This window comes from Athene noctua, chromosome Z (assembly GCF_965140245.1).
Source record: "Athene noctua chromosome Z, bAthNoc1.hap1.1, whole genome shotgun sequence".
Classification (NCBI taxonomy): domain Eukaryota; kingdom Metazoa; phylum Chordata; class Aves; order Strigiformes; family Strigidae; genus Athene; species Athene noctua.
Window position 1 is genome coordinate 26,782,161 of NC_134077.1, and position 242,622 is coordinate 27,024,782.

The following is a 242,622-nucleotide window of genomic DNA, read 5'->3' on the forward strand; positions in this document are numbered from 1 at the left end:
ACCGTCTGCCTCCTGCGGGCGCCGCGGCTCCTCCCCGCGCCGGGCGGCAATGCCCGCTGTACCCCGGCACGGGCCCGGGCGCTGCCAGGGGCCGGGCGGGCAGCGGAGGGAAGCGGCAGCGGAGGGAAGCGGCAGCGGAGGGAAGCGGCAGCGGCCGGGCCCTGCCCTCTCCTCGCGCACGTCTCGCGTCACGCCGGGCCGCGCCGCCCTACCAACGGCAGCGGGCGGGGCCGGGCGAGTTCTGCCCCGGCCGCCGGGCCCCGCCTCCCGCCGCGTGACCCGCCCGCCCGCCGTGCTGGCGCGTGCCCGCCGCTTCCGGGAGGAGCGCTCGGCTGGTTCCCCGCGGGTAACTTTGTTGGAGCGGGCGAGGAGCGGCGGCATGTCCGGCAACGGCCTCAGCTACGGCGAGCAGGGCGGAGAGGCGGCGCCCGAGCTGGCTCAGGAGGCCGCGACAACCACGACCCCTTCGGCTCCCGCGGCCTTCGGGCTCTTCAGCAGCGACACTAAGAAGTAAGGGGGCCGGGCCGGGCCGGGCCCCGCGCCGCTCGGGCTTGTTGGGCGGGTGAGCGGTGACCGGTTCCGTGGGCGTTGGGGCGGCGCTGGGACGACGGGACGCTGCCCTCGGGGGCCGGGCGGCGGCGGCGGCGGGAGGACGGCGGCCGCGGGGCTCCCCCCGGTTAGGGACAGTTCCGGGTGGCCGTGGCGGGGAAGCGGTGTCTCGGTTGCCCAGTTTTGCTACCTCGTGACTCCGTCGAAAAGTTCGCTTGCCTGCCTTTAGGGTGTTCATAGCAGAATGAGTGATTTATAAAGTTTTCTTTGTTGATTTATTTGAAAAACGGCTTTTTACTTTTCCTCTATTTTGATAGCTACCCACACTAGCCTTAGTTTAATCTTGCCTTCAAATGTATTTAAAAAAATAAAAGTGCTTCGAAGTATTTGTGGGAGTTGTAGTTGGAAATGTAGTTGATTATGTCGAGGTGGCCAGCTTGAAGTGGGTGTTAACAGTGTTGCGTCTTAATCAGAAGTCAAAATGAGGAAATGGAGGAGGAAGAAAAACCAGCTGAAGTGCACTAGCACAAAAGGCTTTCAAATCTAAAGGAAAAGTGAATTGGAGAGGAAAAAAATATGTGTCTAAATGTAAGGATCAAGAGGTTTGCTAAACTGGAATTGTATCCTATGACAAATTGGAAATCTATTCTGAGAGCAACCAATAAAAAAAGCACCATAAACTAAGGTCTCAGGTACATTAGAAAATCAATCACTTATTCAGTTTGATTGTTCTGCACAAAGAGAGCATCCATGCTTTAGAAACCTCGACTGATGTGTTTATTTTTGTGCCACACCAAAGTAAATCACAACGTGAAGCTGCTGACACTGGTGCTTAGCTCTGTGAGACAGAAGCTGATAGGCCTCCTCAGTTTGCCAGACAAGTCACATATCTCTTCCTCTGCTATTCCACTGAATACTTCGCTCATTCTGCTCCAGTTAAAATTCTTGCTGCTCTAGCATAAATGACCCTATGCTGACGTGTACGGTGTAGTCGATTTATGTTGTTTGCACTCTCTTTTCCTGTCCCCTTCCATAGAAACAACTTTACACTTTGTTTCTTAACCATTGTTTTTCTGCTGCCTTTCCACGGAGGGAGTAACTTGATCATTGGTCATGGCCATAATTCTCTACATAACCATTTAATCTTAGACTTCAAACTGTTTTGCAGGTGAAGTATAGCTCTCTTATCAGATGCAGAAGCTAAAGTGACTGATTCTACCTGTGGCTGCCCAGTGGTCAGGGGAAAGTATAGCTCTGGGGTCCTGAGATGTCTTGTACGCGTATATGCGTATGGTTGTCTTTCAGTATGGAAGAACTAGAATAGCTTGTGATATGTATGCATGCCTTATTAATTGCTTCCCCAGGCTTGTTCTTACACTTAACAGGAGGGGAGAGAAGATCCATCTTCCAAAGGAAAACAGGCATTAATCTCTGTGGTCTTTTGTAGCTGACAAACACATTCCTGTTGAAATAGAAGGTTATCCATGATTCAAACCTGTGTGGGTAAGCTGTGGATAGTTGAGGAACAGACACCATGCAGGGAAGATTATGAAATTTTTGTAGTGTGAAGAAGCCACTGGACTGCAAGTGAGGGTTTTTAGAAAAGCAGACTGTGTTGCAGTCTGTTTGGAAAATGCACTAGTCATTTATCAAGCGTGTATCATGTATGTCTTATAGTCCACTGTGGTAATAGAGCTGAAATGGAAATCTTAGAACAGGGACTGTAGCCCGGATGGAGGACATTGTATCTTTTGGTGGTTTGGCTTTGTGTTCTTTAAACTGGTCAGACCTGATCCCTCCCTGCTGGCCGTACAGAGAAGTGCAAGACGTGACTGCCTCTTGCATATTGACGTCTGCGGATAGTGGTGTATTATGATGGTGAAAATAAAATTTTCAGTTACCAGCTTTTCAGAGTTTGTTTGCTGATCTCTCTTGACTGTCACTCAGCACTGCTGAATATGATCTTACATATGCTTATGTTGCATATCATTGTGGTCTTTTAGTGCATGGTAAATATTTTATTGCAGAGGAAGGGGGATTCTTCCTTAGACCTACTGATGATGCAAGAAGTACTCCTCCTCAGCAGAGGGGCAGATGTATAACGTATGGCCTAGAGTTGCTGCAGTAACTGTTCAGCCAGAGGCCTGCACTTGCCAGTTGCCAGTTAATCTGAACAATATCATGTGATTACAGTATTATTTTGACATTTATACTGTAAACATTTTCTTTAAAAAAATCCCAGTCTCTTTTTCTTATGTTGTCTGTCTTCTGTTTGTCATGAAGAAGTAAGCCAAAATGCTTCTGAAATAAATAATTTATTAGGATAGGCTGTCTTCAGTCTTGAAGCATTTGTTAGATAGAATGGCTTATGACAAGTTGCAAACAGGGGCACAAAGGAGTATCAGTAGACTTAAAATCTGGTCTGAATTTTACCTAATGTAAATTATTTGTCCTAACTCTTTTGCTTTTAGCATTTCAATAGAGGTACTCAGGTGAAGTGCTTATCTAAAAGTTCTGAGCATCTCTTGGTGTCAAAAGCCCACGTGTCTTACTCTCCTGCTAAAACTGCCTTTTTTACCTTTAGCAATTATGTGATTTATTCATTAACTTTCAGTTAGAAATAGAATCTTCAGTTAATGAACACAGTATTTTCTCAACATGTTAGTGTTTTGGTTTCATTGAGACACATGTTATCAGTATTGAAAATATCTTAGTGCCTCAAAACTTTTATTATGGTGAGAAATATAAGTGGAAAGTTTGACTGTTAGATCAATAACTATGAAATAATCATTGAAATACACATCATAATACAAACAAATTGCAAATAACATGTTTCTCATTAGTTAATATATGTATCCAGTGCAGTGGGAAAAAAAAAAAAAAAAAAAAGTAAAAATACAACTTTGGTTTACTTCTACCAAGTAACTGTGTAAATGTTCAGAACAAAGGAAGTGGGGAAAGGAGGAGATTTTTTCTAAACTCTATTCTATAAATTATTACTAAGTACAACATGTACCTAAGAAGCTGTTTTCTTACCATTTTGACTAAACTGAAACTGTTCTTGAATAAGAGATTTCACAACAAATATATGAGACTCCGCATATTGAATCCTGACTAAAGAGGCAAATATAACTTGCCTGTTTATTATGTATTGCTTTTAAAAAGCTTTTTGGTTAGTTAAATCGCCTCAGATATGTCAGAGGTGGATCTCGTATTCAGACGATGCAGACTTTGTGTTCGTTCTGTTAAATATCTCAATAACTGAGTAATTAAAAGACCGTACGTACCCAAGATGAGTCAGTCTAAATCCTCTTCTGTGGAACGAGTCCCATTGTATGGCTGAAGACGCCTGTTCTTCTTTCCCTCTCCTTCCTCCAGGCTTGTCACAGGAGCTGACATTTATGGTATTACTTTATACAGCTATTTTAGGAATTTATTTGTGTGTCCAGGTAGGTGGTCTGATACTTGTCTGTGAACAGGCTGTGTTCTAGGTGTTCCAGATGTACACCCTTCACATGCCCCACATGTTTGAAAAAGAAGGGAAAGGATCAGGTTGTGGGCCACCAGAATAATGGAATGGTCTGCAGACAAGTCTTTGCTCCTAACAGGAATTTTCAGCAGAAAAGTGGTCATGTAAATCTTACGGGCAAGCTGAATGCAGCCTGAGCTGGACCTGGAGCTATTTCTCCATGGTCTAGATTGTTGGAATCCATGAAATAAGCATTGCCTGTGAGGAAGACTGTTAAAATTATCTGTATAGTGTAGAAACATACCATTTGATGCACATCACCTAAGTTAATAGGATATTTTTATAGTTACACTATGTACTGTTGCTCTGTGTAGATGGATGAAAAGTCTAACAACCTTCCAACTTTTAAGAAAACCTGGAAAGATAATTAATAACAGAATCTATGTTAACTGTATACATTAGGATGCAGCTATTACTGCCTACAGTTAATCACAGGTGGACAGAGGATTTTCATCTCTATTAAGTGCATTTTAAACAAAATTTACCTCCATGTAATATTAAAATATAATAATGTTTGGTTCTTGGAAGTGATACAGTTTCACTTATTGCTGTATCTAAACCAAACGTAAAAACTTACAGGTGAGCCACATGAGTAACGTCAGTAGATACCAATTGATAAATACAGTATTGAAGCAGATGGCAAAATTTATAACCTGCATTTTCAACTTTACTGATTTGCATCTTTAAACTGTATTCCTGCCAAGCAAAATACATTTGTAATTTATTAGGCTTTTTTTCCTGCAGGTCTGGCTTATACATTCTGTTGAGCTATTCATCAGAAAACTCGGCAGGACTGCAAACCCTTTTTTTTTTTTTTTTTTTTTCCTGAGATTTGCAAGCCTGTTTTGCAGAGAGATCTAAGGTGGTGATTTCATTAAGATACTCATTCCACAATTCTCTGTGCAGGAGACTTTTCCAACTTCATCAGAGCTAAAAGCTTACTTTCAACAGCTGCCAGAGATGTTCTTGGAGTCTTAAATTGATCTAGTTTTGACTTGGCATATCCTGTTAACAGTCATAGGAAGCATGCACATAGACTGCTATTTGTGAAATTCTTGGAGAAAATTCCAGCTCTAATATTCAAACTTGATGCATCCGTTAGCTCATTGGCATAGTTACTTTCTTTCTCCATCTGTTATATGGCGCTATGCCCACTAATATGGTGGTATGCTGGTTTCGGTAGGATGTACAAGCCAGCAAAGATGAATGGTTTGGATGAACTGATGACTCTACAAGCTAAAATCTGAACCCTGTAGTCAGTACCAGGATAGGAACTAAATGCAGTGTACAAACATGGGCATATCATTGCAGAGCACTTCTCCAGCTGAAATTGGTCAGATCTAATGGGGAGTGGCACACAATGAATGTATTCTTAGTGCTGTGCATTTGATGCATTATGAGGATGCGAGCAATGAACTGTGATTCCCTGTAACAGTCATTAAAAAGTTTTTGAGGGGTTTTTTATTTCCTCAGAAAGGCAAGTCTCATAGTTTTAAGGTCTTCACTGTGGTTTCTGCATATTTATGTTGTCATATATTTGCCTTAAGTGCTTGCTCTGATTTGTGTCCTGAATGGCATTAAAAATGCATTTCTCTAACACTATTATAAGGCTGATTCAAGGAATTCCAGATTTTCTTTGATCTGTTTTTTCTGAAGCCTATTGTCTATGCTACCGTGCAGTAGTTTTCTTACTTTGAGAAAAACAGAATTCTTTTGGCCTGTAAGGATTTTTTGGCAACCTGCTGGAAGATGAACAGCACTGTAATGTTCTTTTAACAGTGTTTCTGAAATGTTGTGGACATATATGTAAATATACTAAAACTGTTACAGGTTCTGGCAGTGACAGCACCACATTTATGGTGGTATCTTTAAAAGAAACCTCTTCCCACCATTTTCAGGAAAGCTGGAAACTTCCTGCCTCTCATTCTCCTTCACAACTATCAAATGCTGCAAAGTGATCTGCAGATGTTTGCCAATTCTTATCACTGTCCTCAAGACAGGCTGTAAATTGACACAACCATGTAAGTGGCAACACCACCTCTTATGCGACTTTTTCAGCCCTCAGGAAACTGATCTCTGCCACCAAGGAAAATTTTTCTCTTTGAAAAGAGGACTGAAAGATTGTATTTTCCATCCTTTGAGACCACCTTCCTTGTTGTGGGGTGAAGTGTCTGTATCTACTCTACTGACAACAGATAGATTAAATCATAATACTCTTCAGAAAGTGTTTCAAACTGCTTTGTCATACTAGTTGCTATCTGGTTAGAGCTTTTGAAGTGTAGGTGCATTGATGATGGTGGTAGCAGTGAGTTACAGGTGTTTATGCGCTGAGTTGCTCTAGCATTGTTCAGGTATTAAGTTTCATGACGGGGAACTGGGAAGATGGTTTATTCAGTTTTGACTTTACACTTCTCTGTGTGTTTCCTCACTGGGAAGGATGAGACTATACTTAAACCATCCAGATGGCAAGGGCTTTCAGAAATAAAGTGACAAAGCAATCATTAAATGAGTTAAATTACGTCGCTGGTCAGACTGTAACTGGTCATCTTTTCTGTGGCTCTTGCAGGATATTATAGTTACCCTGGTTTACCTCACCTCTGCTGTCTATCCTTTAAAACTATTAAGTTTGCTTTTTGGGTAGTATGCTTGTGCTTCAGATTGAAAAATTAGGGGTGGCTGTAAAGGAAATAAATTATTTCTTATCTCATTTGCTCTTTAACCACAGTATAGTGGTGGCATACACTCATAGCCAAATGTTTTGAGTCTCTCTTGAAATAACGGTTGAATTCTATGTTGGTGTGATTTGGCAATAAAATATACAGTGGAAGAGGGTGGTAATACTGAATAGCACCACAAGATGTCATTCAAACAGTGTGTGGTGTAGACTGAAACTCAGATTTCTTGATTTTGTGCTAGAGGAAGGTCCCAAATCAACAAAATAAATGCAAATTGCAACATGTACTTAGTGCCGTTTTAGCTTCCATGTTATGTGGCTCTGAAATCAATTTACAGTTCCTCTTTAAGTGTTAAACTTGTTTAGAGTTTGCACAATAGCCTGAGCTAGAATAAGCCAATTTATTTTAAGGATTTTGCAGTGCCAGTAAACTGTAAAAAAACCCTGATTTTAGATTTTATTTATTTATTTTTAATTTGAGAGGGTGGATACAGGGCCTTCCATAGGGCTTCATTACTGCTCAGGTGCCAAGAGCAGAGATAGAGCTGCTCTGTTAAGTGTGGATTTTCTGCTTCAAACCTGGTAACATTTACTGTGTTTCAGACTTCATATTGGAACATTCTGCTGTGCTGCAGGCAAAAAAAAAAAAAATCTTAGTATGCTGTGGTTAAAAGTATGTCATGGAGACTGAAGTCTCCTAAAGACTTTGAATGCAAGAACAATGCAGTTGATACCATGTGACTGAAGGCGTACAGGGGATGGAGAACTTAAAACAAGAAGTGCATTATTAAAACTGTCAAATGCGAATTTTCCAACTTCTGTTCTTGTTCCATAATAGGTGGTTCCATAATATCAGAACTGTTGAAGCTTGTTTTCTCCCTTGTGTGGGTTTGTTTGCCATTTCCTGTATCTGATCTTGCAGTAACACAGTGCTGTTCTCATATATGAAGAGCCTTTGTCTTGCCACGAGTTTATTTGTTTAAAATTCCTTCCCCTTTCTTAGAGGTGTTTAAAACCATACCCAGATTTTTAGGCATACAGATGGCATGGCAAATTATAATTAAATTCTTATTTTATAAAACAGGCTGATAAACTTCCAGGAATAAAGATTTTGTAGCTAAAGAATTATTGCTGCATTGCCAGCTGGGCTTCAGTTGCAGTTTTGATACTTACGATATTTTTTTGATACTTTGATACTGCTTTTGACAAAGAAAGCCTCATTGGTGACTTCTTTCAGTAGCTGGGTATATTAGAACTGTAGCGAATGCTGACAATTTATGGGTTGCGTCATACGTGTGGCTAAAAAGAATAGGAGGTATATCTTATCAGGGTGGAGTAAATGTTCTCTTAACAGTTTTTCAGAATTTGTAGGTGCAATGGCAAATGATATGCCATATTTTATGGATTAGTACTTCATTGCAATTAAAGGTTTGTGATAGTTGCTACAAGAAGACAAAGCAACACAGGCCCGGATTTATCACTGACGTATCTGGTTTAAACCTCAGTGATGTACAGTTTCGCATACCCTCTTTTGTTTTCTGTAGAAGTGGGTAATGTTGCTCAACAGTATCTGAAATTCTAGTCTTAATCTAAGCAAGATGCCGGTTTTAGTGATCAAGTGTGTGATAACAAGAGTAGGGCATACTCAGCGTTGTTCTTTAGTTGCTGTTGGCCATAATCAGCATGGAGAGTCAGGGTCCTTTCTGGCATAAAAAAAGTAAAGTTAGGCAATGAATTTGCATTCTTAACTTACACTCACTAGCTTTCAAATTCTTACATTGAGGAATAGAAGCTTGGGGTAGTAAAGATTACAAAGGCATCTGAGTACTGATTCCTTAATATATTAGTAATTGTCTAGTAATACTAAAATGTCTAGTAATAGTAAATGCTATGCAAATAATAAAAATTGTATTTCATGACCTGTTCATGTTGTATATGGGTATAATATTTCTAATTATAGTCCATACCAGTGCTTTTAACTTTTTAGAACAGTGGGACCATATTATATAGAAGTTAAGACACTAGATTACAGCTCAGGAACTCAGGCAAATCTTGTTACACATCCTGGATATGGCAGTGGGCAGACAGGTGGGAGTCTTTTTCATTTTCCTTTTTCTCCCCTCAGAAAGCTATTTCACTTCTTACTGTTAGAGAAAATGGGCTCAGCGACAATGTATTTACTCTTACAAATGTAAGAGTTTTGTGTACCTACTGTTGTTGGGACCATTACTGTCTTGCTTCATTTATATAGGTCCTTATTTTTGTTAACTGTCAGACTAGTCTTCTTTAAACCTGGTTTTGCTGCTGAAGTAATAATGCTTATTTTTCAGCCCTCTGTAATACGTACCTAACCCTGTAAGGCTAGAATTACTCTAGAAGCTTTAACAAGGAGAGGCAAAGATGTTGATGCAGCTTGGAGGTTGCTTGCATTTTCCTGAGCTCCTGGCAGGTGGACATAAATGATAAAGAAATTATTTGTCTAACATTGTGTACTGAAGAATTGTCACTTCAGAATAAATCATGAGTGTAGAAACATGAACGGCAGTGGGAGGCTTGCATTTATGCTTTCTGTTTTGAGGGATTTTGCTTAAGGATTGAAATTCCCTTAAATCGTCTTAATGCTTGGAAGCTTAAAATATTTTTGTATTATGCAATAAGCTATATTATGAAAGACTGAAATGCATTTGTCTTTTCCATTGTTCATTGAGGCTGCTGATAAGAGTTGTTTTTGGAGGGAAGTGACCTTTGAAATCTGTGTAGGATATTTGTTTCTAGAACAGCAAGGGAGTGGGTATCCTGTTACTTTTCTTTTTTTCCTGAGGAGACCTCAGTCTCCTCAGGCAAACTTGGTTGAGGGCAGTCATCTTTTTTTTTTTTTTTTAAAAAATACTGTACTTAAAAGAATGGAACAGAATTCTGCAATGCTGGGTAAAATAATTGAGGTGTCTTGCACTATTAAATCTGCTCTTAAAGGGCAAAACTTTGAGGTTACACTGAAACCACATCTAACTGTAGAAGAAAAAAGGCTTGCTGCTGGTGATTCATATGAATATATGGAGCAATACTTTACTCTGTAAGTATCTAATACTTGCTAATCCTGGATTATAATTTATTAGAAAAGATTAAAAAAACCCCATCAGTTCATGTAGCAATTAATTTCCTCATGGTTTCATCAAGAACTTGTGGGGTTTTTTCTTTTCTTTTTTTTTTTTTTTTTTCACTTCCTGCTGCTTTTCTCTTAGGAAAGCAAAGCTGGCTGTAACCAGGTCTTCATGTCTTAATATCTCTCGTTTATATCTTCTGTGATTACATTTCAAAATGGTTTAATTTGAAATGTATGATAGAATATTTTCTATAAGCAGTTAGAAGTACATTTTATCATTAAATACTTCTCTCTTTTGTCTTCACATCTTAAATTCACCTTTTGCCTTTTTTCTTTGTATTTGTTACACTGGTAACTCATACTCGTCCTGTGATTACTGCCTGCTTTTGTCATTCCCAAATTCTGGGAGATAGTCTTCAGCATGTACTCAGATCTTGTGCTTTGTGACTTCCCGTGTTTTTGCTACTTGATCCTCAAGTTCACATTATTATTTTCTCATTTTCTGCTTACTTTCAGATTTTATTGACATATTTTTATTTTTTATGGGTTTTTTGTTCATTTTTAATTATGTAGATATATTCCTAGTCTTGAATCTTAAGCAGTTGCTACAGTGTCTTATTCATGCAACACTTGTTGATTCTTTAGTCAAATACTCATTTTTTTGAAAAGTAGTTGCTTTGTTGGTTGTGCCAAGGAACCAGATCATCCTTCTACCAATTATATGAGAATTAGATGATCACAATTTAGTAATAGTACCTTGTACTTTAGCTTTTACTGATGTCTTTCTCAATTTGTGCATAATTATGTGAAATAGCACTAGGAAACTGGAAGCAGAAGCATCAGACTAAAAGCAACTTTCTAAATTAAGTCCAGTCTTCTGCTGTGTAACTTTGATAACTGTGCCATATAGATGCTTTCACAAGCTAAGCTTAAAAGGTAAGGATTAAGACTTAAGCAGAAGGAATTAGAAGTCTTGGAAATTTTGTATCCAACTAGAGCAAAGTGTCAGGCAAGGTGCTTCAAGCTGATCTAAAGGAACTGATACTTAGTATCCTGTGATATCATATGAGGGATAGGAGGACAGGAATGATCAGCAAAATGAGCGGTTTCTGTGGCCAAGAATGATGGGAATAAAGAGAGCTCACAAAAGTTAAATCAAGCTAGCCTTCCTAAAGAGTTAATTACAAGTGGAACTATACACAGAGATTAAAAGGTAAAAAAAGCAATTTATGGAATGTATTTTAGGTACAACCCTAAACCAACAAATATTTGATTTCTGATATCAAAAATAAGGATATAGAGCTGAGGGGAAAATTTGGAGTGGCCATAAGGAGTGTGAGGATATAGAGGTGAACACAGGCATGCTTGAAGTGAAATTAGAAAACCAAAGAGCTTAATGTGGAGGGAGGTTGTGCCTTTATAGCAGGGAGTTTGGAGGAAGGCAGTAGGAAAAGATCTGTGAAATGGCAGCATTAGTTATTTTTAAGAGATATGTCAATTGGAGTGGTGTTACAAGAAGTCCACTGAATGTTACCACTGGCCATGGAGAAGGTAGCCATCTATAGACGTATTAAACTGATCTCAATAGTATGCAAAACCACCGAACAAAGTTGAATGGGAAGTACAATTCAAAGGACTGAAGCAAATGGCTAAATAAATGTAGCAATAGAAGACTGATGATATAGTTCTTTGAACACTTCCAGGAGTAACTGGAAAAAAAAAAATCAAAACCTTTGAGTGTGATGCAGAAAGAAGTAAGGTGTTCCTAGTGATATTTAGGAAATGGTGCTGAAGAAGTCAAAATTTAATGCTTCTACTTTTTTTTGTTTTAAAGATAATACTTAAATATTAAACTGTCGAGTGAAGCCAGTATTTACAGCAGACCATCTATATTAGATTGCTTCTGTAGTTCAAGAAATAGTTGGTTTCAAAAAAGGAGTTAGACTTCAGTTGGAAGTTCCATGTATCTGCATCCTGAATTTTGGATGTTTTTCATCTGGGTTGCAGTAAAAAAAGGTGTTTTTTTCCCTCTGGTTGTGGTTCTTAATTTTGTGGTTGTATACTGAAGTGTGTGGGCAGTGTGGATTTCTGATGGATGGGATGCTGTACTGGACCTGAAAATATGAGGAAAATCTCTATTAGAGTGACTCTGTGCCTTGCAATAGGAAAAATTCTATTTAAAGGTTTATGAAGGAATGGATGACAGTGTTTTGTCTCACTGTAACTAATTCTCGCTTTGACTTAAACCTCTTTTTCCTCCCCATCTGAAATTCTGAAGGCAGTGATAAATCAGAATATATCTAAGTTTCACATTCACTTTTGAAATCCTCTGTGGATATATCGGGTCCGGCTGAGACAAAGTTAATTTTCCTCGTGGCAGCCCTCCTAGTGCTTTGCTTTGTATTGGTAGCTAGAAGGGTGTTAATTGACACTAGTTTTGACCACTGCTGAGCAGTGCTCACACAACATCAAGGCTGTCTCTCCAACATTCCCCATGCCTCAGGTCTTCAGCTTTCCAGCCAAAGTTCACATAACAGCAGTTTCATGGGATTGTTTTATTGTTGTTATCTGATAGATTCTTTTAATAAACACTTCATTATCCTAGGCCAGCATGTTAACAAATACAATTTAAAAGTGGGCAAGAAGGAGCAGTGCTTCACCTTAAGTTGCTGAATTGATGCCAGAATATAAAAATGGTATAGTAGTTTTATTTTTCACTTTTTCTAATTGATGCTTTACTGTGTTTTTACCATAGAAATGAAGACCTGAAGCAGATGTTGGAAAGCAGTAAAGATTCTGCAAAGCTGGATGCTATGAAAAGGATTGTTGGGGTATGTGTATTTTTTATTATTATTTTTATTTATTGGATGTGAATACTGGTTTTGCTTTACAGATCCTGTAACAAGACAGCATTTGAATCTAAATGGTGTTTAAAAACTGCTGTGAAGTCTTTAATTTGGAATTTTGTGTAGAAATTGCTACATCAAAATCTATACGTCATAGACTTTTAAAATATTTATGTAACAGTGCCAATATGCCTGTAAATAACTAGTTTCAGTAGGGAGGTGGGATCTTAAATACGAAATGGTTCTGCAGAGAAACTTCAATTGCTGTGTTAATTCAGCAAACAGGAAACAACGTAAATTTGCAGGAGTAAAATGACAAATTACATTTACAATCTAAAAAGGTAAATATAGTAAAAGGATTTTTTTAATTGAGCATGCTGCATATATATTTGACTATTTCAGGCTGTGTACCCACAGAGGTGATTAAATAGTGTTTAACGCTGTTGTGTGTGTATAGTCCATAAACTAAACATCATGAAGTTGGTAAAGCCCCTTTATTTCTTCTTAAAAGTATTAGAAGATGTCCTGATTTGAGCCCCGAAGGCAACTAAGCACCACGCAGCCATTTCCTCACCCCTTCCCCCACAGTGCTGGAAAGGAGAAAATGAATCAGAAGGCTTAGGAATCAAGATAAGGACAGGAAGGGGTGGCTCCCCCATTATGGTCACAAGTAAAAGGCTTATTAGGGGAAGAAAAAAAGCACATCACTTTAGTTCAAACACTAACAAAACCAACACTGAACAGGCAGAATGGGACAGTGAGAAGTATTGTCATATCATAAAACATCTCCTCTTGCCTATTCCTTCTTCCCAGGCTCAGCATTGTTCCCGATATCTCTACCTCCTCCTCCAGCAGCACAGGGGCAGGGAACGGGGGTGGGGTGGGGTGGGGTGTGGGGGGGTGGAGTGTGTGTGTGTGCAGTCAGTCTTGCCACTTCTTCCTCCAAGCCGGGGGGAAGCACTCTTCTGCATTCTTCCCCTTGCTCTCCATGTCCCTCTCATGGGAGACAGTCCTCCACAAATTCTCCCCACCATGAGTCCTCCCTACGGGATGGGTCACCTCCACATGTTGCAGTCCTCCCAGCGCTGAACTGCAACAGCAGGGGCTGCTTCTTCCCACAGAGTCCCGGTGTCCTCCATAGGCAAATCTCTGGTTCTTCAGTGACCTCCATGGGTAGCAGAGAGGGTGGCCCTGCCCTCTCACCACAGGATACATGGGGGTTCTCTGCTCTGTCACATCTCCCTCTTTTCTTCCACCTTTCTTCCATTGACCTCAGTGTTTGCATCTGTGTCCTTCATGTATATAGAGGAATTAGAAATTGTTAGATTGGGTCAGCTTTATATTTTAAACCAATGCTTTACTAAATTGATTTTTTTTCTTTTTTTTTTTCCTACAAACAATGCTCTTATTGTAAATGAGCATACAATTAGCAAATGCACTCAAATACCTGCTGCTGCTACATATTCAAAGCAGTTCTTAACAACTCTTTCTTTAATTTCCTAGAAGTGTGATACCATGAAGCTGGAGACATGTAGTTAGCACTGATAGCTGTGGTCCTTGATGGTCTTAGGCTGAGGTGATCAGGCTCAACAGGTCCTCAGCAAGGGAAGGCAGAAGTGCATTGAGCACATTCTTTCTTCTGCTCCCCCATTTCCCAATTCCAGATTTTTGTCCTTTTGTAAGTTCCCAGTCCTTGGTTTCTCAAGCCCTGTGCAACACTGGAAGAGCACTAATTTCCAGATGGCACCAGGCACCTTCTGTTTCTTGGATGTTTTTCCCTTGCTCAACTGCTGCTTCTTACTTGAAGCAGAAGCAGCCTTCTAGCTTGTAAGGTTGACTATTACTTGACTGCAAGTGAGTTGTTTGAACTACTGGATCCTTGGTTTTCAGCCTCTTCCTTATTTGTAAGGTGTTTGCTGTTACCCTGTGTTTAAAATGTGTTTCCTAACAAACACCTGATATCAACCTCCGGTTCACATAATGAACTGAAACAATGAGCTTTACAGGCCAGGACTGGAACTTTGCTACAAGGTCTTCTAGTTGTGCATTGGTGATAATGTTCTTGCTTGGCACAAAGGTGCTTTTATGTTACTAGTTGCGTGCTTACATTCAGAGAGTTCTTGGGGATGAGGTTTGTTTTCCAGAGATGAAAGGCTTCCTCTAGCCTTATTATTAAAGGAAAAAGGAACTCTGTTGTCAGAATATTGTTTAACATGTCTCACTGGAATGCTCATTTTCACTAATTTTAGGTAGGGGATTTTCCAACAGTTTTCTTATTCTTTTCGTAGACTTCAAGAGGCTGAACCTTTATTTGTCCATATAGGTGTAATGGAAAAGTACCAGGAGAACACTGCTTATGGCTCCTTTTGCTGCTTCTTCCTCCTTTAAGGTGGTGTTTGAGCTGTCTGCTGGGGAGAAGGAGAGTCATTACAAATAACTAAATCTGCCTTGCAGACTGCCTTTTAATGTAATTTTAAGCATAGGAGTTTTGATCTTTCAACTCCTCTTACATGAAGGTGACTAAGCATATCTTCAGCTAAAATACATATATGTGATTTTAATGATCAATGACGTCTTTTTTTTTCAGTCAGTATGTTATTTTTCATGTTTCTTCTTTACATGCATGCCATAAAATAATTACAATCTATGGAAGATTACAAGTAGCAGTGCTGGTCTAGAAATAAATTCAAAGTGTATACAGAACCAAGTTTATTTTACTATATGTGTGAAAGGACAATAGCTGATAATTCTTTCAAAACGTACACTGATATTACAACAACCGCAATATTCTTGTTACCAGGTGTTGAAGCCTGTCTGGACTTCTTATCTGGGAAAAAAGTCTCAGTGGAATTTCACTCCTGAAGATTTCAGAGTGGAAATTTAGGAACCAAATTCACATGCCGGATTTCCCACAGAGAATGATATACGTGTCTGTGTGTGTCTCATTAAAAAACCAGTTCAATACACCCTGACATTACATAGCACTTGCGGTAGAATAAAAGTTTCTGTCTGTGCAGGAATGCCAGGTATAGAAGACAAAACAATTGGAGAATATCTAGGCACAGCAAGAAAAATGACATGATAGACCTTAGTCTTGGAAAGAACCATTATTTTCTTTCAGGTTAATGATCCGTGGGCAAAGGAGGATTTACACTAATCGTTATGATTTAATGAGTCAAAATACACTCTTTTAAAAGACCCTAAATACATATTTACATGGTACGCTGGAGCTATTATGGTTGATCAGTTAAATACTGCAAGTAATGCATAGAGTCATACCATTACAACCTATCAGGGAAGTCTAAGGATCATCCCTATTTTTTAATTACATAACTTCTGTTGCATCAAGATGAGATGATTGATAATATTTTATTCTGTGATACTTCTTTGTAGTGCATCTTGCTACTAAGTTCTATGTGATTCTGGTTGTTCTGAATCTGCCATTTATGGAAGACAGCCCCCACTCCCAGTCCTGACAACAGGGATTTAAATTAGATTCTTAGTTAAAACCCCTTGAAAATCATACAGTGCGCTTGCTTCTTAGTTTGTTGCTTCCTGTGCTTTAATATAGCTGCAAGAGATAACGATGTTAAGTTGGCTAAGTTCAAATGTCAGCTGTTCCTAAACTCTTTTGAAAGGCTCACTCAGTAATAATTTGAACTACAACTACCTCCTTCTAGCATTTTTCTTCTAACCTCAGAATGTGGTTTTGCATTTTCTTGCTTTTGTTGCATGAGGTCTTAGTTCTTTATGCCTTAAATATGTTTTATCAGTGAAATACACAAACAGACCTGTGAGTTATGAGTATGAAGTTTAATCAGCTGTATAGTGTTGAGTAATGGTGGGAATGCGAGATGAAGAGCAGTAACAGCAGTCACAAAACTCATTGGATTCCTGCATATTTGCTTGTCTTAATGAGTTCTTGTCCTTTCTGATTAGCTTGATGTTTAGCTGACTGGATTCTGCCCTTGACCATAGCTGGGGGTGCTCTGTGTCTGTATTCAGCAGCACCGTAACTTGATATCATGTGTTCATTGAGTGCACCCTCAGCAAGTTTGCTGACAACACCCAGCTGTGTGGTGCAGTTGACATGCTGTAGGGAAGGGATGGTGTCAGGCATTCGTCAGGCCTGCTGCCTTCCCCAGCAGGATGGCATTCAGAGGGACAGGCTTGAGAGGTGGGCCCGTGCAAACCTTATGAAGTTCAACAAGGCCAAGTGCAAGGTCCTGCACATGGGTTGAGGCAATCTCAAGCATAAATACAGGCTGGGCGGTGAGTGGATTGAGAGCAGCCCTGCGGAGAAGGACTTGGGGGTATTGGTGGATAAAAAGCTGGACATGCGCTGTCAGTGTGCACTGACAGCCCAGAAAGCCAACTGCATCCTGGGCTGCATCAAGAGAAGTGTGGCCAGCAGGTTGAGGGAGGGGATTCTCCCCCTCTAGTCTGCTTTCATGAGACCCCACCTGGAGTACTGTGTCCAGCTCTGGGGCCCCCAACATAAGAAAGACATGGACCTGCTTGAGTGGGTCCAGGGGAGGCCACAAGGATGATCAGGGGTCTGGAGCACCTCTCCTATGAGGACAGGCTGAGAGAGTTGGGGTTGTTCAGCCTGGAGAAGAGAAGGCTGTGGCAAGACAGTATAGCAGCCTTCCAGCACTGAAGAGGGGCCTACAGGAAAGATGGGATTGGGACTCTTTATCAGGGAGTATAATAATAGGATTATACGTAATGCTTTTAAACTGAAAGAGGGTAGATTTAGGTTAGATATCAGGAATAAATTCTTTCCTGTGAGGGTGGTGAGATACTGGAAGAGGCTGCCCAGAGAAGCTGTGGATACCCCTTACCTGGCAGTGTTCTAGGCCAGGTTTGATGGGGCTTTGAGCAACCTGGTCTAGTGGAAGGTGTCCCTGCCCATGGCAGGGGGACTGGAACTAGATGATCTTTCAAATAGATGATCCCTTCCAACCCAAACCATTCCATGATTCATGAAATTCCAGGATTTGCAGCTTGGACGTGAAGAACTGGCAGACATTCTGTGAGAATTAGATCTAAGAAATAAGAGAATTGTGCAGTTCTAGTGTATACTGAAGTACTTTATTCTTTCTAATATATTTCTTTTTTCCTATAAATAAATGTTACTGTAAATGTAACTTACAAATAGATAATAAAATGTTTCTTATAAATAAATTCTTCATTAATCTGTTCATACAAGGACAGAAGCTAAACTGGGGTTTTGTTGTTTGTGCTTTTTATTGAGACAATTTTATTGCTTACTGTATGCCCTAGTTTCAGATTTCTCTGAGATCAAATAGGAAAACTTTATTCCTTTTTAAAAATAAAATCACAGTGGGTTGACTGATCTTGCTTTTATCTTGTTTTTTTGTTCTGTATAAATACTTTAAAAGCTTGTGTGTTTAACTTGCTATGGAAATAACCCTGCTTTATTTTTAAGGTGCTATGTTGTTTTTTCTTTTTATTTCTCCTTAGTTTTGTTGTATATCAAGATTGTTCCAGGGAAAAGGAAGAGGACTTTAACTTGTATAACTTTTCTAATGTTTTTTTGTCATTGCTTTTTGGTTTGATTTTTTTTTTTTTTTTTTTTTTTTTTTTTAGGTTAACAGCTCCTGAAAGCTGTAATTCTGTAAAGCTTTTCAGGTTACCAAGATCATTGTTTTAAGTAGTTTTTAAAGCAGTGGAAATGATTTGTAGTCTCATAAGGTGAAGTCCAGTTCATTGATTCCACTTCCCAAACTTGTAACCATCCAGCACTCAGGAGTTTAGTTGTATAAATAGTGTCCTGTAAAGTCTAATAGTTAAACTCATTTTCCTCATACAGTGCAACAGTTAATCTCATTTATCCTCAACTTCATAGAAATCGGGTTTGAAATACAGATCTGGAATAAATATCTATCTCTTTTTAAAAAAAAACAAAGAGCCAAAAAAAACCAACCAAAAAACCCCACCCTAATAAATTATATTATTACATTACTAAGATCCACCCCCCCCCTTTTTTTTTTTCAGATGATTGCAAAGGGGAAAAATGCTTCTGAGCTGTTTCCTGCTGTTGTGAAGAATGTTGCAAGTAAAAATATCGAGGTATTCCTATAGCTCATTAAGTATACTCTTATGGAAGATATGTTTATGACAATATAATCTAATTGTATCTGACTTCAGGATAAAACAAAATCTGTAGGTTTTTTAATAAAATTTCTTGGAGTTTAATTTCAATGAGAGCATTGTAGTAGTAGTTTAATGTGTAAATAAAGGAAACCTACTGGGTGATTTGGAGAGAGGAATAATAACTATTTCCATTTTTTAAAAAATCGATTGATTAGAGAAAGCTTCTGGAAGTGTGTCGTGGTAATTCTGAGAAAAGGTACTACAGCCTGTTTAAAGTGTGGTGCTGTTTGCAAAGACTGAGTATGGATCATACTACATTGTATTTGAACACTTGTATTTCAGATCAAGGCCAAAGTAAGGATTGGATAAAAAAGTTTTTACCATTCCAATCATGTAGTATATTTATAAAAGAAATTTCTCAGCGTTAGGATTGCAGTGTGAAATCACTTTAACTCAGTTCAACAAGTCTTTGTATGAATTCATTGTTACACTCCATTAGTAATATCACATTTTGTTTATTTAAAATCTTTTTTTTTTTTTTTTTTCCCCCAATACTTAAATGTTGGTTCTTTTGGTAATTTAATTGAGAGAATTTGTTTAATGCTTTATTAATGTTAATGTCTGTAATTCCGGAAGATTACAGAAAAGTAGCTTTCAAATCTCAGACTCTTTTTTGGAGAGATGTGACTCTTTAGGGGGAGGATAGATAGGTCCCATCTTGACCAGAGAAGACATTTTTGCTAATACACAGTGTAATCTCAAATTTTTGGGTTATTTTTATATTTCGCAAGGCATGGAGACTTTAAAACAAAGTCATACATGCATTTTAGGAATAACACCTTATTAATTTATTTTGTATGAAAGGAGTATATGAAGGGGCAGACAAGAATATTATAAACTTCCTGTAAAAGCAGCTGATCAAGAACCTGAGTCAGAATAATCTGTGATAGGAGTTAATTTCTTGAGATAAATTGCTTGGCTAAATTTATTCAACTTTCACTAAACTATGTGACTTAATTAAAAAATAACATGTTTAATAATTGTTCCCAGGATTTCCATAGATAAAAACAATAGCAGAAATATAAGTTTTCCTTTCAGGCTGTTTGCCATCCATGTCATTTTAGCAGCATATGTGTCAGCCCCTTCCCCAGTTTTGGGTGTTGGACACACGGAGTATCGTGCTTCCATATCTTTTTTTTTTTTTTCCCTCATAAGAAAGCAAGCAAAAAAACCCATCTTGGTCTAGGGAAAAATTTCCAGGAAGTTAAAAAGATGGAGATTGTGTTCAACTCTCAGTTTAAATTCACAGGCTTACTGTGTGCCTTGAGGGAATCTAAAGCAGCATCTGCATTAGAAAGTTGTACAAACAGGTTTTATAAAGAAAATATTGCTTTAATGCTCATTACCAACTGTACATATGCTCTCAGCTCTAGTGCAGAGATGTCAGAGTTATATTTCACTTGAAAAATGAGATTTGGATGAAAGTAACATCTGTAAGTTTGTAGTTCCAGGCCACATAGTGACCAATAAGCATCAATTTGAGGAAAGCAGAGCAAGCATATAATGATACTAGTTACTTCCTACTGTACAGGATCATAATTTTGGAAAAATGCTGGAGATAGTTGTTTAAAGCACTGGATTTTAAGAAGAGAAGTCTATTGAATGCATGCTCCAATTCTTCCCGCCTCACCTGGAAATATGGCCTTTATTATTAACATCAACAGAAAGTTGCTTTTTCCCTGGCTTATGACACCTGAATATTTCCTGCAATAATGACTTCAGCAAACTCCTGTGTCTCTTTAATGTGCGATATAGCAGGTCACAGATACGTCTGTTTTCTTCATTATTTTACATGGATGCATAGTGATAGTCAAATTTGAGTCTAATTTTAGCTTTAGGTACTGCATTAAAACTGTTTTTTTCATTCTTTGAAGGAAGTATATTTGGCTGAGTCCAAATACTGAGCTTTAGTAAGTCAAGGAGGCATAAGCATGCAAAGGTGACAATGCGATCTTTCAGAACGTACGGTATTAAAATAATTTTAGAAATTGTAACTGTACTTTTATTAATTGATGATAAAAGGAAATGGGGCAAGGAATCAGATGAGTTAAATGTTCTCTTCCTCTTTAACTTCTGTTTGTGAGTTATGAGTACTCTTAAGTCCAGTTCTGAATAGAGAGACCTTACATGAGGAGTCCCTTGATCAGCATTATTCATCTTGAGTGCTTTTAACAGTTAGGGCTGGAACTGCTAGCCCAACAAAGAAATATATACAGAGACAACCCCATAAATTGTTGTAGGGTACTCATATGAACACAAACAGCACCAGCAGCTTGGCAGTTCAAGGTGAAGGTCTGCTGGTGGGAATGTATGTATACATACACATGTACAGGATTGATCCGTCCAAGAGCTGGACTCAGATATGGTCTGCCCAGTGGCTGGCCCCTGCATCCCAGTCACTGCTGTTGCTGGCACCAGGACATACGAGCCCAGGAGTTGTTGGTACAAACTGCTGTAAGCATATGAACGCACGTAAACCGGGCCTCCCCTTGTCCCCCAGTAGCTAACCCTTCATGGTCTTGCCCTTAATCACACAAGTGGACCTTGTCTAGAAATCTCCTGGTCCTCTGCTAGCCAACCCCCTGTCATTAGGCATGTAGAGAAATGCACACAGATACATGGTTCTTGCCCTTAGAGACCTATAGACCATCTGCTTTCTCTGACAGCAGGATGGGACTCCCCTGGTCTATGCCATAGCCACGTCCTGTGGTGGTCTCACCCTTAGATGTCCGCATGCTTACCTGCCTTCTTCCCAGGCCACTTCACCTACTCAACAGATAGTGCAGCTTGATCCACTGGGACAACCGTATCTATTCCAGTCACTAGTGCCACAGACACATGGGCTTGTGCTTGGTTTTACATACTCCAGTCTCTTCAGTTGCTTGCATCCATGCTGATGGGCCCTCTGGCATGTGGCCCCAGCCCAGATGTTGGCAGCCAGACCCTCACTTGTTCCACGTGCTGGCCACCATGGGTGTAAGGGCCCCTATGACTTGAGGTCCCATTCCATTTGCTAGAGTTGCACTTAAGTCCCCTCACTCTGGTCACTGGTGCCCATGGACACATGGGCCCTCCAGCCTGTGGCCTGACTGGTTGCTGGCACATACATGCATCTTCACACTGAATAGAGAGTATCTCACCAAGACAAATAGTTCAAAATGGAATTTAATGAGAAAATACAAGTCAGTACTGATCAGGTGCAGGGCACAGAAGGATAGATGTAGCAACCAGCAAACTGCTTAAATGTGTCCAGCCATTTTTGTCTGCTTATCCCTCTATTTTGCCTGACTTGTTCGTCCCAGATCACATAGATTTCCCTCTCTTCTCCTTCACTTTGGTTCCTCCCCAAAACACCCCATGATACTCTTAATTTACGTCCTGTACCTCTACACAGAAAAGCCTCTTGGTCTGAAAGGTGCTTTGGTGTTGACTCTTGATGGGTTTTACACCTTGACATGGGAGCTAAAGCTCTTCTGAGGCGGTCCTGGGGAGGGACCTGACAGGATGTCCTTTCCTTTGAGTCCTAAATTTGGGTTCCTTCCTACTGTGGTGTTCTCTCTGCACCTGTGGTGCTGATGGCTCCTGTGAGAGCCTAGGGAGAGGCTAAACCTGTGTGGGTGTGCAGGCAAGGTTTTATCACGTAAGCTGATGTTAATTAGCAGAAGCCTTTCACTGTTTATGTTTTGTGGGCCTTTTCTTATATTTTAAAACAAATAGACAGTTATGAATTCACATGTCTTCCTCTATGCTGTAAAGTTCCCTCATTAGTTTTCCACCATTTAGTTCTAACATATTTGTGTGGGAAGTCTGTTAAACTGAAAAGAGATCAGGGCATTCAGTAAAACCAGCTGACTAATTTCTTTATCAATGTTAGTTAGATGACAAGTTTAGGTCATAACGTAGCTATACTTAGAGCTATCTGATTAGCACTTCTAGGTCTCAGAAACCTTTACCATGTTCCAGTTTTTAGGATGCTTTTGAAATCCTAATGAGATGAGAAATTACTAGGTTAAGGCAGATTCTTAGTACATTGATCCTGATAGTGTTTTCTCATAATGTTTTGCCAAATTTTTTCTCTTCTTAAGAATTCTTACACAAATCTGTCCATACAAATTGCTACAATGCAGTAGCATAAAATACATCAGTTCATCTGAGTGACTTTCCTGCCCAGAAATGGCTGCTGGTTTTGGTGTTTTTTGGTTGGTTTTGTTTTTTTTTTTGGGGGGGGGGGGGGGAATGGAGGTGAAGAAGCCGTAGAACACGTTTATTTGTTTTAAAAGAAGCAAAGGACATTTTATTGTTTACAGAAGTGCCTTGTGATTTTTGTTTTTATAAGTACACGCTGATCTCAACTTGATTATGTGCATCATGTCATGGATGGTAAGGATACAAAAAGTGACCTAATAAACAATTGGTGGTATAGAACAAAAATAAGTCTTGGTCAATAACTCATGGAGTTTGATGTGCTTATATTGATAAAATAATTAAACAAATCTGCCTGTGTTCCCGAAGCCTAATGTGCCCCTGTTATGATTAGTTTTACAGAAAGGAGCATTTTAACATTGAATGAAGGTAAATAGTAAAAGAATAGTGTAGTCACGAAGCTCTAAGTGCTTCCATTTCTAGTCACAGAGTGGTTTCAAGGAAAGGAGGCTTTCTTTGCACACCTGCAGTCATTCAGTGCATAGGCCTCTTGTGGTCAATGTTGATTGCTGCTTGTCTATAGCTGAACAACAAATAATTTAGTATGTTATAACCTTCTGTGATTTAATATTATGCTTTTTGCCAGAATTGGCACAAACATACATCTTCTGATAGTGACAGTAATTATAGCACAGCTGTAGTTGAGGGTCTTTCAGAATTTTCCATTATAAACCCCAATAGTCAGTTTAAAACTCAAATGTAAAAAATGTTTTCACTGCTTCCTGGGCATACAGTGGCCATGAGGGGGTAAAGTGAACTAAATTGAATACCCTCCTCCCCCAAGATCATACTGAGGTTTTCTTAATCTTTGAACATTGCATCCTTTGTGGTATGCTTATATTGGCTACATCTTTTGAATGCTTGTAGTCAGGCAAAGATGAATCTAATACTCTTTGCTTTTGTCCAAGACATAGTCAGAAATGCTCTTTTAAGCAGATTTAAAGAGTATAAGTTAACACACTTCATCTGGAAATTATATTATCTTTCAAATGTGTTAAAGTAATCGATTTTGAGTTTCAGGGTAAAGTAAAATGGGCTTGTTGAAATCCTTGGCTATTGCAGTTCAACCTGTTTTCCATAAGAAAAAAACAGAAGTGCTTATCAGTTGCCACGTGTCAGCTTCTTAGATTATTCAAGTCTTTATTTACTAGTTCATAATGTAAAGCAGTAGTATGTGTTGTTAGCCTTCATCTGACTGTATCATTAATTAGGTAATATTGCAAAAGCTTAGGGAGTTTCTGTTAAAAGCATTACGCTAAATCTTAAGACTTTTGAGAAGCACGTGAGTGATATATTAACTCTTACTTCAGAGAAAAAAGTGTTGATGAAAATGTGCAATCTAGGATTTTGTTTTACAGAATTCTAAAGCTTTCTGATAATGATGTTCATGGTGTTTTTCCTTTCAGATAAAAAAGCTTGTATATGTTTATCTGATGCGTTACGCGGAGGAACAGCAAGATCTAGCATTATTGTCCATCAGTACTTTCCAGCGTGCTTTAAAAGTGAGTGACTACTAAACAATATTTCATACAGAATTCTGAGCTAGTATCACAAAAATAAAAATATCTGTGTAAGGTAGTCTGGTAAACTAAAGCATGTAAATATCAGCATCTGATAAAGTAGTTTCAAGTTACATCGACAAAGTTTTTTGTGCTACCTCAAACCTCATCAAGCAGCTAAGCCTGCATGAAATAAAATTACTAAATGAAATAAAATTTCCAAGGTAGTTTGTGCAGATAGAAAGATCTTGTTACTACTCTGAACCACCTGTGTTCCTTTTAGTTTGTGTAAAAGATCTTTGTGTACAACAGATAATTGGAACAAAAGGAAGATCGTAGTACCTAAATTAAAATATTCAATGTGTTGCACATGCTTTTTTAAAACTAAAAACATTGAAGAAATAGTATTTTATACTGTTTCACTTCAAATTCAGATCACAGTGGGGAATGGGATTAAAGAACAAAGATTAGGATTACCTTTGAAGTGTGACCATGGAGAAAAGAAAGATTTATTAAGTCTCTGGTTTTAAGTTTGGCCAGTTTTTGTAATAAGACAAAATTGGATTTTTTTTCTTCTACTCTTCTTTTAAGGCTACTCTATGTTCATAATTAATTTCTGTCATGTCACTGATCCAGACCTTGCATCTTGTTGGAAAATGTTGCAATTAGACCACCAAGTGTACAACTGTAGGAGCATCTCGCAACTGACTGGAGAGCTTTCTGCCCCTTTCCTTTCATTTTTTATCTCAATGACATATCACAGAATCACAGAGTCATTCAGGTTGGAAAAGACCCTTGGGATCATCGAGTCCAACCATGAGCCTGACTGTACAAAGTTCTTCCCTATACCACATCCCCCAACATCTCATCTAAACAACCCTTAAACACATCCAGGGATGGTGACTCCACCACTTCCCTGGGCAGCCTATTCCACTGTATGATCACTCTTGCTGTGAAAATTTTTTTCCTAATTTTTCCTAATGTCTAGTCTAAACCTCCCCTGTTGGAGCAACTAAGGAAATTACTGAACCAGCTATGGAAGCTAGGTAAATGTAATTAATTCTCTCTGTTAATTTTTTCTAACATTTTGTTTCTGGTTTTATGAAGGTTATAATTTGGTTTTATGTGTAGATATTTTTTTTTTCCCCTCTTTAGAAAGAACTTTTTAGAGTATTTTAAACTTGTATGATTGGAAATGAGCTTTGCAAACTCTGATAAGATCCAGTTGTTTTTCCAAACAAATTAAGTGCTCTCACCATCCAGATGCTTACTACTCAGAAGCAGCTAAGATGTAGGTATTTTGAGAGCTTATATGAACTGGTCATTAAGTAATACCAGTCTGAAAACCTATGTTGCTGACTCTCAGTCCTTGGGACAAATGTTCTTTTGGAAGTGCCGTTCTAGCAGACATTACACAGAATTAATGCTGCTGCAGTTTCAGTTTGCTAGATGTTAGAGGATTTAGTACTTGATTAAGCAACACTTTTCCCATATGTCCCAAGCCCATGATCAAGGGACAAAGTTTACATAATAGTTCCTCCAAATACAGATTTTTCTGTGCTGTTGTTGGATCTCCAAGCTAAACCTAGCATTATGAAAGGGGAACAAGTACTGGGACAAAGAAGGGAGGGTAGGAAATCGAAGAAAGCCTCAAAACACTTAGCTTAATATTTTGACATGTTCTTAAGAAAGTTCATTTTGTTACGGGCTTCAGTTTATATCTTGCAGAAAAGCATAAAATGGATGTGTTGTCAAGAACTTGAGTGGGAGTATCACAACTGAGAACTGTATTTGCATTTCACACTTCTTACGTTTAAGTAATAAAACTGGGCTAGATGTGTTTTTCAGAATATCTGAATTCTACTTGGATTGCAGAAAAGGTTTCAGACCATTAAATAAAATATTAGTCTGTTTTATCCATCATTCCTATATTTTGCTTGGGAAAATTAATTGTGTTAATGTTTTCCTTTTCCAGTTTTCCAGATATTCATAATGTTTCAGTGTTTTCTTTCTTACCTTCTTTTACTTTTGTTGGTTGTTAAAAGTTTCTTCTGTGGATTTTGGTACATTTTATTATTACTGTGACTTTAGCTTGCAAGCCTGACTGATAGATATACATGTTTTAATGTGTGGTCACTAATTATTGTAAACACTGCACTGAATTTAATGATGTGTTTCTGCACTACCTTATTTCTCCCCTCCTCTCCCATTCTTTAGGATCCTAATCAGTTAATCCGCGCAAGTGCTTTAAGAGTTCTATCCAGTATCCGTGTCCCAATTATTGTTCCTATTATGATGCTTGCTATTAAGGAGGCCTCTTCTGATTTATCTCCGTATGTGAGGAAGAATGCAGCCCATGCAATCCAAAAACTGTACAGGTAAGTGATTCTGACAAATACTGGAAAGCAATTTTAAGATAGTTGTGGGCTATGTTTATTAAGACTACTGGGGGGTTGGCATGTCTCAGTTATATCAGATCCATTTCTTGGAAAGTGTAAAAGTGTGTGTAGACATTCTGAAACTCAACTGATTTGGTTAGAATTCAGGCAGGTTTCTTGCCTGCTGGAATAACAGGATAACTATGAAGAGATACAAAAAGAAACTGATCTCTTTTTTTAATATACCAGTTATTGTTAGTTGTGTAGCAACTATCTTGATGGTTACTTTCAGAATTGAAGATTTCTGTGTTTAGCATCTGTATCTTTCATCCTGAAATTTGCTGTAGTTTGCAATACAGGTTACAAACTAATACTAACTCGTAGAAATTGTATCTGTGCCAATCTAAATGTTCCAAATCTTCCTCTTTCCTCTTCAGAAATTCTTGTTGTGGAAGACTTCTTACGAAAAGATGGGTGCTAGTTTCCACAGGTGGGGGCAACAGAATCTGTACCTTTCCAAAAAAAGGGCAGGCATTTATTCACCTACTTATTTCCCTTTTATTTCGCCTCTGCCAAAAAGAGAAGAGTGAGAGGTGTTAGGGGTTCCAAATCAGATAGCTTGAAGCTTCTGCAGTTCCATGCCCCCTCAGACCAACCAGTATTGAGGCTGAGCACATATTCCTAATGGGCACACACACACACATATACAACACACATGCACGCAGCCAGCTATACAGATGAGTACAGACAGAAAACAGCACTCATGCAGACAAAACTAGCACCAGTAGCCTTATCCTGTTGCATTCTCTGGCTGAACAGGATGCAGGCCAATTAGCAAACCTATGTATGTGCAATATGGATCCCCCTGAAATGATCCTAGATGCTTAGGCTTTCCAGTAACTGGCTTTGGATCTCCAGTCTCCCCAGTTGCTGGTACTGGCACATACAAGCGGGCAATGCTTGCAACCCCACTGCATTTTCTATTACAGACCTCCTCAATCAGACACAGATATTCACCCCACCCTTTCACTCAGACACTGTGAGTCCCACAGTAGCTGGATTTAGACACTCAGACTATTTTCCCTCATCTCCAGATATGTCCTGCTGGGTGAAGATGAAGAGGGGAGAGAAACAGAGAGACTGAGATGCACCAGTGGGTATCTCAGTCAACCTCCAGACCTTACAGTCTCTCCAGCAGTTGGCCTGGATGCCCTGGTTCCTGTGGTAGCCAGAATCTCTGGTTGTCTCACTCAGAGACATGCAGACATGTCCAGCCCAGACTGGACTCTACTTCATTACCTGGCTTCCCAAGTCTGGCTTGATATTCTCTAGCAGTCAGATAGTGACATATGTACTTGCTCCAGTTGCTCATTCTGCAGTTATAGAAGTCCCTATAATCCATGGCCTGACTCCAGTTTCTGGAGTTTAGACTTCCATATCACAGATGCACACAGAATAGACTGCCTCACCCAGGACAATAGTTAGAAATAGAGTTTAATGAGAAGACAGAACAGACTGCTGAGCAGCAAAGTGTTTATATACAACTGGCTTCTTTTATGCACCTATCCGTCTTATTTTCCTACGGTTGTTCCTCCTGAAATCATCTAGATTCTTCTCTTTCACTTCTCCGTAAACATTCCATAGTAAGTCTTGCACAATCCCAAAATGCGCTTTCTGGCTTTCTGTAGTCTTACACCTCTAAGTCTGCAAGGTTTTCTGGAGAGCTTCTCTCAGTTATGATAGGTTGATTTCAGGACTGTAAGTCTGATGACTTTTCTGGTGAGATTTTTTTTTTTTTTTTTTTTTAATGAGCCAAGTGCTATCATGGGATGGCCTTGGGAACAGCTGGGTCAGGATGTTACTGGAGATAACATCCCCCACCTTTGTACTCTGTGTGCAGACAAGCCTTTTATCACATAACCTAACAAGAGGGAATGGATTTTAAGTCCTTTGAGTAGTTTATTTTTTGTTAGCATTTCATTCCAGCACACAAAAGACTTTGTGGTCTGAATTATTCTCTATATACAGAGTGTACTTTGAATTCCTGATAGTATCAAAACTATTCTGACGAGTTCAGCAGTAATTGTTAGTGCCAACAAGGCACAGCAGTATCTGAACAGCAGTTTGGATGGTATTGTTATTTTGTCTTTAACTGATGCTTCCATTTCTTCTCTTCATGACAGGCAAAGTTTACTTTACTAGTCCAGATTAAAGAGCTTATTGGTGATTGGTGCACAACTGGAAGATGCTGAAACCTAACTTGGTTACTAAAAGACCTTTTTATCCATCTTTTGTCCAACCAGATATGATGTGATTGCATCTTCAAATATAACTTGTATTTTTTTCTTATATCTGGTTCATATCCTATGCTTATATGATGTTAGTGGTGAGATTTTGAAATCATCCTTGCAAGTACCATAAAAAGCTATTTTTTATGGTAAAAAATATAGCACATGGTAAAAAATACAGCAGTACAAGCAAGAGAAACTGGTCTCACTCCCTTCTAGTTTTTGTGAATTCCTGACTGGTAGTAAAATGGATGTCTAGCTCACATAGCAAAGGAATACTATTGAAACTAATGATCATAAATATTTCCTTAATGGTTTAGAGGGCCTGTGCATCCTTCATAAATTTTCACTTCATGCAAACATCCTAGGCATCATAATGCAAGTTTTTAAATTGCTGTAGCTGCAAACTCCTGAGCTAGAGCAAGCTTCATGGTAACTTGTGAGTGGAGTTGTAACTAACTAACATTTGTGTTCTTGGTAGTAGAATTTGGGAACTGCTTATAGGAAGCATGTGAACTTTTATTGTCACATTTTCAAAATTTACTTATACAAGTGCTGTATCTGATAGCACTGATTTACCAAAGGACCAAGGGAGAGAGTATAGCTTTCTGGATCACTTGAAGAAGCAGCAGTATTGGGAACTGGTAAAGAGACTGTCAAATTAACCAGACCACAGGCAGGCCTGGTTGGCTTCCCTGCAAGTAGGAGTCTTTAACAGGCAGGCTCAACAGATGTTTCATCAAAAATCATTACTATAGCTCCTCAGTTCAGTGAAGCAGATCATATTGGTGGCAAGACTGTCTTTTGGCCTATTTAGAACAAGCAGGTAATTGCAGAAGATTCATTCTGAAGTTGGTCAAAATCAGAATTCTGGATAGATTTTTGATGTGAAATTAGTCAACAGTTTATATACTCTCCTACTTCTAATTACTCCATCTTCTGTGAGCATTTGAGTAAGAAGAAGTAACAGTTTATTCTAATAGTGCCTGTATGCTCCATTTACTTTTTGGTTTCTATGACTTCTCTACCTGCTTGATAGTCCTGTAGTTCAGTTAGTGCTCCAGTTGGGCTTCTGGATGCAGGTTCGATACTCCAATCTTCCTTGCATTTAGTGTCATGGTGTTTGGATGGATGTCTGACCTAGAAGAGCTTTTTCATTAGTGGTTCAATCAATCTTAGCAGCAGGAAGCTTACATATCAAACAGAAAAGATTTCAGGCATTGTGTGAACAGCAACATTTGTGCCCAATGCAGTCAACATTGCCAGGTACATTGGGGTAATTTTATCATTGAAAATGTCAGACCTCTTGCTTATTTCACTTAGAGTGCATTTCAAAGCAATTAGTATCTTATGTCTATCAATAGAAAGCTCTACTGTGTACTTGATCCTACTTGCAGCGAGTTTTGGAAAAGAAATTTAAAAGTCCCATTGCTACTATTAATAGATTCCATACAATTGCTAGTAGATAGCATAATGGGAGCAGATCACTCTGAACTCCTTAGCCTGTTCTTTTGTCTCCAGGAATGCTGCCTTCCTTACGTAAAACATCAGCAAAGAGGGGGACAAATGTGAATTCAGTTAAAGAGTCCTTCCTGAACTTCTTCTGATCATATAACAATATCAATATTTTTCAAAGTTTCTTTGTAATAAGCACTTCTTTCTTTCTTTAAATCTTACACCAATTTTGAAAATTTGAAAAAAGGCCTATTAGAAAGACTTCTGGCTTTTCCTCTGAAGGTTTTTGTCCTTGGCACAGGATCCAGTAAGCCTTTTTTGACAAAAGTAAAAATTGAAACAAAAGGTGACCATAGAAGTACCTATGGCACAACGTGCTGTTGCTTTGATTATGATGATTGTGGCTTCTAACAAAGTTCTGTTACCCATTTAGCATGTTCTGGTACTGCTAGTTGTTAGAACCTTAGTGAAGTAGTATGAAGCTAGATACTTTCTTTGTGAATCTGTAGCTGGGAAGGGTATACTATGCGCTAAGGCAGTTCTTCACTCAGCATTAGAACTGAAGTGTACAGTAATGACCAAATACTTCCTTACTTAGCTGTAGTTGTATCCATGTTGAAATGACACTTAAAAGGCATAGAACTACTCATCTGTATGGCACTTTGTACCTGCTTTTGTTGTGTATTTTCTTCTACCTTGGCTTTGATTCTTCCATGCTCTGTCAATCCATGATGAAGAAGCAGAGTGAAAAGTTGGTCCTTACCTACCTAAGAAGCAAGTTTGACAATAATTGGTATTTCTGGCAAATTTTTCTCTGCTCTTTGAATATGAAAACAATGGTAAAAAGGTTGTTGTTTGCAACTTCTTATTTTTCCTCTTTTACTATTTATATAGGACTTTAAGCAGTCTATTTATCATCAGCTTGCACACCAACTTTGTATAGGTACGCTTGAATACAATGTCCAAATTTTTGAGCTGCAGTGTTGCTGACTAAAATTAGTGAAGTTAACAAAGTGTCTTACTTGAAGCATTAGATTGATAATTAGATAATAAGGGGGTGATTTTGCTTTGTCTTGATGTACATTCACTGCTGAATTCATTCATGCAGAAATTCCCTTCTGAAAAACTAGTGACATCTTTGTGACTTAACATCTGAAGCTCTGTCAGGTTCTCCCTAATAGGCTAGCCTGTCTTAATGTTTCTTGAATCCTAGATTTTCTATGAGTTTAAGATTATAATAGAACACACATAAGTGGTAATCTTCATAATTTATATTAACATAAAGGTTCAATTTTATACTCCTTCAATTCAGTTCTCTATTCCCTGATTTAACTTTATTTTCAGTCAGATTCTTTTAATACAATCAGTTCTTTGGAATAACTGATTTTTCTGGAAGTGGTTTCTTCAATGCTCTTGGTTCCCAGCTTGTGTCTGAAGGTCAGTAAACCTAACTTAATTTTGGATATGTCTGACCAAATGAGTAAAAAAGATTTTTATTTTTCCTTCTAGTCTTGATCCAGAGCAAAAGGAAATGTTAATTGAAGTCATAGAAAAGCTTTTGAAGGATAGAAGTACGGTAAGAAATGTTATTATGCTATTAAATATTTTCAAAGAGTTTACTCCTGAAGTTGTCATTCAGCACTACATAATATAATTCTCTAACCCTTGCTGGTGTGGTTTTATATGTTTTTAGATAGAACTACAATTGTGTATTTATGCATTACACTATGACTGTAATAGTGACCATCTTTAATAAGACTGGTAAGTTTACTTGCAGCATGGATATTCTTAATCTGGTTTTGTTACCATGTTTATGTGTGCTTCTTTAAACTGAATTTTGAAAACGAAAGTTATATAGTAATATGAAGCAGTGTACAAGTGTCTATGTATAAACAATTTTTCATTGAGAAATTAGAAAATTTCAATTTGTTTGTGATACTGTAAGAATAAGTTACTTCTGTACTATGCACAGTGTGCCTGTTGACATCAGTCTGCCTTGTAGTGTGTACAACTGTTAAACGATGATACTTGCTGTGCACTTGTTTGTTCTTGGAAATATCCCTGATAAATAAAACTGATGTCCTGGGACGATTTCTGTAAATTTAACACTCCTGTTATATTTTGCCTGCCCTGTATAGATACAGGTTTTCTGTATGAACTCCTCGATGTCTCACAATGGTTAACATGCTTTTTTTTTCTGTACCCTACAAATAAGTTTCCCATGTCTAAGCCAGAAAGGTAGTTAAGCAAGGATCAAAGATTGACTGCAAATAAGAAGTGGAGTTGTACATTAAAGCATTCTTGTATTCTTGTTTGGATTACTAATTTAGTGAATGTAGTTATTTTTGAGTAAATTAAAGTATTACTAGGTACCAGATATTGTGTTGCTTCATCTCCTATTTGCCAAGTGTTTTTGTAACACAGAGGAATATATCATCTGTTGTTCTAGCACAGTCCAGCTGTTCAGGACCTAAACGGTGCTGTTCTCTAAAAGACATCTTGCAACTTCCACTGAAGGGTTACTGAAGGAGAGTGTTAGAGCTTAATGGCTCAGCAGACAGTAAATCAGTTAGTTCTCCTGACTGCATCTGTGCTTGACCTGTACTCATTTGTCAGAGGCCTTTGTGCTTCTGTGGAGTTACCCCCCCAGTGGTTCTTTGTGTATTTTCTTTTCGTGGTTCATGCTCTTGGTGTGCATGCAATCTGTGAATGTGAGATTAGATTCTTTATACCTGTGGAGGCATAAAGGGCTGCGAAGCCATCTTTGTTTCTTTTTATTGCTGATCAGAGGAAAACAAAATTCTGGAGTTTTCACTCTGTTTCCTAGTCCTTATTGCTTATGGTAAATGGCAAGTTATCCAACAACTAGTCATTTACACATTTACTTTTAACAAAATGTTCAAGGAAATTAGTGTAGGTTTGAATCTTCTTTTTCCCCAGCACAGTGATCCTGGCACTTAGAGTTACTTACAAGGCAATTAATGCTCATTGCTTAGTATATGCCACCGTTCTGACACCTCTGTGACACTGAGTAATGGACACTGTATTTATGAAGATACCAGCTCAAACAATAATCAAATTTATGCTATTTTGTAAGCACATTCAAGAATCTAAGAATGATGCTCTAGAATTGTGTCTTCTAGACCTCTCTGGAGTCATGAAATGGTTAAGTGCTGTAACTTTTTCCTCCCTCTGATTCCTCTTGTTCTGTTCCCTAGCAAGACCTGATTCTGGCCTGGGCTGTGACATCTCAGCTTCAGAAGTTTTACTTTTTTCAGGAAGTGATACGAAGAGTTGTTATTCCAGAAAGGAATCATACAGATCTGTCTTTGAGAGTCTCTGAATCAAAACCAAGTATTAATATGTGCTCTTTCATCCCAGACTCCACAGATTATGATCTAAAGTGGATTGGTCTCTCTTTAGTCCTTGGTAGCTTTGGGAGGCCCAGTCTAGCATGGAAAAGCTTCACCTTAAGTAATCTTTTGTTGTATTCCACTGAATGTTCCCATAAAGCCTCCACATTTACTAACGAAAGCGTATAGTGCCAAAGTGTTTTATTAGCAGGTAACTGCAATCTGAACAAGCTTGTTCTTCACCTCTAATTGGAGAATGTAGCAGTTTGCTCACAGTGGAGGAAACTGTGCCACTTGTAGCTACTTCTAGCTTTCAAAGTTGGAGGAGATGCAGCAGCTTATGGGTGGTGGTCCTTATGTACAGGTGTGTACGGATGTAAGCTATATATAGCCTTAGACTGGCTACTTTTTAAGTCTTATTTAAGCTCCTATTGGGAAATTTGTATTAGTTTTATACACATAGCATGAAAGAAAAAGCTCATTTTACATACATAAAAGCTTTTAGAAAATATGTTACAGACTTTGTGAATAAAGTTGTCAGGTTTGTTACCACTGGAATTCCAGAAATGGGTGTGAGCTGTAGAACATTTTGTCATAGCCTTATGAAGTGCAGGTGTTTGTTTAATGGCATTTCTTAGGTTTTTGCAGTTTCCATTGCCTATTTGACAGTCAGATGCCCTGTAATTTGAAGGCTGATACTGTGGAACTTGAACCACAAGTGTTTACTTGCAACTAATGTTTGGATTCCTTGAATTTTAAGTGCACAGAAGCTGTTCCCTTATTATCAACATTAGCTAGCATCTTGTGATAGCTTTAACCTAATCTCAGCAGATCAGTTTGCTGTGAAAGTAGTGATGTTTTCATTAAATAATGCCTTTACCAGAGTGGAAGAATCTTCCTGACTTTGGGAATTATTGAACTTCATTAGTTCTCCACCTTTTTTTTTACCCTGATGGAAATGTCAGGTTTCTTTTGGCATTCCTGCATCCTTAAGAGCTGATAATCCTCAGGCAAGCCATAATGCATTGTATATAATAACTGGATGCAGGAAAATCCACTATGTGATTTTTTTTGTTTGGCCTTTTGTTCTTATTCCATTTGTTTTAGACATATTTGGAGGGAGAGTGTAATTATTAACATTAATGACATGTGTAAGAGTTGATTGTTCAAGTGATGTTAGACTTCGCTTTAATAAAAAGTAAATTTTTACTTATAATTTGTTTATTTTCTATAATTGTTTGACCTCAAGCATGGTTTTTGAAAGTGACATAATCTTTACACTAAAGTGAGATATAATAGCTGCTAAACATAAATGCCTCTAAATTTATGTAAATGATAATTTTTTTTTTTCAGAGAGAACGTGCTATTGTGGATTATTAATGCAGTTTATGTTGCACAGAAAATGCACAATGTATTTAAATTAGTCAGAGTCATTTTACATTTGAAATAGCAAGAAACTGGTTGGGTATTTTCCTACAGTAAAATTACTCTATCAGGCTATACATAAAGTGTTCATTTTTTTAGGTCTCAATCAGTGGTAAATTTTAATTGAAGCTGAGGTAAGCAAAATTTAAAATAAGATGAGATCTAACCTTAAGACAGTACTTCATTAAAATTTCTGGTGAGATAAGTGCAAGAGCACTCTACTCCTTAAGTGACTTAACATGAAGATTCAATTAAAAGCCAGGCTCTCAGTTAATCTAACATGCAAAATTATCAAGTGCAAACCATCGTTAACATACCCTCAAGGGTAGCTAACTGGCTATTACAGTGTATAAACAAAGCTGTGATTTTGTGCCAGTGTATTTAATTTTTAAACAGATAAGATGTTTACAAGTATTTTTATTACAGAGACTTAAGAGACTCCTAGTTACGTGTTTACCCTTGCTTTAAAGAAGAAAGTATCTCATACTTTGAAAAGCAGGTACAAGAGCATGAATGCCTGCTCCTTTTATTTTTCTAGTAATTCTAGATAATTGAGCAGCTAACGTGATTTTATGTAGAAAGGAAGAAAAAAGCATGGGTATATTTTATGCTAAAATTATTTTCTCAGAAAGTAATACAGCTAGTCACATAGTCATGTGTGAATAATTGGTATTTTAGAGGAAACTCTTTAGTTTTTTCTTTTTGGCTGATTCTGTATCACTTCACTGGTATTTTTTCCATTCACTTAAGCCTGATGATCTAGCTTCGGGGCATAGGGTTTAAGGCAGGCTTTGTTGCTTAAGTTGCTTTTGTCATACTGTGAAGGACTGTAGAACTGCATTGTATTTGTAGCCCGTGTATTTTACAACTCTATGTAAACAACAAGAAAAATCAAGTTCATTAATCATACCTGTATTACAATAGTTAAAAAAAAATCCATGCTGATACTGGAAAGGAATTGTATCTGTTGTCCAAACCTGCAAAGGAAAAAGAAGTTGTGATTTGCATTCCTCAGTCCAAACTGTACTATCCCAAAGTGTATCTAAAGCTGCATCGAAAAAGAAAAGGCAAAATGTAAACCCATAGCTGGGATTAGTTGTATGGATGCTGGGCTTACTAAAAATGTCCAAATTTATTGCAGGTTTCTGTCTTTAACTTCAGTCTGATTTTATTTTATTTGGGCGGATACCTCTGTTACAAGGAAGGTTTATGATGTTTGTTTGGAAATATAAATGCATGTGCTGCATGATAAAATGAATTTTTTTCAGCTCCATCCACAGAGCTGGGTTAGTATGTGGCCACATATATTTTGTCCTATATCATAGCTGTTACTATTACAGCTCCTGTTCTGGGACCAGGTACTATAGAGTGCAGCATTGCTTTTGAACTCTCGAAGACAGTAGAATGTTAAAGAGAAATATCAAAACATGCTGGTCAGACTTGCAGATGCTCATTGATTCCTAAGTATGTCCTCCTGAAGTGTCCCCAGAAATCTCTGATGTCATGTAATATGGGAAGGGATAAAAGCATGTTCTGGCTGAAGAGTGACAGTAAATTAGCTTATGGAATCTGTTTATTGCTAATTAAGATTTACACTTTTTTCTAAAGGCTAAATTTTCCCTTGCCCTCTGCTTAAATATTTTTCCTTTAATGAGAATATTTTAATCACATTAAACTACTTCTCATATTTAAATAAATTTATTATTCTATTCTGGTGTTATAATTTACTCATAGCAGGTGCAACTTATTAATTCTATTTTTGGGGTGAAGCAACCATACAAATGGGTGAGTAGTGAGATTTCTTTTGCAGACTGCATGGTTACTAGATGAAGTGCAGATTCTTGTGAAGTGAGACCCCTTAGAGTAAAAAATGATCCTAGGAATTGGTGATGGCTTTGCAATGAAAATCTTGATCTTTTAAGCTAAGCGCAGTGTATACGGGGATAGAGGAGAAGAAAGCTGACCTCCCTACTTTTCAACAGTAGGCTTTTGTTAATAAGTTAATATTTTAGTTTAGAACCCAAATGTGTGGGTAAGACAATGTTTTCTTAACTTACTGATTTAATGCTGGTAAAAGCTTCAGTTTTGTGGAAAAAAATCAGAGTTTGTGCAGATGTTTTATTGTGATAGATCTATTATCCAGCTATTAGAAGATAAATGACTGATCTTTTCCAGTTTCCTAACCTCCAGAAAATTGAAATAAGAAGGGGAATATCATTTGGGCTATATGATTAGGGCAGGTGGGGTGGCCATTAATTTAAGAGAGAGGAATCTTGGCAACATAGGCCAACTTGCACTGTATTATCAATCAAACCTTGATGCACTTCTTGTGATGACCCAGCACTCTCAGGTTTTTGCAGCGTTAATTAGAATTCATGACAAAATAGATGCAAGGAAACGTTTTGTACCCTTCATAATTTTATAGAAAATTTATTGTTATTAGAGGAACCATTTGCTTAGTGTGATTTTTTTCATTACCAGCTTGTCAACTAGCATAGATAATCTAGAGAAAATATGAACTCCATAGATTGGTTGTCATTTTTGTTGATGGTTCATATAGTTTACCTTGGAGCACAGCTAATGGCTGAAGTTCATAGCAACAGCATAGAAAAACGTGGCAACCAGTGGAAGACAAATGAACCATGTTTATTGCTTTAATATAAAAAATACATAAATGGAAAGCAGCATTTGAATTTGATGAGCTCATTGCTAGTTTTGTTGGAGTGATTTATGTTTTCTCCTTATACAAAAAGCTACTATTGACACAGTGAGATGGAAATTAACTGGCTGTTTTTTGGAAACCAATATTTTTTGGTTTTATATTCTGATTGGATCATTTTGTTTTAATTCTAAATATTTTTATGGAATGTTGAGCATTTAATAAACAAAGATTATTAGCTGTTCCTCTGATGTTTAGATGTATAGTAGGATCATACTATAGGGGAAACTGTGTCAAGTAGAAAATAATCTCTTATTAAGAAAGCATTAGGACATTTTCTCAGATAAATCCACTTGTTACCAGTTTATTTTCAATCTGTCTTACATTCTCACTTTTTTCCTCCCTTTCAAATGAAAAGCCTGATTCTGGAAAATTCAGTAATATGGAGAGGGATCATGATATATGGCAATTTCTGTATTAACTTGTAAATCTAGGGACTTGCCACAGGAATAAAATGCTTGTTTGTTCAGTGCACCTCTTTCATAGTGTATGTTCAGTTTTTTATGTATATCTTTTAAGCATTTACAAGTGACAGGATTCTTATGTAAACTTGAGCAGGTGGCTGATGTGAATTGAAATAAGATTTAGAGTTCCTTTATTTCAATATGACTATTTCTTTGTATCAAATTGTTGTGTTTTACTCACAGTAATGGAACTTTTAAAAAGCCAGTGCTGTTCATGGGATATGTGCTCAGTTTTAAAAGATCTAAACTAGTGTTATATGTGTTATTTTATGTCAGCATTCAAACTATAATATAACCAAATGAAAGATAAATACAGCAAAATGTGCATGCAGTACTAGTTGCAGAAGTCAAGTGTATCTATTCCAGAACTAGTCGAACACCAGCATCTGTGTCATCCTTCACCTATGAACCTAAAAGGGTATTTTCAAATATTAGGCTGTGACTATTCTTATATTCATAAACTGATCTGTGTGTCAGTCTCTCTCTCTTCCCCTCTTTCTTCCCTTCTTTTCTTCTCTTGTATGTCAAGCCTATGAAGAAACCCTACACTGTCTTGTAGTGTGGAGGAGTAGACTATCCATAGTAAGTTTATGGGACAGTGACCTAAAACACATAGTCTGTGGTCTAAAAGTGTCAGAGCTTTCTCCTAAAACTTCAGATCCATCACAGTGTCCTCTGCAAGCTGGCCTTAAGTGTAGTTTGGAGTTTTGCATCCTGATAAAATTGCTCTGCTGCATACATACAACTCTTCCCACCCTTCCTCTCTTCCATCCTCAGCTTAACTGGCCAATAGTGATTTGCCTGGCATTAACCACTGTCTTCTTGCTGGCTTTGAACCCACACCTAACCATCTATTTGCAGCAGTTTTTAATTACAGAATAGCTTATTGCAGCACATTATTAAGAATAAAGTTTAAGTTTAGTACAACAGCATCAACAAAGTGCTATTATTTTTGTGACAGACCAAAAAATAGCAAATTATTTTAGATGTAAAGTGTATTTTATTTAGCTCTATCAAATAATCAAATTTTGCTCCCTGGAATGAATTGTATACTTGCTGGGACCAGCAGGTACCAGTATGTGGATGGGGCTGGAGACAATAAATGCAACTTCACGTTTATTCTTATTGGTAATTCATAAAATCCCCACAGTGCCTGAAACTTGTTTAGCATAATAGCAAGACTATATTCTGAGCTGTTTTCTTTCAATTGTAATGTTGGGCGCATACTAATAAACCAAATGTCAGCCAAATACAGGGAGAAAAATGTAACATATGAATATCATTGTATTTAATATTTCTCCAAAAGTACCATTTCAATATACTGCACTTCTATTTAATTGCTTACTTTAAGTCATTGGGGAAATTTTAGAGGTTGAAATGCAGATCCCCAGTGCTCAGATAGAATATGACATTAATTTGCTTCCAGAAGGCTATACTGCATGCATGCTAACTGCATACATATCAGCTGCTTCATATAAAGTCCCATCATTTTAGTTATTTGACTTAACATGTACTCTGACACAAAACAAATCTTAATTAAAGCAATTAGAAGAGAAAGAACAGTAATTCCAGGCACACAGTGACATGCCCTTATAAGATATGGTCAACTTTTGAGGTTTTTCCATCATTAAAATAACATGCTAGAATTTTCACAGGAACCCCAAAATGTTTCCTATCTTTATTTTTAAAAGAAAGATTTAATAACCCTTGAAATGTTAGAATGTTGGGATTTTTTGTGAGAATTTTATTTTCTCATTAAAACAAAGCTATTTTTATAATCATAGTCAGTATGAGGATCTTTGTGCATAGTATGAGGATCTGTGTGATCTTTATATAAAGATTCATTTCTTATGGAGGCAAAATGGGGCAGAAATGATCCATTTCTGTAATTTTGGAACTGGTAGAGAAGTGCTGAATAACATGCAGGAATTCTGCTTGTGTTCTTTCAGGAAAATTATTAATACATCCCTGTATTGTATTGCTGATTTTTATGCCGTTTTTTTTAAAAGTGAATTAATGAAGCTCTAAATATAAAATTTCATATAACAGTTAATTTGGCCATATTGAGAGAGAAGTTTGAATCCCAGAAATGCTGGGGAACATACCCAACTTCTCTTTAGTTTGATCATGCCAGTGTTGATAAGAGAATCCCAATAGATCTTATAGGACATTGCGCTGTATTAGACTTCTTGTTCTTTCCTGTTATTTCTGAATTAATTGCAAGTTCTCTAATAATTTATGTGGAAACTATAACTCTTAAGAAAAAAAAATGCTTACATTGCACTGTGTCTTCAGGGCTGAGTGCTAAGATTTATGTGTGTAATAGAAGGAGCAAATATTTTCTGCGTTCTAATAAACTTACCCTAATTCTATTTTAAATAAGATACCATTTCTGTGGGCTTAGGGTTTTTTTGTTGTTGATGTCTCTTTTCATTTAATAGAAACAATTTGAAATTGCTAAGAATTGCTAGTATTAATTCTGATTCTCACTTGTGTGGATGAACTGACCTTCTGGTTTATATTTTGTTTTCTAGCTGGTAGCTGGGAGCGTTGTGATGGCATTTGAGGAAGTGTGTCCAGATAGAATAGATCTGATTCACAAGAACTACCGAAAGCTTTGCAACTTGTTGGTTGATGTGGAAGAGTGGGGTCAAGTTGTTATAATCCACATGTTAACTCGATATGCACGTACACAGTTTGTAAGCCCATGGAAGGTAAGTTTGTGACTTTTTAAATTACTATTGTGTGCTTGCATTTTGAATTATTTTCAATGTTGAATACACTTAGTTTTTTAAGATGCATTTTTATGCATCTTATTTTTTATTTTATAAAAATAGAAATTAATTACATAAGTCTTAGCTCTCTAAGGCTTCACTGACACAAGGCATCCACCTTTCTTCAGAGCATGAGAATTCTCTTTCCAGGCTATAACCTGTTTTGATTTACCCCAGGCACATCCCAAGGGCAGCAGAGTCCTTTTTCAGTGGTTCTTTGAGCAACATGGCTCTTTGCTCCGGGAGATTTATGTGAGTCAGAGCTAGAAAGGTTTGCCATTCTGTTTGAAACTGGGTAGAATCTACTTACTTTGTAGATAGGAATACCCAGTATCACAGTATGGTGAATATTACATTACTTGTCTAGGCTTTGTCAGTGTGCTGAGGGACTGTGTGGAGACTTGAATATATGTTTTTGAAATGTGCAATGTAAAATATGTTGCCTTTTCTTTTGTCTGATGTAAATATGAGTATACTCTTACTTAAAATTTCCAGAAAGGGATATTAAAAATAAAAATCCTATCATAAGAACAAAAAAGTAGACCAGCTCAAGAAATTCATGCTATTAACATTGGTTTCAATAGAAATTTAACTCTGAGTAACAGTTTAAATTAAAAGATATAATACTTCTGAAAAGAATTGTATAAAATTGCTCCACAGCTCTGGTTGGTTGTGTTTATTACAGGTTTGGGGATGTTGCTACTGTTAAGTTTTACCATTTAACTTGAAATTAATTTGTGTTTAAAGATTTACATATTCATTGTTATATATACTGTTTTACAGTGGTATCTGGAGATGGACTTTGTATAATTGCATAAAATGATGTTTTGGGATACCTACTTGTAATGACTATAAGGTGATCCCAGAACCCTAGAGAAAGTTACCTCGTTTGGTTTTTTTTAAATTTTTCTGTAGTTCTTTAGACTGAAGTAGTTCTGCCACAGCTCAGATAATGTGTTTTAATGCTTCTGTTCAGGCATTGTTATTTCAATGCAGATTATTGTGGTTGGTAATCAGTTTATTAACAATTTTTTTAAAGGTTTCCTTGTTTTTCAGCATTGGAATACAGAATGACACCAGCTATTGATGAATTATTTCAAACTCTCTTTATTTATACCCTTTGTCTGGGAAAGACTGAAATGCACTGGCATTCTGTGTTAATGTATGTAGAATTTATTATGTGAAAACAATTATAAGGAGATGCATTTTGACAAACAGTTCATTTCAGCTTGATGTAGTTTACAATTGTATTCACTTCTGAAATAAGTAGGGGTTATAACTATTGGAAAACTAGAAACATAACAAAAATATCTGAAGTAGAATCATATTTTTGCACTATCAGTTGGGTTCTGGAACATCTTTTTTCATTTCAGATGAAAATGTAATTGTTTGTAAGAACAGATCTTTCCAGAAAATTGTTTAAAATAAAGTATTTTTAGAGAGTGAAACACTTAAATAATATGTGTTCTAATGTTCTTGAAGCATTTATTACATGTTGCTTATTGAAAGTATGTAGCTTGCATTCTTCTCTCTGACCTTTAGAAAGAATTAAAATTGGTAATTTGCCTAAAGCTACTGTTTCACAATTCGTTTAAACCAGTTTTAGTCTATGATTGGACAAAGGAAGAGCAGAAGAAGAGGATGAACTGCTGTTTTGGGCTGAGAGGTTGGAGGTCTTGATGGGATTAGGTTTCTTTAAGACTCTAATGTACCTTTTTCACTGAAATCGAATAGATGACAATTGTTGCTGTGGCTTCTGCTCTAGGAATGTAAAAGGTTTATGTAACAACACTGCCTGTGTCAACCTAAAATGGGTCATCAGTAATATAGTATTAATAACACTTCGTTTCACTTTCATGAGCTTCAGTGCAAAATTTAGTTTGTCTACCTATTCAGCAATTAAATTAGCGGATTTTTTTTCCTGAGGTTAGTGGAAATGCATGCTTTTCTCAATAGGTTCATAAATGAACTCATCATACAACAGGGCATCTTGTGCAGCAGAAGAGATTTTTAATTTGGTTTATTTGCATCATTATGGATCAGTATTTAGGCTGTTTATATGTAAATGTATGATTTGAGGAACAATTAAGTGTTGACGAAGTAGATTGCAGTCATATCAATTGCAGTGCATTTTCCATAATTTTTCTAACTGACATCTTTGATGATAAATAGTGGATGCCAAGTCAAAGCCGATTATACAGTGCACTAGGAATTCATGGTGCTGTCAGGGAGAAGACCGATTGACTTTAAATTTACATATTAATGAGGAGATTTGTTAAGAGGATGCTTGACTATAGAAAATAACAGCATATTTATAGGGCAGGACACTTTATAAATAAAGCTGATGCAGGAAAATGGAAATTAAACCTATCAGATTAATAAATTCAAGGCTGCTAAAATGCATATTTGCATTTTTATTCACTAAAATTTACCTTACTTTTTGAGAAATATATACTGCTTTTTTCAAGTTGAGCTAATTCCCAACAAGTAGTTGTGTAATGTTTTGAACTAATCTATTGTGCATTTAGAAACCTGAAGAAAAACTTGGGAGTATTTAGCAGTTATGGAGAAAAATCCTTTTTTGAGCAATATGCTTAAAATTGTTGCAAAACTTTAATCAAATTACCTATTAATGAATACTTAGTTTTATATTCCTATTTCTAACTTCTTTGAAGGGTAGAATTTTTAATTTCAGTCATGAATGGTGTAAGGAAGGTTGTCCTTGGTTTATCCTATTTGTCTTGAAATATTTAAAGGGTGGTTAAGTGGTTTTTAAGTAGTTAACTGTGAGTAGCAATTTCGCAATAACCTTTTTTTCATATGAACTGTGTTCATCTTTAACATGTATTAATTAGAATGAGAGGAAGACACTCATATTCTGAAGTAAAAACACCTGCTTGGGACTAACTGGGAAGAAAAATTCCAAGTTTTCTGGGAAGTAACATGCCTGATGGAGATAACACTGTAATGCACGCCAGCTTAAATGTTTTGCCCTGCCCTTGCTGCAGGAGTTCTTGGGACTGCCTGGTTGTTTGCAAAACAGCTCCTGAACCATTACAGCTTGCAACCTAATACATGAAGATGTTTAAAATAAAGTTGTAGTTGGTTTCTGTGAATGCATTGTGTTGCAGTCTGACAGTTAAGGAACTGATTTTCAAGCTGTTCAAATTTCCTCATTTCTGCAGGGAGATGAGGATCACAGGAGGTAGTGGGTGCTTCAGCTGTTCTGGTATATAGGTCCACCACCAAATGTGTGTGCTGTCTGGGAGGATGTTTTCTAAAAACAGATGACTTGGTCAGAAGTTTCAGTGGTCATTGTAGAGCGTAAAATGGAGGTGGAAGCTGTAGTCTTGCAAAAAACCAGTGACTCAGGACTGCTGAGTTTTGTTTCGGACAGTTGCAGGTTACAGAAATAAACTTTCTTGATGTGCAGTTAAGATTGGAAAAGAGCATTGAATTCAGATTGATCATGAGCTTTTAGTTGTAACAAAGTTATTTATAAACAAGTACTTATGAAAAGCATGTCTCAAGCTTAAATTTTTAGGATTAATTGTTGAAGTATTGCTTAATTTAAAGTACTCAGAATTTGACATAACTGATGGGGGGCAGAGGTTAATCTGAAGAAAATTATCTGAAAGAATAAGGGCTCTTAGGAGAAAAATGAATCATGGAAAGTAGCCTGACTCTCAAGAAATTACAGTAAGAAACAACTTGAAAATATTTATTTTGCTTGCTAGCTCTGACAAAATATTGTGATGTCACTTCTGACCTCAACTGTTCTGTGATCTCTAGTCTTTTGTTAAATGCTTTAAAATGTCCCCTGCTCCTGTAGTGGTTTTTTTTAGTATCATTATGAATTCTTAGTGTATTCCATAAAAGTCATGGTTATGTGTCATGGAATCCAGTGTCTGATGGCTACTTAAGACAGCTCAGCAGTGTCTAGTCCTGCTCAAAATATTTTTTTTTTTGATTCCCTGTGTTGGGGAGCGTATTGAGTGGGCTGTAATTGAAAATGATAAAGTTTCACATGCAGCATACAGGGAATACTGTCTGTCTTTACAGAACTTGTTAGCTCTGTAACGAGTATTCTGAGTCAGTTCTGCTGGTTTATTGCAGGAGAGCATAATACAACTTCTCAATCCTCTACTGAGAGGCTGAGAACAGAAGGGGAAGGTGTATTCAGGCTGATTCATTAATAAATGAATGATTTACAGACAGAATATTTTTTAAGTAATTCAGCTTGTTTCAGTTTTATCACTTTATCTAGGTAATTCACCTAGTTAACAGGAGACTATCAACCTGAACTTTCCCCTCATCTGTTCTCATCCTCTCTGTAGAAGATTTAGAAATTGTATTATGCTCTCCTGCAATAAGAAGATGAATAAGGAGACATAGATAGTGAAGCACATTTAAGAAATATTAGCATTCAATCTTTTAGGTTAAAATTAATCAAGATACGTTGTGTTAGTACATTATAGACCTTACTGAAGTTTCATTGTAGTTATTTGTGCTGTGTCATTCTACCAGATGATAGTTTTGAATATTTAAAAAAAAAAAATAATTTTTTGCCTCTGCCCTAAAAGATTATGAGGCCAGAGACTTTTCTTCCCCAGAGGTCAAAAGCAGTCGTCTAATTTTCAGCTTCCATTAAGCTGTCCTCTTCAGATGCAAGTGTGAAACAACATACATAGATCAGTAGATTTACTTGGGCCTGGTTTGACTGATAAGATCAAAAGATTAAATTTAGGAAAACTAGTGTACAGTGAAGTTATGTGTCATAGTCATTAATTTTTCCATTCTTTGTATAACTGTCAGAATCTTCAGTCTGGATTGGAGGATTCTGAATTCAGTTACTGTTTCCCTTTTAGTCAGAGTGCAGTACTTTCTGACCAGGTTCTCTTAGATATACACGAGGAGGGATTAATGTGTAATATAAAATTCACTTATGTGAAGACATTTAGTGAAGCATTTGGGGCATTAAATGGACTGGCTAGCTATTTTACTATAATACCAGTGTTATTGTTCTTACCATGTGTAATATTTAATAAGATGAGAATAACTTATAGCATAGATTTATAACAAAAAATGGCCTCAAGTTCATTGTGGAAGGCTGATTACTTGAAATTCTAAACAAAACTTTCAGGTCATTATGGATATAATCTGAGACTGTTTTCATGTTCTCTGTATAATAGTCTCTTCTGTTACTGAAAGGGGATATTATTGTCATTCTACCTTCCCTCCATCTTCTCCCTCCCCTCATTTGTGTTAGGGGTAGTGGTTCTAAGGCAATTTGAGTAAAGGAATCCAGCAGAAGAATAACTAAAAGGACAGGGAGGGTTAAATTTCAGTCACATGAATTCCCTGATTTGGTTTGCTTTGTGTCTGCCAAGCACTTATTGCTGGCAAAAGAGAAGTACAGTCTGTAGATAAAAATGCCAGTTATCTTTGCAGCAAAGTGGTTTCTGTTAGTCCCATGATAGACTTGCAGTGGAAGAGCAGCACTGTGTAGAATCAGTGTAGGCACGTTCTCCAGGACATTTGTATCAACTCAGATTAAGAAAGCCACCCCTGCTTTTCTCATGGATTTGACCAGCAAAGTTTCTATGTACTTCATCCAATGCTGTTCTCTTACCTTCTTGACTCAGGATGAGATATTTTTTTATTATTTGTGTAGGCTGTTAAAATTGTTTTTACCTCTGTCTAGATCTTGACTTAAATACATGAAAATTCATTGGAGGGAAACACTGAAATATTTTTATAGAAATCTAAATATCAACTGCCTAACTACTAATAATTTTAAATTTAAATATCAGATGTACCAGACCCCCATCAGCCCATGAGTTACCAAAGTTTCTAGCCTTAATTTTGGCCATTTCAGTGATATTTAATCATAGAAAATTGTATGAGCAATATGAAATGAAGGCTGTCTTAGAGTGCTTTGGGGCTTTCCAGGATGCCAGAATATTCACAAATTATGTTCTGGGCATCTATCTGAGGGATATTTCTCTCTGTCTAGTAACTTGTGTAGCCTTTTCATTGTTACACCAGGATTTTGTCTGGATCATTAGAAGAGTTGCAAATAAGCTTCCTTAGCTCCTTCTTTGCAAAAGTAACCTTTGTTTAATTTTTTCTTCGGTTGAGGAAGACCTGTGTGAGGTCTGACATCTTTCCTGAGGAAGCTTTAGTCTCCTGAGCCCGTATACTTCTGTTTGTAATATGTAGAATTCTTGATCTTGGCTCACCCATCTCTTTGACAGTGTATCCACAAGCTTGTTACAGTTTATGGTTGGAAAAATGCCAGACAAGAAGACTAGGGGTAAATTAGGCCTGAATGGTAGCAACATGTGCTTTTCCATCATGGCTTTTACCATCAAAATAAATATCCCACCAGTTGTTGGTATGAGAATTATCATTGAAGTGAATCAACAGATGTTTCAAGATGCTTTCAGCTCCTTATACGTTAGGATGAAGGAAAAATATTGTGTAATACATGATCTAATGTCCAGCAATGATGTTTAGATTAGTAAGGCAGACTTTACGATGAGGATGGCAGACTTTCATCTTTCAGACTGCCAATCTAAGTATAGGTACCGTTAGCATTCTAAGATTTCAAGTCATTTTATGTCCTGAAAATTTGAGGCTCCTAACAAACATCTAGAGCTAGGGCTGTAGTCCAAATATGGTTTAAATGTTGGATAAAAATTTTAGTAACTGTAAACAATCCTAGATCTACATAAACAAAAACTGTAAATAAAGGTATGAGTGTGTTTACATGTATGGGAAACAGGGAAGATCCCTTTGTTATCTTTTACTTTTAAAATAATCTACATTTTTTCCAGAGAGAAAGGAGTTGAGTTGTTTTAAGGAGTAAGTATATATGATATGGTGTAACTAGAGATTATATTAGGAACACTAGAGAAGGATGGGTACTGTGAACCATTACAGTTCTGTACAGGCAGAAGATCTGTTATACCCCTGTTCCTCCATGCTGTGTTTACAATTCATGACTGGTGGTGACTACTATTTCTAGAACTTGTAATATCCTTCTCTTGGTTGCAGCCCCAAAGTAACTAACAATTACCTGGTTTTCTTCATGGTTCACTTATTGTTCAACCCTATGGAAGAATACTTTTGCTTGGCAGTTGATTTGTAAGTGCTTGCTGTTTTCATAGGATGGTTTATACTGTCCCTTCAGATATTTCAGGGATTACATTTAAACTGAGATTAAACCTTAGCCATCATAAAAAGCCTAAAAACTGTTCAAGCATTTAACCAAGCTTCTGAATGCATATTCCAAATTCCACTTTAATTTTTGGATGTGAAGGAAAAAAATGGGGAACTTTTAGCCAGAAACAGATGGTATCTTTTCAATTTATCCCTTCACCTTTGCTCCTTCTCGATTTTATTTCTGCAGTGTTTATTTTATCCCTTCTTGTTCTTCCTCCTGTTCTGTTAGTCCTCTGTTAGGCTCTAAACATGTTTTCTGTTCCTTGGTTTGCAAACCTGTCTTGTCTTTTCAGTCTTGTTATCATACCTTTTCCTCACACTATTGAAAAAGGGGAATGCAACTGTTTTGAATAAATTAAATTGATTTTAAAATAATAATTGATTGTTTTAATCCCAGATGCAAGTATCATAAGACTTTGTTACAACAATAATCACGAATATGGGTTTGTTGCAGAAAGGTGTTAATCACTGCAGCATATTTAACCATTAAACCTTTTTTTAGACAGCAGTCCTAGACTTAGTTGCTGCTTCTTACAGAAATGAGAATGAGCTTTTGAACAGTTCTTGAGTTTTCACATTAGTTCAGTATGAAGTTACTTAGCACAGATGTTCTTGTAATTGTGATATATTGGGAAAAATCTAATGCTCAGTCGTCCTCAAACTCATACTACCACCTGTGCGATGCTTTTGTTTCAGAGCTGTAGTATAAAACTTTTACAAGAGTACGGGCTTTCTGAGGAGCATTTGGGGATTTTTATTTTTATTTAGTTTTGCACCAAGTCTTTCATTACATAACTCTGAGTTTGTATTCAAAACTGTGTTATTGGTTAAATGAGTTTTTAAAAGATATCGTAAGGCAGGATTGAAGAGTTTTTGAAGAGTCATGTAACAAGTGAGTTTACATACTCATATGGGAAAAATAGTTTTCTGTTTTTTTTTTTTAAAGAATTAAGTAAACATGTACATCTGTACTGGGATTGCGGAGGGTATTATATAAATGAGAATATGCAGGAATATAGTCTTAGAATATGTGTATGAGAGGAAAAGATCTAGTAAACTACAAATGAAGCTTGATTTATTTATAGTTTATCATGTAACTTCTATATATGCCAGAAGTTAAGCTAAGAAAAATGTTGTGACTGAAAATGTTAATGTTAGATTTCACTTGCCACAGTCTGGTTTTCAATCTTGAGTAAGAGTCTTAGTATCTTTGTGTAGCTTAGGTATCCCAGAATCACATAATTGTCTAGGTTGGAAAAGACCTTGAAGATCATCCAGTCCAACCGTTAACCTAACACTGACAGTTCCCAACTACACCAGATCCCCCAGCGCTATGTCAACCCGACTCCTGAACACCTTCAGGGATGGGGACTCCACCACCTCCCTGGGCAGCCCATTCCAAAGCCTAACAACCCCTTCTGGAAAGAAATGCTTCCTAATATCCAGTCTAAACCTTCCCTGGCACAACTTGAGGCCATTCCCTCTTGTCCTATTGCTTGTTACTTGGTTAAAGAGACTCATCCCCAGCTCTCTGCAACCTCCTTTCAGGTAGCTGTAGAGGATGATGAGGTCTCCCCTCAGCCTCCTCTTCTCCAGACTAAACACCCCCAGTTCCCTCAGCTGCTCCTCGTACGACCTGTGCTCCAGAGCCTTCACTGGCTTTGCTGCCCTTCTCTGGACACGCTTGAGTCATTCAATGTCCTTTTTGTAGTGAAGGGCCCAAAACTGAACACAGGAATCGAGGGGCGGCCTCACCAGTGCCGAGTACAGGGGTCAGATCCCTTCCCTGTCCCTGCTGGCCACGCTATTGCTGACACAAGCCAGGATGCCATTGGCCTTCTTGGCCCCCTGGGCACACTGCTGGCTCCTGTTCAGCCGGCTGTCAATCAACCCCCCCAGGTCCCTCTCTGACTGGCAGCTCTCCAGCCACTCCTCCCCAAGCCTGTAGCGCTGCTGGGGGTTGTTGTGGCCCAAGGGCAGCCCCCGGCATTTGGCCTTATGGAAACTCCTCCAGTTGGCCTCAGCCCATGGCTCCAGCCTGTCCAGGTCTCTCTGCAGAGCCTCCCCACCCTCGAGCAGATCAACACTCCCACCCAACCTGGTGTCATCTGCAAACTGACTGAGGGTGCACTCGATCCCCTCCTCTAGATCATCAATGAAGATGTTAAACAGGAGTGGCCCCAAAACTGAGCCCTGAGGGACACCACTCGTGACTGGCCACCAACTGGATTTAACTCCGTTCACCACAACTCTTTGGGCCCGGCCATCCAGACAGTTTTTTACCCAGCAAAGCGTGTGCCCATCCAAGTCACGAGCAGTCAGTTTCACCAGGAGAATGCTGTGGGAAATGGTGTCAGAGGCCTTACTAAAGTTGAGGTAGACAACACCCACAGGCTTTCCCTCATCCAATAAGCAGGTCACCCTGTCATAGGAGATGAGGTTTGTCAAGCAGGACCTGCCTTTCATAAACCCATGCTGACTGGGCCTGAGCATCTGGTTGTCCCCCATGTGTTGTATGATGGTACTCAGGATGAGCTGCTCCATCAGCTTCTCAGGCACCAAAGTCAAGCTGACAGGCCTGTAATTTCCCAGATCATCCTTCCAACCTTTCTTATATATGGGTGTCACACTGGCCAATTTCCAATCTCTCAGGACCTCCTTGGTCAGCCAGGACTGCTGGTAAATGCTAGAAAGTGGCCTGGCGAGCACCCCAGCCAGCTCCTTCAGCACCCTCGGGTGTATCCCATCTGGTCCCATAGACTGTGTATGTCTGTGTGATGCAACATGTCACTGATTATCTCCTCCTGGATTGTGGGGGTTCGTTCTCCCAGTCCCTGTCTTCTGGCTGAAGCTCACTATATTTACAGATTAGAAGCTTTTTATATAGAAAGCTTTTTTGAGTTGTTTGTAAAATCTCCCCAAACTAGTAGAATTTTATTGTGGATTCCTTAGCCACATTGAAATTTTGCTTTTTTAAAGAAATGTGAAAACTTTTTGATGAGTGTGAAACATGCAACACCAGAGGCTGCTTGATACCACAGAGTAAGGTGGCTTGGAAGACAAATCCATTTACAGAATAATGTCTCAAATTTGTCCTAGGATAGCTGTTTGCAGCGATATTACAACATTATAATCAGTAAACTGCTAAGAGTACCACAAAATACTGGAGGCTTTCTTATTTGTTGGAACTGAACTGAGACTAAAGCTGCTGGTTTAAAGCCAATGGATAGTGTTGGTAATCTCACCTAATTTGAATCTTATTTCTTGCATCTTTGAACTGTTGTCACATGCTAACAGTCCTTTATTTCTACTAATGAATAAGTGTCATGAGATCACCTGGGTCTGGGTGATACTAAACTCGAAATGATTTAAGTCATGGAACTGTGCAACTGATCTTTAGACTATAAGACCATTGCCATGGTCTCGAGCCCTTATGAAATACTACCCTAGAAGTTGTACTCATCCTTTCCCTCAACTCTTCAGCCTCTTTGAAACAACCTGATGATAAAAGAAAATTTAGAGCCCTTTTAGTAAAGGGATTAATTGAGATTAAACACACCTCAGAACTTTCATGTCTCGGTGAGATGAAATCTGTAGGGAAAACAATTATTCCTGAGTGTGATACATCTTGTGTGAATATGCCCTCATTTTGGTCAGTACCCTGGAAACTAGAAAGAGTGTCTACTTGTACGAACACAGTGAAGGCAAAAAAGAAGGGAGGAGTCTTCATCTTTGAAAACTTCTTATCCCATTCTTTTCCTGCATTTTTAGGTCATGGATTCTCAGCTTGCCTCTTTCTTGTGTCTCTTGGCTCTTTGTATTAAAAGATAATTTAAACTGTATTGGCCATTTAATTAAACTCAGGTAAGAAATTTCAGTTGGACTCACATTGTCAGCCCTTCCTGGCAGATGTTTGGATTTGAAAAATGTAAGTTTTTTAACATCATGTGACTGTTAGTCCAATATGAAGATCATAGAGTGAGGATTAGAATCAGAAAACATAATTCACAGTGTGACCCAAATATTGCTTCAGTTTGTCTTAACTACCATTTCCATTAATGCTCACTTCAATTTCTATTAGCTGAATGCATGTTTATCTGTTTAGATAAATAAACTTTAAAAACCCACGAATATAATTGTGTGCAAGGAACCATGAATCCTCATTTGACCAGAACATGATAGCTTTTATCTAAAACATAAAGCACCAGTTTCCATTTATTGGAATTATGTAATATCTTTTATATAGGTGTATTAATAGATTACATTTTCAGTATAATTCCAGTAGAGTCATTTGGATAGAGTTGTAATCTGAAAAATGATCCTTAGAAGAGGGTACTGTAGGCGTTCAAGCCTGTTTCAGTGGCTTCAGATCTGCAAATTTAACCAAAATCTCATGTTTTCTTTATGACCCCTCTATCCCAATAGTGATGAATAGACAGTTGTTACGATTGAAGTAAAAATTATAATATTCAAACTTATCAGAGTAATATCATGATGATCTTGCGATCTTTACTGGTTCTTCATTCCATTGTGGTTCACTTAACTGAAAATGTGTATGTACTTTTTGATTTTTATAAGAGCAACAGGTCTGATCCCTGGTGGAGTGATAGAATGCAGTGTTTGTTAGTGTGATAATTTTGTATTAATATTTAATATAAATAATATATCCTATATGTTGTTATTTATATATCATTGCGTTTTGTATTTGCTGACTTTCAGACTGAATGTGTTCAGTCTATTTTGACTTATTTAGAAGACGGTAATAGACATGCCTTCTGGTCCTATGACTGCACATTTCTTCAGAAAGCCTCCTTACAAATTCTTTCCTGGTAGAACACATATCCTAGGCCACTACTTCGCTAGCAGAATATATTCTGTATGTGGTAGAAGGGAGGAATTAAATTTCTAAAATTCTCATAATTTTTTAGTAACTGTGTTCCCAAAAGCTGTAAATACATTATGTCTGAGACCACACATAACAAGCTGTTCTTGTCTGGTGACAGCAAAGTCACCTCCTGCTTTCTGTCTATTCAGGAATACCTATGGTTTGTAACCATTACTGTAACATGCATCCTGGTGCTGTAATCTGATTTGTTTCTCAGCTGTTTTGTAATCCCCAGCTCGTTCCTTTCCAATGACTCTGCACACAAGAGCATCAGCAGGAGTTTGTTAGATGCTGGACACTTGTTTTCTTTCAATGTAACAATAAAAGATTCAGTAGCTATTTTCAAATAGGAAAGAGCTTGATAGTTTGCTTCATTAATTTTTTTTCCTACGGAAGGGGAAGTATCTGAAAGTTTTAACCTTCAGAGAAACTGGGAAATGATTCATTTATCTGAGGGTCTAGTGTTGTTCTAAATGCCATGAGATGCTTTGCCTAGTCTTCAGCTGTTATGGGTCTCCTATATGCTCCATACCTTCAGGATCTGTGAGATCCATGCGGATACTTCTCATACTTGAGGTAGTATAAAATGGCACCAGATACTTAGGAACTTGAAATACACCCCTACTTTAACATGGCCATCAGAGCATCTCATCAGGTAATTACTAGGGCCGGTTAGTTCATTCACAGTAGCACATGTCTTTACCACACCCTAAGAAAGAGTGAATATACTTTGATGGCTGATTAGTAGTTGAAAGGAAGCCATTATTTATGAAGTGAATGATCTGGTCTCTTTATTCTTTGACTCTTCAACTCCCTTTGGCTTAATAAGACAAAAGTTATAACTTGCTCTCATTCAGTTAGTACCTGAAGATCTGTGTGACAAACTTGGCTTTGTGTCTTCAAAGACCTTTCTCCAGCCAGGCTACAGATTACATCAGTCACACTGTAATTTCTCAGATACTTTTACCATGTGAGACTGGCCCTTTTTTAGACCGCTAGCAATTATTCATGTCAAGCTTTACCTATACTGACATACCTGTATCTTATTCAAGGACTTCCTGTTGTGGAGGGAATGGATTCTTCTGCCAGCATGTGGTTGTTGACAAGTGTGATTGGTTGAGGTCTGCTCATCTGTCAGAAACATGTCACAGCTCATCTCCTTGGCTTTTTGAGCAGTCTCGAGGATAACTTTTGGGTTGCTCTGATAGATCAAAGATAGGTCTCTTTAGCGTTCTGAAACCCATCTGTGAAACACGCAGAAGCATTTAGGTAGACGTCTTCACACACAGGATTAAAATTTCGAATCCATCTTGCATACATCATTAATTCTTTAAGTAAGAAACTGTTCCATACATTTTCTACCGTTTCCCTTTTCTAAGGATACTGTTCATGATACAGCAAGTGGACTGCTGATCTTTGTTGACTAAGGTGGTCTTGATATGGCAGTCATATGCACCAACTAGTGAATCATCCCAAAACTGTTCTTACCTTCTTAAGTTAGCTTATCTAAAACTATTTTGAGTGCAGTTCTTAGACATATTAGAAAGGACTCTGGAAGACAGCTAAAATCTTTTCTCCCAAAGATTCTGCTGCAGGAATGATAAAAAGCTGTGAGTGTATTTCCTAATGAATTTGAGGAGAGAAACTGAAGTCTGTAGCTTTAAGATCAGTTATACCTAACCTAGGAATACAGATATTTTGAAGAGAAGATGGAGTTAAGGCTGATAGAGTGGGAAAATACTATGTGTTCATGCTTTGGATTTCAGTGAAGTTTTACTTTAACTCTGTGCTTGTGGATATGCGAAGCTCTGTTTTGACGTAATTGTAGCATTCACATAATGTGCTTTACCCTAAATGGAAGGCACGTTCTCAACTCTAATGCCATATTAAATGTAATTTCAAGCAAGATCTCAGTTAAATGCTAGCTCATTTACTTAGTGACTTTAAAAATAGGCTAATGGAACTTGTTATCTGGCAGTTTCTTCATTTAAGCTGTTAATGCTTTATGAAGATGTCCCTAAACTGTATGTCTGAAATAATGTAAAAAAGAATTACACATGTTCTTTTGCACTAAAATACTTACTTCTCTATTGGATCAAATAAATCACAGAAGATGGCAAATGCAAGGAGTCCATTTGCAATTCCTAGCCTGGAATGCTGGTGGTATCTCTCAGTTTTTAATCACTTCATTATCCCAGAATTTTGAACTTTTTATTGATTTCACAATTTAGAGAAGCTATTAACTGCACAATTAAATAATGTGCTACTACAAACTGGTAAGTATACTTTATGCAGTTCAGCTAAAGGGTATGCCTCTGTTCTGTCCTCTCTTTACCACCTACTGCTCTTGAAATTTCAGTAGTTTAGTGATCCTATGACCAGAAAGTGAGCTAGAACATTTTACTGGTCCTGGTGAAAATAAAACATGCTTTTAAAAAATAAACAAAATAACAACAAAGTTTTAATAGCATGTTTAGTCTAAAATCAACTGTGAAAATGCATCTAAAGTGATGAAAAGGACCAGAGAAAGCATGGGAACATTTGCATTACTCCCTGAACTCGCATGCTCTCTCTCTGTCCTTGTCAAAAAAGATCAGAGTATTGGGGATTTTTCTGATAGAACTGCTCATATGTACTAGTTATCATCAGTTTGAGCTCTAATTAGAAGTCTGGGAAAGTAAAATTTGAGTGCCATTTGCTGTCTGGCATTTCTTCAAGGACATGTGAAAAAGCATCTCCCACAGCTTAATGTAGGTACAATATAGATACTGAGGATTGGAGAATAAGTGTGCAGGAAATTATCTGTGGAAGCTGACAGTTTTAATTCAACATTAATAGTTAAAACAGGAAGACTTTCATTTCCCAAAGGCAGTAAATTAAGTGTTAACAGTGCTGCTTTCTCCATTATACCCCATTCATACTTTTTTTCCTGCATGTAGTCCAAGATGTAGACCTTGTATAAAGGGCATGTATGAGAGACAACTTGTAAAAACAGGTCCTGAAAGAAACAGGTTTGTGAGAAACAAGGACTGAGAAAAACAGCCTGAGAAAGAGATAAAGGTTACTGGGGGGAGTGGAGGCCCTCTGAGCTGAGGTATGTCTCAAACACTTGCAAGTAACAAAACTATAGTCATGGGGTGGGTAGTGTGGAGGTCGAAGCTGATAAGGCTGCCCCAATAACACAGGATGCAGCTGGAGGAGGGAGTCCTGTGGAGATAGGACAGTTCTGCTCTGGGGCACCTGGTCAAGTTTCAAGGCCCATCTGTCCAGTGAATGATTTTTGCTTCATTATCCACAAAATGCATATTAAAGTTAACATCCTTGATTATGCTAATGAAGACCGACAAGATCACGCTAATTACATCATCCCATGAAACACCTTACCCCTCCCCATCCATGGGATATGTAGGTATGTGGGTCGGACTCAAGGAAAGTGTGTATAAATTGAGGGGAGGCAAAGGGGGGTGGATGGGGGGTGTGCCTAGGGAGTGAAGTGAACTGAAGAAGATGGATGCTTCCTGGAACCCTTACTGGTGGGATTGACGTAGGAACCCAGACCGGTGATCTGTCTTTCTCTATTCCCTCCATCTCCCTCCTTTCCTTTTTCCCATTTTCCTTCACTACCATTAAGAAATGCAAGGCATACTGTATTGCTTGCCACAACTCATTATCAAGCATTGGAACAGGTTGTCCAGGGAAGTGATTGAATGCCCATCCCTGAAGGTGTTTAAAAGACTTGTAGATGTTGTGCTTAGGGATGTGGTTTAGTGGTGGACTTGGTAGTGTTAGGTAAATGGTTAGACTAGATGATCTTAAGGAACTTTTCCAACCTAAATGGCTTTATCATTCTAAATGTACAGTTGTCTCTCCTTGGCAGTGAATATAGTCAGCAGTTCAGGTTGACGCTTAAGGGGTTGTGAGTGATTGAATGTTTTCACATTTCATGGTAACTATGCTCCATGTCTGGGATGATTAATAGAATTTGAAACAACAGTTCTTGCACACCAAGAATCCTTCAGGTTTTTATCTTTCAATTTCCTGGCTCTTCTACATTGTACTTTGCTTTCCTTTCTGTGGTCACGTGCAAATCTTGTAGTATTATATATTCTCTTTGTCTTAGTAAGGCCCTTGTGACTACAAATTCTGACTAACTGGGACTTCATCAACTTGATTTTAATGAATTTCCATTCATTACACTTATTTCCCTGTGTGTCATCATCATCCTTTGTCTGGAACATAATTGTTTCATACCAGATCTCAACAGATTTGAGAGAAGAGGAATATTCTAAGACTGCAATAAAATACATGACTATGAAAAAAGATGACATTAATACTTCTGCTATGGGAGTATGAAGAAAGTGATTCAATATAAGAACTCTTAACGGGATTTAAATTAAACATGTTTTCATAAGAGGCATGTTTCTTTATGATTATTTGGAACTTTACTCCCAGTATGTTTGTAACCAACAATACTTTTTTTAAAAATAAAGGTCAGAAATGTGAGAGCTCAAGCTGTTTCTTTGCAACAGTGATTAATGAGTTAAATACAATTTCAACTCTGTATTCCTGTTCAGTTCAATAATACTGATGTGCGTGCCTGTTAACAGTCGAGGCAGAGATACTGAAGACTGAATCAATGAAGATTGAATTATCCTCTTTCTGTTAGAGGAAGCTTCTTCAGTGCAGGGTTGAGGTACACTGAAATCAGGGATTCTGCTTTCAAGTTGTCCTGTAGACAAGGGGAGGAATTCAGTTACCAGTAGTCTTGATTTAGCATTCTCAGTTTTTAGTTTAGAAGGGTGACTGCCACAAAGATGTATAGACAGAGAAGTAAACAAACTAAATCACTTTGGTTGCTGTTGCATAAGAAATCTAAGAGCTTGTTAGGGATTCTGTAGAACACTGAGAGCACTGTTGGGATGAAGTAATAAAAATGAGAGGAAATGTGAAGGGGAGTTTAATTTTCAGTATGCTTTCAAATGGTGATAAACCCAGAATGAAAGACAATTTTTATTTATTCACTTCTTTCCTCCCTTCCCCCTCCCTCTGTCTTCACGGAAGACACTTTTATGGGCTCTTTCACTACACATGAGTTTTGACCAAGGCATGAAACAAAGGTTTGAAGTTATCCTTGCCTAGTTTTCTGAAGACCTATTAAATAAAGCTCTATTTTCATATCTAGCTATTCTTCCATTTACTTTTGATTGCTTTGCTAGTGCCAGCTAAAATAAAAAAAAATACATTTTTCTCAAAAGTAATTGTATTTTTAAAAATCAGCAGTTGGCTATATAACTTAAATAATCCTCTTAAAACTGTTGCGTAGAGTTGGATATACCTTAAAATAGTTGGACAGAGACTTGAGAGAAAGACAGGCAGAGTTATTGGTAAGGTTGCTGTTTGGTACCAGCCAGTCCATTTTTATTTGAATAACTCCAGCTAGCCTTAGTAATGGTCTTTTTGTCTTAGTTGGATGTTAGGGTGACAAAGGGAGATGGAAGAATTTAGGAGAGAAGGACACGTACTTGGATATAACAAGTTGCAGAAGTCAATAGCTTTTTTTTAAAAAAAAAGTTTTGTACTGTTGAGTACTCTCAATATTGATAATCCAGACCATGGCTTCTGAGATCTGACATTCTGTTTTGATCTAATTCTGATGGTTTCCATCTTATTTTTCTTGATGTTTGTGGACTTTTAAATGCTAATTAAATATAAGCATAATGAAACACTTAAAATCTATTCTTTATTCATCTTTTGATCCACATCAAAAATCTTAAGGTTTGTTTTAGTTTATCTTGTTTACATAATCATATATTAATTTATATTCTTTTATTTAGGCCTCTGGATTAAAAGAAAGGCCTAGTTTACTAATATCTCAAACTGTAATGAACTCTTTCAGTGTGTTGGGTTGTTTCTTTTAGTGACATTATGCTGATAATTCATAACTTTATTTGAACAGGTCAAGGATTTGTACTTCATCAGAGAAGGCCAGGCTCAGAATACATAACCTTTTAACCGTACCATTTCTTAAGAAATCCCTTCTTCTGTGATTTGCTGTTTTCACAGATAACTTATATATTGCTAGAGATAGAAGAATGCACATGATTTGCATTAAGTTTTCAAAGAAGAAGAAGTTTTGAACAACTGACTTCTCAGAAATGTCAAGTTTAAATCATAAAGTTCAAAAAATACCAATATTCTTACCTAATCTAGTTTATATAATATTAACAAAGATACTTCATTTAGAAGTTCATCTTATTTCTAAAGAAATTTTGAATATATTGTTAAGCTCTTTTTCATGTATGTACATTTACTGCTTTGAGCAAACTGTGGTGGAATAGTCAATAGCTATTTTTAATATAGTGTATAAAACTTGCATGAAATTATGGTGTTGTATGTTACTTCCTTAATGCGTAAAACCAGTTAATTCACATGTTTTTCTGTATGTTTTTGTCTTTTGGTAGGATGATGAGGTGGTGGAAGAATATAGTGAGAATAATTTTTATGAATCTGACGAAGAACAGAAAGAAAAGGATCGGAAAGTGAAAAACATCTATACTATGGACCCAGATCACAGACTGCTGTTAAGAAATACAAAGCCCTTGCTTCAAAGCCGAAATGCTGCTGTATGGCTAATTTCTTTTTCATTAAAATGCTAAACTACTAAATATCTATACTTCTAGAAGATTTAAGATTGAAAAGTAAAATCTACACCTGATAAAAGTGGTGATAATACTCTCTAATAACTTACAGAAGTACAATAATTCTTTTTTGAAATCAATTTAGCTTCTGAGTAAAACATCTGAACTGAATGTGATATGTGCTCCATATGAAGGACAAACAAAATACTAGAGAAAATATGAGAACATTCGAATCCAGCTTCTGTCACATGTGATGACTATACCATAGCTAGTTTTTAATGCTTAAGTTCTTAGCAACTAGGATGGCACAAACTGTCAGTGTTGGTGGTACAGATTCAGAAAGGAAATCATCATTTTTACTGAATCATTGTCGTGCTTTTGTTTGAGTCTCACATTTTAAAGGGAAACAATTGTATGCCTAAATTCTTTGTCAATCCCAGTCAGATTTTTAGTATTGGTACCTTGGAAGCGTTCAAGGATAGATATGACATCATGAATGTAGTATGTTTTGCAGTATTTCCATGATTAAGATGCCAGTAACTTTTTAGAACTGGAAAAAGCCACACTGATGGTGAATCATTGTGCCATTACTCAGATCACAGAACTTTATTTTTACCCTCAGTTTATCCTGTTAATCAAGACTAGTTGTCTTTGGGAAGAGACTTTGAGTGATAATGAATATTTATATCATTGCAAAAATAATTACTGCACCGTGATGATTAAGTCACCTCCCAACCTGTTCTTGATAAGTTAAACAGACCAGTTTTTTGTTTCTCCCTAGAACGTATTTGTAGATTCTGACTAATGTCTTCCTCTTTTCAAAACCACTTATATTCTGCCAGCAGACTTTGGAAATTAATTGAATACAGTTTTACAATGATAATTCTGTTAGAACACAGCCTTTTGCTAAAATCTATGTTCAGTGTCTACATGATATTAACTCATCTTGTGAAAAGAGCAAGTGTGTTAGATATGTTTGCCATCGCACTGCACTGAGAACAGGTTCCATTGCTTATTTTCCACATTCAGTAGATAATTTTCTAAATATGGTATTGATTCTCATGTTTATTGAAAGCTTGAAAAGAAAAAAAAAAAGTATGGGTTTTAAGTTGCTTCTGTCTCACTCTTCTGCTTTTTGCTAGCCAGGATGTTGGGATGCAGCCCTGTGGTTTTTACTTTCTGTTACATTTGAGGCTTTAGAATTTGCCAGTAAAGGCAGCTGTCATTTTATAAATTGCATAATAGGATAATACAATGAAAAATTTTAAGTGGAAACCGAATAATAGGTAATATTAAACCTGTATTTAATACAAACAAAAGCACAAAATTTGCAGAAGTTTTAAACAGTATTTCCTCATTACTTTGTACAGCTGATGCTAGCAATGCTGACTTACTAAGGATGATATCAGCATGTTTACAATTTGAATTACCTACATTTTTTTTCTCTCTTCGTTCCTTTTCCTCTGTCTTTCTATATATTATAGTGTACAATAAATGTAGGAGGAAGGAGAGGTACTTAATTAGCTCTGATTTTAGAAACAAAATTATCTTTTTTTCTGATGTTTTTCTTCCCATTTGCATTGTTGATTTCAAAGAACATGGGTATGCACTTTGCTTTCTGAAGAAGAGTGAGTTGGTAGTTCTGCAGGTCTGAAGCAAATGTGATAGATATGTATGACAATTTAAAGTTAACATGCTGTTCTGAATGTTCTGTTAGGTGGTAATGGCAGTTGCACAGCTTTACTGGCATTTGGCACCAAAATCTGAAGCTAGTACTGTTTCTAAGTCATTGGTGCGTTTACTCCGTAGTAATAGGTAAGTCAAGACTGTACTTTACGTTGCTATGTCTATTTTTTGGTGACAGTTTTTTGTACATACTTCTTTAGCCATAGTTATGAGGATATAACTATTGCACTTTTAGAGTTTCATTTAAAAATCGTTCTGTAATAATTTTTACTTAATAAATGAGAACCATTAAAAGTAATTCCATAATTTTCAGTATCACTTCCAGTAATCATTAAGTATTGTGTTTCATTCATAATTACTACTTTCATTCTGAGAAGAGTCATGGCTGCCTAGTTAGCATACAGATAGAGGCAGTACTAACTAGTTTGTTTAGTTTCTTGATATTTTTCATTTTTGGAAGTTATTGAAAATTTAAGTATATTGGAGTTTCTTACTGTCTCGCTAGGCACTAAAGTCTTCAGATGTGTATTTTCTTTTCTCGCACTTTATACTGAAGACTTCTTGTTGTCAGAGAAACAAAGCAACATATTTGTTAAAATACCACTTGATACTGCTGAATCCCCTATGTTTCCTTAAACCTTGGACTGCTTTTAAGAACCAAGTTTGTTTCATTTAGGAGATGTAATTCTGACTTTTTCATCTTCTGTGTAACCTTGTCAACTTTCCTGTGAAGGTCTCACTGGCCACGTGTTTCATAAGATTGATAATACTTTTTTTTTCTTTGTGTTTGATAGTTTTGACATATTATGCCAATATTTGCTGCATGAAAGTGGAGTTTTTTCCCCTCAGCTTTTAGATTTTGAACTTCCATGTATCTTGTGTGAAAAGCCTTGAAGGGGTGTTAGGAGACGCAATATTAAGATGTTTTCAGAAAAACTTTATAACTGAACATGGTATTTTAGGCTAAAACTTTGTTGTGAAAATGGTTTAATTTTTAAAGTTTATCACACCAAACAGACAAAAGCTTTTTTAAAAATATCACTTTTGTTGTGTCTGACAAGATTACTCATCTTAGATGGGCTTTAACTTTTCTAAGCCCAGTCAGCATAGAGCTTTTTCTCTGTAAAATTCTGCAGCTCACCCATGGCTAATGTCTCTGTCATTTAAAAGTTAGTAAAGAACTAAAATCAGGCTTGGTAGAGTATTCATGCTTTTATTTCAGGTAAAAATGAATCACTGTTATGTTTGTGTTTGGTTTTATAGTACAATATGCTTCCCATTCTCTTTATACAAAGACAAGTAAAATGGCTAAAACAGTTTGGCGTATGTACAGGTAATGTAGAGAACTAAACTCATACAGGTTGAAAGGATTATTTTTGCGTATCGTTTTACTGCTCATTTATACTCAGATTTCATCAGAAGAGAAGTCACATCTTTTGTACCTCAACTACTTCCTAAAATGGCACTAGTCTTCTGATTTTCTTATGTTGAATGGCTCGTCTATTCTCTGTTACCAATCTGTGTGAAACACTTTTGCTATTACAGCCAGTTTGAAATAAGCTTTTGCTGTTTGCCCTTGAAGTTATGTGTCTATGGCCTTTAAATTAATGTCAAATACAGTATAATCTAGTTAGGGTGAGAGTGCCTGGAAGAGCATTTCATAGCAATTTCCAGTGTTTGTTCATCATGTGTAGCCATGTACCATTGTAAGAATTACATAAAAATAGGTTTAAAAGATACTAAGTACTTCTCTATTATTACTTTTCTTAGTAAGCAACAGCTGTAATTACCAGAGGGCTATTAGACAGTTTTGAATAAGAGGAGATAATGGATGTGATGATTTCTCTATTAGGATGTGATTTGCATCATGAAAGAATTTGAGCACTCATGGTTCAGAAAAATTGCATGTAAATGATTTCTTAGTTTTTAAGCAATTGGTGGCAGAAACTCTGTAGTTTAAAAGCTTTAGACTAGTACACATTTCTTTTTGCTCACTTCTGCTGAGGCTTTTAAACTAATATATTAATGATGAGAATATCCTCCAAATATGTTTAATGTTTCTGTGTTTAGAATATTACATAATTCTGTTGTCTGTACCTAGCGAAAGTCTATTATGTTAAAGTACTGCTTTTTGATAGATGCTTATTCCTTCCAGCGTATACTCATGTCACAGGAGACTTTGGTCCTTTTTAAGAATTTTTAGTAAATTTTTTTAAGACCAAAAAAGTCATAACAATTCCTGCTAGTTTAGGAATTAGCTGTTCTTGTAACTAATGCAGTTATTTCCACACTACAGATAAAGCCCATGCGTTTTTGTTCTCAGCTGTGTCATCCTGCAATGTTCAAGTTTCAAGATGGTCAAAGAAATGTTAAGGTTTTTATGAGCTATTTCTGGATGTGCCAGAATGTTGATGTTTTAAGTGAATTTTTGCTTTAAACAAAGACCCGAGGTCTACAAGAAGAATTGCACCATTGCACTGATGTCAGTGATTTTTTTGCATATTGAAGTTTTTAAAAATGAGAGCCTGGTTTCATCATGCATCTTCCTGTGAAGCAGATGATGAGCTTGTAGCAGTTGGCAATAATCTTTTTCTGTCTGTGTTTGTGCCAAGTCAAATGTCTAACTAACTTTGAATTCAAATAGAATTGGGCTTTCTTTGCCATATTGCATTATTCTATGTATCTGTAATTTTGCAGAATAACTCTTGTTTTTCTTTTCAAATTCTAGGGAGGTGCAGTATATTGTTCTGCAGAACATTGCCACTATGTCAATTCAGAGGAAGGTATACCCTATTTAGCATTTTCTAAATCACATTTTACATGATACACAGGCGAGCTACTTAAATATGTTCTGCTTTTCAGGGCATGTTTGAACCTTATCTGAAGAGTTTCTATGTTAGATCAACTGATCCAACAATGATCAAAACACTGAAGGTGAGCTTAAAAGCAAATTCATCTATATACTGCTAGACAAATCTCTTTGCAACAGGAAGGTAAAATTTTCTTGCACTGATATGACACACATCATTTTGTATTGTTGCTTTTTTTTCCCTAAAAAGTGTAGAGTTGTGGCTTTTAGTTAAGTCCATGAGTGTCCTTCAGGGTTTTCAAGCTATCTAGAGTTCTCTTGTTACTGTGATGTAGATGGCAGATGGGCTGGTTTTTCCGCTACAGCTTTTGGTACCTGTCAGTGATAGAGACCATTACTGGTTTAATCTAACCAGCCATTCAAACATTTAGAGTTAGGCTGTTTTCATGGGAGGAAGAATATCTTAAATGAAAAGAAATGAAATCAAGATTTTGATACATGTAGCTTAAAAAGAGTTAAAATCTGTTTCCGTGAATGAAAGGGAACAGTGTTAGAGTCCCAAATTCCCTTTGAAGTCAGCGTTTGACATGAGAATACTTGAGGCTTTCTTCAAGGCCACTTCTCAATGCATGTTTTAGGCTGTCTTTCTGTTTTCTCTGTTCTTTAGCAGATGTGAAATCCTTGACGAATCAATAACTAAAAAACCACTATGTGCCTTTTCTCATGTTTTGCTTTAGATTGTCATAGGCACCTTGGTTTAGGAGAGGAAGGTAAAGGTTTCTTAAAGACACATTATTGTTTCTGTATTTTCATTTTACATCCATGTTGCACTGTCATTTAAATGTGCAGAGTGATGCAGTCCAAGATGGCTATGCCCAACCCATTATATTTTTATTAGTCCAACATTAAGTAAACTTGAGGCAGCTGGAGGAAAAAAGATCTTCCCCACATTTAATGATTATGAAAACTGTCAGGAATACTAGTAAGACACAGTGTTACGCAGGAAAAGTCGCTTCTGAAACAATTGAAAGTTGTTATATTTAAATTGCCATATCAATTGATATGATAATACAATGGTGAAGAGGTGGAGAAGTGGAAATGTGGGTTTTTCTTTCATTGTCTCAGCTCTTTCTTGATGTCTGAAAAATGTAGAAAAATTACACTGTTACATACATAAGAAAAACTTCTGCTTTTCTCTACCTCTTATACCTGTAATTCTATCCTGTCTGCTTTAAAATAGGAGAATGATACCTACTGCAGTATTTAAATTGTAGGAGCACCCTGGAATTCATCTGCTGCACTGTTTAGACTTCTGTTTTGTTCTCTGTTTCTTTACCAGCACAATGTCTGCTTTTTCGGTTACTGCTTAGCATTGAGCTTATATTTTCATGGAGTTACCCATTTTAACCACAAATTGTCAGTTATAATTAGTAGTAATCAGCTCAGAGCATACCATGTTCTGTAAAGTTAAGGTTTTTCCCCAATTGTGAATGTTACTTTACATTTATCTGTGTTGAATTTTTTTTGCCATTTTATCAACCAGTCACCTAATATTTGGAGTTTTCATGCAGCTTTTCTTATTCATCCTTTGTTGATATGCTGAATATCTGAATATGCAGAAATATGCTGAAAAGCAAAAGACCAACAGATACATTTGTGGGATTCCACTGATGGCCTTCCTGTACTGTAAAATAGTATCTTCTTTTTTCCTGCCTATTCCTATCTTTTATTTATCCACTTGCTTTGTATGCTATGCTAGGTATGTAGCTTTAAGAGCAGTTGGTGACAGGTCTTCCCAAATTGCTTCTGAGGTACTGCTGGACTGTATCAATTAAGTGTCCTTGTCTGTGTGCATCCAACTCAAAAAATACCAACAGATTTCTGAGGCATGACTTCCTTTAAAGAGACAAGAGTTGTCTTTTTCTTCAGTTTACCTCCTTCAAATTGTATTGGAATAACTTCTTTTTCAAAGTTAAAACAACCTGCAAGCATAGCATCTTAATATATACTAAGTGTTGTATATCATCTTCTTGTTCACCAGGAGCAAAGAGGCCTTTCAGGGTCTTTATGTTATTGATGTTAAGATTTGAGGAGTCTCATAGATGCAACTGTTTCTCTCCTAAGTTCTTTTATTGCAGTTCATCTGAATATAATGGACACTTTTATTTCTCCCCAGCTGCAGTTGTGATTTCCATTATTTCTTCTTACAGTGTCACATAGTTCTTATACACTAAGGCCTGTTGTATAACATTGGAAACTATGCTGCCAGAAGTATTTCAAGGCCATATAATATGCAATGCAACACTAAAGCTAGAGCTCTTAGAAAATGAATCACTGAACCCTAGAGTCCTGCTTTGAAAACCTTGCGTGTACTTGCAAGGAGAGTTCCTCCTAAGTGTGGTGCTGCTACCAGTTTATCTGAAATCTGGTGTACTTTGTTGAATTCTAAGTGATATTTTTAGTAGTAGTGTCACTTTTTTATATACAATGGAAGTATAGTGTTTATGTGTACTATTTATAATATTTTACTTTTGATAAAATATTTGTTCTGTTTTTTTCTTGTAGCTTGAAATCTTGACAAATTTAGCAAATGAAGCCAACATATCAACTCTGCTTCGAGAGTTTCAGGTTTGTGCAAAAACATATTCTTTTTATATGAAATACTCTCTGTTGGCCTATTGCCATTATTGGTTTCATCTAGATTCTTAGTCTTAAATTTTTCAAGTTAAAGTCTTTTCCAGGATAAAATATTCTCAGAATGAAAATCAAACTGTCTCATATCATAATGGATAATGGAGCTTTTTATATGTGGAAAGGAGTTTCAATGTTTGTTTCTCACTCTCCTTCCAGCTACCAAAAAAAAAAAAGGATGAAAGAAACTCAACCATTCCAAATTCTTTAAACCAAATTCTAGCAACTTGACTGACAGTGTAAGTCACTGGATTATAGGTCTTAATTTTAGCAATATTGGCCCATTATCATTTATTGCCAAACCTCATGTCTCTAAGTCATTTGATGAAATAGTATTATCTCCAATATCTGTATATGTATCAGCAAGATGTTCTGCCTATATTGTGAAACAGTGTCTGTCCTTTCTTTCTGCTTTGCTTATGACATCTATTTCCATTACTTCAGTTCTCTGGCTGGATTTCTCTGAAAGGTACTGGTTCTCAGGCAGGTAGGTTTTTCAGTTTCACAGACACTCCCGGTTAAATGAACTGAAACCTCTCTGGAGAGAGCTCATCAACTCTTCCAACCTTGCACACAAACTAATTGCTGGTTTTGGGTTTTTGCCCTCTGCCCAAAGCTTTCTTGAAATCAGAGGTTTGCATGGCCATTGGTGACCAAAGCTGGCAAGAAAATGTCTTCTGAAAGTAACAATGAGTTAAAAAAAGTCTAACTTCTAATGTGCAATGTAACTTTCTAGATTTTATTTATTACACAGATGTCTCTCTTATAACGGTAATATGGTAAGTCTTTGGTTGACAAAGTATTGACTAATGAAAATCCTGTTTTCTTAGACTTACGTGAAAAGCCAAGATAAACAGTTTGCTGCAGCTACAATTCAGGCTATAGGCAGATGTGCAACTAACATCACCGAAGTGACTGACACGTGCCTTAATGGCCTCGTATGTTTGCTGTCCAACAGAGATGGTAAGCTAAATGTTCTGTTTGTTTTCTGAGTAGCAGTGTCATGAAACATTTTCTTAATGAGAACCACACAGAGCAGATTACATTAAAAAATACATACGAGTTGGCTTTTGTAAGAACTGACATGCCTGGATAAAAATAGTGGTCCTGTTGCTTCTTGTTTGAAGCACTTCAGTAGGCTCTCATAATCACTGGGTACTTTTTTTCTCTTTTGTTAGTGAAATTAATTCCTTGTGGCCTGCAATTACATGTTTACCTGTTTTATTCTCAAAATGCCATAATTATGAAAGTGTGCTGTTGTGATTCTCATAGATGACAGTAGTTTTACTGTTAAATGTTTAGTTGCATCAAAACAGTTAGCCTGTAGAGGGTGCTAAAAGCTTGGAATGTTTTTTTTTTTCCCCGTGCATCAATACCTAACTGAAAAAACATATTAAATAGTTTAGGGTAAATGGCCCCAAGTTTGGCTTGATTTTGTCATCAAGACTTCTGTTATTTTCATATAGTGAAACAGAGTTGTAAGTCACTAAGGGACAGATAAAGTCAAATAGGATATAGCAGCACTGTAATTCAATACCTGATAATAGTGTATATTCTTACCAGTTACCAATGAATATTGCACAAAAGAAGTCAACAAGAGAATCAGAAGTTTATTACAAAATGTACAGTCTACATGAATATGGTTAGATATTGGAAATAGAGTTAAGAAAGATGTACTTAAAAATAATAATGTCAGGAAGGAAGTAAAGCATAGCTTTGGTGTGGTCTGGAATAATTAGGATTGTTCAGAGAACATGAGTGAGATCTACTGTAGGCTTTGAAAAGCAACATTAATTCCCCTCCATATCTACTGGACTTATTTTTCATGGTAATCCTAAGAAGGCCTTTATTAGGGACATCACTTTGGCAGCACATAATCATCCTGTGACCTACTGATACACTCACAGCTTTTTCTTCTTTGATTATGAGCTATGAGTCTTCCTTCTCTTCCACTTCACCTTGTATCAGAAATTCCTGAGATGGCTCAGTGTACAGCTTGGTAGGTTTAATATATGCAACATTAATTTCCTAGTTCTCCAGACCTTATGTTCCTTTATGCTTTTCTGGTTATCAGCTGTGTTTTAAAATATCTTCCTATATTGTGTTAGAGGGTCAAGTCTGCAAAATGCACCTTTTCGTATTACATTCAGCAATGACCATATTAAAAGAACAAGCTTCAAAGCTTGTTCTTGATTCTGCTTGATTCTACTAGCAATCTTTCTCTAGGCCAGTAGGCTCCTTTCAGCATGTACAAATCCCCACTTTTTGTCTGTCTTAAATAATGTAATAAAACTTCAGAATACTGAGTTTGTTACTTAATAATCCTTCTTTCTGTTTTCTTGCTTTGTTTTTGCCAAGCATGGACCGAGATAAGAAGAAAAGGCTTTTTTTCTTTTGTCATAGCTTCTCAATTTAATACTTTCTTCAAAGTAATTCCATATATATATACACACACACATGCATGTGCATGTATACAAAGGTCTGTCTCAACAAGATTACTTTTCTTGACTGTTTCTGAGTAGTTGTCTAGCAAATAAAATTATCTTCTTCTGCTTACTGTTCTGAAAGAGTGCAAAGGATATATTGAGGATCTTTTAAACCTGGCAGCTGGCAAATTGCTTTACCATAGCTGCAGTGTCTTTATTCCTTCTTTCAAGGAATGAATAGAATGGCATAATTGACATGGTACCGTTCCTCAGGTGGCAGGAAATTACCAATAGTCACAGTTTACTGAACATAACAGTTTTGGGCATGGTAAGGGAGAAAAAAAGAGATTTAGCATGAGTAGCAGACTAGATTTAAGAGTTTTGGTTAATCTTGCTTTCCTCCAACTTTCACCCTTAAAGTGTGCAAGCAATCTGTTTGCTGTGCTACTTCTTCCATGGCTCTTTGAAGCCTGGAAGCAGTTCTGCTGCCTTTGCATATCGTGAAGCCCAAACTGGTAAGTCCAGCAGGGTCTGAGGTCCCTGAAAACAGAGTTGGCTCTACTTTCTCTGAACTGGTTTCTTACTATGGGGAATTCACTTGAGTGTGGAATAGAGGTGACCAAATTAATTCAACCAAATCAAAATAGAATCTTGAAGAATGAGCTTGTGGCAAAATCACTTTCTAATTCTATGCTCTTGTTCTGGAAGGGCCTTTGCTATAGGTACAACCCAATAGCCAAGATATCTTGGCTGTGTCTGGCACAGGAGCTGTGCTGTTAATCATTCTGGAACTTGGGTGCTGACAGGCAGAGTGTCATTATGTAAAACAGTCTCTTCAGAAGTCAGTCAGGTCCAGCTGGAATAACTCTTCACAGAGCTCTTTGAGTGTCTTATCATTGAACTTTCTAGTTTCTGTATATGGTTCTGTGATTCAAATAGGTTTTTTTACCATAGCCCCCAGCTTCCCTGAGTAGGGGAAATTGGAGTTTAAACAAGACAGTCATAAATACACAAAGAAAATTTCAAGAGCGTTCTCAACTTCCCCAGAGTGTTGTTTCTAGAGGGCTGAGAATTATTTTTGTTCATCGTCTGCTGAAGGAAATACAAAAAGAAGTCACTTGGGCTCTTCATTATGATGTTTGGCGTTTGACTGATACCTTTCCTTTAAGCAATTGCCTTGATAATTTCAACTGACCGCTAGTGCCACTGTGACTTTAAAGTCATTTTAGATGGAAGAGGCAGATGGGATTACAGGAAGACTCTTTTGTCTCTCTGTACTGTATATGTGAGTGAACCCGCAGGTTCTTCTCAGATGGCTGACTTTCATTTTCTGTTGAAAGTAGTAGGTTATGGATAATAGAGAATGTAAACATAATTGTAGGATGTATAGATAAAACAACTTTTTTCCTACGGATCTACACACATTAGAAGAGTCAAGTTGTAGAATCACCAGTACTGTTAATACGTCATGCAACTGCTACCTAGCTATTAGAATTACTGTTAGAATAACATTTAAAAAACCCAGCTCCTTGTAACTTTCACTTTAGATATATTAATGTGGTTTCAGAATTCTGTTATTTATGTTATAAGGGTGGAAAAATTAGCCAAGTAAAAAAGCTTAGACTTCAGGCAGTTCTGAAAAGCAGAAACTTAATGTTTGGATACTAAGCCCTAATAATTGTCTTCTAACTTTCATATTAACTATTTGCATTACTTTCTAATAACTCAAATAATCATAAAATGGTTTGGGTTGGAAGAGACCTTCCAAGGTCATCTAGTCCAACCTGCTTGCAATGGGCAGGGACATCTTCAATTAGATCAGGTTGCTCAGAGCCCTGTCCAGCCTGATCCTGAATGTTTCCAGGGATGAGGCATCTACAGTCTCTCTGAGCAATATGTTCCAGTGTTTCACCACCCTTACTGTAAAAAATTTCTTCCTTTTATTTAGTCTAAATCTACCCCCTTTTAGTTTAAAACCATTAGCCCTTGTGCTGTCACTGCATGCCCTTGTAAAAAGTCTCTCACCAGCTTTCTTGTAGGCTCACTTCAGGTACTGGGAATCTGCTATAAGGTCTCTCTGGAGCCTTCTTTCCTACAGGCTGAACAACTCCAACTCTCTCTGCCTTACTTCATAGGAGAGATGTTCCATCCCTCTGCTCATTTTTGTGGCCCTCTTCTGGAACTGCTCCAGCACAGATCCATGTCTTTCCTGTGTTGAGAACCCCAGAGGTGGATGCAATACTCCAGGTGGGGTCTCACTTGAGCAGTGTAGAGGGGCAGAATCACTTCCTCAACTTCTGGCCACACTTCTTTGATGACACCCAGGATGCAGCTGGCTTTCTGGGCTTTGAGGGCACATTGATGGCTCATATCCAGCTTTTCATCCACTGGTTCCCTGTCCTTTTCCACAAGGCTGCTCTCAATCCCTTCATCACCCAACCTGTATTGATACTGGGGATTGCCCTGACCTAGGTGCAGGACCTTGCACTTGGCTTTGTTGAACCTCATGAGGTTCACATGGACCCACCTTTAGAGCTTGTCCAGGTCCCTCTGAATGGCGTCTCGTCCCTCAGTGTGTCAGCTGCATCACTTGACTTGGTGTTGTCTTCAAACTTGCTGAGGGTGCACTTAATCACTTGTACAGACTTGCTGTGAGATTCAGCTGGTATATTCCTTCCAAAAACAGTTGATGCGGTTTTGCTGCTTTTAGAAATAGTAATTATACAAATTGTAGACTGTGGATAAATTAGTCTTCAGTTACACGTTTCAGTTTCTGCAAGTATCAGTTAATGTAAGTGGAAGAAAATTGGTATGAATGGTATCAAATGTAGTATTTCAGAATGCAGCTTTTGAAGGTTCTTTGCTAATACACTCCTTGCTAAGGTCTTTTTCTGAGTTTCCATTATAATGTGGCCAGATTCTTGATTTTGAAAAAGTATGTAATTTGGTCCCCACAAGTCCACTACCTTGTTTTTTTATGTACATTATTATTTTACAAAATGGAACATTGTATGACTGAATATTTTTTAGGTTTTTGAGGAGTTGTCATGCTCCAGGGTCTTCAGAGATTATCCTACTCAGTCATTTCCATATTGCTTCAAAATTGTTTGAAGAAAGCTAGCAGTGAACACTATACTAAGATTTTTACTATGACTCATGAAAATTGAAGTTGCTGATACCTCTTGTAGACTTCTTTATTGATAAAGGCATTCCTGATCAGATTTTCTGTGATATTTAGTCTTTATTTTAAGAATTTGATTTACTTTCTATGACTGCTTAGATGGAATATGATTTACACTCTGTTCTGAAATTCTTGCATTCATTTATGATTGCCTTGTATGCACTTTTTCTTTGATAATTCTAGCAGAGTTAAATTTTTTAATTTTCTTACTGCTCATTTGGAATGCCAGTTTTATCTCCCCATTTTGTTTTGGGTTTTATGTCTTTGAAACTAAATGTGTCATTTTTGATTTTTTTCATGTTCACAAAGCAAGCCTCAAAGAGCCTCTCTTTATTTTTCTGGACTATGTCAGTCCTTATTCTAATAGAAATTCATTTTGGTTTTTTTTCTACTTTCTTTTTTGGTATCTAGACTCATGTAAAATGAATAATACTAGTTTACTTGCTTACAATTCTGGTTCAGTTCTTTAAATTTGCTGCCTTGGGTTGCATGAAAGTAGTTCCTTTGGTGACATGTCATCTACTGCACTTCATTTTACCATGATCAGTTCTACATTGCCAGCAAGCATTTTTAATAATGCCTTCCTGTCCACTCGGTTTTTTGGGTTCAGTTTTATTTTGCTTAACCATTCCCCTTGCTAAGTAGTATCACAAAACACGTAATGGTGAAGATTGTCATTACAATGTTCCCCACTCTAAATATTCCAGATTGCAATTTTAAAGTTTTCAGAATTGTCTTCTTATTTTAATATCTGGCAAAACACAATCTAAATTAACTTGATCTTTAGGATTGTGCAAGACCTTGAGATAAGAGGACAAGTCAACCTTGCTTCAAGAAATTAGTCTAGAAAAAATGACTGAGATGCCATGTCAAATAAAGGATGACACAAAAAGCTGCAAGCTAAAATTTAAGCATTTCAGAGGCTTATGGCATAATGATGCATGCTTGAAGCTTCTGGAAAGGCTTTCTCCATGAAGAAGTTCACTTTCTTAAAAAAAAAAAAAAGTTTAGACATCTCTTCCCCATACCATTCTTTTGAAACTTCAGCTTGCTTAATTGCTGAATGAATGGTCCGTGTGTCAGATTAATTCTTCTAATGTAGGAATACCTCTGTGATATTTAACGAATGGTAGTTAGGCTTTTTCTTTGTTTTAATCATTGATAGTTTAGGAGAAATAGTTACTCCCTTTTTGTAGTATAAATAAAAATTAGAATTATCTTGAACTCTTGCGGTAGTCTTTGTTTTGGTTTCAGCTTTGGCTGTGTTTGACTTTCCTTCATTTTCCTTACATCCTGAGTTTACTCTTGTATAGAAGCTTAGCTCTCCACCAGTGGGGTTTTTTCAGCTTCAAAAACTGTACATTTCCTACAAGTTGATCACGCTGTGAATGCTACTTGTTACTGTACTTAAGCACTCTAATACATGCCTTTGGCATAAATCTTAAAATAGGTTGCTATTTATAAGCTTCATTTGAATGTACTAGAGATTAGGTTACAGACCTGAGAGAGACCATTAAGAAGGAGAAAAACTGCAAAGAAAATCTTTAGATATTTCTCTTCTTTATGAATGAGCTGTTACTTTTAACATTGTATATTTCTTCGAAAATTAAACAAGTGTATGTATTTTTAATGCAGACAGCAAATTACATAAGATTATGCATAATTTTAATGGAAAACTTTTCATGCTGTTTCTCAATTTGAAAAGGAAAAATATAAAGGACAGCTTTACTAAAAAGCAATTTCAAGAAAACTATGTAATGGGATGATATTTTTACATTTAGAACATTTGTGTCCTCTTTTTGCTGCTTATAACTCGATTCTGGAAGCTGAACTTGTATTACTTAGTAGAGTGGTTTACATCTTTGTTACCAAGTAAGCAGAATTCAGTTCTGCAAAGCATATTTTGAAAGCTGATAACATCTTTTACGATCAATTATTTATGGCTTTTTCTCTGCCATAAATGCTTTTAATATTAATAATTTGTTTTGTCTTAAACAGAAATTGTAGTTGCTGAAAGTGTCGTTGTCATTAAGAAACTGCTGCAAACCCAGCCAGCACACCATGGTGAAATTATTAAGCATATGGCCAAACTCTTGGATAACATTACAGTGAGTATTTGTGCATAGTGTCTTATTTTCCTTGTTGACTGCTAAAAATCACACCATCTCCTTTGAATTTGGGCCATAATTGGATATAGATATATTAGAAAAATACAACTTAATTTTTTATTTTTGATGTAAAATATCATTTTTCATAATCTTAAGGAAAAATAAATGGAAGCTATCAGATGGCTCACTTTGTGCCTTAGATCTGGGAAGCTATTTTGAAAGAGATCCCTTGAAATGTTGAATATTGCTAGTATCATTAAGCCAAGATGAGTAGCAGGTTTAGAACATGGGTTGGGTATGGTGAAATGAAAATAAGGCAAAGCATCAGGCAGATTTTCAGCCTGTTGTCTTACTGATCTGGGATAAAGTTTAAAAAAATTTATTCTAGATCTTCTTCCCTACCCACAAATCACTTGACCTTTCCCTGGTACCAGACAAACTGCTGTGAGTGTGTTGCAGTGATTCTTGAAGCTGCATTTTTATCTTCCAGGTTTTAAGATTCTTTGACATTTAACAGTAAAATTTGCATTATTGCCCGTTATCTCTCCTTAGATTAAATCAACGTTTAGGTATGTCAATATGTACTTACCAAATTCTCCTCACAGTCCCAGTTATTGATAAAACATTTAGTGGTCTATCCTAAATTATAGTATAGAACTGAAGACTATTAGCTATCTATTGCATCATAGTCCAGAGGTGACAGATTTTGATCTGTCTGTAGTAATTTTTCTGTAAATGCTATAAATAGGATTGTTTAGTGTCATATAATTACACATGTATTGATGATGGAGCAGTAAATAGTTTCTAAATCAGTGAATCTTCTATTTTCCATAGTTGAATTTGGCAAAGTTTAGAATATTTAAAAAAAAAAAAGAAATGTGCTCTTCTCAGTTCATGCTTACTGAACAGATTAAACAAATAAATCTTTGGCCTCTAAGAGTTGATGATCAAACTTTGTCACTGATATAAATACAATTCTACTGTATTGCCCATATCCAGAATCAGAAGAGGCTATAAGATACTCCTGCTAATTACATATCAAATAAGTATTACCTATTTTATAATGATCACCTGTGTTCAGAAAATTTGTGCAATATTTTGATTGATAGTTACAGTCTTGTGAATTGTGTATAATCTTGTTATACACATCTTCTGGCACTTCCTCAAATGAGTTTGTAATTTTATTTGCACATATTGTACAAGAAAAAATAGTTGTTTTCTAAATATTCTGTTTAACTTAAGAGTTTTGTGACTATTTTATACAATTAATACTTTTGAGTATATATTTCAAGTTTTAAATACAAGGAATTTTTTTGGAAAAGAAAATACTTTTGTAAGTTGGATAAGGGAAAAAAAAGCCCATGCAGTACTTGAACTACTTTGAGATACTCATGTTTGCCAATAATGAGGTTGTACAGAATGTCAGAAAAAGGTAGGTAGTAGGAAAACAGTCTGTGATACAGAGCAGTCATAGAAATAAACTAAAAATTAAAACCTGTACCTGAATCATGCTTCTTATTCAAGAAGGAAGCAGTGGCAATGGTGGTGTAGGCTCCCCATGATAATTGTTGTACATCTTGTTTTACATTTTTCCCTGTAATTTTTTAACAGTAACTTCCAGAAATTTATCTTTTTCAGTATATTTAGGACTTTGGAGTAAATAATAAATTTGGAAGTTCATATTTATAATTTGAATGCCATATCATTATCCTGAAATAACTTGCACCTATTATGTTTGAAAATGGATGTATTCCTTCACAGAATCATAGAATGGTTTGTGTTGGAAGGGACCTTTAAAGGTCATCTAGCCCAACCCCCCAAGCCTTTCAGACACTTCTGAAAAGGATAAGCATATTTTTACATGTTAAGGAAAGTGCTGTTTGGATTATATAGTTACTGAGGATCTGAGTTTGAAATGTCAACATTTAATAAAGCATTACTGGAATTCCCAAGATCTGCATGTGTGTTTTAAACATTGATCTTCCTATGGCTAGGGTGGTTGTGCGTAGACATAACATAGTTACCTTGTTTTTTATCTGATGTAAGATGGAGAGGCACAAAGCAAGGATTCCTTCTATTACATTGACATACAGTATACATACATACACACACACTTTTGTACACGCATATTTTACACAGAATATTTTTTCCCCTGAGCTCTTCTGTTGGGAAAAGTATTTCAGGGCTCTTTTAAAATTGAAATTAAAACTTAAAGAACCTACTGTATTCCTCTGTGTCTTTAAAGTGGTCTTGAAAGAACTTGAAAATAACAGGAGGGTCGGTGGGGTGTGGGCAAAGAAATTCTGTGGTGCTTCTTGGAGTTTATAGAAATGGAAATTAATACAATTGAAATTAAAACACAACCAAAAGCAGGAACAGAATTAAATACAATTAAATCTAAAAGCTCTTAACATAAAAATAAACTTTTTGATTGTTCTGTCATGATTTAGTTTAGGTAAATGATAAACACTTAGCCAATAAAATAAACAAAATTGGTGTAAACTGGATGGAATACATTTTTGGGTTGGTGCCTGAATTTATTTTATTCATGTTGTTATAAATTTCACTTGTGTTAGCCTGAGATTGTGATTGTCAGTGATGAGGTGCTTAAAAACCTACTGTAGCAACGTTTCTTTCAGGTAATCCAGTCTGAAATTTACTCATTCATCATCTTCATCTGGTCTCTATTCTTGTCTTCATCTACAGAAGCCATTTAGAAGGTGATATGATGGATAGTAAGCTAAATATAACTGACTAACTGTAAGAAATACTAGGAAGTTCAGTTAAGAACTACTGAGCTCAGGTACACCACCAACTCATTTACAGTAAAGTTTAGATTAGGTCCATTTCAATTTGCCCTTTAATTGATGTCTTCTTACATATCTGAAAAGAGTGCTTATTTTCCTTCTTTTGCTTTTATAAGTTATCATTTGTACCTTAAACTTTTATCTCAGGTGTGCCCAGGCAAAGATCTGTGAGGTTTATTTTGTGTCATATTTGTTGAGTACCTAGACCTTTGCATAGTACAGCTCTGTCTAGCTATATTCCAGCTGCTTTCCTCCACACACTTCAAAAGCTGTAACTGAGAAATGCGTCTCTGATGGTGTTGTAAAGATATAAAACAAGAGAATAATTCAATCTCTTTAAACTCTGATTTTTAAAATCATAAAAATGTTTCCATTTGGCTGTTAATGTGTTAATAATGTCATCATGCTTTACAGTTTAATTACTTTGGTAAGCTGTGGGCCAGAGATCTAGGCAGTGCTAGTTTGTGGTAGGTGTTCACTGTGAGGTCAGCTGAATTAGTTTTGTGTGTATAGTTTTTAGAGCGACAGTTTAAGAAATACTCATGTGAGAAAGGACCATTTAAAGAAGGAGAGACTGATTGAGTTCAAAAGTCCTCTTAATAGCATAGTCTCATCTTCAAAACTGGTGCTTTAGGGAAAGGGATTTAAAGATAAGAGCAAGTTCATTGTGATGCATCTTCAGTGTACCTTCTCAGCTGCTTACTGAAGCTTGAGTTTGCTATCCACATCATCATGCTTACTAATCTAAAAATTCTGATCTCTCCTCATATTCCATATCTCTGATCAGCCTTTCCCCCTTCTCTTTGTCTTGCCTGATACTTGTGTGGTTTTTGAAGTGGGGTGACCAGAAGTGCACACAGTAGTCATACTATGAAGGAAAAAAAGGAAAAATTTTATGCAGTGACATGATATTACTTGCTTTGTATTTTTTATCTCACTTTCTTGGGGTTGTGTGCCTTTTGACTTCTGTAAAACATTGACTAAACAATTCTACAATTCTCTGAAAATGTTCATGATTCTAAGGTATTTTTCCCTATAAATAGTTAAGGGTCCATCAGTGTATATAGAATTTTTTTTTCCAAGTCCTGTTATTAATGTTTCAAGGCCAACTGCACCACTTCTGATGAATTTTTAAGTGTCACTGATGACTCATCTTGAAGTTTTTAGACTCTGGTTTAGTTTCGATTACCTGGAATAATTTTGTTTTAGCAGACTGTCTCCTCACTAAATAGCCCTCTTCTAGGTTACTTGGAGATCTGTTGAACAGCCTGTTTTCACCTACAGCTCCCTGTGGGACATCTGATGATTGCCTTCCATTGTAACTGGGTTTTTATCTTTTCTATTATCTAGTCCTTTTCTATTAATGAGAGTGATTTTTCCACCCTGTAAAGGATGACATTTTTAAAGTTGGTTTGTTGCTTTTTCAAAAGTTTTTAGAATGTTGCCAAATATGTGTGGAATAGTCTACTCTTAGAAAATATTTCCTTCAAAACACCTGTGGTCCAGAATTTGTCTAAGTGCAAGTACTTGCCCATTTAATCTGAATTAAATTAAAGTGTATTGGTTGGACTGCATTGATTAAACTGGATTAACACAAGAGACTTTTGTTTAAATCCAAAGTGTGTCTCTTTTGATTTATCTTAATTCATTTTAGCAATGAATGAATTTAAATCAACCTAGCAAGAACTATCTCTGAGTAAGAATCATAGAGTCACAGAATGCTTTAGGTTGGAAGGGACCTTACATGTCACAGTTTCAACCGTGGGCCCAGACACCTTCCACTAGACCAAAGCCCTATCTAACCTGGCCTTGAACGCTTCCAGGGAGGGGGCACCTACAACCTCTCTGGGCAATGTCTCAGAGGTGTTCTACATTTGTGTATTTCCTCATATAAACAAACTGCACTAGTGTCCAAATTAGTTTCTGCATTTTTCTTTTTAGAAAAATAAGTTATGATGGTACATTGTACCCAGCAGTGATTGCTTTCTGGGTGATAGGAATCTTGTAGTTCCAGTGTGATTTTGCTCCAGACTTTTTCATGCAGTACTACTAAGACAGTTTTGTTTTTTTTCTTTTGATAGCTGGTGAATTCTGACATTCTTGATTTTCATTACAGACTTATTCCTAGTTCCTTCTAGAATATGAATGAGAATATGAGAGAAGTCTGAAATGTTTTCTGATCTAGAGATGTGGAGGAACACTTGTTGATGGGATAAAGACAGGATAAGGAGTTGCAGATTTGGAGGAAAAATGAGATAGATGTATGTAACTTTGAATAGCTTAATGTGTGGGGAAAAGCACGTCAATTACAGAAGCAATTAAGAATTACTAATTACTGGTTTATTACTAGAATAGGGGACTGGGCGTTTTTGTTACTGCTCTGTCCATTCATCCAACAATAACAAACTTAAGTTCTTCTGCAGTATTCCTATGTAAATATGCTTATTGCTGTGCTTCCGATATGGCTTCACAGCAGATGACTTGCTTTTTTTTAATTAAGTTCTCCTTTACTTCAATGTTGGGAAGGTATCACAGGGTATGACATTGATATGTTCATATGTCTTTCAGTTCTGCAAGCTTCAGATTCCAGCTACATTCTTTTCCCTAGGATACACCTTAATAATGTATTTTTAAACCTTTATGTAACACTTTAATGGACAGTTGTTTTTGTTTGGTTTTGCTTGCTCTAATATCTATGTAATAATTTAGAATTTGAGAGGAATACATGGCCTTTGGGACATTGTGTCCAGGGACACTGTACATTGAACTTGAAACAAATATTCAACTTGAACAAAGCACAATTTAAACAAAACCAGTACACTATGTAAGAGGTGGCAGTCATCAGTGGAGATCTTTTTTAAAACCAATTTTATGTGTAGAGGTTCAAATAATGGAGGAGGCCTTGAAAGTCTACCATTTGAAAACAAAAAAACAACACTTGTATTTTACTCCTATACTTTCCTGTGTACCTTTTCTTCTTGTTGCCAGTCTGACATTTCACATCAACTTCATTCCTCTTTCCATTCCTGGTTCCAAGTAAAATGTGAAAAAATGCAAATTTTCTTCTGGATTCAGAGAATTAGACTTCAATTGCAATTTGAGTATCTCCTCATTTTGTGACAAATGTGAATAACCAGAATTGGTGATTTTAAGTTGTACTTTAGTATGTTGTGTAATAATATTAGAGCTGAACTGCAATAGTTTTTTAATTGCACTGCTTAGAGTGGTCTATAAAACCTTTATAATGTCTTTCTCTAATGCCTGTAAGTAACCGCAGTCTTGCTTTGAGGGAAGAGAGTCTGGCTGGTTTTTTGTTTGGTTTATTTTTTATTTTTTAACCATTTATTTATTTTCCTCCAGGCAGGTAATGGGTTAAAGTGGCAGTAGAAACTGCCTTCTGGTACTAAGGCTTAAAAAGTGCACTTAACCACTTGCTCAGGGCATATGGAATAAAACATCAGGCAAAGTAATTTACAGTCCTGTTTGCCTTTGAGGATAATGCAGAGCAGGGCTGAATAATGAAAGTATTATTTCCTGCGTTTTTGTCAATTCAAGGTTCCTATTGCAGCTATACTGCAAAAGGCAATGAAGGTCTAGAAGTGGCTTCATTTCTTGTTTGCTGTTTTGAATGCCCTGGAAATAACAGCTGCAGGATCATGCACTTGGTGTTACATGCTTGAGGACTGGAAGACTTAAGTAGGAAAAAAGAAATCTGAAAATATTGTGTGGTTTTGACCCCAAAGGAATCTAGTGACACAGAAACATTGGTTCATCAGTTACACATACAGTTTTCATTAAAATGGCTTCCACTCAGGATTTGATTCGAAAAGTCTCTAATTAATATTGATTCTTGTTGCACAAAATTGTTTTTAATATATACAGTATTTACATAGTAAGGTAAACACCTGGTTAAAAAGCAGAGTCTCATGAGAAATTTCATCTGTCTTCCAATGTTGCTATTTTTCAAATCATGCTTTGTTTAGTCTATTTATTTTACATGATAAAACTAGTTTATTACTCTAATAGTAACATTTTGTAAACTGGGAAAAAGCTTTAAGGAGTAAACCACTGTACTTAAATACACACTGTTTAAGTATATTTACACACTGTTTAAATATATTTAAATATATTTCATTGTGGTTTTAAAGTGTAGACCTGGGTTTGACTAGGAAGAGTGCAATACTGATGTTTGTCTTTCTTAATTAATACTATTACTGAAATTGGTCTGCTCTGTGAGCTATTTTTGCTTTGTGGAAAGACAATAACAGGAAAAGGGATATTTCTAATAGGCTGTAGCCCAAACTGTGGTACTTGGTGATCTGTTATAGAATTCTAGTATTTTAACAAGTCTATAATGAAATATTTTAGAAAAATAAATCTAGCATAACTGAAATCTGAAGTTGACTATATATTCTTATTTAGAGGTATCTATCTGTACAGCAGGCAACTTGAACTGTTCCAATACTGGAAAATTTAATGTACCACTCAATTACTATTCTTTAGCCCAATTTAAAATAATAGATTGGGAGTGAGGTCTTAATGCAGTGTAACCTTTGGAACATTAGAAATAACCTCTTTCCCTTCTGAAATCCGTGTACAGTAATGGCATCAGTCTAACCATTTCACAGGAGAACATATTCTGACTGCATTTAAAGTTTTTATATTTAGTGCAGTTGTTCAGTACCTTGTTCCCCTCTCTCACAATGTAAGTTCCAAGGCCATTTACATTTTTCATCAATTCACAAAAAAAATCTGTATCTCAATCAGTATTTACATATATTTATGTAAAAATCACTGTATTATATCACTCCTACAACATTACGTTAATTCTACCTTAAATACCTTTTCCATGTAAAGAATTGGCATTTATCTCTTGAGGAGATGTTTTTGTTGTTGGACTCCTGTATTCTGTCTTGCCATGATCTGGTTGTTTTCTCTTGCAGCAGAGGCAGTCCACTGTTTTCCCTATGACATGCCTGCTTATAATTTTCTTGGTATGTGTATTTGCAACAGTGTGAAGTATAGAGGAAGGTATTGTCAGGATTTTACTCAAAGCTATTCCTAGACTTTTTTGAGCAGTAATCATGTTTAATCATTAAAATTCCTTGTGAACACACTTAGTATTTCTCTAGTATGGCTTAGTGGACCATTTTTAGGGACTGGAGGCTGTAGTTTGGGAATTGCTATCCTGAACTTTGGTATTTACTTGCTTTCTGTTACATTTTATGAGTATAACTGGAAAGCAGTACTTTCGAATTTTATGTGTATACAGGGTAGGTAGGATACTTAATAGTTTGTTCCCACTGTAATATTAAAAAATAGATACTCATATATGAATAACTGACATATGCTGTAAAAATAATTAAAACATGTAAAAGATGCTAAGAATGACTGCTCTGAGAACCACAATGCTGAAGTTATCTTACTTAAGACAGAACTTGTGCTGGCTTTGGTGTAAGCTTATTTAAAAAGATCACTGTAGTGTAGGGAATAACAGAAGGTGTTAGTACAAATGGTTTTTACTTTTTTATAAAAACAGCAAAATTAGCTGAAATTGCAGTCACACTTGGAAGCTTTTTTTTTTTTTCTAAACTACAGCCAGTCATTTGATATGATAGAACAGTTATGTTTTTTCCGTAATATTTCAACATCTGTTGAACAAGAATCTGCACAGCACATGAGAGCACCATAGTGTGTAGATGCTATGCAAGACATGCTTCTGTGTAGAATTTTCTCATTGCATACTTTCTTTCTTCCTCTTAAGGAAGGAGATCAATATTTTTAGGGAGGTGTCTAACACAGATGCAATTTTTAATTTGACCACCAGGTAATATAGGCTAGTTCACCTTTGAGAACAGCGTGCATGCATTATTTCATTTAACTCAATAACTACTTCTCGCTAAACTCTGTGTGAAGCATGAGCTTCTGTTTCCTTCTATGCTTTTCCATTTTGACAGTGCTGTGCTTTTGAAGTCAGTACCATACACTGGGATTTCATCTAAAAACTGCTACTGCCAGTTATTTCAGTGAAACAGTCAAATAGTTCCAAAACAGTAAGACTTGTGTGAAGTTTCTCATCAGACTGGTTTCAGTTAAGGGAATAGATAGATCCAATTCAGAAATTGAGAATCCTGAATTTGAACTCCTGTGTCTCCAAAATTCAGTGTTCCAGTGGCCTTGGACTTATGCAAAAATATGAATCTTACTATCATAAAATTTTAAATAAAAATGAAGGATAGCAATAGTCTTAAAGAAATTCTTGAGTTTCTAAAGTAGATAAGCAGATTTTGAGGAAGCTGTATTGCTGGAAACCATTTCTATATGAATATAGTCACAAAAACCCCACTGTTTTGTTTCAGCATGGTGTTTAGTGTAACCTAGTGGCAAGAATTCCTAATCACACTTTGAAGGCTTGGATTCTCTTCCCAACTGCCACCAACTTGTACTGTGAACCTGAACACGTCACTTCCATGTTCCTCTGTTTCCATTCCTGCTCTGTTTGTCTTGTAAACTTTTATTGTTTCTGGAACAGAATCTGTATCTTACATTTGTATGACTATTCAGTCTACCACAGTGGCTGTATTGAACAGCATTTAGTATCAGGTCTGTATTTCTTGCACGACAATTGTCTTTAAACAGTATTTTGTTTAACTTGTTACTGAACACGGTCACGTACAAGTATGCAAATAGTCTTTGTGAATATGTTAACTTAGAATGCACAATGTTTTCTCAGGTTCCAGTTGCCAGAGCCAGCATTCTCTGGCTCATTGGTGAGTACTGTGAACGGGTTCCAAAGATCGCACCTGATGTTTTGAGAAAAACAGCCAAGAGCTTCACTACTGAAGATGACCTTGTAAAGTTGCAGATCTTAAATTTGGGCGCAAAACTCTATTTAACAAATTCAAAGCAGGTAAGCTTAAACTTAGAAGTGGATGTATTTAGAGTCATAGTAGGTTTTGTACAGTCTGTATAGATCAGTGGTGATTTTTTTATGTAAGTAACCAGAACTAGTCCATATTATTCTGTGGAGAAAAGCTGAGCGTCAGTTTTCAAGAAATGTCATTGTAAGTGTTGCATAATACAGTAATGATGATAAAGCAGAAGAAACTGTCTTCTGAGATGTCTACTAAATGATGGATTTCATCAAAGGGTGTTTTTCTCTTTTAGTTTTAGGTTGTGGAAAAGTAAATTGTCTTCTCAAGTGGTCAAGCCATTCATATACAAAATTCTAACAGAGTAGATTGATGACTTGGATTGATTCAAAGCTCCTTCCAAACTTGAGTATGATGGTTTTGCATTTAGGACCTGGCCACACTTTTCCTATGTGTACATCCTTATTCTGAGGAGTAACTCTTCTTTACTCACTCACTATTAAAACATTTCTTTCTGGAATTACTTCAGTTCCTAAAAAGTCCAGCCATTTTTCAGTTGGATTTCTCAAAACTTGAAGGCAAATCTTGTACACTTGACTCCTATGTTGTCAGTCTGTCCACCTCTTCTCATGGTTTCTCCCTCTGTGTCCTAACCCACCACATAATACTTTTTGAATTCTTTATCCGTTTCATCCAAGGTCAATGAGTTGTGAAATTCTCAAAGATACAATGTCACTTTATTGAAAAGTAGTGGTAGGTTAGCCAGGAGAGGCTCAACACCAACCAAACAGATGAAAAGAGCTCTTGCCCCAGGTGAGGGACAGGCAGGTAAAACTCATCTGTTTTTTCAGATTTCTTTTTTTTCTTTTTCTCAGCACAAAATTCTGGAGGAAATAAGACTGTTATTTTTTCCCTTTCTGTAAATATTTTATTTGCTGATGTTTTCCTTAAGATTCAGGATTTTCTGTAAGGATTCTATATGAGTTCTATAAGAATTTCCATTATCCTTTAAATCCTATGATCACCCCATGAATTTTCAAAGGCTGTATATAATTTAATGAAGAGTTTCAAGTTCAGTCCTACCTGGATGAATATGAATAAGAACAGCCTTTCCTCTAGTTGTCTATGTTGTTTGGTAAACTTTCTTCCTTTTTTCATCATTTAGGGACAAAAAAATCGTTATGAATGTACTAGATAGCTGTCTAAATGGAACTCATGTAGGACAAAGTGTTATGCAGAAAATGTCATCTAGTTGCTTTAGCTGTTTCTTGCATATAGCAGGAAGAATAAAGAGATTTTGATGGGTTTCTGTTGTGTAACACAGTAGGAGTCCCACCAGAAAAAGTCTTTAGTAGTCCTAATGTGTACGGAGATATGTCAAAAGTGGTTTAGCACAATAGGCTTATGTATCTAAAGAATCAAGTTACTGCAAGCTAATGATGTCAGAGAGGACAGATAGCTTCTTTCTCCCATTATAGAGCCTCCTCTGTTGGTGATACTTTTATTATAAAATTTTTCAAGTGAGTATCTACCAAAAGGTTAAGTGCTGCTAACATAGGGTAGGCATTTAATCCTTAAATACAACTATTGCCACTAGAAAATTCTAGAAATGTTGCGTAAGGATGACTTAAAGTATACTTTTCATATTAGTCAAACCAAAATGTATAAAAAATGGTAATAGATTCTAACAGTGTGAGGATAAAAGAAATTATGTTAGGCCTATATAATGAGCATGTCCAGATAACAGGCGATGTTGACATATGATAATAAATGCATCATATCATATATCAGAGTACTTTGTGTTACTGTTCTATAAAGCAGTCATGGTGTGCAGATTCTGTTATATTTCACCAAATTAGTGTGCTTGCTCAAATAATTTTTGGCTTCTTATGGATATTCCTTTGTTGGAAAAACTGATGTGTATTCATTAGTTTATTTTTTGTTTTGTAATTAAAATTAATTCTTTCTATTAACTACTCCATGTAGAAAAGTTTCACTACTTGTTTGGTTGCATTGCCATAAGACAAGAAAAAAAAAATAGAGTGTTTTCTTTGTGTTTTCATGAAAACTATTTATACTATGTATGATGCTTGCAAGGAAATTTCCTGCAGATACAGAGCATTCTTCCGTATACATTTGTTGTGTCTTTATCTGTATTGGATGATACGGAAGAGAAATTTTAGGGGAAAGGAAAGGGAGGAAGAAAAGGGAAAGGATCATGGAGAAAACAATGCCATTAAAGAAAATGCAGTCTGTCAAGATCAATTCTTTATCTAATTCCATCAACTCTCACAGAAAAAGTTCCCACCATGATAGCAAGGCCCTCAACTTCTTCCATCCCTGTAGCAATTCACAAGCAAAGACCACTGTGCTTTATGATCTGTTCTGCTGAGCTTTCTGCCATGACAGCCAGGACTCTTGTTTTGTTGTACAGAGGAGAAGTGATAGCAAAGGCTGCAGGAGGTATCCCTCATTTAATTTAATTCATGCTACCTGGGAACCCTCCCTTCCAATTCCATTTAGATTGAACAGCGTAAGTCCTGCATGAGCGCAGATTGCATATGCTTTGACTGATGCAGTTGTTTAAAATTTTATATCCTTATGTAGAAATAGCTGCCAATAAGCTGTGAAATACATACGGGAAAGTTTTACCTTTCTCAGAGCTAAAACAGTACCTTGGTGGTAAAAATATCTTTTCACACAACCATACTTGGGAATGAGAGAGAAAAAAGAAATTTAAAATGTTTCACTGAAAGGTGTTTTTTAACTATGCTTTTACTATTATTCTTATGTAATGTGACTAATTTTTCAAATCTTTGGGAGTGCAGGGTATTTTGTGAAATGCTTGCATACATTGTGCTGTATGTGGTTAAAATTAAAACTGTTTTTTTTTAATCTGTGTATTTCACTTACAGGGGTTACTCAATGTTCTGAAAAAGTATTTTTACATCTTTAGATTGCACATAACAAAATTGACTGGTTTTTTTATTAATGTATTTTTTCATTCACATGAGTGAAGCTGTGTTACGGTTACAACAATAGCATGATGAACAAGATATATATGCAAGGTTGCTTCTTTGTATAAAGAAAAGATCCTCCTTGACAATACATTTTTAACCCTGTGTTATTCATCCATTCTGAGTTGAAATACTAAAAATTTATTTCCTTATGATGGCATATTATTTTTGCTCTTTTTCCTGTTTGCTTGTATATGATGAAAGTGGCATACTTCTTCCAAATGTATCTAATGGATACAAGTCAGTTCAGCACTATTGTTCTGGTTACACTATGTTATTGCTAAGATACAGAAAAAGTCTTCCTGATTTTTTTTATATTCTCTTTTTAATTTTAAAAATTTAACTGAATTATTAAAATTATTTAATACATGTTCATATTCTCAGACATCAAATTAGGAAGTCTTATTATGCTGTAAAAAGCTGTGATAATATAAGTTGCTCTCTTACATAAATAAATAAATGACTGATATTACTGGAGGCTTTAAGCTTCAAGAAAAAAATGGAAGAAGTCTTTTATCCTGGTTTTTAGAGGGCATCAGCAGCTTGCTTTTATGAAAAAGTAACAGCTAAATGCACTGCAAATAATTTGCAGTAATCCAGTTCAGTGATTCATGTGTCTGCTTTAATGGGTCATAATTCAGGATAAAGTAACTGAGTGCAGTCAGAGTGCAGACACTGCTTATGCCAGGGACAGTATCTCTTCATAAAACACACCTCAGCAGAAGCAGTTTGCCAGCCCCCTAATACCCTCTGATGTTTTGATGTCCTGCATATTTTTCCGATTAAGTTTTGAGTGCCATGTTTTTAGTTGTATTTCCACATTCATTATCCTCACGTAGACCCTTCAGCGGGTTTGCCATATATGATTATTTTTTTAATGATGCCTTTCTTTCCACTTCAGCAGTTTAATAATCTAGCACATGGCTGCTTCTCAGTACTCAGCGTTCACCTCCCCAATACAGAAGAGGACATGTGCTTTGGCTGCAGAATTCCATTTGCAGCTTTAGAAATGCATATTCCCTGTGGAACAACATTTGTTTGACATAACCATTCATTTTTATTACCTCTTTAAATATGTTTATCCAGAGTTATCAATAATCATAAATAACTTGTATTCTGTTCTTGTCCTGTTTTTTTCCACAGACAAAATTGCTTACCCAGTATGTATTAAATCTCGGCAAGTATGATCAAAGCTACGACATCAGAGACCGTACAAGATTTATTAGGCAGCTTATTGTTCCGAATGAGAAGAGTGGAGCTTTAAGCAAATATGCCAAAAAAATATTTCTGGCACAGAAACCTGCCCCATTGCTTGAGTCTCCTTTTAAAGGTATAACTGCCAAAATCATTTGGGAAATGTTCATTGTGTAAAGGAATGTGGCAGCCTATTCTATTTCAAATATGCTCACAAATTGTGTCACTTAGCAAATACAAATGATTAATATGCAAGGGTATTCTCTCTGCTTACTTGCTTTTCAGGAAGCAAGGTTTGCGTGGTGCAAACACAGTGCATTTCTCTGATGATAAACCCTGACAAACTGATTCATTTCTATTCATGTGGATTTTAAATTTGATTTAAATAACAGAAGGTGTGTCTTTTGAGGAAAACTGTTCTTCAGTTTAGGAGAATAGCTGTAGTCTTTTATCTGGACTTTAATAGAAGATTGTTAATGTGAGTATTGTAAATGTTTTATGAATCTGAAATAAATTGAATATCAATAGATCAGGTTTTTATTATTTTTTTCCAAAGTCATAATTTACCCTGTGTGTTTTCCCAGTCCTTTTTCAAGTAACAATCATTGTCTCTTTTCTCAAGTTAAAAGGTTATCAGGTTATCTTAATTAGAAATGCTCTGTTATTGAGACGAGCTGCAATTTTAATTTTCATACTTACTTAGTCCCAGTTTTGAAGCTCTAAAAGGAGCTCCATTTTGAAGAAAAACTATTAAAATTCTGGATGTGTTTGTGCCAAGACATGTATATGGATTGTTTAACTCTGCTGTCATTCTTAATATTCACAGTAAAGTAATTTTTAGAGAAGCTACATTTCAGAGCAACACCTCTAAACACACTGACTGATTAGCTTTTTTATTGACCATTATGGGGGAGATTATTGTAATCTATGGACTGAAATCAGTTTTCTGACCTATGAAGAGCTTCCTAGTTTATATTTATTCCATGACATTTGAGGTAATATAATGGCAATTACCTTTAGTCCTGATTAAGATTGCTCTTTGTGGTAGAGCTCATGATGTTTGTGTATTTCTCCCCTCCCTCCTTTTTTTCATAGATCGGGATCATTTCCAGCTTGGCACCTTGTCTCACACACTGAACAGCCGAGCCACTGGCTACCTGGAGCTGTCCAACTGGCCAGAGGTGGCCCCTGACCCTTCTGTCAGAAATGTTGACGTAGCTGAGCCGGTACGTCAACATCTTTAAAAGTAACTTTGCTGAAGGCACTTGTCAATATAGAATATTAACCTAAAAATACAACTATTTAGATTCTATCTGTATGCTGTACTGAAAAACATTGATGCATGTGAACATGCATGTTGCTTATTTTAGCTTGGAAGCAGACCATTTGGAAATCTACATGATTCTTGCTCTTTTCAGTGAGAGGAGTGGATCAGCTGTAGGCCACTTCTGCTTTGCTTGTGGATTAAATGGGCTTTTTTCCCCCTCCATCTCACTTCCAATTTCATACCTGTTACATTTTCTGTGCTGCAGTATGTTATGGCTGTTAATGATGAGTGTAGCTGGACTACCAAAGCAGGAGGTGGGTGGAGGTTTGTTTGTGGTCAAATCCAAGTCTAAACAGAAAAAAATAGGTGTATAAACAGAAGGCAATGGCAGGGGGAAAAATGATGTATGTTTCAAAGTATAAAGTTTGGGAGAGATAAGGGTTTACATTTCAGATCATCTGGAGAGAATTAGGAAAGGTTATAATATTAAAACATAACCTGTTACTGCACTAACTAGTCTTTTGTTGACATTACAGGGCTGGTTGTCTACTACCAATAGCTTTTTGTTACTAGATTGTAAACTGAAGCAAAGTCACGTTCTGGTATCAGAGTTGTGATTTAGGCATCAGGTACCAGAGTCCTACTAGATGTCAGTGAAAGCTATTGAACAATAACAGAAATATAAATGTATTGAAATGTAGTATGCTGATGGTGCTCCTGGAGGTATGTCGTTGTAACAGGTATACCCAGAAAAGCACATGGTCCTTGCCATGAGCCAACTTCTACAGTAAATCGCACATGAATTAATTTGCCTATTAGATGTTAGGCATAGAATGGGTAGAGAAAATTGTAAAAAACAGGTATGCCTTTCAGAAGCCAGTGAACACCAATGTGGTAGAACAAGCATTTCTCCGTAGTGCTTTAATATTACTTGTCTACCTTCTTGTATACATTTCAGGAAAAGAGGTATTTGTGTACAAACTTCTGAAAGCTTTTGTGGGGAGAATCTGAAGGCAATCAGCTCAAGCAGGGGATTGTAAATGACACGGTTGGCATGAAAGAATGTGTAAAGGTGCCAGCGTCCATAAAAACAAAATATATTGCAGGAAATTTATCAAATGGAATAACATCAATCTACAATATAACAGAAAATATTTCCTTCCAACCATTTAAACCTTAAAACAAACATGAAAATCCTTTTCCCATGATTTTCTGTAAGTATTTTCTTTGGAGAATGGTCATTTCATTGTGATTAATTTTGTGGTTCCTCTAATACTGCATGTACCTACACAATGTACGTGAGTGAAGCTGAGCTGTTAAGCTGCAATCCACAATTAAATTTTCGTTTATATGCAAAAGAATACCGGCTTTTTAAAATACCACTTGCTGGTTGGAGCATTACAAGGCTTTAGCAGCTTTTGGTGTTTAAGAGGAACCCAGTGCATCTCTAGAGCCCTACACCATTGCAAGTCACTGTTCAAGCTGTTCCAAAAATTAGTCTTAGTCCAGATCAGAGCAGTCACCAAGGTAGACCTGTACCACTAGTTGTCTGTCTATTTGATATTTCCTGGCCTGAGTTTTTCTTCTGCTTCTCTAGTAGTATAGGAGGATATGGGAAGAAAGGAAGTCTGGCCAAAATATTGTCATATTCTGGTGTTCTGCTGGTAGTAAGAATTACTTGTATTTGAAGACTTACAAAGGAAGTCAAATATAATTCCTTTGTGGCTGCTGGAACTTCTGCTGCCTACTGGGTCCACATTTGTTTTCCCCTTAAAACTTCACATGATAAAGGTGGTGACTAGCCATATTTACCCTTCATTCTAGTCATAGGCTAAACACAGCTGGATCTGGAGATAAAACTCGCAGAGTTCAGGTTCTTTTGACATAGAAATTTATTTATGGTTACTGATGCTTTTAATCTGCCTTAGTAAATCTTTTTCTAGACTCTCTAACAGACATATCTCTCATTTTATAGGTATGTACAAAACTTTTAGTTCTCCTAATTTTGTAAAATAAGAGAAATCTAATAGTTTCTTGCTTAGAGGATTTATTTAGAAACTGGTTAATACTACTACTGCGAGTGTTTTTCTTTGCTGTGTTGTGTGTATATTTTTGTATAGCTGGCTGTAAAAGTAAATTTGTTGAAATTTATTTACAGACAAAGGAATGGACTGGAATTCTAGGTATAACTAAGAAAGAGAAACCTATGGAAAAGTTCTACTCTGAATCAGAAGAGGAGGAAGATGAGTGTACCAATACCAGTTCATCAAGTAGGTGTTTGGAAAGCAACTTGCATCTCCACTGCCTGGAGAACTGTATCTTCAGAATTGGCAGCTACTTAAAAAGAATTAACAAAAAAAGACAGAGCCACATACAAAGTCAGGAAATCAGGGGAAAATTTTACATTCACTATAGTTGTGCGGTAACTTCTAATTTTACAGATATGGCTTGTATGTTTAATAAATGAGTCTGACTTTCCTTTATTTCTCAGTTAAAAAAGCTGGCATACTATTTTCAACCTGCTTTGAGTCTACCAAGAGTAGTGAGAGTTTGTAACTCCAATTAAAACAAAAGGCACCTAACTTTCTGAGGGAAGAATGCCCATATGTGTGGTTGTTCGGAAGTCTTGAATGTTTTTGGTAATTCATTGTTGACGAAGTACGATTTTGATAGTGTGTGCTGCTGTGTTGATAAATGGCTGAACTTGTTTAGCTGTGTAGTCTTTTATGGCGTTTATTCGCTAAATTATGTTGTAGTATTGCTCTCAAGTTCTACACAGTGTTTTCTATTTATTATAATGGGGGTGATTATGGAGAAGATAACTGACAGCTGCCTATCAAGTTCAGTGAGCAAAGGTTCTTTAGAACAGTCTCCTACTTAATGCCAGATAGGCAGTTCCCCAAGACAGCTGCTTCAGCAGATGTTAATATAGTTCAGGTGTGGTGAAGAACATAATTCTCATAGGTCCAGGCTTTAGACACAGAAAACGTTTATCATTAGAGACTTAAAAGAATTATAAGCATCTAGTTGAATAAAGAGGAGCACCTTAAAATCTGAATATGGAGCTTCTTTCATCTCATTCCTACACTGAGGAAATATGCAGAAGTGCTTAGGAATTGTATCACTGAAATTAATGATCTTTGAAGCAAGAAAATAATCTATTCACTTCAGATATTTGAATATTTGGTAGCTATATGATTAATTAGAGGATGAATAATTTGTTTAAAGCAGTGATTCAATCATCACTATCAGTATTCAAGAACAGATTACCTAATTAAGCAACTGGTTGAAAAAATAATCTTGCAGTTAAGTGAATGTATAGATTAGAGAATTTGAGGTCATCTCTAACTCCTGATAAGGTTATGTAATTCTGAAGAATCCACATGTAATTATTTTACTATTAGTCTTTCTAATTTGATAAAGTATAATCTGTGGGTTGAAGACTAGTCTTTAACCAACGAAATTTTGTAAATGTTAGGGCAAAGTGATATTGCTTGCTTTTGATAAAGGGTAAATAATGCTAAAGCTTGCAATTGGATCTTAAAATACTAAGACATTTTATTTAAAACAAACTTGGATTCTGAAAATACTAATTATGTAAGATATTTAGAAAACAAAAGTAAAATTTGTTTTTATTTCAGAGAGCGAGTCTGGCAGTGAAAGTGAGAAGGAAGATAAGGAGGAAAGCAGCAGTGATGAGAGTAGTGGGAGTTCCTCTTCCAGCGAAGAATCAAGTGACAGTGAATCAGACAGCAAGGAAAGTACTGCGAACAAAACATCTAGAGCTGCTGCTGAAAGGTGGATATGCATTTTTATGGTTTTTAGTTTTTCGTGATACTAACTGTTAGGCAATCTTCCTGTAAAGAATCTGCTAAGCCTTTAATTAGGCTTTTTTGGGGGGTGTATTGGCTGTCTCCTGTTTCAGTGTATGCGAGTAATATTCATTGTATGAATGGAATTTTGATGAAACATATTTTCCTTAATCAAACTACTCTTATGTTTGGAATTAATTTCTGACTTCAGTAAAATCTTGGGTGGTTTTTTGAAAATTGATGTAACCTTGAGAGGCTGTATAAGTGATCAAACAATTGTGTGAAACACTTAATTACCTTTTGCAGCAATTTTGCTGAGAGCTAAAATTAAGTCCTTCAACATTTTTCCATTATGTAACTAAGACAATTGATTTTTCTAAATAATGTTATATTAAAAAGATTATGATCCAAATATTAGAGGCAAGGACTGTGAAGGGAAACGGTCATAAGATATTTAAGTGTTAGCGCTTTTTAAGATTGCCCATTATCAACAGCATTATCATGTATTAAAGTATCATTAAAATTTTGAGTAATTGGGGCTAATACCTTGGATTGTATGAATCTGTTTCTTCCACTGCTGTCAGCAAGTGGCCTCTGCAGACATGATCGCCCTTTAGTCTGTAGTCTGCTGCCAGCTCACTTGATGAGTTTGCAGCTCAGCTCAGTCGTGGCTGACAGCACTGATTGGGGCACAGTACGCACTCTGCTCCTTTTATTACAGACAGTAATTAAAGCAGCTCGCCTTGCCACTTCCATAACAAACACAGCATAATGCCCTAATTATGACTTTATTAATTTAAGTCAGAATTTAATGATTTTAAAAGTGATTTATATTGTTTTTCCTGTTCAGAACAAATGAAATCTGTAGGTTAAATTAATACAGGCTTTTCATCATCCCAAAGTTAAAAAGCTAGTTACCAGTAAATTCTTTTCATTAGAATAACATCTGAAATTTTAAGCAGTAAGGTAAACAATGATTACCCATCAAAACTGGCAGATACACAATAAAGTAACACTTTTAATTTTTAAATCTAGTTTTAAAGATAAGCTAAAGATAAATTGTTGAAAACCAACTTCATTTATATAATGGGTTCACAGTAACTTATTTGTTGATGCAACTACAGCTTCTATTCAATGGCAATTAAGAAAATATAGATAATTTTGTCAGTACCTGTGTTAGACATCATGAAGAAGAAACTTTAAACTGTATATGCTAGTGAATTTTTGTTTAGCTGATTGACCTCAAACAAGTTTTTACATGTTGTCATACTGAAATGTAATTTTTATAGTACCTTATTTTTCACCATGATTTTAACCATCAGATATGCTGTATTGGACTGTTTTTTTCATGTGTACTCATGTTTCATTTTTAGCTTTGCAAGCTTCACGTTTTCTGCTTTCAGAAAAAAATGCTTGGCTAGAATTTGTGGGGTTGATTTCAACTTCTGTTACGTGGGTAGGCATTATTAGCATGGCTTAAATGTTAGCACTGATTTTTAATAATTTAATTAAATTTGATTTAGGCAATTCAGTTCTAAGAAGTTCTTGGGAGGAAGATGTCATTGCCCTAAGTATTTTCCTTTCTGTCACATTAGATTTTTTCAATTCCCCTTCAATGTATTTTTCCCTTCTAAAAATATTGCCATCTCAAACATTAATGCAGCATAGTACATTCTTTTGTACTGCTCCTAAAGCTAAGCAAAAATGTGTAACAGCTTAATTTGAGCCCAAAGGGACTCTTAATAATTAAGTGGTCTGGATTTGTTTAATTACTGTTAACCTTGTTATCCTTTAAGCACTTTAGTAGCCAATTTATTGTCTTGGGGAGGAAGCTGATTCAGGTGTTGTATGAAACACCTGATTTGGAAGTATAAAATGGTTGTCTGCAGACCAAGAGCAAAGGTTCTTTTTCTCTGTGCAATACTAATTTATCTGCTCCATGATAACTCTTAGAAAACAATTTTCATTTGCTGCCATAGGGTAATCTAATTGGTAGTTATAGTATTATTATAAGTGAACAATTCAGATTTTAATAATATTCGGAGGCTGTTAGCATGGAGCAACATAATCCAACATTGCCAGGGTGAGCAGAACTTTACTGTGTGGAGAATAATGTCTCAAGTCCATTAGCTGTAAGATACTCCATATGACCAAAAATGTCAGCATGTAATTGCTCTTCTGTATAAACTCTTTAATGGGTTGAAATATTTGTAGATATTGTAGGTCTTATTTCTAGGTGGTTTGATTTAGAAGAATTAACGAAGAAGTAAATTCAATGCATTGCTTCCCCCCCCCCCCAGCAAAATTATTTTGCAAATGATCTGATAACCCATCAAGATTCTGTTAATCAAAGGTGGAATAGTCTGGAAGTTCCTTTATATAAAAGGGTGTCTACACTTCTTTCTGAAATGTCACAAAATGGATGCATGGCAATAATATTTTAAATATTGAATATGTTCATATTATTGTCCAGCTGTTGCGCTGGTTTAGACTATATGTGATGAATTATTGTGTAATGTGATACAACAATTTTGTGTACCCTTAAACAAGCTACTACTTCTGCCAACTTAGCTGAGTTTTATATCATGAAGAAATACTGACATAAAGCTCATCTAATAAAACTTTGAAATCTTAGTGTAGGGTATTACCTAAGCAGATTCCTTTGATGGTTTTACATGTCTCTTAACATTTTTTTTTCAATAAGTAGTGTTTCAGAGGACAATAAAAAGAAGGCAAAGGGGATCTTCAAAAAGAGAAGCACGTCCAGTTCCTCTGATACAGAGCCCACTTCATCAGAAGAAAGTTCTCCAGACTCCAAGTCAGAATCAGACTCTAAAAGTGACTCTGAGTCTGAAAAATCTGGAAGTGCTACCTCTAGTAAGGTAAAATTTTTTTTAAAAGCTCTATAAAAGATGAAAAGATGCATCTAACCATCTATATGTGTTTCTTTCAGGAATGCAGATGAGTAGTGATTTTATAGATATCTAAAAAAACAGAATTTCTGAAAAAAATGTTTGAGCCTTCATAAAAAAATACAATGCCGAAGTAGTTTGTTGATAGTTCAAGCAAGCAAGAACATTTTATAACTAAAGCATATATCAGTTTTAATTCTATCATATTTTTACTCCAGGTAGATGAAGAATAAAACTTAATTGTTTTTTAAAATTACTGTTGAACTGGTGAAAGCATCGTACCTGGATAGTTCACAAAAATAATATCCTGATGATTTTTATATTATAGTGATATAATTATATTAAAATTATCTTAAAATGGGATCTTAAAGTGTACTACAGGAGCTGAATCTAACAGGAAGCAAAACCAAGAAGCAAATGTTAATAGATTGTTTCTTAAGAGTTTGACGACATTCTAGTAGAAGCACTCATTTTGTCTTAAAACTTCCTGTTAAAATTGAGAGTAGTGCAGTTAATGCATGTATACTTGAAGTGTATACCTAGATTAGTAGAATTAATATTCTTAATGAGTAAACAACGTTTTATTGCTCTCTGTTCCATAGGAATAAAGTTTATAAAGAATTCTGTTGTTTCAAATTGTATTAGGTTTTTTGCAACATTTATGGTGTAGCAAACTTTCAAATACATCCTTTTTAAATTGCATTTGGAAATGCGTGAAGATGGAGAACTGTTCAACAGAGCCATTCATGTGTCAGCTAAATTTTAATTGCTTACCTTAGTGAAGAAAAAGAGGTTAAAAGTTCATTATAAAGCTAGCATTATAGAGCTAGTGCTAATAACAGGAATTGCATTGTTTACCTACCTTTCTTTAAAAAATTTTATGCTAAATCTGTTAAGGTAGTAGAGTGAAAGAATTTCTGAAAATTATTTTTCTGTTATCAAATATTTCCTGTGCATTTCTTTTTATGCATTTTATAAAAAATTTGAAGGGTAAAATTGTAGCTCAGAAGTTTCCATTTTAATACTGATACATCGTTTTGAAAATTGATGATCCAATGAACTTTAAATTAAGCCAAGACATTTCGGTCAGGACTCCTGTATAGGTGCTGAACAGTCAAAACAGACATTGTTGCATTTGATGCAGTGGCAGAAGGTGGTGGACAGATGTGTTTTGAACAGTTGAGAGGGAAGACTGTAACTTTATTAAGCTGTTTCGGTGTGCATTTCCTTTGACTGAAAGGGTAAGCCTCTCTATTTCTCTAAATGTTGAACTTATGGTCCTTGTTTCGTAACTTTATAGGTCTGCCTAGGAACTCTGCGTTGTAACCTTAACTTTTAATCTATTCCCTTCTTCTACCAAGTAGAACAAAAGATGAAGTGAGACTGTAGCATTTGAGAAACGGAGGTGTGTTTCCATGGTTGTTCCATGGTTTGATCATTGTTTCCTGCCCAAATACCATGTCAAAGTTTCTTCTAGTAGAGAAGCCAAACTGGATCTTGCCAAAAAATGGTAGTGCAACAAATGTAACCTAAATCCTCTCAGGATGAACTCCTTTGGTGCTAGATGGGACATGAATTCATTCTAACAGTTTGCACCTTCTCATATTAGCACAGTATTTTGTCACCAGAAAGTAATAGGTACTCTGACCTGCTTAGTTCTGAGCAGCCACTGCAAAATCATATTTGCACAATAGTGTCTTCCCTCTGATGCATTTGTCCTTTTTCTCAGGATATTGATGCTGTTGTTCATGATTCCTTTCACTACAGTTATCTAAACTGTTCTGGTTATTTCCCAGGATATGTGATTACTTCTAGCATAAAGAAGTCTTTTGTATTTTGAAACAGCAGTTGAGAATGTGTGAAGTCAGACATACTGAAAAATATGAGAACCAGAGTGTCCAGGAAGCTTGGGTTTGTTTTGTAAAGTCAGTGGAAAATTGTTAAGACCTTGAATTTTAAGAGAAGACAAAGAATATTACAGTAGTCCTGAAGTCCTACTTGGTTAAGAAGTACATAAAAAGAAAGAAAAAGTATTTATAAGCAGTTGACAGAAGGCTTGATCAGCCTCAAGGGGTAGAACTGAAAAACTGCAAAACTTTCAAACATCACAAAAAATATTAAAACAAATAGCAATGGGTTTATTTATACGCATGGGTTTAAAGGCAGCAAGAAAAAAGTGAAGAGATTCTTGAAAAGATAGCATAGAGCTCAGTATGCAAAAGCTAAGTGTCTGTGTTCCTTAAATTAATTTTCATTAAGAAATTAGCACATTTAATGTAAGGATAACAAGCTATGGCTGATGGACTGTATCAACAATGGTCATATATGAAGGAGGCAGAGGGGAAGTTAATTTAATGCTCTTGAAGATAGAGGACTATTTCAGTGTCCCGTGTACTATGTTAATTTCTAGGACTATGAAGTTTCCATTTAAGCCATGTCGGATACCTGCATTTTTACTTGAGGTATTTCCAATAACAGCTTGTATTCAGAAGTGTAGCTGGATGAGGAGGTGATGGGGAGAATCAGAAGTATTTTGTGTCAAAGGTGATTGTTATGCTAACTAGCCTAATAGATTTTTTTGAAGAGACCTGTTTTGAGCACTGTGATGATAGGTGGAACTAACTGATGATAACCTAGATAAGTCCTTCCAAGCTGAAAAGGAAAGCAATTGTTAACAAACATTAAAGAACATTATAGATAGAGCCCTTGTGAGGAGGTACATTTTACAAAAAAACACGCATGTTTATTTTATTTCCAGGAAAATCCTTTATTTTTTCTGCTTCCTACCTGACTTCTTTTCAGGCCACCCAGGAAGCAGACAGTTTCAGCCAGGGTCTCAGAAATGTGTGGTTTTATTCTGATAGATCTTTAATGGAAAAGCCATTGCTTATATTATTCTGCTACAGGGTACTCGTGATTTGGTCAGTGTATATGGGGAGATGATTCATTAGGATTTCCTTTCCTTTAGGGAAAAAAAAAAAAAAAAAGAAAATAAAAGAAAATATTTTCTGAAATACATATTGATAAGAGGAGTAGTTACTAAGCTTTATTTTTATAGTTTCTCAGTTTGCCACACATGAAGTATGTTACATAGCTGATGTTTTGGGTGGTGTTTACTATTCTATATGTGTTGTTGGTCGCCATTGCCACGTTCAACAGAATTTTCATAATAAAATAGATTTGATTACATTCACATGGGAGCTTAATTTGTGCATACATCCATGCATTTACTAACATTAAAATAGGTTACAAAAACTTCATGTTATTTTTCCTGAATATATTATTAATACTTTCATATGTTTTCTCTTGAAGAGTCATTTTGAAAAAGCTGTTGTGTTCACTGTAATGAAGCTGCAGTGAATAGAAAAGTTACCCTCTTGTACTGCAGTCTTTTATATAATTTTGAAATACGGATAGTTTGAGGTGTTCTGATACATATTTTATGTTAAGCATAAATACTATAGAGCTAAAATGCAGATTTGAGGATGATGGCATATATAAGTAGGTGTCTCTACAATGGGATTTTAAAATCAGCTACTGGTGACCTCCTTATACAAGTATAATACAGTCACTCAGCTGTTAAAAACCTGATCCACTATTTAAAAAATATACAAAAAACAAATTGTCTATCTTTCTGCCTGATCTCTTTTCAAGTGCTAACACAATGGAAACAGTGGGTGATCTGTCAATGCAGTTGGATTGTCAATGATGGTTTTGTATAAATATCGGGAGGATAAGAAATAAAATTCACACAGCAAAATATTATTTCATCTGCCTTTTCTCTGCAGCTCCATGGCTTATGCTGTGGTGTGAAATTCTCATTTTACACACTTTGCAGGCGGAGCACATGAATTATGCATTGAGCAAGAGAAATCTCCTGCTTCAAGTCCTATATGCATTTACCAGGTTCTATCTCTATTACCAAGATGAATTGCAAACGGATAAATGTTTGATGGAATATAGCTTAACTTCTTTGCCTAGTATTCTGCTTTTCCCATAGTGGGCTCTCTTGGTAGGAAACTGGGTTATGCCATAGACTTAGTTTTAAGAAAAATGATAAAAAATTATGTTACAGAGAAATGCCAGACACGTCAGAGCCTTTTTATTTTCTTGTTTTGGAATGCAAAGCTTTTTCCCTCAGTAGAAATACCTGTTGGTAGTGTCTGTTGGAGTCATTGGCTATTTTTTATTCCTAGAAAGCCAATCAATTTTCTTTTCTTGGAAAAACCAAATTAAAAAATAACTATGTTTGCAATAGACAAGACCCATGTAAATAGATTTCTTTTATCTTTTGTACAGAATGGCACACAATTAATATATATAGACATATATACAAATATACATATAAATATGAAAATGCCTGTGTGTTTATGTGTATATATAGCATGCATGCATGCACATATAAGTAACTTGAGTATTTACTTAAGCTTGACACGCTTGGCTGAAGTAGAAAATAAGACGTGATCAAATTTGAACATTAGCTTTATCTTGATTTAGTTAGCTTCTGATTTTACATTTCCCAGATGGTAGGGTTGTTGAGGGGTGTTTTTTGTTTGTTTCTGGTTTTGGATTTTTTTTTTTTTTTTTTTTTTTTTTTACAGTAAACTGATGTATTTAAGTACAGTATTCTGATGAAGTGTGCAGTAGAAGTTTTTCTTACCATGCATTACCTTGACGTAATGATTCTGTACTTATGTCTTATCTAGGACCATTTTATTTTAAAGTGTAAGAAATAAATTCTCTTGAAGTATTTTTTCCCCATTTTTAAAGATGTATTATTTATTAGATTCAAAATAATATCAGTGCAGAAATGCATTTTATAAGATAAAACTACATACCAAGGTTTGTGATATGTACTTAGTAACTACTTAAGAATGTAGTTAAACTAAGTAATAGAAGAAACAAATTGAAGCATACGGTTGGTGTTATTTGTGACACAGGGTGTTCTGTCTTAATTGTCTTCAGTAAACAGATTAACAGTAAGAGGTTTTCTTAACTCTGACTCCTAATTTTTTTAAACATCTTGACCTAGCAATGCTGCCATTGGCAGAACTGAAGCATATTCAAAATTTTCATACTTGTGCTATAGCCTCTCATGTGGGTGAGTCACTTTTTATAGACTTTAATTGGCTGCATAATAAAAGGGAATGGAGAAATCCCATCTCTGCTGGAATAATTAGCAAATATAGAACTCTAGCTAAAAATAACCTTTGAACCTTAATCATAGTTGAAGATAGAACTATATCTTATAGATAAGTGGGGTGTAGGGAGTGAAAGAGTTCAGCAATTGAGGTTTGTTTTTTTAAAATATATTTGCATTTTGCTTAACCATGTTCTCTTTTAGTATGTTCCGGTGTCTGAAGAGTTTCTGGTTTAGCAAATACAGTTGTGATACATATATAGTAAAGGTGCTTCAGATAACAGCTAAACCCCTGATTCAGTGCTAAATATTAACCAAATGGTGCTATAAAAAGGCTTGGAATTCATTAAAAGAATTGTCATGAAATTGTTTCTCTCTCACTTCATAGACATGAGTAATTCAAGTATAACCTGTAGCTTATGAGGTATACTATTTGTCCTTATTTCACAGATTTTTTTTGAAAAGAGCTGGAAAAAGCTTAATGACTTGCCAATAATCACACTGGAAGAGAAAAATGAAGTCTGATAGTTGTGAGCAGAATGATACTCAAGAGACCATGTTCTGCAGCAGAGTCCCTCACTAATTCTGGGCAAGGCATATAAGGAATGAAACAATATTAGCACCATTTTAAAGATATTTTGTTATATTTCCTTTGTCCAGAGGAGTTTTGTGTTTCAGATAAATAAGCGACAGCAAAACACTCAAATACCTATAGTGATAAGGATCAGTGAAGTATGTTTATTTAAAAATAGTTTTTTAAATAGTGGCTTCCATTCTTCTCTGTCCACAGGAGTCTTCTACTCCCAGAATATCTAAAGCACGTCTGTAATGATCACATGAGTGACTACTGTCTATATGAGCCATGGGCTTATTGAAGGAATGATGACTAATGTCATTTAGGCTCAGTTCAAGCCTGATAGTCATTAACATCAACAGCTTCCAAAAATGAGAACATTAGCTAGTTTCTTCCATGTTCTCTGGAGGGAACTGGAAATTGGTAAAAAATAGACTCAGCTTTATTGTTTGTTTGCAGCTGACTGTAAGGTTGAGAGACTAGAAGAAAGGGAATGCACCTTTAGAAAAGAAGGGTAATCTTACTCTCTGGTGATAGTCAAAGTGATTCTAGCTGTTGAGTTTCTGAAAGGACTCAAAGCTCCTCTAGGGATTCCTATCCTGCCCGAGTGCCTGAAGAGACTGTGACAGCTTGCAAGAAATGCTCAAGAAATGGAGGCCCTGATGGTCATATGGATTTTTACTAATTTATTTAGACCTGTTCATTTATTAGAAAAGATAGAAGAATAATAGTGTATATGTATTTAGCTGTCACATGCTGTTGGGGAGGAAACTGCTAAACTAGTTAGTTTACAGAATTTGACTCCTGGAAGGGCTCTGTTTCATTTACTTGCAATACGTTGGATAGTGAGCAGTGTCTTAAGGTCTAAAGGCAGTTGACAAATTCTCTGCAAGAACGACAAAGTCTTCTTTTTTGTGAGTGAGCGAGAGCAAAGGCAGAGGGAGTTCTTCAGCTGGTTCAGACAAAAAGGATGTCTGATGAGCATCCAGCGGGTAACACGTCCAGGTTCTGGCTACATTCAAAGATCAATCCTTTTCGCTAAACCACCCCATTGGGAGTCCATATTGAGCTGTGACATACTAAATTCTGTCCTGAGTCATCACTGTTTAAACATGTTCTATAGGTATGACCAACACTCACTAGATCTGTTTAAAACTTTTTATTGAGCTATACTTTAAACAAATTTTGTTGAAATACTCTGTTTGCCAAGTCAATTGCAGGATTATGCAATTACTGCTCTACTCTTTACTTAAAGTACTACCAATCATTAATAGAACTCATTTTAAGGCTTAAAATTGTAACTTTTTTGTGACAAAAATCAACTTCTTGTTATTTGTCCAGCAATTAAGTAAAATCCCAATAGATGATTGGAATTCCATGCTACTAGATAAGTACAGATAACAGTGCTTTCTTATTGAATGGATTTTGTTCTGTTTTTCATATGGAAACAGAAATGTTAGTACCAAGCGTTTTGTCTTAAAAAAAAAAATGTTTCTATCTCTATTTTAATGGTCTCAAAAGATTCTTTGAGTAGCAACTGTTATTAATATTAAACTAAAACATGAGCTTCAGAGGAGTAAATGTAACTCAAATGTGGAGTTTAGGTTCAGTTTACCTGTATAAAGAAATGTCTCTCACTAGGTAAATTCTCTGAATGCTGAGCTCTGAAAATGGATACAGTTTTCTTTTACAGCAGAGAAGATACACTTTGCTTTGTAAAAGTATTAAAGAGTTTTATTTTGCTGATATAGTAAAAGAAAAAATACTCATATTTTTTGACAGAAAGAAGAAAAACTGGTACAAGATAGAAAAGCTTCAAACAGAAAAGATGTGTTTCTCTTAGATCTAGATGATTGTAAGTATCTTGATTAAAGCCTCATTTTTCCCATGGCATAAATTCAATTCTGTTAATTCAATGAATTCTAAATGTCTGAAACATTGATTATGTTAATTTATTGTACCAGCTTCCTGACAAAAAAAAAATTGCTTAGACTATGAACTTATTTTTAAGCATAATTATTACAATACATGATTTTGTTTATTTTAGAACTGAGAAATAGTTTCAAAGTTTTGAATGTATCGGTATGTAAAACATTTATTTTGAAAATTTTTTGTATGTCTGGACTTGTTTTCTCTTAAAGTGGGCTTATTTTTCAGTTGTCAATGGATGCTACTTGTACATCTGTGCAACCTATGAACCAATCGTGGTACTGTAATTAGAAACTAAAAATCACAGTTTTGAAGAATGGCTTAAGACGTAATCTTGGAAGGGTATGGTAGAGCTGGCATTGTTTTTTGGCTATTCTTTGTAGTGCTGTTCTTCAATTCTACTTCTATAGGTGCAACATGTTACAATTGCATTAATATGTACTTTGCACATAGCTTGTAATTGAAAATGTGCTTCATATTATGGATCAGACTGTGAAGGATAAAAGAGGAAAAAATGGGAGAGGAGGACAAAATATTTCTAATGTAAATAACACGATCTATACGCATATCAATTTTATTTATATTTTCATTGTTTATTTTGAGTATTGGGGTCATATGTCTGAAAAAATAATCTTCTGCTATTAAGAAACATATGTATAGAAGGATAAAATAAGAAGATCAAGACGTAAAACCTTTTTACACTTAATGAAAATAGCTTATTGTCCTTCCTAGTATTTTTTATTTTTTAAATCAGTTGCCTTTTTATTTCTAGTCTGTCCTGTGACAACTCCCGTGGCAGTTCCTATAGCAGCTGTTTTGTCCCCAAGTTCAACAGCAGACCTAGAAGGATTAAGTCTGTCAAATTCATCAGTCATAGATGTAAGTAGCCTTTAAAAAGGAGGTGGGAAGTGGGGTGTGTGTCTTAATTTAACCATTTCACATGTTTTTGAGGCAGTCATTAAAGTGATTTTTTTTTTAAGTACTTTCATCTGTAAAGGTCTTGTATGAAATTCTGGTTTACATGCAAGTCTGACAGCTTTTTTTATCTGTACTAATTACATTCTGAAATGTGGAGAAAAGTATGAATATTGCATGTCTGAGAAGGGTGCCTTCAAGGATTTTCAACTTTCTCCTTCAATTTGTCTTTTTCTCTGCCTCGCAGAAACTTTAATTTATGAAATAAGTAAAATAAATATCTAAACTATACAAATCTTTAAAATCATTTAGTTGCTACACTATCAAAAATAAAAACTAGGAGAAAATCACATACCCGTTAATCCTCAGCCCGTTTGTTTTCTGTACATGGCTCCAATTATGACATTTTGCTACTTGGAAGTATTTTTTCATGAGTAGATGAATCACAGCCCCTGGGTGCAAATAAAAAGGGTATAGATTTACAATCAGTGATGTATCAGTATGTGTCATGATTCATTCTGTTTGTACTTCCTGCTTTGTAGCACTTTCCATTAGGAAATCTCAAAACTATAGGTATAATTAAGGTTAGCAAAGCCATGGAGGCAGAGGGTATTGCTGTGTTGGGGGAATGGATGGTAGTTTCTGTTCTGTTTTGGTTTGGGGTTTTTTTTTCAGTCATTTTGTGTGCCCAATTTAAATTTGCAATTTAATAAGGAATTGTAGCAGTATAACATAGGATACTTATCCTTGTGAAAGTGGGTGGAAGTGACTAGAAAAAATACCAGAGGCACAGGCATTTTTTTAGCCTAGCTTTGTTTCTAATGAGACTGGTATATAGAACCTACACTGCAACTTTAATAATTGCTGATAAAGTACTTTGTGCTGGCTTTGGGAGCAGTACGTTTGCAAAATCAAATACTTCTTACATAAAGGAGTTGCATGAATTATTTGACTCAAGAAGTAAAAGATTTTAGCTGTTGATTCAGTTTCATATTTACAGGCTTTAAAATTTGGTGGTGAACAGGTAGACTTTCAGATAATGTGTTGGTTATTGGCCTGATCTAAGAAAATTGTGATGCAATTTAAATTTCCAGCAGAGCAGTAACAATCCATGTAACTTTACCTGATGCATAGTTGTTCACATGTTACACAGTCTGAAAATGCCAGAAATTCTCTTCGGTGTTATTTTTGAGTGCAGTATGCAGCATTAGGTGGCAAACCTGAGTGTAAACACAGTTACAACTGTGTTGTTATTTCTGTGATTGCAATCCCACAATGGCTTCTTTGCCGTCCTTTATGGCTTTGACAGCTCAAAACACAGGCAAACATCTGTTTTCCTGGATCTGGGTTAGCTTAAGAATGACTCTGATGTCTTTGCTTTACTTCATAATTGTCATCTTTGAGGGTAAGTTAAAGATAGCAATGGGTAACGTCAGCAGCTTTACACCCCTGTTGACAATGTCTTTAGTCTGCTGTACCTGGACACATGTTCCACTCCCACATCTATGCTTACTTTCCTGATAATTGCCACTATTCATTTGTTAAATTGCTGCTCCCCATTCTTCAGAAGGTAGCTGCAATGAAATAGAGTATTAGTATTAATTCTAGAAAATTAGGAGGAGCTACAAGGTGCAATCTAAAAGGCAGAAGTTCTGGATAAAAGGGTTGATTCTGCAAAATGTGTTCTTGCTACTGCTGAGTTCCTGGTAAAACATGTAACCAGCAAGGAAGCTGGAACATTTCCTCATACTCCCCGCTCGGGAAACAGCCTATATCACATAAGGACTAATTGTTGCTGCCTGGATAATGATTACATGTTTTGGACTGTATTGTGTTTTCAGATGTAAACTCAGCTCTCATTGCCTCGATAACTGCAAATGTACATGAGGTCTTTTGCTGAGTTTTGTGTACCAGGAAGCAAAATTAAACACTGAGGTTAAAAATTGTGTTTTCAAATTATATCCATATATTGTAAAAAGTCTTGTGTGCAAGTAGTTAGATAACTATTGTCACATGTTGTTCAGCACTATCAGGTAATTTTCTAAATATGAAAATTTTAAAAAATCTTAAGACTTTGTGTGGGAATATCCCTCTTAAAAATAGTATTTTGAGTTTAATCTGTGATGACTAATTCTAAAAATAAGGAGCATAGTTGTCATACTTCAGAAAACTTTTTATTTCTTCAGTGGGAAAGAAGATGAATTTAACTGTAGGCCACATGCCAAACTAACAGTGAGAAATTAATTTATTACTAGGCAGTGGAGAGCATGGAGTAAAAATAGGTAAGTACAGTATATGACCCTAATATCAAAGAAATGTAGCAGCCATTTATTTTGGAATGTGTCAGGCAGTCTATTATTCAAATCATTCAGCACTGTAATTGGGTACAATTTTTAGAAAACATAGAACTCCAAATTCATAGCTGCTGAACGTTATGAAAACATAAATACAAGAATGGTTTTAGAGTAATGGTATGGGTCCCTTTAAACCTACAAACCCAACATAACCTTGAATAGAAACTACAGTGCACAACCTGATGCTTTGTCCTGCAGCTCATTTGTTTTTGTGATCTATGTTTATATATAGCACATTTCCCCATCATATAAACGCACACTTGCATATTATAGTTCGTTCCAGGAAAAACAAAATACCCTGGTGATTTATCGATAACTTTTTTCCAACTGGATGCACAACATAGTATATCCTTGTGTATCCTTCTGCCCTGGTACATGTAGTCCATCTTAAGGTGGCTCAACCAAACCTGAGGTAACTGAGGTCACCAGAGGCTACTGTGGGGCTTTTCAGGGTGTAGATGCAAGGGAAGTGAGACCCAAGTGCTTGAGGAAACTCTGCATTTGGAGTCCATTGAGTTTTTGATAGATACATTTGCAGGCTTAAAGATGTGGTGCCAATGAAAGCCTACATGAGAGAAAGCTGCAAGCTGTCAGTGTAAAGTGGTTTTCTGAAAACAGTGTGAATAGGTGTTGTCCTCTAAAGAGAGGTCATAAAGTGAAAGAAGAGAGAATTGAAAGCAACACTCATGGATGACATAAGGACAGGAAGAGTTATAACCTGCTGCAGGGAATAATATTTTGAGCAGGAATAGTGAGAGGAGGAAGAGGAGAGCGCTATGGTATCAGAGAGAAACAGAGGACAGGAGTGATCATCTGTTCCTACCCATCACACAGCTGAGAAAAAAAGCTAAACCACCCGTTCTTTACTCATGAGGATTTTAGATGGTAAAGATATAAAAGCGTCTGCTCTCCTATATGTGTAGAGCCCTGAGTATGCTACATATGACAATTAACTGGTAAAAATGACACATAATTTTAAAAATAAAATTAGTGAGAAGGAAATACTACTTTGGTAGCAAGACATTTGTTATGATTTAGAACAGTGTTTTACAGTGTTAGTACAAGGAATAATTGACAGCAGGATATGAGCTCTGATGGTAGCAGCAGTTGGGTGGGGCAAAAAGTGTGTGGAAGTATGACCTGAGTAGGATTTGAGGGAAGAAGATTGTTTCCCCTGCCCCAAATAGAGGATAATTTGGGGAAAAATACGTGAATAAGAGAAGTTCATGGTAAAAGCATGTATCAAAAAGAGGGGAAAACTTGTTTTAGTGAGAAGGTACTTATAAAAATATTTGATGCAACAGTTTAGTGTTGCCATTAATTGTTGTGCATGTGGAATTATAGTATAATTGTAGAAGTGGTACGGCTTTACTTACTATGGTTTTATTCAACATGTTCAGTGTATTCTCTTGATAGTAGTTATTACTGGCAATACACATTTTTATTGTTTCCTCCTACTTGGACTTCCACAGAAACTGTTTAGGAAGGGAGGAGTAAATCATCATGTTTTCTGTCTCATGTCTTCTACAGAACTTTTGACTGAAATCCACTTTGAGAACTTTAGAGTGGTGATGCATAGAGCAGAAATAATAGCTTTTGACAAAAGTCAAGGTCGAGCTGCAGACCTGTCAAACCAGGTGATAAATACATTTAATTCCAAATTGAGCACACTTATAGAATTCCTTGAGAAATAGTAAATGTGAACTCCCTCACTATTCAACTAGAGGTATTTTCAGAATAGGAGAACACCTTAAATGGTATTTTAATTCCTAAGCCTTTCCAGGGGAAGACTTTCTTATCATTTGGATTGCTTTGCCCATTTAGGCTGTTTCTGATTCCGTTATAGCAAGTGTTAAGATTGACTCTGAAGTATATTCTTGTCCTGTGTGAAGGTTCTGTTCTTAGAAGTACCAGAAACACAAGGACTGCAATAATGGATTATATCATGGCTCTAGTCTGGTATGCTGCTTGCAGGAAAGGTTAGCATGAGTGCTTAAAAATTTGCAAAATCCTACAGAGCGAAATGAATAGTAGTTCTTCCACATAGGTATTGGTGTGCACTCAACTTCATGCGTTTTATTTTTTCAGAGCTTTGATAGTAATAATTATTACTTAACTACTTGCATTTGTCATTCATATAAGCTCTGATCTGAGTTCTTACCTCAGTAATGGTTGTATGAGAACAAACATTAACTTGCAAATGTCATGAAAGAGACGTAGTGTAATCACTTGTGATAGCAACAGACTGCATGCAATGGTTCAGCTAGATTCTTGATCGTCTTCTGCCCAGTGTTCTCAGAGAGATTTTGATCAACTACCATTGGTTTTTAAATAAACAGTTTTATATTTCTGTAAATATATCCAGTCCCTCTTAGGATGCTTCTGAAGTTTTTTACTCAGACAAAAGATGTTTCTTTTAAATTGGTTTTCAATGTTAGCCACATCTATCAGATGTTTTTGTGGTTTTGCATTATGCTAACACAGGTTTATTAAGGTATCCTTAATATTTTATTATTTTTTATAGTTTACCATTTGCCCTCCTGTTTTTCAGTTTCCTGTAAGAAATGTTCCATCTTTTTGTGTCTTATCACAGGAAAGCTGTTTCCTATTTATGCATTTAAAATAATGAATTAATTTGGTAAGAAATCCCCTTGCTTTCTAGCTGGTCCTCAGAGATTAGAGGGGCTAGGAGCGGCTGGACTTACCTCTTAATGGGTATGCTAGTTAGGGCCGTAACCGTAGGCCTGACACCAGATGCATGAACAGCCCTTGTGCTGTAGGTCCAGTTACATTCAAGAGAAGCAGTCAGGTTCACAGATAGTACAGTTTATTCTTGTGCAACATCTACAGATTCTTTAAGATTGCCTACAGCAAACGCACAAACTGCAGGTTGGCTATATACCACTACATATAAAAACCCAATTGCAATCACACACAGTTCCTGGGTAATCACTCGGCATAGCCAAGGGCTTGAATCTTACCAAAAGGCGTCCCTTCTGGGATGGGGCCAGGAGCACAAACCCATCAATCTGTCCCTACAAACTCAGGGTAGTATTTATTTAAGTATGTATGTGTGAGTGGGTGGGACTGTGGTCAAGCCATTGTTTCAGAGTAATGACACAGCATATTCCTTGGTGCAAGGTGTGCACTGTTTTTGTGGGAAAAGAGGAAGAATGAGAGATAAGATCCACAGAGTACTGCAAAACAGTCCTTGAGAGAAGGGGAAGAGGAGGAGATAAATCTGCATAGTCATGTCAAATGTACCTTGAGAAAAGTGGAAGAATGGGACCATGTGGCTTCCACCTGGCTTCGCATTCCTCCTTGGTGCCATGGCAGCACAAATCACTGGATACCCATCCCGTCCTGTGTGTTCTGGGCACCATGTGTTAAGGAGATGTGTGTTTTGCAGACTCTTTGCTGTTTTGCTTTTCTCACACTTCCAACACCTATGTGTTAATTGTTGCCATTATACTTCTAGAGCCCACTTTTTTATGTAAAGATTGAGATTGGGAAGGTTTGGGGGGGGGGGGGCGGGAGGGGGGAGGTGAAAGGGGAAGTGTGCCACAAGATAGTCTACATGTATCCTATCGCTGTGTGTGCTTATAACTTGTTTGCGTTGTTGACCACACTTGGACACTGAGCAGAGTTTTTGGAGTTCTGCGTTGTTTGCTCTCCAGCTTATGATGGTGGTTTTTCCATGTGGAGCAGTTTAAAGTATCTGTGTTGTCTCCGTTTTTTCCCTACTCTGTGCTCTACAATATTTTTAACTAATATAAAGCTTAATTGAAACCACTTTGTTTCAATGTTCGTAGGGTGCCTGGGAAAGTTTATACCTGTGAAGCAAGTGAAAAGGTGTAGTCTTAAATTTAAGAGTTAAAAAGCAACTTTCTCCTGGTGCCACCCAAAATTCAGCTATGCAGCTGATTAGGTGTGACTGATGCTTGTGGGAAAGCAGCGTGGTCCAGTGGATACAGAACTGGGTGTTACATATGGAAAATGAGTTCTATTTTTGGCTTACTACTTGCTGTGTGATCTGGAGGGAGTAAGTTAATCTTTTAGTTTTCCATCTGAAAAATGAGGATAATGATGCTTACTCACCTTGGGAAGCTCTTGGAGATCTGCAAATGAATGTAGCTGCTCATCAGCAGATATTAACCATTGCCAAGACAGAAGAAGGAATCAAACAGACCTCCTGCATACTTAGTTTTAGTTTTCTTTGTTTATATAAATTTGCTGTATGAGGATTTTCTGAAACTGGTAACATAGTATATGTGTTACATCAAGTGTTTGAAAGTTATAATGTCCTTTGAGAAATTGCTTCCACATACCCCTAAAAATGATAGCTTGAAAAAAACCCACTTCTATGACACTATTTTTTAAAGTGTCATTTCACCTTTATTCTTTCGTTAGAAATCCATTTATTAATATTTGTGATGTTTATTAGTGTTCAAGCCTTTAACATGTTATGTTTATTAAATGAATTAATACTTAACAAGCTCTACACTTAAGAATTATTATAAGAATCTTCAACTTCTTTTCTGTTACATCAATCCAAGAATTTAATTTGGAAGCTCAAACATGATCTTTGTTCTGAGTCAGAAACAAGTTTCTAATACAAGACATTGGCCCAAATAATAGTATGCCCAGTCTGAGAGGTATGTTGTATTATTACTACGTATAATCTCATTGATTTAGTTGACTGCTGGGTGTTTTAGTACTAGATGTTCTCCAGGTTGGGTCTTTTGTTTATGCTTTTATATATAATGTATACATTATATAAATTACATGTATGTAAATTACTTGTATGCAATGTATAATTATATAACATGATTAGTTAGCAATTTGTACATTAATTAAATTTTATTCTGAGTAACCAGGTCTTTGATTAACAGTAGTGCTCCTGATTCACTGCTGTTTGGCTATTTTGTTATGTTGGAGTGAAAAAAATTAAACCAATATTCATATATTGAATTTAAAAATAAAAGTGCTAAAATTGCAAAGAAAGTGCAATTACAATTTTTAAATCCTATTTATAAAATAGAAAGTAAATTGAGGGGGTGTTGCTGCAAAAAATAAACTCCTTTAGATAAGTTACTGTGAGGAGACCATTGTTCTTTTTTTGTCTTCTGTTAGAAGTCAGTACTGTCCTTAAAACTAATCCAACTTTTTTGAGAATTAAATGCTTAGATCTATGAGACAATTTAAAGTAATGCTTCTTTTTCTTTCCAACATGAAAAATACATATTATATGCTTCTCAAAATAAGACTGTTGTAAACAGATTTGGTGCTGAGTGTTTAAAAACAAGTATGTGTAATTCATGATGATGATTCCATAAGTTATTCTTTAAGTATGTAGTGTGGTAATGTATGTAAAACAGAATGTCTGTATGTGTGTTATGCTATGTAACTCAGACAGAAGAGAAAGGTAGCCTAAGATGTGTTTTTTGTTTTATTTTGTCAATAAAACCTAGCTCTTAAAAATTTCAACCACATCTCTTTCTAAGGTAACATTTACCTCCTCACATTTTTAGCATCTATCAGACATGACATGGGACATATTCATTGACCCTAAAAATTTTCATCAGTCTCATGCACTGGAAGGGGGCAGCCCCAGCCAGACAAGAGGCTCATTTCAATTTTAACGGCTGTAATTAAAGGTTAATTCACTGAGTCAGGATTAATGAGGAAAGTACAAATGATAGGCAAGCAGCTGCCTTTATAATACAGGATTAGAACAATGCAATTACAATAAGAATTAGAAAAAATCAACTTCCTGAAAAGGTTCTGTAATGAATGAACTGCACTTCTCTGTTTTTAATTGTGGTACTTAAACATGAAGACCCTGTGCAGCACAGTTGTGGGTTTTTTTGTTGTTGTAATAACACTTGATCAACAGTGTATCTAATAAGATAGTATGCCAACTACAATGACAGCAACTGTTACATTGATAAATTTAATACTGTTCTGTACTGAAAACCTTCAGGCTTACATTTATATTATAGCTACATATGCTAGCCACATAAATGGCTGCTTTGAACTTTGTGATTAATTTGTGTTACTCTTTTGCAGTTGCTTATTTTAGCCAGGTTCTTTAAACAACCTTAAACTTGAATTTTTAGAAAACACTGACTTAAAAGTTTCCCTTTACATTATCACCACTCATTTCGTTATATTCTTAACATATGAAAAATACTTCTAGTTTATAAATACGTATCAGATACAATCTGACTTTAAATCCTATTGTAACTATGTGTGTGCTACAGTTGCGTTAATTGGTATAATTTATAAGTTGGTATTTCACACAGTCCCATCTTGTGCAGTGCCAAGTACGTGGGTAGTACATGTATAAATATAAAAATACACTGCAAAGGAAAGTTCTGATCACCTGTTCTAAGGTGTTTTCTTTGAAATTTCTGACTTATAAGTAAACATCAAATAGAAACAGCTCTGTAATGAAAGGAAGCCAGGTAACATTCTAAATCAAAGCATTAGACTACTATCATTTCTTAACTTTGAAGTAGAGAATAACTATGGCAAAAAAAGTCTTCAAAATTATGTTTCTATGCAAATAAGTAGCTTGGAATTACTCAGACACTCCTCAATTGTTAAAGTCTGTTCACTTTTCTATTCTCTTTTAACTTCAAAGATCCAACTTCTGTACTAGTCTATTAAAAAATGTCGATGTTTACTGCTTATCTAAAACTTTGGAAGTATATGCAACCATATGTGCTTGAATTTTCAAAAGATGTTATTTCACAAAGGCAATCAGGAGACTGCCCTGAAAACTGGGGCTCCACGAAAGAACTATACATTTTTATCAGTTGCTTTGGAGTTGTGCAGAAGTATCCATCTTGTTGCTGGAATACAGCTGAGCACTGGTACTTTAGAACTAAAAATCCAACAATATTTTTTTGGCAATTAATATGGAAATATTTGAAAATTACGTGGTTTATGTTATACAAAGCTATAAGCATGGTACCTTTTAATAATAAATGGTAATATGGGTTTGCTTTATAAAATTTATGTGTGTTTTATCTAATAACAGTTGAAGAATGTTTTACGTCTGTACTGCAGGTAAAATGAATATAGTATAACACTGGTATTTAGATTATTCTGGGTATTGTTTGGCTAAAAAGTTGGGCCAGCATACATTTCTAACAATATTTTGACATTAAAAGCTCCAAGAAAGCTCTTTTTGGTGAGGACAGTTGATAACTTTTCATTCATAATTAGCTCATAGAGAACCGAGAGACATTTCAGGGAAATTGAACTGTCAGTGGGTAGAAACAAGCATTTGACCTCATCACATTGAGTGGGGCCCATCATAATTTGTTCATTTGGTGCCCATCAGCCCAGCCTCATCTCTCATACGGCACCTCACTGACCTTCCCTCTCCAATTCCACTCAGTTCAGCTTTAATTATGACTCTGCAGACCCGAAGAAATATTGCAGCTTGCTCTCAAAAACCCTGAACTGCCACTCACCAAAAGATTGGTTTTTAACAGGTAATAAATGCCCAAAGGAAATGGTGCTGTGTCCCAGACAGAGTAAAGCAGCTTTTTTTTTATTATTATTTTTGAGATTTTTCTGCCTCTCAATTGTCACTTTCCCAGTGAAAATTTTATTTCATACAGAGAGTAGTAGACCAGCTGCAGTACCATAGGAATGGTTTAAGGTTGATGTTTTTAATCGTCTTTTTGAGGCTAAAAGAAATTTATTTCTACTTGATCTGCTAACCCAGAATTGTATTAAAAGTAGACAGATACTATTTTAAAACTGAAAATAATAACAAAAAAGTGGGTTTTTGTTTTTAAACAATTGTTGCTGAAAAGGTCTGAAACTTAGTCTGAAACGTGAAAACTGCTTTTCTTCCATGATAAGGAAATTAACTCAGATTCTCTTACCGCAGTTGGCAAATTTTACTGAAATGGTGATCATAATGTGAATGATTTAACTGTGTGATGCCTGCAGAGGAGCTGTGGTTTGCCAGTTTACTGGCAAGTATTATTTAATAGTTTTGCCAAGTAAACTGCTAGAAAGCACAAGATATGTGGGGAGAAAATACAAATTGCTACTAATTTTAGATGTGCACATCCATCTTAAAAAATGTTCTCCTGAATTTCTGAGCAAATAAAAATATTCAAAACTACAGTACTAGAGAGTGTATCCTTGTGGTGAATGTTAAACTGTCAGCAGGATTTTCAGGTCATTTGACAAAAAGGATACAGGTGCAGTAGCTAGCAGTGAAGGTGACTGCTAGTTTCATCAATCACTTTGCCTTTCTTTAAGTTGATACATAATGGACCCCTTCAATCAGCTTCCTTGTTCTTTGTCAGTTGTTTAGGAAGAAGAAAAAAGAGGGTGGAAGGGCTGGACTTTAAAGTCAAGGTTATAAAATGAATTGTTACTTATTTACACAGGGTAAGGAGTATAAGTCAGTGTGAGAAGGGGCTCTTCATAAAATGTCGAGTTTGTCAATGGGTGATAATATGCAGTTTGAAGCTTCGTGCAGACCTTGAACAGTGACAGTAGTTGTCAAAGCAGTGATTCTGAACAAGAATTTAAAATTAAGACATTGTTTAGTGACAGAGATGCGACATGTGCCAGAGAATGTGATAATCAGTGTTCACTTTATTTTCAGAGGGTCACAATAAATGATGATCCTATGACAAAGTTTGTTTAACTGCAAAAGCAGAATTATAATAGAAATAGAATGTAAATTTATACCACACCCAGAATGCTGTCGATATAATTTTCTTGTATAACATATATTAACTATATATAACACTCAGTTCAACTTCATTACAATTGTATACCCAATACATTACTTTCTTTTAGGGTGCAGCAAGAATTTTTTTTTAAACCTACCTATGAGATGTTTAACAAGTTATAATATTTCATATTTGTTTGCCCAGTATTATATGTAAAACTGATAAAATAGAAAATTGAGTGTCCTCATGTTAAGGCTTTTGCATGTCATGTGCAGCACAGCATTGTGAGACTATGGTGAATATTCTGAGGGCTGTACATCACAGTAGGAAGAAAAATTTAAAGCTCTTAGCTAGAAATTAATAAAAATACAACTTTTCATATGCTTTACATTCAAAGATTCATGCTATTGTAGCATGTATTTTTTAGAAGCCTCCTTCCTTCAGCTGCATCTACAAATTGTGCACAGGGTTTTTTGTATGACTGATTATAGTTTGGGGTTTTTGTATTTTTATACTTAGGAGTGACAGTCAAAAAACATAGAGGTCCTTTATAATTTCAAATGACATCATTTCATATCTTTATCAGCATGTTTATTGGCATATTCTGCTAACTGCAAATGAAGAAACAGACTTTATTATTTCTTCACTCAGAATTTATATAGTCTGCTGAAAAGTCCATATTGAAGTTCACTTTCTCAGTGGGGGGACAGTTTATGGATTTCAATGTGCAGTGATGGTGAGATTTCAAAATGTTCTAAGTATATGAATCACTGCTAGTGAATACAGATAATTATTTTGCATATAAGGATGTTATGATGGGTATAAACTTTTGTTCACCTTTTTTCTTGATTGAGCTGTGCTTAACTGAAGCTTGGATTGCACAAAAAGCAGAATTTAGAGCAATATGAAGGGAAGCCTAAGATTTCACTGGAAGATACTTTGCTGATCAGGATCAAAATTTGCCCTGTAACTTATTTATACTTATATCTAACCATCCTAAGGGTCTGTAAACCTTGAAATTAAATACTTGTTAAAGATACATGAAAACAGGAGTAAATGCTCTGTAACTAACATAATGTCTTGATTTCTGGAACTGTTAGTAATGGTTTTTTAGCCTGACCTCATGGCTGATGCATGTAAGACTCCATCTTGTCACTGTTACTTGAAGAGTCATCACCACATGGAATGAAACACCTGATATTCAAATTATAATATTGAGATTTTGTCCCAAAATGTAAAAAAACCCCTTGTTTGGGAAAATAAATATTTTGTCATTGAGTGTAAACCTATGCATGGGCTAACTTGTTGAGAGGTGTTGCTGCTGTTAGGGCGTATCATTCCTGACACAGGTAGTGTGTTACCACATGACTTGTAGGCTAGCAGTACAAAATAAGTGAAATACAGTGACATTACAAGTGTTAAAATAAGGCGACCTGGAGTTTTTAAAATTGTGTCAATACAAACGTATTTTAATGTACTCTAAATGTTCGTGCTAACAGTTGCAGAAAGTTGGGATATGCTCTACTGCCCACCTCCAAACTCATGTTAGGGTTGTTTTTTAAAAGGTTGATAAGTGATGTGTCACTGTTTTCTCACACCAGAATCATTTAGAAATGTTTTCAGTGCTCTTATGCCATAGACAGTAGAGGATATTTGAGAGAGAGTTCATTCATTTATAGTCTGTTGAACAATGATGTGATTAAATATAGTATCATCAGAGAGATGAGTTTTTAAAAGCTCACTTTAGTGGCAGACTTTCACCTTACTTTTGCATGCTTTTCTCCTAATGTCTTTGTGAACAGTACCTTGACATACTGAAACTAAAAAAAAAAAAAAAAAAAGCCTTTCTAGCATTTTCTTGAATTAATTTTGGTTGCTATGCAGCTGATGAAAGTTTTCATTTTGAACTTTTTTTTGCTTGGATTAGGAAACATTTCTGTCTTTATATGGCTGCATACAGTGTCACTTGGTATTTCTAGTCCCTAGAATCTGCGTTCTTGATTTGAAGATGCCAGAATAATTGGGGAAAGGTACATTTGTAAGAGCTGTAAAATAGATCTTCTAATTGTATAGTGAAGTTTAGAAATTCATGGCTGTAAAAGAAAGTTTGTGTACAAATTTTTACTATTATTAGTTTGGAATGTTTTTAGGAATAACGTACAAAAATCATTCTACTGTTTCTGCTGAAGGAGCTTTGTAACATTAGAACAGCATTAGAACATATCCTTACCCCATAAATCATACATTTCAACTACGATTAAATATATTTGTGCTCAGTTGACAAACAGTCTTTGGAGAATTTAGACGATAGTAGCAGAAACACTCTCTATTGGTTAGTACCAAGGTAATTTCAAAAGTAGACAAGAAAAAATTACTTACCTAATTTGCCTTCAGTCATCAATTGAGGTCTTAACTATGGCCACAGCTACTGTGTAAAGCAGCGTGCTTACATTCGGGATCTGTGTCTGTATAGTAGAGCCTCAATTAGAGATATCCATAGGGTGAGGGGTTTTGTTTCCACTATGCTGTGCATGTTGTTGCTTACAACTCTCGGAGCTGTGTGTGGATGGTTATTGAGTGGCATTTCTTTTTGATGAGTGTTTAAAAAAGTGTCCTCATGAAGGCTGAATAAGTCATTAGATGCCACAAATTTTGTTTCCAAGTCCAGAAAACCAGAAGTGTGCTTTTGAATTTAAACAAATAAACTGAAGGTAACTGGTTCTAAATAGACCTCTTTGTCTACAAACTGATACAAACTGACAAACAAACAAAATTTTTTTACAAACAAACAGAATTTTTTCTTTCTTTCTTTTTAAGGCCAAAAAGTGAAGCTTAAGGAAAACTAAACACAGAAAAGCTGTATTTTAGCCGTTGTCTCAGGTCAACTATAGTTTTCACAAACTAAGGAATATGGATTTTTTCAGGTTAAAATATTATGTGTAAAATTAAATAAAAATTGGGGGAAATGAGCACATCAATATGATATGTAAGAGATGTATTCCAGTACATGCAGAGATTCTACATGCACATTGAGGAAGTGCTAATACAGATGTATATGTGCAGTGGATTCAGTTCTGATTTTGGATTGTTGTCCTTGCAGGTGGGTTACTGTGCATTAAGACCATCCTGATAGAAACCAAAATAACATGTTACATCGTTGAACAAAAATGTAGTGACCAAGATTCAAATACAGTCGTACTAAACTGGCAAAGATGTAACTTACATTTTAGCATTCATAAATATCTGCTAGATTTCAAATATATTTACAGGCTGAGTTCACTTTGGCTTGTAGGTAATACTGCTTAGTAAGTGTTTCAACTTTCACAGTCTGATGCAAGAGAGCCTTTTCTGGGGCAAGGTTTGATCTAGGTGCTTCCACTGGAAGAAACCAATACGCAGGAGTTGTTATAGTATAACTCTAACTGTAAACTTATACGTTATAGCCAGTAGGGTTCAGTATGTTTTCATTTTAGAGGTCTCTAGAGTACTGGCTGTTTGCAAAGTCAAAATAATATGTTAGAAATCATTTGTAGGAACTTCTTTATTAGATCCAGTGCCAAAATCTATATTAATCCCTCTCGGCAGTGTCCACTATTTCAAATTCATAATTGGGATGCAAGATGAGGCTGCCACCTTATTCTGTTTTTCTAATTCTTAAGCTACTTCAGGTAATCCTGAGACTTTCTCTTCAGGTAATCCCGAGACTTTCTCTTCAGGTGGTCAGTGGAAGGGTCAAATCACTAAATTGAAGTAAATTCCTTGTTTGTAGATTGGGAGAATGCCTTTTCCTTGAAACACCTAATGACTCTTGCAAAGGAGTTTGAAATACCATGCTGCTTGGTGAAAGTCACACACTTGCATCAGCCACCAGACTGTCTACTTTTTGTTTGGTAGAAGCATACATAAGACAAAATGACAGTAAAGTTTGAGGTTTCCCATGCACAGATACAAATTTCACAATTTGATTTGGTTGCCATTATTTTAGAAGTTGAAGCTTGGATTGGGATACAGTTTAAGCCTTGAGTGTTGGAATTTTCTGCAAATGCAGTTAAAAGAAAATTCTCCCATAGTATCTGTTTAAGCCAATTTCATAGTCCACTGGTGATCCCAGAGTACCCTGTGGGGAAGAATGTGCACTTCTGAATTTATGCAAAGGTTTGTGGCCCATAATTATGAGACTGAGTTGAACCCTTTCCTTCATGTTTGTGTAATAACCCTGACTTAAGAATATTCCCATTTTGTTGCTACAGAAATTCTTTCTTTTGTGGTATTTTAGAAGATTGCACTAATTTTTTCATTGGATTATTCATGTGGTTCATTGTGCTCAGCAGAAGGAAAAGGTAAAGATGCCAAATCTGAAACAAAACCATGTGTTGTAATATAAAGCTTTAAGCTCTATTATACATGCGAAATGCAATCTGTCTCACTGGCCCCCAGTTACACATAAAATACAAAACAAGTGGATGCTTAGTTTTAAAAGTGCTTGATTAACCTGGTATGAGACTAATAGAGTTTTCTGCAGTTCATGAACTCCAGGTTAAGGCCTAATTCTGCTTCCTTTATATCATGTAGTCATTTTTATGCTCTAAGAGCGATACTTTTTATTGATACAGAGTTACTGGAAAGCTGTCTAGTTGGTTATATTTTAAGAGAACAATAGGATAATCTGAGGGACATAAAAATATTGGAAAAGGGATAATTTAATATTACAGGAGATTTTGATCATGTCTAGATTCACAGATTACCTTGAACACACTACTCTGAAAGGAAGATTTTATACCTGTTTGAAACCATACAAATATTAAAGTGAAAAAAAAAGGCAAAGGGATTAATTTTGGCAGCCTTACAGGGACAGACTATGGGCAGTATAATAAAAGTTCTCTTTTGTTTAAGATTTGTTTCATTTCAGAATCAATGGGAGTTATTTCAGGTTTTTTGATTTTTATTTTCCTTTCAAGTTTTTAAAGTATTATTCTATTAATGTTGAAATGCAGTAAGAATTTTTGGAACTCACTTTCTAATGCCTGAAATAATCTGAAACCAATACTGGTTTAGAAGATATGAACATTTAATATGCTAATTTTCAATTAGCCTCATTGACATTAATCATTTAAGGAAGTGTGGAGCCTAGAAGTTGGTGACTGTACAAAAATGAGTTAGGACGTATTGGAAATTGAAGGACTTCCTAGCAGACATGGCTTTTAGAAAGTGTTTAGTAGAGGCAGAGCAGTTAAATGTGCCTTTAGTGGAAAGTTTATTTTAAGTATTTTCCAGACTTTTACATGTTGTCCTCGGGTATCTGTATGTCTAGATAAATTAGGCCAGATTAAATCATGGTCTCCTGTTGCTTTTTTTAGACTGCAGAAAATATGAGCTAGCTTGCTTTCTTGTTTGTTTTCCCTGTCCCCTGTCAGAGGGATGCTGTCCTTAGTTTGAGAGTCCATATTAGCATGATTTAAGTATGCTCTAATGTTGGGATTTACTACAGCCTTTTGAAATAATGCAGAGTAGGATGTTGACTTTCTGCAGTTCCTTGTTTGATTTTTATTATATCTTTTAATTAATTGTTAATATTTTTTTTTATACGAGCTGTATAAGGAAGACGTTGCCTTGTGACTATGAGTAATGTAACTGGTAATGGAGCAAAAGATCATGAATATACTGTTTCCTGCTAGTAGTTGTCTTCCCTTTGTTTGCCTGGTTTTCCATCTTTCTCCTAATACTGTAAAATTACAGTTAAGTTGCTCTCATAGCTTCAGTTGAAAGATCATGTAAATGTGGCTGGGCTACGTGATAGCCCTTCTCCTCTTAGCTGTTGCGGAATTACTGGAGCATAGCCTTACAGTGAGTGTAAGAGAGGATATAGCTCTCACAGCTCAGTAGGTAATTCTTGGATTATGTCATGGGTATTGCCAATAGGAGGGCAGTAGAAAGACTACTTAGATTAAATGATTCAGTCCACTGCTCTAACAGAATGTAATTTAGAGGAATAGAACTATAATTATCATCATTCTTGGAAGCACATATCTTTTCCCAATAATATATTTTATCCAAACACATACATTTCTGAATCAGGATCAAAAATTAATCATATATTTATTATTACAGCATTATTAAGCTAAGGAATAAATACAAAAGAAAAAATACAACAAACTTAATTTTGTGCTTAAAACTTTCCTGCATGAAGTATTATTATTATCAGCTCTGTTTTCTGTTGTAGGTTTAATAAGTCCTGAAGTGCTTTTTATTTCAAATAATTATGGGAAACAGTTTTAACTTAAGCTTAGTTATTGAGGACTTACTGAGCTGGCAAAAAGAAGCATGTTCATGTGCAGAGGATTCAGTGGTTTGTAACTAGTCAGCTCTGTTGGGATAAAGAAGGCCAAAACTACTGTCAGTGGTCTTACACTTTTCCCTTGACATGGTTAATGAGTAGGGGACTTTTAAGGCAAAATCCTAATGTTGCCTTTCTTGTTCTTATCTAAGTAGTTTAAAAATAGTTGCAGCTTCTTTTAGGTTATGGATCATCTTTCAACGTGTGCAGTTAGCATGGGAGCCAGTCTGACTTGTACTAATACAGTGTTCCTATATGATGTCACTGTGGAGTCCCTACGCTGACTTTTAATTCATGGTGTCTTTCAGTCAAAATGGGGTAGAAGGACAGTCTGTATTTTAATTTTTTTTTATTTCTGTCATTGTAAACAGCCGTATGGAAAAAAAAAAAAAAAAGTTTTGCAAGTTTAATCTTAATAATCTTCACCCAAAAAAGCAGACACGCTATGTCATAAAATAACTATTAGTGACTAGTTTGTATCCTATAAATCTAACTTGAGTTGATAATATGGTCCATTACCAGCTAACTGCACAGAGTATTTTTCATTTTACACTCTTCAGTTACTTTTTAGTGAAGTGTTAAAAAATATGAAGCTTTTCTCCTCTCTAAAATTGCACACTGTCTGTCTGTTATTAGGGAGATAACAGCTCTTATAAATGTTTCAGTAAGCGTTAAGTAGACAGTTATGTGCACTCTCATTCCACGCTTATTTGCTTACTGTAATAAACTGATAAAATATGTGTGGTTTGTCTCTGTGTATCTGCAGGCATCATGAGTCCCATAGATTTCCTTTAGAAATAATGTTGTGTCTGCAGAATTGATTGGTTATTTTCATAAACCATCCAAAGGTACACAAACGACTTCTATTATTTAAACACATGCTGTGTAAGATTTGTAGGGGATTATCTCCTGGTTACTCGATGCTTCTTGTTCTATAAACTCTGAGGAGGATTATTTTAACCCCAGAGTGATTGCAGGTATCTACGCTATGGGTTTAAGTATTGCAATTGTATGCATTAAAAATTATAACTAAAAGAAAAACCTCTATTTACCAAACTGAGGCAACTGTTAAATAGACTGCATTACAGTCACACCAATGTTTGCTAGCTCAAAACTCTTGCTAGCTAGTAGAGGGCTTGAGAATTCTCATTTTCCAGAAGTAAATTCCTTTGTTCAGCATATATACAGTTTATTTATTTCTAATACTGCTATGTTAAATGCAACAGAAAATTAATGTTCTACAGGAAGGAAGATGGTTTAAACATAATGTCTTTATTCTGACTGTCCTTTGCATGTTTGTTGCTCTGTATATTATGATATTGAAAATAAAAGTGAATGAGCTCCTGAGTGAGATTATGACTGAAACATGAGCAGTAATGCTGAAAGGGGCATAGATCAAAATCTCTAAAAATCACAGGAAGCTGTCAGTAAAATTTGAGTCAATGTTACAATTTAAGTATAGTGAGGGATTTTTGCTGTATGTGTATGCATATGTATCTACATGTTGGACTTTTGACTGTTAACTTTTTGTTTTCATACCTAGTAGTAAATAGAATTAGTAAAATTAGCTATATGTTAACACAGAGAAGTAAGTGTATTTCAAGATACTTGTTTCACATGAATAGAACTTATTTCCTAAGCTTGTTAATGAAAAATGGGTGAACCATTTCATTGCAATAACTTTTCCATGATGCATGTTCCAAATTAAATATTAAAGGTTAAAGGCTAAGCTTGAACTTAAAAATAAGATTTAAGTTACATCTTAAAACTTAAGTTTTATTCACTATTTCAGCAAAGGTTTAAGTAGCAGGTGCTAGTGTGAATCTGCTAATAACCTCTTACTGCTATTGTCTCTGTGTACTCTATTTATTATTTGAAGTACCTCCTTTTTATTTCCTGACAACTGAGTTGTTTTTTGAGAGTTTGACCTTGTCAATTATTTCTAGAAATCTAAGTAGAGTATTAATCTATTAAAGTTTGCTTCCTGTATTCAAAAGTGGTTTGAATTTTGAAGAACTGTGAAGGTCCAAACAATTCATACTTTTACCATTCATTTTGCATTAGCTGGAAATCTGGTCATGTGATGTCAGAGGAATTATTATTTTATAAATACAATTTAAAGATAAGCTACATAAAAGTAACCCTAATCTTACCGTATATTTATGCACGTAAAATGGCAGCAGAGTAAAAACATGGCTGGTCATTATGGGTTTTGTAAAATTTCACTGAATTGTCTTATTGGAGAAAACTATTAGGTATTTTCATGTTTGTCACAGATCAGTAGTTGGACTGAAAAAATTGACTCTGTTTAAAAATGTATTCTTCAAGTGGTGTTGCTACTATTACTTGAAGATGGACAGAAATTTTAATAGTATTCTATTGTAAACAGCTGTATTTTCTTCTGATCATATACGAAAGCTAAAAACGTTGTCCCTGAGAATATTACATTATCTATTTAGGGTGAGGAAAGTGTCTGAACTTAACCCATTTACTTTAAAAGTATTAAATTTTACAGATTCAGAGTTGGGGTTGTGAAGTTTCCTTAATCCAGATGTATTTTTAAATTGCCTTTAGTCTTAACTCTGAAGGTTACTGGTAGATCATGTTTCTAAAAAACCTGATACCATTAGAGAAAGAGATACCAGGTAAAAGTTGAAAGTGAAATCTGATGTGGAAGTTTTTTATAGAGGTGTTTGCTTGATCACATCCTGTATGTGTTATACTAATTAGTCACATAGTGGTTGAGTTTTGAGGGGGTGGGAAAACTTTCTGCCTTTCTTCCTTCATTATTTGTTCTTCATCCAGTATGATATGTGTGAAAATTAATGTACCTTCCAAAGCCACCTCTGAATACACACTCACCCAGTTCTTCATTCAGTTTTCTTCAGCTTTCATCGACGTAGTGCCCACACTTCTAAATATTTAGTTGATCTTTACAGATACTCATTTGAGGTGATGGATATTACTAGTCTGGCTTTCCAGTTCAGAAACTGGTGCTCAGAAATGAAGATCAAGTTTGTGATGTGCTCTCTAACTTCTAAAGTTTTTCAACAGAATTCTTTACAGCCTTATTCCTTCCAGATAGTCTCCCATTTCTGTAGCACATTGTAGGTTTAAATCCCGGGTCTTATCAGCTTCTGATATTACTGGAAGTGTTCACTGAGTCTTCAGATCAACCCCTCATTGTTAAATGTGGCAGTCAGGAAAATCTACCAACCTAAAAGAGTTTGTAGGGAAGGCAAGATAAAAACCCGTTCTCCTTGCTTAGCTGCTTGGAGTCTTGAACATTCTGCTATTTGCAGTTGTCTCTTTCACTTAGTTATACATTTAGGGCTACGGGTAGGGCAAGAGAAGATGGACACTCATCAGTGGAAACATAAACAGATATATCTAACAGATAGATTATAAAGCTCAGTAGCTCATAGTGCATTGACCATAAAAATGGGATTTTTGTGGTAAGCGTTTGACTTTTTTAACCTCTGTATTCTGTTTGCATGGTGTTAATTTTCATGTAATGTTCTAGCGCTTCCTTAAAACTCGTTTAAGGAATTCAGATTCGCTTTTCTGCAGTTTTCTTCATATTCCTTACTTTTGTACTTTCCAGCTCATGATTACAGATTTCCTTATCAGCATTATCTTCTGGGAATTCATTCTTTTATTGAATGTCTTTTATTCATGCTACTTTTTCAGGATAGAACATCCTTGGGATTTTTCTCATTGCTTGTGGCAGCACGACTGTTAAAAAGTGGCAACATCCTTCTCTGTACAGCTGTGTTTTTAATATTTGACTGGTGTAATTGTTAGGCAACATTTTTTGTGGTTTTAACAAGAGAAGGAGAAGACAATTTCTCGTTGTACTTTCATAGTAAACAGTGGTCTTGGGTTCACCCTTGAGTCCTGATGCACAGAATGGAAGGAGACTTCTTGTTGGAAACAACGTGATTATTTTAACTGTTATTCTTTAAAAGACTTCTGATAATTTAATGGGTAACTATAGAGTTAAAATATTGAAAACAGATTTGTAATGGGAAGTGAGGCAAATACAACAGTCAGCTGCTATTTTCAGTACCAGAAATGTTATTTTTAGGCTGTGTTATCTGATATCTATTACTGCAATTTGTTTATGGATTTGAATATGTCCTTATATGTTTCTAGTTCACTAAAATTCTGACTAGGAAACAAGCCCTCTAGCTCAGTGGAAAATGCAGTATTTAATTGTTTTATCTGTTCTTTCCTTACAACATTCACCAACTGTTGTTTTGTACTTAACAGGTCACCACCCAGATCTCTGTGCCAACAGAAACACATGAACTGCTTCATCGAATGAGTGGAAAAGGATTAGCAGCTCATTATCACTTCTCAAGACAGCCAAGCATTTTTGGTGATCATATGGTATCTGTGCAAGTGACAGTAACAAATACAACTGATCAGAAGATAGAGAATATTCACATCAAGGAGAAAAAACTACCTCCAGGCATGAGGGTGCATGAGTTTAATCCAATAGGTAATCGTATCCTATCTTTGAAAATACAATATCTTAATCTTTTGCAACATTTCAAATATAGGAAACTGATTTTGCATGGTCATATGTATGCACATATATATGTATGTATACGTACATATGTATGTATGTATACATTCACACTCATGCAACTATCTTTTCTTAGATAATCTGATTTTAACAAAAATTTAATTCAGCTTTCCTGTACTTGGATTTGACTTTGAAAATAACTCCTTAGATCAGAACTTCCATGCCTGAAAGCTTACCTGCTTGTTCAAATATCAGTTATATCAATTCCAGTTGATATAATAAAATTTTCTGTCTCCCCATAAACTTTGATTTCTCTTACTGCCTTAGCCCAGAACAGCTGTAATGGACTAGTATTAAGAATCAGGTTTTGGTTTATATATTCATAATCATTTTCCTTCCAATCTTTAAAGAGCATTTGTAGATGTATTATTTATTTTGGTGGCTTAGAGCATTCTCATTTTTTCCCTTGTGAGCTTTTGGTGGTGGAGTGGAAGTGTATGTTTTAGTCTAGTTTGCATCCACCATACTTCCATGAAGTGTGGCTTCTTAGACTAGGTAGAAAGGAATGCTGTAGACAGCCTTAACCTAAATTGTTTCACTTTCTATGTCCTGATAGGGATGTCTTTTTGCTAAATCTCTGTTAGTGGAAAAGAGTAGAAAACCTGAGAAAGAACACAGATCATACCAACTTTTATTCAAATGTGTTATGTGTGTATACAACTGGCTTTCTCTCCTCAGCAGTTATTTGCTTTAGGACATTGTGGTGTAGGCAGAAGGAACAAAAGTGTCTAGTAATACAAATGGAAAGGACAGACATGCTCCTTTTTGACACAAGCTCCTGTACTTTAGACATGTTTCTTCAGTGAGCTACATCATTATGTGAATCCATATCATATTAGAAGAATACAGAAACATGTTCTTAATACACAACAGCGAAGTGAAAAGTATTCTTTGTTTTCAGTAGTTAAAATTCTGTTTGATATTAAATTGCTTTATGCTATTGAAATACTTTTTTAGCATTGAAAAGACTGTACTGATTTACAACGAATAGCTACAAAAGCAATTGTACAGTGCTATGGTTTATTTCAGAGTTTAAATTTTGGAACTGTTTGCATTTTAATGATACATACTTGTTCAAGACAGTTACTTTTAGAAAATATATTATTTTTTGTGTTAAGTGAACTGTTTGGTGTTTATTCCTCAAGTTAGGAAGTCCAGTGCAGAGTTCTGATTTCAAGTTAGTTTTGACCATCAGCCTAATTTTATATCCCTCCCTTTAAACATTTAAAGAAATAAAGTCACAAAGGCTTACAAGCAGAAAACTAATGATATTATAAATCAGATCAGGATATAACTGTACTCACAGTAACAGTCAGTGAAGGTTAGCATTCACTGCTCTCATGTAAAAAACATGAAAAAATCTGAAATTAATAACTTACCCAATTCATGTTTCTTGAGTTCACAAGAAAATCCTACGCTTTGAAGTATTTCTTTTCCCAAGACAGACATAACTGTCGTATCTGTCCTGTGAAGCTGTTAGTTTCTTCTGCAGAAAATAAGCTGTATATCATCCATAGTTCCTTCCAAAAATGTTGCTTTCCTTGCTTGAATGAAAATTTTCTGTATCCTTTGTGCCCTTCTCTAGGACTCAGTTTATATGCCCTTTTCTTCTTACTACCTTTTGTGTTTCCAGCTTTTGGAAAACACATCCTGTAATATCTCCAGCGGAATAAAGTCTCAGTGTAGACGGGTATTCTTACTGGATTTGCCTCCATCACTGCAATTATTGTTGGAAATTGCGCTGATTTTGCCAGTAGAAATGGTCCATTTCACCTCAGTCCATGTGCATAGTCTTTTCTTGTGACTAGGTGCCTTTGAAACCCCATTTGAAGATATTAAGCTCAAAGACTTTGGTAAAGTTTATTCTGAAATTGAGCTGGAGCCTGTAATCTTTCAATGCTTTACACAGACTTCTTGAAATACTTCCTTTTCTATTCATTTCCTAGCATTAGTTTAGTCTTTGCCTAACAACCTCACCTCCATGTTCTCCATATTTTTCAGAACTTAATCTTGATAGAGTTAAGTTTTGTTTCCTTTTGTCATGGAGCAGCTTCCTACTCTTAAGTTCCTGAAAAGCATTAGATACATTAATAAAAAAAACTGGGAATTAGACATTTTTCTGCCTGCCCAGTCATTTTTATTTGAATTCCTCTCTTTTAGGTTTTCTTTCTTGTAATCTTGACAAGTCAGACTCTGCTTCAATGCTTGTTTCAAATACATCTACTCACATAAAGAAGCAGCTTTTGTTCCTACCAAAACAAAGCCTTATCTTCACAACACTGAGGAAACAATATAGTGATATAGCCAAGAAACTAAAAATGAACATGTCTCTTGGTACCTTAATTTGAAAAGTGCCTCAGTCCGCACAGCTTGTAAAGCACAAAATTATCTTCCATTCTGGGTTCATATCTTTCTATTCCCTTCCATATCTAATGCAAGCAGAATATTGAGAAATAAGTAAACCACGCTAATTATGAAATAATTTAAGTTTTACTCTTTTTCCATTACTATGTGTAGTACTGTACATTTTATTAATGTTTGTTGTCTTTTACTATTTATTATCTAAATTTAAAAACTGGTGTTACTGAAAATGAAATCTCAGTGCTGTATCTGTACACAAGTAAAAGGATGTAACTTCAGTATTTTTTTTTTCTGTAAATAATTTTCATAGCTTTTCTAATAGAAATCCTTATTTTGTTGATGATGGGTCTCTAGTGCACTAACTGTCAGGAGCGGGGATCCAAGAAACGTGAAAGTGTGACACGTGGGTGATAACTACCTGAAATAAAATTACAAGTAATGTCTCTTTTTTATGGACCTTTTCCTTTTTTTAATATTTTTTCTAATTATATGAGGTTTGAGGATTTGAATCTGGGGTCTTCTGTTGCTTTGCATGTGTACTTTACCTGTTCAAAATGTTTTCATGTAGAGTACCTTGAGCCTGCAGGATCCATTACCGTTTCAATGGGTATTGACTTCTGTGATTCTACTCAGATGGCCAGTTTCCAGTTATGGTGAGTTCTTGGGGAGGGAGGGTAATTTTTTGCTTTTAGAAGGCAAAAACGGTGTATATTGGAAGTTTACTTGGCAGTAGCAGACTTGCTGTTTATGAACTAATAAAAAGTTGAACAACAGTTCACAACATGATGTATACCCAAGATGTTTTTAGAGAAATAAGACCTAATTCATGTTCTGTTTTACAAGGATTATCAGTTCTCTTCAGTCTTCCAAAATTTTTTAACACTTGCTTCTAAAAACACAGATTTGATGGTAAACCCAAATCTAGGTTTGAAATCACATGTATAACTGTAAAAACTCTTTGACAGATTGTGTCTGGGAGTTCCTGCTTTTCCCTTCGTGTAAATGATACCAGGCAAAAGCATGAACTCTTCTGATTTAGAATTGTTTCCCTGTTCCTGACCTTTAGTTTTATTTTTTTCCCCCTCTTCTTGAGATTCTTCTTAATAACACCACCTTGAAGGGAGAAGTCAGGTCTGACTAGTCTGCTGCAGTGTTGTGTGTATGCTCTTCCTTGTAAGAAGTCACAAGTCAAAAAAGCACATTGCGTGAGCAATTTTACTGCTTCAAATGCTTATTATGGCTGTTTGTGATCTATGTTACATGAGTGCGTGAAACCAACCCCAAAATTTGCTGGCCAGTGAAGCTTATTCCTCATGCTGTAGATTCTGTCAAATTATTAGGGAGAGAATGAAAACAAGTAACTGACTAGCCAACTAGATTTTGTCTTATATACTTGATTTACACTTTTTATGCTCATTATTCACACATTCAACCCGTTGCATTTTAGGCTAGCAAGGAACCTGTTCACCCAGTGAGAACCCTGTTATAAACTAGCGTTTGAAACCAGGGAAAATTTATAGTGACGGTGTGTAAACATTAGGAATGAATGGATGGGGGAAATCTAGACACTGTCTTTTAAAAGCTCTTCAGGTTCATATAGTCTTTGAAATTATGCAAGGGCACTAAATAGATCTGCATGACCTTTTTTTTTTTTACATACTTTTAAATAATGTTTTTTGACATACTATGTTGCGATAAGTACTACTTCCCATATTGTGTACAAAAAATTATATTAGACATTCACATTGCAGCATTCCAGTTTAAAGAAAACACTCTGAGAAAGTTCTGTAGCCCTTTCTTGAATACTGTAGAAATTTTAGTGTACTAAGCACAGCTTGTGCAATTTACAGTTTATTAAATATAGTGGGAAAATCTTAATAATGGAGATGTACCCAAGTGACTCCAAAATAACCACTGCTAAAATAAGATCTGTTGTTCTTGGAGCAAGCAGGTTTTCCTTCCACTCCTCAAACCATTTCCTGTACAATGGATGCTCATGCATAGTCATTTTAAAGATATTAGTAGCTCCAGCAAAATGTGTGCAGCATGTAGTTTATGTGTATCACGTTGTAGGTCGTCTGTATGCTTTTTGCTGGAATTTGGAAACAGCTTTGGGCTGTTGCCTGATGCTAGTTTTGTCTGGGAAGGGAAGTTCCCTTCTAGGCGATGCAGTTTCATAATTGCTTCAAAGCAATAGGCTGTCTTTCATTAAGTATATTTTGGGGGTTTTGTAAATAAAATATGCTCAGTTTATCATAGAATGGCTTGGGTTGGAAGGGACCTTAAAGATCATCTAGTTCCAACCACCTATCAAGCAGGAGCATTCTTTTTTAAATAGAGCAGATTTTTTATCAAGTACATATTTTCAGTAAACTAATGATTTGATTCCAAAATTACACCATTTATTGCTAAGAATCTTAGCAGTGATGAGGATAAGCAATGTAGCATAACACATTGATTTTATGCAGATCATCGCCTTTATGTTTTGGGAGGTCTGCTGTATTAGTGATATATAAAAACTGATTACTTTCTCCAACATTGCCTAGTAATTGTTTATTATTTTCCTATTAGACAAACAAGACAGATCAATATTCCTGAACACCGACCAGACTATGAGTAACATCACTGTAAATAGATTTGCCTCAGACCTCAGTGGTGTATTCATTTTAATGATTTGGACAATGTGAGTCCAATGACAAAGCTCAAGCTAAGTTTAAAATTAAATTAAGAATATGAATTGCTTATTTTGTTCCTTTTTTAATTGATAGGGCCTTGTCTCTTTGACACTAGTTCTTAGAAAATAGTATAAAAATGGGTAAAATGTTCTTTGCATTAAATTTGCTATTTTACTGTTAAAAACATGAGTTCAAAATCCTACTGATATTAAATATCATTGAAGAAATTGTGTGGTGTGATGGTTTTGGAACGAAGTCTCAGAGAACTCGGCTTGAGCCTTTTTAAATTGTCATTCTTAAAAAGCTTCTATCCAAAAGGAAGAAACACTTGTAGTAGTTTGTCAAAATATAGTTGAAATACTCTGCACACAAAGATGTTCATGTTCTTGAATTTCCTGCTAACACATCTTTATGAGAGACACTGACAGTTATTTTGCATTTTTGTTAGAAGCATGTTCAGCAGTAAAGTGTTCCTGATCATAATCATTTTCTTTACGTTGTTCTAAGAGGAGCGCTTTGTCTTGCATCAAATGTAATTGATCCTGAAGCAGTGTAATCACAATTACTCACTTTCTTAATTGGCCTGCCCAAAATCAGAAAATGGAAACCGATCGGCAGTGTTTAAATCAATAGCTTTGTAGTAAAGCTTGTGGGGGTAGGGAGATAGTGGTAATGGGTAGATCAATTGGTCTTAGATGCCAATCATGGACTGTGTGTTTTGCATAGCAAACACTACCTTTCTGCTTGGGGATGTGCTGTGGTACTAGTGGTTCAATAAATACAAACTGTATAAAGACAAAAACCTAATATGAGTAATAAAATATTTAATCTCTTTCTGAATTTGTTGTACAAATCAAGGACAATGAAGGAGAAACTGCATTATAGAGAGAGGTTCAGAGGGCTAAGCTTTGAAAGACCTCCCTCATAAATGTTATTTTTATTAAGCAAAGCTTACCAAGATCACACATCTAATTAAAAAGATTTGAAACACCTTAACTTGAAAACTCTGCCTAATGCATTTATTTAGAATGTGTATTAGGATGCTCACACTATGTACTTGTAAAGAGAACATCTCTTCATTGCTATTTTTCTTGTGTCATCTCCTTGCAGAGGCACCCTACTTTAGCCACACTGGTGTTCTGTGCAATAGTGCCTTTCAAGCAGAAAGTGAAAGAGGAACAAATGGAGGAACTTAGTGTTTTAAAAGATTTTCGTGAGCATTACTGTTTCTTTTGGGGTTACTTTATTCAGATTCTGCAAGCAGGTTATACACAACTTAGAAGCATAAAGCAATTTGTTATTGGCTAACTCACATGCAAGGTGGTCTGGTAGGTGTTGAATCCTAGTTGTTAGGATATTCACCATCCCAGTAAGAGACCTCAGTCTTTGCTAGGCAGGTAGCCCTCAGTGAGGAGAAGAAAGGTTGAAATGGATCCTTGCTGTTACAGACTGACAGCAGTACTCCACTAACTTTGGAATTCTATTTTTTTTTTCCTTTATATATTTCTGCACTGGTGTGTCTTCTCTGGAATCCCTGAGCTCCTAGTAATCTCCATCTCAACAATCCTACCACTGTTTCTTATTTTATCTTTATTATTTTGCATGTCTTTTCAGATATTCTCAGGTCTTTGTCACAGCTTACCAGTTTCCTTAGGTGTCTTGAGCAAAGATTTTGCAGCTTTGCCATGTCAGAATTTGGCCTTGGATCCTTGGAATGAAGGCATTTGAATCCCTAGAGAAGAAAGGCAAGGAAGGCTGCAGAAGCAGAGGGTTACAACATATACATGCCCTTATTCTATTTTGTGTATGTGCATTTAGCATTTTGGATTCCTGTCTGCATTTGTAAAACCCAGTAGGAAAATCTGTGGCTTTTTGTAGGTGTCTGGTGAGTGACTAAAGGTGAAGGGGAGATGTCCTCTTTACAACAGAGAGCTGGAGAAGGAAGCCTGTCCTTACCTCTTCTTCCTTATCCTTTTCATCCTCTCTTTCCAAATTCTCTTAGCTGTTCCCAAAGCCATGAAAGAACCACATCTTTGAACATAAAATTAATTTACAGAGAACCCATTTTCTTCTCCCCATTCTTTTGAAAAGTATTGTCAAGGTTTTAAGTGCCAAGAGTACAGACAGAGCTCCCAAGAAGAAAGAGAAAGGGAATGAAAGCAACAACTTCTATGCCTTCCATTCTTACTCAGAATAATGAGATCATGGGAAAATAGTGTGATATATGGCAGAGGTTTTTACAAGCATGGACTGGTTACCTTATACTGGCATTTCCTACATCCCAGTGTTTTTACAAGAGCTGTGAGCCTGTACATACTCTTCTGCTGTTTTATGTTGATAGAAGAGAAAGCTGTCTGTTCACCTCATCTGTCTTGGACTGTATAAAGACTGCATTTTGCTGATCACTCCAGAAGAGATTGATGTACCAGTAAGAATCTAGTATTTTCTTAAATTATATAATTTCCATGAATGACATTTGAAAACCTTGTTCAATCTGCTGTCTGCAGGTTCCACCTTATCATAAAAGCTTTTGTTCTAAATTTAGTTTTCCAAGTAAAAGAATTTTTGTAGCATGAAATTCTCTTACCTCACTCTGCATAGATGTAGGAATCTTCCCAAACAGAAATTCTACCTGCAAAGGAGTAAATGAAGAAAATCATGTGGGGAGCAGTCAGTATTTGTATTGGGTGCAAGCATGCATTCAGGTGTGGACGCTTGCACAAAAGTATCTGATTAAAATTACGGATATATTATGGAATATATTAAAAGCTGATGTTAAAGATGCAGGACTGTCTTCACATCACTGTCACTTGAATTTTCATGTGTTTCTTGCTGTTTCCTTCCCTAGTGCTTTGTCAGCAGATCACCAAGTTGTTTACAGATGTTGGATATTAAGACAAGCAATCTGGTACTCTTTACTTCATTACTCTAGAGTAGTCAGTTGGCCCAGTTCCAGAAAGAAATTATATCGAGATAGATAACTGACCTGGAAAAAGCAAGGCTGGGCAGGAACAACTAGTCTTATTTCTTCTATCACACTGGCCTTTTTTCTTGTAGAAGCAGGATGCAGTTTTTTTCCTTTCTTCAGGAGGACTATGAGCAGAGTCTCCTAGACTTCTCCCTTCCATGTTTTGCAGGAACTTAGTTTGTTGCTTTTCCTCTTCCATTCTTTTTTTTTTTTATCATCTCTGCAGATTTTTTGAATACAAGACAAAAATAGTGAGCTGGTTTTGGATAGATGTATTCTGGGTCAAGCAGCTACTAGGAGTGAAACAAAAATGATAATATAAATATTGAGAGGAATATTCCCTACCTTTTTATTAGAATAATAATTTTTAAAAAGCTTTGAAAATTAAGACTTTAAAGACTGCCATTGTGCAATCTTAGAAAAACTCATTCACGAGTGATAATATTATTTCTATTAGTTTTAAAGAAGATGTTGCCATCGTTGTTCTCATGTCTTTTGTTATGGCAGAGAACTTCTTTGTCAGGAGCACTTTGGAGCCAATCTTTTTTTTAAAAAAAATGAGGTAAGAAAGAGGGAATAAGGAAAATGGACACTGGTTTAAAATGACAGATGATAACTGCTCCCACTGCAGTCATCTGAAGAAAAGTTAAAATTCTGTATTTTCTAAAGGACTGAATGTTAGTTTTGCAGTGTCATTTATCACGAGATGGTAAGTCTCCCTGTGTTGCTGTGGAACATTATCATCTCTCATTTGTTCATTTTAATTGGGTACATCAGAAGATGAATTCATGTGATGCTTGGAATTACATCGTGAAAGTGGTGTAAGTCTTAAAAATACAGTGTGTACAGTTTAACAGTTATTAAAGCAACAGTCAGAGTAATGATGTCTAACATTATTTGCCCCTAAGTTTGCAACTAAATACAAACCAGATTTTGCAAAGTAGTGGCAAGGTCCCTATTTTTATTCTTTTAGAGCTTCCTTCTGCAGACTTCTCATTAAACATGCATGTTCCACTAAGGATGTAACTTACCAATAGCACTTGCTAATATCAGAAGATGCATCTTTAATTTTTTGAAATCGAAAACAGTTATGTTTGGTTGGCTTCAGAAACTTTGTGGGTTTTTTTTTTCTGATAAGCTTCTTCAGCATGATCTTCCAGGAAAATTAGAGCAACACCACCTGAGAAATGTTTCAGTGCATCTTGAACCAGTTTTCTGCCAGATTCTTAAATGTTAATGCTCAAGATTCAAACCACTTCTGCAGTTTTTTGTTTAAATGTCATTTATACTAATTACAGTATTCAAAGTATAAATAAGTTAAATACACTGGAAATTAGTTTACTAGGTATTGGGGAAATTACGTAGCTGAACTGCAAGACTCAATTTTATTATTAAACTTATCCATTGGATATCTGATGAAATCTTCATCTTTGGAGATACTCAGAGCTCAAATGGACAAGGCTCTGAGCAATGTCAACTAAGGTGGCACCGAGTGGAGCAGGAGGAGGACCAGGTGATTTCCAGATGTCCCTTCCAACCTGAATTCTGTGGAACTATGAAATTACTTTCATATCCTAAAAAGTGTGTGATAGAGAATGATAAAAGGGAAGATGATTTTCTCTGGCTGAAAAATAAATTTACTGAAGTGTGCTAAAACTAAAGTAATGCAAAGTAAACCAGATGCTGGCTAAAGTGAAATTAAGAACAAAGTTGTTTTGAAGAACAACTAACAATCAGAATTCCTGCTTGCAGACTATGAAGAGTTCATGGTTTATCAAAGAAAATATATTAGCTTTTAATCACTAGGGGAAAGGGGAGTAGAATTTTTGTTAGTAGTAGAGGTGTCAAGTGGTCCTCTTGAGCAGCTACAGCAATATAAAACCCAAGCTATGCTCTTGCTTTTGTTCCTTCTGTTGTCAAAGGATTGTTACAGGCATCTCAAAGAAGTGTACTCATCGATGTTAAAAGTCAAGTTTATGTACAAATGGCATGACCAGTCAATGTAGGACATGAATCATTGTACACAAAACTGTTTATCTGTTTTACACTGAATTATGTAGTACACATCTTGCTTAAATATGAGAGATGACATTGCTTGAACAATCAGTTGAAAATACCAATGAAGATAGCAGTTTTAGTCATAGTCCAAATAGTATATATAAACAGTAAGATGTTGTGAGGCAGTTGATTAAAGATTCTTCTTTCAGCTCTTAAGCTGATGGGAGTTCTTGATCAGTTTTGAAAGGAAAAATTAAAAAAAAAATAGTTTCTTATTTTACAGTGCACTTGATCATGCCAGCCAGTCAAACAATCCTTGCTTTTTCAGTATACTAACGACTTTAGAGATGGACAGTATTTAAGGTAGTATAGGAAAAAAAATTTGAAAATTTGTTAGCTAAGCAAATTTTTTAAAGCAGCACTTCATAAATGATTCTTTGTAAACGTAATGTTAGCCAGGTTTGAAGGGATTGTTTCACTCTATGTTTACTAAATAATAATTTTCAACTTTTCAAAGTTAGCATTATTGATTAATTTTATTTGAAAAGCCCATACTTGAGATCGCATCCATAAGCATAATTACAACACATCAGAAGTCAGAAGTAAGAAAGTACTAGTTCGTAAGCATTTGCTTGTGAAATTGGGTAATTATGGTAAATATTAAAATTTTAAGTAATAGGACCATAAAATGCTTTCAGGTGACTTATCTTGCATCTTTAGGAGAGAGGCATGGGTATTCTATATTATTGATCTAGTGCTGTTTTTTCCATCAGTCTATCTTATTTCAGGATTTTGAGGTTGAAGAGTTATAAAAAATCAGTAACACATTTGAGGTTAATTTAAATGCCATGGATATTAATTGATGAAATATATTTTATATTTTAACAATTGTATCATTATATGTAAGTAGAATATCTGAGGCATATCAGCAATCAGTATGTATTGACTATTTGATACATCAGGAAAAAGAAGTGTTCATTTCTAAAAATCTCATGCATCAAAGCATTAACAAAGATTCTGACTGGATGTACTGATCTTGAATTGCTAGCTGAATCCCTTATGGTATAGTTAGTCAATCGAACATAGCATATGTCTTGAGTTTCTGTAGACTTGGACAACTCAAAGACAAGATAGTTGAAAACTCAGAGAATTGAATGGATAGAGAGTGCAAGTTCACTGTATGGTATTTATTTCTTAAGGAAGAATCTATAGCATTTGACAGTAGTATGCCACTACTGATAGTAATTTTTGTAACTCTGTCGTTATGGAAACTGCCTCAAATTCCGCAGTTTTCCATTGTGCTTTTACATCAACCAGTGTTCCATGTGGGGTTCTTTAAATATACAAGATGTTGCAAAATTGAAGTGATCAAAGATATTTCCTTTTTACTCCCACATTTATTTGGGGTTTTTTTCAGACAGTAATATCCTTTTTGTCTGAAATTATACCTTTCCTAGGTTTAATCCTGTTTCTGGGACAGCTGTTGCTGATGACAGAATTTGTGAATAACGGTTCTTTTAAAGGAATTGTGAAATGCATAATAATTTGTGCTTTGAAAGCATTTGGTTTGACTGTAATGCCTTATAGATTGCAAATAAAATTAATATGAGTAAAGGCTACATTTTCAAAATACAAGAGCATGCATACTATAGTAATACTATATTTGTACTGGAGAAAATGGACCAGTTTTACTGATGTAAGAAATTAGCAGGCTTTTCAATTAACAAGGTAAAAATCATGCAGGTAGTCCGTGCACTGTTTATAGATTCCATAGTAAATTTGGAACTGATAAGTTTATATTAATCAGTGTTGAAGCACTTGGTTGATACTCTGTAATTCCTCTTTTCCCAGCACAAAGGATGATCACTTCAATGTTAATATTCAACCCCCTGTTGGAGAACTGCTTTTGCCTGTCACTATGTCAGAGAAGGACTTTAAGAAGGAGCAAGGTGAGAAATATGTCAGCAACTTCAATAAACATATTTGGATGAGAAGAAGGCTGTGTGCCCTTCAGTTTTCAAGTGTACAGCAAGTGCTTCCAATGTCGCTGTTCATGTTGTCTCTGTTAGTATTCAGTCTGATACTAATGATTTAATTGTAAACTATCTCAAAAAGGCCCTGCAGTGTTATCTGACAGGTTTTCAGTGTGCCTTTAAAAGCACAAAGCCCACCCGTTACCGTGAAACAGTCTTTTGGCTCAGAGAGTTTTGACTTTCTGTCGTGAAGTGTGAATGTCTTTCTCACTAGCAGTAAAGCAGAAAGTTGGAACCCCAGCTCAAGGAAATAAACCAAATATACATTGATATGGTGTCTGTTTTTACTAGTCTTTATTCCAAGGCCACTTTTATAGTATACCTTCTCCTCAGCTACTCTGAAGATGATTTTAATTTTTATGCTTCCACATACATCATATAAAAAGATGTTATTGTTGGAATACTGATTTAGAAAGGTGACATATTTTATATACTTCTGCATTCTTCTAATGTTGTGTCTTTAAAGAATGTAAGTTTCTGATGCTGATCCAAACATAAACCTCCAGAAGAGCTCTTAGTGACTTGAATATTTTATACAAAGTAATTAGAGAAAATTGTACTTGGCTTTGACCATGTGTTAAATGGAATAGTCCATACTTCTACCCTTAATTAGGTTATGATTCTTCGATATTTTAAAATATAAATGATTACATTTTGGACGCATTCAAATGTACTAGTGTTTACTCATCTGTCTCAGTGTATGGAGATTTACATGTGTAAATCTCTTCACACTGAGTTGAGAATATACCCATGGGATCCTGTCTCATTGCTGTGTAAGGCTCAGAAACTCAGTATATCCATCAAACAGTCAAGAACACCAATGAGTAATGCTGTGTATTATTAATTATTGCTTTTAAACATTCCTTGCCTTTGTATTTTTGTATGATTAAGAAAGTAGTTTAAATATTGCCTAGATCAGGCATTTCAGTTAAGTTTATGGCTGCAGTGAAAAGTTAGGATTGTGCTTTGTTTTCTTAACCAATTGATACTTATTTGCTGTTCTTACCCTTTGCTGACTAAAGCCTGCCTCTCTGCTTTATACCTGCTCAGCAAACCAAGGTGAGTGATTGAACGAGGCTGTGGCACATTTATTTTAAACTGTTCCCTTCTAAAAACTGTAGCTGAGGTTGTAGTGAAAGGAAGGCGGGTTACTCTGCTTTTTCCCCTCCCCGTTTTTATATTGCCTTGCTTTGTGATATTTTTATAGAGTTTTTGTATATTTTACTGTGACTGAGGGCTTTTTTTCCTCCTGACTGGCCATACAGAACCATGAGCACATAGAAGTGTACTTGGAGAATAGCTGTGGTCCTCTGTGGAGTTGTTGCCAAAATTCCTTTTTCTTCTGCCATTTTACTTCTATGGTTGTTGATTATTTGTCTGAATAAATCTGGCAGCTGTTTGCTATGTTTAATAGAGCAGAAAGGCTACTCTGAATAAAGCTATTTGAAAATTTGTTTATATGAAGTATTTGTAAATCCATGAAGGTCTCTTGGCATTTCTGTATCGCTCTCTCTGTCTTCCTGAATTCATTCTTTGATGCAGGACTTGATGTTGGCAAATTTACCACAGGTTTAAAAACCTTTTCTACTGCATTTTTTTTTTTTTTTTTCTTATAGATATCAGCTGTTTCAGAATATTTGTGGTAATAGAAGTCTCAGTTCTAAATTTTACATAAGTATTTATTACAAAGATCTAGGAGCAGCTAGCATTCAGGGAGAATTACTGTGTGATCTTGCTAAATGAAAAATCCAAATTACAATAATAAATGCAGGGCAATTTAGAAGTTGGTATATATTATTCTATTTTGTGTTTAACTTCAATTTTTCAGTATTTTCCAAATGAATCTGATTTATATAACTTGTTTTCCACTTGTCATGCTTTTTCTTTTTTTATCTTTTTGGACATAAGATGTTTCAAGTCTTGTACCTGGAGATGCCTTATTTTATTTGCAACCAAAACAAATAGGTAAAAAATAGTGAAGGACTGAGGAGAATATTAGACGTGCAAGATTATATTGGAGGAGAATGAGAATATGTATGGGTTTTAAGGATTTTTACATCTAAATTGCATGTATAACCTAATAAGAATGCTGAAGAGGAAATGGCTGGTATTATACTGTTCTGTAGAAGAGAATTCATTGCTACACATCTTTACTCAATTACACTCTGCTGTTTTGCATTGTCTGTTACATTTGTATATGTCCATTTTCTTCCTGATGGCATAAGGAGAGAACAGACAAGTTACTGAATATTCATGACTGTGAAGGTTTATCTAGTGGTAGCAGCAGAACCTCAGAATCTGGATTTATCCACATGCTGCGCATGATACGCTTAGCCTTGCTACACTGTCTTCCCTTCCCTTCCATTACCTTCCCTTCCATTACCTTCCCTTCCATTACCTTCCCTCCTGAGCTGGGGAATCCTCGGGTGAGGTAATTCCCCAGAGCAGCAGCTGAGTTAGCGGTTGATGTTGTGATTGACAGTTTGGAAGCAATGGATAAAAATGGTATTGCCAAACTACTCTTTACCATTCTGGTTAAATATTTTTACTGATCTTCAGGCTTCAGGATTTTATACACTGGTTTACATACATCTTCATGGAAAGTCCAGTTTCTGTAACAGGAATTCTACATGAGTGAGACGTGTACTGTTGGGAACTCTGTATGCAAATTTTTACTTGTCTGCTGTTTTTAAAAATTAGTAGCAAAACTCCATTTGCCTTAGTTCAGAATAGGACTAGTCTGGTAGCTAACATACCTTATTACCTATGAGTGTAATTTTTCCAATTTAATTTCCTTTTATTATTAAAAATGTGTACAGTTATTTCATTGTATCTGTTAGTTAACCCAGATTAATTGCTGCTCTGTGCACTGACTAGAGTTTTCTTAGCTTCTCATGTTTCAGGCAATATTAAAGGTGGCATGCAATTGTTACAGCTGGATATTAATCAGAATTTTTATGAAGGTGCTTTTAAAATAGCCAGTTAAATATTTTAAAATAGCCGGTCTTTATAGTTAACATACAAAGAATATTTTTTTCCCCCCTGCAGTCATGTTTTAAAATATTTTGTCAAATTTTTTTGAAAAGTGTATACCTGATTCACATTTAGGAAAAAACAAACAAACAAGCAAAAACTAAACACCTTGGTTAAGTAAACAAATTGTTTACCTAATTTTATTAAGATTTATATATCCAACTTGTCTTCCTAACAAGCTAGATGCTAATTCTTTAAATGGTTGGACATTTAGTATTTTCTGGCCCTTGACTACCACAAGCAATCATATTTGATGCCCCTTAATTAGAGCACCCTTTTTTCTTTCCAGGTTCTTTTCCACCTCAGCAATCGAGACAATACATTTGCTTACCATGCTGCTCTCCTAAGTGTTCTTTTGCATGTAAATTAATCTTGATTCAGTTTACACTGTCATGCTGAGTGGTACAAATTGCCTATAACAATAAAACAGCATGAGTTAAAAATAAAGGGGGGTGAAAAGGCAGATTGAATGTGTGCCTTACTTGATAGGATGTTACTTTGCTTTATGCCAATACATTAGTCGACGATAATGAATCTTCTGTTCTGAAAAGCATGGTTTAGTTGATTTTTTTAATTTTACTTCAATGGAGCAGTACCTTGTCTTTTACAGAACAAGTTAGACAAACCATTAATGACAAGAGTGTTAAGGTTAAATATGAAGCAATGCATTCACTTCTCTGAGTGCTATCCATCTTTCCATTTACAGGAGCTTGACAAAAGTACTGGCTTTGTACAACATTTCCTTTAATTATATGCTGGGGGAAACAGGCTTTTAACATAAACATAGTTGCATTCATTTATTCAGCATTTGCTCTTCAATAGAGCTTAATGGAGAAGGTTTAAATCCTAAATGAGTACACACATCTCTCAGAAGTGTTATGTCAGTCCCTGTGCTCTGCTTAAAAGCAGTTTTAGTCTGCATATGTAGTTTTTAAAGCTTTTGCCTAATAGTGAAGTTAAACAATTTGAAACAAAATGTTCTATTCCCAAGATAAAGCTGATCTTTATAGAAGTTGTATGCTCATTTTTGTTCTTTTCAAGAGCAGATCATACTCAGAAATACCCTGTTATTTACTTACGAGCTGTTCCATTTCTATTTTGATATTTCTTATTTTGTGACAGCAGCTAATGCACATTCTAGTGCATTAAAATGTTGGATTTATTTTTTAATTGCTCTATTAAGCATCTTAGTGCCATTTGCTCTGTGTTAGAACTGTATATGCAGCCCTAAAATATTAGCCTTTTGAGACTTCTGCATTGTTTTTATTGTTAATGTTATCGTAGATTTTAGATGCTTCATATTTCCGCCTAAAGTACTGTGCTACATTGTCTATATTTTCAGCTTCTGAACATGTTATAAAAATACACACGCAATGTTAGGTTGTAGTTACTGTTGGGTTTTAATCAACACAAGAATCTGGCAAATCGTTCTTCTTAACAATGGGTGTTGATAGAAGAGAAAAGATGGGGAGGGGGTGTTCAAATGTCCTTGAACATTTTCTTCTTTACTTTTTTTTTGTCATATGTTTGGATATAATCTTGACATTTCTGTTCCATTTTGTAGTGATATTCAAATTATTTTAATGAAAAAATTTATCATGACATTTTTAGAGAGATGGATACTAACTGAATTTCCCAGTTTCTAATGTGATGACTTTATCTTCAAGAACTAAATTGAACCAATGACTACTATCTGAATTTCAAGATTATTTTTAGCAATTGGATATGAAATTATAATTAAATACAATGGTTTTATGATTGAAAGATTAGATGGTGTCTTTGTATATGGTCTTACTTAAGCTGGGTATTTCCAAGTCAGTCTTACTTGATATTTCATTTGTGTTTACATTATTTTTTTAAGTTATGCTTTTTGTGAAAAAGAACCATCTTGGTTCCACAGCTGCATTAGTATCACACATGCCATTGTTCAGTTGTTGGTAATTTCTTCCTAATAATAGGACATTGCAAGTAATACATTAAACTAGTGTAATTATGTGATTTTTTTATTGATTTAATTTTAATGCAAATGGGTTTTTTGTTTAAAATATTCTTATTTTGGTTTTATGCTTAATAAGCAAGCAAATCTGAAAGTATTCACAATGAAATATTTCATATTTCAGGGATGCTGACAGGAATGAATGAGACATCTGCTACAATAGCCGTTGCTCCGCAGAACTCTACTAGACTTGTAATAATTGAAAGGGTAGTTAAGGCAGCAAACCTGGGTGTAGTCCCTTCTGGTCAAGATAACATACACAGGTAAGATTACATATCTTTCATAGTGGACCCATCTTCTAATATGAATTTGTTAGTTCAGAATTCATCTGCATTTGATAATATTAGGGAAAATTTTACTACCCACACTTAATGGATAAGGTACCCAATTATACTGTAATATAGAATCCTAAGCAGATATTAACTTGAGCCTAAGCTCTTTATTTGAATGTATATAGAGCAATCAAATATGTAGACTTCACTGTACAGAGTTAGGGGGAGTTGTCTCTTCCTGGTTTTGCTGAAGAGGGAAAAGGTAGCCATTTAAAGTATGATACTTTGAAGAGTATATGTTTGTTTGACTTCTGTTTCTAAGTAAGGGGCCTTGTTCAGGTATATCATCTGTGAGAAGCAGCTTGGTTTTCCCACATTAATTTTTGACCTATGATAACCAGCTAGTTAAATCTAGAACCCAGTTTTCATTTTCACTTGCAGATCTTTTTAAATGCAGGTTGAACATTAAATTGAACATTTCCTTATCCTTCTTACATATATGCAAGGAAAAACAGTGATCAGCCAAGAAAGTCACTGGCCCTGTGTAAATTCCAGATGTTAATTGTAGATGAATCCATTTCATCCAAAAGCTGTGATACAGAATGTTAGTGGAATTGATGTGACTGTTGGTTAACGACAGCTTTTGTGATTGAGTCAATGTGATTGACTCAAAATATTTAGTCCCATGAAGGCTTCTCATGTGTGACAGGAACAAACAGGAAAGTTGCCATGTGTGGAAAACTGAATGGACACAAATAATAACAGCAAGATGTAATTAAAAGCTCTTAACCTGATCTTGGAGTGAGAAAATGCATACATCTCTCCTAGCATGTACTAGAACTGTGCCAGAGTCTGAATTATCTGGTTCACCCCCTGAATTTTGCTATTTCAATAAGAGCAAAATGTCGTCTTTTAAAGCAAAGAACAATGTTTTTCTTTGAAATTTTGCTGACTTGAGATGATCGTTTGAAATGGTGAGAAACCTTTGACACAGCCTGATATTTCTCATTGTTGGATTTAGTCTTCTTTACATCACTGGGCATTTGTATTGCATTGCAATAACATTAACCCAGCTGGATTTTCCTATGTATTTGATATGGTCAATGTCAAAATTCTGGTTCACCATATGAAGGAGTCCTCATTTGTTGCACCCCTGCGGGATCTATACAGCCTGTGTTCATAGACTAGGTGAGAGGTATCAATCAAGAGAGATGAAGTGTCTGTAGTACATAGATGTTCTTCATCTTTACCATAACATCATATGAGACGTATTGCAAAGGGATGGATTGTTTTGTGACTCTCAAAAAGGCTCCCTAAAGTAATAGCTTAGTTCCTAGTTCAACCACAGGTTTCCTGATGGTAGGCAGGTTTCTAATCTGATCTTGATTTCTGTTGCTCTTTTTTTTTTTTATAAAGGAGGTTATCCACAAAGTGGTCTGTGACCAACAGTAAATAAATGGAAGATGTACTTCCTGTTGGGTACACACTGTTCAGAGACGGTGATGGAAGGCATGTTCTGGTTGGACTCAAGTATTCAGAGTGCTTTAGAGCATCCTGAAATCCTCTTTTCTTTTTTTGAAATACAATGTATTCAGTCTGCCACAGTAGTTATAGAATAGTTTGCATTTATAACATCCATCAGGCAAAAATAAATTGTTTATAACAACTTAAATGGCCTACCAGAAATGCCCAGCAATGGTAAGCTTTTAGAAAATAGCCCTTCATTTGCTTCACCATAAGTAACTTGAGTTCACAGATACTATGTAGTCATAATTGCACCTAGTTTTTACCAAGAGCAGAAATGGGAACATTAAATAATTGATACTGTGATGAACCTATTCATTTTTTAAACAGCACTACATTATCATTAAAGTAAATCCTAGATTTAGATGAATGAATATTTGAGATACAGATTAGATAATGAATACTTTCAAAACTCTGAATCAAATGACTGAAATAATTTTATTTTTTTTTTTTAAGTACACATATGTTTGGGTTAAATCAGTTCTGTCAGAAGAGTAAACAGAAATGGAGTTTCCTCTTGCAAATTTCATGGATGCAGGAAGTGTGCCATGTTTTATTTATGTGACACACATACCATTTCAGGATGATAAAATAAATGGTCACCTTTAGCCTTGACAAAGCAGTTATGGATTCAGTAAAAATACGTTAAAAGTGAATGTTTTTTCTTTTTCTATAGTATTGTAGTTTGTCTTGTTTGTTTTATTGCAAATGGTATTTGGGGAAAAAAATCCAAGAACTTGCTTCAGCTTGTCATGCAAGGACTTATTGAGTTCACTTCTTGGAAGTGCTTAGTACATACCCTTTCACACAGGAAAAGTAGTAATATTTTTAAACTGACATTCTGCACTGAGCAGCATGAATTATATTAACCTCTCAGTTGGTCATCCCCAACTTGAGTATTACTACTTAATGACAGCTAATGCCAAGAAATTTATATTGCCTGGTAGTGCAATATACTCATTCAAAATGAAATTGTATAGTTTAATACAAGTGTATCTAATGGACATGAACAGGTGCGTGTTTCTTGTTTTTTTCAGTCTAACCATATTTGCACTTATGACAAAGATGTTGTTATGCTGGTGGGACCCAATTACTGCTCCTTAAATTGATAACCCTATTTAGGATTGTATTTTTGCACCAAGTGAAAACATTTAGAGCAAATATAATGAACATTTGAAAATAAATAACTTGAACAAGTATCAACAGAATATCGTGCAGTCACCAATGAAAAATTAAATAAATGTAAACCTGTCAAATACATCAGCTATATATCAGTCTATATCACAGTATAGCAACACTTTCTTACATGCTTTTTTCTCTCTCTTTGCCATATGGCTTCTGAATTCTTATATTTCCGTAGTAGGTAATAATTTAACTGTTAACTGAGTGTAGAACAAAATGCCAGATAGTAGTTCATTATAGTTTAGACTCTCTTTTTTGACCTATTTTATTTGAAGTCATAGCTGCAAAAATTTTAAACTCAATAACCAATTTATATATATCAGAACACAAAGGTGCAGATTTATATTCCTATATTTGCAAAATAAATTTGCTGTATTATTTTATTTCCTTAAGTGTAGTTACCTGCTTTTCAAATGAGTATATACAGGCTATTAGATTCCTGGGCCTCGTAAGGCCACATACTGTGCCTTCTCATGTTCTTAATAGGATTTAACTATTTTATGTGTTGATCTCTCTTGCTATTGTTATCAAGGAGAAATGTTACTTCAATTTTAAAGACTTCCACTAAAAGCAAAAATGTGAAATGCATTCCAAATGAGAAATTTTTTTGAGCGGGAAATATAATGTCTCCTTAAATATGAAAACTTCAGAAAAAAAGATGTATTATTTTTCTTAAAATATTATTTCTCGAGTCATTAAGGTAATTGTTGCAATATACATAGCTCTTTCAATGTTCTGAGAATTGTCATTTGTTAAAAATATTTTAAGAAATGAAGGGTTAGAAGTGGGTTGAGGAGCACATAGATGTTGACAGAGTGATTTCAAAAAGAATCAGCTAAGGCACCAAGCTTCTGTCTTGTGATTCAGACCATATCTACAGGCATCATTTGAATATCTAAAGACAAATACGTTTAAAGAAAAGTATTTGTTCCTGCAGGGAATTAAATGTCTGAATAACTGTATTTAGTGACCAGGTACTTTTCAATTGAAGTATGTCTGCTGTTTGTTGTCAGTGGAAAGTCTACCAGGAATTTTTCTGTGTTCAAGATAAGTGGATACGTAATTGAGGACATTTATGCCCTCAAAGTTGATTCTTCTATGTTCCCCGTTTCACTTGGACAATAACATTCATTGCTTTATATGTCAAATATAAATTTTAGGCTGTTCTCTTCTATTTCAAAATACGATGAGATGAAGACATTGTTCAACTTGAAGATTTTCAGTAATTTTCTTTTAAACCAACACAAGCCTTATTTATCCAGAAATGCCCTTCATGCTAGTGTTACTTTCAAGATGTGTTGCTTATTCCTCTCAGATGAATAGTCTAAAAGTTCCTCAGATCTCTTCCTCCTTTATTCATTTTCAGTTCCATAACCTCCTACCAGGATATATAATCTTTTCTTCACTTTGAATATAACAACAAAAGACAACAGATGGTGATAGAATGAAAAGACTAGTTGCAGACTTTAAACCTAGAAAGACTGGAATGGATTTATGATCCTCTTGGATGTGTCAAAATACTGTCTCCTATTAGATAAAGCCCTCTGCATGAAGGAAAGGCATTTCAGGGTAAATTGGCTTAGAAAGAAAATAATGGAAATACACCTAGAAAGCATTTCGTTATGCTACCTACAAAATATGGTGCAAAAGCTTTTAATGTGTTGGCAGTAGCATACAGCAGAAAAGTCCGTTCAGAGCTGGGATCACAAACTGGAATTCGCTTCTTCACTATTGCACTTTGGTTTATGCTTGTGTGATTTCATTGATGTCAGAATATAATGTGTAATGGAATGGAGAATCAGGCCATCTTGAACTGCCTACCTCTCTGCCTTCCACTTCCTGAAGCGTTTCTTAAACAGGATGCATTGTACTCTAGTAGGTTATTTCCATCAGTGACTGTGGCTCTACAAAATAATCCAGGCTAGAGCACCTTTTCCATGTTTTTCTTTCTTGAAGACTTTACTTGCATGTTGCCTACTCAGATAAAAGTCTGAACCTATCAGGGTGGATACAAATAATTAATTTTAGTTGACCTCAACTTCTTAATAGTTCACTGAACTAGTCTGTTGCTGCTGTTGTAGTATGGATAGAAAATGAGCATGATGTCATCTATGTATCTCTATTCTGCAGTTATCAGAATGGCCTTAACCATTGACCAGCTCTGAGACATATGACAGCATTAATTTTAGTCTTCTAATTTGAGATGGTCCAGTCTGTAATTTCAGCAACCCAATACGGGACAATCTGAAGTTTTGGAGAAAATCAAACCTCAGCTTCTTTCAACACTGAAGCCTTAATCTGCTTCAAAACAGCTATTTCACATTCTTAAGTATTGAGTTTAATATCCTTCTCCATTACAATCATGGAAGTGGTCATTCTAGTAGGCATCTCTTCTTTTTAGAGGTCACCAGAACTTGCAGAGGGAGGATTTTCATCTCATCATGTTGTCATAGTAGACACCTCTGTTAGCAGCGAACAAGCTAGCTTTTAAACAAGAAGCACAAAACAGCACTTCTGCTCATTGATGGGGCAGGTCTAACTAGCTTAAGCACAGCATTGCATGCAGTGACTATGCTGCTTCTGGGATCTGTATTTTTAAGGACACTTGACTGCACCATATGGATATGCCAGTTTGGTCAGAGCTTGCTGTATGTACTATCATTGTTTAATATACCCATGACCTATGTGATTTTGTGAATAAGCAACTGTTGAACAAAATGTAAAATGTCTTCCACCTGTCTTTTGGAGGCTTGTGTTACTATCCTTTAGCAAAATTAAAAAAAAAAAAAAAAAATTTCTGTGTAAATCATGTAATATTACAGTAAGCACACTACAATGATTGAGCATTGAAATCCTGAAGAACATGAAAGCAACCAGACCCAGTTTAGAAACTTGCATAAAATGCTTAAAAAACAGAAATCCAAGGATCAACACTTGTTTTTCACTAGCCTTTATTCCCCACCCCATGCATCAGCCTGACAGTCTGGTTGTATTCACCCCTTTTTATCATTTTGCAACCTGTCATGTCCCATTTATAGTATATTGGCAGGCCGATTCTCAAAGGAAAGAGGGTTTTGTTTACAGACAATTTTGATTATCCGAGAATGGCGTGTTTAGTAATCGTTCCCACATCTTTTTAATCCAGCAACACTTAGTGTGGGAGAAAAGGTATGCGGATGTTCATGTAGGTAGGCAGGTTTGTATTGAACAAAACCTCATTTAAAGGGGTCCACCTGGAAAATTTCTCTGTGTATGGCATCTTCCAAGTTGTACTAAATTTGGAAGAATTCTCAGGCAGAAAGTTGGTGATCTGGCCCCATCAGTTTATCATAACTAACAACTGCATCTGCTTCCAGCACATCAGAAAGGAGGGGCTATCACCCATCTCTTCAGGATAAATGCAGTGTAGAAATTTCTGAGAAGTAGAAATTGTTTATAGTTATTCCATTTGAGTCTAAACATATGTTCTCAGCAGCTGAGAAACAGGCCTTAACAAATCCAGGAAGACTTTTTAAAAGACCTTTTCTGCTCTGTGTGTATGCAGAAATCTTTCCTAAGATTTTTTACTAAGCAAGTGGCCTGTCGGAGAGCTCAAATGAAGTGAAATCTACCTCTGGCAGTAGCTCCTTTGATGCAGTTATGTGGACTGTTCTGCTTCTGTGATTTCTTAGCTGTGGGGCTCAGTCGTCTTTCTGCTCTTCTGGAGAGCTGCAATGGGTAGCTGAGTAAATAAACTTGTAATAGACATGCAGCCCTGATTTTGCTTCCTAATTTCTCAAGTAGGAATTAATTAGAGTGTTAAATATCCTAGGCAAAATGGTTTACTTACCTGTAGGAGACAGAATTTTAAATGGAATAGTATATCCATGTCCACAGTATTTCAGCCTTCATTGTAGCCAGAACTTGTAAACTTAATGTTTTCTTGATTTGTGATAGAAGTAATTCCTGCTTTTTTTTTTTTAAAAAAAAAAAAAGCCCAGTTAGACTAACCATTTGTATTTCTTTCATCAGCCAGGACTAAAAGTCTTTCTGGTTAGTCACTATTCCAAGGTAAGTATTTTTTATTCCTAGAATAAATGAAAACTGAAATTTTAAAATATGAAAGTACTCATTCAGTAGTTTCTACTAGATATTCCTTAATTTCTTAATCAAATCCTTATGTTCTAAAACCTTGACAATTTTGCCCTGTTAACGAAAGGACCCTGTATGTATTAATACACATATTATCAGCATGTGAATATTTCGATTAACTGATACAAAATACTTCATCAAGAGATTGCCTTTCTACAACATCATTTTGTGGCCCATAATGTTTTAAATATATTATTGTATTTAAGGGTCTTGCATGTGTATTGCAAAATTTAAAAATAACTTAAAGAAATTAAATTTGAGCTTAACATTAAAAGTATATGAGTGACTCATTTTAGATACGAGGTTAATCAAAATGGATTGTTCTAGCCTACCTTATTTGCTGTCCACTAGAGGACAGCACTGCTTTTGTATCTGAATGCTGTAAAGTGAAAAATACGTGCAGCATTTTCTTTGAAAAACAAACAGGAACCTTCTCAGCCAGTTGTTTAAACAGAAAACATTTTTCCACTTAAACTAACCAAACAGATGAATATCTTTGACTTGAAAGATCTCTGAGCAAGTTTAATGTTTTCATATATTACTTACTGTAAGGTAACTTACTTCCTTGGAATTAAATAATTTTTCTGCAAATTAAAATTTACAGCCTGTTTTTAAAATTGACTGTATGTAATTCTCAAACACTTGTCATATTGAATGCCTGTTTCTTAACAAAAAAAAAGAATAGATGAGAAAACAAAATAGATTGAGTATTAAAATTATAATTTTCTAGGTGTGAGGACCAAATATTCTGATTCAAGCTTTTAGCTTACTGTAGTTTTGGGGAGGATGTATAAATACCTACATAGAAAAATGCTAAAATTTTTGAACTAACGGTAAATTTGAAAGATGATAAAAAGTTCATGCAGCATATTTTGAATGTGTGCAGTAGTGCTGTGTAGTGGACAGTAAGTTCAGAAGATTCACTTGCATTCCTGCATTTCTGTTAGATGTACAGTGCAGCTGCTCACTGGCAACTGAGGACAAACTCAAAATCTGTTTTGGCATTGGACTAAAAATTGTAAAAATATAGTACAATTTGATTGCAACTTATTTTACAATTTTATTAAATAGTTAATAATGGAAATAATTACATCATGGTAATTAAATAGGTATTTTGAAATATTTATTCTAAGATAGTGTTAAAATAGCATGAAATGTAATGGAAAAAAGAAAACATCAAATTATCGTAATATGATTTTTAGGGTAAATATTAATCTAATTTTACTATTAATAACCAATGTTACACAAGGTTTTTTTCTGAGAGGTTAAAATCACCAGGTTAAGAAAAAGATCCTTCTTTTAGTGAGTATATTTCTGCTTATGTTTTCATATTAAGCTTACACTATCCCCAGGTCAGAACTAATATATAGTCATGTTATTCTGAATACTTTTTCATTTTCTAAGGTTTACTCATAGAACAAATACAAGTAATTAGTAATTTAGCCAAATTTTAGATAAAATGTTAATTATAAAGTACATAGAATTTATCAGAGTAAGGTGAAGATTCAGAGTACTTAAAGTATTTTTGGTGTCCAGCTGATAATCCTGGAAGGTACCTCATAGCTGTTCCAAATTGAAGACTAATTCACAGCAGTATTTTTTTCCCCTTTGAATATATTAGTTGCATAACTTGATTACATATTTGTCAACTTTGGACTAATTATTTTTCTACAGCTAGGGCAGGGCATTGCATCTTCTGATTGTCTTTCTTACTAATAGGATTCTGTCTGCTTCAGCAGGCAGTAATTGAAGGCTTTATGTACAAGATTTAAAGAAAGGGCAGAGGAAAAAAAGTTTTAGCCTCCATGGGCCATTGTCACTGTTTCTGGTAAGCAGTAGAACAGAAAAAGAAGACAATTCAGCTTGAACAGAAAAATCAAAAAGAAAATCAAAGTTCCCCACAGGAGAGAATGTATGTTTTAGCGCCGCTGAATTATGCGTAACAAACCCTGGTCTGCTGTAAACAAATGTCCCAAGAGTCAGTGTTCAGGTGTAAATTTACTTTCTTAAATGCTGAATTTTAAAGAGGAGATTTTGAGTGAGTTACTCTGTTGCTGTCTGTTCACTGGCATGGAATTTTCATAACATTTCCCCATAAAAATGCATCTCCTTCATATTGTAGCTATCTTCTATCTACAAATAAAGGAAGAGTAACTGCTAGTCTGTAGTTAAGAATAGTCATCATTGTAAAGCCAGTGTTTGGCAAATGCTGTCACATTGTAGTATCTGATATTCTGTTTTTCCCTTTATATCGACTATAACTCAAATATTTCTGTGTGGTAATCATTAACAAATCTTATTTTCATGGAAAGTGATCAAGAATATGTACTCGATTTTTAACTCTTGAAAGACTGAATGACTTTCTAAAGAAATACAGTACTTTATTGATATTGATATTGATTTAGAATTTGATTCTTTATATATATTTCCTTATCTACTGACAGGTACTGTATTTATGTAAAAATAATCTAAGAACTGCTTCTCTTTCTTTGCATATCACATAGCCTCAGAATATTTAACATTCTTTTTAAAGAAAAAAATATTTGGAAAAACTCATAATATGTAAATATATCTCACATTGTTATGTTCTATTCTGTCTTGATTTTTTTTTAATGGGAAAAGTATTAACAGATGCAAATCTTCCTGAATGTTTTTAACGATGTGAAATCAGGTTTAGAATGAATACTATCACACAAAGAAAACTACAGAATAACTTCAGTATAGCAGAAACAGCCATCTTGAAACTTTTAGTAAATATTTGGTTCTGTTTTCTGAATGGTATTCTCATTTACTTTCTTTTTTTTCATATTCATTGATGCATCCTTTATTGCAACAGAACCATGCTCATAATGTCTTACGTTAAGAGTTGTCCATAGGAAAATACTTTCTTTTGTACCTACAAACAACGAATTTATAAGCTAGATTTTACTGTATGACAGTGCAATTTTCAAGTTTTATATCAGTCTATGAATTCTGATTGGTTTTATTATCTTTTTTCGTTTTTTTTTTAAATTCAAATTCTAACCTTTAAGGCAGTATTAAATTTCAGAAAAATTAATAAATATTTACTGACCTTGGGGCAAAAAGAAAAGTTTCTCACAAAGAATAATACCTACTATATAAAGTGAATAATTTTTGCTGCTGAAAGATTTTTTTTAATGGCTTTCTGGTCTAAGTATTTAGTTTAGCACAACAGACATTTAGGAAAATCCACATGGGTTTATGTTAAGAGTAAGCACATAAATGCAACAACATGTACTTAGTTAAAAAAACAGCTATTAACTACATTCTTCAATGACGGTATACTTAAAACATCTAAGTAATCAGCAAATCAGTTTTGCTGCTAGTGTCTTCTAATCAGAAGTCAACTGCTTCATTCTTTTATAGCAGTATTCAGTTTCATAGATCATATAAGCATGTTTATTTTATAACTCTCTTTAGAAACTAAATTATATTCCCTGTTTTAAGAAACAGATTTCAGTTTCTGAAGTTCAAATGCAGTGGTAAGCCCTTTGTGTGGTTGTTTTTCTCTACATCCTTTTTTAATGGTGAAACAAATCATCCTGTTCCGTCACAATTCTTTTTTCACTTAGCAATTCCAGATCAGTGACCATTGTACAAACCAGTTAGCAACTGCTAGTTATGCATCCTAACACTTTGTTTAAAATTATCCGATTATCAGACCCTATGCAAACCACATAAAACCTCACATTTTATTGATTTTACATGTTTTGTTCAGAGGTATGGAAAAGTACTATTGATCTCCTATGTGATTTTTCCAAATCCACATGTGAAAATATCAGTGCAAAACTCATCGCTGATGCTTTGGGCTACCTTGGCTTTCGAAGAATGCTGACTTTGTATCACTTTCAGATTTTAATAAAAAAGGGTAAAATCAAGCCTCAGGGCTGTGAAACACAGCAGGAGTGCCAACTACCATCCTATTTATGTGCATAGTCAGACATAATCTGCTTCTGTGTTGTCCCAAGACACAACTGTTAAGTAAATAAAGTGACTAATAAGACTATTGTTTCTGTAATTATCCCCCTGTCAAAATCAACAAGAGAAATAGTGATCTTCTACATCGAAGTGCAAATAGATGAAACCATTGATACAACTAGCTAAGTAGATAATTTTTATAGTAGTAACGTTTTAGAACCTCCTATTAAAGGGAGAGGTCTTTCAGTGAACCTATAATCCGGACAAAAGAAATAGATTGACCTGTGATGGGTGACATTAGAGAAGTGCCTCATGTTTCCTTAATTAGTATAATGTGTTATGAGATTTTTATATGCTTAGTTTAAAAAGAAAAAAGACAGAAATTACTTCTCGTTTAAAGAGAACCTGCTTCCTGCTTAAGTGGCTAATATTTTAATTAAGTCTGGAGTGAAGTTTTTTGAGTATCTCCTGATAAACTCCCTCCTTTATGTTGATGGTAATTAAACAGATCCCTAAGGGCTTGGATAGGCGCTTTGCAAGGCCCATGCTAATTGTCAGACATGAGACACTGACCAGTTGGTTTGCTCTTGAATAGTCCACAGCGTGCTGTCAGCCCAGCAGTTTGATTTTTCTGTATTGTGAGCTGTTGTCAGGGCTAACTGGGTCCTATTGTGGCTGAAGATGTTGCGCAAATTGAGGCAGATGGCTCTGATTCAGACACGTGTCATTCAGAAAGAGGAGAGGAGATTGGCCCTGCAAAGTGGGGTCAGACTGGGTCACAGACCTGCTCCACACTTGTTAGTGTTTTCAAAAGCCCATGTGCAGCAACTTTGTTGTTGTCAAGTAACCAAGGGGAAGAAGAAAAAAAGAAAAAAGAAAAAAAAAAAAGAAAAAAAAAGGCAGCATGGTGTGCTCCTTGTGAAAGATGGAAGGTGAGGCTATTGCCATCCTCTTCTCTTGCCATCCTCTTCCTTCCCATCTCTTGGGTCTGGCCGTGCATGCAGAATGTATTAACAGGATTGACAGAAGTTCATTGTGCCTAAAATGGCTTTTCAGTCAATTGTCATGCTTAAAAGGCTAGTTTTGCTTTTAATTCCGTGTAATTAGTGGGTTCTTCATGTCGTGGAATTTAGTAAAGGTGCATTAGTCCTAACTTTTTTTTATCTGATTGGTTGGGGATGGGTTTTTTTTGTTTTGTAGGTTTTTTAATAATTATAAAATATTTAGAAATATTGGCCACATTTTTATGATTAAATATTCTGAACATAAATTCACAGATCAAATTATTTGGTGTCTTATGTGTTACCATTATTTCAAATGATTGTGCTGGCTGTTTATAGCTTTGACTGGTTTTAGTTTTAGTTAATTGCTGAGATGGCAGGAGGATGCACTTTTCTGAAAATACAATAGTTTGGCTTTTTGGAAGCGTTCTACTACGTTTAGCATAGTTACATTTTCATTGAGACACCAAATAATGACAGTTATCCATGGAAAACTCCATACAGCTGAATTCAAATTGCTGATGTGCGTGACTGTTGTAGATGAACTGAAGAATCAGAATTTACATAAAAATTTTATTTAAGAGTTTAGTTTGTACAATTAAATACAGAATTTCACACTATAGGTTTTTGTCTTTCTTAAATGCAGTAATATTTACAGAATGTTGAACAATTTCTTTATGAAGAATTTATGGAGGTTTTTATGGTTTATCCCCTGAAATGCATTAATGACATTTGAAGGCATTTTATTATATTTGAGTTCATTTAACTTTTTGAGAAAGAAATATTAGCAGTCTTTGACCTTAAGATCCTCAGTGATTTATTTTTTATTTTTCTTCCCCCTCCAGGTTTGCAGCGAAGACTGTGCACAGTGGGTCACTGATGCTAGTCACAGTGGAGCTGAAGGAGGGCTCTACAGCACAGCTCGTCATAAACACTGAGAAAACCGTGATTGGTTCTGTTCTACTGCGGGAGCTGAAGCCTGTCTTGTCCCAGGGGTAACCTGCTTACATCTGGACTTCAGAATCTGGCACACAACAAAAGTGCCTGGCATCCACTACTGCTGCCTTTCATTTATAATAATAGCCCTTCCATCTGGCAGTGGGGGAAGAATACACTCTTGACATTCTTGTCTTCTGCTTTAGAATGCTAGTGTGTATCTATCATGTATGCAAGTCCTTTCCTTTTTTCTGCTTGCTAACCAAAGAACATATATTCTACTGTCAGTTGTCTGTGATTTTAGATGTATTTCCCATTTGTTGTACCCTAGTCTTGGCTCCCTTCCCCTGTGACCTTTTTTCCTCACTGCTTTTCCCCATCGTAGTGGATAAATACTAGATAATAAAGTTCAAGGGAAATCACTGAGTTAAAATGGTAGGTAGGTTCCAGCAACATATACAACTGTATGTTTCAGAGAGATTTCGCTGCATAAGTGTGAAAATACAATAGGTACAGCAAAATGGTGTTTGCTTTCTGAAAACGCTTGTAAACCTGAACTTGTCTATTAAGAACATTGTTCCCACCGACTGCCATTTTCTCAAATGCTTCTGTTAAAATGCCAATAAAGTAGTGCTATGAGCAGAGGCTTCCTCTTTCTTGCTTTGGTAGAGAACTGATAACAATGATCACCAGTATTGTATATTACTGGTTAATTAAAGTAAATACTAACAAGTTTGGACACTATATATGCATCAGCAAACTGGCCTTGTTGAAAGTAGCCAGTGTTCGTGGTCCTATCATAATTTTCTGCTACACAGTTGCATTTTGCAAAGTTGCAGAGCTAGTAACTGCCTATTTTCAAATTGGCCCATTCATAAACTACTGATTGAATTATTAGAAATTTGTATTATGTGAAATACTGATTATTAGACTATTGTGGCAAATACTGTCATCATCTAGCTTAATAAAGTATTTAGATCTTTGCTTCAAATTTATTTTGTAAACTGAGATTGAAATGTCTCCCACATGTGAATAAACCAGGGCTTAAGGCAAAGAGAAATACATAGCCATATCTACTGAACTAGGGCTGAGAAGACCAACAGCTGTGCAACCTTTGTTGCACACAGTTTTCTGCCTGTAGCCTGGGTATCACTGATCTTGACCTTCCCTTCACGTTCTGGTTACATAGTAGGACTGAAGATGTTGAGCTTTGTCATTTCATATCAGTTCTCGTCACTTCCAGCATGGCTCTTCCTAGTAACTCATGGCACTGCTACAGGTGTTTTCATGACAGAAATGTTTAGGTAACTGTACCCTTGCTTGGTCAGCAGGACTCTTGCATGGTCCTTTGATGCTGATTAAGTGGTGCTCTTTTGGTTTAGCTTTCTGGATGATAGGAAATACTGCTGCTTCAGAAATATTGCATTACTGCACACTGGAAAATTCTAAAATTTTCTACTAAAATTTGGTAGAACTAAAAGGTAGCTCCAATGTGTAGCAGAGTTTATTGTCAAATTCTGAAGAGGGATAGGGGTTTTTTACGTATTTAAATTGCACTTATGTAAGAAATGCAGTTCTAGGTTTTGCTAGCACCCAAAATATACTGGTATTTATCAGACAAAGAAACAAGAATCTTGTACCCTCAATAGAAATGTACATGTTCTTAATCAACAGATACTTTATTTGCTGAAGTCCTAATCCTGCAGTAAGTTTTTTCTTGAATTACGGTTTTCAAGTGTGATGTAAAAGTTATTCAAACTGATTAAATATTATTCACTGTAGAACATACCATCATCTCAGAGAAGATGCCAATGGGTCTAGATGGTATTTGGTTTTAAGACTCAGTAAGAAGGTGGTGAGGGAAAAGTGCAGAACCATGCTTTCTGAGAAAAGACTGAACTGCAAAACCTTCAGCCACATTGGTAAAGGGGAAAACAAACAATTATTTCTTACACCACAGTATAAATCAAAGGAAAGCATATTAATGCTATGTAAGTCACACACATTGCTGAGTAATTTCAGCTTTCCTGGAATACTTTATACGCTTTAATAGTGAAGCCCAGAAGCATGTATAGTAAGGATATTTGGGGAGTTCCTGGTGTTAATTTAACATTTTTCAACACTTTATAACTTAGTCCAGTGGTTCAATAACTCTTGATACAGGTATCTGGGCTGATAGTGTGATTTAAAAATTTATGCTGCCTTCCCCAAATAGTAATTTGGAGAGAAACTTTCTTTAAAACAAATATTTAAATAGTAAAATATATCTGCATGCAATGAAGCTCAGCTCTTCAGGAATCTAAACATGACCACATGTACATGTCTTACATCAGTAGCAGAAGTTGCATTCAGTCATGATTCAGCCAGTTAGCAGTAGTTAACAATAGTTTCTTGGTTTTGCTATATAACATTTTTATTCGCTTTCTTCTATACTTTTCATCATTTATAGAGGCATATTAAAGGTTATTAGGGTATGAAGTAGGTGAGTAGTCTAAATTACAATCTAGAATTTACTTCAGGGTGATTTGCTTGTACCAGATAGCAGCACCTCTTACCTCTCTGGGCAGGCTTTTCAGCCAGGATCTGCGCACTGAGAACCACTTGGCTTTGGCAAGAATTGAGACCTGAACAGCCTTTGAATGGACCTGCATGTGCAACTCAGGCCAAAGCTAGGCTATTTTAAATAGCCAGGCAAGGCTAAGGCATAATATTGCAGGACTGGTGAGATGGGTTTTGCTAAGATGGTAGGTAATTATTGAGATCTAGTTTACGGAGGGGGAGGTTGGTGTTAATTACTTAAATTGTGAAGGGTTCAAATGCAACAGAACCTGCAGAAACATAGGAAAACCAATAACAACTACAAACTGAATTATCATAAATAGGAAATTTGGGTATAATTTTATTAACTGTTTATTCATTCATGCCCAAGGTAAGTAAAACTCAAAGAGCCTCCAAGATTATTGTGATCTAGTCCAAGCTTTAAAACTGAGGCTCATAATTACAAATTGAAGAATTATGCAACAAGAACAAGGACAAACAACTGAGGTTTCTGCATAGTGAGAGAATAAGAGTTTTCCTCTTCTTTGCTTCCTGGTTGTTTACACACACACATATTCCCCCTTGTGAAGAGGAAGGTAGAGGTTTTTTGTTGTGGGTTTGTTGGGGTTTTTTTAATAACTAATTTTCAAATTCAGTTTTTCCAAAATAACTCAAACCATTTGGAAAGAATAGGGTAGGGTGAAGAGTTGTTATGTTACTGTGGATGGCAGAATATAAACATAGGCTTGATACATGACAGTCAAATAACATAATCTTTTTTTCTTATTATTTTCCTTTCACTTTTTATGATGTTGTATAAAAGGACAATATATTTTTCTCCTGCATACCCTGCTTTAATTCTAGTAACTAATTTCTGAAGAAAAATAGCAGAAATAGAAATGGGTCTAGAGCTAGGAACAAAATAATGGAAGATATAAATAGAATACTGTGTGAAAGGATAGTGGAAATAATGGAAGTGTTTTTAGAGCAGGGACATGATAGAGTATATGAAATAATGAATGGCATAGAAAAGATAAATTGGGCTTTCCTGATAATCTTTCCTATTAACTCAGGAACAAGGTGGCATTCTGAAACATTTCTAAAGCAATATATGTAAATTGGAGGAAGGAATTAACTTTTTCCCCCTGTTTTTAAACACAGCATGTATTTAAGATCTGGTCAGCTGCTGTCACAAGATAAGAGGATGTTTGCTAAAAGTGGAGCAAAACTGGAGATGTACATTAGTAAAGGAATATGCAGATATGTACTGGATAGGATACAGAAAAACATAAAGGCTCTAAAATCCTCTTGATCTGAGGCATAGGCTAGTTAATGATACTTGGTGAAAGGATGATGCCTATTTGTACCCTTAGTTTTGCAATGATCCATTGCCATAATTTTTTTTTTTTTAAATATTTGATTATTGATCTGTCTAGTTTTGCATACAGTATCTTATAGGAATTAATTTTAACTTGGCACTGAAATGCCCTAACAAGGATTCTGGTAAGTTGATTCCTCCCACACCCTCATCAGTCTCTCAGTGGGTACCTGAAACAAGCATGTAAGGATCAGACTCTGTTCCCTTCATTTTCTGCCAGTTTGTGTTCCCCCCCCATATTTTTGTTTTATCATAAAGTGCATGTTTTTACAAGAACACAATAGTGTTATATTAAATGTTCTGTGATGCGGACACCAGGCTTGGCTGTGTTTGCATAGTGTGGTTTCATTGCTGATAGGACCCTTTGTGCACAACCCTGATAAAAGCAATGCTTCTGTTCAGGTTATTTTCCTCTTACCTGGTATACTTGTTGTGCTGTGTGTAGCACAGACCAGTGAACCTGTTCGGAAGAGAAAGATGGTGAACACCACTGCATTTCCAGTCCCACAGCTAACTTGTTTTGCTTCAGAAGGTACAAGGTGAACTACTCTCAAGTGGCTGGTAGCTCTGAGCACATGGTGTGACTGTACTGCCACAAATCCTACTCCACTTAAATCCCTGCGTACAGTCTGGTAGACACATATATATATATCTTTACAAATAGCTTATTCTAATAAGCTTGTTCTAAACTCCTTTTCCCCATTGTACATGTGTAAGAGAGAGGGCAAAATGAGTTTTGTTGGCTTCTACCACTGCTTTTCCAGTCCTCTCCAGGTCCCAGCCTGCTCTCACCCTGCTCCTAGCAACTTGCCTCCTCTGTCCACCTTCCCAGTTGTGGCTTTCAGAGGAGAGGGAGGGGGACAGCAACTCTGCCCTTAGCACCATCTGATGGAGCGGAGCATATATATGGTGAATCAACATTCACATCTCCATGACCCTCTCTAGCTCAACCCAGACCTGTTTTTTCTCCTTGATGGGAAGGATTTAGACTAAGCCTTGTAAAAACAGATGACAAATCACCCTGCGCCTTCAAGAAATCAACAGCTGTCAGAGTGCTTCAGTCCTTCTCACGCCCCCACACTAAAAATGCTGGTGGACTCGACATGTGGTGGAAAGGTGGTGAAAGGTCTCCGCTTGTACCAGCCACAACTAGTAGCCCTTCAGCTGCTAGCCATGGCAAATGTCAGGTGGGTGAGCGAGATGGCCAGTAACAGTCAGGGAGCATCCTAGTGCTTCCAGCTGCCCTGCAGAGCTTCAGCCTTGCTTTGGAGAGCTTGGGCTCACAGCAGCAGCCCAAGTCCGCAGCTGGAGCAGAGCGAGTGAGGGAGACACAGAGAGGGCAGGGGCCCTGGGAGAGGCAGCGTTGACTCTTCTTCTGCAACACATCACATCTGACCCAACACAGTTGCCCCTCATCACTGGGATCCCAAGCACCACCAGGAGCCACAGACCATCCGTGTTCACAAAGCTCTGAGGCCTAGGCAGCCAGGGAGGCTGGCAGGTAGTGGTATGACAGGCATCCCTCAAGTGGAGGCCTGGTAGCTTCACAGGGCATGTGGAGCAGCCTCTGCTCACCTTGCAGCCACTCCCCCGTGCTCAGCCTAGGCCTGCGTCCACAGCCAGGGTGCCAGAGAGGCCCCCTGGTGCCGGCAGCCTGCCTGGGCCAAGGAAGGAGGCAGATGTGCCAGAGGAGAGGCAGCAAGCCTCCTTCCCTGGGCTGCAGAGGCAGGAGTCCACATGGGATACTGGCCTCCAGAAAAGGCTGCAGCTTTAGCGGAGGTTTGTAATTAGATCCTAAGCAGGGGGAGTGTGTGAGCTGAGCAGCCCACAGTCCTCTCCAGGAGGCTTTGCCTGGGTGCCAGGTCTCTCTTAGTGACAGCCTCCGCTCCAGCAACCCTAAGCAGACTCATGTGAGTGCACAGCAGCATTGCAGCTTCACAAGGGGTGGCTGGCTCTGCCCTGGGGCACTGCAGACCTCCTAATCTTCTCCTAAACACTGCCTGGAGGGCTGTATGTAACTTACCTCATGGCAGGGGACACTACCCTCTCTTTGCAGATGGTGTTTCAGGCACAGAATAATTTGATCCCTCAGTATTTATTATTTCCTATCATTTTCATTTTGGTTTGCCCTGATTTTGTATATTTGCATGAGGATATTCAGGCATTTATTTGCACTCTGCGTGTGCACCAGCAATGCACAGTGTACTAGCACTTGCTGAATCCTGTTTGGAAAGTAAGTGGTATTCCATATGATTCTAAAACATCAGTTGTGAGGGAGGTAGAAAAGATAAAAAAATTACCAATTCAGTTATTTTTTTAGACTCTTTTTTCCAATTCTGGCAAAGATCAAGTATCTGTCCCACTTGGTACTGTTGATTCCTCCTTCAGTTGTCTTTCTTCAGATGTTTGTAGATCCATGCTCTAAAGCAAATCAGCAGAATAATTTGGGTTTAGAGACCTCCTAACCTTTTCTGTGAGGCTGCAGCATTTTGGTGGGATTTGGGGTTGGTTATGGTGATCAGATCATTTCACCGATGGGGCTGGGAGTGCAGCCTTCCAGATATTTGGATTCAGCACAGCTAAGAGGGAGTACAACCTGGTGAAGCAGAGAGAGGAGTCCCTTCCATTCCTTGCCCTTACCGTCTTGGCACCGTGCCAGAACAGCACTAAAGAAGCTTCTTTTATCAGAAAAAAACAAACAAACAAACAAAACAAAACAAAAAACCCACCAACAAAACAAGGGCACCTCTTTGACATTTGGTCCAAAAGAAGCTGTTCTGCTCCAGCCGGATATGCAGGCCTTTGCCAATGCCTGGGTTTAGGCAGAGTTAGTTGGTGGCTCAGCTTCACATAATTGAAAGTCATTCTGATTTCTGCACTGTGGTGTAATTGCTTAAAAACACACATTATTTGATGATTAAGATTCTGGAGTGAATTGTGTTCTTTTGGGTTCTTGCACTGTTTCTCCATCAGGGACTTGGTTTCAGTGGTGTGCAGCTGCTGGAGTTGATTTACAGTGCTGCGGCTGTGGCTAGTCATAAATAAATCCTCTTATATAGTTGTTATGAACACCTGTTAGATCATCTGTCAGCAAAGCGCTGTTCACATTTATCATGGTGCGGTAGTTATTTTACCTCAATCCATTTCCAACTGACTCGGCCTCCATCACTGGATTACTATTACCACACCATAATCGCTCGTTTCCACTCCATGTTACAACTTGCAGATAAAAGATTTCACTACTTGGCCAAATTTCATAAATAAAGGAGCAGTTCAGTGCAGTAAAAGTTTATTTTTGTCATCATTTGTCACCCCATTATTCTATAAATCAAATGGAATAGCGCTATTGCTAGCTCAGGCGTTGCTGTCAGCCCTAGGCATGGAAATGGTCCGTTTCTTCTTTTTAGATGAGATGACATGTCTTTCAGACTTAACTGGCTTATGGCTTTGTTTCACCCATTTTATTTTATCGCCCCTTCAGAAAAATCCTTGGGGACCAGAGAGACTAAGGGAGTAAAATGGAATCAAAAAACACAGTAAAACATGCTGCTTTAGCTGTGTTATGTACATTTCCCTCCCCCGCAATCATTCATTTACAAACTCCTCCACAAAAATAATGGATCTGGATATAAACAGCCCCTCAATGCATTCTCTGGCTTTGCACAGATTTTATCGCTAGTGTCAAAATCCTGGGACTGAAAGGGCTCTGGAGAGGGTGCTTCAAAGTCCTGCTAATGCATTTGCTCCTAAATGGACTTCCCACCTGCACAGGGGTGTGTCATGGAGTTGTGCTTTTGTTTTGAAGGTCTGCGCTAATGACTTGCATTTTGGCATCTGAACCATCTAATAGTGCTGTGCTTCGCCTTGCTACACAGCTTCACAACCAAAACCCTCAGGATATTCCCCTGCGACTTTGCAGGTGCAACCTTCACAGAAATGTTTGCTTTTGGGTTTGTCAATGATTTCTTAACTCTAGCTATAAAATCTATTTCTGGGCCATGCCTTGGTTTTTTGGCCCCGTGTCCATTACAGATACTTGGGGTTTTCTTGATTTACTGAGAATTTAGGAGATGGATCTCTGACTAAATTTTGAAGAATGCAATAGTCCTTCATTTAAAAAGAGCTGGATAGGATGATGATAAAGGGATGGGGTAATAGAAAAGGGTTTATAGTTGATATTATACTTCTGAGTTGGTTCTAATTCAAGTTACATTCTTCATAGTCATTATGTAGCTCATAAATTCAATAAAGTGTTTTACTATTACTATAAAAATGACAGGAGGGGGGTTTTATGTTGTAAGTTTCGTTAGTTGCTCTTCCTGTTTTATGTTGAAGTTCTCAGGCCGTTATGTCATTAAACTCCTTGGAGTCTGAAGGGCTCAAGGCCCCTCTGTTCCTTATCGCCGGTGTGGCAACTGCTGTGGGGCAAATAGCTGTGTGGTGAGTCTCTGTCACCATCACCTGCCTTGTCAATGACTCTCTTCAGTTCCATTCTGGCTTTGTTTTTCATTCAGAAGCCCGGGTTCCTGCCTTTGTGAAGAGGCAGTGGGAGTTTCAGGGTGGCTTTAGCCCTGCTTTGGATTCTGAGCTCTGGATATCAGTTCTCATGCATGAAAATGCTAAACCCTCTTATTGCAGTGGGTCTTGGGTGGCTATGGGAAGAGCCCACTGCCAAAAACGAATGCTGCACTATGGGATAAAATGCCTTTGTAGAGTTCACCCTCCTCTTTCCTTCCCAGAAAGACTTGCTGTGACTTTCCTCCAGCCACCTTCACTGTAAAATTATGAGCTCATCTTGGTTTCAGAGTCTTGTTCAGTTTGGCTGTGGGCAAATGCTTGCAAACAGTCTTCTGCTGAGAAGGTCTCTAAAGGCAAAGCCAGGAGGTTTTTTGCTTTTTCATTTCAGGGGAGTGTGGGCATGATTTTTTCAAAAGCACTGTATAATTTCTGTTATTTCTGCTTTATTAGAGGAAAGAAGCATCAAATATCTGACCCTGGAGCCTTTGCTTTCCCCAGATGTTTTCTTTGCACACAAATATTCTGCATGAAAACAGAAACTGCTAATTCAGTGGCCAAAGTGCATCAGGACCCTAATCTAAAACCTCCCAATCCATCCAGTTGTCTGGCGTTTGCTATTATAGGGCACCAACAGAGAAATGAGGCTGTGGCTTTATCACTGCACCCTGGGTGACAACTTGATTTTCTGCTTTCACCGCAGGCAGCAGCAGCCCAACATGATGGGGCTGTTAATTTGTGCATTTCATGGTGTCTGTCAGGGGGCCGGGAAAGGAGGGTTTCAGGGGAAGGGAATGGAGCATGTCCCAGCCTCGGAAGCACCTGTCTGCATTGACGGCACAGAGCACTTCTTATTAGCGTGCAGGACTCTAAATGCAGCCCCAGGATGACAGCCTGGCATTCCCAGCACCCACACAGTGTGACAGGCGCAGGCAGCCGGTCCCATTGTTTGCCCTTGATGAGCATGTCATTAATGGAAATGGAAGAAAGTGAGGGCCACATCAGTATTCAAATAGCCTCCATCCTCTCTGCCATTCAACCGCCTGGCGCAGGCGGCTGCAGATTTCCTTCTGCAGCTCCACTTACACATTTTCACAGATTTATTCCCATTGCATACAAATCCCTTCCATGTGGTTCTGGCCCCATGCCGCCTTCCCCCCCCCCCCCCCCCCCCCCCCGACATATTCTTCAGCATCATCTGATCTGCCAAAAATAAAGTGGGGGCTCAGCCCTTCCTCCCTGTTTTGTGAATTACTAAGGTATCATTACCAAATACTTGCTATTTGCAACCCAGAAAAGGTAAAGTGCTATTATTTAAACTTGAAGCATCGAGCAAGGGCCTGATGTATTGTTTGTAATGTTCTTCTTTGCTCCCAAGTAACTATTGGTGCTTGCCTGGGTGACAATAGATTGCAATATATTTGTTTTGGAACATTTCACCTGGTAGGTACGGAATAAGAGGATTGCAGGAAGAAGGGAAAATAACTAAAAATTCTGTATGAGTCCTTAATGACAATCTCAAGTAAAGTTATACTGTTCTCCCTCAAAATCGTCTTTCAAAATTTTCTGCCTTAATAGCTGGACCATGGATACTTGAAGACACCCATCTTGGTGGGCTACACCTTCTTAGGCTGTCTGTACCCCTCTGATCTCACATGTGCAGTGTGAGCTCTTTCAGGGGCAGGTGGTGTGTTGGCCTTCTGCATTTTTGTGGCATGGACCACGGCAGGATACAGGTTGATGATTAGGGCTCCCGAGCACTCCAGCAAAACAAATAACACAGTATCATAATTCAGCCAGTATAATGTGCCTTGAGCACGCTGGCATCCATCCAGAACTTAAATGTATGTTTCTTTGCTTTAGTTTAGTGTTAGTCTGTTTTCGTAATAATATAATTAGTGCTCACAGGGGAGGCTATTGACACTACCACCAGGATCAGTTTGCTCTTTGCAGTATTTCCAAATCGTTCTTGTTACACATCCAACTTGCAGGTTGGACGTGGCACCCCTTGCCTTTTGTCTTCTTCTGTCCTCTCCAACCAGTGATTTAGCCTCAAACCTGAAGCTCTCTCTCACTATTAAAGGCTGGAGCCAATAAAGAATGAACACATCTGGGTGATTTCCAAGCCTTGTACATTTTGTAGCCCTTTTTAACCCCAAGTGGTGTGAGAGAAAGCAAGCCCCGAGATTTTCTGTTGGTCAGTTCCAAAACAGGTACCACAGGACTAAATAGCAGAAGCAGAGCTGTTGCAATTCATTTTGGTAAGCAATACCACTGCCAAAACACTGTCCTCCCTCACACTCCTTCCAACCACTGCACTGGTGGAAAATGAACTCAATGACTCAAAATCCTCCTGGGATGCGATAGCATTGGGTCTTCGGTGTATTTGCCCTAATAGCTGCTTTTCTTCCATAGGTGACAGAAGGAACTGCTCCAGCACTCCACTTCCTGCAACTTGGTTCCTGGCATCAGTGCAGCATGGACATGATTGTCTGAGAGCAGGATGGTGAAATGGTTGGGTTCACATTTAAGTGCCAAAGGTGCATCCCAGCACTATGACCTGCATGACTGCGTGTGTGCATCCTCTTGCCTTGGCTTCTACTGCTTCCTCAGCTCGTCTTTTTTTTTGCTGACCAATTTGGACTACAGAATATAAAGCAGGATCATGCCTTCCTGTGGGTGTATACAATATCTTGTGCAATAGCACTCCGATTTCAGTAGGAGCCTCTAGGTGTTGCTGTAATATAAATAATAATTGTCTTCAGGGATTAATTCAAAGAGGGCAGTTGAAGTTGAGACCAAGGGGCCCATGAGTTATTTCTCATGTTTCGAATGATTAATAATTTCTGCATAGTTTAATAATTCAACAAATTGCAGAAACTACGTTTTATCAGGCTGCCTTCAGCTCAAATTTTAAAAAAAAAAAAGGCCTTTCAACCAAAAGGCAACCAACCAAAGGCCAGTCTTCATTCACCAGAAATACATCTAGAAATGGCTGTAAGGATATGCTGATAACTAAAATTAAAGCTGACGGTGGTATTAGGGAAAGTCAAGTACCCTCTTTTTGGGTGACAACCACAAGCAACATCAAAACCAAAACAGGGGGCAAGTGACTCACCTAGAAAAAAATGGAAAATTTTCAAAACCAATATATAGAAACATTGTGTTCTAGAACCCAAAATGTCACCATCTTTGGTACCAGTGTAAGAGTATTTTGTGTGGCAACCATCCTGCAACAGCATCTTGCACAATGTAGGTATCAGGGACAACAGGGAGAAATTAAGAAAAACACTAAATCCTCGTCTGGTGGGATCAAGCTGCTGTTCTGCTTTTAAAACTAATACCACATCCTCTTAAAAGTAATTTAGGAGATGTGGCAGATACATACCTAATGTGGCATCAGGAAGAAGAACTGACTAATGGAGAACAGGCATTTATGTAGAAAAAGTTTATGGGGTACATTTTCAGAAGCAATGAATAATTTTAAATGCATTACATGTCACTGGAGATCGTAGACAGTACCTGATTTTATCAGTTCAATTCATAGTCTTCTAAGAAGCAAATCCCTAGGCCATCCTCTACTGGACACCTTAAAAGCTGAGACAAATGGGAAGCCTGCATACATCTGTACCCAAAGACTTGCAGGTAGGGAAAGTCATCTCACTGCAGGTTTGGTCAGGAATGTCATTATCTCAAGCAGATTTTGTCAGCTTGAGGTGAGATCATGAACGCTCCATTTGTATCACCTTGAAATGCCATGGAGCTGTCCATATTGTGCTTTACCACTTATCCCTCATATGGACAAGTGGAGATGAGAAGAAGTCAATAATTTATTTTCTTTGGGGTTGAACCCGTCAAGGGTAGATTTTTCTCTTTGGCTATGCAATTTAGAAATTTTGTGTGTGGCAGCCAAAGAACAGTTCTGGATTTGTCATTTAGGGAGCAGATCTGACTGCATGTACCTGTGCACAAGTACATGTACAGTAATGCACCATGAACTAAAGTACAGTTTCAGTCAGCATGCTGTATTTTAACTTACCAGGCTTGTATGCTGCATGTTCAAGGAAGATAACACTTACCTTGTGTATATGGTACCACAAAGGTTCAACTATATCATTCCTACATTTAGGGTAATGTAAGAGACTTTAGGTGACATGCAAATTGTTGCAATTCCTAGAAGACGGTTGAGACAATTGAAGGGATAGTTTGTTTCCCATGACCGTGCTGGATAGGAGGCAATGTATCAAGGCTCAGTTTGGGTACAAGAAAGCTATCTGACACCAGGGACAGTGCAGCCATGGAGCAGGCTGGCTGGAGAGGTTGTGAAGGCTCCAGAACTAGAAATCATTACAAGTTAAGCAAATAATCTGTCAGGAATGACATATAGTACAGCTGATTCAGCTTTAGAACATAAACAAAATGATTTGCAGTCCTTTTTTTTTTTTTTTCTGTGAATGTGTAAGGAATATTTAAAATCTAGTTGACCTTTCATCCTATGTGCTCCTTGCTTAGGTTAGGTACTTGGAGAATATCACTAAGGAACAAAAAATGCTTTTGCTCAGTTGTTTTCTGCTTTGCTCTTTCCCACGCTTTCATCTTCTGGCCAAGTTTTTGCCTTTCTTATCCTCTGGCCTGTGAAGTGGTCAAACACAAAATTATGAAGATATGAAGTTTCATATATTTTGGAATAAGATTACCTACTTTCAGGTACTCAGAGAGCTGCTACTAAGTGGTAGCCACCAGCTACTCATTTTTATACCACTAAATGTTGTCATCTCTGCCTTTTCAAAGGAACAAAGAAATTCTGTGGTGGATCTCTATAGCATAGTATCTGCCTATTTTGCTGGCCACAACTATAAGCTTCTCAGGAGGTGTAAAACCTCTGTAATGAACAATAAAGCAGTAGCAAAACATGGTTTCTACTACTAATTTTCCCAATGTGCATGTATTTCACTGTTGCTGTGTTCCATCATATCTTTCTCAACATGTCTGTGCTATTTTCCTTTCTCGGGGCCCTACTGACGAGGCAGTTATTTATAGCTTGGCACCCATTTTGATTGTTTCAGCTTTTCTGTACATCTTTCCGTTCAAAAAGTTGCAGTTTGTTTACCAAGCATTGGATTTGGTATGATTGAAATAAAGAGTAAGTAAAAATCTGTTCTTTTTAAAGAGTCAGGCAGACATCATTTATGTTGGCTTTTTCAAAGTACTACTTTTAACCACGCAGATAGTTTGGGTCTGAATTTCCAGTGTCCCTTTAACATTGTTGGTTTTTTACTGCATATTTTGCTCCAAGACTTCAAGCTTGCCTTCAATTTTCATAATCTGTGGAGCACATTCATCCATCTTCTCTTACCATTTTCTCCTTCTTTCTCTTTCCTTCACACATCTGCACACCCACTGTAGTTCCATATGTTTTCTTTGCTTTCTTCCAAGTGAAATAACTGTTATTTCGACTGCATTCATGCTAGTACAGGTAAGAGAGAGCCAAATAGACCAAGGTGATATCATGATGGCACAGTACCCAAATGTGGCAAAGAAAATAGGCAGCCCTAGGACCAACGGCTCAAAAGTGTGAGAAAAATTGTCAACGTGGTGACTAAATAAATCTAAATCAGAAATGAAATTACTTCACTGACTTTAATTTTTAAAGGAAAAATAGTATGTGTTATTTAGAGCTCTGCAGTGTATTTACAGATCTCTGTGTTTCTCATATGATACAGCCCTAGCTGTGGGAAAGGAAGGTTTCTCCATTTGTATTTACAGATAAGATGTTAAGTGTACTTTGACATATTTGAATGTACATATACATTTCAGGTTTTGATAATGCTTTTGTGGAATTTTAAGTGAAAAGTATCATGCCTTTTGCATGTGATACAGGGTCCTTTTATATTATACCTCCCTTCTGTCATCTCACAGGCTACAGGGTTTGTGTCCTGAACTGTGTGTAAAATGTTCAGGCAGGGGAAAGCATGGTGGATTCTTCCCCACATGTGTGGAAGATCAGTTCCATAAGAAGGTGGAGAACCTTTTTTATGGACACACATTTCTCATGGCAAACACATCCAGAGAGCTGCTAAGCTCTAAAAGCTGCTAAGAAAGCTTTGATCCACCACTTTGTCTATATATTTTTTGGAGCTGCTCTGCTGTTCACTTCTTATAAAAAACAAAGTAAAGAAACCACACAGACTAATTTTGTCTTGTCGTGGGGAGGACTTTTCCTCTGGAAGCCCACCATGGGAGATTGCTCTTGTGCTGCAGGTGGTTTAGTATGACTTTCTGTCTCATGTCACTGACAGCTTTGAATGTTTTGTGAATGAGTGAGCCATGATTTGGGCCTACTTCTACTGGGTTTTTGTGTTATTTAAATACTGAAGGTTTATGAAAACATCTTCCTTTATTTAAAAAAAGGCCACATTTGATTGCAAACTAAACATACGGTTTCTTTCAGATCATGTATGTAATATTGCAGTCCTCATTATATTGTTTTTGTTTCACTGGCTGTTTTTTGCAGTCTATTATTGTGACTGTATGCCCTGATATTTATTTTTAATGAGATGCACTTCTGTTCTTTCACTGCTTACTAACACTTTAATTTGAGAAGCAGTTTTCACTAGCCCTGCAAATATCCAATGTTCTTTGCAAAGTCAAGTCCATTTCCTGCAACAACCTTGCTTTGACCTGTTATCAGTTATATCACAAATTATTCACTCTCTAATTGGTTAATCTTTTAACTACAAATTCACATGACTTAGCTGTATTACGTAGCTCCATGTCAAGCTTGTGTGGATCAAAGTAGTCTCACATTTGTAAGGAACTTTCTCTAGAGGCTTGCAACTCCCTTCGTTTTATTGCTAGACTATACTCTTAACATTATTAATACCATTGATAGATTTTTAGAAATAATGCTATCATTCCTAAAGGTCTGGATTGTGTTTTAAGCCCCATCATATGGAACACTGTTCAAAACCTGACAAGTTTGTAGCATAGAGAGTATGAGGTATAGCAGTATGGAGGATTTTCCCGTCTCCAGTTACTGAGAAAATCTGAAGATGCCATAGCTTCTTACTCCTTTTAGACAGATCCTAACCAAACAGAGGGATGAAGTTTACTTGATACTTACAAAAAATATAGTTTAATCCTGTAAACAGTAACTAGCATGAAGCATGTACATGGATGATTAAAGGCTAGTTTGCTGTCTCTCTGACTCCTTGCATTTCTAACATAAGACAATGTCTCAGCACCTGTTTTTAATAAGAAATTAACATCTAAACCAGACAAAAAACCTACAGAGGAGGACTTTCAAGACAATTCATAACCCAAGCCAGTACTCACACATAACCATTTGCAGTAAATGCTCACTGGAGCTGGACAGCTAGAAAGGACTTGCCTCTCTCTTACAGTCTCCCTAGAGATTTTTTTTTTTTTTTGCATTAAAATAAGCAAAAAAGGTTTTGTTATCTTTTTCCATGCAGAACATTGTATTGTCTGCCTTGCTAATGATTTGTATGTTGGTAAGATTCCTACCCTTTATTCAGACGCATGGCCAGGTCTCTAGCGGCTGCTCAGGATGCATCACAAAAAAGGAGAAGGAGTCTTTTCCTTGATGCAGCCACCACCTAAAACAATGCTTGAAGGAGAAAAGCTATTCAGTCAGCCCAAGCATCCATTCATATGGCTTAGGGCTTGTTGTGCTCAGTCTCTCATCTTTCCATTAATTAATGGTGAAAATACATATAACTAGGAAAACAACAAACGTAAGCAGGGAATTAATTTATTTTTCATAAATAAGGAATGCCTCATCAGTAGAAAAGCAAAGGCTTGAAGTGTCTCTTCATGTTCCAATTTTTGTTCTGAAGCTGCCTGTTTGGTTGCTTTCTCATCTCTTCTATTTAAACCAAACAACAATCAATTTATTATGACATTAAAAAAAATATTGTGGCTAAGGCAGAAAGTACTTTTGAGAGAGATTCAAGTTCAGCAGCTGGAAAAGAGCAGAAAAAAATTAGGACTACACCAGTCTAATTGATTTTGTTATAGAACAAAATTAGCTGAAGCCAAAGAGCAGTAAAATGCACTCACCTTTATTTGAGGCTGTGCTAAATGAAAGGGGAAAAAAAAAACCCAATTCTTTGCTCATGGCACAGGGCATTTATTAGAAAATAAAAATAATTAGTTGTAGAAACAACAATTGAATTGTGCAAAGTGTTTTGCCTGGATTCCAGGAATGGTGGCTTTAATGAGGCCCTACCCTTCAGCAATGCTAAAGCAGTTCTTAAATGGGGCTTAATAGGATATTTTCACTTTCTTTTAGCTCTTTGTTCTCAAACATGTAGGTACTCCAGGGTGCACACATTTAATTTAAGCAAGTTTTATGCAAATTCATCTCCTGTACCTGATGAATATGCTTCTAAACATACACCAACTCCCTATCAGATCTTCACACAAGAGATCAGTGGCCTTCAAATCAAATCAGAGGCCTCTTTTCTTCTTGTGTTCTGCATTACAAAAAAGGATTTTAATTAGCCAAGAGACACTGTTCCCATTGCCCATGAAATGCAACTGGAATCCTAATTTCTCAACCACACCTAAGAGTAATTAACTTCTGGGAAACAATGTGTAACAAGCCACTGTTGACTGGAATTAGGAGTATGACCTGCCACCATACAGTAACTATCTGATAGGCTTTATACTTCGTCTTGTGAAGATAATGATTTGATTTCAAAGGCATGTCCCTTGTAAAGGAGGGAACAAATACAACTGTGCTGGTGTGTTGACTCCTTTGGAGATAGATGCACTGAATCACTACGAATTGTTTGGAGTTCAGGTTTTGCTCTGCTATGCTTTTCTTGAGGGACAATATGGCAAACTTGAGGTGCAGATGGATCATCACCTCACCAGGACCAAAGAAGTGAAATCCACCAGTAGAAGTGCTGTCATAACCCTGCTAGTGCCAAACTAACTGGTCCTAATGCTTCAGACCTTCTTTATCTTGTACACGTAAGCAAAAACGCACAAATAACCTTTCTTATATTTTGATCTCTCTGTTACATTTTGATCTGCTTAGGAAGCATAACAAAAATAATTTAACACCTGAATAGAGACCAGGAGGAGGGATGTTAGTGTTGGTGTGGGTTTTTCTTTCATTAATTTCTGCTTCACTTTACAATTTTATTGGTCGGGTTTGGTCTTTCTAAAAGAAGAAATGAATATAAAAGGACACAAAAATAATTTTGTGGGCTAATATCTTGTCAACTTCTGGAACGGTTTTTCCTGATCTGAAATTCAGGGGGCTGATCACACCTTTTCTAAAGATTCTTTCAAAAATTGCATTTGGATGTGCATGTGTGTTTGAAGTATCTTGGGGTTTTTTTTGATAAATTTTTAGATGTTTTATTTTTCCAGCACCATTATTGTCTTTTACTCTTCAGGAACGGAAGGAATTCTTTCCAGCTGTCTTCCACCTGCTTGCTTTAATCATTGAAACCTCTTCCTATTCTAGCATTGCTAGAACGTTTCTGCTTGTCAGCACATCGGAACACAAAGCCAGCAGAACAGGGGTTACACAATTTACAGTTTTAAAATTTCTTAACGTTAAAACTGCAGGCAAGGGCTGAAATCATTCTGTGTGTTGAATGGAGAGCTCCAAAGAGTCTGGGGAGTTCCCAGCCTTCCAGCAGTGAACTTCTAGCCTTCTCTGTTGCTACCAATCTCGCAGCTGGTAAACAGACTTGGTGGCCTCTTCCAAACCATTTGAAGTATCGTTTCAGTTTCCAGTGGAGCAGCTGTCAACTCTGTAAGAAACAATTATCATACTGCATAGCAATTTAGAGGACGTGGATATGGAGTGACTGAACAGAATGTGGCCTCCTTCAGTTCAGAGCTGAGGCCCATTAAGGATGCCTATGTGATTGCAGACTGCTCTCCTTGTGAATATGAATAGGATTTAGATCATGTAGGATCTAAAAATTTTGAACTGAAGAAACTTGCAGACTCATAACAGCAAGTCAGCTAACATTTGGCAAGTAGATGCTAGAACTGCCCATTCTGACACTAGAACATTTTCCATTGCTTAGTATACAGTCTGCATCTCAAAAGGATGGATTTTACAATGCTAGAAAGTGTTAAATCTACCTTAAATAAAGAATGAATTTGCACTTGCTTGAGCACATCTGGTAACTTCATAACCCATAAAATCCTCCTGGACAACTTGGCAGCACCTCACGTAGTGAGAAGATGTTCTGAACTTTATGAACCTTGTAGTAATTCTCACAGTGAACTCAACACTAACTACTGGAGAAAGACAAATCTTCCAACATTGGGGTGTCCAGTAGGTAATCTATTGCAGACCAAACAGGAAAGAAAGATTTAATAATAAATAAATAAAAATCAGTTCTCTGTCCCTTTAGTCTCCTTATTATCTTTGACTTTGACTGATCGTACAAAAGTGGTATACAAACATCTCAAGCACATCTTGTTATGGAAAGCATTATATAAGTGATGTATCTGAATAATAGATGAAACAAGCATATAAACATCCAGCCAGAGTGCTACATTCACTTAACTTTGGCTGTCAGGAAAACCTATATAAAAACTGTAAAGGTAGCTGTTTAGTCCCTAAGAGGGAACTGAACCACAAGGGGAAGTATGTTCCCTTACTTTAGAGCAAATCCAGGAAACAGCTACAGTTGTACATACTTCAATACACTGCCTAATAAGTCTTCTGGGTCCTGGTACAGATTTCTAAGTGTGTCACTGATAGCAATGATTCCATACAAAAATAAAAGTAACAAATGTTTTGCAATTGAATATCCATCCAAGAAAGCATGTTCATGTGTTGTGAGAGTAAATAAGCTTTGTTAGAATAGTGTTGCTGTTCTAAAGAAGGGAGATTAAAAGCTTCATTTCCACTGCAGAGAAAAATCATTGTATTTCTTATATTGTCCATCTGATCTAAATCCAGATCAACTGAACAAATGTCAGTCAAGACAACATATGTCTTGTCATCTTATTTACCTAGAATCAGAGAAGGGGAAAACACATAATTGGTTCCCTAACAGAATCACACAGTTATATTGATTATTGAAGCCATGAATGAAATCTGAATGCTCTGTTACTCAAAGCTAAATAAATATTTATTGTTCTGCAACTATCATTTATGATAAAAACGGGTTAGGATCTGAGACTTGAGTTTAAATGTATATCTGACTGTGTCAGAAATACGTACATTTTGAATGCAGGTGTATTTTTAACATCAGGTGGTGACTGGAAAGCAACACAGCAAATGATTGAGGAACCAACAAGATAAACAGCTGCCAAAACATGTTGCCTATTATGACATCAATATTCCAATGTAGTAACAAGATTTGGAATTAAAATTATGTTTGCTTTCATTGGAGACCTGGAATAACAATGAGAAGACTGTAATACCATATTGTCTGTCTCTCTAGAATAGAATGCACAGTACTGAGTATATGAAGGCAAAATAAAAGAAATGTTAGGTCCAACCAAATACTGTAAAACTATCATATTTATCATATATATCGTATTTATAAAAAAGAGGAACAAGGCTAAAGAAGACTCCTTACATAGGCAATAAATTAATAACTTAGTAATTATCTTTTGGAGGAGAAAGATGTAATTTTATACATAAGGAGCTAAAGCTCTTATTTGTTGTCTCACTAAAGCACTAGAATTTTGAGCACATAAAGCATATTCTGCTTTCTATCTCCTATTGTACTAAGCTTTGTGATGAGCACACTATATATGGTTTATGATATGGTGTTAGGGTCCAGATGAAAACTTTGAGATTTACATTTTTATCCTGCATTGACCTTTTGGCTTCACTCCTTATTAAGCAAGGCATGGTAAAGAAAGAGATTATTATGAGGTGTCTGGGTCCCCAGGGCGTTATGAGGTACCACACACAGTTAAGCTATCTCAAGACAACCATGTTCTCTAGAGTTACTTTATTGCTATTATAAAAAATCTTTATTATGGGGAAAAATATGTATTTTTATGCTAGAAGAAGATGAAGATGACAGTTTAGGATGTTGAACGGTAGTTTCAGCTGAGCTTTGTGCCCACAGAGACTGTAAAACATCAAAGACTGGGCGGCCTTTGATTGGCTCCTTTGGATCCTAAAGGGGTAGATTAATCTTTGTAAAATTCATAGTTGGAACATTGTACCATTAACTGGCACTTTCCAGTTATCAAGATACTTTATGAAACTGAAAAAGTCCTATTACACTTGCTAAAAAGGCAACTTTGGGGGTGTGGCTCTCATGAAACCATTTCATCTCTGGAGTATTAGATACTTTCCACTGTCCCACATGCTTGATAAAGCCCCAGAATGTGGATCTTTATCTGATAACCCCTATCGGTTTCTTTTCTCTTAATTATATCCTATCTAAGAACGCAATCAGAAAGCATGCTGAGCTTCCTCAATTTTCTCTCTTTTTCAGTTGCAATTGAGAGCATTTTTAAGCCCTTGTGGGACTAGGCCTTAGGTCCTAATTTTTTTAATCAAACCTCTGTTTTCAAGCATTATGTCTTCTTTTTAACCTCTGCAGTAAATATGTGATGTAAATATGTTGATGTCTTCTCAGCATCTGAGGGGAGTGAATATACAATGTTCCTGTTGGTTTTAAGCCTTCTGCAGTATTCCTCACATTGAAGCTTTTGTGTATCTATCCTCTGCACTGCTGCTAATGACCAGTTGGTATCAGAAAATATGCATATATTTGCAGAGCTTAAAAGATAGTTCTACTCTGAAGACCTACTCCAGGAACAGAGTGATTACTCTAAGGGATTTAGGCTCATGAAGTTCTCCTTGTAGTAAAACAGTATGAATGCCCCGTGGACCAAAGAAAGATACGGAACAGACATATGTCTTTGAGACTAGATACGGCCTACTTGACAAGACATTGATTTATGCCCATCACGGTTCTGAGGCTGGCTTAGAGATATTTGATTTACAGTGGATAGATTGCCTCCTGTTAAATAAAGTCCTGGGTCATTGTTCATAAACCTGAACTGCATATAGCAATCTCAATGCATTGTTAAAATACTGTGGTGGAGTTCATAGTGCCATACTAATCTCTGTAGTTCAAAGTTTAATAGTTAAAGGATAAAAACCTTTGTGCAAACGTCTAACAAGCTTCCTAAGCCAATGACAATTAGTTCTGCAAAAAATACTCAAGAGCTGTCTGTCAAGAAGCCCAAATAAAAGTGACATGACTTGGTCAAAAAGAGTGCCGACTGCCCCCAGCCGCATGCCTGATGGGATAATGGATTAGCCCTCAGATACAGTGCTTGAACATTACCCAGAATAACAACTCTGTTTGCCAAGGTCAGATGTCATAACTAATAGACAGGGAGGGTCCTGAGGAAGAACAAACCATCTACAAATGAAAACCAGGAAAAAACCTAGTGCTCTAATTTTTCAGACAATCCAGGATGCTGGTGACACCTTCCAGGTGATCCCAGTTGTTGGGAGAGGTGACAGTGTTGCGGTAGGTGGCACTGTTCCCCTCCTCCAGTCACGACAGCCCCACCACTCACAGGGAAGTGCCATCTTTGGGATGAGACATAAAACTGAGGCCTTGACCAGTTGCAGTTATTAAAGGTCCCATTGCACTTTCCACAAGATTAACTGTGTTAACCTCAGTGTCCTGGCTGATTGCATTCTGTCTTCCTAAATTCCCTCTGTAGTTTCAACTGGACAAGTTAATCTGCACTTCCTGTTTTAGGTAGCTGTGCAACTGTTGCTGTGCTCGGACATACAGCCACTGCACTTCATCCCAGGGTGGCCCTGCTCCAGTGACAGCCAATACAGGTGGACTGAATTGCGTATGGCCACACTGGTGGCCCAAGGAGTGTGGAGAAGACAGCACAATTGTACCCTGCATTCCCTACCAAATTGTGTGACATTGGAGAGGGAATGCACTCTTCAGAAGAGACTGATGGTTGCAACACCAGCAAACAGTAGCAGCAACTATTTGGCGTGAAGTTCTGCTGAGCCATGTGAGTAACTAATCTGTACAAGGTGCAATCCCTTATGGACCACCCCATGGACCAGGCGACTGTGGTGCCCGTCCCACTGAAGGCCTCCTGCTTGGTCAGACTCAGTCCTAGGTTTTTAGCTCAACTGGAGAGGCAGAGCAAGAACATGCGGTGATTTTGGTGGGGTTCTAGGTAAAAAACATTGATGCTTAATTCTGAAATTCCCTTCTTGTGCAAGTGGCCCATTCCATCGCAGACATGAGTGAAACTGCATGAGGTAAGTGGTCCTCTTACAAGGAGAAATTTGCAGCAAGGTGACCCACTGTGTGAAGTAGCATAGCTCATGTGTGGCTTCCACTTTTCTCACAGTTTTGAGGTTTGGTAGCTAGGATCAAGGTTGGGGAAATTACATTCTTTCTACCTTTAATTCTTCCTGTTGTTTCAGTTGGATACTTCCTTTGTCACTTCATATCCCAAACTATTGTGTTTTATTGCTGGAAAATGTGTGTTTCATTTCAGCAATTGGGGATTGCACACACATGCCATTGAGTGTAATGCAAGAATATTATGTGAATGTAAGGAATTATTATTTTTCTGCTTATCTAGAGAAAATGAAAGTGATTATTAACATTTTCATAACTAGATGGGGAGTAAATGTTAATATCTGAACTCCATGAGAAGCCTGAAATATAGTATGGAAATAACCTGCCTGGGTGACTGGGTATTTAAAATGAGCCATGTGTCAAGACAGGAAACCTATAATTATCATGGCATAAAGGCAAGTTTCAGAAAAATAAAACACATTCAGTTGTCTGGTTTCTACTATACGGCATTTTGACTGAAGATTGCAATTCCTTTTTCTATGTCCCATTCCCCTTGTACAGAGTGTCCCCGTGGGAAGTGAGGCCCAAGAGCCCTTTCTAGGATGGGACAGGATATTACAGCTTGGTTTGTGCACCAGCATCCTTAATATTTCCTTCCTTTCAGAAGCAAATAGAGCGTACCCTTATCTGAATGCTAATTTCCTAGTTAAAACCCTCCCTTGCTGACAAGGGACTGAAAGAGTTTTAAATCACAGATGTAGAGTATCAAATGCAATAATGCTCTTGCAATAGTGCATTGAAGCCTCAATTAATTAACCCTTGGGCTAAGTAGGCAGGTACATGGTGGTGGCCACAGGCGGTGGATGGATGAGATTTAAATGGGCATCTCATTTCCTCAGCACGGAACATGCCGTTTGGTTCAGAAAGGAGTCATTTTACACACTCGCCTCATTTACGCTCAGCTTTAATCCCTTTAATTCCACCTGAGATCCAAGCAAGAATAGGAAAAGAGAGTGAGGTGCAAAAGGCTACAGAGCTGGGCTTTGTTTACATATGTTTCCCCAGGGACACCCCCCAGCAGAGCCAGGGCTTCTGGCCTTTTCATCAGGCTGCAGAGATCCAAAGCAGTTGTTTTACGGAAATAGTTAAACATAGATTACAGGGAGCTCTTCACTGCAATCCACCCTGTTTAGAGTCTGAAAAGTAAGGAATAGGGAGAGAAGGGTGAGAAAAGGGGCTGCAGCTTTCCCTAGCAGCCATTGGGGATGCAGCAGGGATTCGGTGGCAGAGGGTGAATTTGCAGAGGCCACGGTGGTATGGGCCTCCCATGACACTACAATGACAGCTGCCGCTTTCCCTTCAATGTCCCATATGGGTGCATGTTCGTGTATGATGTAAATAGTGTTCTGTGGGTGATATAAATATCTGACACCCCTCTGGCTGGCTTTTACATACGTAACATGAAAGCTTCCCTACTGAGAAAGGATACGCAATTGTGATACATACCAAAGATAATGGACTAGTTCTGTAAAAATAAAAAGATCCCCCAATAATTTCTTTCAATCACTTAAAGACTTTTGATCAGGATGTGCTTTGCTTATCTTTTGCATTTGCTTTCCATGGCTCTCCTAATACAGGGATCTGCTAGCAGGAGCTTGTGCCAAAATTTTAAGCAAATGTTGCAGAATATTTATGGATAATGAATTTTGAATTTATTATAGTTATTACACAGGAAATCTGATATCTCAGCACTGTGCTCCTTCAATCAAGGATATGCAGACAAATGTGTGACCTAAGTAACCAATTAACCCAGACAGAATTTAAAATATCCTATACTAGCAACAAACTTCACCTGAACAAGACTGGGAATTGTTCACAGAAATTATTCAGTGAATGGTTGAGAATAATGAACTTATTTAAAAAAAAAAATAAAAATTCAGAATCTCTTTCTTCCCAGCTACTGAGAATAAAAATGCAAAATATGTCGTATTATTCATTATACTTACATTATGTGCCTGGCTCTGCTAAAACAGTTGTATACAAAGAGGTGCTACTTATCCGAAGGTCTATAAAGAATGTTTGAGACAGGGCCCTGTTTTTAAGGAGATCCAAGCACAGTGTGATTGTATGAAATGCTCTGTGTCAGTGTGTGTTTGTTCCCACCGCAAGTAACAGTGCTGACAGGATAAAGCTGGACTATTCCTGATGTGACTGTATGGATGGTACGTGGTATTTCTCCAGACCTTGCTCTGTGCCAGTTCCAGTTGTGCACATCCAGAAGCCTCTGCGGATAAACCCACATAGAAGTTACAAAATGAGAAGATCTCCCACAGCCCCCTTTTCTCGTCCACCCGTGCAGCTGGCAGCTGAGACCAGACACATTCAATGCAACTGTAGGCACTGCTGCCATTCTGTGCAATGTGCGGAGAGTCATCACCCGAGTCCAGTGCCATGGGACGATGCACTGCCAGGGGGGCCTACTGGAGTCTCTACCCCCACTGTCCCACCTGCCACCCCCACTGGGCCACTGGACTCTCCATCTCATTTCCCTCCACACGATTTACCATCTGTGAGCTCGTCTTTAACCTAATAAAAATCATCTCGCTTTTGACTAACAAGAAAAGGAAACAGTGCTCATTGTGGGGTTTGGGGAAAATGGCCTCACTAATCTGCAGGATGAGAATGGAGTGATTTATAGGCGGATTTAACTGTGGGCCATGATTAGGGGGCTGGTAGTAAGTGCATTAGATGTCTAAGTGTGGCAATAGAGTAAATAGGCGTTTTATTTATCGCAGTGCCAGGGGCCTCTTAGCGGAAGAGCGCTTCTCCAAATTGAAATATAGCAGAGTTTACACTCCTGATTAGGGCTTCAAGCACAGAGCCCAAGGCTATCAGCAAGCAGAAACAACGCTCGCTGACACCTAATTGTCACTGGATTAATGTGCAAACAGGGACAGCAAACAGCAACAACAAATAACCCGGTGTCAGAGCTGCTGGTGGCAGTGTCCACTAAGTGACTGGGGGCCAAATTGAAGTTTATATCTCAGAATCTGCTGAGATCAATGCATCAGCTGGGTAGACAGGGCTGGAATATTTTGCTGTTGTATGCATTGTACGTATTTACATATGGTACAAGTGTGAAGCTAGCTTTAAAAAAGAAAAAAACAAAAGATTCGTTTTTGTGCCAGGTGTGAACCGTATGTGTGTGTGTTGTACTGCAAGGTACCAGCAGAGGCTTCCCCTCCAGAAATCCATGTCCCCCTTTGAATACCCCCCCAACTCCCAAAAATTAATTTCTTATGAAAATGCCCAGTGTGTGTGTGTGTGTGTGTGTGTGTCACTGTGTCTCTAGTAAAAGAGGCAAGGCTTGTAAGGAAAGGTAATATATTTTATTAGACCAGCTGATGCTATGTGAGGAAAGGACAAGCATCTGAGCTCAGAAACCCTTCCTTACATAGTAAAATACATAATCCGTTTGTGTGAATTCACATGCATTAGAACAAACCACTCTTTCATTCTTTAAATTATTAAAGGAGGTATGTATCCCCATTATTATATGGAGCTCACAAATATGCCTGTTGTTAGCATGTATATCATGTGAAGCTACATACCATATGTCTGTAAACTAAGTACAGGCAATATTGTTCAATTTATTTCCTTTATGCTTCATAGCCATTCAGGTAATTTATGTGAATAAGGTCTTTTGCTCTATGATCTTGTGACTTTCACTGGCATCTCCATATAAAATTTTATAACCCTGTTTGTGAATCAAATCATTCCCACAACAACTGATTCAATCTGGGTCGCCACCTGTCCAGCTTTGGACCAAAGGAAGCAGTTTGGGCATCTGAGCTTTATTTTTTCCACTTCTGAATCTGGTTTGGCTTGCTTGCTCATAGGTATTTCTATTCAAGATCTCACTACTACTGATAAATTCTTTGGAGGTAAGACAGACAAAAAAAACCCCTGTGCTGTTCATTTACAGCAGATGCCTTCTTTTAAGCTGAGAAATTAGTATCGTTTCCTTGGAACAAACAAAAGCGATTAAAAACAAGCCTAAAAACAAATGCAAGAATAGGTTAGCGGCCAAGGAGTTCACATATTCAATCATTTTTTTCCCTAATTAGCTATTGAAGGAGGAAAAGTCACAAATATATGATTTATGTCTCTAAATGTATTTCTAAAGTTCTTAAGTTTTATTGACCATGAAAGTTGGTCTTTCCCTGTGTTAAGAACTGAAGAAGCTATAGAGCTAGCTAGTAGCTCAATGGTGCAAAGTCTTATGATTTAATCTTGACATTTGCAATTTTTTGCTGTAAAATATTACTTTCTTTATTTCAAGACTTTACTGTAAAACCTTGTAATTTCCTTTAAGCTCCATTTGATTGTCAATTGCACAACTCTCTCCAAAGCTTAAAGCTTATGATTTTCATACACATATGATTTATTTCTTTTGTACCACAATATTATGTACTTTAGTGAAAATTCTCCTTATTTCTCTTGCATCCTGATCTTTCCTGCCTTTTAGAGAGGATTTTTTTGTGTGTGACAGTACTTGGGTATGTGAGCTTTGAACTTTCTGTAGATTCATTTAGAAATGTTTCAGATATCTATCTCTGGGATTGAGCCAGCTGCATATCTGATCTACTCTGCTTAATGATTTCCAGGAAGTGGTGGTCTTGCTATTGGCATATTTGGAGAAAGAATGGGATCAATTTTCTATATTGAAACCAGTCCAATAGCTATTTACACACAGTTTATTTCAGAGATTCAAAGCTGCATAAGGGTTGGGAGAAAAGGTTTATACTGCAAAATTGCAAACATTTCTGGTTTTCTCTTAGTTCATTTAGAATCATAAAATCATAAAACTGGGTTTGCAACAGGGAAGTCCCAAGTTCATTTTATTAACAATATGCTTGATGAATTCAATGTATTTTTAATCCGAGTGTAAAACTCTAAGGACATCCAAGGTGCTGACTAGAGCATGAAAATCTAAATTAATGCTCTGCCAGAATGACAGTACTTAAACAACCAAAATATCACCCACAGGCATTAGGCTTTCTGAGAAGTTCATAATCTATATATTGTTATTGTAAAGATTGTGATTTCATGCAGAAAATAATTCACAAATCATAATTAACATCACTCCCAATAGATGACCAAAGGCTCTAAATATACATTTCACATTTTGCTGTTTCAAAAAGCTATGCAACCCTGTAATATATAATTACTACAGATATATATATCACAAAATGGCCATACTGTTCAATATATCAGTAAAGACTCATAAATCAAAGGATAGTTTTTCTTAACTGTATGTAATGTTGATATTTTACATTTTAATTACATAAAATCTGCCAGTTAATATCCTTCAGCCATATAGATCCATGTAAGTCCATTCGTAGCCAATGAACTATTTGAAACAGCTTAGAGCTGGAAGACACTCATTTATACAGACTGTTGTAAAATGGGGCCTGTTTCCTTACTTGGGCAAAATGCCCACTGGAGAGAACAGGAATTTTGCCTGAACATGGACTGCACAATTAGCAGTCAAGCATGCCAGTCAGAGTGTTTTGCACCAAGTAGCTTTGAATAATGTTGCCCAAAAGAAAATGCCCATGTCTCGCCGACAAACCTGAATAGGATATTAGATCTGAGAATTTAGAGCCCTTCCTGTGGAAATAGAAAAGTAAAAAAATTGAGTTGATTTGCAGCGGTAACAAGCTAAATCTGGTAGTGAAGGACCACACTGCATTGTCCTGTCTGCTGGTGAAGCCTGCTGCCATGCTCCGCACAGGCACCGGGCTCCCAGCCAGCACAACCGACTGCAGGACTGGGGCCTGAACCTATTCCTCACCAGCAGAGCTGACTGCAGAATTAAAGCTTTCAGCCACAATTTTCAAGTTGATAACACATGGACACAGCAATCCCACCCACGTGATAGTGATTGCAGCATTCAGGTGCTAGATTGTAGGCTCCTCTGGGCAAAGACTTCGTTTTGTTTATTTATAAATCATCCAAGTGCATCTATCATGCTGTATGGATGATAGTAATAAAGAGATGCTCATGGCTCCCAATACAGATGCAGCAAGAAAAACACTGGAAAGTTTTGGGAGGAATGAGAAAAAGGTGAGAAGACAATAAATTGCATTTAGTTCACTGAACTGTGGAGGAAGGAAAAACAATAAAACCTTGGCTTTAACAAACCCTTATTGAGACACTGATTGCTCTGTAACAGACATAGCTGTGCCATGCTAACGTTTGCTCATTAACCAGTCATGAATTTGTGTCACACATCAAATACTAGTAATGAAACAAAATGAAAATAATGGTTTGCCTTTTAGCCCAAATATATGAAGGGTGTTAACATGCTTACACAAACATTTTAAACATCACATTAAAATATGTGTTTGGATGAATATGAGTTGAGGGTTGGTTTAAATTATGACAGGTTTCAAGAAAAATCTCATTTTAACAAAAAGGGGGACTGGTGCATAAAAAGCACAAGAAAAAAACAGCCTTTTGAGTACTGTAAGGCTGCCAAATTACTCTGCCAAAACTCCTATTACAGAAAGGTGTGTTGAAGCAGGAACACAGGCTTGGCCCTATTGTGCATCTGTATGCAACAAAATGCCATGACATAAATCAACATCTTAGCATAGAAGACCTAAATTGCAGTTTCATTTCAGTGAATCAGTTTTTTTATTAATCTTTATTTTTCTTACCACTCTGTTAACAGCACTAGCCTGTTAACTGTAAGTTGCAACTGCTTCTTTACTAACAAAAGCAGTGCTGCTGCAATTGGAAGGGTTAATAATGTGAGTTAACGAAGCAGAATTTACCAGTGAAGTTGAACATCCATTAAAAGAAACGTGAGAAATCTATCAATTCAATTACTGCATCTTGTAAAGTGTCCTGATATTTTGGGCTGCTTCAACATGATGGGATAAGTCAATCAACAAGCCAGTCCACAGCCACCAGCAAGGGGAGGTCCTGCTCCCACTCCATTTCCCCTTTCCCTCTGCCCCTGCTCCCAGTCAGGCACTTGCCATGCTCACTAACCCTCCCCAGGCTCCTCTGAGAGCTGATTCAGCTTGCCAACCCTGCAGAAAACTAATGCAGCTAAAAGGGGGTGATTTTCTGCTGGGCGAATGAGCTGAAAGAAAAGAAAGGAGGTTCTCATGAGCAAAAGAGATGGTGCAAGACAGGTGGTGGGACCATGTGGCCAAGATCGAGAGACAGAAGAAGGAGGAGAGAAGAAAGGAGTGGCGGGAGAGGGATCAAGATTTGCCTCTTTGGGAATCAGTAAACCAGGAGACAGGCACAGCTACTGCTACAGCTGTAGCTCTGCATTGTAATTTTGCTGTATGAAGTTTCTGGTGACAGGACCAATTTGAAGCATTCTTGCCCCACAACCACCAATGCAAATGAAGTTACTATCAATACTATTAACATTCACAATGAATCGTTTGTGAATTGGAGGCAATAGGGCAAAACCAGTCCAGTAAAAGCATTGGATTAAAGAAAAGTGACAGCTTGGTAGACTGTGCCTTATCTGGCAGAATAATAATTTCATTGAATCTCATGTTGACAAGTGAAAATAAGTCAAGGTGTAGAAACCACTCCACTCTTTGGTATTGTCAACCACAGTGGAGCAGTTTTGACTGAATGGGGCACCAGCATAAGGTCCTCTGGGAACTCCCAGTTCATATGAACTGGTTATCCTACTGAAACTACTGACGTATACAGACCCTTTTGTCTTAAATTATCACATGTCAGGTCTCAAACAATACACTTACGTGTTCCCTTCTGAGAAGGAGAGCTGTAGCTACCTGGAAAGAACATGTCCCACTACTGAGAGGCCAAAGGAATTCTGGTGAAGGCAAATTCTAGCTCTTCTCTAAATGTATGGGAGGTCTTTCCTCTCTGCTTGTATCTATGAGCATCACCAAATCCCTGGGTGCCTTTACAGCAAGACAGGGACTCCAAACAGGAACAAAACCATACAGTGCTGTAACTGCTAGCATAATAGTCCTTATGATCTGAATCTGGATTTGCTTTTTTAGCATTAGAAATGCTTATTTTAGTTCCAGGAAAACTGAGGTTATATGCAAAAGAAAAATTCTAGTGTATTCTGAGTTTGGAAGAGTTTGCTTACTTGTTTTTCAGTTGTGTTTTTTCACTGCCTTAGAAAAAGTCCATCTAGAACATAACAAGCTATTACTATAATACCTGTAAAGGCCAAAGTACAAGCTTCCCAGTAGAAACGATGTAAGGATGTAAATACACTGATACAAACACATACAAAAATACATAGCAAAGACATGTGAGGAACACATCAGATTTTGTATGTACAGAGACAGCAAGGTAAAACAGGCAGTGGCTAGCAACGATAGTGTGCTGTGGACCAACCTGCTTTGTGCAATCGATATTTTGAACTCTCCTAAGCCAGTTAGGGGTCTTGTTTGGAGGTCAAAGCCTAGGGAAGGCTGCTCAAATCAAGCTGGGACATTGCACTCTGGGACTTGTAGTGTCCGGGACCCTTCATATTAATAGAAAAGAAACTGTCTACATTTTTCACTGACTAGGTGTAGCCCTCCTAAAGGGAGTGAGGAAGTCCCAGTGAGACACCGCTGGCAAGTTCCTACCATAGGGAAGATAGACATCTTGGAAAAATTAAATTAATCCATAATAGTATATAAATCTGTACAACACAGTCTTTTAAAATACTCCTAACTCTCAGAAGACCTAATCAATGTTATACAAATTACAGAACCATTTAAGAGTGTTGGTATGAAGAAAAAGCCCATGCTTCTGTCCCCGTGGAACATTAACAATATCAAGGCAAGCTGCCTATCCAAAATACCAGTGAAATTACATATCTTTGACCAAGGTTAATGAAATTATGATGGCTACATGTCAGTTTTTTCCTGTTTAAAGGGAAATCTATGGTCAAGTATGCCTTGAAGTTCTTCAGGTTCATTAACAAGGTCAAAATCAATGTTATTTTACTGTTTGGAATCATTTTTGGCGGAACAATGAAAAGAAACCATAGTAGAAGTAGTCTTAATATAATCATTTTCTTTTCATTGTTCTTTATGGGAAAATAATTTGGCCCGAAATTTAGTGGTCCCATCAGGGAGGTGATATCTTTAAAAAGGTGGTCTGAAGGACAGGTTTTACTGTACTTTAATAGGCTTATAGATTAATATAAATCTTAATATTCATAATCTGTACTATTCCTTTTCTCAATATCTCGTCCAACTATACATCTATTTGTAATGTGTGTTTCAAACACAAGTTGAACTTGATTTTATTGAAAGTACTGCTAGTGCTATAGGGATAATCTTTTCTGAAAAAAGTAAGGAGGTCAAATATGTAGTTAGTTTTCTCTTGAAAACAGTTTTATTTAAAAAATCAAATACTGGTGCCTTTTAGCTGAATGTTGCCTGAATATTTCGAAATATATGATTGCCTGAAACAAAATATATCAACTAAACAATGGATATTATTGCAATGAAATGCACGATTATCAGCCCAATTCGTATTCCTGTGCAAGGGTAAAAACCTGGAGCAAGTCCATGTAATTCAGTGTCAAAACAACAAGTCTGTTTTTACTAGAGCTATTCTGGGTTTGCAAAATTAATAGAATCATTTTAATTTTCGGGCCAGAAATGCAGCACTGTAAGCTTCCCATTACAGAAAATCATGTAAGTAGTGTGTAAACCCACTTTTTGTAGCATGCTCTTGCAGATGACAAGATGCTAGAAGGCATACTAGAAAGATATCTAAGCATCTGAAATATTTGTCCCCAAGGACACCTACAATATTTATTCTAGGTGCAGTGCCTTTAAATGGGAGCGGTTGTTGTCATTTGTTGTTGTTGTCATTAGTTTTTATGTAAGCTGTACATAGGAAAATTTACAAGTGTCTGCTAATGCCTCTTTGTATTAGCAGAGAACAGCAATAAGCAAGTGCTGCTCATGTGAAGTGATGAGCATTACTTTATAATATCCAGCCATTATCTACTAACTGAAAAATTAGTTGAACTTTGGTAAATTGCATGCACAGACCAGTACTTATCTACACTGTGCTGATTAGAGCATGAAATATTTGCATGATTTGAATTGCTTTTACAGAAATCAGGACAGAGCACATCAAATATCCACAGTACATGAAACAGCAATGCTTGCTACATGGAAGATACTGAACCAAATTCTGTCTGTGTTTAGTGCAATCTGTGGTAACATGCAGGATTATTGTGCTGGTACAGCCCAGTTCAGAATGTGCCTACAAAGTCTGCTTGTATCTTTTCCTGTCATCTCTTAGCTGTGCAGCAGCAAGTGATTAATGTATTACTTACTGGCTATTATAAAGCTGTTGGGCTGTTGGGCTGTTTTGTCTTTCTTTTAATATGAACTGAACAGGAAACCACTGTTCACTTTCTAACATGAATACCAAAATGGATTTTGTAACTAATCGGCAAGATAGTCCAGATTTTGTCTGCCAGCTATTACATGGCTGATCTTGGACTGGATTATAATGGAAAGGGGGAAAAAAAAATGCTGGCGGGATACATCTGAATGCTGAGAAGCGTTAACAGAACTTTGCAGTCAAGCTGACCATCTGGAATAATGGACAGTATTGGCTCTCTTCCATTAGAGGGAATCATTCAAAGTCATAACGGGCAGCGGTCACTAGGGAAAGGGACGGAGAGAAAGCTAGTCATTCTTTTATATTTGTATGGAGTATTAGTGAAGATTTATTAAAACACTTGTCTTATTCCTACAATTGACAGTCTTGGTTATTAATATCTTTAGCTACCTTTGATAAAGATACTGCTTGCCATATTTCAAAATGGTTTACAATATTATATCAAATGCAACCTCTTTACTGTGGGATTTCAAAGTTGGAAAAAAACTGATGATAGAATACTGGGCTTTCCGTGGTACACAGACAGAACAGGAGGTTTTGCTAAATTTTAATAATCTAAAGAAAATCTGGTTCATCCTTTAGTTGTACAACCCTATATGTGTAATAACATCTTTTTATGTATAATTATTGTCTTTTTTGATTAGAAGAATTCATTAATGCATATACACTTTGTGTGAGGGCTAAAAAGATTTCAGTTATTTGTTTTTCTGTGATAGTAGTTTGCACAGCGAATTACAGTGCAATTCAACTGGCAACATACCCAGATAAAATACGATCAGCCAATCTTACTCTAACCCTATACAGTGATATTAAAATCTCACTATTTTTATATTTCAAGAGAATAATAAGCAGCACACATGTTTACAACAGGATGGCTTTAATTATTTATTGTTGTTTCCTTACGAGTGCATTTCCTCTGTTTTCCATGATAAAAAAAAATGTAAAAGTCATAAATAAGAAAGGGACAATGAAAAAGCTCATAGGCTTATGACCCACTTCTTGGTATTTGTTAAATATTTGCCTAAATCTTGAAGTGCATCTTGTCTCCTAGAATGCATCCAAGGGGGAAAAGGATTAAAATCGTGTTCTAAATAATAATTTTAAAAAGCCGAAGTATGTAACTCACAAGTACTGGTGACAAATATTGCTGAAATACTACTTGACAAGCATGCGAGCACAATATTAAGGATGAATAAAACACTTTATAATAGCTTCTGACCTGAACAATGCCTTTTACACAAATAATGAACATCACCACGAATCCACACTGCACAAGTTCCAGGCCAACTTCTGCCATTGTTTACATCTCATAGCCCCAGAGGAGCTACTCAGGTTGCAAGGCTGTACAGAACTTGGTTCTTTATGTCTCTAATCTCATCTGATAAATTTTAGTATTTACTCATTTACATTGAGTAGGAATCTCTAGTCAGTTATTTGGGCCATGCTTAAAAATACCCAACTTGGACCATGTTCTAAAAAAAGCATAATTTTTCCAGGATTACTAAATGTTGGTAAGTGGGAGAAAACTATCATATCTATCTGTTCTGTTCCGAAACCAAACCCAGAATTTGCTAATAATAGCATCTGAGGCAAATCCATGGTACCGGATGGTAGGCTTCCCGAAGTCCAGCTGATTATTTCTGTGTGTGTGTTTGTTGTTCCACCCATCCAAGCTGTTGCATAATCAGATGTATTCAGTGGGAAAGGAGCTAGCTTACCAAGCTTCATGGAAATCATTTGCCTTTTGCCAACACTTTCTCGACTCGTTTGTGTACAGCAGTATGAACCTGGAGCTTAAGTTTTGAAGCACTCTGTTCTTAGCCACTGGAGCCTTCCTCATCTCTCTGAGTTCTGGATGTACCGTTCGCTGCTTCGATGATACTCATTTTAAAAGGTTAACAAACGAGAAGCTAAACCAACCATACAAATAACAGCCAAAAGAACAGTTTCCAAAATGTGTTGCTGTAGTGCCGTTTCCAATTTAATATTCAGACAGGGTAAAGCTAAAGGCCACCAAACCAGGTGGATGAAATAGTTCTGCATTTTATGACTCATTCTTAAATGAAATCTCTTAAATATTGCTAATGAAGCCAGTTATCATATACAGACCTGTAATGCGCCCTTTCTAAGCTGGTTCAGTTACATTTCCCTGTCTAGCAATTTACCCCAGGCCCCTATTAAATGAATTATCACGGCTCCTAAATCATCTCTGCGGGGGTTTCCGCTAATCCCATCAAGACACTTACACTCCCTTTCTTCCCTCCTAGTGACATAATGAATTATTATTTCATGGGGAGCTGTTAAAGAGGCCCCTCTGGAAGAGTTTAATGTGCAGCACGGGGAAGGGGAGGGAGCTGCCTGCCGAGGAAGCTGTGGTAGGTACCGCAGCCCCGGGCTGCCCGGCCACCGGCAGGGAGACAAAGGGCGCCGGCGCCCCGGGCTCCCCGCACCTCCTCTGGGGCTGGCCCTGACGGTCCCCCTGGTCCCGCGGATGACAGGCAGGCTCGCTCCCCCCTCCTCATTGTCCCCTGCCCTCTGCTTACCCTCATCCTTGTGAAAAGCAAAGGGAGAGGGAATATAAATGTTTTCCTTAACCAGAGGAAGCACCCTGCTCACAAACCACTTGCGGAATCCATTAGGCTAATTTATTAAACACAATTTGCCTTGTGTGGCTGAACTGAGTAATGATAAAAAACATAAATAAGGAGAAAGCAGCAGCACTGAGCCATGGGCTCTGTGACTGTGTATGTGCCCCATTATGATGCCCCTGACGTGCAGGGACCATGCCCGTGTTACCCTCCCCTTCCTTCAGCCTTCCTGGCACCACCAGAGGCACCCCACAGGGGTACAGCATCCAGTTTTCAGAGAGGGCACATGACTGAGCCAAGTTAATTCCCCCTTCTGGAGGTGATAATAACAATAAAAGGAGGAGAGCTTTAAACAGTAGTATTTTGCCAAGAAAAGGGCTACATATAGAAACAAGGATTTCTTTCAGGTAGGATAACTTCCATGTTTCTTTATTCTCTGATCAGACTTCTGCAGATGTTCTTCCAACCGGCACTTTGTTTCTTCCCTGTGAAAAGCCATAATGCGGGTTGATAGTGCAAGGTTGCTCACTGAGTTGAAAAAGCACTCAGGGCCACATTTTCATGCCACGGAAATCCTCACCATTCCTGCGACACCATCAAACTGTGGTACCTACAGATCACCTCAGAGATAACCCTGAGATTGGTGGGAGAAGGATGACATTCTCAGGGCTACAAATTAGGTTTACAGGAGATCCAGAAGGGCTACAGGGAGAAGAGTCCTAAAATAAGTCCTGGTATGCAGGTCAGACTTATTTTACCTTCCCAATTAATTAACTTTATGTGTAAGGTGCAGTAGCAGGGTGATCACCTGTAGCGCGTTTGTATGAAGAGCAGGAGCAAACCACTCCCAGATGAGACGTCTCAGCTCCTGTTTACTTCTGTAGACTGGTGGAGAGTATTAGATTGTAGTCCTGCGAAAGCAACTTGGTAGGACCTTGTCATTCTGCAGAATCTCGTTCTGAGCTCTTATAATTGATTTGGTCAAGGATTGTAAACTTTTCAGATTAGGGATGTTTTCAGTTTATACACCAAACTACATTAGCTAATGTAAAATACATCAGAAGATCTCTATGAAGGATCTGTCTGGTGTATTTTACTCTCAAACAGTTGCCAGATGCACCTGCTTACGGAAAGTTTAAAGGCAAAGTATTGTTATCCCTCTTCTTTAGGGACTTTGAGCTGTGTTGGAACCATGTATTTATTTACCATTTTTAGCTCTACTTGTCATTAATGTGTCTAATCCCCTTTTAAATACATATATACTTGGTGCTTCCGCCACAGCTTGTTCACAGGTTATGTTCCTGCTCCGTGAAAAGGTACTTTGTTTCAAACCTAGTGCCTGATCTAGTTGCTCGACCCTGCTTGTCATTCTGTATTCATCTGCTCATCAGCTCCTGATTTTACTTGTCTTCACCATCTCCTTTCTCAGTTGTCTCTTTTCCAAGTTGAAATCTCTTTGTTTGGAAGACCTGCCATGCCTATGACCACGCCCTTTGCCCTCATCGGTACTTGAGGTTCTTCCAAACATGCACTTGAAGTGAAACTGTAGAGATTAGATTAAATAGACAGTATAAAGACAGAAGTGAGTCATGGTCCTTTGATAAGCTCCATATGCTAAGCAGAAACAGATGAGTCTAATGTGATAAAGTAGATGTGTGGGAGCTGTATGTTTACATTTGTGCAACATAGACATTCTCGATTTGATTAATAAATTCTCCAAGAAGAAAGAAGAGCTATAGGTGCTACTCCCACTGTGTAGACTGATCTGTGCTCCTCACTGACTTCTCCATTCCCAACTTACTATAGAGCTGCCTAACCACGAAAGAAAACATACTCCTCCCTCACAAAGCTTAGAAATGAAGGATGGTTTTGTGCAGTGTGTAGAGGAAATAATTAGGGGTGTCACTAGTTCCAGCTGTAGTAAGAGACACAGTGGGGGAAGAACAGTGTTTTCTCTGTAATCTTTAGTTGAATAACTATAAACACTCCTCTGAAATTGTTATGCTCTGTCAGGTAAAACCAGAGGTGTGTGAAACATTAAATTTTTAATTTATGATCCATTTCTGTTTGCAAGGATTCCCATTTCTTTAGGTTTGAATCTCAGTTCTAGAGAGTAGTAACAATGTCCAAATAAAATTCAACTGTAACCCAATAGGGTCTGCCAAACTTTGGCTGGTAAAATCACCTTCCAGCCTTGGAAAGTTTAGCTTGATTTCTATCAAAACTTAATGGTATGAGGTTTCTATTAAAAAAACACATTTTGGGTCAAGTTTAATACTTACAACATCCATAAATTTTGTCTGAGTTTTAGGCTTGTGACAAAATTCTCAGAGTAGCCAAATTTAATTTGATTTCAAATGAAATCTTGAAAGATTTGCATCCATCAGGCCAAAGGCATCCTGCTATTTGCATGATTTGAAAACAGATGACTAACCTGCTGCAGAGATAGTTCTAGTCTATGCCTGTTGTCAGCAGAACTTTGGTGGAACAAAGGCCCTCCTTTAAAAAATATGGGACTAGCAAAATGACTATATTTATGGATATGCAATTAGAGCATTAAATAATAAATTAAATTATAAACCATTCAAGTTTGGGGTCTGTTTGGTATTTTTAAATTAATAAATCAATTAACTATTGATGTCTCATTATCCTAACTGACTTTTCTGAGAGGAGTGCATTTTAGGCACTTGCATTTTGGAATTGATGACATGCATATTTGTGAATGGTCTTATCTTAGTGCTGCCATGTCTGTATTAGCAGGAACTGCTTCAAATAGAATTTAAAGTAGCGATTGTGCCACTAGAAAATGTGAAAGACCAATTAGTTACTAAATATTTAGAAGCTTGCAAATGTGACTAGAAGCATATCCAGAAAGTGATGAGCTTCCTTTGATAATTTAAACAGCTCATTATTACCACAATTTTCAAACCAATAAAGAAAAAATGTGCATCTTACTTTTCATTATCTACAGTCATTTCTTTGTCTTCAGTCTGGAATAATAGGTATGACTTTATTATCATCACTGTTATTGTTATTAAATTCAGTTATTCCAAATAGAGAAATTGCCATGTTAACAATGAAGAACACAGTTTTGCTTAGGGGTAGAACTAAAATTTTATTTTTATCATCTCAACTCAGCTGGGATCCAGATTCTTTTTAATCTTGGACACAAAGATAATTGTTTCAGACTCTAGGTGGATAGGACTCCAAAAGGCAAAACCTCTGATAATGTTTGTCTTTCTGATGCATATTTTCAGTTCTAATTAAATGTGGCACTATGATGTAATGTAATATGTGACTAGTCAGACATATTTTGTTTGTTTTCTCTGTGAATTGTCCAAGACCTCTGTCCCATACTGACCCTACAGCACAAAGAATGTAACCGCAATTCTACAGGATAAATAGTGTCTGGGTAAGCTTATGTATGAAACTTTACCCTTCTTTCTTGCATATGAAATATAAAGTATCTGATGCAGATAAGAAAATTCATAGTCCAAAGTTCTGCCACATACATGAAAGAAGAAACAGACCTGGTAGCAGCAAAACCTAGGACATTTCAATGTCCCAATGATTTATTACTAGAGCAAGTGGAAACATAGGAGACCACAATATCATTTATCATTTAATTACAGATCTCACTGAAACACCTAGTGTCTGACCACATCAACAGTGGGACCCTCCCTGTGTATTCCCCCCCAAGAAATGTTGTACAATACTACTGTTTGAGAGAATTTAACTGGCAGTTTTCCTAAGAACTTTTTCAGTCATCTTTACGATTAACATTAGGCTTCCAGCATGATCAAACTTTCTGTGCTTTCTTTTTAAAAGGATAAGTCACTTTCCTTTTGCTATTGTAACTCTACAGGTGGAGTTAAGAGGTCAGGGCTCATCAGAATTTCTGTTTTCCTTCATAGGACATCTTGGGTAATCAAATAGGAGAAATGTTTGTGGCTGTTGTTCGGGGTTTTTTAATGTTATCTCCTTTCAATGTACACTAAGAACATGTACAGATATTCATCAGTCCCATTGGAGTTACAAGACACTAGGGGAGAAAAAAACAGCTCATAAACTGTGTACAACACCCAAGTTTTATTGTCATAGAATCTCTAATTATCTGTGGATCTCAAAATGTCATGAAAAATATTGATTGATTAAGACACACAAGGCCCCTGAGAGATAAATAAGTAGGATACCCTTTGTTCAGAGATGGAAATGGAAGTGTGGTAACTTACTCAAAGTCACACAAGGAGTCCGTAGAAGAGCTGAGAAATCAGAAATTGTGGCTCCTGATAAATACCCTGCTCAACCCAAAATCTTCCTCTGTTAAATAGTTCTCAAGACTGGTGATAACTGAAGGAATCCACTACATATACTAAGGGACAGAATATTCTGGTTTGTAGAGGTTAAAGGACTTATTAGCTGGAAGCTCTTTCAGCTGGCATTAAATTGCAAAAGATTCAATCTGAAGATCAACTGAAGCTAGATATAGTTTGGTTTTGCATAGAGGAATAGTCTGGAATATTCCTTGGACACTTCTTATAGGTATTCAGTTTTACAGTTGTTTTTTTCCGGTTAAACTAACTAGTTATTTGAAAGATGTTGATGGCCTTATTGGATATTTTTCCCACTAAAGATAAACTGTGATTTAATATTTATGTATTTTTAAACATGGTTTCCCATCAGCCTTTGCCTCCTAGTCTCCAATCAGCTCTTCAGACTAAAAATTATTTTTGCATTAATTTGTGAATAATTAATATTCCCAGGAAATCTGAATTAGGGCGATATCCTCAAGCTCTTACTGGTAGCAATTCAGTGGGATTTTTGGCTCAATAAATGGCACAGAATTGGGAATTTAATGTTTATATTTCTGTCAAAATAACAACCATCTTCTTCTTCTATGGAATTCTTGCAAGGAGTTCAACCTCATTCAGCCTTAGTACAGAGGGGATTTATTAGCAAATCCTGTGTGCTGAGGACAGCTACATCATCACGTGTGTCTAAATGGACAATCTGAGAGCAACTGAAATCTGTATTATTTGATGATTCCCATCCAAATCTTAATCTTTAGCAGGTTTTCCTCATCTTCTTCTTGTGCATTAAGACAAGGGAGGACAAATCTTGAAGCCATGCTGGAATGTCAGAACCAAACTCAAGGGTAATTTTAGAAAAGTTGGTTGGTGGTCAGCCTGATGCTCTTCAGTCCTGCCCCCTGTCTAAGCCCCAGCAACATGTTCTCAGCACTACCTGAGGGTAACTAGTAGTGATCATATCATCAGATGGTGAACTCAGTGACACAGCTGACCATCAAGAAAATTTAATTTCAACCAGATTAGACAACTGGTTTGACTCTCTGTGTGGTCTCACTCTAGGTAGTATTGGCATAAGGTACTCAGTAAGGGATGACTAGCACTTTTTGATGGCAGCATGGCCTGAGATGGCCTTAATTCAGCCATGAAACTTCACCTCACAGCTTGATAATATACCCTGGATACTGGGAACTTATGCAATACCGATCAAGAAAATGTACCTTTTTTTGAACAAATTATTTGTGAAATACAACCTGCAGCCACAGAGATTATGATTCTGGTGTTTACAGTCATGTTCAATCATTTCTGATACCCTGCTTTCATGGTCTTCTCTTCCAGCCTGCATGCCAGGGAAGATTCCAGCACCTACTCCTACTCTGTTCTTGTAAGGCAGCAGTCTTTCATCATTACAGGAATTTTTCTGTTTACTGATTGGGCTTTTTAAAAGCAACTTGGTTGTTTTTTAAACATATCTTCCCTCAAACCATCACATAACCTCTGTGTGTACAAAGAAGAAAAGTCAACAACAGTAGGTGCAGACATAATAGCAAAAGGAAAGGAATAATTTTTTGTTAGAGTACAAGTCTCCAGTGGACACTCACTGCAGCTCTAATTGCAAAACATCTAGCCTGATGAAATGCTCATAATGCTGTTTTCACATAAAATTTTACTGTTCTGCATGAGGTTTAGACTCTGGGAAGTCTCTGCTTTGAGGCAGGGTAGAATCTGCCTGTGAAAGAGTCTGTTCTGGAACACGTGCAAACTAGTGCTGTTGCGAGGTAAGTGTTTTATTTGGACCATGGTTTCAAAATTCCGTTAAAAATATTTTTAAAACAGAAGAACAAGAGAGGCACAATATCTCTTTTTTTGGATTAGTGTTTTCTCTTTAGCTGGCATACGGATTCAGCAAAGGTTTGAAAGATGTGCCTAACTGTATTTTGGAGTAACTAGATATTAGACTACAAGATCGTGCTTAAATACCATGTACAATCCGTCCATAAATCTAAAAACTGGGAAATGGGGCCCTGTATCATACGTTTCCCTCTGTCTTGTTCCTTTTGCGCAAGTCACAGCCTCTCTGCCTCAGTTTCTCTGTGCAGCGTATGAAGTGAATAGTAGCTCCCACTGCCTGCCTTTGCAGTCATTTGATATCTCTATGAGAAGGTACCTATATGTGCAGTGTATTATTTATTCATAGAAGGCTGAGGTTTTATAAATGCAGTAACAGCAACGGTGTTTTGAATATCAGAAAACCTAAAACCTGTCAACTTTATTATAGCTGTCTATAACATTTATAATGTTCTAAACTTCCTAGAAATCATTGCAAGGTGAATGAAGTGAAATGCTTTTAACACTAAACATTAGCATCCTTTATTACTTCTGTTTCAAATATAACCCTGTTTTCTTTACCTTACACAAAACAGCCCTATTTCCAGTTCCATCACTGCTCTGTTAAGTAATTTGCGAAAAGCTAACAAAGTCTGGCTACATCCTCATAGCGACTGTTTAAACCCATTACTTTCTCTTTTAATCAAATCGCTGTTGTGTCAAAATATACAATTCTTGCCATGAATCTCACTGCCTTGTTACAGTTCACCGGTTGACCTTGAAAATGTTTGCTCTCCTAAGCGTCTTCTCTTCGGCCTCCAGCTAAATTGCTCAAGACCAGGCCTGATCATTTTTCTATACACAGAGAATTCTCATTAACATAAACAGAGCAGCAAGCTTAACTGCAACAAACAGAAATCTGCAGTAGAAGGAGAAAATTCAAGAGAACCCTTGGATGCAGAATGTGGTCTGTTATTTAGGGTCCTGTGTATACTAAGTGGGTTTTTTTACATTCACGTCTTGAATTTTCTACAGGAATAAGTCCCGAAGCTCAAAAAATATTATGTGCCATCTCTATAGCTGCTTTACTCCTTTTCATTTCTTTCTTAGTTTTCTTTCCTTTAGAAAATATCTTAAGCCGTCGAAGGGCCAAGAAGGGACAGCGTAATACTGTGTAAAAGCTACTCACTCATTAGCATCAAGAATTTGTACAGATCTTAAATGAGGAGTTAAATGCCAGGGGCTATTTTCATTGTTTAATGTATTAAAGTAAATAAAAATGTATCTAAGATGTGGACACACAATTAGTTTTGAGTTATTTATCTGGAGTTTGTATGGTTTAGAAAAACTCCATCTTCTTGGCTGATCCTGTCCTAATGCATTTAACTTCAGCCATCAGCTATGATTAAACACCTGCTGTTGTGGGGAAACAAAGCACACTAATCCAATATGTATTTCTGACATCTTAAATATCACCCAGTCCCCTGACATCAGGCACAGCTTTTCAGCGGGATGGAATTCCAGAGCATATTTTTCTAATTTATGGATGGACAATAAATCAAAATTAAGCCTTGGGCAATGAAATATACATCAGTGCAGAATGAACTGACTGCAAACTAGGGCACAGAACAGCAGCGGGGAGAGGGGTGCATTAATGGAGTCCTGAGCTGCAAACACTGATGTGAAAATTAAGGAAGTTCCTCTCATATTTTATTACAGAGAGTGAAAAATAAAAAGACAGCAGCAGCCAAATTTAGGTTTTATAATCTCCTGAACACCCTGCTCTGGGGGAAATTGTCCCACTGGTACTGATGTCACCATTTTATACCAAAAGGGATTACTTAGTGGCATTGACTCTATTCAAACCCATTCAGATGTTGAAAGCTGGAAAGTTTAACTGGAATGTTCATTTTATGGGTTTGCATTCTGCATTGGGATGCTGTGAAAGGAGTAGGAGGGATAGTGGAAGAAATGAAAAGAAAAGCGGAGGTGAGGAGGAGTGAGGAGAGAGAGAGGGAGAAAGCAGGAAAAAGGACAAAGAAGGTATGGGGAAAAAACAAAATTCAGAGGAAAAGTAAGAAAAAGGTACAGACATAATCCCAGTGAAAACCTGAGGGTGATATATGCCCTATATAACATGTCCTAATCACCACTACTCTGGAGATACCAGAGGACTCTTTTTTTTCAGAAGGTGAAATCCTGGTACCTACTGCAAACAACTGGGACTTTTCCTTTCATTCAAATGCAACAGTGGCTTTATTCCCTAAGCTTGATAAATAGCATAAACTTCCTCTTGGCTGGAAAGTAAGGTGTCATATTTTCTCTTTAATCTGATATCATTTGAAGGGAAAAAATCCTATAGTATTAAGCATCAGGTATGGAAAGTCTGAAAGACTCCAAATTGGTTTTATGAACCTCAGATATTAGCCTTAGAGATTCACAAAATCTGCATCTTTACTAGGTTCAACCAACCCAAGTTTGAATTACCCTAGAAGCTGCATATAGACGAACCATTATTCTGTTGCAGTGTATAATTATTCTGTGTTAACAGCTAAATGGTTTATTTTCTGTTATATCAGGGTCTCCCAGAGTGCAATCCACAGCCACCTATATTTTAGAAAGGTTTTTGCACATGGCTTACAAGGGGACTTTTCTTCATCTGACGTCTTTTGAACATGTGACATAGTAAATGAATTTCTTTATGTGGTCCCCAGCCTATTGTCCAAGCCATTAAGGGGCCCTCAATGAACACGACACTGAGAACACCTGTTGTATTGTTTCTGAGGATGTGAGGGGTCTCACTAGGTTCAGAGAAACTACTTTTGCTTAAAACTAACCAGGACCTGTGGTTTGTTTGATATGCTGTCCCTGTTCACAGTTGGTCACATAAGAATATAATGATTTGTAAGACATTCCAAACAGGGCTGGGCTGACATAAGTGCTAAATACTTGCAGCTCAGGTGTGTTTCTGAGGCATGATTAATTTGTGAAGCACCGGGAGGATCTTGACCTGAAGGAGGCTAGTATGCAGCATAGTGATAGTTATTGTTCTCATATGGAAGAGCGGGAAGATGCAGAAAGTCCCTTACTCTCGCACTATAACACTGTCCAAATGCAGAAATTAACGTGTTCATATCTGCTGTCTTTAGTTACACAAAGCTATAACTGAAGTAGCAAGTTTAGAGATTTTTGTCCAAATTGAGATTGTCACTTATGTTCGAAGTCCTTATCTTTATCATCTCTTGAGCTGTAATGAGATTTTTTTCCCCGAAAAAATAAATGACTGTGCACATTTTTTTAATTTAGGATGGAATATTTTAGTTTCGTTCCTTCATTGGCATTTTATATGTATATATTAATGGGTCCTTCTGAATGCATTTAAGATTAAGCAGTGTAAAGTCAATGAATTCTGTGAAGTATTTAGGAGTCACTTAAGGAAAAAGATTGCAAGACAAAGCAATAAAACACTGACTATCCTTAAAAAATAACAAACCAGTCCCATTTTCTTTCCAGCAGCATCCAGATGATGCTAGAATATGACTGCTCAAACGCTGTTGTACTCTTATGCTTTGGTTTTGTCTTTTGTATTGAGCATCAACATGTGATGACTCATCAGTTTTGGAGCTATCACACATTTCTCCTACTTCCAGTAAATGATTTCTTAGAGCTTTCTTCAAGGGAAACAAAACTCAAATGCGTCAGATACCTGTATAATAATAACAACAAACCAAAGATAACTCTTTTGTATCAAATCAGAGGCTTTGTCATTGCTTTTATGGGTGGAGAGGAGGACACACAAAGGTTGAATCCTTTTCAGAAAGGAGACAGCAAATATCTCCAGAATTTTCTTCTCAGAGTCTGATGTCACCCAAATTAAAGAGAATATCATCAGTGAGAATCAAAGTAGCTTCCAACTATTGTTTGTGCCTTTCCTCTTCACCTTTTCTTTATTGATTAAACCTAGAGGTGAAAAAAAAAAAAAACCCAACCCAACAAACAGACGTGCATCTGGATTTTGGCAGTACACCACAACATTATTGATTTAACAATGGAGAGAGTATACAGTCTGCCTACTTCTTCAACATAAAACACTTATATTAGCTTCAGCAATGCATAATTCTTAGCTCAGGATAGAACATCTATATCTAGCCCTTGGATTCAGCTCTCACTTTCTGCTACCTGTCTCCAGCACTATCAAGTCTGCCCAGTTTTCACATCTCTCTTTTCATCATAAGGTGACAATTCCATCTGCCACAGATGTCAACTCAGAAGGAACAAAAAAAATAAATCAGAACTGCTGGCTGAAACACTGGTTTCTTCAAGACAGTCACATCTAGAACATGGTCAGAATCCCTTTTTTCAACACAATACTGAGCAAGTTTTACAAGATAAAGGCATGGTCTTACATAGCTGTTACTTTGCTTCTTCTGAAGCCCTCAGAGAGAAAACCTATGCCTGTGGAGGTGAAGCAGAACTCGGCAGGTCGTTCCCCAGGTTCTTTGAGTTACTTTGCTCTGATTTAAAGGCTAATGCCTACAAAATTAGATGCTGAATAACCTTTTGGTGTTTTTTTGAATGGTATGTTGTTGAGCAGGAAAATAGATGGAAAATTGGATTAGGTTGTTCCTGCCTGTTTCTCATTCTCCTACTGACCTGGTCTTGGGATAAGTTAACTCCCACTTCTCATTTATGGGTCCCCAGTCACCTTCCCTAGGTGAGATACTGCAAACCCTTCTTAAAAAGAACAACAAGTAACAATTTCCCAGTCTGTGTGAACTAATTTTTTACTGACTAATCTGCAAGAACATTCTTACAGTATTTAAAATTAAGCAGAAAGATTAATGAGGTGAATATACATAAAGTGTTAAACAAGAACTGTGATACAATTTGCATTTTTTGTTTATCTTTCAAGAAAGTTAATGATCTCAGGCAAAAATGGCGAAAGTTATCAAGTTATTGGCTGTAATAGGAGCTCTACTGTAATTGGGTTACATCCTGATCACTTGGTGAAACTAGTGAAAATCTGCATAATATGCATTGATTTTAATCACAAAGTTACTATAGAAAAAAACAAAGCTGGTAATCTATTGCAGTTATATTTTAGCACCTGTATTCAAAAGTTTTTGTTTAGTATGTTGCACAGAAATATGGACAAGTAGTGGATGTTGTAAAAGTGTGTTCCTGCACAGATGGTCAACTTGTACCATCTCTTTTCATGGCCAGAGAAGAGTAGTCAAAGCAGCAAAAGGAGTGGTTTGGACACCAGGAAAGGAGTTTGACAAGGCTGTCACATCTGTTCAATATTTATAGTGAAATAATAATGTGTATTGCTGTTGATGGTTGCCATAGTGGTATTAACATTGGCAGAAGAAGATGTTGTAATCTCAAGTATGCTGATGACATCCTTATTGCTGAGTCTGTGGTTTCTCGCACTACTAATGCAAGTGGCTGAAGCTAGTGCGGCTCAGGCACTGTGGATGACAGTTGACAGCACCATTACTGAACGGAAATGAACAGGTCATGCAAGTAAAGAAGTTCTGTTCCTTAAACATGACAGGAAAATGGAGTCTGCCACATTCTCATGGCAAGTTGGGGTTTTTTTAAAAAGTTTTCAATGGCCAATTAAGTATGTAAAATAATCTGCTTCATATTATAGCATGCACAAACAGAAGCCTTTAGCATCTGCTCATTGGCATGAAATTCAGCACTGCTAAGCAGAATGGTGTAAAATCTAGGCTCTTCTTGAAGATGTTCACTGTCTTCCTATCAACTTGAGATGATCTTCAGCAGAGCCTGTGTGTTCTGCGGGCACTCTAGATACTGGTGAAGCCAGGCTTTCTTTGCAAGTTTTCTCTCTCTTATATCAAAACAAAATAAGCAAACTCAAGGCTTTAACCAGAAAAGATGAAGACCAACATGTACAAATGCAGATACCGTCAAACTGAGTTAAATCCGTAGTGATGATGATAATCTCAGCCTGAGGAGAGAGTGACAACTGATTGAAGGAAGGTAGGATCTGCTTCCGTTATATCCATTTTCTTCAGAACTACTTGTTCTGTATGTTTGGATTTTCTGAGAGGCAGATTGTGAGGGTAGAAACTGAGATCCACTAGGGCAAATAGAAACTTGCCTATGTAAAGAAAATATTCCAGTGTGGCATGCAGAAAATAAGTTTACTGAGGAACTTTTGTGGTTGAAAATGACTATCGAAACATTATATTTCAATACCTGTTTCTTCATATTTTTGGACAAAACACATAGAAATGTGAGTTTCATGCATTTATTCGTGTTGTAGACTGCAGCAGGCCTATTAATGGTTCATGCTGCTTTGTACAATGTGTTGTACAAATGGACAGTGCCAGTTTAAAATCATAGCAATTGCATGATGGAGAATGTGTCTTTGTATATGTACCTATTCATATATGGAAAAGAAAAAAAGAAGGATGTAAGGGAATAATTGGCAGACAATTTATTCTGTGTTCTCATAAAGAAGAAGTAAGGTGTTCCAAGCTAAGTTTCTTTTGCAGTGATCTAGTTAATTTAGAGTTTGTTTGGACATTTAAAAAAAAATTAAGCTTGTCTTCTGTTTGTGAATGACATTCTTGGACTTCTTTCACCATTATTACAAGAATTGTTCACAATTTTCTTCCTTCTTTTTTCCCATATTAGAAATGATGCTATTATTGTTCAGAAGTAATGTGTGGATGGTCTTTTAGTGACAATATAAAAAACCACATGCAAGAACTACAGTTGAATTCAGCAAACAAGCATCATTTCTTTGATATATTACATGATACTACTTAAGAACAGGTTACAACGTTACCTGTTCTTAAGAAGATGCCTATGTGATTGTCAGAGGATGACTATGACTAATTACCCTGAGATATTGGTCAATATATCAGCACTACATATTTCAGGAAACAGCTGTGCTGAAGACTCCATTGCAAAGTTTTTAGCATAGGCTGTTTAATTCCTAGTTTAGGCTGAAGTCTATAGTGGCTTGTGTTTCATGTTATTCTTACTCAAATTTATGAGAGTAGAGCCTGGCTGCACAGAACTTGATACAGTCATGCTTTTGGTGCTATAACAAACATGAAAGCAGAAGCAGACATACCTCCAGATTACATTTTAGATTATTCTTATTAATATTAAATACTAGTATCAAATGCCATTTTGATTATGAATTTATACACAATGAATTTTCTATTGATTTATATACCATTTATATACATTTTAGGATGAGAACTGTATTCTTTATTTTGAAGGAAAATTATGTAAATCATGTAAAAAGAGGGTCTTTTTTTAACTGTAAAGAGACTTACAACTTGCCTAGGTAGACCTGCTTCTCTAACAGGTGAATAATTGCCTGTATCTTTACAAGTCTGGAGTTTGTGCTAAGGGCTCTAATTCTGGTGTAGCTGGAATTGCTCCCATGTCTGCACAACCCACCTTGCAGCTTGTATGTCAGATCCTGACTTCCTGTGAATTATAGACTGCCATATCAAGGGAAATTAAAACCTATGCCTGTTTCTGCTGGAATACCACACTGTAAACTATGAAGGTTCAGCAGATACTTCGTGAGAAGCTGAATATTTTTTGCACCATGGCACAAAGCTCCAAGAGAGGAGAAGAGACACTTGACAGTAAGCAACTCAGCAGCCATCCCAAGGTCAATCATAAAGAGAAACTCTTGGAAATTATGTTTGTGTAAATGATGATAATGAAAAAATGAAAGGAAATAATAAATCCTTTGTGCTCTGGTAAATTTAACTCACATTTCTAAGTTTATTGCTTATTTTGTTTTAAACTTCTTCAATTTATTTCCTCATTTTATATTTTATTGAGCTGCATTGGCACAACTGCTGGGAGGAGAAACTGTGACATTAAAGGTGGTGACAAGCAGCCACTGGCAGGAGGAGGTGCCACTTCTTAATCTGTCTTCATTGCTAGAACAAGAGTCTCTTCAGGGTATGAAATGATTACACTTCCACATGTGTAGATGCAGCCACATGCAATCATCTGAACTGGTATCTGAATGGGACACTACCTGCCCAAAATCCATACGACAATATGAGTTCTGAACAGACCAAAAATCTTATTCCTGGCTCAGACACAACCCTCCTTGCTATACTTCAGAGTATAACATTTAATTTTGCAATGTGATACGTGACATAGTGATGTTTGTGAGCTCAGCATCAATGCTAGGCATCCTTCTGCAAGCTTCACTGGAAAGGTCTTTCTCCTAGAACTGTCACCTTTCAGGAGAAAAACACATTATGTGGAAGACAGTGGTGGTGTAGCTGCTGGCTCATAATTGTAGAAGAGATCGGGATAGCAAGAGTTTGTAGATCAAAATATGAAATCCATTTCTTTGATTGAGTTCTGCCAGGGTCATTCTGGTCAGGAACCATACTGCATGTAAAATCATAAATAAATAGAAAAGTCCTTGCAACACAAAGGGAACACAGAGAAAACAATAATGAGATTTTCCTGTGTTGTAAGAGCAGGTGTATAGATAGATGTACAGGTACCAAAGGGATGACGATGAGTTTAGCTAGGCATGTCACTTGCATTATTATCTAATTAATTTCAAAATACAACTCTTTATTAAGAAATATTAGTTTATTGTACCAAATTCTTACAAGATTTCCTTTTTCTAGAGAACTTTGGGAATCGTATTTTAAAATCCTCCTAAAATAGCCAAGGAAGGCTCCATATTTTGTATAGTTTTACTGTATGTCTTTGATTTAGATTTTTCTGTGATTTAGATCTATAGATAGATTTGCAGCACAAAAGGTCTTCAAACACACGGCAAAACAGAGGCTATCAAGTCTAATACTACATGAAGCACTACAAGTCCTACTACTAATAAATTAAATTAGAAATCTAGCTCTTATTTAACAGGGACCAGGTTTGGGTTTAGTATCCTGTTTCTGTGGAAATATTTGAATGAATGCAGTGAAATCAGAAAAGGTGTATTTTAAAACATCAAGGGAAGAAATCTTATATGCAAGGAGTAATGAATTTATAAAATGAACTTGAACTAAGAAGCAAGAGATGGGTTACTTTAGAGGTTTGGTCTTGCAAATGTCCTTTTTAGATAAGAAAGAATGCTGCAAGATTTGTAGTAATTTGTTAGGCTTAGTAATATATTGAAGATTTATTATATTTGCAGTGAAGTAAGACAAAATGATCCTCTGCAGTATGGACTGGAATAGAGAAAATGATAAGGAAATAATTGATTCTTCATAAGTAGACAAATGAGTGTGTTCATATTTTGTGTGTTCATTACTTACAACATTTACACATTTATGAATAAGTATGGCAGATCTGTTCACATGCATTGATTAGCTGCATGTTCACTCGGTAACTCTTTCTGTCATACTTACTTGTACTGGGTTTTTGTCTGTTGCATAAATAATCACACAAATATTAATACTCTCCCTGCTGGGGAGTGAGTTTAGGGTCTGTGATAGACACCAGGCAGATAGCACCATAAGTGGGTATGTTTTACATGTGCACAGAAGAGGAATGACATGGAGAGCAGTCTCCACCCACTCTTGCTCTCTCTGAGACTGACAGGCTCCCTGGTGCTATATTCTGTTAATTTTTCTGATGATAATGGGAGCTACCTATGCAAAACCAAAGGGTTAATCAAATTTTGCTTCACCTCCTGGACTGTAAATCTGCGTAACACCTAACAGACCTCAGATGAGCTGTTGCCTGCTCTTATTGTGTCCTTACACACATGGATAAATCTTTCTCCTGTGAGGATTTCCTGATGTTTTAAGACTATTTACTGAGTAATTTTATTTTCACAGTACTCAGTTATAAGTCTCTAACATGAATTTATTTTTTTGACTTCGCAACCCTGTCAGTTCTTGTGATGTAAGAAGAGCTAGAAGGTTGATGAATGTCAGTATTTGCCGGGGCTGCTCCATGAGGGAAGACAGACCAGAGCTGAGGGTGGCCCCAGCACAGGCAGCATCCCTGACAACAGTCAGCACCCCACCATCCTCAAGCAGTGCTGAGCTGTTTGGCAGTATTGGACAAGGTGAGGCAGCGTGTCAGCTCTCCGGTCCTGCCAGAAGCAGCTGGACAGGCCAGACAACATGAACCTGAGGCCCACCTGGGGGACAGGACCACAGGGTAGGTCTGAGATCATGCAAGAAGAGCAGCCAGCACAGCAGGAGACAGGGCTGGACACAGATGTAGCTATGGTGTAGCTCAAGCAGGATCTAAGTGTTCAGGTCTGAGATTTAGTGGAGCTCCCTGGCCCCATGTTCCATAGAGTGCATGGTTAGAGGTCCCAAACTAAGATGGTTAGGATAAGCAAAATCTACTGGGGCACTCCAGGCCTTGATGATATTGTCACCTCACATGTGCACTAAAAAAAATTTTTTGCAGATCCTGTTGAAAAAAATTCACCTTACTGCAGATGGGGCTTTGGTATTTTTGATAGAAAGTTTGTGCTGCAAAGAATTATTTATGGATGTACTGTCTAGATATATGTACCCTGATAAGCTATGAGTATTACTGAAAATAGTGAAATTTTGCCATGGATCAAGTCTGTGAATAACAGCAGAAACATTTGCATGCATACTCATGACACCCAAATAGACAGCATTTCCTTCCCCGTATCTGTTCTTACCACACTCTGAACCAAGCTAATAGCAAACTTCCCAGTGCCTTGAGAATTACAAGAGCAAGCCTTAAGGGGACTGCTGCACTTTGCACATCATATCTAAAGACATTTATATTGGAAGGATCTGTAGAATTATATTTTTGTATTAGACGCTTGATTTAGTGGTGCTATCATTTTTCCTGAAGAGAACAATTTTATTCTTTCACAATCAAAGTCATCAGTTTAAGTTCATCTAAAAAAACAGAGATTAGCATATTCATTACCAGGGTGATTTAACTATATCTTAGAGCACTGTAGTAAATTAGATTCACATCTCAAGGATTTTATTCTCTTACTTAGCAACATTTGTAATTGCAAAACTGTGCTTTCCTCAGCAGTGGCTATAGTTGGCCTGAGAAACTTTCTATTTAAACCTTTCTTTAAAAATAGCATTATTAATTTTTATGCTGTTACTGTGTCTTTTAGCAGAAGTCCTAAAAATAATCAGTACCCTTGTGTTCTGCATAAACGGAGAACATTAAACAGTCTCCACACCACAGCATGTGAAATACAGCAAAGGCAGACACTGAGTAACTACACTACATAATCTAGTGTTTTTGTAAGACCCAATGTTTTGGAATATTCTGTCATAAATTAAGGTCCTTTCTCCTGCAAAGAACTCCTGACTTGCCATAACCTGTTTTACGGCTGTCCTCTTTGAACTCCACCACACCTTCTTCCCTGAAGTACATACTGTCTCTTACAGAGAACTGGACTGGGCCAGTGACTTGAAGGTCCATTTCCAGGAAGCACTTTGGCTGAATTTTTAAAGTATCTAATTAATTTTAATGGAAGCTGTGTGTTTCAATCCCCTGGACTGCTCCTATAATCTCAGCTGCACAAGTGGTGCCGATGATACAATTTTCTGCTGAATCAGAACGTAATGGAAATCCATGCATGTTGTTAGCAGAAGTCCTGTCGGCAGAAGAGCATAAAGCCTAGTCCTGCTAGCTCGCATTCATCATTTCCACAGGCAAAAAGGGAGGCAAGTGTGTGACTGCCAACTCCAGGATCTTGAAAACTGTAATATGTACATTTACTTCTTGTCTACAACTTCATCTGGGCAATGGTAGTCACTTCTAGCCATGAATTGCCAAGAGTTATCACAGAGGGTTGTCCTTTAGAAGGAAACAAAAGCTAAGCCATAAAACAGCCATTTCACAACAGCCAGGAATGAGGTGATATCCAAAAACCATGATGTTTTCCTTCTGGGACAAAAGGTATTATTATAAGTGTAAGGTATTATTATTAAAATTACATCCATTTTATTTCAATGTCACTGTATTACTGGAAATCAATATCCACATACTTCAGTAACTTCTGTTTGTGTGTGACAATTTATTAAGGATAAATAAAGAAGTGTCCCTTCAGACTGCAAGAAGTACAACCTTTAACCTAGTGGAAAATACTGCAGAATTGTTCTTTTACTTCTCCCTACAATGTGTAAGGAACAGTGAGATTAAAAAACGTTGGCTCTGGTTAAGAACTAACACATGCTGGAGTGGATGTCTTTTCAAAGCACTTTCTCTAAGGGAAAAAAAAGCTGTTTAAATATTGCATTGATAACATTTAAAATGATATTTCATCATTCCTCTCCCAGAGAATGATAGCGATACTATAGCAAGTGACAGAAATAACCTTTTAATAAAAGTGAATTTTTATAGTAGGACTGGATGGCTCAGGGTATTAGTAATGGAACATAGAACCTCTCCCTTCTAGCTCATCCGTTCATGTCCATCCCTGCCTGGTAAAGACCCAAAATTATTATCATCAGATGGCTGCTTGGGGGCCCAGAGGAAACGAGTTGGTGGTCTTGGTCCAGTCACTGGCACTAATTGCCATCCTTGCTGACAGTCTTGTTAGACAGGCGTGAAAGCAGCCCTGCCTTAATGAACTATTATACAGGTTTTCTATTATAACCCTACATTCAAGCACACGAATGCCTTACAGATATTAGTCATATTGTCCTCACAACACCACTAGTCAGCAGGGACATATTTACCCCTGTCTGCAGATGGAGGAGCAGAGGTATAGAGCAGCTGTACTTAGTCATGCGGGAAGTTGGAGACAAAGGTGAGCACTATGTCCTGCTCTCCTGATTCAACCCTAACTGTAACATCATTTCCCTGTCTCGTCCAAGGGATAACAAGAGTTCCACCACGCAAGAGCTTGTGCATAGCAGAGAATGGATGCTGCAGCCTACTGTATGTCCATATAATGTTTGCTCAATATATATGTCTAAGCATTTGTACTAGTGCATGGGGAAGGTGCTGCTGCAAGAAAAGTTGCAGGGGCATGCGTTATTATAGGCGGCATATTTCAAATATCGCGGCGAACAAACTTGTCCACTCTAAGAACAATAGACCCACAGCCTGTATTTTTGTGAATCAGACGTTTTGTGACTGATGAGGCTTTTTTCCCAGTTTGGCATAATAAGCAATTTACTTCCTCACTGATACGGTTATTGTCACAGCTTTTGCACTAGTGTTTGATAGCATTGATTAGTTTGTGCTATGCTAATTTTTAGCACAAGGAGGGAATTGATTTACTTCAAGCTTAGTATATTTTAGCACTGAAGTGGAAATAATTCCATTGAAAATATGGAAAATGAGCAGTCACCTTAACAATTGAATAAATGACTTGACATTTGTGGGGCTAAAGTATTCGATAGATAAGAAGATTTTCATATTAAAAATAAATCATTGGCCTACCTATTATTTAGCTAGGCTTGGAATCATGAATAAAGGGTCTCCCACAGAAAGAGAGAGAAGAATATTGATTGTGCCTCTGTATTAAAAAAAATTAAATGGGTGGCATTTCCTAGTTCCTTATGGGAAAAAGTCAGTGCATTTAGGTTATGGTCAGAATAACTCAATAATTTCTAAAGCAGTTCCTCTATCACGAGGTCATAGATGATGTGATTTCTTGTGTCTTCTGCAGATACTGGGTACAAATTCCCTAACAGGGATTCCTCGTTATGAATTATTCACAACTCAGAAGTGTGCTCCGTATTCAACTATGTTAAAAGGAAGCAAAGCATATTCTGCATCAAAGAACTTGCATGTGGCAGGAGGGAAATAACAGAAGAGTGGAATCTGTCTGGGGAAAGAGAAAAGGTTACAGCAATAAAACCCTGTTACCAAAGGCTGCTGTTATGTCTGGTGAAAAAAAACCCCAAAACAAAACATATTGTGAAATAAATACTACATTACCATTCTTATAAAACTAAGCACACAATATATTCTAAAATAATCTGAAGAAGGTTGCCTGTCCAGTATGAATTTGATTCACTTTTTACTGTTTCTTTGCTACTTAACACCTTTGTCTGCAGCAGTCTACCTCATACAGTGCAATGGGAAGGAGTGAGGTGGTGGTCTGACTCCCATTTATCCATTCATAACATCACAGAAGAAAATGAAGCAGGTGTGAGGACCATGGCTCTAGTCTCAGCTCCATCCACTGCATTAGGTCATATACTCTGAAACAGAGATCATGTCTCCTGTTGTATGACTGGAGGGATTATATGCATGATCTTCACCTTCTGGGTATGCAGAATAAGCCCTCTGATTTGAAGAAACAGGCAGCATTTATAATTGAACCCAAGCTCAATGGGAACTTTGATATGAACAGATACAGTACTTTTGACATATTTTTTACTCTGAAGAATTAGGCCCCAGCTTTTTCAGATCAGGTACCCAAAATTACTTTGTGTCTTGCTACAGCCTCTGTGGCATGTTTCCTATCTATAACATGCAAATCAGCACACTTTATCACCTCACAGGGGTTTTGTGAAGGTAAATTCATCTGTGTTTGTAAATCCCAAAGAAAATACTGTAGGAGCATTGTATAACAAGCTCAGAAGGAAATTAATAATAGTGTATTCAGTACTGGCTTTGAATGGTTTATAGTAAATAATGCAAGAAGTCACAGATTGATGAGAATAAAAGAAATAATAAGCAGCAATAATGAACAGCCATGCATTCAGCACATTGAATGAGACCTAGTTCCTGTAGAAATAAGTATGTTATCTTGTAATTAATATCTATCGTAATATATTCTTATAAAGGAGATAGACCAAATTTACAGAGGGACCCTTTGTTGTAGTATTTTCAGTCTTGATCATATGGTCTGAACACACTCCTGACATAAGGAGTTTTGGACTGGGAAGTTCTGAGATACACTTTTCTCATTTTTTACACATCATGATAATGGAAACAACAAGAATATAGAACAGCTACTTACATGGGCTCAGCAGTTTCCTGTTCGGTTAAAATTAGATACGCTGCAGCTTTAAGTTTCTTTTCAAGTCTTTTTCAGTGTAACAACAGTAGTTAAAACCCGGGATGTCTGCTGTATTTCCCCTTTTGCTACAGCAGCACCAGGTCTGCACAGAATGTTCCAAGCCTGGGGTCTCCCAGCACTGCAGCGCCTGAGTTCCCTGTACAGCACCCCTTCCTAGAGCCTTGTCACAGGGGTCAAAAATGCAGCTGTACCAGATATGAGTCCCCAAAGTCAACAAGACAGCTGTGATCTTGTCTGTGGTCTCAGGGTCCTATGAAGGTTTACCCATTGTAGTCATGTGGCTCATTGACCTATCTCAGTGCAATTATCAGAAGTAGCTTCCTGTTAATGCAGCAGCAGTCAAAAGCCACATCAGGGGAGAGGTCTGTGATTCTCAGAGGTCTGAAAAGTCAGCTGTATAGAGGAAGTTGAGGCCCTATTCCATCCAGTTTACAGTTTGTAGTCTTGGGGAAGAGGAGGAGAAAATGACACTTCTCACACTGGGCACTGAATTACCTCTGTTCAATTAACTAGTTGAATTTCTGGTGTTCCTGTTGTAGACAGTGTTGAAAGAGTAGCCGGAGCCTATGTTGATTGATATGAACATGTCTCTGAACTGTGATTTAAATAATGAGCTGGTGGAGTTTTCTTCACATGGTCTTGTTTTAGCATGGTATTGAAAACTAGATCATGTTGTCTCTTCAGTTTTGGAGGTGGACGTTTCTTTAACTGAATGGCAATCCTTGAACGTCATTGCAGCTGCCTGGTAGTGCCCTCTGAAAGGAAAAATATTCTCATATGTCCAGTCTAACTGAATTGTCTTAAGTTGCATATTGGTTTCAGAACAGGTGAAACGCATATTACGTCTTAGTTTCTGGGCCAAAATTTCTGGAGTAGAAACAGATGATAAGCCAGTTGTGGGGTTTTGCATAATATGGTCTGCTGGTGGTTTTTGCCAGTTTTCTCTGTTCCTTGTTCCACCATCTCTTCCACTCTTCCTCTAAAGGTCCATTTGCTGCTATAAGAGGTAGAGCAAATTCTCCACGAGAAATGCAGGAATAATTTCATTTGACATATAAAATGGACTGAATTTCAGAAAGTGCTGAACATCTACCCTTTTAAATCTGGGCTCCTTCCAAATGTTAAGTAGCCAGAATTAGTAGTTACTTTGAAAAATTATGCTTAAAATACTAGTATTGTTAAGTCTATGGCAGATGAGAAATCCAAGTGTGATTTTTTTTTTAAACATTGGACATAAACTAATACAAATGTAGTGAAGTGTCTTGAAAATGTAGATAAATCATTTTGCAATATGCTATGTGTCTGCTCTCAGATATGTGAGAGCATGTTGTTGTTTATCCTGTCAAGTTTGGTAATGTTCATATTAAAGGATGTCCAGTTGCTTCTTTTGCATGATAAATCCCTAAAAATATAAGAAGATATGAGTCAATGTAATCTTCCCCTGGGAATATGAATAGTAACATCATTACATATAGGAAAAAGTAGTTGAAAATAAGTTGTGGTACATAGTAGACACTAGCAGAAAGGAGATAAAGAACATGTACCAAAACCAGTCCCTAACAGGGCCAAATCTTATCAATGAAGTGATACATCACTTAACAACAGTCTAGTAAGGCCTATAAAGAGACAGATGAAAACATTTAAATATTTTTATGTTTATTGCTATGTTTTCTAGAATGCCACTTGGAAGAGAAGGTGCAAAATATATTTTGGATCAAAGGAACAGGATACTAAAATCAAATTGGTTACCAGTTCATGCCTTCAGCATGGCACAGGGAGTACTGGCTCAGTTTCAGACACCTGTCAAAAGGATAGGTAGTAAAGGCAAGGTACAGCGTAGGACCACAAAAATCACACACATTTCTTCATTATTTGAAAGAGGATTTCTGACAAAAAAGGAACACCTAAAAGTACATACAGTTCTTGGGGGATTAATTATTTTAGAACTGAGTTAGACTTGAGTTGAAGAAGAAGGAATACCAATCTAAAATGAGAATCTTTCAAGGACCTGGTGTTACATGGAGAATACATGATAAGCATTGAATAATACAGCTGTAACTCAGACAGCTGCCAGAGTGCTGTAGAACAGCTGTAGCACTGTAGAACAACTATAACAATACTCAGACATAATAGAAAGTTGCTGCATTGACTTGGCTTTTCTGTATTTGCACATTTGTTGTATTTTTTTATGATCTTTTTACTTTTTCAGAAATCGTATGTTGAATAAAGTGATCTGCCTTAAACAGAGTACAATCAAGTTTAGGTGAGGAGAAACGGGCTGTATGGAGCCACTGCTAATCCAGACTAGAGAATACTTTGATAGCAGGTGATTATTCACCTCTTGGTCTCTGAGTAGTCCAATCATTAAAAAAAAAAGTTTTCACATTTTAGTTTCACTGGTTACAGACCTAATGCCCCTCTCTTGGGTCACATAATGAGAATTAGAGGCATATTTCTTACTGCAGTGTTGAGAGACCATATTCTGGCAGCTAATTAATGCTCCATCCTTACCTAGACTCAAAGGAATTTCAGTCTTCTTATTACTTAAGGTTTTTTTTTTTTTTAAATGAGGGAAGCCTTTTTCATGGGAAAGTTATATCCTTGATATTTCAGATATTATCGTTTCTTCTAGCATTGTTTCTTCTTTCTTCTTATTTTAGATTTTTTTTAGAATTCAAAGAAGTTTATTTCTGATGTAAAATAATTTTAATTACATTTCTGAACCTCTGTGGTTGTTTTAATTCTTTAAATCAAAATCACTACCATTTCAGTAGTAGCAAGCCAGTTGATGGGGAAAAAAAAAAAAGAGAGAAAAAAAGGAAAAATCTGCATAGCAATGGAAAGAATCTGAATTACTTGAGTTTGAGAATACAGTAGAACGGGATGAGACTGTGTGTCACCCTTTTCATAAAACACAAGTGACATCAGCAGGACCTGGAGGGAGGATAGTCTCTAACTTCAGTTGAGCTGGTTTTATTTAAATCATGTAGCTTTCTTTCCATCTCAGAGTAAAAATAGTTCCTGTAACTTTGTGTCTTTTAGAGATAAGGAAAAAAAAAAAAGCCATTCTAAGGCACAGTGATAGACTATAGAGGCAGTATAGAGTGGAGATTGCTTCTACGTGCTTCATGCCTCTTTTGGTCTGCTTGTTTAGGAGAACATGCTTACAAAACAAAGAATGATGAGCTAGAGAAATCTATGGCATTGGAGAGAAAAACACCCATGGAAAGACATTATATGGCTTGCGATGTGACAGTGGAGTAGCAGGAACTCTTTAAGTGCCAAAATTTGAGAAAGGCAGCATCTCCTGGCCTGGAGAAAGTCCCGAATTCCTACTTTTTTGGAAGCAGAGTGGCCTCAATCCAGTGATAAACATGACCTTTCCTCTTGGCAAGGTACCATCACAGTGTCTTACTTAGTTTTTATCAGCATGCTCAACTTCTCATTGGGAAAGAAAAATACTGTTTGGCACATCACCCTTAATTGTTGCCATTTTCTCAACTAGGGAATTCAGTCCTTCAGTGCCTTTTTCTGAAGATCAAGCTATAACCATCAGCTTCTTCAGATACAACTGCTCAGAGCATCAATCGTTCTTCAAGGCATTTTGATGCTCTCCTTTAAGGTAACAGATGTCACCTGAGTAGGGAGCTTGGACCAGATGACCTCCAGAGGTCCCTTCCGACCTCAACTGTTGGATTGTGTGATTCTGTGGTTATGAAAAGGGTAACAATTGTGTCAGTGCACCCTCACTATGGGATGCAGACATGTAACTCAGGAGGCCCTGAACACTGATCTAGGTCTCAACAACAGCATATTTTATGCCTTTGGGAAAGTAATTTTGTGCCTTTATTGGATGTAACCATATCAACAACCATGGATATTTTTACAGGACATGCCCCACCACTCTGTTGTGTGGATTAATTAGCTAATATTTCTTCAGTAATTTGCATATGTAAATGCTATATAAATGCTAAATAGTTATTAACTCTGCAACTTGCCGCTAGTGCTCACATCACCATGGTAAGCACCACTTTCTTTCCCAGTGTATAAAGGCTAATAGGCTTTGTCCAAGGATAGACCTTGCCACCACTGCAGGGCAGCAACTGCTAGTCTTCAGTGTTGTTTTCAGTAGTCTTTGAGGGGTTTGCATCAAATTACTCTTAAAGTTACAAATCCTATCTAACACCAAAATCTTATCTAAAATTTACTGCAAACTTTTTTAGACTAATTTCTGCTTTCTGAGTAGGAAGGTTTTTCCTTTTCTATTCTTATTTTCCAGCTCATCAATATAATAGGATATAAAATGATATACCGTGTTTTGTGCTATTATTTTTTTTAACAATAATTGTGGAATCCACCTTGTGGTATATGTCAACATACCATCCATGTGATGACTGACCCATCTTCTCAGCTGCAAGTTATCTGAAGTGGTGCACAGAGCTCTAACTTACTTGTTTTTCCCTATCAGTCACTGTGAAACAAGCAGCTTAGAAGCAGCAGATCTCTGAAACTTGCACCATTTAGAGGGGAAGGACCTGGGTGAAAACAAATGGTTTATGTTTTCAGCCCGAAATAAATAAGGCATGGACTATGGCTCTCTCATCTATGAGTGAGTTTTATTAAAGAGTTAGAGCAAGCTCTAGTTTACAAGATATTCAGGACCATATGTATGCATCAAAGGAATGTGGAGGAGGAGGAGGGGATCTGAGAAAATAACAAAGCAGCAGTGTATGCATGCAATGATTTTTCATTCTGTTTCGCTTCAGCTCTGCCCCTGCAACAGAGGATCTAATCAATCTGCTGGCTATTAAGTTTGTTAATTGATAATGCATACTAATTAGGCTGTGCGCAGTTACTTAAGAGACTTTGCTAAGGTGATTGTAGGCACAAGTCCAAATGGAGTTTAAAGTATTCTGTGTGAGGTTAAAACCCATCAACCAGAATAGATGGATTTTATATTATAACAGAAGGCACAACATACCCATAAGTATTTAATGTATTGCACAGTTATCCATTGTTACATATCCTAAGTATACCAAACAATTAAAAATATAAAAACAGCCTCTAAAGAGGTAACTAAACAAGGTATGTGTATGAATATGTGGAGATAGTAGGGATAGACTGCAGTTTAGTCTTAAAATAAATATTCATATTAATTTTCACACTTATGTCTAGGAACAATAGTATGTAGTTCTGCTGCAAGGGAGGAGCAAGCATAATGAGAATGCAGCTTAATCTAACTTTATGCACACTATGACAATAACCCACATAAAAATGACATGCCTTTCTGCCCCCATTCAATAGGGCAATAAACCAGTAGTAGCAGAGTGGCATCAAAAGCATGTCAACTAGCTATTTTTAATATATAGATAAAGTCAAAGCTATTATTTATATAGTTACTATATTATTACAAATCTAAGAGTTTCCTTACAATTTCTTGTGGCTCTATCTGTGGTATGGCTTGAGGTGCTCCTGACCTTAAGGAAGTAATTTCTTACATATTAATATTCTTGGTCTTTTTTTCCCCCTTCTTCTTCTTCTTTTCTATGCATCATATAAAATGAAAGTTCTTTGCAATATAAATTTGGAGTTGGCAGGCACTAGTGATGGAGGTAGTGGGCATTTAATTAGTGAATGAATTGTATTCTTATGGTGTGACCATTGGACCTAAAATCCAAGCTGTAGTGCTTTATTTTAACTATATGAAAATGACCGGGTGCCACAATTTAGTATGCAGGAAACTATTTTTAAGCACCAAGTAGTCAGAAACCAAAAGAAAAAAACAGCTAGAGAGAGACTATTTCATGTCTCACAGCCCTGTTGAAGAAGATTCCTTGCAATGAGATATGTCGTATTGAAGGAAGAATTATTCCAGTAAAGATTTTTTATTATCTGCTTGTAGTCAATGGATACATTTGGAGTGATAGCATACCAATAAAAAGGTTTTGGAGTGATAGCATACCGATAAAAAGGTTTTGGTACCCACGAAGTTGTACAACAGTGAGGGTGTAAACTGCATGCTACAATTAACTGGTTTGTACCTATAGGTTATGTATATACTATGTTGAGAATTATGCAAATTTACTTTTTATTTGTTTCATACCAGCCAGTGGCTTGATTTTTTATGTAGTCTGGAGAGACATAAGGACACTCATTTAAGTGGCTGAGCTACTTGGACGTGGAGGGGCCATGCATGAAATAATGAAAAGGCAATATTCACCAGGTTATCAGAGAAACCTGCTAAGCCTGGTGTTAAGAAAAATAATACCTGTCAATAGGCTTTGTGGCATTACCAATGCAGTTTTTACACTGAGAGATACAAGCACAACTTGTAACAAACTTTTTAAAGTTTTCTTCCTCTGAGGGTTCTGTAGGAACTGTAATACCTCCTATCCCTTTCAGTGTTTTGCTTAAAGGTCTGTAAGGAATGAGCAAATAAGAGGAGATGAGCTTCAGAGGCAATCAAAGTAGCAGGGAATTGTTGGCATGAAAGAGAGATTCTCACTAGACTTTTCTACATCTCAAGGAGAATACAAAGAAGATGATGATTTTTACAAAAGAGTTTGATAGCAGACCTGTGGAAATTCTTATGAATCTGACACTGGAGACTGCAGGGTCTGGTTTTGTCCCCTCCCAACACAGACACTTTCCTGAGGCACTTCCATTGGGCATTTTGTCACTGTAGTGCCTCCTTCTCCTTGATGGGGAAAGATGGGCATATCCAGAAAGTAGTTCTGACTACCCAAGACCAGAATCGCCCTCTGGAGGCTCCTGTTGCTCTACAGACCTCAGCACATTCCTAGGAGGAATGAGGTTCCTCATGCACAGAAGTGTGTCTGAGGTGTCTACAGGAATGTTGGGTGGATCTGGATTGACCGCTTTTGCCAGTTTCCAAAGAGTAAGATGTTTCAGGGGCAATAGCTTTATCTATCCCTCTCTCTATATATAGTATAAATATAAAAGAAGTTACACCACTGGTCACTGCTTGTATGGTGACCTCTCATGTCAGTAACAAATATATGTTCTGAAGAAGCCTATCTTACACCAGCAATAAGCTGATCACTGGTAATTATGAAAGAAGCTAGATTAATAACTTTATTGATTAGCTCTGAAGGGGAGCTTCACACAAGCTCTTATATTTTGATGTGTGGCTGAAACACTAAGGAGAGCTTGTTTAGCCATTGAACAGTCTACGTTAAGGCTGCCCTCTGAACAAAATAAAAGGACAGAGCAGGTTAAATCATGCTATGCCTGTTCAAGAGACTGCCTGTTCCAGGAATATTGCACCTGCATTATTGAAGAGGGTTCTGCTGTGACGTCTCTCTTTAGTGCACATCAGTGAGATTTTAGCCCATAATGTCAACTAAAACGAAGTGAATAGTAGGAAAAATGTTTCGCGAATATTTGCTCAAAGTGGAAAGTGGATTTCAATTAGACCATGTTTGCAATGCTTTCACGTTTGCTTTCCAGGAACACTTGAGTGCTCAAGCTTTATTAGTATGAATAACTCATGAAAAAGTGAATGCAAGCTCAAATATTCACCAAAAGCAGATTTTGAAGAGAAAATTCACTGGAGAAGTGTGTGACTAATTTTGAATAAGAAATACTTCTGAGAATTTTACAATGTTACTGTCTCTTTGTGGGTGGTTTACAAAGAGAAATAAAGGTAACATCTGCAGAATAATTTCCAGCAAATAAAATGTTCACTCAGCTCTAATGTAAAACACCTCCCAGTGTCACTGTTATTTCTATAAGGATAATATTCATTGTTCCTTGTTTCTTATGAGATGAAATTCTTAGCTTGTTGTCTAGGGCATGCTTCATAGAGGTTCAAACACCTAGGGCTCCCATGGACTTAAATAAAATTTGAGATTGCTTGGTACCCTCAGGACTGTATCCCTAATCACTAATTCTTGCTAGTTTAGATTTTCCTCCTGTAGTTGTTATAGGTTACACTTTTAGAAAATTGTGCCTACTATCCCACTTGTGTCATCTTAGAGTTTTTTCTTGATGAGCTGGGTGAAATATACAGCATTTAATTATGTTTTTCATTGCTCATATTTTTTACTTCATGCACTTCATTACTATATTCTATAGAATTGTATTTAAGATAAAAAAGGCTGCAGGGAATTTGCTAGATTGTGGCGTCATTACTCAGTGTGGGTTGCTGTTTTCTTTCAGTGGGATTCCTTAGAGTTCAAGAGATTATTTAATATAAGCAAGAGTTTTAATTAGAATACAAATCTTACAGCTAAAGACAGAGAATTTAGAAAGGAGAAGAGCTTCACTAAATAAATCACATTAATTGTAATTCTAGACTACCAGGAATCAAACCATATCTGAAAATGAGTTTTCAGAATTCCCCCCTACCCTTTTCCAGCTTGTCAGCTGCTTCCTTTTACTCTTTCTGAGTTCTCCTGTCCTCTTTCACAAGGGGAGAAGGAACATTTTTGCTATCTCCTACTGCTACTTTTGATGTAGATGGTAGGATAAGGGGCTTCTCATCTTCCTGCATATCATGCTCCCCTGGCTATATACAGAGCCAAAAAAAACCCAAAACAAAAAAAGCAAGAGAAAAATACTTTGTCTTTCACTTAATACAATACACAAAGAAAAATTATTAACATTCAGCATTGTGTTTCAGTGTGAACTAAATTATGTGGACTTAAAAATGCAAAAATGAAGATGAATGAAACTCTCTCTTGCTTAGCGATCAAATATAAAATAAACATTTGCCTAAAATGATTGCTATTGCTTAATATGTTTTACAAGAAATAAGATACTCTGTTCTACCATTTCTCAAAATATGTAATGCTTTGTTTTACTTTGGTACTATTTTGCTGATTTCTAAAATATTAAAATAGATCCTTTTTGCCTGTTCAACAGCAATTTATTTATATAAACAAATGCTTCTAAATACTTTAAGAAAAGAGGCATTAAATTGGTTAAAAGACAAACCATTAGTGAGCCTTACAGAAAAAATCTGCAAATGTGAAAACAAGAAGGGAAGAGTACAATACACATAGTAATTATTGCAATTCATCAAGTCATAGCATATGTACTGGCATTGAAATTGTATCACCCAAAGAGCACAGACTTTTTACATAGCTTGAGAAATTCTTTACTTGTTATAGTGTGATGTACAAATAGCTCATTTTATCTCCCATATGAAACATGTGCATGATCTTTCTAAAGGCTGAGTCCTATTTGCTATTGAATATAGTTCATGTAATTCCCAGATAGAGTCTTCCAGGGAGAAAATAAGAAAGCAACTATTCAGATCCCATAACTTAGTATTTTGAAATGTAATGTAGTAGTAGTACTACATCTAGTACTAAACCTCATATTTTATGATAAGTTTTGATTAAAATATGTTCAAGTAGGCATGAAATAATTAACAAACTCTAGTCATGAGACTTTCTGCATAGAGCTGTTGCCCTGTGAAGACTCACTGATCGGTCAGAGGGGCCATTCCTTAGGTACTAATTGGGATCTCCTTTACCAAAGGATTATTAACCCTTGAGAGCTGTGTCCACCTAAAACTGAAACAAAGTTGACCTCTAATTTACATTTTCATGCTTTTCATTCTGTTTCTTTAAATGTTGTTTGGAAAATGCCTTCTTCCAGTAAATATACCGATCTTCATCCTTTTGATTTAAAGCAAAGCTCATCACTGATGTTAACTTTATGAAAAAGGAGCAGAATAGCTAAAAGCACGTGTAGCAGTTCTGCAAAAGGTCACTCAGGTATATGAATTTTTTAACTGGACATTTGCCATACAATATATTTTATAAGCAAAAGTCTAAGTCTCACAATTCCAGCTCCCAGATCGGGTGAACCAGAGAACTTCAATTCCCGTGTCTCTCACTTAAACCTGAAGTGAAGTAAAATGGAATTGAAGACTTTGTTTTCTATTTTGCTGTTCATTAATAGCTTCAGTTTACCTCTTGCTTTTATGATTTTGTATAGAAAGTCATTGGCTTCCGTAGGGTTTCTCTTGATTTATACCAGTATAAGTAAAAACTCATATTGGCTCTTTTCTCTCACTGAAGATGTTGCCCATGAGATGTGTCAGAATAATGACTAAGGAAAATGAAGTCATAGACTAGACAAGGCTCCCAGAGAATGAGCGGCCTTGCACACTTCACTGGTCCTCACATCAGTGTGCGCCGATCCTGCCGTGACAAGGATTACCTGGGGAGGTGCCTGACATTCTCCATGCCCGCTCAATCTGTTCTGTGTGGCAATAGGGGTGATAACTGTGTTGTGGACATTTGTCCTCAAAGAGTACATTTCTCATACCAATAGGCTATTGACTTTCAGTAATTGCAAACTTAGGGAAGATTTTTATTGGTGTGCTGGAGATAGAAGATCTCTTGTCCCAATACCACAGTCTTCCACAATGACTAAGCTGAAACTGGGAAAGAGACAAATTTATCTTTTATTACCTACCTGGTATGGAGGTTTAATATTTTGTTTGTGCCTACATAATCAAAGAAACAGCATACAAAGATACATTTCACAGTGAGACTTGTGCCACAAAACTGTAAGGCAGTTTGTTAATGATCATTTGTCAAGTTTTTTGTCATAACTGGATGCTAATAAGGGATATTAAGAATGAGGAGAAAAAATGTCTGATTAATAGCCTTACCTTTAAACACAATTATATAAAAAATTATTAAAACTTTATAGAGTCAATAGTTTTGAAAGATGAATTTGGCTAGTTATATTCCTTGTTTAAAATATAACAAAGGCACCTGGAATTATAACATCCTTTGCACAGTGGATGTCATATTACGTTTTTTGGTGATTACGTCAATTTAATATTTCACGTATTATTAATAATTCCTCATTACATAAAATTATTACTAAACTGGCAATTAAGTGAATGTGAAGGATCCATATGCTGAAGTGTTTGTAACATTTCAATTATGAACTTCACATCAGATGTCTTCCAGTGTACATCAATAACATTAATGAACAATCTTTTCGCCAAAGGCACCCAAATGACTTCCACTACCTTATTATATTTTCACAGAACCTTGACTGCATCTTCATAAATATTTAGATATTAGCTTCAAGGAGAATCAGGTAATCTACTTTCTTGCTCTCTAGCAAACCCAGGTTTCTTCATATCACAATAATTGTCACATCTAGCCATAAACATTTCTGCTAATGACAAATTCTTATTTCAACCTGTTTTCATCCACTTGATTTTATGCTTGATATTCTTCTTTGCCTTTATACTTCTCCCTTATTATTTAAACTAAAAAATCTCCTAAGTTAAGGACAATTCTCACTTCCTCTTCAAAAACAAGTCTATTTCCCTAAAGTAAACCAAATATTGTTCAAATAGTAGCCTGGACAATTTGTGTACTGTAAATCACAATAGTATCTTTACTTCTTACTTACAACCTGTGAACCACATAGATTAATTGTCACCTTTTCTCTAAAAGCATAAATCAAGCAATTTTTGAGAGACAAAGAACATTAAGAAAAGTAATAACTGAGTAAACCAGACAAGTACTAGGCATACAAAATTCCCTCCTCATTCTGCTGTGCATTTTCCCTACCAAAGACATAAAGAATACTGCAGCAAAGCAAAGCATATGTTAACTTCAGAAATGCTCTTCCCTTCATCTTTGGCTTCCTGCTTTAGTTCATTGAGACTTATGACATTTGTTCCCTTGTGCTTTGAATGAGTGGACTGTGAGATTACCAGTGTGGCACATATCTTGCCTTGTGCATTGCAAAAGTTTGGCCAGTGGTCATTACTGGGCAATGTTGATTAAACAGAAGCTGGCTGCTCTTCTCACTTCTTCCTCTTTAAAAACAAAGCATTGGCCTGTGCTACTCTAATACTACTGCACTGGATATAGATATGACATAAGCAAACCACAGAGGATTTATTTCCCATTAATCAGTGGTGATAGTTTCCATGCATATACATGAGTCTGTCTTCATGTCCGTATCCAAAAGACTCAACTGATATTGTAACATTTCTATGATAAGAGTTAGTAGAAAGTGGAGAATCACTGATGTCTACATTTAACCCAACACTGAAGTTAGTAAAATTTGAGGTTTCTTCTCCCTGATTTATCATCCTTGGATGAGGTCTCTAACAATGACTCAACACAAAGAGATAATTCAGCTCACATTTAATTTTTGGCTGGGGGGTTTAGGATTTTGCCAGGACCCTCATCACTGTGATCAAATGGTGTTTTCTGCATTTGCAATTTATACCCTTCCAACTGTCCCAGAAAACTTATGCAGTAGCAGGGATGATCATCTGACACCACTACCTCGGAGCCCACAACACATGGATATGATGTCGTACAATTCCACAAAGTCTTTTAGCACAAGGCACTTAATTCCTCCCTTCTTCTATTCACAGGTCCATTCTTTGGAAATAAATTAAATATTGCTGAAACAATAGCCCAGACACTTGGAGCTCTATAAAACAGAGGGGTTCTGAGAAAGATGAAGGAAAAATCTTCCAGATTATGAATTTTTGGGGGTTGGGAGCAGGGGAGTTTGCTCCTCCATAGGGCCATAAACTACAGTAACCACGCACTCTCCATTTAAGGTTTTTTTCTTAGTATATGCTGCCATGTTAACCATGGGTAGAATAATATGGCTTTGTCAATAACATTTCATAAATATACTAAAACACCAAGTACCAATTGTATTGGTGAAACTAATCCACATTTAGGAAAACACTTTGGACAGAATTTTCAGAAGTAGATAGAGATTGTAAATTATTCAAATTTTAGATACTAAGCCTCAGCATTCTAAATCTTCCTGAGTGGTTTGTGAAGAGGACTTGAATGGCAACATTTCTTTTCAACATCATCTCTTTTTAAGCTCTTTTCCACTGAGAACTCAAAAATTAATGTATCAAAAATCACTCACAACTTCTACTTTTTTCTACTTACTTCCTCAGAAGATTCATTAGATACACAGTTTTATATAAGCATTTCTCAGACTGCTTGATATGCATAGATGACATGATAATAGAACTCACAACCTGTTCAGGTGTTCCTTTTTGATATGGGAAAGTGGTCTTTTGGAGACTGATTTGAATTTTAGGTTGGTTGAGTGGTGCACTTATGCAGCAGCAGCAGCTATTAACCAGAATTAATGTTGGCCTGTCAAAGACCTTCCAAAGTCTCTTTGTCAGCCAGGCAAATTTTCCCAGGTTTTAAACTGGCAATATGCAATGTTGAGTGGTTTGGGAAAGGGAAAAAGGGGGCAAATCAAAATGGTTTTCCTAGAGGAGTTTTGATATGTGCATGTCATCAATCTGTTTTACTGTCCTCAGTATCCTGTCTCCTTCTCCCTCTTCCTTTGCCTCTCACTTACAGACTTCTCAAACAGCCACTCTTTCATACACTAATCTGCCCTACAGCTTTTCTCTCTCAGGTGATCATCTATTGCTTGCCCATGGAAATCCCCTACCTCCATCCCCTTCCTGTTCATAGAACCTCCCTCCACGCTGCAAATAGGTTCTCCTTTGCTTTTGTCCTTCCTTCAGCATCCTGGACTCCTCCAGTCCTGTTCCTTTTGTCTTCAAACTCCCCATCTGCCCTAGAGTTGTGCTGGATTTGCCACTGTTCTTCCTCATTCCTCTCTCCCTCTAGTACCTCCAAATCCTATCCACCATCTATGTTGTTCATAGCAAATTTGGACAATGTAATTTGTCCCATCTTATGAAACAAGTGTGAATATAGGAATACAAGCAAAATAAAATGAGCACATTCTATATTTTTATGTATTAAACTGTGAATAGCGAGCATCCCCAAGGAAAAGGAAAGAAGTGTTTATAAAAGGATCCAGAAATACTGAGTTGTTGCAACAGTGGAATAACAAAGGAAATTGTCAAAACAAAAGATGTGACACAAATTCCTATACACTGCTGCTGTATAAAGGTTACCATCAAAAATTATGTTCTAGAAGTTAGACTGATCCAGGCTTGGCTACAGTCAGTATATTATTTTTAGAAATAAGGTAAAGACATCCATTTCTGATAGTTAAGGAAAAGGTATTTGTTTGCTAAAGCAGGTCAACATTTAAATTCTGGTGAAAAATAGAAGATAAGACTTTGTTCAGAAACCCAAAATTAGTCCAACTGAAAGCAGCACAAATATTTTGTGTTCTATGGGAGTTTCCTGATGGTGTTTCCCCTTATAAACTTGTCCTCACACAGAATGTGATGCACTAGGAGCTCTGTTCCAAGCAAAGGAAGGGGTTGTATCATGGGAACCCCCAGGTGTTACATACTGTGGGAGACATAGTGAGGCCAGAAAACCTAGAGAGCATATGGGATATCTGGCAACTGAGCAGTAATGGAGCACACTGGTGACATGTCTGAACTGATATATTTGAATTATCAGGTGTGGGATTTTTTTAAACTAGAATTTAAACCTTCTCATAGAACACAGTTTTATGTTTATTAAAAATAAAACCGTCTTCTTTTTTTTATGAAAAAAAAACCCTAGTCCATTTTTTAAGTCTATGATTTTTCTTTTGTCTATTTGAGTCTAATTCATTAACCTACTAATTCAAGAAAAGCCAATTTGAGTTGGAAAATCTACCTTCTGTGAAGTTGCCAGCACCTGGAAGGCCTTTGGTGACTGGTTAAGTGAGCAATCATGCAAGTTAGAGCTGTTCTGAAGTGACTTTAATTTACACACTGAACCTTCCCAGGACTACACAATTCTGTTTGCAATAGAACTCAAAATACAAAAACTCAACACATAACAAAGTGTCTTCTCTGTCACACAAACACAAAAAAGTTAATGCATCAAGTAATTTGTCCAGAACAAAAGCAACCTTTCTCTTCACTAATGATTTCACCACCACCAGACATAGAAATGTGTGGCAAATATCCATGGATTTTCTCACTGCCAAAAACTGATACGTGGCTCATTGTGTAAGACAAAATGCTGATGGAATTCTTCCTGGTCCATCCTTTTTTTAAATAATAATACTCATAGTTCATATGAGACTGACATTTTCTTGAGAAGCTAGAGAAATCACAGAACCTCTGAATCTGTGACAGGTCAATGACAGCATTGCTGTCTTTATCCTGTATCTTTTTAGAGCATTAAATGTTCAAGCATTCTTTTGTTTGGTTGGGGTTTTTTTCATTTCAATGGAATCAACTTTTTTTCCATAATAACAACAATGGAATCAACATTTTTTCCATAATAAATAAAATCAGCCTTTGTTTTGACAAAGTCTTGCTGGTATTTACATATATCAGTATCTTCCAGCTCCTACAGAAGCTAGTAAACTATCTTCAAAAACAACTGTGACAAATGTGCCTTTAGCTTGCTAAAAATACAATTTCATCATCCATTGTTGGTTAAGTTTTGTCAACCCCACCATGTTAACATTTGCTCCTTCAGCTTTCTAGAATATAATTTTCATTCTGCTTTCTGTTATTTTTTGTTTGAATCTATTTACTGTTGTTGATATTTATTCCTTGTTATAATGTAGCATCCGCACTCCTTATAATAATATAGCACCAGAATTCCAGTGTGCAGGAGCTGTACAAAAGCAGAAGCATAGCATCTCCAGGAAGAATATAGTCTAGATAAAACATTACTTTTACAATGGACAACAAAAAAGAGCCACGTACTGTTGATCGGGATGATCAACTCATCCATTAGTAGCTTGAACATTGTCAAGTTTGTTTGTTGGCATCCCAGCACAAGAGAATTGTGCAGCACAGTATGAGGGTGGATGGTGAGTATCCATCATCATTTGAGGGGCAGCACTGGCTAAAGCTCTGATGAAGTCTTGCTGGTATTGATATGTATCAATACCTTACAACTCCCACAGAACGTAGTAAGCTATCCTCAAAAACAACCATGACATACAGCTTTAGCTTGAAAAAATACAACTTAGGTTATAGAGATCAGCCTTGCTGTATTTAAGCTAAGGGATTTCCATAAGGAATGACACTGTAGGTGATGTGAGAGGGGAAGACACAGTGTACTGAGAGCTACATTCTTTGGACCTAAAGTGATAGGGCTTTATGGTGGTGTGTGATACGGACTCACTGGCTTCGATCAGAGCTCAATTGGAGATCTCTGCAGCATTCTTTATTGTGGTCTTCAGATATGTGCATGTTTTATTTTGGATGCTTGTCTGTTGGTCTCAAGTGGAGAGGCCATGAATTAGCTGGACATGGCAGCTGAATTTATGTGGAAAGGTATTCTTTAGGTGAGCTCTCCTACACACCTCTCCAGCATCTCAAAAATGCAGGTGTCCTTTGCACATAGGTCATTTAAACTACGCGGACAAATTTCCTAGCTTTTTGCTTTCTGAGATCTAAAGTAACTTTTTTTTTTTTTAAAAAAAAAGAACAAACAACAACAACAAAACAACAACAACAAAAAACCACACACAAAAAAACCCACACCAAAAAAACCACACCTCCCCCTATTTCATTTATAATCTTATTTGCCAAAAACATCACCCTGGACACTGGGGAGACTTCTGTAAGAGTAATGACAGCCCCACTGATTTTGAGAATTGAGGCTTCAATTCATGTTTCCTTTGAAAATCAGACCTGGTTTTATACTCAAATCAAAAGCCCAAAACTGGATACTTCCAAGATGCTCTATAAAACACTGACATAAATTCTTGAATTTATGTAGCACTGTCACACAACAGGATCCTTTGGATCTTCCACGCTATTCCAGCACACCAAGATGAGAATTTAGTCAATGAGAATCAATTCATAGCCCAGCTTCCCTGCAATTTGTTTTTCAGTAGATGTGATGCAACGACATTTTGTCTTTATAAAACTGTGATACTCATTCCCAAGAGCTGCAGGGTAGGGGGAGGCAAGAAAGTTTCTTCTCCCCTGTTGCTACAGGATGCCTTGGCAACTGTGATTCCCAGCTTTTCAGGTGTGAGAAGTAACTCTTCTCTCCTCTTTCTCTGTGGGGGGTGTTTTTTCCACTCTTCCTGGTGGGTGGGATTATGGCAATAGGAAAGATCATCAGCAAAAATCTGCAGCAGAGCCAAGACAAAAAAGGAAACCCTTTCATAAGAAATTTTAACTAATGGTGAAAAGACTTGATGGGGAAGGGAAGGAGACCTTTTTACCTCCCTAACACAGTTTTTAGTTAAACTGACTGGCAAAGCAAGCTATGGCACCGGACACTGGCTTTTAAGTCAAAATCGCTGTAATCAGCATAGGTTGTACATTACACACACCTTCCATGTATACTGTACCAGTGAAACAGAGTTAAGTTAGTAGGTGCTAATAAATACACTTCTTTTCCTCTGTGAATGGCTAGTTTAGCTGTATGTTGTAATGATGTTTTTCTTTTTATGGAATCGATGAGTCTGGGGAAGCAGACTACAGAGTAACAAATTGGGGACTTACTGGAGGCAAAATAAAATATGCCTGATGGACTCCTGACAGAAATAAACAGTATAAATCAACTTTATTAACCACTCAGACATGGAGGCCAGCTGCTCCAAGTCCCTATCATAACAGGAGAAAACTAAAGACAAATACCATTTGGAAACTACAGGGGTATTGCTGCTGGCTCTCACAAGGCACATCACTCTCTCCAACTTGATCCTGTGCTCCGCAGCCTGCCCAGATGCATAGGCCTCTGACAGCTCCTATCATCCTGCAAAGTGGTCTTGAACTGCAGAGGGGAAATTACAAAGGCAAAGGACAGAGCTCCTGTCACCCTCTGCAAGTTGCCTTTGCCAAAGAGTAATTTCCCCATTGCTCCCTGGGATGCTTCTGCACCTAGAGCCTTACACACAGGGAAACGGTTTTAGTCTGGTTTAGCCCACATCCAATCTCCTACAAGTGAATGCCAAGGCACTATGAAATTGGATAAAATTGCCTTTATTCATGGGGACAGTTTACAGGTAAGTGGAGATAGGTGAGACTGCTATTGAACATTGTGAAAGGGCATAGTTAAATGAAGTTAATAAAAGTTAATTAAATTTAATTACATTAAATTAAGATTCCAGTTACACTGTTCACATTGAAAAAAAATCTGACCTATTTTAAGAGATTTTTAGTAGTATTAAAATTTTCCTATTTTTTCCTCATTTCCCCTGATCTCTGCCTGCAGTCTATGTGTGTCTCGGAAGAAGGCTCTCCTTATCTCCCCGTCCCAACACATACCTGGAAAGCTGCTGTTTTCTCCTCGATATGACTCTAAAACTCTGAGACAACATGAGGACATTTGCCCTCAACTACACAGACTGGTATTGTTTCTATGACATGAATATAGTTGAGGAAATCTTGAAATGAGCTTTCCTACAGAGGTTACAGTCTCTATCATTTCCACTGGCACATTCATCCACTTCAAAGTGAGGGTAAGTTCTTTTTTAGATTAGACTTTCCCCTTTATAGATTTATTTCTCGTTGACTCTATAATTATACAATTAAAGCTAATATAGGTAATTTAAACATTTAATTTATTTAATGGCATTGAAGAGAGTGCTTAAGGTCAGAGGAGATCTGAGGTCCTAGAGACTCGCAGAAGTCATGATTCATGAGTGATTTCCAGCCTGTGGTGATAGTTAGCTGGGTGACATTGGAAGATAATGACCAAAGGTCTGAGAAAGACACTGCCAGGAAAGCATCTGCTGCCAGAGGTACATGGGAAGACATGGGAGAAGTCTTGCTCATGTGAATACAATATATTTCAAAGTTTATTTTAAAATAGAATGAAACAGAAGTCCTATTTCCTTTTTGTAAGGAAAGCTTTCACTAGAACAGTTCTCTTTTGGTTTACATGTAGAAAACACCAACATAAGCTGTGTCTGAAAACCTGCCATGTCTTCTGGAATGCTTAGGAAAGCAGACTAAAAGTACAAGAAAAAAGATCCATATAACATTAGTGCCTCTGAAGGTCTGAGCATTTGCTAATGAAGTTAATAACATAAAAGACAGAAACAAATGTAAACAAATAAACACACAGAATCCAAAATTGGGCCAAATAAAGTTTAGTCATATAAATTCATTTTCATCCTACTGAAACACATGCCGTGTAGAGAGAAGTGCCTGCTCAGGGAGCATCCCCTCTTGTGTATATTTATCTGTTCCTATTCCTACAAAACATCTCTGCACCCTGTGTCTCAGAGGTGGTGGGAATCCATGGTGAGTCAGTGATGCCAGAGACACCTGCCTTCGATACCTTCCTGTAAAATGCCACTGAAGGAGTAGGCAGTGAGTGCTTGTTCTGCTGTGTCTGCATTGCCTTCCTGCAAGACCAGTGAGGAAAAATGCCTTCCCAGTAAGTCTGGGCACTCAAACCTGCAGAAATACAACTCTGCCTATCCCTGCATGCTTGTACCTGCCTCACTGCCCTGCATCCCAGTGATGAGACCACTTGAGATTGGCTGTGCCATTGGATTCAAATTGAGTTTCCCTTAACTTGTTCTCTACAGTGAAGGACAAGAGCCTACACAGGATCTTTGTCTTATATCACACCCAAAAGCATGTTAGACCTAATGCTCTACTGAAGTGTGATGGGAAGGAAATTTTGATCTCAAGGGCCTTCAGCTGGGAAATCCTATAGGCGCACAGGAAGTCAGGCACCACATTTTAGTGTTTCCAAAAACATCTGGAATCCCTACTTAAGACATGTCAGGATGGACAGGGACAGGGGAAAAACAGAAAGATGTATTCAGTGCAGGAAAGCAGCTTGGACCCTTGTAAGAAAAAAGACTTTCCAGAGTCCCACAGGTCTATCAAGTCTGCCATAAGTCTGAACCAACTCACAAGTCACTATAAGACCATCCTTCAGAAATCCTCTCTGTTCTCAAGCTACCACAGTATCAGTCTGGCGTGACATAACTTACACGAAAAAATATCAAAATGTGTTACATGCATGTTGTCTCTGTGGATATGCTTAACTCATAAGGACAACTTGGCCTTCCTGCATGACCTGGCAGAAGATAATGGCTGATAAATACAAAGGTTGTGCTGTTTGTAAGGGGTTGTAGAACACAGGTCTGCCTTTATGAGCCATCTGAGAAGTATTATGGCTTTCTCTGCACTCCCAGCATCTGATTGGTGGCCCAGTCCTGGAATATTTGGTTGAGGTTATTGGTAGTTTAATTTGGATGTACGGAATAACCCTAACAGTATGCCTGTGGGATTCTACAACAGCTAATTTGGGAGCGATATGATATTTGATTACAAGAGTTTTGGCTAAAGTCTATTTGAATGTCCCTTGCTAGAAGTCACAAAATTTCTCAGGAGGTAAATTTTTATGGTTGCTTTTTTTAGAACAGCATTTTTGTTTTAGAATAATGAGAGAACATGTACTTAAAAGCCTTTCAATGTTAGGTGGATCAGATCAAAACATAAATTAAGACATTTGCCATAACTTAGCAATTTATCTAGATAATATTGCTGTGTAAAATCAGAACGGGAGAAACTGATAGTCATTCAAAATTGTCTTCTCTCAAAACCAGTGCGAACTTAGGCAAGCCCTTTCTACAAATGGCTTCGATAAAATAAAATAATAAAGCAAGGTAAACTAAAATAAAAATTATATTAAGGCTGTGCATAGCCTGCTAACCCCAGCACTTTACAGAACAGCCACTATTTTCAATATCATCTAGTATTGCCTAGCTCAGGTTTTCATAGACCCTTTCTGGTGTGCACCAGAGCCTAAGACCCAGTACCAAGGGTATCCTGATGAAGATTAATATCTGTGTGTGTGTGTGTGTGTAAGCATATTAATAAAAGAAAAGAAATCCAAAGACTACACTACCAAGAAAACATTCATCTGCAAACTAAGGGGAACACTAAGCTCCACACAGTCAGATTAAAAGAAAATCAACCTTTTATGTAGAGGAAGAAGACACTTCTAGCCATAGACAGTTGTCTCTTTTCTTCAGTCCAGAAGGGAGTAGAAAAAGCACTAGCGTAATTGATGTCAGCAGAAATAAGAGACAAAATGGCAAACTTCTGGCTGATATCTGACAATGTGCATTTCTGTTCTGACAAGAAATAGAATGTATGCAATGGATTTCTTTAGGTTAAAAACACTGCAGTTTACAGTGCTGTGCTGGCATACCACTTCCACCAGAGGAGCACAGAGGAATGAGCCAGGTAAAGTCTGGGTTGGGCAGAACTGCCAGCAGTGACAGAGGACAAATATTCTAATTCTGCGTAGGTTTTTGTACTGTGCCATTTACTAGTATCCTTAGAAACTTGATTATGTGAGAGAGGTTGTTTCTGGAAAAAAAAAAAATATTTTGAAAGGAAGAAAAAGAGAAAGCTGCCAGCTTTTCAACTTACATTCCCCATGCTGAAGTTTCGTAACTGTGTCAAGACAGAGATGCTGTGTGGGGGTAGGTTTTTTGTATCTTTATTTTTCTTCAGTTTCTCTCCTCCCTAGAGCAAATAATTTCAGAAATTTCATTTCGTTAAATCTGTGGGAGGTCAGAGGAGTTGTGGTCAGTGATGATATGTACCTAGAAAAAAGAGGAGCAAACAAGTGAAGACCTGTTACCTGAAGGCCTAAAGGTCACAGCATAATTTGGAAGCAAATTCTGTGCAGATCTGTATTTGGCTTGCCTCTGCTTGCACACACACAGAAATTGGTATGTGAACTTGGAAATAATCTGTGCTTTTGTCTTCTGAGGAAGCGGAATGGCACAGTGGCCTTTTTAAGGTGGAAAAGTTAGGATATAAGATGTTAGGTGGTGGGAGATAACATGGCAGCTTTACAGAAGAAAATATTAGCATTTTGGAAACAGAGTGGGTTTCCTCTTCAGAAGTCCCAGATGTGATGCCTGATCTGTGACTGACAGCACATGGTCATAAGAGCCACCATAAGTGAGAATAAGTAGGCAGTAGATACTTCTAAATCTTGTTCTAATTAATTTTCATCTTTTGCAGAGAAGGGTATGGCAAACTTAGCAAAGGGAAGAGTACAGAAATGGAAAACCTGTATGTGATGGTGTTCTGCCTATGAACTGGCAGAATCCTCTTGCAACACAGTTATCACTGGGATATGTGGTGATATGTACTCTCTTTAGCAGAGTCTCCCACCATCCAGGTCTCCAAAGATTATCTTTAGCATCTTGAACTGCACTCAAACTATAGGTCTTACAAGAGTCTTGCTGCTCTAAAGGTTTAAGTATATATCAGAATATGTATAGAATAGGAATAGGAATGGGAATGACTAGACTAGACTAGACTAGACTAGACTAGACTAGACTAGAATAGAATAGAATAGACGTTTCAGCTGGAAGGAAGCTACAGCGATCATCTAGTCCAATTGCTCAACCAATTCAGGGCTGACAAAAGTTAAAGCATATAATTAAGGGCATTGTCCAAATGCCTCTTAAACACTGACAGGCTTGAGGTATCAACCACCTCTCTGGGAAGCCTGTTCCAGTGTCTGACCACCTTCTTGGTAAGAAATGTGTCCTCATGTCCGGTCTAAACCTCTCCTGGTGCAGCTTTGAACCATTTCCACACGTCCTGCCACTGGACCCCAGGGAGAAGAGATCAGCACCTCCCTCTCCACTTGTTCTCCTCAGGAAGCTGCAGAGAGCTATGAAGTCGCTCCTCAGCCTTCTCTTCTCCAAACCCAGAGTCCTTAGCTGCTCCTCAGAGGACGTGCCTTCCAGCCCTTTCACCATCTTTGTTGCCCTCCTCTGGACACATTCAAAGACCTTCACATCCTTCTTGAATTGTGGGGCCCAGCACTGCACACAGCACTCAAGGTGGGGCCACACCAACACTGAATACAGAGGGATAGTCCCCTCTTTTGACCGGTTGGTCATGTTGTGTTGGACGCACCCCAGAATGTGATTTGCCCTTTTGGCTCCCAGGGCACACTGCTGACTCATACTGAGTTTGGCCTCAAACCAGCACCCCCAGATCCCTTTCTGCAGGGCTGCTCTCCAGACACCCCTTTCCCAATTTACAACCTGTGCCCAGCATTACTCTGTCCCAGGTGCAGAATCTGGTATTTGGACCTGGTAAATTTCACCCCGTTAATGATTGCCCAATGCTCCAACCTATCTAGAGCATTGGGCAACATCTATCTCTAGTGTGACTTCCAGAGATACTTCAAAGAGCTTTGAATACATTGCACATGGAAAGGGTAAGGGCATAGAAGATCAAGACCTTTCAGAACTGCCTACTGGACCATAAAAGGTGTGATCCTGTTCCAACCAGTCTTACACTAGCTACTCACTGGAACTATGGAGGAAAATACAGCTGTTATCAGCAGACTCTGGGCTGATCCCATCATAAATAATTTCCACTCAGTTGGACTTGATTAACTTTCAAGATCTACTCCTTGAATACTGTTATCTCTGCTAGTCAACACATTCTTTTTAAAATTCACCCAACCTCTTATAGACTGTTGCTTTATGATGACTCAAACCTAAAATATGTCTGTTTCTCCAGAACAGGAGCAGGTATCTGCAGTTGACTAAATGAATCCCAACCCTGGATTTTGCCAGGCTGCTGATATACTATGATGCTTTCAGAATGTCTTGAAGCATAGTAAGGTTCATCATTGTATAGTATATCACAAAAATTTTATTGCATTCACCTCTAGCATGTATCTCCATCCTACCACATATATATGGGGAAAATCTGCACCATCTTGAATGCAGCTTTTAAAATAATGCTTAGCAGTTATAGATCTTGATCTAAACTTTGCAAAAGCTGGTGGAAAAACTCTTGTTTTCTAGGTGGGGCTGGGTGAAGGCCCATATAACACTTTTAATGTGTAGCACTCGGCCATTTAAAGGACAAGTATATGATCCCGTTTTAAAAAGAGGGAAATTCAGGTGAAGGGTTGCACAAGGCAATATATTTTTAAATATCTCCAAATACAGGATGCACATCTTGAGATAAAAGACCTGGTTCTCACAGGAGAGGCTGAGTGTCTAAAGACTATATTGACTTCAGTTGCAATGGTGATCAGCAATTCAGATATTCATGTTCCCTGGGTCCTAGAAAGCTTAGAACACTTACTGTATGTAAAATAGTAAGCTAGTAAAGGAGATGGGAGTGGAAACATAATCTGTTTTGCTTTAGCATTCAGATCATCCTCCTGTTATATTGCCACATCACGAAAATGTTGAACTTTGTCATATTACATAGAAACTCTAATTAAGCCATTTTTATATTGATTTAGTCTCTAGAAGAAATATACTATAAAGCAAATATAAAATATTCCCCATTTCTTAATAAGTCAAAAGTCCCCTTGTTCCCCAAAAGCCTAAGAAATCATGATGGGCTTCATGATTCTGCCCAGTGACATCAAAGCATACCTTATAGCATACCCTATATGAATGCCAGTCATCTTCAGCCTATCAGTAACCTGGGTTTCCATTTTTCTAAGGACAAAAAGAGCTCATGTTGGAGATTTCATATAACAATACAAAACCATTCAAAATTCAATTTGATGAACAATGTTCAGGAGGCCAGCCTCTCTTTTCTCCTCAAATATTGATAAATTTATCACCTCAAACAGTGATAAATAAATAAATTCCGAGGCTATTCCCTACTGATCTCTCTAAACATACATAACAATATAGATCAGGTGTGAGGACTTACAGTCCCATCAAATGGCCTGGAAAGACTTGAAAAGGTAGCCTGTCGGCTTCAGTTTCCTGCTGGATATCTGACTAGGCTGCCCAGTTGCTTTCTGCAGCGCTTTCAATCTCAACCTGTTTGAGTGCTTCAGTTTGCAGGTTTCTTATTCAATTCACCAATACAAACAAAACAAAATTGCTGTTCTTTTTTTTATTAAGTTAAGATGGGCTTGCAGTTTCGTATCTTTCATATAATTGAAAAACATTTATTAAGGGGGGGGGACACATTATTTCTACCTTTTCCTGCTTAAAGCCAGTAGCAAAGAATCTGAATAAATAAAGACATTTCTCACCTGGGAACAAGTACTGTAATTCCTAGCAAAAGGGAATCAACACATGGTCCTTTGTCATTCTGTTCTCTGTGAGGCAGTAGCATTGAGAATATAGCATAATAATGTAATGGGCATCTGAAACATCTATACCTAAAGATCACAAAGCAGTTTAATTTCAAATAAGAATGAGGTTTTTCACTCATAGCTATTATTATCTCATATTTCATACGGATGACTAGAAAGAGAGAGTACTAAATACTATAAAAATAGAAGAACTGTGGCAAAGTAAAAGCTTCTGATTGTTGCCCTGAACTTTTTCCTCCGTATTCCCTATTGTCAGATGATCTCTGATGGGTAAAGATTTTCTTGCCGGGAGAAGGCGGGTCTACTTTATTACATAAAGTTCTGTACTTGCAAGTTTGTCTTTTAATCTTATCCCTAAAAGTCCTTTTTTTTAAAAAAAAAAAAAAAAAAAAAATTTATTATGTTACAGCTAAAAAGCCTTTTGTGATCAGCAAGAAGATGGTCAAAGTCATGTCTGGATTATGCAGTGAAACAGCTGAAACATGCCTGTTCCCCTGAAGCTGAATTTGGTGTGACCTTTTTGGTGGCTTTCAATGTACTTGAGTCTATCGGACATCAGACTCTGGGTGACAAAGCAGGTATTAATAATGGATAGTAAGTGTAAATTGCAGTGAAGGTGCCAGTGTTCTTGTGAAGATATGGAGTCAGCTGTATTTTGTTTTCCTTTAAGAAGTTAAGACATTTTCTCCCTTCTGCAGTTATTTATCATAACCTTAATGCAAGAATCACACTGGGCTCCATAGCTCCGATTATGCACAAGCACAACGTTAGATGTTATGATGTGAGACATAATTTATTTCTCCAGTAATTCATATCAGTGTTTGTGTGTGAAGATTTTGCAGGCTTCTGACTTTCCAGGCTGAAAATTCTCTCTCTCTCTTTCTCCTATTGACCACTTGTTAAATCTTTTTGTTTGTTTCCCACCTTTCCCCTGGGACCCACAGACAGACAGCCTTGCCAGATTCATTTTCTGATCAAAGCTGTTTGATTTGGTCAATTTTGCCACATTGGAGACGTTCTCTATTACAGAGATAAATAGCCTTGGGCTAACTGTCAACGAAAACTTGTAAGCTAATAAATTATTCCAATTTCTTCCTGCGGATTTCTCTGGAGACAGCCCTAGGAAATACACTTTTTGATTAGTAAATTTCTCTGTGTGTGTGTCTGGACATTCAAATGTGTCGACTTTGATTAGCACCATTGCTTTTCAAGTAGACGCTGGCTGAGGGGCTGTCAGTTGCCGGCAGCCCTGATGCATAATGCATCAACTGGGCCCGGAAACAGGAGCCTCATCCAAGGCTGGAAAGGCGGGAAAATTGCCCCAACAACCCTTTGCACTGTGGGAGCAATCTGAGTTGCAAAGACTTTGTCATCTGAAGACACAAGGCCCTGGAGAGTAGCGGAGCCTTGAGAGAGGGAAATCAGTAGGAGAGCAGAAGGGCAAGGAGACAGCCGGGCAACTTGCTGCCACCCTGATCACTTCCACACCTTCCACTATTCCCATAAAATCACTTCCTCCCTATCTCCTTCTTCCTCCTCCTCTTCTTCTTCCTCCTCCTGCTTCCCTTCCTCTGAGGAGGATTGGATTTCGCTTCACCTCCCACTTGGATTCCTGTTCATCTGCTGTTTGCCTAGTTAAGGACCTGCAGGTTGTTATAGAAACAATATTTTGGCTATAACAAATCAATCGGTGCGTGTGAACACAAACATACAGATCATTTATCAACTGCAAAATACCCTAAATTATGACCTTTCTAAAACCTATCAGAAGGGCGAGGGAATGCATAACGTAAATTAAACTTTGAAGGGTCAGCGATTTTTACTTTCACTATTCATCTTTCTTTCACCTTATAGGTTTAAGAACAAGAGTGCTGTGTAATTACATTTCAATGGGGTGCAGCGGTTCATTATTCTCTGCTATACCAATCTACTGCAACATTTCCAATGCAGTCAGGTACGTTTTAGCAGATATTAGTTGCATAAGACCATACTTGCTCTTTTGGAAGGATAACATCTTCTAATGCAAAACAGTGCAATTGTCTCAATTTACAAAAGACAGCAACAGTGGGGTTTTTAAATCAATATGCTTGTTTATTTTTTATTATAGAAGTGATGAAGAGTGTTTTGTAGTTTCCTTTCTGTTATTATTAGGCTTTCTGATTTTCTACTGGCTCTTTCAATCCCTGCTTTCTCTGCCTCCACCCTGAAATTTTGTTTTTGTGCTGGAGCCCACACCAGTGATGGAGATGGGCAGCTTCCAACTGAAAAGTCTTATGATGCCAATTATTCACTTACATGGCGTGATGGCTAAGCAGCATAGTCACTTAAGTTATAGCCTTCCAGCTGAGGATTCATAGGCCTGCTACCAGTATTACGGGCTCTTATGCTACCTCTGCATCTAGAAGCATTGTTGCTGTATGCATAGCTAAACTAATTAATCCAAATTAATTAATAGCTAAAATAGTTAATCCAAATAACATAAACACCTGAGTATGAACAAAAGCACTTTGTATAACATTATAATCTAAAACTACTTAAAAACTGTAGAGGCAAAACCAGCTTGTGAATATTAAAACCAGGCACCTTAGTGAAAATGTTAGATTTAAGCAGAATTCCAACCATTCTCAAGTCTATCATGCTTTCGATAAATACTCGCAAAATAAGGTGCAAAAAACCAGCATTTGACAAATTGTCACCATTTACCTGGATGGTAAGACACTTCCATGATGTGCTCCATATGCGGAAGGAGATATGCCAGAAAGATTATCAAATAACTAATTAATGTGATCAATGGATGTATAGAAACCTACAGGCTGGAATGAGAGATCTATCACTGGTTTATGGTTCTCACCCATGAAAACACTTACAAGTCTAACTCTTCTGATGTGATGTTTCCATCACATTTCAGTGGATTATTCTCATATTTAAAGAAAACCATGTTTATCTTTTGCTGGGTTTACGTCTGAAATAATCTGCTGATGCATGAGTGCCCTGAGAAGGGCAAGTAACATTTTTAAGGATGAAGTCACTGCACTGTGTGAAATCTGACAGGTCATTTTTGATTTCTTTTGCTTAAGGTGAAGGGTTTTGTTGGTGGGTGTTTTCTGAATGTTGCCATCATTGCATTTTCCCTTTTTTCTTGGTGCTTTTATTTGGGGTCAGGTAGGA

General features: G+C 36.8%; 1 protein-coding gene across 4 annotated transcripts; it reads left to right on the top strand.

Moving 5' to 3' along the window:
* The first annotated feature begins 294 nt into the window (after positions 1 to 294).
* Positions 295 to 158,207, top strand: AP3B1 (adaptor related protein complex 3 subunit beta 1). Of its 4 annotated transcripts, none has more exons than XR_012635523.1 (28): positions 295 to 510; positions 12,611 to 12,686; positions 18,723 to 18,797; positions 24,491 to 24,586; positions 26,801 to 26,961; positions 32,214 to 32,280; positions 41,200 to 41,379; positions 60,013 to 60,174; positions 61,907 to 62,004; positions 64,604 to 64,658; positions 64,738 to 64,809; positions 67,250 to 67,312; positions 68,206 to 68,338; positions 74,981 to 75,090; positions 84,631 to 84,807; positions 88,930 to 89,116; positions 90,076 to 90,206; positions 92,406 to 92,517; positions 93,889 to 94,045; positions 96,764 to 96,941; positions 104,468 to 104,540; positions 105,387 to 105,493; positions 127,201 to 127,432; positions 130,449 to 130,533; positions 139,373 to 139,470; positions 140,577 to 140,613; positions 144,708 to 144,846; positions 157,478 to 157,615. XR_012635523.1 is itself a non-coding variant. In XM_074932049.1 (28 exons), the coding sequence occupies exons 1-28, from the start codon at positions 380 to 382 to the stop codon at positions 157,629 to 157,631; spliced, it is 3,303 nt and encodes a 1,100-aa protein (XP_074788150.1). In that variant the 5' UTR covers positions 295 to 379; the 3' UTR covers positions 157,632 to 158,207. The 4 variants fall into 4 exon arrangements, 3 of the variants coding, with proteins under 3 accessions (XP_074788150.1, XP_074788149.1, XP_074788148.1); XM_074932049.1 differs by lacking the exon at positions 140,577 to 140,613 and adding an exon at positions 49,917 to 49,943 and having other exon boundaries at positions 60,043 to 60,174; positions 96,767 to 96,941; positions 157,478 to 158,207; XM_074932048.1 differs by lacking the exon at positions 140,577 to 140,613 and having other exon boundaries at positions 157,478 to 158,207.
* Positions 158,208 to 242,622: the final 84,415 nt, after the last annotated feature.

Excerpts from the sequence above, each read along its gene's own strand:
- AP3B1 (XM_074932048.1), top strand. The coding sequence starts at position 380 with ATGTCCGGCAACGGCCTCAGCTACGGCGAGCAGGGCGGAGAGGCGGCG. Across the intron at positions 41,380-60,012 it reads AGTTTGTAAGCCCATGGAAG|GATGATGAGGTGGTGGAAGA; the intron begins GTAAGTTTGTGA and ends GTCTTTTGGTAG. Across the intron at positions 104,541-105,386 it reads TCTCTTAGATCTAGATGATT|TCTGTCCTGTGACAACTCCC; the intron begins GTAAGTATCTTG and ends TTTTATTTCTAG.